The sequence below is a fragment of the Miniopterus schreibersii genome (assembly GCF_964146895.1).
Source record: "Miniopterus schreibersii genome assembly, chromosome: 2".
NCBI lineage: Eukaryota > Metazoa > Chordata > Mammalia > Chiroptera > Miniopteridae > Miniopterus > Miniopterus schreibersii.
Genome location: NC_138102.1, coordinates 83,805,224 through 84,093,581, shown reverse-complemented (window position 1 = coordinate 84,093,581; position 288,358 = coordinate 83,805,224). Strand labels below are relative to the sequence as shown.

The 288,358-nt window shown below is 38.4% G+C and overlaps 1 protein-coding gene across 3 annotated transcripts; it reads left to right on the top strand.

Moving 5' to 3' along the window:
- Positions 1-60,736: 60,736 nt before the first annotated feature.
- Positions 60,737-271,632, top strand: STARD13 (StAR related lipid transfer domain containing 13). 3 transcript variants are annotated; one of them, XM_081128662.1, is made up of 14 exons: positions 60,737-61,095; positions 214,423-214,494; positions 217,952-218,033; positions 237,758-237,821; positions 247,228-248,624; positions 249,747-249,920; positions 251,086-251,245; positions 258,550-258,748; positions 263,004-263,214; positions 263,809-263,923; positions 265,004-265,225; positions 265,785-266,002; positions 269,046-269,222; positions 269,920-271,632. In XM_081128662.1, the coding sequence occupies exons 1-14, from the start codon at positions 60,972-60,974 to the stop codon at positions 270,035-270,037; spliced, it is 3,333 nt and encodes a 1,110-aa protein (XP_080984788.1). In that variant the 5' UTR covers positions 60,737-60,971; the 3' UTR covers positions 270,038-271,632. The 3 variants fall into 3 exon arrangements, with proteins under 3 accessions (XP_080984788.1, XP_080984787.1, XP_080984789.1); XM_081128661.1 differs by lacking the exon at positions 60,737-61,095 and adding an exon at positions 108,584-108,886; XM_081128663.1 differs by lacking the exon at positions 60,737-61,095 and adding an exon at positions 108,597-108,886 and having other exon boundaries at positions 249,747-249,924; positions 251,030-251,245.
- Positions 271,633-288,358: the final 16,726 nt, after the last annotated feature.

The following is a 288,358-nucleotide window of genomic DNA, read 5'->3' as shown; positions in this document are numbered from 1 at the left end:
GAGCTGAAATTTTTATGCTATGCTCTATAACCTAATATTATCAGAACAGGAGACCTACACAGTTTGTTTCTAAAGTAAACTACAAAAGATCACTTGTTTCAAATACTCATTTCTACATTTTTCTGGTGTCAGTGCTGTCCTGGTGGTAGTGATTATAAACATCTTCTGTGCAAAATGTTGTAGAAGGAGATGTAAATTTTAATTATAAGGATACTATCCACCTTCTAGCTATATATAATTTACTATTCTTACAATTCTCTAATATTTACTTAATTTATGAAACCATGAACTACCTTGTACTATTATGTATTACAGATTCTGATTGGTTAAAATGGCCTGTCATTTGATATTGCAGTTTAATTTTTTTATTTATAACTTCAAGAAGTAATTTAATGCTTTTTCATAAGCATATAACTCAGGTTTTGCAATAGCTTCATATTTAGTGGAAGTATCTAACATGTCAACCCATGGAACAGACACTTCCTTCTTCTTCCCTTATTCACCTATGTGGTAGTTTTCATGGGTTTCTGGCCAGATGTCACAAAGGCCAAGAGGCTGTCCAGAACTTCATCCTTGTTCTGCTGGAAGCAGATCTGGAGGATGATCATCTTTCCGTAGTTGTAGTCCTATTTGTTATTTTATCTTTTGTTTCCTTTGCCCAAGGAGATATATCAGAAAATATATTGCTACAAGAAATGTCTGAGATTTTACTGCTTATGTTTTCTTCTAGGATTTTTATGTGTTTTTGTCAAATATTTAAGTCTTTAATCCATTTTGAGTTTATTTTTGTGTATGGTATAAGGTGGTGGTCTAGTTTCATTTTCTTTGCACATATCTGTCCACCTTTCCCAACAACATTTATTGACTAGATTATCTTTACACCATTGTATGTTTTTGCCTCCCTTGTCAAATATTGACTACAAAGGCATAGGTTTATTTCTGGGCTCTCTTTTCTGTTCCATTGATCTATATGTCTGTTTTTATGCCAGTACCATGCTGTTTTAATTATTATAGGCTTGTAGTATAGTTTGATATCAGGTAGCATGATTCCTCCAACTTGTTCTTCTTTTTCAAGATTGCTGTTACTATTTGGGGTCTTTTGTGGTTCCATATAAATTTTTGGAATATTTGTTCTAATTCTGTGAAATACATCATTGGTGTCTTAATAGGAATTGCGTTGAATCTACAGATTTCTTTGAGTAGTATGGACATTTTGATGTTTACTCTTCCTACCCATGAACACAGTGTATGCTTCCACTTATTTGTATCTTCTTCCATTTCTTTCTTCAGTGTCTTAGAATTTTCTGAGTACAGGTCTTTTACATCCTTGGATAAATTTATCCCTAGGTTGTTGTGTTTTTTTAATGGAATTGTAAATGGGAATATTTTCTTAGTTTCCCATTCTGATAGTTCATTATAAGTGTATAAAATTGCAACTGATTTCTGGGTATTTATTTTGTGTCCTGCTACTTTACTGAATTTATTTATCAGTTCTAGTAGTTTTTTGGTGGAATCTTTAGGATTTATTTAATTATCTTTAATAGCAATCAAAGCCACTGATGGCTCTTATGCTCTTATATTATCCCTATTAAATTTCATCTTGTTGGTTTAAAGCGAGTTACTTCATCATCAATATGTTTGTGAATCAACTGCTGACATGGTCAGTCAGTGCAGGGCATCCAGAAGCCAGGAAACAGGCCACTGAGATGTCTGAGGCATGCAAAAGAAAGAACAGAGACTACAGCAGGCCAAAGAGACTCAGGCTGAAATTGAACAGTACCACCTGAGAAGGGAGAATGAGTTCAAGGCCAAGGAAGCTGCAGCTCTGGGATCCCAAGGTAGCTGCAGCATTGAACAACTTACACAACTCAACACCAAAAAACAAACAAGCAACCCAATTAAAAAATGGGCAAAGGACCTGAATAGACACTTCTGCAAAGAGGACATACAGATGGCCAACATACATATGAAAAGATGCTCAATGTCACTAATCATCAAAGAAATGCAAACTAAAACCACAAGAAGATATCACCTCATACCTGTCAGAATGGCTACCATCAACAAACAAAAAGTGTTGGCAAGGATGTGGAGAAAAGGAAACCCTCATGTACTGTTGGTGGGAATGTAGATTGGTAGCCACCATGGAAATCAGTATGGAGTTACCTCAAAAAATTAAAAATGGAACTGCCTTTTGATCCAGTGATCTCACTTCTAGGAATATGTCCTAAAAATCCTGAAACACTAATCAGAAAGAATATATGCACCCCTATGTTCATAGCAGCACAATTTTCAATAGCTAAGCAGCCCAAGTGCCCGTCCGTAGATGAGTGGATAAAAAAGCTATGGTATCTTTACAACATGGAGTACTATGCATCTGTAAAGAAGAAGGATCTCATACCCTTTGGGACAGTATGGATGGATGTGGAGAATATTATGCTAAGTGAAATAAGCCAGTCAGAGAAAGACAAGTATCACATGATCTCACTTATATGTGGAATCTAAAGAACATAATAAACTGATGAACAAATAGATTCAGTGACATAGAAGCACAGAACAGATGGATGAATCTCAGAGGGAAGGCAAGGGTGGGGGGGTGGGAGGGGAGAGATTAACCAAAGAATTTATATGCATATATGTATAACCCATGGACACAAACAATAGTGTGGTGAAGGCCTGGGGGGGGGAGTGGGTGCGGAGTAGAAAGAGTCAATGGGGGGAAATGGGGACATATGTAATACTTTCAACAATAAAGATAAATTTTAAATAAATTAAAAATGGAGCTTCCTTATGACCCAGCAATTCCACTTCTGGGAATATAATCGAAGAAAACCAAAACACTAATTCAAAAGAATATATGCACCCTATGTTCATTGCAGTGTTACTTACAATTACCAAGATTTGGAGACAGTCCAAGAGCCCATCAGTAGAACAGTGGATAAAACAGCTATGGTATATTTACACAATGGAATACTACTTGGCCATAAAAAAGGAAATTGTACCTTTCTCGACAGCATGGATGAAACTGGAGAGCATTATGCTAAGTGAAATAAGCCAGCCAGAGAAAGACAAGTACCATATAATTTCACTTGTATGTGGAATCTAATGAACAAAATAAACTAACAAACAAAAATAACCAGACTCATAGATACGGAGGACAGACTGACAGCTGTCAGAGGGGAGGGGGTTTGGAGACAGAGTGAAAAAGGTGAATAGGTTAAGCAAAAGCAAAAACAAAAAAATCTCATGGGCATAGACAACAGGATGGTGACTACCAGAGGGCAGGGGCGCCATGGGGAAGTAGAGGAGGGGAAAGGGGAATAAATGGTGACAGAAGGAGACTTGACTTTGGGGGGTGAACACAATAGAATATACAGATGAAGTAAAAAAGTCCAGAGTAAATGTAGCCAGTGCCTTTGGTTGCAAGGTATTTAGGAATGTGAGAGAGCAATGGAAAATTGTCACTCGGTGTTTATAGCATCCTGGCAGTTTTTCCTGGTCCCACGAGGTTCCTTCTTGTATATCTTAGTTAGTATTTAGCTTTGGACTCAAGAAGACCCTGTGCAGATTTCTGTAGCTTTTTGTCTGCGTAACTCCTCTCTCTCTAACTCTTTGTTCTGTAAATCCTGCTCATTTCAGCTTCCCTGTCTTCTTGATTGAATACTACTGTTGTATTTTGCTGGAATCCTCCTACCTGCATTTCAATTCAGAAAGTGCTTCCAGACAGAAAGCTGGGCGACTGTAGGGCTCACCTTATCTATTTCTCTTCCTTCAGGAATCATAGGCCTATACTAAAATTTTTGTCCAGTTTTTTATTGTTTACAGTGGGGTTACAAATCCAATTCCAATTAACTCTGCTTGGTAGGAGCAGATGTCTTCTTTTTTTGTTTGTTTATTTTTCAACAGTGTCGGAGAATTCATTAAGAATAATTAGGCTTTGCCCCGCTGGCATGGTTCAGTGGTTGAGCATCGACCTATGATCCAGGAGATCATGGTTCGATTTCTGGTCAAGGCACAAGCCCAGGTCTCGGGCTCCCACTAGGGGACATGCAGGAGGCAGCCGATCAATGACTCATCATTGATGTTTCTCTCTCTCTCTCTCTCCCTCCCTCTCCCTTCCTCTCTCTGAAGTCAATAAAAACATTTTTTAAAAAGAATAATTAAGCTTTAAGTTGCATATAGATAAAACTAAAATTAAGTGCATACCTAAACTGAGACAGAATAACAGAACATGCACTGAAGCATAATATGTTCACTTTCCTGAAGCAGAGATGCAGTCTGAGGGTATCTTTCAGGGAAGCTAACAGGATCAGCTAACAGGATTGGCCTCACTGAGGCCAATCAGGTGAATGCAGAGTCAGGAAGGGAAGCATTAGAGGTGCCCTAGAGGCTACTCCCTCTTCTGTCTCTGAAAAGGCAATTCATCCACACCTTTGGGAAAATATCAGACTGACATCTTTGATGCACTTATGTACTTCATAGTCAATGTTTTAGGACTGAATATAAGTATCTCTTTCTTCCTTATTAAGCCAGGACCTCCAATATGTTATTGATTATAAAAAGTCTCGGCTTACTCTTTCCAGTTATGGGACTGGAACACATCCGAGGCTGGACAGTATGGTTCACAACCCATAAAGCACAGGTGCAGGCTGAGATTTGATCTGGGAGAAGTGTTTCCAGCACAATGACCTCAGAACTGATGTAGCAGAATGGGAAAAGGTGAAGAGTGAGTCTGTCACTCATTTTACCATATCTTTTTCCAAAATGAACCTAACGCCAGCACAATGAGAGTACCCTAGTTTATTTCTAAGCTTTTCTCATCTTTCATATTTCATCCACCTTCCCATTTTATTTCTAGCCTGATAATTACCCATTACTTCAATTCTTTTATTTTATAATTTTATAAAACCAGTCAATAGCATTATACATATTATAAATATTTTGACCAAGAATAGATTTAAGCTGCTTTTCAAATCATTTTCATTTATTTAGTGGATGACTGAATATTTCAGGTTATGCTAATAATCCATTATACCAGTACATATTTAACAGAACACTAAGTTGTCCTTTTAGTATCATGATTGTTTAATGTCAAGAAGTTAGTAAATATCTTTAAAATTATCGTCATTTTGAATTATGAAGTATTATGATTGATAATTAGGGCACAATAACACTACCAAGGAAAAATTCAGGAGTTGTTCCTAGCCTGTAACCTAATATACCCTCCTCACCTCTGCAATAATTACTTTTTTGAAAAATGAAGCTATGACAATAATATCACTGCACAGCTTGAATACTTCTGAAGGCTCCCTACTGCCTACCAGATAATATCAAAACATTTTAGGGAATATAAGGCCCATTACAATCTGAGCCTAGTTTTAACCTTCAACCCCATTTTCTGCTATTGTCGCACCTTGGGACTTTACCACTCCAAAATCACTTTATGCCATAGCAAAGTCAGAAGGCCTTTCAAGATTCTATGCCTTTGCTTGGACCATTTCATCTATCTCAGAAGACTTCTCTAAACAAAGGACCCCTCTGGCCAGAGCTGTTAGCCCTCTATTCTCACCTCTGTGCAAGCGAAATGCACCAGTGAACATGTCATACCAAGTCCTGTGTTTGACCCACAAGAGAGCATGAAAGAGTTAAGAAAACTCTCCAACTTTGATGCCTCAATCTTCTATCCTATTAATCAACAACTAGCCTCACCTCTTTCAAGAGTTTCCACCCTAACTATCCCTAAAAATCCCCTAATATGATTGCATATATAACTTGAACAGACCCTAAGCCCCACTAGACCAAGGCAGAGAGAGAGGATACTTAACTGATTTTATGTTCTTGAGCAGTGGTGCCCAATAAAACTTTATGCAATGATGGAAACTTATTTGCATTGTCTAATATGATAACCACTAGCCACACATAGCAATTGTTTGACATGTGGGTAGTGTGATGGAGGAACTGAGTTTTTAAAATTGTATTTAAATTAAATTAAATATAATGTAAATAGCTGCATGTAGTTAGTGCCTACTGTATTATACAGTGCAATTTTAGAATCCTCATAGGCCTGGATAGCAACTCATAAGACTATTATTCCAGGGATTAGGTTTTTCATAGTAAAAGAAACAAATTTTAGAAAATGAATAACTGGTCATAAAAATTAAGGCATTACTAAGGTCGTATGGTTGTAAGAATTATTTTCTTTCTTCATTCTCCAGGATTCAATTATATACAATTTAGCCTCTATAATTTTGCATTGGCTTTCACATTTCTTTCAAAAATGTTCTATAGCCTTCCCTCTGTATGAAAATTCTGTCATTCTGGAATAATAATCATGATTTTATATTTTGTTAATTATTTCCTTATACCTTTATGACTGTGATGCATACAGAAAACATGTATGAAATGGTTTTCAGCCAGTGGTAGACCTAGTCAATAAAATACTGGACAAGAAATATCACTTTAATGTAAGATGTGAAAACATAGAAATCATCCCTAAATGAATTCAGTTAACATCCACAATGGTTACAATAAGGAAAGCAATTCAGAGTGGAACTTAAAGCACAAATGTGAGTGTCAAATAGACAGTCAAGTTATTCAACCTGTCTGCACTTTCAGTTTCCTATTCCATAAAATGATGAGGTTAACAATTACATGCAACCCAATGAAATAATTCATGTAAAGCCCTTAACTTAATTGCTGGCACAGAGGAAACATTAAATATTAGTTGATATTGTTACTCTGATTACAATATATTATTATAACTATATTCCATATATTATTATTTTATTAGTAATCTCATTTGTGTAGAACTTCAAAATTGACAAAGCACTTTCAGAACATAAAGTCATTTGGCCTAAACAAGAGGTAGGCAGATATTCAAGGCAGGTATATAGTCCCACTTGATAAAAGAAAACTGAGGTTTTAGAGACTGTAAGCAACTTACCCAAGCACCAAAAGGCAGAGTTGTCTTCACTCCAAAGCCCACAGACAGCCCACTTCACCATGCTGCCTTTGCTATTGGTAGACACCTGGCTGCCTTTTTAGAAATGTTAATTAATTTATTTATTCATCTCCAAATGCTTCATCAAGCCTGAGTTTTAGCAAATATTCCTGCTTCCCAGGAATACCCTCTCCTTGGGGTTGCCTCTCTTTTCAGCCACATACTGCTATTGTGTTTTAAATTTGTTTCTTATGTTTTTGGTAAGCAAATGTTTCATAATATGAAGTAGTATCTTGTGTAAGCATTGACAAATCAATTTTTTAAAAACCTCTTAACCATATTCAAGAGCAAACACTTATGGTTTACCTCTGAAAAGCCAGGCCAGCATCTGAAGCTGGAGTTCAACAAATGGGCCTTTGTCCTGACTGATCTCAACATCAGTTGTAAAAGCTCTTAGGCATCTGCCAAGAGCCTTTGCCATATTGTACCTACAAGTCAAAGACAAAGGGCTTTGAAATAATTAAACAAAGCATGATTTCTACATTTTGTTTACTCAGGACTCTACCTTGTATTTTTTATGCCAGCAAAATTTAAATGGAAGTGAGTTGAAAGGTGGCACACATGAGACTTATAGGGTTGGACTCCCAATCCATACTCATAAAACTGTTCTTGCTAGTGCAGATTAGGTGATATTAAGACTTGATTTATCTTGTTAATTAGGCAGAATACAATGATATGGCTAAATAAAAGCAATACTCAAAGACTGCATTCATTCCAACACATCAGACCAAATGTGATGATGTAGCAAAATGAGCATAGCACCCTTCATATTCAAAGGCAGTCTGAGTTTCTTCACTATATAATGACTTCCTGACCTCACTTCTAGCCTGCTTGGCATGAACACTGAACAAAGAATGCACGTAGTCAAACACAACTGGATTACAGGAAGGAAACTGTGGGAATGCAAAGCATATCACAGGGTGCTTGGGAGCCTTCTGTGTATTTTAATCTTCTGATTAATACATGTGAATTTAACTAGTGATCTATAGGGATATCTATATAAGCATGAGCAACTCTACTTTTCTGTCTTTTTCTCTACCTGAAAAACAAAGAAGTTTAGGAAAGAATTCCCACAGCAGTACCAAGTTCATACTGTGCTTGTGGACTTTATGCCAGAGCTGGCCCACCCTGAAAAACTGTCTAGTGGAACAATAAAGCTAAGGCCCCATAAAGCAATAATATTCTAGGATATTATACAATGAAGATTTTTTCAGAAGATAGTCACTGTACAGTTGGCTGTGTTCTTTCCAGAATATCTTATGAGTATTGAAGATTTTTCCTTAGTATCCTGCCTAGAGTTCTCACCCACATCGTGGGTAGATGGTGCTTTGAAAGGCCACTGGCAGTCCCACTGAGGGGTTCCTACAACTTACAGCCTCATTCAGAATAGAAATATTAATGATCCAAATACTGATCCAAAATTGACAACATATGATCTCTGCTACCTGCTGATCTACTGAGCTGTCCTGAGCATCTTTCTCAAAACATTCCCTTCTTCATCATTTGTAAAGTCCAGCTAAGTGTCATTTATAACTGATTCTGTCACATCCATAATAAGCTTCCTAGACATACCGAGATTTTAAAGAAATATTTCTAAATTTTGCGTTAAAGTAATGTAGGGTATGCTTGGCCTGTACATCAATCCTATATGTACCCTGCACATTTATCTTACTAAAGGGACACAGCTCTTGTAACATTGATTTACAGTTATAGTCCAGCTTGCAAAACAAAACAGAACCTTAAATCTGATTCAGTAATAAATCACACACATTTTAATCAAGTGCAAGTGCAGTAAATGTTGAAAGCCAAAACTGGTGACACCTGACCTGCTTATTTTGAAGAATTTATAGTTGTGGTTTTGTTCTGTCAATTATGAATGCTATATGCTCTGATTTTCCCTACTTAGAGCAAGCAATAGCAATATTGAAATTTATCTAAGTTGTTTTCCATTTCTTAAAATATAGTTATTTGTTTTAAAATGAAAAGTAGTGCATTCTTTGTGAATTTTCTTAACAATAATTAACGAAGTTTTCTTGTTATATTTTTACTGTAACCCAGATTCTGATGTTTTCTAGTCACTGAGAAAGGTAAATTTCTATTTTTGACACATATACAAATACACACAAACTTTTTTTTTAAGGGAGAGGAAGGGAGGAAAGGAGAGAGAGAGAGAAACATCAATTTGTTGTTCCACTTCTTTATGCATTCATTAGATGATTCTTATATGTGCCCTGACCAAAGACTGAACCAGCAACCTTGGCATATAGGGAAGATGCTCTAACCAACTGAGCTACCCTGTGGGGCTGCACACAAACTTAAAAAGTAACCTGCTTTGCCCTGGTGGGTTAGGTCAGTTAGTTAGAGCATTGCCCCGATACTCCAAGATTGCCGGTTTGGTCCCTGGCAAGGGCACATACAAGAATCAATGAATGAATGCATAAATAAGTGGAACAACAAATTGATCTTCTTTCCTCTCTCTCTCAAATCAATACATAAATAAATAAAAAATGTAAATAAAAGAGACCTGCTTACTACACTATTGTCTGTGTCCATGGGTTATGTATATATACATATAAGTTCTTTGGTTAATCTCTTCCATCTCCTCCCTTTTCCTCTGCTATACATCAGTCTGTTCCATGCTTAAGTGTCTCTGGGTCTATTGTGTTAGTTTATTTTGTTCATCAGATTCCACATAAAGGGGAGATCATGAGATATTTGTCTTTCTCTGCCTGGCTTATTTCACTTAGCATCATATTCTCCAGATCCCTCCATGCTGTCTCAAAGGGTAAGATACCTTTTTTACAGCTGTGTAGTATTCCATGGTGTAAATGTACCACAGCTTTTTTTATCCAGTCATCTACTGATGGACACTTGGGCTGTTTCCAGATCTTAGCTATTGTAAATTGTGCTACTATGAACATAGGGGTGCATATATTCTTTCTGATTGGTGTTTGAGGATTCTTAGGATATATTACCACATTGTTTGTGGGTAGTTTTTATTGCACGCTCTACTACCAGTCAATGTAAAACGTATAAATACGTTTCCCGCATACAATATGTAACTAGAAGTGGGATCATTGGGTCAAAAGGCAGTTCCATTTTTAATTTTTTGAGGTAACTTTACACTGTTTTCCATAGCGGCTGCACCAGTCTGCATTCCCACCAGCAGTGTACTAGGGTTCCCTTTTCTCCATATCCTCGCCATCACTTATTGTTTGTTGATTTATTAATGGCAGCCATTCTGACAGGTGTAAGGTGGTACATCATTGTTATTTTAATTAGCATCTCTCTGATGATTATTGATGTTGAGTATTTTTTCATAAAGCCTGAGGAGGGGGTGGGAGTAAGGTGGGGGAGTTCAATGGGGAGGAAAATGGGGGACATCTGTAAAACTTTCAACAATAAAGATAAATTTTTAAAGATTTGAAATATTGTAAAAAAGTAAAAATATAAAAATATATTAGAGAGACCTGCTAAACAAAATTACACAGGTTTCGGGTGCACAATCTCATAACACATCATTTGTACACCCTATTGTGTGTTCACCACCCCAAGTCAAGTCTTCCTCCATCATCATTAAGCCCCTCATATCCTCCTCTACCTCCCACCCCCTTTCCTGCAGCAATCACCACACTGTTGTTCATGTCCACCCATTGTCACCTCAATAAGTTCAATAAAATGGAGGGGATGCAAAAATAAATAAATAAGATTAAATTAATTTTTTTAAAAAAGAGAGACCTGCTGAGTGATTAAGAGAATTCAAGTGCCTCTTGACAAAGATCAATGTGACTTGGAAAAGGAATATAGAAGTAGACTAGTCTATGAAACCCCACTTGAAAATACTCTATGTATACACATCTAGAGGTAGAAAAGGGACACAGCTTTTCGGTGAGGTATCTAGAATTCTGCAGTACCTGATCACTGTAGGTCATTCTGGTGGAAATGCTGGGATGCTCTTTGGTTTTGATTTTGAAGATGAATTTAAGCTCAGCAATTCTAGTTTTTTAATAAAATTATCAAATATGGAGATTGTGTCTTCTTTTACTTTTGTATTTGTTAATAAGAATTTGTAACATTTCCATAAAGTAAACACTTAAGGCATATTTTTATTGATTTTTCTGAGTGTTTTCCTTTTTTATCCCCCAACATCTTTCCTTCTATTCTAGATTTCATAGGCTCCATTCATGGTATGAAATATCTGCTGCTGAAAGTAACCTCCATACCTTTATTTTATCCTTGTACAAAGGCAGGGTAGATAACTCTTATTTCTCTTTCTTTAATTGAGCTTTTATTTTATTTTATTTTTATTTTTAAATTTTATTTTTGTTTAAAATATTACAGCTGTTCCTTTTTCTCCCCAATGATCTGTTCCACCCCGTCCCAACCCCCTCCCCAGTTCCTCTCCCCACCATTGTCCGTGTCCTTGGGTTGTGCATATATGTATATAAATTCTTTGGTTACTCTCTCCCCCCCCCCCACCGTCCTCCATCCCTCTGACATTTGTCAGTCTGATCTATGCTTCCATGTCATTGAATCTATTCTGTTCATCAGTTTATTAATTCTTTAGATTCCACATATAAGCAAGATCATGTGATGTTTGTCTTTCTCTGCCTGGCTTATTTCTCTTAGCATAATATTGTCCAGGTCCATCCATACTGTCCCAAAGGGTACGAGATTCTTCTTCTTTCCAGCTGCATAGTATTCCATGGTGTATATGTCCCACAGCTTTTTTATCCACTCATCTACTGATGGGCACTTGGGCTCTTTCCAGATCTTAGCTATTGTAAACTGTGCTGCTATGAACATCGGAGTATATATATTCTTTATGATTAATGTTTCAGGATTCTTAGGATACATTCCTAGGAGTGGAATCACTGGGTCAAAAGGCAGCTCCATTTTTAATTTTTTGAGGGAACTCCATACTGTTTTCCATAGTGGTTGTACCAGTCTGCGTTCCCACCAGCAGTGTACTAGGGTTCCCCTTTCTCCACATCCTCACCAGCACATGTCATTTTAAAATAAAACAAGAAAATATGTTAGATCTTTAATAATGTAACTTAATTCTTTTGGATTATTTCCAGACCTGTGAAGCTATTAAAATCCAAGTTAACACTTCCTAAGCATTAATTTCAGATTATTTTACACTTGAACAATATAGATGAAGATAAGTAAAATACAATTAATATAGGAAATTGATTTTAATTGCAGTTGATATGATTATTAGACAATAATATAAATTTAATGAAAATAAAATTTTTATTTTTATGTAAGTAAATTTGAACATTTGATTTAAATGTCAGAGAATGATTAATTTCTCAAGTAAATGGAGTGTTTGTTTTTTATTGTCCTATATTTTACAATGGGTAAAATATTTGCAAACCCATTTTATTAAAATACAAGAAAATAAAGAGCTACAGATGGTAGGTGATGGAGAGAAGCAAACCATGCCTGTCCTGGCTCAGCCTCCTTCCTGCTTCTTTCACCAGCAAGCTCTTCAGCCTTCCCCCACATAAGTTCTTTTACTGTCGCCCTCTCAGGAGAGGGAAAAAAGGACCCTTTTTCACCAGTGGGGATATTTTTATGTATATACCAGTTATATGTACCTTATATAGCACATATTACCTTAGAGTCTCTCCCCTCTGAAGGACTTATGTGAGGCAAAAATGTGAAGAGTCAGCAAGGTACTGGAAGCTAAGGACACCAAAGTCACCAGCAGCAAGACTGATACAGTGTTAAATGTCTTCCATAAGGCTATCGATCGATCTGAAAATTGATCTCAAAGGCTGTGGCAGATCTCAGCCTGCCAGCATAAGTAACATTGGCACAGCTGCCAGGCTGCAGGGCAGAGAACCAAGTGGATTATTTAGGTCCTTATGCTTCAGCAAGCCAAAGGCTGTGTCTACAGAGGTGAATTGACAAGGCAGGGCAGTTACTAATTTCTAAACTCCTATGAGAGTTTAGAGAAAATATCACAATGAGATTCTAGGAAAATCTGATTTATCTGAGCTTGGAAGATAGGGCAGAATGTAAATAAACTAACCCAGGGGGGAAAGCAGGAATCTCACCAGTAGAATTGGAGCCTCTGCATCTTCTTATGCAGTTCCCCCATTGGGGGTGCTTAGCCTGTGCGCTATCTCTACAGGCTACATGCGTTAACCACAGGTGCTGAAGAGCTCTTCTCAACCTATACATTGTTCTTCCTATAAGACTCAGCCATGTGGATTTACCTGACCTGAAGCTCTGCCAACCCTCTGCTGGTATTATACCTCTGCTGGCAAGTTAGGGCAAGCCACAGGCAATTGCCTCTTAGCCAGTTGCTCTTGATTTCTACACATTTACTTTAAACCCAGGTATTTTTGCTCAATTTTCCTTTAGTTCTTAGATATTTGTTTTTAGTTTCTACTGTTCTGCAACCCAGTAGATTTCCTTTGAGCCTTCTAGGACCCCAGCTTCCAATCTCTGTTGGCTCTGCTCACGTCCTGATTTTGGCATCTTTTTAATTGGAGATGAGAAACTCTATGTCACAGTCCCAGACTTACATAAATGCACCATTTAAACTCTAAACCCCTCAGACTTTTCATATTTGTGGTCTCCCCATTCCCAGCCTGATAGTTCATGGCCCACTCATGTGCTTAGAAAGCAAAGACTACTTGAATACAGAGTGTGAGGAGAGGTCAGTGTTCCCACTGAGAGCTCTTCAAGACCAGTGACCATGCCTTTTCATCTGTATCGCCAGCACTTGGAACACAGCCCAGTACAAAACTAGATGTTTCCCCATGATTAACAGACCATTTTAGTCCATTTCAGCTGAGATTCTCTACTGTTGAGATAAAAACATTTGTGGTTAAGTGCCTTCACTTCTTGCTCTATTTCCAAACCAATATACTAGAGGGCCTATGCAGAGTTGGCAAAGAGGGTAGGAAAAATCCCTTCCTGTTCTCAGCTTATCACCCACCCCCAAATTTACAAAGGGTTGAAATTGAAGAGTAAGGAAGGCAGCCTTGTGATTGGCAGATGGTCAATATACTGTGCATACCTCTCACTTCACTCAAATAGGGGAACCCCAGGACCCCAGTCTATGAGGGGACTAGAGAATTTGACCTATATTCTTTTGACTTTTGAGGGCACAATTCATGCCTAATCCCTTCTGTGGAAACAAAAGGCAAAAGGCTGCCTGCCACATTGGCAGAACAAGAAGAAGGAGACATGGGAGGGAATTTCTCTCCCACTGATGGGACTGGGCACATAGGTGGACTTTACAAAGGAAGCCACCATGATAACTGCCGATATGGCAATTAATTGCAATAGATGTCCAGGGCTGGAAAGAAATCCAGCAATGTAACATCATAGGAAAAGAATCGGCAGTGGGAATCCACCAGTTCCAAAGGGCACCAAAATAGATCTCATCTGACCAGCTAGTTCTGTGCCTAAGACCTTTTCTTCTTCTGACCTCAGGCCCCTTCCGCACCTGGGAAACCAGGGTGATCTAATGAGACCTAGATCAAGAGGGCAAAGGGAAGGCTGAAGAGCAAGGCTGGAAAACAGAAAAGCCTTCATCATAAATAACATTTAAAGCTTTTTATAATTATAGTGGACTGGATTTTTCAATTACTAAAATGAAATTTTTCTTATGACAAAAGATGGCCAGACTACTTTTAATCAACTCTGTGATCTAATGAACCATGGCATTTCAGATTTCATCCAAAGAATGAGGGAGAAATGGTTGACAGAGAGGACTTGAAGGCCAAGTGTTGAAAATAAAGGAAAGCTGTTTTCTGCTTGCACACAGTCGAATTCAGCTGATATAAATATAATACTTGAATACATAATGAATTGACCAGTGAATGAATAAATGCAAGCCAGGAAATAATTGCAAATTCTTCTTACTCAACTTTACTCAAAACACATTTACCATAAATTAGGCTTTTAAAATTATCTCCAGTGCTCCATTCTAGTTTACCCTTATCTCTGCTCTTCACCAGGTCAAACTCCTCACCATTTTTGAACATTCTAGGTGAATCCTCTTTTCCTCATAGTTGCCAGTTCCTGCTCTCCTAATTTTCTGAACAATTTTATTTTTGAGCTTACAGCTTAGGGCAAGTGTACCAAATAAGGACTTTGCCTTTTTTTCCTTCTCCAAAACTTTCATAATCTGCTACTCTATGGATGTATCTGAGACTTGTATTATTTTCCTGCTTTTCATATTCTGTTTTTCCAAAGTAAAACTCCAGGATTTTCAGGCATATTAAACACTTGGACCCTAGAGAAACTAGAACTATTATCAAACCACATATGATTTGGAAAGAGGAATCTCTCTCTCTCTCTCTCTCTCTCTCTCTCTCTCTCTCTCATATATATATATATATATATATATATATATATACACACACACACACACACACACACACACACACACACACGTGTGTGTGTGTGTGTGTGAGCCTTTTTTCTGTGCTATCATTTTGGTTACACCTGTCCTCTGCTATAGTTCACCATCTTTGGTCTTTTCAGTCTTGCCATGGAGCCACAGGCACATTTAACTAACTTCCCTTTCTTCCACACAACAGACTGAGGGTAGAGGTAGCTGCAGTAAGGATTAAGAAGAAGGTAGGATATGAGTGCCACAGGGGACAAAAGGATTAAAGAATTTGAGGACCACATTTCAGTAGACAGTATCATTAACTAACCATCTAGATAGGTTCAATACTTTGCACTTCGAGTTCTTATTCTACAACTCAGATTAGGATATTCTAATATCTAATTTTGTACTAAATCACTGTTGTACTATTATACCTACGGGTTTATTTACTCTTGTGCTATTTACTGGTAGATTTTTAAAGTTCTTTGCAGCTTATTAATATTAAATTATTTGATTCAAAAGTACTTGCCGTCTCAGCATACTTAAGAAGCATTGATGTATTGATTGGTCATTGTTTAACAAGCCATGCTGAGTGATTTTATGCGATTTGATTTAACAGTATGCCTCTCTGATTCGTGCTTTGGCTGACAATACTACAATGCTTTAACCATTGGTTTAGAAAACTAAAGAGAAGTATATCCTTTCAATCATCACTAAGTAGCAAACAACAAGGATTAAAGCTGGAGTAAGGGCCATCTAGTTGTAATTACTAGTTGTCAGATTTGATGTATTTCTATGTGAAGGTAACCTCACTCTTCCTTTCATCTGAAGATGGTCTGTGATTGGAGCACATCACGCAGAACACTGTACTTAAGGCCTTCATCATCTTTGCTTTGGAGTTGGGCTAGTTAGCCAGGATGCCCTCCCAGGGCTAATCTGTCTTGCGGGTGACACATGAAATAAAACCACAGTAAAGTTTATATTCCAGCCTCTGTGTTGTCTTGATCCATCAGGTCAAATTAATCATTTAATCGTGCACCCTTGAATATGTTGCCTGCTGTATACATTTAGCTGTTCAAACTATACCCCCCTTCCACTGGAAGATATCTGGTAGGAAAAAAACTCACAAAAGGCAAAGGTGGGTCAGGGGTTGATTAGAAAGAGGCTGTGCAGTTCTGTTTTATGAAGGAAACACTAACTGTGTGCCATTCCCACTGGCCAATGCTGTATTCCTCTCTGTGTATGGTACATCACTGGAGCTCAGTCTCAAAGAATACATTTGCTACCCATGTGGCATTACTGTGGGACAACCAAAAGGAAATATGGGAGAAATATTAAGTGTCTTGTGAAGGAATCTAAATGTAGTTTGAATGCTTGATTCTCTGATTTTTTTTTCATTCTTATAATGCAATATTCAACTAGATGTCACCCACCAGCCCAGCCCAGACCCATGGGTTCTAAACACGCAAAGCACCCTCTTTGGTCTGATGCCCTACTGTCACAAAGAGACAGATAAATTGGAAGATCTTTGGAGCAATCCACAGGAATAATAAAAGGAATTGGGGAGAGTGATTTATGGAGCAGATTAAAGAAACAAATCATGTGTAGTGTGGTTAAATGATAGCAAATAGAAGAAATTGCCCTAAAATTATTTGAAGTGCATAAATACCAATGTGAAGGATGATATTACATACAGAGAAGTACTACCTAGAAGCTAGACATCATGGAGTAATATTAAAGGTAGGTAACTTTAAGTTGTTCACCAATTCTAATAGTAATACTAATACTAATAGCTAATGTTTGTTTATAATAAGAAAAATAAAGTATCGATAAACTATCAATGGAATAACATTTTTCTCTAATTTCAAATATAAAATGGCCTAAATTCTAGAAATGAAGTCTATGATGTGGCCAACTTATGAAGACTCTCACTGTTTTTGCTTTCTTAAATTCTGAATTTTTAGTGTTCTTTAAACCATGCTGATTTAACATCATTGCACTATGTACTGTAATCAACACCAAACAGAAACAGAACCCCAATTATCATGGAGCTCATGCTCTACTGAAAGGACCAACAGTAAACAGATAACCACATAGATTAACTTCAAATTAGAGCTGGAATCAATACTAAATATGAAAAGATAAATAGTATTCCAAGAATTGACAGTGGTGACCTGCCCAGTCAGGGTATGGTGGCAGAAGTGACATTCACCCTAAGTAGAAGTTACCTGTGGGGTGAAGAGAGAGGCTGTTGTGAGGGGGCAGGAGATGGCTCTGTGAAAACCCTGAGATACCAAGGAGCATGGACACAATTTATATAACTATATTAGTTTAACTTCAGATATAATTTGTTCAGAAAAAACTAAAAAACTAAAATGCAGGGTAGGATATTAAAGATGGTGGCAGACTGAGTGGAAGCTACACTGACACTCTCCCAGGACCAAACTGGAATTACAACTAAAATATAGAAAAAAAATCCTGAATAATCTACTGCAACTGAAGATGAGCTGGAGAGAAGCCTCATAACCAAGGAGGAAAAGTGGAGACTGCATAGAGACTGGTAGGAAGTGCAGAGGTGCAAGAGGGCTGGCTGGGCTCCCACATGCATCAATTGAAGGTCTGGTGGGATATCTCAGCTATGGGGGGTTTCCACTGAGGACTCTGGGGCTTAAACCTCAGGCTGGACTTCCCAGTGAAGAGCACCAGAACTGAGTAAGGTGCCCACATAACATCTGGCTGTGAAATGCGGCTGGGTTTCTGTTTGCTAGGGAGAGATGGCTGGAAATGCAGGCACCCTTTTAAAGAGCCACAGAACAAAGTTTTGTGTGTAGCCACTCACCTTGGGCTCCAGCAGAGGGAGAGCAGAGTGGACTGGAGCTGTGTGAGGAGAATCTAGGATTGTGTAGGCTCTGGAGATATAGCTCAGAGGGCACCCCTCTGGATTCCTGTGCTAAGTCATTCCCCAATACTATGGAGGCAGATATTCACCTTCCAAACAGCTTTTGTGTAAGGGGGAAGCAATTTCCCCGCCCTGATGGAAAACCTCTACATCTGCTCAGAGGAGTTTCTACAGCCAGAGGCTCCTTAAGAGACTGAAAACAACCAGCTGCCCAACACTGTGGAGTTTCTACAACCTGAGGCTCATTAAGAGAATCACATTAATCAGCCTGCAGCCAGAGGCAGACCTCAGAGTGCTTTGAGTCTTTGCCTGATCTGCTTTGGGACCTGGGCCTTGGAAAAGCAGACTTTGCTGTGCATCTTGGTCCTGTCCAACTGAACCCAGCCTCAGCAGAGGAGACCTCAAGCCAAGGGTTGCTGATAGCTCCAAACAGGGTACTCAAGGTTAGTTACAAACTGCATCTGACTTTGGTTTGCACCAGAGACCCTCCAAAAAGAACTGCGAGTCCTAGTAGAACTACCTAATACATAGAAACAAACCCAAACAGGTAGCCAAATTGGGGAGACAAAAAAGCCCCAAAGGAACAAACAAGAGAAATTTCCAGAAAAAGAGCTAAATGAAAAGGAGATAAGCAATCTATCAGATATAGAGTTCAGAATACTGAACAGCATGAAAAAGATACGGAAACTATGAAGGGAATTAAGAAAGACATAGCAGAGCCGCTGAGCACGCTGAGCATGCATGAGAGCAGTGCGTTGCCCCGTAGCTTAGGGAGGAGGGGGGCGGGTAGTTGAGAGGTGGGAGCCCAGGGCCCCAGGTCAGGGGAGGTTAACCCGCATCCAGCTGGGACTGCGACAGTCAACCTCAGTTGCAGTGTGACCTTCCCACTAGTGCTGTGTGACCTTGGACAAGTTACTTAAACGCTCTGAACTGAGTGTCTTGAGTAAAATGGGGTTAGTAAAATCTACCTCGGGGCTTGTGAGGATTAAAGGAGAAGGTGGGAAAAGCCTCACCTCACACTTAGTCCACCCTAAATACTGAAGCGTGGAGCCCACAACCTCCTTATTGGACAAGTGGGGACTCAGTGCAGAGAGATTTAAAAGATTAAATGACTTGTTCACTGCCAGGTGGTGGCCGAGACCCAGGCTTCAAGTTCAATACTCTGCCCTACCTGGCTTTCCCTCAGGGAGCAGGAAACAATTACCAGAAAACCTTAACTAGCTGCCTTTTGCTCTCTCTGGCTCTTTCCTTAGACTCCGCCCCCACGCCCCCTCCCATTCCTGCAAAAGGTTAGCGCTCTGAGGTCAGAGCAGGACCTCCCCAGAGCAGGTTTCCGAGGGCAGTGATTTGCATCTGAACAAGGCATGGAATGGTGCTTCCCTAAGTTCCTTTGGGGTGCCTAAGTTTGTTTACTCTAAAGTTTTGGTTAAAGTTTAAACAGGAACCAGAAAGAAAAAAAAAAGACATAGCAGGAATAAAGAATACATTGGAAGGAATAAACAGCAGATTAGAGCAAGTTGAGGATCAGATCAGTGATTAGAAGACAGGATAAAAAAAAAAAATCACTCAATCACAGATCCAAAAAGAAAAAAATTTAAAAAACAGGACAGTCTAAGGGAGCTGTGTGACAACATGAAATGTAACAATATTCACATTATAAGAGTACCAGAGGTTGAAAGTAAGCAAGGGTTAGAGAACCTGTTTGAAGAGGTAATGGCAGAAAGCTTCCCTAATCTGCTCAAGGAAAAAGTCACACAAGTTCAGGAGGCACAGAGAGTTCCGAGCAAGAAAAATCCAAAGAAACCCATGCCCAGACACATCACAAATAAAATGTCAAAAATTTAAGACAAAGAGAATATTAAAGGCAACAAGAGAAAGCAATCTGCTACCTACAAAGAAACTCCTATAAGGTTGTCAGCTGACTTCTAGCCAGAAACTCTACAGGCCGGAAGGGAATGGCATGAAATATTCAAGGTAATGCAAAACAAGGATCTGAAACCAGGACTACTCTATTTAGCAAGGCTATCATTCAAAATGGATTGAAATGAAGAACTTCCTAGACAAAAAAAAAAGGCTAATGGAGTTTATCACCACCAAACTAGCATTGCAGGAAATGTTAAAGGGACTGCTGTAATAATAAGAAATAGAGAAACATAGATGCAAAGAATTGAAATGGCAATAAATAAGGACCTATCAATAATAACCTTAAGGACTTTAAGGTTGAGATCAACAGCAATACAGTCATAGTTGTTGACTTTAACACCCCACTGACTTCACTGCATAGATCTTCCAGATAAAAAGTCAACACAGAAACAGTGACTAAATGGCACACTAGACCAGATGGATTCAATTGATATTTACAGAACATTTCACTCCAAAGCTGCAGAATATACATTCCTCTTAAGTGCACATGGGTCATTCTCAAAGACAGACCACATGTTAGGACTCAAAACCAGTCTCTACAAGTTCAAGAAGATTGAAATCATACCAAACATCTCAGGTCACAAGGGCATGAAATCAGAAATCAACTAGGGTAAAAACACTCAGAAACATTCAAACACATGGAGGCTAAATAACATGTTATTAAACAATGAATAGGTTACCAATAAGATCAAGAAGGAAGTCAAAAACTTCCTGGAAACAAATGAAAATGAACACACAACAACCCCAAATCTATGGGACACAGCAAAAACAGTCCTAAGAGGGAAGTTCATAGCACTATAGGCCAACCTCAAAAAGCAAGACAAATTTTTAGTTAACTATGTAACCCTACAGCTCACAAAATTAGAAAGCTCCTCTGTGAAGCTGTCCAGACCAGGGCTTTTATTTGCTGGGAGTTGTTTTGTTTGTTTGTTTGTTTGTTTTTTACTGCTTTGATTTTCATCCGTTGTTATTAGCCTATTCAGGTTTTCTGATTCTTCCTGATTCAGTTTTACATAATCTCACTCATATGTAGAATCTAATAAACAAAATAGACTGAGGAACAAAATAGATCCAGAGACATAAAAGCATGGAACAGACTGATGATCTCCGTGGGAAGCTGAGGTTGGGGGAGTGGGTGAGGAGAGATTAATCAAAGAGCTTACATGCATATATACATAACCCATGGACACAGACAATAGTCTGGTGAAGGCCTGGGGGGGAGCAGATGTGGGGTGGAGGGATCAATGGGGGGAAAAAGGGGGATATCTGTAATACTTTCAACAATAAATGTAAATTAAAAATAAAGAAAAATTTAAAAATATTTAAGATTAAAATAATAAAATAATAAAAGAAAATAAAATGCAGGGTAAATGACCTTGTAATTACCCAAGGGAACCCAGTAGTTCAGATTATTACACTAAGAGCATTCTACTCTGCCTGACTTAGTGCCCATAAAGTATAGCATACCACATTTATGTTTCTGCCATACAGCCTGGTCTCTGGCCTGTGCATTTGCACTGGGACTGGGAAGAACTATATGCTTATGGAGGAGTGCAGCCCTCTGTGGCCATAAACATGTCAGTTCTCTCTATAGGAAACTGGAAGGATAAACCCTAGAGGGGGGTAGCTGGGGAAACTATTGAATGGTATTTTGACTTTGAGGCATCATTATGTAAAACCATTTTGAGAAATAAATATTTTATATTCCACAAAATAATACAGACAATATTTGAAATTTAAGAGACCCTTAATGTCATGTAATTGAGGAATTATAATTTCTAAAATTCTATAAGTGTTCTCATGAATGTTTTTTGAAGAAATAATGTATAAACCATACTTATACAACCACTCTTGGGTCACACCCTTGAGTACTAACATCAGTCAACTGTGAGGTATTTAATAGGCATTATACATGAGGGGAAATTTTTTAAAGTTCAAGATTAAGTTTAAAAGAGCTGGAGTTGAACAAAGTTAAATAGGTTTCCTTACTGCCTGACTGGTGAAAGTGTTTAATATTTATATATTAATGCAAATTGTAAGACTCTTGTAATAATAGTATTTGGCCTCTCCCAAACATTTTATCAGAGGACACTTTTTTCCCCTTGTAATACACAGTCCTCAAAACCTAATATTGTTATATACTTACATAAGTGAGTACATAATTTTTTTAAATGAGAAAAAAGCCATTACTATTTTTGGTTCTAGAGTTTGTTGCAACTTCATTGCCTTTGTAACTATGTCTACAGGTCTGAGCTGAGCCTATAAAAGCATTCACTATACGGACCCAGTCAAATTCTTCCTTTCATCTTTTGCACCCTTGTCTGTGTACTTTACACTCTGGCCACACTGAACTTCTCCCTTACCCTGAACATGCCTCCCTTTCCCCAGCCATCCTGAACCTTATATGTTCCACTCTTTTTGGAAAGCTCTTGGCCCCCACTCTCCACCTCCTTCTGTCCCAGGCTCCACTTTTGCTTGTCAAGGGCCTGTTCATTCTTCATGATCTAGTTCAAAGTTTTTCTCTGGAACTTTGCTCTTTCTTCTATTATATTATATTCTCATTTATCCATTTATCTGACCCTTTCCTGCCTCCTGCCTCCCCCTGGCTGAATTGTTTGTTTTGAGGTAGAGAGCAGTGCTCAGATTTGTATAGTCTTCCTAAGCAAACATTTAGCACACAAAGGAAATGTCTATGCTGACTTGGATGAACTTGAATTTGAGTGTATGTGTGATAAGGGTATTCTCCACATTGTAAGTAAAACAAATAAGTCAAACTATAAAACATCTATCTGTTGATGAGAACAACTTGTCTGTTTTGCATATATTTATTATTGCACTCTCATAAAGTGTTAAAGTTATGTGTTTCCATGAGTCAATGACATTGTCCTTGAGCACCCCAGAGACTTTTTATATTCTTTTTCATTCATAGCACTTAGCATAGATCTTGGAACTTAGTAAAAGCCAATAAATGGTGCTTAAGTTAAATGGAATTGAATCTTGCTCAACTCCTTGCTACTACTCCTGCTGATATAAAGATTGTCACAGCAAAGTGACAAAATGTGTGAACTCTGGGATCAAAATGCCTGGTTTCAATGCTAGCTTTTCTTCAACAGCTATGTGATCTTGGGAAAGTTACTGAACCATTTTGCCCTTCACTGTGTCATCTATAAAAACAAGATGCTGATGTTGTCCACTCTCTAGAGCTGTTGTTAAATCTTAATCTATATTTATATCTATTTCTAAGAGTCTTTCTCATGCCTTTCTAGTGAGAGATCAGGTAATCAATTGTTGTAATATACAAATAGAACACTAATAACCTAAATTCCATTAAATCTGAAATCAGAGGTGAGGGTCATGTTAATGAGTTACCTAAGCAAATATGAAAGTGTAATTTGCATTCTTTAATGATTTTGATCTGTTCAGTCACAACTTGATTGTAAATTGATCTGATTTCCCACTTTTTAAACATTGTTATACAGGTTTTATGAAAAAAACTGCAAATGTCAGGAAAAAAATTTGACAGCATATTTTTAATTTTGACTACTTTACAAGGTGGTTTAAAGTATATGTCACCTTGGAAACAAGATGGTGGCATAGGTAACAGCTGTACCAGCCGCCTGCAGCAACCACATCAAAATTACAACTAAAATACAGAACCACTATTACTCAGGACCTCCTGAAATCTAGCTGAACAGAAGCCCTACAACCAGGGAACTGAAAAAGCATCATGACTGGTAGGAGGGGCAGAGACATGGAAACATGGCCACAGGCCCACACCCTGTGCTGCGGTTTAAACCCGGGAGGGACATCTCTGCAGTGGAGGTTTCCCAGAGGAGTTAGAGGTCCTAGCCCCACATCAAGCCCCACTCCTAGGGCTCCAGGGCCAGAAAGAGATGTCCCCACAACTCCGGGCTGTGAAAACTAGCGGGGACTGTCCCTGAGGAACTTGGAGGCTGTGGGAGCCCCAGGCAGCTCCTCTTAAAAGGCTCGTGCATGGACTCACTCAGATGCACTCCCTCTGAGCTCATGCTGGGCAGCAGCTTGAAAGGAACCTGGGACACCTGGGGAGGAAATAACCTGCCTAAAAGTGGGGCAAGAGGTGGAGGGGCAGCTTTCTCCCAGGCAGAAGAGCTGGCAGAGGCCATTGCTCCTTTGGTGAGCCCTCCCCCACAGAGCCAGCAGGCAGGCACCATATTTGAATCTCCATCACCTGACTCACACCGATGGCCTCACCCTGGTGATTCCCAGGGGCCCTGCCCCTCCCTACCTGCAAGCTCATCCAAGCCATTTCCAGTAGCTTTTCTATGCAACTGGCCTCTTGAGCCTTATGCTTAGGATTTTCCTAAAATATCTCAAACAATCAGCAGTGTGCCTCATAGGTCTTGATAAGTGGCCCCACGCCTGGCACAAGTGGCAACCTACATTGGTTCACACCTTGACCTCTCCTGGACACCACCAAGCCCAGGACAAGCAGCAGTCAACTATGGTTTGCTGTGCAGCTCATGCTGGGTGGCCCTGGGCAAGGCACTGGCAGAAGCTGACTATGCACTTCCTGGGAGGCCCCAGAGACAATGCACTTGGTGGTCAGACTCAATCACACTGGATTAAAACCCTACCACATCCATGAGTGACACACTCAAGGGGCGCACTTGGTGAACACCAAAGCTCCACTGAAGTAAATCCTGCTTCATAGAGGTGTCTCCAGCACAGAAGCTCTTTGGCTGTAGTTTCAGCTGGTACTCACAGCTGATTGGCCTGAGGGTCAATCCCTCCCAAGAGCAACCAAGCTTTGACTACACCAAGAAAATGCACACAGTCCACACAGGGGAGCACAGGTGACTAGGGAGGCTGAGCCACTGGACCCTACAGGACACCTACTACACAAAACTCTATCAATTCAAGGAGACATGGCAGCTCTACTGAATACATAGAAACAAACACCTGGAAGAAACTAAAATGTGGAGACAAAAAAAATGTCACAAAGGAAAGAACAGAAGAAATCTCTAGAAAAGGAACTAAATGAAATAGATCCAAGCAAGCTAACAGATACAGAGTTCAGAATTTTGTTTATAAGGATGCTCAACCATATTAGTAAGAGTATTATGAAAACAAAGGAAAAAATGGATGACATAATAAAGTACCTATCAGAAATGAAGGCTACATGAACTGAAATGAAGAATAATTTACAGGGAATCAACAGTAGAGTAGAAGACCCTGAGAATCAAATCAACAATTTGGAACATGAGGAAACAAAAGACACCCAACCAGAAGAGCAAAAAGAAAAAAGAATCCAGAAATATGAAGACAGTATAAAGAGCCACTGTGACAACTTCAAGAGGCACAACATTTGTATTATTGGGTTGCCAGAAGGAGAAGAAAGAGTGCAAGAAATTGAAAACCTATTTGAAAAAATAATTACAGAATACTTACCCTACCTGGGGAAAGAAATAGACTTACAAGTCCAGGAAGCACAGGGGATCCCAAACAAGAGGAACCCAAATGGGCTCACAGCAAGACACATCATAATTAAAATGTCACAAGCTAAAGACAAAGAGAGAATTAAAAAAATATATATATATTTCTTTATTGATTTCAGAGAGAGGAAGGAGAGGGAGAGAGAGAGATAGAAACATCAATGATGAAAGAGTCATTGACTGGCTGCTTCCTGCACGCCTGTGACTGGGGATTGAGCCTGCAACCCAGGCAAGTGCCCTGATCAGAAATCAAAACTTAAACACCTGGATCCTAGGTCAACGTTCAACCGCTGAGCCATGCCCAGTGGGGCCAAAGAGAGAATATTAAAAGCAGCAAGAGAAAAGCAGTTAGTTATCTACAAGGGAGCACCCATACAACTGTCAGCTGATTTCTCAGGAGAAACTTTGCAGGCTAGAAGGGAGTGGCAAGAAATATTCGAAGTGATGAAAAACATGGAACTACAACTAAGATTGCTCTACCCAGCAAAGCTATCATTTAGAAATGAAGGTGTCAGATAAAGAGCTTCACAGACAAGAAAAAGCTAAAGGAGTTCATCACCACCAGACCAGCACTACAGGAAATGTTGAAGGGTCTTACTTAAGAAGAAGCTAATGAACAAAAGAATCTGATGAACAAAATAGATCCAGAGACATTGATGCATGTAACAGATGATCATATTTCAGAGGAAAGAGGGAAATGGGCTGGAGGGTGGGAAGACAATAACCAAAGAAGTTATAGGCATATATGCATAACCCATGGACACAGTTAATAATGGGGTGAAGACCTGGGGAGGGGGTGGGAGTGAGGTGGAGGGGGTCAATGGGCAGGAAAATGGGACACCTGTAATATTTTCAACAATTAAGATAAACTTAGAGTTTGGACAAAATCTACAATAAATGAAGAGGGAAAGGAAGTTAAAAGTAGTTGATGAATCAAAATTTAGTCTGGAGGAAACAAGATGGTGGCGTAGGTAACAGCTGCACCTACTGCCTCCTGCAAACACATCAAAATTATAACTAAAATACAGAACCACCATCACTCAGAGCCTCCTGAAATCTGGCTGAACAGAAGCCCTACAACAAGGGAACTGAGAAAGCACCAAGACCAGTAGGAGGGACAGAGATGCAGGCAGATTGGGGCTAAATTGCAGAGACATGGCTGCGGGCCCACACTGGGTGCTGTGGGTTAAACCTGGGAGGGAATCTTGGCGGTGGAGGTTTCCCGGAGGAGTGAGGGGTCCCAGACCACATCCAGCCCCCAGCCCAGGGATCCAAGGCTGGGAAGAGAAGTCCCCACAACTTTGGGCTGTGAAAACCAGCGGGGACTGTCCCTGAGGAACGCAGAGGCTGCAGGAGCCCCAAGCAGCTCCTCTTAAAGGGCTCGTGCATGGACTCACTCAGATGTGCTTCCTCTGAGCCCAGCACCCGGCAGCAGCTTGAAAAGACCTGGGACACTTGGGGAGGATCTAACCTGCCTGAAATTTGGGCGAGAGCTGGAGTGGCAGCTTTCTCCCAGGCAGAAGAGCTGGCAGAGGCCATTGATCCTTTGGCAAGCCCTCCCTGCACACAGCCGGCAGGCAGGCACCATATTTTAATACCCAGAACCTGCCCCGGTGATTCCCAGAGGCCCCTCCATTCCCTACCTGCAAGCTCATTCAGGCCATTTCCGGTAGCTTTCCTATGCAAGTGGCCTCTCAAGCCTTATGCTTAGGACTTTCCTAAAATCTCCCAAACAAGCAGCAGTGTGCCTCATAAGTGGCCCCTGATAAGTGGCCCCAGGCCTGGCAGTAGTGGCAGCTTACATTGGCTCATAGCTTAGCTTTTCCTGGATAATGCCAAGCCCAGCACAAGTAGCAGCCATCTACAGTTTTCTGTGCAGCTCATGCTGGGTGGCCCTGGGCAAGGAACTGGCAGAGGCTGACTTTGCACCTCCCGGGAGTCCCCAGAGACAGTGCACCTGATGGTCAGACTCAGCCACGCTGGATTACAACCCTACCACGTGCACCAGTGACACACTCAAGGGGCACAGTTGGTGAACACCAAAGTTCCACTGAAGTTAATCCTGCTCCTTAGGGATGTCTCCAGCACAGCAATTGTTTGGCTGTAGCTACAGCTGGTCCTCACAGCCAATTGGCATGGGGATCAATTCCTCCCAGTGATGCCAACAGCAACCAAGACTCAACTACAACAGGACAGTGCACACAGACCACACAGAGGAGCACCTAGAAGCCCAACTTAGGTGACTGGGGAGTCTGAGCCACTGGACCCTACATGACACCTACTACACAAAGCCACTCTACAAATTCCAAGAGACATAGCATCTCTACCTAATGCATAGAAACAAACACCTGGAAGCAGCCAAAATGTGGAGGCAAAGATGCATGTCACAAAGGAAAGAACAGAAGAAATCTCTAGAAAAGGAACTAAATGAAATAGATCCAAGCAAGCTAACAGATACAGAGTTTAGAATTTTCTTTATAAGGATGCTCATATTAGTAAGAGTATTACAAAAATGAATGAAAAAAATCGATGACATAATAAAATACCAATTTGAAATGAAGGCCACATGAACTGAATTATTTACAGGGAATCAACAGTAGAGTAGAGGACACTGAGAATCAAATCATCAATTTGGAACATGAAGAAACAAAAGACACCCAACCAGAAGAGCAAAAAGAAAAAAGAATCCAGAAATATGAAGATAGTATAAGTGGTCTCTGGGACAACTTCAAGCGGCCCAACATTCGTATTACTGGGGTACAGAAGGAGAAGAAAGAGAGCGAGAAATTGGAAACCTACTTAAAAAATTATTGCAGAAAACTTCCCCTACCTGGGGAAAGAAATAGACTTACAAGTCCAGGAAGCACAGAGGGTCCCAAACAAGAGGAACCCAAAGAGGCCCACACCAAGACACATCATAATGAAAATGCCAAAGGTTAAAGACGAAGAGAGAATCTTAAAAGCAGCAAGAGGGAAGCAGTTAGTTACCTACACGGGGGCACCCATACTACTATCAGCTGATTTCTCAACAGAAACTTTGTAGGCCAGAAGGGAGTGGCAGGAAACGTTCAAAGTAATGAAAAACATGAAACTACAACCAAGACTGCTCTACCCAGCAAAGCTATCATTTAGAAATGAAGGTCAGATAATGAGCCTCACAGATAAGAAAAAGCTAAAGGAGTTCATCACCACCAGACCACCACTACAGGAAATGTTGAAGGGTCTTCTTTAAGAAGAAGCTAATGAACAAAAGAATCTGATGAACTAAATAGATCCAGAGACATTGATGCATGCAACAGATAATCACATTTCAGAGGAAAGAGAGAAGGGGGCTGGAGGGTGGGAAGACAATAACCAAAGAAGTTATATGCATATATGCATAACCCATGGACACAGTCAATAATGGGGTGAAGGCCTGGGGAGGGGATGGGAGTGAGGTGGAGGGGGTCAATTGGGGGGAAAAATGAGACATCTGTAATACTTTGAAAAATGATAAATTTTTTAAAAAAGTATGTGTCATCTTATTTGATTCTCATAGGAACTCTGTAAAAAAACATATCTAGTTTTATAGTTGGGTGATGATGCAAATAAATGATGATTGACATAGCATACCCTGTCAAATGCATATTTCTAATAATACACATGAGTTTTCAGAGAATAGAATTATTCCTGAGAACCCCAATGGGGGATAAAGGTATAATAGAGGAGGTGGAGCTTCAGGTGGGTCTTGGAAGGCAAGAAATAGGCAAATGACAAGAAGGGGAAAGAGCCTGAAGAATAGCAAAGGTGTGAAATGCATTAGGGTCAGGAGCTCACCATGTGGCTTCAGTGGAGGTTCAAGCTTGTCCTGGGGCTAAGCCTGATAGTCTGAGCTAGAGTGTAGAGGGGTTGGAGTGCCATGCTAACCCATGCATGCCTGCTTCCCCAATTTTAAGTCTAATATCTGCTTCCCTTTGGACAACGCTGGGTAACACATTCCATGTATTCCAAGTTCAATAGACAAGGGAAGTCTAGAGAACTTCAGAGACCTACAGCCAGACACTATCTTCCCTCCAATAAAATAAAGCTTTGCTCAAGTGCTTCAATGGACAAGCAATAACAGATAGCAGTTCTGTTCCAGAGGCTTAAAAGTAGTCATTCAGTGCCTAAAATGTCACCAAACATCCCTACCAGAATTCTATTGGCTATTGTGAATGGCTTTCATAACAGGACTTTCTTCATTTGGCTTTTAGATATGTTATTACTGACTTACCCATTGAATTAGTTTATATATTCCTTTGCTGCATGAACAAAAACTTCTCACAGACCTACCCCCTATGTTCAGGACACGGGAAAAAGCAAAAACAAACAAACAAAAAACTACATCATAATCACAGCAGGTAATCACATACCTTCCTGCTCTAAGTGTAGGCTATTCAATTCTGATAGGGCTTATCCAGGGATATTGTTTGATCTTCCCTAAAAGTATTACAAATAGGACACATTCTCACTGTCTGCAAGTGGTGTGTTTGTGGCCACATATGTGCATGCGTATGCATGTGTGAGTGTGTGAGTGTGTGTGTATGTGTGTGTGCAGGGAAGAGAAGTGCTGCACATGAAGTTGAGGTGGGAGTGATTTAAATGCTCTGTTAAGATTTCACTTAGTCTTGCCCTGGCCAGGTAGATCAGTTGGTTGGAGTGTCATCTTGTACACCAAAAAAATAAATAAATAAAGGTTGAGGGTTTTATTTCCAGTGAGGTCACATACCTAGACTGTGGGTTTGATCCCTGGTTGGAGCTCATACAGGAGGCAAGCAATTGATGTTTCTCTCTCACATAGGTCTCTCTCTCTCTCTCTCCCTTCCTCTCTCTGAAATCAATAAAAACATATCCTCCTGTGAGGATGTTTAAAAAAAGATAAATGATTTCACTTAGTTCTATGAGGCTGAGAAAACATTCTTCTATCATCATGCAGAACTACTGGAATTAATTGGCATAATAACAGTTTTAGTACTTATGATTCTAGATAGATAAATTAATTTTTACCTTTCAGAGAAAGTTCAGTATTTTTTACTCAGTATCCTTAACTTCACACATATATTTCTTATTTCAATCTTTCTTCCCAAATGTCTCCTCATATCAGAAAAGGACATAAAGTAAAATTAAATGTTTTTACTAGAACATGGTTCTTGTTTGCTACTTAATTTTTTTTTTTTTTACTCAGTAAGTCTCTATTATTACTATTACCTATTATTCTATTATGCTTATCTTTCTTCTGTCATCTAGGAAAATTTTTATTTACTCTCAATTATTTCTTAGTCCAATGCTCCAATTGTTCTAGCTTGCTGCTTGAGTATTCCTATATTTCTCAGGTATCTCTGTAATTTCTTTCTTCTCCCTGTACAGCACATTCTTATTCATCCTTTCATCTTTTCATATTTTTCTTCTGTATCCTCAGAGAGCATTCCCAAGCATGTCCTCTACATTACTGACTCAATTTTCTATGCTGACAAGATTGATTTTACTATCTCCATTGCAGATTTTAATGAACTTTTTACAATTTTAGTCTCCTTGCAATTCTTTAAAAAAGTTTATTTCAATTATAGTTAACATTCAATAATATATCAGTTTTAGGTGTATGGCACAGTGGTTAAACATAACTTATGAAGTGATCCTCCCTGATAAGTTGAGTGCCCACCTGGCACCATTCATAGTTATTGAAATATTATTAACTATATTCCCTAAGCTGTACTTTACATCCCTGTGACTATTTTGTAACTGCTAATTTGTACTTCTTAATTACCTCACTTTTTCACCCAGCCCCACAACACTCCTTCCATTTGGCAGCCATCAGCTTATTATCTGTATGTATGAGTTTTTGTTTTGTTTTTATTCTTTATTTTGTTTTATTTTTTAGATTCCATATATAAGTGAAATCATGTTATTTGTGTTTCTCTGTCTAACTTATTTCACTTAGCATAATACCCATGTTGTTGCAAATGGTAAGAATCATTCATTTTATGTCCAAGTAATATTCCATTGTATCTATATACCATCTCTTCTTTGTCCAATCATCTATTGATGTACACTTAGGTTACTTCAATATCTTGGCTATTGTAAATAATGCTTCAGGAAACATAGAGACCTGTGTATCTTCTTGAAGAAATAAAATATCCAGAAGTGGGATTGCTGAGTTTTATTTTTAATTTTTTGAGAAAACTCCATACTGTTTTCAACCATTGTGTATTCTTGCCTCCTTTGTTGTATATTAACTGACCATATAGGTGTGGGTTTATTTCTGGGCTCTCTGTTCTCTTCCATTGATCCATGTGTTTGTTTTTATGCCAGTACCATGCTGCTTTGATTACTATAGCCTTATAGTATAGTTTGATATCAGGTAGCATTATACCTACAACTTTGTTTTTCCTTTTCATTATCGTTTTGACTATTTAGGGTCAAATTCCATATAAATTTTAGAATTATTTATTCTAGTTCTGTGGAAAAGCCCATTTTTATTTGGACAGGGATTGCACTGCATTGCTTTGGGTAGTATGGATATTTTAGTGATATTAATTCTTCTTATCCATGAGCACAGTATATGCTTCCATTTATTTGTATCTTTTTTGATTTCTTTCTTCAGTGTTTTATAACTTTCTGAGTACAGGTCTTTTACCTCCTTGGTTAAATTTATTCCTAGGTATTTTATTTCTTTTGATGCAATTGTAAATATGTTTGTTTTCTTAGTTTCCCTTTCTGATAGTTCATTATTGGTGTATAAAAATGCAACTGATTTCTGGATATTCATTTTGTATCCTGCTACTTCACTGAATTCATTTATCAGTTCTAGTAGCTTGGTGTGTGTGTGTGTGTGTGTGTGTGTGTATGTGTGTGTGTGTTTGGTGGTATCCATAGGGTTCTCTCTATATAGTATCATGTCATCTGCAAATAATGACAGTTTTTCTTTCCAATTTGGATGTCTTTTATTTATTTTTATTGTCTAATTGCTGTGGCTAAGACTTCCAATACCATGTTGAATAAAAGTGGTGAAAGTAGACATCCTTGCCTTGTTCTTAATCTTAAAGAAAATGCTTTTAGCTTTTCCCCTTTGTTGGGTATGATGTTGGCTGTAAGTTTGTCATATATGGCCTTTATTATGTTGAGGTATGTTCCCTTTATTCCTACTTTGCTGAGAATTGTTATCATGAATGGATGCTGGATTTTATCAAATGTACCTTTTTTTGTATCTATTGATATGATCATATGATTTTCATCCTTCATTTTATGTGGTGTATCATGTTAATTGATTTGCAAAACTGAACCAACCTTGCATCCAAGGAATAAATCCCCCTTAACATTTCTTGTCATGGTATTAGATCTTTTTATGTATTGCTGAATTCAGTTTCCTAGTATTTTGTTGAGGATTTTTGCATTCACGTTCATCAGGGATATTGGCCTATAATATTCTTTTTTGTAGTGTCTTTGTCTGCTTTTGGAATCAGGGTAATGCTGGATTCTTTGCTACTTTATATTTTTAAAGCACATAAGTGCCATTTTAACCCATTTTCAGAGTAATCTTTTGAGAAAAATTATGAGATGCTAGAACTTTTGCTTTATTTTGTTCCAAACCTTCAGGAACAAAAAACTAGAAAAAGATTATTTTTATTAAATAATAAAAATGGCCATTACAAATATATAAATTATGACAGAAAATTATCATCTAAGAATAACTTGGCCTCCTTACTAGTCTTAATACTCTTTCTCATATGCAGACTACCATGTAGCAACTTACTGATCAACCCCCACTCCCAGTCCCCACCAAATAATTTAATTGAATTCTTAAGTGATGCTTAATTAATGATTTATTACTGTGTTTGAATTTATGATAAAAAAAAAAACTAGATGTAAATTAACTTGCTTTAAAATTATTTGGGAAAAATCCAATGAGATTGAGGAACTTCCAATTGTGAACATTTTGAGCTTGAGCTCTATTATGGCATATAAAAGAAGCTTCTGTAAAACATGTACTGAAAACTCTCCCATCATTGTCTCCTCCATCATTACAGTTGAAGAAAATATACCAAATTAAAGCAGAGCAACATTCAGAAAGAATAATTTTGTCTGTATATGAATGCCACACACACAAAAAAAACCCAGGAAATTTTTAAAATTACAGCTAAACACTGAAATAAATCCTGGGACATGATAAAAATGCTACTAGCAGATTTTTGCTGTATATCAATTTGTTTTTGCCCTTCGCAAACTAATTGTAGTGTGAACACATTGCTTCTTACTATCCAAATCCAACTAAGAATCAGAAAGATGAGATGAAATTGAAATTCAGCTGAAGTAATATTAACAGATTTTGGCTGAATAGTTTCTTGCTGTCCCCCTGAAACTAATAGTGCTATGTAATCCACTGTTACCTGTTTCCCAAACCCAGCTAAAAATGAGATGGAAATTCAGCAAAAGGGGCTCATAACTACTAAAATATATTTCTTTTTCTAGGAGGGTAAATATAGTTATATATAATCAATTAATATAATAGAGCTTATAGTGATTGACATTTATGTGTGCCAGGCCTTGTTCTAAATACTTTATAGTAAGTTTGACCTTGTTAAATCTTCATAACAGTCTTTTGAGGTAGAGAACATTATTATCCTCATTTTACAGATAAAGAAGCCGAGACACAGAGAACCTATAACTTGTTCTATCAAGTGGCAGAGCTAGATTGGAAAAGATAGAGGTCATGATCTTGGATAAAGACCATGAACGTTATGCTTATGCACTTTAACCTGCAGCTTATATGCATTTCTAGAAATGTGAGTTATCATGATAATTTATCTTTTGAGTATAAAATCAGAAGTCTCTGGAGAAATTAAAAGATTATGAATCTATCAATATCTCTTAAATTACTTAACAAATATTTACTGAGGGAAGACTGTGCCATGTGCCAAGCCCCAGGATCCTTAATTCCATTAATGATAAACAGCACCCAGAACAAGGGAGATTATTCTTTCACTGCCTTCAAAATAAAGTTTAATATATAATGTGTATGAACATAGATCCACATTCTTTAAGTAAAGAGAAAGTGAGCTTTCAGATACTTCCTTGTTTACAAGCCTAAAAGAAGTGGCAATTGATTAGATGAAAAATATGTTCCCAGTAAAGATGATCTCAAGTTGATTTATTTGCTTGTTTCTAGACCCTTAACTTTGCTCAGGACAGATAAGCATGCATTAGAAAAGTTTCTTGATTTCATGCAAGGCTTTTTGGAGTGGGCATTACATATATATTTTTTTGGTAACATTAAGTGCACTGAAATGGAATAAAGATGGTGACTTTTAAAGTCATTTGAAGGGAGAAGATCTCAATAAAAGAAATATGTATTTTCCCTGCAAAAAAAAATCAAATTTAATTTGGTTTTGAAGATTAAGAAGTAGGTAAGGTTTCATCTGTGCCAGCACAAAAATAAAACAACAGAAGCACCTGCTGTATGTATGTCTCAGTGCTTGAGAGGCTGAGAATCTTAAGTGGGGGAAAGTGTATTTAAGTTGGTATCTTGGAGGCTAAAAGGCATGATCCCACTTCTAGGCTTGCTAGATAAAATACTTCTAATAAAATTTTACTTGTTGTTTGTCCAAAATTCAAATTAAATGGGGTATCCTGCACTTTTATTGCTGAATCTGGAAGCCTTATTTACTTCCCAAGTCTGGAGGGCACCAGTCTCCCAGCACCTGGCGGTTCCCATGATCTTGGGCAGAGATTCCAGGACGGAATATGTGTGGTGATGGGAAGGGACAAATTGTGATGGGATCTCTTACAGGGAATGTTGGGAGGGCCTCCCCGAAAAACCTCTAGTTGGGTGCTGGGAAGTCCTGCCTATGAGCCCTGGAAGACATAGCGTATATTTGTCTGGCTCCTCATAACACCTCTTTGGGTGCTGAGGTTGGCTGGCTGCTTTCATGTTCACAGCCACCACCTTATTTCTGTCCACGATATGAGTTCATTCTCATTCTTAAAGATTTCCTAGTCCACAATCCTATTTAAGATTCTTCAAGGCACAAGGACTTTTGTACTTATTTTACTCTCTCAAGCACAAGCACAGAGCCCAGGACATAGTAAAGGCTAAATCAATGTTTACTAAACTTGAGGTTTTCAAAGGTTTTGTTGTTGTTATTTTCCTGCTAATAATAATGAGAAAATGATTAAAATTGTTCTTTCCAAATATTCATTATTTCTCTATTTTCAAAAGGCCACAGGTAAAGACAGAGTTACACACAATGCTATTATACCATGTGCCCAGTATGGTGTGTGGTACATAGGATGTACTCAGCAAATATTTGTTAAGTAAGTGAAGGAATGCCAATTATGATATTTGAGTACAAAAAAGGCAGGCATAATATTTATCTACATTTTTGTAGAAATATGATTTTATTGAAAGAGCTTTCCTATATTATAAGACCTGTGCCAGGGTGGGGGAGGAGTGTGGTTAGAAGTTCCTCAGCTGGGAACATATTGAGGAGAGGAGTTGTTGGAGAGGTGCCTTGAGGAAGTGGGGACAGGGATTACTCATAGGGTTTACTCCTTATGATAACAGTGTTTGAAGAGGGGGAGAGACTGGGGACATAAGCAGTACCAAATAGCAGGGAAAGAAGGAGGAAGGGAAGGAAACTTCAAACCCTGTTATCAGAAAGGGGAGGAGAGTTCTTATAGCTACTGGGCACTTTGGGCATTTTTTTCCAAATAGTCATATATCTGAAAGTGACAGATTTAAATTGATATGCATTAGTTAGGGACTACCCACAGTGTGAGAGAGAACTAAATCCTTCAATCACAAACAAATTTTCTTAAATGTAGTTCAATTTGAAATATTTATCATTTTCTAATAAAATATTTGATATAGGCTGGATTAAAAATACTGTGAGTTACTTTACTACTGAGATTTCCCCCAAATCGTCTCTATTGTTTTCCATTATGCAAGAAGGTAAAGGCATATTATAAATGTGGTTAGCTGCCTTTTTATCTCGGGACACTTTCTCACCAAGAAGAAAGCAGAAATAGAACAGGTTAAAGTAAATTTAACAATATTACTCAAATTTAAGCAAAATTGCATATAGAATGCTTTTGAATATTGAAAGCAAGTTTTATTGTTGATTTTATTGTTTAAATTTTTTTTTGGTCCTTTTCTTACAAGAGCTACTCACCTTTGGGAAGTGATAGTTGTAATGTTTCCCTCTATTGCAGTGACCAGAGCAGTTATCTCAGACTGAATTTAACTGAAGCCAGCTTGTGTATGGCATTGATTAACTGGGTAAGGCAGAGAATTGTCTTCAGGTTTTAAAATACAGCTTGAAGTTGTTACCCATATATATGTTTTATTAGAAATAAATTAAAAGAAGATCCAGAAACAGCTGGAAATACTCTTTTTTATGTCCAACATACATTTTAGAAAAGAAAAATGGCAAAAAATTAAGTCATTTGGACTATGATATAGTGTATCTCCAACCTGATGAAAACTTTGTATTTCCCTTTCCCTTGATATATTATCTACATAGTGAGAGAAGGGTGATGAGTATTCATGCTGTTAATGCTATCATTAATCATCTAGCTATATTGTCATTTTAATGTATTTTTAAAGCAAACTTGGACTACTAGATACTTACACAGTATTCTTTTACAGGACATGGGTAACTACTGTCATAATCTCTAAAAATCCTTCATAGAAAATAAACTTTTAGCTTGAATACAAAAGGTTAGCTTTCATAATACTTTATCTTTGAACCTGCAGCAATGAGCTCCGTTCACTAAATATTGATATACTGACCTATCAAATGAAATCAATGATTAATCCTTATTGAAAGGCATAGAACTGTGCAACTGTGCTGTTTTATATGGCATTAATCCAGAAACCAATATATGTAAAGTTTATCTTGACAGGTAAATCAACTCATTGCTAAGTAAAATAGCCAGATAATATTATCCTTGTTATTGAATTGCAAGTGATTAAAAGCTAGGTTAACTGAGAAAAAACTCAGCATCAGGTGGCAGGAATGAATGATGGTGAAGGAAGCAAAGCTTGGTTAGTTAGTTAGGCAGGTGCTCAGGAAATTTAAACTAGAAAATATAAATCTAAAATCAAAAGCTGGTGCCTGGTTAGGTTTTTATGACCTTTCTAGAAAAAATGAGAAAGCTAAAGTTAGGGGCACAAACATGAAAATAGTTATTTCTAAGATATCTTGTTTTGGGAGAATGAAATACTACACAGGTTTTGGAGATAATCTGTTCTAAGGAAATTCACTGTGCCCAGATTAATTATAGGGAAATTCCATATATCTAAGAGAAACATACTTGTTGTCAGCCTCAGAAATATTTATTTAATACCTCCAGTGTCTGTGGCAGAGTCCAATCCTCTATCCTGTCTTTCCTAGGCTAACTATAATATAATTTTAGGAATATTATTTGCAAACATTTTTAACAATTGTAGCCAAGTGATATATACATATAAATTATATGTACATTTGGTTACAAAATAAATTTAAGCTATTCTTGTCTATAATACTGTACTTGGAGGGTGGGGAGAAGCCATATAGCCCTATGACAGAGGTTTCCAACTAATAGTATTAAGAAAAGACTTGCTTAAAATGAAACAATTAGGTGAATTTTATTATATTCTAATAATATCTTAAAGAAGATGTTATTTAAAAACATGAAGGTGGAGATTAAAATAAAATAAAATAATAAAATAAAGTAAAAATATTAAAGAGAAATTAGAAATATAACAGAAAGGATTTGTGAGCAAGGGCAATTAATGTCTGAAGTGAAAATTACTATGTTTTATAATTATACCAAGAAAAGTATAGTGAGTAGAGAGAAGATAACCAGAGCAAAATGTTTCCCTGATCAAAAACCTGACCTGTAGTGAATTTATGGTTCATTTATGAGGGGTACAGAGAGCATGACTTACTGATTAAAGTATTGAAGGCCTAGGGATTGCATTTTGACTTTCATTCTCCCATGATTCATTTACAAAACTCCTTTGATATAATACATGACATTTCACTTCCTAGAAAATCTGTGGTTTACCCCTGGTTGCCACCACCTACGGTCAAGTTGGGAGGAGCCTCAAGCCTTGCCACCCTGACTGACTCCCATGGAAGGGATCCCACCTCCAGCTCTGACTGCTATCATCCAGCATGCAGGGCGATTCTAATCCAAGGTTTAAACTAGTAGCAGAGAAATGAAATTTGGGGACACTTGCTATATATTGTTGATGTGCACCTTCTTGCCTGGTGCACTTCCTTCTCCCCGCTTCCCTCTGAGATTCAACAATCTGTTCCATGTTTCTATGCCTCTGGATCTATTTTGGTCATCAATTTACTTTTTCCATTAGATTCCACATGTGAGTGAGATCATGTGATCCTTGTCCTTCTCTGACTGGCTTCTTTCACTTAGCATAATACTCTACAGGTCCCTCACTGCTGACTCAAAGGGTAAGAGATCCTTCTTTTAAACAACTGCATAATATTCTGTGGTATAAATGTACCACAGATTTTTTTATCTACTCATCTACTGATGGGCACTTGGGTTATTTCCAGATCTTAGCTATTGAAAATAGCACTGCTATGAACATAGGGACGCATATATTCTTTTTGATTAGTGTTTTGATTTCTTAGGATATATTCCTAGAAGTGAGACCACTGGGTAAATGCAGTTCCATTTTAAATATTTTGAGGAAACTCCATACTGTTTTCCATAGTGACTGCACCAGTCTGCATTCCCACCAGTAGTATACTAGGGTTCCTTGCCAGCACTTGCTGTTCATTGATTTCTTGATGGTAGCCATTCTGGTAGGTATGAGGTAATAGCTCATGGTCATTTTAATTTGCATCTCTTTGATGATTAGTAACTTTTAACATTTTTTCATATGTCTCTTGGCCATCTGTATGTCCCCTTTGGAGAAGTGTCTATTTAGGTTGTTTGCCCATTTTTTTGATTGGATTGTCTTGCTTTTGTTGAGTTGTATGAGTTCTTTATATATTTTAGAAATTAACCCCTTACCAGATGTATCATTGGCAAATATGTTCTCCCATACAATGGGAACCATTTTCATTTTGTTAATGGTTTCTTTTGCTGTACAGAGTTTTTATTTTGATATTTTTATTTTATTTCATTTTATTTTAGTTGTTTTTATTTTATTTGCTTATTTTTTTCCTTTGTTTCCCTTGCCTTAGGAGATGTATTGGCGAAAATTCTGCCATAGGAGATATCTGAGAGTGTGCTGCCTAAGTTTTCTTCTAGAATTTTTATGGTTTCACAACTTATATATAAGTCTTTTATCCATTTTGAGTTTACTCTTATGTATGGTAGAAGTGGGTGGTCTAGTTTCATTTTTTGTATGTACATGTTCAATTTTCCAAAAACCATTTATTGAAGACTGCCTCTATTCCATTGTGTGCTTTTGCCTCCTTTTCAAATATTAATTGAGCATAATGCTTTGGGTTGATTTCTGGGATCTCTGTGCTGTTCCATTGATCTACATGCCTGTTCTTGTGCCAGTACCAGGCTGTTTTGATTACAATGTCTGTGCAGTATAATTTGATATCCAGTATTGGGATCCCTCCTACTTTGTTGTTCTTTCTCAAGATCACTGTGGCTATTTGAGGTCTTTTTTGGTTCCATATAAATTTTTGGAGTATTTCTTCTAGATCTGTGGAATATGCCTTTGGGATTTTAATAGGGATTGTATTGAATCTATAGATTGCTTTGGGTAGTATGGACATTTTAATTATGTTAATTTTTCCAATCTGTGAACACGGTGTATGCTTCTACTTGTTTATAACTTCCTCTATTCCTTTTTTCACTGTTCTGTAGTTTCCTGAGTAGAGGTCTCTTAACTCCTTGGTTAAGTTTATCTCTAAGTGTCTTAAATTTTTTCTTGCAGTGGTAAATGGGATTTTTTTTTAGTTTTTCTTTTTGACAATTCATTATCAGTGTATAAAAATGCCATTATTTTCTGGATGTTAATATTGTATACTGCTTCTTTGCTGAATTCATTTAGTAAATCTTGTAGTTTTTTGATGGAGTTTTACAGTTTTCTATGTACAATATCATGTCACTTGTGAATAAACAGTTTCACCTCCCCCTTTCCAATTTGGATGCATTTTATTTTTTCTTCTTGTCTGATTGCTGTGGCTAAGATTCCCAGTGTTAAGTTAAATAAGAGTGGTGAAAGTGGACATGCCAGTCTTGTTCCTGTTCTTAATTGAAGCACTTTTAGCTTTTACCCATTGAGTATGATGTTGGCTGTAGATTTGTCATATATGGCCACTTTGATGTTGAGGTATGATCCCTCCACTCCACTTTGCTGAGAATTTTAACCAAAAATGAGTGCTTGCTTTCCCCTCCAAGAGTCACTGGGTGGCATATTACGGAGATGTCTGCGATGGTGGCACCACTGCTCCTCTCTGGTGGCCCAGCTCTCCTACCACCACCTCTCCCTCCCTGCCACAGCTGACAGCTACCCCACCATTCAGTGCCCAGCCATGTTCCGGGTGGGAGGATTGCTCACCTTTGGGAAGGATTTATAAAAGTGAAGAATTTTTTTTAAAAAGTGACAAAGAAAAGGAAAATGCTGAAACCAAGAGAGGGAAAGAGAGGGAGGGAGAGAGAGAGATAAAAACATAAATGATGAAAGAGTCATCAATCAGCTACCTCCTGCACGACCCCTATTGAGAACCTGGCCCTCAATCTGGGCATGTTCCCTCACCAAGAATGGGACCACAATCTCTTGGGTTGATACTCAATCTCTGAGTCATGCCAACCAGGCATAGCAGAAAAATTTGAAAAAACTTTTGTAACAGCATCAAAGACATAAAATACTTAAAAATAGGAAAGGAAGATGGCGGCACTGTGAGAAGCAGCAAAGCACCCCCACTCCCAGCCACAGACTCAATTTATGCCTAAAATACTATGTAACCAGCTTGGAAACCCAGAGAAACATACCTGAGTAGACATATTGCAAGTAGGGAGAACTGAAGAAATAATGGAGTCATAGCTTACATGATGAGGTTGAGGCTGAGACACACAGTTAGCCAACCTGAGAGGAAAGTCCTCCCAAAAACTGGTCAATAAAAATCTAGACCTAACCACAATAGGAGAATCCAAAGAACCCACAAAACAGACACACAGAAGGGACATGCTTAGAGCAAAGAGTTCATAAGTATAAAGAAAACACACCTCTGGGCTCCACTGGTCTCACAACACAAAATTCAACATTATAAGACTGGGAGATAGCAAATATATCTAATATATAGATACAAACACTAAGACCTACCAAAATGGAGAGAAAAAGAAACAAACCCCAAATTAAAGAAAAGACTTTGATGAGATGGAGTTAAGCAAGCTATCAGAAACACAGTTCAGAGTATTGATTATGAAGATGTTCAAGGAACTTAATGAAAAAATAAGGCACTAGAGGAAAAGATTGAGGACTTTAGTGAAAACATGAAAAAAGAGATATATAACATAAACAAAAATCAGGCAGAAATAAAAAATGCTGTATATGATATCAAGAATACACTGGAATAAATTAAAAGCAGGCTCAATGAAGCTGAGGATAGAGTAAGTGACTTAGAAGACAAGATAGAAAAAATGACTCAATCAGAGCAGCAAAAAGAAAAAATACTTAAAAAAGCATGCGGACCATCTAAGGGAGCTTTGGGACAACATAAAGGGAAACAACATTCGCATTATAGGAGTGCCAGAGGGGAGGAAAGAGAGGAAGGGATAGAGAACTTGGTGGATTAAATAATGACAAAAAACTTCCCTATGCTGGAGAGGGAGAAAGCCACAAAAGTTCAGGAAGCACAGAGGGCTCCAAACAAGAGAGACCCAAAGAGACCCACTCCAAGACACATCATAATTAAAATGGCAAATGTTAAGGACAAAGAAAATATTAAGGGCTGCAAAAGAGACACAAGCAGTGACCTATAAGGGAATTCCCATAAGGCTGATAGCTGATTTCACAACAGACACTCTTCAGGCCAGAAGAGAGTGGCATGGAGTTCTCAAAGTAATGAAAAGCAAGAACATGCAATCAAGATTGCTTTATCCAGCAAGGCTATCATTTAAAATAGAAGGTGAAATAAAGAGCTTCTCAGACAAAAAATGCTAAAGGAGTTCGGTACCACCAAACCAGTATTGCAAGAAATGCTAAAAGGACTGCTCTAAGAAAAAAAAAGAAATAGTGAGAGAAAGGTACATCAGCATAAAGGGGGGAAATGGTATTAAATAAGTTTATATCAATAGTAACCTTAAATGTAAGTGGAATAAAAGGTCCAATCAAGAGACACAGTAGCTGACTGGATAAGAAAACAGGACCCAAATATAAGCTGTCTACAAGAGACCCACCTGAGAGCAAAAGATTCACACAGGCAGAAAGTGAAGGGATGAAATAAAATACTCCTTGCAAATGGAAAAGAAAAGAAAGCTAGAGTAGCAACACTTATTTCTGGCAAAATAGACTTCAAAATAAAGACCATAACAATAGACAAAGTCACTAAATAATACTAAAGTGATCAATCCAACAGGAGGAAATAATGCTAAAAACATTTATGCACCCAATATAGGAGCACCTAAATATGTAAAAAAATTCTTGTTGGACTTTAAGGGGGAGATTGACAGCAACACTATCATAGTGAGGGACTTTAACACCCCACTGTCATCACTAACAGATCATCAAGACAAAAAATCAACAGGGAAACACAGACCTGAAATGACTCACTACACCTAATGGGTTTAATTGCCATTTACAAAATATTTCATCCCAAAGCAGCAGAATACACATTCTCCTCAAGTGCCTATGGAACATTCTCAAAAATAGACCACATGTTAGGGCACAAAGCAAGTCTCTACAAATACAAGAAGATAAAAATCATATCAAGCATCTTCTTGGAGCACAATGCCATGAAACTAGAAATCAACCACTATAAAAAAACTCACAAAAATTCAGATATATGAAGGCTAAGTAGCATGCTATTAAACAATGAATGGATTACCAATGACATCAAGGAAGAATTCAAACACTTCGAGGAAAAAAAACAATGAACAGACAATCCCAAATCTCTGGGACACAGCGAAAGCAATCCTGAGAGGAAAATTTATAGCATTACAACCTATCTCAAGAAACAAGAAAAAGATCTAATGAACCATCTAACACAACAACTAAAAGAATTAGAACGAGAACAACAAGAAAAGTCCCGAGGAAGTAGAAAGAAGGAAATAATAAAGATCAGAGCAGAAATTAATGACATAGAGACTAAAAAAACAATACAAAAAAATCAGTGAAACCAAGAGTTGGTTCTTTGAAAAGATAAAAAATATTGATGCACCTTTAGCCAGACTCACTAAGTAACAAAGAGAGAGGACATAGATAAATAAAATCAGAAATGAAAGAGGTGATATAACAACCAACTCAATAGAAATACAAAGTATTGTAAGAAAATACTATGAGCAACTATATGCCAACAAACTGGACAACATGGGGGAAATGGACAAATTCCTAGAAGCATACAACCTTCCAAAGCTGAATCAAGAAGAGGCAGAAAATCTGAATAGGCCAATAACAACTAATGAAATGGAAGCAGTAATCAAAAAATTCCCAGCAAACAAAAGTCCTGGAGCAGATGAATTTATAGGCAAGTTTTACCAAAAATTCAAAGAAGAATTAACCCCTATTCTATTCAAATTATTCCAGAAAATTCAAGAAGAGGGAAAACTCCCAAACTCTTTTTAAGATGCCAGCATCATCTTAATCCCAAAACCAGATAAAGACACTACAAAGAAAGAAAATTACAGGCCAATATCCCTGATGAACATAGATGCTAAAATCCTCACTAAAATACTAGCAAACAGGATCCAGCAATACATTAAAAAGATCATATACCACGACCAAGTGGGATTTATTCGGGATACAAAGCTGGTATAACATCCACAAATCAATAAATGTGATACATCACATAAACAAAATGAAGGACAAAAATCATATAATCATATCAATAGATGCAGAAAAAGCACTTGAAAAAATCCAGCACCCACTTCTGACAAAAAAATCTCAGCAAAGTGGGAATAGAGGAATCATACCTCAACATAATAAAGGCCATATGTGACAAATCTACAGCCAACATCATACTCAATGGGCAAAAACTAAAACCATTCCTCTTCAAAAAGAGGGATGTCCACTTTCACTACTCTTATTCAACATAGTACTGGAAGCCCTTGTCATAGCCATCAGACAGGAAGAAAACATAAAAGGTGTCCAAATTGGAAAGTAGGAAGTAAAACTGTCATTATTTGCAGATTACATGATATTGTACATAGGAAAACCCTAAAGACTCCATTAAAGTACTACTAAATTTGATAAACAAATTTAACAAGGTAGCTGGATACAAAACCAACATCCGGAAATCAAGGGCATTCTTATACACAAACAATAAACTGTCAGAGAGAGAAACTAAAAAACCAATACCATTTACCATTGCAACTAAAAAATAAGATACATAGTAATAAACTTAATCAAGGATATAAAAGATCTGTATATGGAAAACTATGGGACACTGAAAAAAGAAATAGAGGAAGAAATAAGCAAGTGGAAGAATATACCATGCTTATGGATTGGAAGAATTAATATCATTAAAAGTTGCATACTACCCAAAACAATTTATAAATTCAATTCAATTCTTATTAAAATACCAACAGCATATTTCACAGATCTAGAGCAAACATTTTGAAAATTTACATGGACCAAAAAGGAGCCTGAATAGCTGCAGCCATCTTGAGATAAAAGATCAGAGTGGGAGGGATCACATTACTGGATATCAAAGTGTACTGCAAAGCCATTGTAATCAAAATAGTCTGGTATTGGTACAATAACAGACATATAGATCAATAGAACAGAACAGAGACCCCAGAAATAGACCCACGCCATTATGGCCAGTTAATATTTGACAAAGGAGGCAAGAGCATCCAACGGAGAGTAAAGACAGTCTCTTCAATAAGTGGTGCTGGGAAAATTGGACAGGTACATGCAAAAAAATGAAACTAGGCCACCAACTTTCACCATACACAAAAATAAATTCAAAATGGATAAAAGACTTAAATGTAAGTCACAAAACCATAAAAATCCTGGAAGAAAACATGGGCAGTAAAGTAACAGACATCCCATGTAGTGGACTTTTCACTGATACATCTCCTAGGGCAAGAGAAACAAAAGAAAAAATAAACATATGGGACTACATCAAACTAAAAAGCTTCTGCACAGCAAAAGAAAACAGCCTCAAAATACAAAGGAACAAAATACAAAGGTCTGGGGAAACATATTTTCCAAGGATGTATCTGATAAGGGGCTAATTTCCAAAGTGTACAAAGAACTCATAGTACTCAGCAAGAGGGAGACAAACAACCCAGTTAATAAATGGGCAAAGGACCTGAATAGACACTTCTCCAAAGAGGACACACAGATAGCCAAGAGACACATGAGAAAATGCTCAACGTTGCTAATCATCAGAAAGATGCAAATTAAAACCACAATGAGGTATCACTTCACACCTGCCAGAATGGCTGCCATCAACAAATCAACAAATGACATGTGCTGGTGAGGATGTGGAGAAAGGGGGACACTAGTGCACTGCTGGTGAGAATGCAGATTGGTGCAGCCACTATGGAAAACAGTATGGAGTTTCCTCAAAAAATTAAAAATGGAGCTGCCTTTTGACCCAATGATCCCTCTTCTAGGAATATATCTTAAGAATTTGGAAACATTAATTAGAAAGAACTTATGCTCCCCTATATTCATAGCAGTGCAATTTACAATAGCTAAGATCTGGAAACAGCCCAAGTGCCCATCAGTAGGTGAGTGGATAAAAAAGTTGTGGCATATATACCATGGAATACTACGCACCTGTAAAGAGGAAGGGTCTCGTACCATTTTGGACAGTTTGGATGGACCTGGAGGATATTATGCTAAGTGAAGTAAGCCAGGCAGAGAAAGACAAACATCACATGATGCTTATATGTGGAATCTAAAGAAGTTAATAAACTGATGAACAGAAAAGATTTAATTACATGGAAGCATAGATCAGACTGACTGTCAGAGGGTTGGAGGACGGCAGGTGGGTGGAAGGGGAGAGATTAACCAAAGAATTTACATGCATATATGCACAACCCAAGGACATGGGCAATGGTGGAGAGAGAAACTGGGGTATGGGATGAGGTGGAACTGGTCATTGGGGAGAAAAAGGGACATCTGTAATATTTTAAACAAAACCAAAAAAATGAGTACTGGATTTTGTCAAATGCTTTTTCAACATCTATTAATATGATTATATGATTTTTATCTTTCATTTTGTTTATGTGATGTATCACCCTTATTGATTTTTGAGTATTATGCCCACCTAGCATCCCTGGGATAAATCCCACTTGGTTGTGGTGTATGATCTTTTTAATGTATTGCTGGATGCCGTTTGCTGGTATTTTAGTGAAGATTTTAGCATCTACGTTCATCAGAGATATTGGCCTGTAATTCTCTTTCTTTGTAGTGTCTTTATCTGGTTTTGGAATGAGGATAATGCTGGCCTCCTTAAAGAACTTGGAAGTGTTCCTTCCTCTTTGATTTTTTTTGAAATATTTTGAGTAGCATAGGTGTTAGTTCTTTTTTGAATATTTGCTAAAACTCTCCTGTGAAGCTGTCCAGTCCAAGACTTTTGCTTGCTGAGAGTTTTTTTTTTTTTTTATTACTGCTTCAATTTCATTAGTTGTTATTGGGCTATTCAGGTTTTTTCATTCTTCCTCATTCAGTTTTTAAAGATTGTGTGTTTCTAGGAATTTGTCCATTTCACTCAAGTTGTCCCATTGTTGGCATATAGTTGTTTGTAATATTTTCTTACAATCCTTCATATTTCTGTGATGTCAGTTGTTATTTCATCTATTTCATTCCTGTTTATTTGGGTACTCTCTCTTTGTTTCTTGATGAGTCTGGCTAAAAGTTCATCAATCTTATTTATCTTTTCGAAGAACCAGCTATTGGTTTCATTGATTTTTTTTTTTTTTTTTGTAGTCTCTCTGTCATTTATTTCTGCTCTGATCTTTATTATTTTCTTCCTTCTACTTACTCTGGGCTTTTCTTGTTGTTCTCTTCCTAGTTCGTTTAGTTTTAAGGTTAGATAGTTTATTAGAGATTTTTCTTGTTTCTTGACTTAGGCCTGTAATGCTATGAATTTCTCTCTTAGTACTGCTTTTTCTGTGTCCAGTAGATTGGGGTTGTTATGTGTTCATTTTCATTTGTTTCCAGGAAGATTTTTATTTATTCCTTGTTCTCCTTGGTAGCCCATTCACTGCTTAACAACATGCTATTTAGGATTTATGTGTTTGAATGTTTTTGAGTGTTTTTATTGTAGTTGATTTCTATTTTCATGCCATTGTGATCCCACAAGATGCTTGATATGTAGAGACTTAGTTTGTGCCCTAATATGTGGTCTGTCTTTGAGAATGTCCCATGTGCAATTGAGAAGAATGTATATTCTGCATCTTTGGGGTGAAATGTTCTGTAAGTGTTCATTAAATTCGTCTGATCTAGTGTGTTATTTAGGGTTACTCTTTCTTTGTTGATTTTTTTGTCTCAAAGATCTATCCAGTGAAGTCATTGGGATGTTAAAGTCCCCTACTACGAGAGTATTGTTCTCTATTTCTCCTTAAATTCCTTCAAGAGTTTTTTTATATATATTTAGATGCTCCTATATTGGGTGCTTATAAGTTTACCAGGATTATATCTTCTTGTTGGATCAGTGCCTTATTATTACTTAGTTACCTTCTTTGTCACCTGTTATGGCTTTTACTTTGAAGTCTATTTTGTGAGATATAAGTATTGCTACCCCTGCTTTTTTTTTTTTTGGTTTTCATTTGCATGAAACATTATTTTCCATTCCTTCACTTTCATCCTATGTGAGTCTTTTGTTCTGAGGTGAGTCTCTTGTAGACAGCAAAAATATGGATCATGATTTCTTATCCATTCAGCTACCCTATGTCTTTTGATTGGAACATTTAATCCATTTACATTAAAGGTTATTATGTACTTATTTATTGCCAGTTTAATTCTTTATACCAGTATTTCTCTCTATATATATATTTCTATTTCTTATTACAGCTGTCCCTTTAACATTTTTTGCAGTGCTGGTTTCATGGTGATAAACTCCTATAGCCATTTTTTTCTGGGAAGCTCTTTATTTCACCATCTATTTTGAATGATAGTCTTGCTGGATAGAGTAATCTTGGTTTCAGATTCTTGCTTTCCATTACCTTGAATATTTCATACCATTCCTTTCTGGCCTGTAGAGTTTCTGATGAGAAATCACTGACAGCTTTATGGGAGCTCCTTTGTAGGTCATAGATTGCTTTTCTCTTGCTGCTCTTAGGATTCTTTGTCCTTAATTTGTGGAATTTTAATTATGATGTGTCTGGATGTGGGCCTCTTAGGGTTTTTCTTTCTTAGTACTCTCTGTGCCTACTGAACATGGGTGACTTTTTCCTTGAAAAAGGGAAGGGAAGTTTTCTGTCATTATTTCTTTAAACAGGTTCTCTATCCCTTGTTCACTCTCTTTTCTTTCTGGTACTCCTATGATGTAGATAATGTTACATTACATGTTGTCCCACAGTTCTTTTAAACTGTCCTCCTGTTTTTTAATTACTTTTTTCTGTTTGGTTCTTTGATTGACAGTTTTTTTCTACCCAGTTTTCTTCTACCCAGTTTTCTAATTCACTAATCCGATCCTCCACTTCCTCCAATCTGCTGTTTATTCCTTCCAGTGTATTCATTATTTCTGTTATGTCATCCTTCATAGTTTCCTCATCTTTTTTCATGCTGTTGAAAAAATGAATGTCTTCATTCCCAACTGATTGTTTTTCAAAGTTTATATATATCTTGTTCATACTGTTTAACTCTGTATTTGATAAATTGCTTATCTCCATTTCATTTAGCTCTTCTTCTGGAGAATTCCCTTGTTCTTTCATTTAGGTCTTGTTTCTTTGTCTCCCCATTTTGGCTGCCTGCTTGGGTTTGTTTCTATATATTAGAAACAAACTCCCTTTCTTGATAGGGTGGCCTTACGTAGTAGGTGACATGTGTGACCAAGTGGCGCAGTATCACTGATCACCAGACCTGGGTGCTCTAATAATGTCCCTTGTGTGTATGTGTGGGCCCTCCTTTTGTAATGGAGTTTTGATTTCTATTAGCCTTTTTGTTCATGGGCTTGATCCTCAGGCTGGCTTACAGTGAGGCTCAACCCCCAACACAGTGTACAGTCTGCTGTGCAGGTGCTTATCACATGAAGCAGAATTTTCCTCAGCAAAATTTGGAGCCTTCCAATGTCCCCTGTGGATATACTGTTTTTGAAGCCTGCTGTATCTTGCTTTGTTGTTGTCTGAAGCTAGCCACTGGATTTATTGGTTATGGGCCTCTTGAGGGTCTCTGGTTCAAGCTAATGTCAGAAACTGTTTTTGATTGGTCCTGAGTACCTGGTATGGAGCTATCAATGATCCACCACTTGTGGCTCTCTCTGCTAGGGCTGAATCCATGAGCAAAGGTTCAAGCTGTGCACCAAGGTCTGCTTTTACCAGCCCTGGGTCCAGGTGTAGGTCAGGCAAAGACTCGAAGCACCCAGAGATCCACCTCTTCCTGCAGGCTGATAGTTTATCTCAGTCACCTAAAGAACCTGTCAGGCTGTAGTCTTCAGCAGGGCATAAACTCCACAGGGTTTCCAATGGGTAGAGCTATTGCTTCCCCCTTCCCCCCTCCCCCCCATAGACTAAAGCTGAATTGATAGTAAAGCTCTGCTTGAGAAAGATAGTTTCTGCAGCATGGGGGAATGACCCAGCACAGGTATCCTGGTGAGTGTCTTCTCAGCTCTCTCACCAGAGCCACCAACTCCAGACTCTTTTCACACAGCTCTAGTCCTTTCTTCTCTCCCACTGCTGGAGCCCAAGGTGAGTGGTTGCAAATGAAATTTAGTGTGTTGGTCTTTTAAGAGTGTGCCTGTGTTTCTAGAAGTCTCTCCCTGCTGTACAGAACCTCTGATGCTTTTCAGAGCCGGTTATTATGTGGTTCTGTTACTCTGGGATGGGCAGCCCAGCTAGGGGTTAGACCCCAGACTTCTCAGGGGGAACGCCACACAGCTGAGATATCCTTTCAGAATTTTAGCTGCTGCTTGTGGGGGCCCAGCCAGCCCTCTAGTGGCTCCACACTTCCTAGTATTGTAGGTGGCAGGAACGGCACCAGGTGTTTGACCTGTGGGGTCACCAGACTTGGGTCTAGCAACTTTGGTACTTGAGTTCTGGCTGGGAAAATATTCAGAGCCAAGACTCAAACTGTAAGAGAATGTTTATTTGGAAAATCACAGAGGTAGAATAAATAATTTGTAGGGGGAAAAAAAGGCTAAGGAAACAAGTTATAAAGGCAAAGGAAGGGCCCTAGGAGCTTAGGAGTGAGGAATGTAATGGTAATACACCTGGGGAAAAGGAGAGAGGGAGGAAAAAGCATGATTGTGCTCCTGGGAAGGAAAGTGCACTGGGTCCTCTGCCCTAATGGTTTTAAGGGTGGAGATTTTAGGGGAGGTCCCAGGGGAAGAACTCAATAGAATATTTAACAGTTTTCCAGGTGTGTCCTTTCAGGGTTGTGGTCTCCACTGATAGTTTGTTTGGTGCCAGGGCTAGGGTCATTATTTGAAGATGCTGGTCCTGAGATCAGCTGTGGCTATTTTTTTGCTCTTCTGAGCCTAGAGCTGAACTACAACTGAGGCCTAGATTTTATCTCTAGGGAGGAAAGGTCAGGGGGTCCAAACTGCATGACCAGCAATATGTTGGGGAGGAAAGGTCATCCTGGGGGTGAGGTCTTACCCTATAATTGTCTTTTGCTAGGCACCCAGGACTTTCCACCCTAGTGACCTTCTGTACCTTCCTACAAATGTCCTTGCTGTATTCATGTCTGTCTAACTGCCTACCACACTACCAGTCTCGATGTGGGCTCCTTTTTGTGTCTTGGTTATAAGAGTTCTCTCCAGCTGTCTTCAGTTGGTTATTCAGGATGGTTTTTCTATATTTTAGTTGTAATTCCAGTTTGGTCTTGAGAGAAAGTCCGTGTAGCTTCCACTTAATCTGCCACCATCTTGACATCCCCTATCCTCTTTCTTTTTCTTAACCATCATTCTATTCTCCTTTAAAACCACACACATTTTTCACATAAGAAAGTTGTATTTTCCCCAAGTTGGGACATTGTTAATTTTTGTTTTACAATATTGTATTTCAATTCAGAGAGTCATGTGTTTAGCTTGCATGCTAAATTCACAGAACACTCTCACATACTAAAGATTACCTAATTCATTTTTATTGTATATTTAAGATACTAATGACTTCACTTTTATATTTTAACAGAGAAAACTTTAGATTCCAGCCCCGGTTTGGGTGGAGAAATGCAGTTAATTTATGGCAAGTTTAATTTCCTCAAATGTAAAATGCAGATTTTGGAGGGGGAAAAAAACCTAAGAAATGTTATGTTAATCAAATATTTAATATATTTGATTAAATATTCTAAAATAGTTAAAAACATTCACCTATAATTTTTTATTATTATTAAATTTTCTGTCATTCTTTGTTATTTTATCAATAGTGACTTAGTATCTATGTGTTGTGTTCTTATTTACCAATTTTCATCTCTTTAAGGGATTAATGCTATTTCAATATTTGAGTGATAACATATGGGTTTCTCTAGCCCAGTTTATAGCCCAATTTTCAACTCTTATTCTTTCAGTAAATATATATTGAGCTCTCACCATGTCCTGGGAACTGTGTTCCACACGGGATACAGAAGTTAAAAACTCACTTCCTACCTTCATGGGGATCACCATCCAATGAGAGTATGAAACTACTACACTCTCTATAGAGGAAGAGCTATGTGTCCCAGGCAGGAGGAACAAGGAAAGCACTGAGTCAAAGGAGAGTGCAGAACATTCAAGGAGCTGCCAGTTACTCTATTTTCCCTGTGAAGCATCAAGCAAGTATTTGTGTGAGGATGAGAGCAGAAGTATGCATGGTTTCTGTGAGGTGCCTAGAATAAGCAAATTCAGGGGGACAGAAAGTAGAATAGAGGTTACCAGGAACCAGGAGCAGGAGGGAAGGGGAAGTTATTGTTTGTGGCTACAGTGTTTTTGTTAGGGATGAAGAAAATGTATTAGATATAGTCCTGATGTTTATACAACATTGTGAATATATTTAATGCTAATGAATTGTATACTTACAAATAGTTTAAATGATAAATATTATATTTTACCACACAAAAAATTTTTTTGAGTGAGTCGGCCTTGAGAAGAGTGATGAAGTTTGGAGATAGCCACTGTGGGGAACAGGAACCAGACCAGCTATAGACACGGTGAAGATTTTGCTGGCAACTCTCATCCCATCAGCATCGTGTCACCAATCCATGAAGTTCTGGGATTTCACTGACAGTCTGTGGTTCCTGGAACTAAAAGTGTATATAGGGGTTTTGCAAGACAAGCAAGGAATAACTAGGAACTAAAATAGCTGTGTGTGTATAATGAGAATGTGGTTAGGGGCTGGCTTAACCCAAGGCTTGAGGACATGAGGCCAAAGAGAGGACTGATTAAGTAAACGATAAGCAAAAGCAAAAATCGTAAGACAAGATGAGGAATTTTAGAAGGATACAAGATTGTTATAGGTGATTTGATGAAGATTTTGGAAGCACAGCTGTGTGGGTGGTGACTTAGCCCAGAGTATGTCCATGGGAGTGAGTAAGTGAAGTGGAATTGGAGCTAAATATCCTTGCAGTTGTGAGTTGAAAGAACTAGGCTCTCCAGATACAGGCTAACATCATGTAGCATGGATGTGATGGCATGGACTTCCTTGCCAAGTGATATATTATTTCTCATTCATCATATACATTCTTTGAGTACTTACTTTGTACCAGACCCTGCTGTGGCTCCTAAGAATTGGTCTGGAACAAAAGACCCTTCCCTGTTCTCCTGGAATTTACAATCTAGTGAAGGGCCAATGGGGCAATAAATATAAATAAACAAACACAAAATAGCATGTGAGTGTGTGTTCTGGTCCAAGTTAGCAGGGCTTGATGATGAGACAGAAAGGAAAAGAGGCAGGCTTGCATAGGTGGACAGGAAAGACCTCATAAGTGGTGGTAGTTAGGCTGAGACCTAAAAGTTAAGAAAATCAAATTTAACAATTTTTTTTAATGATGACAATGTGCCAAACATAATTCTGGACACAAGGAATGTAAAGATAGATAAAAGCCAGGCCTTGGTCACACAACTAAAATAGAGATATCAATAAAATTAGTTAAATCCAAAATGATCTTCCAGGACTCAAAAGAGAGATTTGGATTTGTAATTTTTTTTAATTAATATCAAGAGTTTTTATTTTAAGTGATACCTGTAAAATATTTTATTAAAAAGGAAATTATACCAAAAGTATATTATTATTAATGAATGGTCAATGGGGCACAGAAGAAAAATACATAGAGAAAGATAAAAGTAATTTCCATTGCCCCAGAAACTCTTAAACATAATAACCCCATTTGTGTTATCCTAAAGCACAAACAGGAAAAAACTTAAAATTTTGATAAAAACAACTGCTTTTGAATTGTTTCTGTTGAGGACAAACATCCTGAGGTTTGCAAGAAGACACTAAATACTGGTGGAAATAGCAATGAATTTGGTAGGAATGAGAATAGAAGTCAGGTCTCAGCTCTAGGAATGATAAACAGCAGGATGGGTAGAAGCTACTTAATTTCCCTAAACATTGGTTTCTTTATCAAATGCAGAAAAGAACATTTGTTACCCTGATCAAAGTTAAACTAAAGTTGTCTTCCTCCTTCACCTGCTTCACCATTTCACTCTACTGTCTCAGGGAGCCAGGAGTTTCCTTTTATTGTTCTTCAGATGATGTGGTCATTGACTTTAATGAATTCAATAACTGCACCAGAAGAATGCTTCACAGTATAGGTTTGAATGTCTCGGAAATGTAACGAGGTCTTAAACTATGCTAAGTATATAGGCAGCCATAGCAAAATAGGTGAATCTTAACTGGTCAATCTGCCTATAACCATGCAATATAAAGCAAGGTTTTATGGTAAATTAAATTTACTCAGCCTTTATGGTACAGACAGGCTGAGGGATGCCACAGGGTATCCACAGCGGATGTAAAGATGATTCCAGTCACTAGAAAATTCTTCAGTCCAGTAGCCTGTGAGTGTGACACACTGACCCAGGGTCTCCTATGTGGTAATAATGGTCCCAAAAGCATACACGAGAAATACACACAAAAGCATACAGTATTTGTAAAGTCAGTGAGATATTATATGACACAAAGCCTGAAGTTTCCAGGCATTTACCAGTCTATGTAAGGAAAATACTAATCATAGTCAAAAAAGCATGGAGCTATTATAATTAACAGAGCAAAACCCAAAAAACAATTCAACCCGTTAGCAATAGAAGATTGGCAAATTCAGAGCAAAGCTAAATGGGGCACTAAGACATACCTGATATGACAGGTACAGATTGGTGCTGTGACCTAAGGACTCAGCAGGACAAGCTAAATTCTCCAGGACTTTCACCAACATTTTTTATGAATAAATAAATAATATGAGATTTTATTTCAGAATCTCCAACAACAAGAACATGAAATGTAGCCTGAGGGAGCACTGAAGGAATAGGTATGTCACATCTGTCTTGGGGAGGGAACATGCCAGTGAGCTCTTTACTCTTCCATCGCGCAATAAAAGGGAATGTCGCAAGGAAGGCAGTTTCCTACAGTAAAGCTGAAATACAACACGAAATAATGACACATAATCCTGGCAAAGGGTTGCTGGCTTGATACAGTTAGAAACTGGATTATTTTCTTAAGCAAAGGCTTCTTCTCCATCCTTGGTGTTGAACACAGGATGGTCAAAAGAAGACAAAAAAAGTTAATAGAATTGCAAAGTCACTAGAGTTCACATGTGTAGGTGGGTGAGTGGTAAGTCTTGCTCATTGATTGTGGTTGCTGTGGATGCAGTGGTGATAGGCCTTAATTATACAGCAGTAAGAGAAGGAGAAAGAAAAAAAAAATATATGTTTTCTACTTGCCAAAGGTTTATCACAGTATTATTTATAATTTCAGAAATTTGGAATGAAATGTCCAAAATTATGAGTTTCAAAATAAGTTATAGTATGTCTATCCAACAGAAGTGTATGTATTTATTAAAATTATATTTTAAAAGATAAATTAACAAATTGGGGAAATGCTCAAAATCTAATGCTAAGTGAAAACCAATTTCAAAATTTGGTATAAAATTTATTCCAATCTTTTTTAAATATGCAAAGATAAAGAATGAAAAAGAAAGTTTTCAAATGTTATCGGCTCCTTCCTGGTAATATTATAGGTGATTTTAATGTTTTATTTATAACTTTATATGTTTAAAAACTATAATCATAAATATGTATTACTTCTATATTTAAACTTAAACCTTAAATAAGAAAAGAGAATGATAATTAATGATACCAAAAGCATAATTTAAGTTTATATTCACACTAAGGAGCATAGTCTAGTAATAACCAGCTATCCAAACTGTAGTGGAATATTCATTTAGTCAGTAAATGATCCTTATGCTCTGTTCAATGAAAAAGCTACCAAGGATTCAGAAATAAAAGTACTAGCCCAAGCTGTAGAAACTCGGGACTCTAGGGGAGGCTGAAAGGAAAACAGACAAATACCCAAGGTGCTCCGTGATAAGTGCTCCTCCAGAGGCAGGCCCAACGTGCTCAGGAACACAGGAGAAGAGGAACAATCCAGCCACTAGGATTTGTGGAAGGCTTTCAGGAGGAGGTGACATCTGATTTGATTCTTAAAGGTTGAGTGAAGAAAAAAATCAGATGTTCAATTAGAGCGAATGAATATGGACACAGAGTTCAGTGAGACAAGAGTTTTTATGTAAATTTCATTATGCTGAAATCAAGAGAGGAAAGTAGAAAACCTGAACTAAACCAGTTTCTATGAGGATGAAGAAACAGAGAAAGATGGAAGCAATGTAAAGAATATTTGAGTTTAGAGTGTCTTCTAGATTTCTCTCTTGCACACTAGATGGATGGCAGCATTATTTGGCTAAAGTGAATAGAAAAGGAAGAGCAGGTTTCGATGGAGCATTTTAGAAATATCCATTAGTAAAGTAAACAAGATATGGCATGGAGCTCATTCATTTGTTCTAGAAGTTTTTATTGAGCAAGACTGTACGGGTCTGTTCTAGGCCCAGAGAACATACTGCTGAATCAGACAGAGAAGGTCCCTGCTCTCACAATGCTCAAGGTTGGCCTGGCCTGCCTGGGAGGCAGATCACAAACAAATAAACAAACAATCAAAGAAAATGTGGAGAAGTGATACATTCTATAAAGAAAATTAAACTGGCCTGGCTGGGCGTGACTCAGTGGTTGAGCATCGACCTAGGATCCAGGAGATTGTGGTTGGATTCCCGGTCAGGGCACATGCCCGGGTTGCTGGCTCCATCCCCAGTCCAGGACATGCAGGAGGCAGCCAATGAATGACTCTCTCTCATCGATGTTTCAACTCTCTCTCTCCCGTTCTCTTCCTCTCTCTGAAATCAATAAAGATATATTTAAAAAAGAAAAAAGAAAATTAAACTGGATTCTATGGGGGGAGTAATGGAATAGATTGGGAGTCAGGAAAGGCCCCTTGTAGGGACTCGGGGAAGATTTAGGTAGGATGGTGATGTGATAATAATGTATTATTGATGGTAGCATTGATTGAATCATTCTTTATGCCAAGTGAACTGTTTCATTTAATCCACAATACAACACTATAAGTAGGTAGCGTTGAGAGGCAGAAATATGGCCAAACTCAACTCTGCCTCCAGCGACACTCTTAAAGAGCACAAGTGTTTCTGTCTGGACAAAACTGGGCCTTGAGAGGTGAGAGTTAAACCCATGGGAATTAATATAGTCACCCAGAGCTGCTGAAGCATGAGGAAAAAGTGGAAGATTGGGCAGGAGGCTGAGAAATGAAGCTCAGGGAATGACATCATTTCAGGGATTAGAAGAAGAGCTATGAAGACAGACATTGAGGCCACATGGAACATGGTATGCTCAGGAGAAGACCCAGGGGAGAGTGTAAGCCGAAAGGAGACCAGGCAGTGTTGGGAGGAAGGGAATGATCAGCAGGGTCCCATCATCCACAAGCTCCAGAAAGGAAAACAGCTGGAATGTCCATCAGATTTAGCAATCGGACAATTATGGGTGATCTCGGCAAGATGCGTTCCCGTGATGCAGTGAAGGAGAGCAGATTGCAGTGTTGATAGTGGAAGACTTCTTTCCCAAGGGATACTGGGTAGAGGCAGCATGCTTTGTTATGGTTGTGTTTGCTTTGGTTTTGGTTCGGTGTAAAGAAGGTGAGACTTGAGGGTTGAGCCTATGAGAGAGAGGGGTTAAGCCTGTGGGAGAGAAAGGAAACAACTGATGTAGCAAAGTCCTTATAGAGATGAAAATGAACAGTAAGCAGAGCACTCACTGGTTAAGGACTGGATCTTGGGTAAGAAGAGAGACGCCTCTTCCACTGCAATGGGAGGGAAGGTAAGAAGGTGGCAGGAGTCGGGAGTTGCCTGGTTTCTTTCCTCCTAAGTCAGCAGTATTGTCATCGGCTCAAGGTGAAGACTCCTGGGGTCCTACCTAAGCTTTGCCTTTGAAACAGGGCTTGTGGAAAATGGGAGGGATGCTGTCTAAAGACCTGTAGAAAGACTCCAAGTGGCCCCCAGGTTCCCACTGAGTGTGAAAGCCTTGCATCTGCGGCGGCTGCCTCTGCACAGCTGTGAGATTTTTTTCCTGCAGGACCAGCAACGAGATCATGGCACAAGCTGCTCAGGCAGCACCTGTTCTAAGCAGATCATTTCAGTCTTTCATCTGGCTTCTCTCAAACAGTCCTGAATTTCTAGACCCTCCCACAGTAGAACTAAACCAACTTGCAATGCTAGAATTTTTCTGCAAATTAGTCATTCAAGGAAATCCCCTAATCTGTGACACCTGAATATAAAATATGTATTGAAGTAGAAAATAATAGGGATCCAGGATCTTTAGAGTTCACCAATCAGTCCTGTGTATATAGTGTTACAACTATTGCCTCAGTTTGATAGAATTAGAGACTTTTTTAAAAGTTAAATACACAGCTTCCATAAGAATGCAATTGTGAAATATTTTGTTGTTAGGCTGTACAGCAGTCACTTCAAGATAACACAAATCTTGCTCCTTGCAAAGTGGTTCGTTAACACGGACATGCATATAGAACAGAGGATATAATCAAAAGGGTGCTTGGCATGAGTCCAGGAAGCAATCTGGATTGGTCTGTAATTGGCTGCCATAGTTTCAAGTCCATTTCTGATCTATGACTTATTGCTTCATAACTGACAATTTCAACGGTTTACCAGGGTGGCACATAAAAGCTCAATTATTACTTTCTAGCTCATTCTGAAATATTTCACTAGTGAACATTTTTGAATATTTAAAGTAACAAAATAAAAATAAAATAAATAATAAAAAATATAACTAGAAGGAATACTTCAGGTAGCTAGCTGTTTTAACTCCTTAAGTCAGTAATAATTTATATAACAGAGGGAGAATTGGATAATTTCCTTTAATATTCAAACTTTACATGGAGCACCTGAAATTTAAAAAGCCAACAAACAACAGCATACAAAAATGACAAAACAGTTAAATAAACTTTGGTTCTTACTTGGCGGTCTGGTACAAAGACATTTAAAAAGAAATGAGATTTAAGCAATTTTACTGTTTTAAATAATTCAGAAATTCTCTTGAAATATTTCAGCTCCTCTTACCAAACTTAAGATGTAAATTAATCACATTGTTGAGATACATCAAATGTGTAATTACTTTCTCTAAGGTTCTTCAAGCATGTTAGAAGTAAAACCTTGAGAACAGCAGGGCACCCTGGAGTCTGAGCTAGTACTGACTTCACATAGAGTGAGGCTTTGGAGCCCAGGAAAATAACTGGCAAGCCAGCTCCTCAGTGATTTCTTCTCTTTTCTTCTTTTCTCTTCTCTCCTCTCCTCCTCTCCTCCTCTCCTCCTCTCCTCTCCTCCCCTCCCCTCCCCTCCCCTCCCCTCCCCTTCTTTCTCTTCTCTTCTCCTCTCTTCTTCTCTTTTCTTCTTTTCTTTTCCTCCTCTCCCCTCTCCCCTCTCCCCTCTTCTCTCTCCCCTCTTCTCTCTCTTTTCTTTTCTTTTTCCTTTCCTTTCCTTTGAGAGAATTGCAGATGTCCCTCATTTCCCCCCTTAGCTCCCTCCACCCATCACCCACCCCACCCCAAGGGCCAACACATTTTCTCCCTCTTCCCTGCAGGAATAAGTTAATTTCTAATGATAATCCCACTTTCTGTTATTGGCTAAAATTGGCTAAGAATTTTAAGGTTAAAATTCTTTTTTTTCCCAGATATAACTTTTTCATAATATCTACTTTCAAACTGCATACAGATTGTAATGCTTTACCAGAGTATAAAATTTACTTTCTGTGGACTCCCCATGGTTTGATCTTAACGTCTCCTTGTTATTCTCCTCCACAGAATGACTGCAATGGTGGTGTTTTGACGCTCTAAGCCATCGAAATTTGATTGTAGATTGCTTCCAGATTATTATTTAATTGATGAAACCAGGAAAAATTAATATGTAAAACAAGAGCACCAATACTAAACTCCAATAAAATCCTCCAAACTGAGTGGCTGATTTCAGAAAAATTATGATGAGTTATTATAGCACCAGCTATGGCATGGTTTAATTTTCTTATATGGTTGTGATGGTGGAAGTTTCTAAGACTGAAAGACAGAAACACGGTACAGCCCTGATCTCCGCATGAAGTTGAAAAGGGGGTGGAAACTCCTGAATGGGGTCATCAGGACCAGGCTGCCAGGCTTAGGCGAGGCGGCCGGGAGGGCGGGACACGGAGCTCGCCGGGGAGGAGCGGGGCGCCCGGCGCTCGCAGGGGGAGGGAAAGGAAGGGGGGCGGCGAGCACGCCGCGAGCGGGGAAAGGGACGCGGGCGGAGGAGTTGACAGGGCGCTGCGGGTGACCGCAGGGCCGGGGTGGCACGGCGCCCGGGCCGCGGGCCGCGGAGACCCCAGTCCGAGTCCTGCGTCCGGCGTCTGGAGTCGCCGGGAGTCCGAGCTGCGGGCCACGAGGAGTGGCGGTGGCGAGCCCGCGGGTAGTTATGAAGACAGATCTAAAATGACCAGCAAACGGAAACCTTTCCAAAGGCAGCTCAGGCGGTCCATCAGTGAGCAGTTGCGGGACTCCACGGCCAGAACCTGGGATCTACTGTGGAAAAACGTCCGGGAGCGACAGCTGGCAGGTCGGTGCCCGAGAATCAGCAGCCCTCGGGTGGGAGGAGGCGCGGACCGGTCGCCCGCCCCAGCCCACCGCCCCTCCTCCGCTTCTGGCCCGGCACAGGGTTCAGAGCCAGGGTTTGGGTCCGGCAGGCTGCGCACAGTCTCCCCAGCCCAGCGGAGCGCGCGCCCGCGGCATGCTCCGCGCGCCCCGTGGCCGTGGGCTTCGCCCGGAGCTTGCACGGATAGCCCGTCTGGGCGCTGGGCGCTGGGCGCTGGGCGCGCGGCTGGGAGCAGGGGCAGAGGTGCCCAGGCGAGTCCTGCTGAAGGGGGCCGCTTCGTTTGGGCTGGCCCCTGCACTGCTCCCATCCACCCCAACCCATTGATTGATTGAATATGCAGCCCAAGTGGCGCTCCACAGGGCTGCCCCTCTTCCAACTTTGCCTTTTCCATGAGGAACACGTAGGCTGCATGTGTGGGAGGGAGAATCCAAAGAAGGCTAGGGAGCATATCCCAAACTCTGGGAGGCCACACATTTATGGGTAGGATTTGGGGGAAGGCAGGTGGACCCTTGTTGGAGTACATAGCTGCCTCTAACTCCTGTCCTGCTGTGGAGCAGGCTCTCCTCACTTTGAGGTTATGAAAGAGGGCCTTCCTTTTGAAATCCATTGCCCATGAATCAGAAGAAGAGAAGAGGTGACTGTTGGGAGCCAAGAGATCCTTAAAAATCCTTAAGTCAGAACGCCAGCCCCCTCCTGGTCGCCTCTCCTGGCCTGCACATTGTGACCTTACTTCTGTTCATGCTTCATGGAACCATCTTCTTATAGTGCCGCAGATGTAGTGAATGGTCTGAGTCTTCTCAGAGCCCTAGCTGGGAGCTTTCAAGCTGGTTAGTCACATCATACCTGCGGCAATAAGGGAAAGTGGGCCCACGTCACAAAAGAGTTACTAGGCATTGTGGATGGGATTTAGGACCACTTTCCCCAAGTGCTAGCTGCTGGAAGATGTTTCAGGAATTGGGGTAAATGTGGTTGGAAGGGCCCCTAAGGTGACCAAGAGTGGAGTCTCTGGACCTTTTTGCCTCTCATCTCTCCAACAGTATCTCCTGAGCTGGTCGGTGACCACAGGGGTAGAAAAGAATGCTAGAGAAAAAGAAGGTATGAACCACGGACAGAGGGAAGAGATGCCAGGGGTGAAAAGGGAGACATTACCTTCTCTGGGTTCCTCCCCTTTTCCCTCATTGTAGAACTGTAGAATTGGTTTGCTAGGTGTTCTGACCTTACACCCATGCAGCCACATCTTCCCACCAGCATGACAGCACCTGGCAGTTGATGCCTAGAGTCTTTGTCTCCTTCAGCATTAGGTCCATTTCAATCTAACTGGTCAAATTAGAAGTAGTGATTACACAAGATTCCAACACTCAATGTAGTCAGTGTAAGATGTTCATTCCATATTTTCTCTCCAACACAGTGGCCTCATTTAGTAAGCACCCAAGAAATAAACAGATTTTTGGTCTGGACCCAGAAATAAGCTGTACTAACCCGATAGTTTTGACTGTTGATTTTTAAAGACCTGTATGTGCATTGCAGACCTCAATTAATGACAATTAATAATTGTCCATGTTATTGTGCTAAATTGTATAATCTACATGATAGATGGTGTTAGAGAAATTTTTGTGATCTAATGAACTTTTGCTGCTTCATAACTTCAGAGTGCTTACTGCAAATGTCTCTTTCATAGCTTCTGTTATTTAGGTTTGCTAAGTTTGTTAAATCAATGGATCTTCAGGAAACAAGAAGCCTTTCCAGGACAGCTGCCAAGGCTTATGCTTAGTTTTTATAGCCGAGGTCAAAGATGACTGCAGCTCTGTCGTTTTCAAAAGGAGATCTGGGAAGGAAGAGACTGTAATGTAACGTCTTAAAACCAATAAGGTTATCCAGGAAAACCATTTATTCACATGAATTTCAGACATAGTTTAGTTAAGGCAGTGAAGAGAAAAAGTTTTGATTCTGGGAAATAAACTATAGGGAGAGATTTTAAGATCATGAATATGTAGAAATTTAAGCTAAAAGTAGCTTCAGAATGATAAATATAAGTGTTCTCCCAGAGTAGTGCAGCTATTTTTTTAAATAGCGGTATGAGGTTTTAAAATGTTTGATCAGAATATTAATATCTGCTTACCCATAATCTGCCTACCACTCTGCTAACAGGAGATGCCAGCAGGTTATTCAACTGGGACCAAATAATCCTCTGTGAAGCAGGCTTCTCTTCTGCTTCTCTAAGCCAGCTGGGATGCTTGCCACAAAACCAAGCCAACTCCATGAAGGAGCTTTTAGATGCAAATTGATTTTCTTGGGTTTTCTTGCTAAGGTAGCTAAAATATGGAACTTTGGCCACGAGACATTGAAATACTTAAGTTATTAATGTTGGCATCAATTCTAGGTGTAAGTATTCTTCATTTGTAAAAGTGTTCTTTATATGGCTCAGTTCACAATATCAGAATAACCAACTATACGAAGGCACCCTCCCACACACACACACTGAGAGCTCTGTCCCGCTAAGAGATGATATGAGGCTATTGACTTTTTAAAAAAATCTTTTTCTATCAGATAAAAGTTTTGTGCTGGGACTTTTTAATTTCTCTAAAATTGTCTTCTTATTATCTTTAGTCAACAGAACCGTGTTGAAAGTGCTTTATAACAAACTTGTGTTTGTTGTCTAGAGAGTTCTGAAGGTTATTTGATTCTCCCTTTTGCTTTTTTACATCCCAAGGAAGGAAATCCTTATTCTAACTCACTCTTACTTCTCTTCATGAAGGCTATCTTGTCAAAGAAACAGAAGGACAAGAAGTAGAACTGTTCAAACATATTGTAGCCTGTGGATTTCAATCCACAGGGGCCATAGGTAGGAAGGGAGGGGATTATACATAATTGCAAAAAGCATTTCTTAACATATGCCACAATGACACAAATAATGAAACCAATGGAAGGGTAAGACTTGAATGACTCTCGAATTTGTTCATTTCATTACAAAAGTTTAAAAGAGAGTTATTGTTTAACAAAGAACTAATCCTGGGAGCTCCTGGGCTTTCCAATTCTGTAGTAGCTGCCAAATTTTCATCAGATTGTGGCATTTTTGCCAATGCGCTCTTCTTAATTTCTCTACTCTAATCCTCATAAGGGTCAGTAAGTTTTTCTCACCTGTCATCTTAATATTTATTGCAATAATGGTGGTTATTGTTGTTTATTCCTTAGATGACAAAGTTAGTTAGTGTCCAGCTCAAGATTCTAATTTAAGTTGTCAGAGTCCAGGGCCATGTATACTCATTTTCTGTTACACACACTGCCTCTTCCATAGGCCTTATGGGGGACACATGGACCTCAAATCCTTTCTCTAAAGTTCTCTGTCATCTGCAGTTAGATTAAAAATGAAGAACAAAGTTAACTGAGTTAACTGCTCTTTCTTTACTCCTGGAGTGAGTGACAGAGTAAACCCTGACACCTACAAGAACATGTTCCCTCATCACCCTGTTGGTCTGGGCAGTGTATGAATTTATAGAGATTTGGAACAAACATACGTCTAGTTTGTCAGGGTGCCTGTGTGGTATGCCCGGCCCACTGTCATTGATATAACAAGCCTGGGGTTGCAAGAATGAGAGGCTGTCATAAAGCCCAGATGCAGGTTTCTTCAAGGCGGGTGAGTGACAGATTATTCTGGCTCCTCTAGGTCCCTAATCAGCCACTGCTGGTGACAATTCTTACCTTTTATAGCATCATTAAATTCTCTAGGCATAAGCATACCCTTTAGCTTTTGGTGTTTGTAAGAAGTCTGAACTATTTTTCAAATGTTAAGGTCTGAGAAAATCAACATGAATTTTCTAAAGCTTTCTGCTCCTTTATTTTAAAACCCTACTGTATTATAATGGAAATGTAATCCAAATGTTTGATGCTTTTATACCTGTATAACAGTATTTAGGTAACTTATGAATTAATGGACATCCAAGTCTTTTTATCTTTTTTATAGTCTCATTTTCTCAGACACAGGAGCTATAGTGCTGCCAAGAATGAACTAACTCAGAGCTGTTCATCCTTTTCATCTCATGGCCCACATAGGCAATCACTAAAATTCCGAGGCACACCAAAATATATATTATAAAAAATATATTATAGTTTTTGTTGATCTGACAAAAAATAGGTATAACTTTGATTCATTCACACCAGATGGCTAGTATAGCGTTGGCTGTTCTTGTTTTTTCATTTGGCAATCTACCTGAATGAAGAGTCAGGTATTGCGTGTTTTAAAAATTCTTGCGGCACACGGGTTGAAAATCTCTGAACTAACTTAAAACACTGAAAAGTTTGAGTTTCGTTAGAAATGCTAATTCCACCAACTTTCAGTGAGTTCTTGTCGTGTTAAAGCAGGTTCATTCAGTCTCAACAGTAGCATCCTGTGATGTGATGTAAATATGAGATTGTGACTTTAATGCAGAGTGGGGTCAAGAATAGAAGATGGGCCATAAACATCTCCTTATTAAACTCTAGTTGTATTCAGTGATATCAAAAAGTAAAGGATTATACTAGCCGATCCTTTTCATGTATTTTATAACAGCATCCTTCCTTTTTATTATCACTTTACTATAAAGAACAGGCCATCCTACTCCGCCAGGATTTTGGGGTTTTTTTGTTTTTTGTTTTCTAACATTTCTTGAAATGGGAATAAATTTAGATGTGATCTATATTAACAATAACAAAAAATTCAACTCAAGTAAATTATAGTTAAAATCAGAGAAAGGGAGGACATCACTTATATTAGGGTTCTCAACCTTAGCTGCACGTAGAATCATCTGAAGCCTTTTAGAAATATGAATGCCTTGGCTATTTCTCAGAGATTTTGATCCAGTTTGGATGGGGCCTGAGGATCAGCATGTTTTAAAGTTCTGGAGATGTTTCAGTGGGAAGTCCAGGTTGAGAACCAATGATTTACATAACGACAATATCATAACCCACAGAAGTGTGTATCTAGTACAAGGTCATATTCTAAACCCTTACAAAAAGTTTTGCTTCAGGTAGGTTGGAATGAGCTTGTTGTTTTAGAGGGACAGAAGAAAAAAAGAAAAAAAAAAAGGCCAGTGTATCTAGAGAATAATGAAAAAAGGTGGTATGAGTCTGTGATAGGAAGTGTCACAAGTATGGGCAGGGTCAGATTATAAAATCAGATAGGGCCTTGTTGCCAAAGCAAAAAGTTTGGATGTGGGTCTACCTGTGATAAGAAGCAAAGAATTTCAAGCAGAGGAGTGACAATACCTGAATAAATTACCACTGTAGTGGTCCAGGTGAGATAGAAACAGTGGCATGGACTAGGGTGACAGTGATGGAAATGAAGAGAATGGGACAGATTTGGAATATGTCTTGGAAGTGGAGAAAATCATGCTGACAGATTGGTTGCTGGAGGGGAGAATGAGAGATCAAGGAATCCTAGGTTTGTAGTGTCATGGGCTGAGATGGGGACAACTGGCAGATTTGCATGTTGTAATTGCAAACAGAACTTTTTTTGGAGTGAGACATTCTCCTTTGGCCAAATTGGGGCACAGATGCCTATTGGACATCCAAGAATAAAAGTCAAAGAGTTGTATTTCCAAGTGTAGGTTTAGGAGAAAAGTTAAAACCAGAGATATAAATCTGGGGGTTATCGGACTTGATGAAGTTACTTAGGAAGAGACTATAAATAAAAGGAGCACCCCAAGGACCAAGTTCTAGGGCATTTTTTATTTACAGCCCAATAGTTGGGCATAAATTATATATACTACTATACACATGGTAAATTTCTGGGGAATTAGAAAAATACCAACACTGTTCCTAAATTCAGAATTATTATGACAAAATAATAGTAATGCTCTATCAAATACAATCCTTTGTGACAGATTTATTATTTATTTGGTCCTAGAACTGTTGGTGAATAAAAAATAATTATAAAAAGTCTCACTAATAAAATATTTTAATTTAGAAATGATGTTACAAAGTAAACATAAAAATTTTTAAATAGCATTTGAAGGAAAGACTTCTCAAGGGTGCCCTACCCCCATACATATAAAAAATTAAAATATAGTTAATTAAATAAAAATGGTCTTGTCCTGGACTGTGTGACTCAGCTGGTTGGAATGTTGTCCCCTACACCAACAGGGAGGCAACAAATCAATGTTTCTCTCTCTCTTTCTGTCTCTCTTCCACTTTCTAAGATCAATAATTAAAAAAAAAAAAAAGGCCTTAGCATGAATACTTCTATGGTTACTACAACTTGTTGGCCTCACATATAATGGGGTAAGAGTTTTATATTGGAAAGGTGACTTCTCCAGTGTCATGATATCTGAGAATAGTCTAGTCAAACAAAGCTTAGCTTGTAAGAAAGGTTCTTTATACTGAATTTTCCAGTATTGCATATATTTATCAGTTATGGTTTATCCATAACTAAGTTGATTGAAGGGAAATTTCTCAGTGAAAACTAGATAACATCTTAATTTTTTGTGTTTGTGCCTGGCCGGCCTGGCCCAGCATTGAGCATAGACCTATAATCCAGGAGATCAAGGTTTGATTCCTGGTCAGGGCACATGCCCAGGTTTCTGACTGGATCCCCAGCAGGGGGCATGCAGGAGGCAGCTGATCAATGACTCTCTCTCATCATTGATGTTTCTCTCTCTCTCTCCCTCTTCCTTCCTCTCTCTAAAATGAATATATATTTTTTTTTAATTGTGTTTGTAAGGAGCATAACTTAAACTTTGCCTAAGCTCTCTGCAATATGCTGGCTAACCCGTGGAAGTAACACAATCTCCTCCTGGAACTGGAGTAAAGAAAGGACCATGTTCATTGATTGCTGGTGGTTGGTTACTCTGAATAAGAAACACAAGCCCCATTAGTTAGCTAGAATTCCTTGAGAAGACCATTTGATACAGTTTTTGCCAGTCACAATCTTTATCATTTAGACATACAGTCCATGTCTGTGAAATTAATGTGTACTCCTCCTTTGTGTTTTTTATGTATTATATTGAACAAAACAACTTATAGAGAAAAATTTGCTTAGAGACCTTGTAGTTTTCTGGGGGTCCATCTAACAGTGTATTTCTGTTCTGTCCTTTTGCAAGTTTAGTGATATTGCAAAATGAAAACAAAAGTGTTTTGAAAGTGTTACACCATTCTTGAGCTTTTTTTCCAGATCTTTGAATGTTTAGTTCTCAAACAGTCAAATGACAAACATTTTTGTCATGTTTGTAGTTAGTCAATAAGTATTTATTAAGCCATGAAATAGCATCCTTGTCAACGCATGTTAGGACTATAGTGCAGGATATTGATTCAGTCCTCTGGTTTTATCCTGGCAAAGCACACAAATTTTATTATGCTGCTGAAATCAATTAACTCGTCTATGTAACTAGAAATAGAGCAAGCTTCCAAAAATTGCAAAAGGACACTATAGAATGTGCTATGACTGCATAATATTGTATTTGTAAATGTGCTGTGTCAAGCCATCTTACATTCTCAGAATATTTCCTTAGTAACATTTTTATCTCAAATAAAAATTTCAGAATCCTGCGGTTCTGTTATTTGGTGTAATAGAGAATATTTCATCCATATGCCATCATGGTATAATGTTTGTTGAATAATTCTTTCTCCTTCCTATATAGGAAATTAAAAGAACAATAGAGATAATGATTCTGTAACCTGAAAATATATTCACTAGCAATGACATTAAATTTGAATGTTTTATCATATGCCACTTATCCTCTCTCCAACTGGATAAAGTGGAAACATTCCCAGGTTACTTGAAGAATCATTGAAAGTGCTTTCTAATGAAATTTAAAGTTTATCATTAAAATGATGTCCTGAAAATGCAAATATTTGATTGAATATCTGGGAAGTGCAACAGTGTAAGTTATACTAATACTGCACAGAAATGCAAAGGTTGTCACAGTGCTGTCACAGAGATGGCAGGGTAATGCTTCCTTCTCTTGCCCAACATTGAGTTGTATTTATCACAGAATTCTCCAAAGCCAGTGATGGATTGCACTTTCCTAGCCAGGAATTACCACTACAGTCTTGTAAATAAATTAAATATTTATTTTAGTTCCCCCTAAGACCTCATAAGCCATAGACATAAAAAAGGAGCAATTGTTAGAGTGAAAATAAGCCAAAAAAAAAAGAAAAGAAAAAAGCTTTTACATATTTCAACCATTGTCTTATTTTTTCTTTCCACAGAGAAAGAAGAGAAATTTTTTGCTAAGTGTTTGATTTCTAGCTCTTAAATCTCAATCAAAGCAATAATGACAAAAGAAAAAAAATGAACTTAATTCTTTTGAGTAGCACTATAATGGTGGAAAAGGGATTGAAGTTATTTGAGACAGCATCATATGTATACAATTACAACTGTGTAATGGTGATTAACATCTGTGAAATTAGCATCAATTCAGTCATCATGTTGATAAATATTTGCCACAGCTATGAATACACTGTTAGGACCATAGATCGCCCTGTATAAGAAATGCAATGTTGCCTTACTTTTAGTTCATACAACTATGTAGAGGAAGGTGGGGTTAGTGGTGTTTGGGCATGATGGAAGATTACAGGCATGGTATCATGATCTAGTGGTCAAGAGCAGCTACTGGAGCCAACACTACATGGGTTTGAATCCTGCCGCCACCACTTAAGCAGTGGGTCCTTGAGCAACATACTTAATCTTAATGTTTCTGTTTCCTCACCTTTAAAAAGGAGGATAATCATAGTACTTAACTTACAGGGTTGTTATGAGGATTAAATGAGTTAATATTTTTAAAGCATTTGGCATTGTGTCTGGCCCCTAATAAACACTGGATAAGAGTTTATTTTAAAAAAAAACAGTGGAGAATAAAGCAGAAAAGACATATTTCCTGGCAATGAGCCTTAAATCACCTACCTCCTTCAAACCTGGATTCATATGCCTTGTTCCCATATCTCATGAACCCATTTTAGAGCCTATGTTCAGGGATTTCTTAGTGCTAAGACAGTAACCTCATTCCCTTTGCTCTAGGATAAAAAAAATCAAATACTACATATGTTGCCAGCATGGTTGACAGCATCTTATGTAAATCCATTAGTGTTGTAGCATGACTCATTCATTATACTAACATTTTGTCTTTCTGAAAGATCATCCACTATGGTCTTGTTCATTAAAATCACCATTATCTTTAGGGCTATTAAAACAAAAATGTATTACCATGTCCTTGGCCTAAATGGGATTTGATGGAGACCTTATTAAAATGAGAGAATTCGGATTAATTTCTAGGTCCCATTTAGCTGAAAGATCAATGAGTCTATAAAACCAGACCATGCATCCAAAGGAAACTAAATGCCCTAAGTCTTTTAGTATCCTTTCTGTGTGTATTTTATAGGATATGCTGATAGAGAGAGGGCAGAACCCTAGAGGTATACCCCAGGATACCTGTCCATGTCATTCCCCATGCAGCTTTGGTTACCTAGCTTCCATCAACAGCAGCAGCTCATAACTGTTATTTTCTGTTATTTGGAACTACATCTGCAGAGTTGGAGAAGAAAGAAAGAAGGGGACATGCTAGGAGTCCAGGACCTGCAAACACCTATAGCATCTCAACAGTCCCTGGCCTGTACCACATTCAGGGAGGGCTCAGAAGGGTCCCACACTTGGTTTAATGCTCAGTTGTTACCATCTTAATATTATTAATAATTATTGAATGGAGGGCTCACATTTTTATTTTGTACTGTGCCTGGAAAATAATGTAGCTGGTCTTGCATCCAATCTCTTATAGAATCATGCCTTGATTTGTAACTTCACCTTCATTGGTGGTTTGGTGTTAATTAAGTAAGATAAAAGTTATGTGTAAGTCACAGGATATTAGATCTGGAAGGGACCTTGAAGCTTTCCCCTGAACATCTACAATCTACAATTCACTTGCTCTGTGCCCCTTACTCTTGGGGAAGGTGATCTCCTAAGAGAGAAATTGTGTTTGTTTTGTTCTATTGTTTATTGATTCTGACGGCATCTTTATGAAATAAGTCAATAACACTACCCCTGATGTTTACAGAGTTATAATGATTATGTTTTTGTTATTACATACATTGAAGCAAATATTTTATTGTGTGTTTTTTTTTTTTTTTTAAAAGCATTACAGTGCTTACATATAATAGGAGATCAGGACAAATTACAACTGTTGGTAGGCTAGATTTCAGATCCAAAGCTTGTTTTGAGAACAATTAAGCTGTTTCTTAATTAAAAATTTATTTGTAATAGCCATAATAGATTGATTTATTAAACCACTGCTATTAAAATCATTAAGGCTATTTCCTGTGTAGGTTTCACCTAGGGGTACTTACTCAGAAAAGGAAATTAGGAGAAGTAATAAAACCTATTATTTATCACCAGGGATTTTCAGCACATATCTGCCAACATTTTATTTTGTCATTATATCCATCTGTCTCGGTGAAGAACACTAAAGCTGACCAGGGTCTAGTCTCAGAAATTACATAGGTTAAATCCCCCCTTTGGTAATGGAAGTTATACATAGATATCCCCATTTAATAATGTGAAAAAAGACATTTTCCTTTGTTCAAAAGTTAAGTTCATTATTTAATGCAAAATATTTCTGGGTAATTAAATAAAAAGAGCAGATGAATTTTTATTTGATTTTAAGCTACTTCAAACAAGAATTTATTTGCATAGTTCTGAATAGTAACACAAGTAAGTACGCAGATTCTATCCCTTATCAGCCAATTCTAGGCCATGTTGTAAAAAAGTAGACCTGCCTGACAGCAATGCCTTGGCACCCAGGTGGGCACTGATGGTGGCCCACAAAAAGAAGCAAGTGACAGTGGCTTGGTAAGCCCATTCTGTGTGTTTATCTCTGAACACACAAGAAGTATGAGATATGTAAACAGTTTTAATCAAAGAGCCCTATCAAGTTTTGCTTTCTAGATAGGAAATCTTTAGGAGTAAATTAAACTTTAATGGCATAATCATCAGAATTCAGAAATTCAAATTCTAAGTATCACTCTGGACATGGTCTCCTGTATCAGTAATCAAATATATTGATTTCCTCATGTGTCTGTATTTGTGCTTAGGTCATAAACTCCTGCAGGGAAAGGATAATGTCTTATTCACTGTGGACAGCCCAGTTGCCCTAGCATAGAAGTTGAAATACAGAAGGTGCACAATGAATGCGTGTTGAGTGAATTAATTAATAATAATTATAATATTACTGGCTACCCTGCATCGGTTCCTATTGTATGCTAAGCATTGTACTAAGGACTTAACCCCTTTTCTCAGTTGATAGACAAGCTTCAGGGCAAGCACTACCAGGGTCACTGTTATCACACACAGAAGCTTGCTTTGATTTAGAAAAAGACTTTCTCTCTAGGCTCATGAACTTTGAAAACAATTAGAAAGTGGTTCTTCCTCCTAAGAAAATGCAGCCCCATGGGCATGTGGTTAGGTGAGTGAACCCTGGGCTGAATTTCAGCCTATATGGCTCCCCTTGGCTGTTTGCTGTGCTGGGCACAGCCTACATAATTGTACATGGTGATTCTGGGTACTAATACCATCCCCACTTAAGCCAAGGTTTAGACAGGTTAAGTAACTTGTTTGAGGCACATAACTACTACTTGTAGCTGTGTAAATTTGTGAGAGTGGCATAATTCGCATGACTTGTAAGATCTGTGCTATCCTGATGACTCCAGGATCCACACCATAATCCCAGTCCAGCACTTTAAAAGGGGTAACTGTTCATGGTATGATAGTGACAAGTGGAACCATTTTCAGATCCCTGGTTTGGTGCTGCCTCAAGGTTACTGCAGGGTATAATAGCTGGAAGTTGACCAGCATTCAGGCATTCCAGGGTCCCCATGATAATAATGATGTTGCTTAATGATGATCTTGAATATTTGTGTAACACTTTACAGTTAAGGGTTTTTCCATTAAGGTAATATAACATTGGCTTAAAATCAATAGGTTCTCACAAAAGTCCTTTGAGGTAAGCAGAGAAGGTGCTATGACCTCTACTACATTGATGAGGCAAAAGAGGATAAGGAAAATGATGTGACTGCCCAAGGTCCCAAGGCCAGTGAGGACTGAGATGGATCTGAATCCAGGCTCCTATTCTAGTGCTCACTCATCTGGTCACTTTCCTGCTGCCCAGTGTGAACTCTGTTTTGGAAGATCAGTCATTTGCAGTTAACTAAAGCCATGGCTCTCAAACCTGAGTGATCATCAGAACAACCAGAAAAGCTTTTAAAAATAGAGACTCCTAGACTCCTCACCAGGTTCATTGAGTTAAAATCATCCCTAGGAGCCAGTGTACATGAATGTGTCTGTGTGTGGGGGGCAGTGGAAGGTCTGTGGTATGCATTTTTAACAAGCATCCCAAGTGACTTTTGTTGTTTGTTTATAGCCTGTCTGGCAGTGTTCTCTCACCAGTGACTGGAAATGGCTCTAAAGTCTCATGGTGATTTCAGGCTCATGCCTTGTGCCATACAGTGTCATCTAGTCCTAATACTTTTATTTCCCACTTCCTACCTAGATCCTACTGGTTCAAATCCTTCATGATAATCATTCCCCCTTTGAGAGGATCTCCCTCTTCCATATGTGAGTGTCCCTTGGGGCGTGGGGAGGGAGGATTTTGAGGGCCTGTTGTGTGTCAGGCCCCTGAATCAGTACTTTTCCACATGTCATGCTGTGAACCATCACGGCAAGACACAGACGTCATGATTACCATCCCAATTTTAAAAATTGAGTAAGTAAAGAAACTTGGAAAGACTAGGACAGCTAGTAAAGTGTATAATCTCATCTGGCTTCAAGTTCCCACCTTTCCATTCATTCTGCTGAGTGTTTCATGTTTCAGTCTGGTTCTTGTCTCACCAGCAAGATTCTTTTTGTACTATAATAGAGAAATTTTGTTTTACATTAAAAAAAAATCCGTCCTGACCAGGTAGCTCACTTGATTAGAGCATCTTCCCTGTATGTCAGAATTGTGGGTTGGACCCCAGTCAGGGCATGTAGAAGAGTCAACCAATGAATGCATCAATAAGTGGAACAACAAATTGATATATCTCTCTCTCTCAAATCAATCAATTAAAAAAATAATAATAATAAATAAAAATAAAAATAAATAAATGGGTCTATGATTATAAAAAAATCATTTTACCTCCTACTGTATAATCCACATGATAAACTAGGTTTTTTATTGATTAACTTTTTAATTTTTATTTTTTTAATCATATTTTATTTTTCAATTACAATTGACATACATTATATTAGTTTCAGGTGTTCACCCCAGTGATTAGACATTATAAAACTTACTAAATGATTATCCCAATAAATCTCGCACCCATCTGACATCATACATAGTTATTAGAATACTATTTATTATTTACCATATTCCCTATGCTGTACTTTATATTCCCATGACTACTCTTGTAACTACCAATTTGTACTTCTTAATTCCTTCACCTTTTTCACCCATTCTCCACTCCCATCTGGCAACCATCAAAATGTTTTCTGTATCTATGAGTCTGTTTCTGTTCTGCTTGTTTGTTTATTTTGATTTTTAGATTCAATTGTTGATAGATTTGTATTTGTTGCCATTTTATTGTTCATATTTTGATTTTCTTCTTCTTCTTCTTCTTAAAGAAGACTTTTTAACATTTCATAAAATACTGGTTCAGTGGTGATGAACTCCTTTAGCTTTTTCTTGCCTGGGAAGCTCTTTATCTGTCCTTCAATTCTAAATGATAGCTTTGCTGTGTATCACTTTGAATATTTCTTGCCACTTGTTTCTGGCCTGCGAAGTTTCTGTTGAGAAATCAGCTGACAATCTTATGGGAGTTGCCATGTAGTTAACTAATTGCTTTTTTCTTGCTGCTTTTAAGATTTTTTCTTAGTCTTTAACCTTTTGCATTTTAATTATGACATGTCTTGGTGTGGGCCTCTTTGGGTTTGTCTTGTTTGGGACTCTCTGCACTTCCTAGACTTGTGTGTCTGTTTCCTTTACAAAGTTAGGGAAGTTTTCTGTCATTATTTTTTCAAATAAGTTTTCAATTCATTGCTCCCTCTCTTCTCCTTCCAGCATTCCCATGATGTAAATGTTGGTAAGCTTGAAGTCCCAAAGGTTCCTTACACTATCTTCATTTCTTTTGGATTTTTTTCTTTTTGCTGTTCTGATTGGGAATTTATTTGCTTCCTTATATTCCAAATTGTGAATTTGATTCTCTACTATTGATTCCCTGTAAATTATTCTTCATTTTAGTTAGTGTATCCTTCATTTCTGACTGGTCCTTTTTTATGTTGTTGAGATTCTCACTAAGTTCATTGAGCATCCTTTTAATCAATGTTTTGAATTCTGCATCTAGTAGATTGCTTGTCTCCATTTTTTGTAGTTCTTTTTTGAGTTTTGTTCTGTTCTTTCATTTGGGACATGTTTCCACATCTCCTCATTTTGGCATCCTCCCTGATTTGTTCTAGGTATTAGGTAGAGTTGCTACATGCCCCAGGTTTGTTAAGTGGCCTAATGTAGTAGGTGTCTTGAGGGTCCAGTGGCACAGCCTCCCTGATCACCCAAACTGGGCACTTGATGTGTGATCCCTGTGTGGGTTCTGTACATTTTCCACTTGTAGTTGAGCCTTGATTGCTGTTGGTACATCAATTGGAAGGATTTACCCCCAAGTTGATCAGCTGTAAGGACTGGCTGCAACCACTGACCACTGACCTTCAACTATTATGGGGGATCAGCTGTGCGGGGGCCCATCCTACAGAGCAGCACTTATTTCAGTGGAGCTCTGGTGCCTGCTGAGTCTGCCACTTGAGTATGTTGCTTATGGAAGTGGTTGGGTGAGGCTTCAACATGGTCTGAAGCTGTCCACCAGATGTGCTGGCTCTGAGGCCTCCCGGGAGGTGCAGGCCAAGGTTAGTCACTGCTCATGTTTTTCCTGGGGCCACTGCCACCCAGCATGTGCTACAGAGTGATCCTCAGATAGCTGCTACTTGTGCTAGGTTTGGAGGTGCCAAAAAGAGGTGAAGCTGTCAACCAAGTCTGGCTGCTGCTTATGCCAGGGCTGGAGCAACTTAGTGAGAGGTATGAGGCATGCTGAGGCCAGATGCTGCTTGTTTGAGAGATTTTAGGAAAATATGAAGCATGAGCCAAGACAGGACATTTGTATAGAAAAGCCAGTGGAAATAGCTTGGGTGGACCTGAAAGTTGGGTGAGTGAGGCCTCAAGAAATCACCAGAGTGGGGTGAACTGTGTGAGTAAGGTTGATGGGGACTCAGATATGGCTCTGTCATGCCAGCTGTGTGGGGGGAAGGCTCATCAAAGGAACAATGGCCTTTGCCAGCACTTCTTTTGGAAAAAAGCTGACCCCACAGCTCTCACCTTAATGCTGGACAATTCAGTTCCTCCTTGTATGTCTCTTGTTCCTCTTAAGTTGCTGTTCCAGTGCTGGAGCTCAGAGGGAATGAGTCTAAGTCCATGCCCTTTAAGTGGAACTGCTTGGTGCTCCAGCAGCCTTCCATCTCCCTCAGCCTTAATTCCCTCTGGTTTTCAAGACAGAAATTATGGGGATTTCTCTTCCTGGCACTGGAACTCTACGATGGGGTACTTGGTGTGAGGTTGGAACCCCTTGCTCCTCATGGGGGACCTCCATAGCCAAGATATCCCTCCCAATTTATATCTGCCACACATGGGTGTAGGACTAGCTCATTCTGCATCTCCTCCCCTTCTACCAGTCTCAATGTGGCTTCTTTTTTAATTCTCTAGTTGGAGGACTTCCATTCAGCCAGATTTTATATGGTTCCGAATGATGGCTGTTCTGTAGTTTAGTTGTAATTTAGATGTGGTTATGGGAGGAGGCAAATACTGCATTTACCTACCCCTCCCCATCTTCAAAATAAACTAGTTTTTGAAGAAATAAGAAAAATTAATGGCTTTTCTTCCTTTGAGAATCATTTACTAGAAAACTTCAAAAAGGTGAACATTGATGGAGATATATTTATTTATTCAAGTTCTTTATTATGAGGAAATTCCAGCAAACATTCTATCCTCTTCTTTCTTTTAACTAAAAATAAACAAATCAACCATAAAATGTTAAAGTACATGGAAGCTTTGTACATTATCTTGTTCAAGCCATTTATTTTACAAGAGCTGATTGAATGTCAGAGAGATTCAATTAACCTATTCGAGATCACATATCTCCTTAGTGATAAATTGGAGATTAGAGTCCAATTCCACATCACACTAAGTGACTTGGGATTACAGGTTAATTCATTCTTGGCCACCCAATCATTAGTAAAATGTCCATATCTGAAATTAGTCTAGGGTACTAACTTCTTGAGGGAAAAGTGGTACCTTACCTTCAAGAGTAAAGCCTTTCCTGTGAGGTATGTTTATAAGCGTTGTTGACAGCCTGAATCACTGTCTCAGGACATTAAAAGAATTTAGTCGCTCCCTCCTAAGTGTTAAGTTCACCTCTGGTGGCCCCAAACCCTGCCTGCCCTACTATAATTCCACCCTCAGGTGTTTGGCACACCTCAGCTTTTTGGATTTGAGCTAGATAAACTTTTTCTGTCCTCCTGCTTCCTTCCAAGGTGCAATTTTATAGCGAAAGGAAACTAACACTGCTGCTGTTATCACAGATTAGGGTGGAGAAAATGGAGCAAGCATAGTTGTAATTTAAATATTAATTTTTTATCTATTTAAGATGAAAATGTTTTCTTCTGACCATTTTTTAAATTACAGAGCTAGAGAAAAAATGCCTTTTAACAGAAATTTGCAAGCTATATTACTTTTTTTTCTTAGGTACTTCAAATTCTCATTGACAAATATTCAGTACCTACTATGCCATATACTGCCCCAGCTACTGGGGATTCAGTGGTATACAAAACAAACAAAACCAATGCCCTCATTGGGTTTCCATTTGAGTGAGGAGACAGATAATAGTAAACAAATACATAATATGTGTTATAAATAACACATTATGAAGAAGAACAAATAGTGAGAAGAAACTAGAGAATGAAAGAGTGCTATTTTGGATCCAATGGTCAGAAAAGGTCTCTCTGAGGAGGTGACATTGGAGCAGAGATCTTCAGAGATCTGGGGTAAAGAGGGGAAGGAATAGGGTGTGGATGAGTCCTGAAGCAGCTGCACATGGGTGTGTTTGAGGGAAGTCAAGAATGCTGGTGGTGCTTGGAGTACAGTGACTGAGCGGAAGAGTGGTAAGAGAAGGGGTTGACAGATAGTCAGGTCCTCTGTGGCCTTATGGCCTGGGAAGGAGCTCCAATATATTCATGGCTATGATTTGCTATGAACAGTTATCTGGTGTATGATGGAAACGTTGGAAAGAAAAGACAATAGAGGCCAAGTGTGGAAGCAGAAAGGCATTATAGAGGCTTTCCTAAAGTACCAAATTTAGTTCATGTCTCAGTTATAAAAAGAAACACTTAGTTGCTAGTCACATAAGGGTCCATTGCTTAATTAAAAGGAGAGAGAAAATAACCTCTGGCTGTAACTTTTTTACCCAAGTGGGAGGAATTAGCTAGATTCATTCATCCATTCAAAACATTTATTTAATCATATTTCAGATACTGTGCTATGCTATGCACTGAGAATAAAAAGATGGAAAAGACCACAAGTCTTACCCTCAAGGACTTATGGAAAGTGCAGTAGAGGAAGAATATACAAGATGTAGAGGAAGTAGATCAGAGGATGGAGTGATGAAGTTGGCCTAACTTCACAGAAGAGATAGCACTGAGTTGGACCTTAAAGGAGAGAAATTACACTCTACAGAGGAGGAGGAGCAAGCACATGTAAAAAACAAAACAAAACAGGGAAGCATGAAGCAGCATGGATTATTATTTGATATTGCTGGAACCTTGGGTCAAGAAGGAGAGCAGGTGAAGAAAGGCTGGCAAGGTGAGCAGAGACCAGATTATGAACTTGTGGACCTCATCCATGACTTCCAGTGCTATCTCAGTCTGCAAATGCTTTTCTAGCTCTAGGACTTTATGATTAAGTGAATCCACTTTCCATTCTCCATTAATTAGTTTGGAATAAGCATCACAAGCCCCTGTTTATTTTTATATTCGTGTATTTCTACAAAAAGTTAAAGAATAACAAGTAGAGCCTTTTTTCCTTCACTGGTGTTGCAAAAAAACCCACAAAAACACTGAGGTCTTCTCTGCCTTTTAAAGATGACTTTTGTTAAATTAGCTGAACCTACAGAAGATCCTGTGAATTCCCAGTTTCCAGCCTTGCTTCATGGGGATTCTTCACTCCAAGTACTGGTGCAGTTGCTTGAATTTACAAATTTAAAGCGTGTGTCGGATGTATATGTAGTATATTACAGAGACTTGGAAGTCTATAATTTCCACAGTAAAACTAATATGACTTCTTGATCAATTTTTCAGAGGGCTTTTGGGCAAAATTACCTATCAGGTACTGGGGACACAAAAATAAATATGATAAAATCCTTTCTTTCAAGCAAGTTACAAGTATTGATGACTTCTTATAATTCTGATAAATGTTATAATTCTCTGACTTTAGTATACAGAATGGTTTTAGGTCAATGATTAAAAAGGTTTTACAAATTTTCATTTAAAAGAGTTGAGTTTTTTGATTATGTATAAGCTCAGACTCTTATGAAAAGCTGGATTTATTTATCTAACATACTGACTAGAAGCAAGGGAGAAAAAGTCAGAAGAAAAGTACTAATTCATGGTGTACAACTTGAGAATCTCCACTGAACAGCTGCATTGTAACACTTACCCTTTTGTTCACATGGAGTTGCTCTTTGGAATCCTCAGATATCTATGATCGCCTGAGGGAGGGCTCTTCAAATGTCACCAGGGCAACAACAAAGTAACACACATGAAGCAGCCCCTCTGTGCCATTCTGTATGAAAAGCATTGAATTAAATTATTGCATAACAAATCATCTACATATGAAAGGCAGTGAACTGTTGCAGAACTCAACCGAAAACAATGCTGAATTTGATTACTACCTCCACTGATAACTGACTGGCACTTTTAGAAATCTTGCTATGATCCAAATCCCCTATGTGGAATGTGGGAAATATTAATACTGTACTTCTTACCTCAAGGGAATTGAGAGCTAAATTAGGGAGATTGTTGAGATGGTTAGAGAAAAACTCCCATCCATCCCTTAACCCTGTTTTTCTTACCCTTTCTTGTTCAACCTTTCAAAAAGATTAAGCAATTTCCTACTCTGGTTGAAACCGTTGCTCCCCAGCATGGAGATCCCAGCAAAACTGATAACAGCTACATTGACTGAGTCCTTACCGTGTGCCAGAGACTGTGCTAAGCACTTTACATACATTATTTTATTTCATCCTAATGACTTGTAAACATCCTTATTTTATAATGAAGACATTTAGATTCTAAAATGTATGATTTTTGGCATGTGTTCACAAAGCTAGGGAGTATTCTGAAACAAAGATTAGAATCAGGTCTCAGGAGCCCTCAAACCTCTCCCTCTATATATATATTGGTATAGAAGGAACTGTATGTCACATCACATTCTCTATCATCATTCTACCTGGCTACTGCTTAATCTAGAAGTCATAGATATCTTTATGGTAGGAAAAAAATTCCTACTGACTAAATTAAGTATACTAGTTCAAGAAAGCTTGTGGAGAGACTGTATATGGAAAATAAACAACATGTAATGTTTTATGCATGATTAAATGAAAATAAGACAGATTTTGAAAAATGTATTGAAATACATTTAAATGATATTGTCATTAGTGTCCCACCCCCTTACCCAAACAATGCTTGACTCTCTTCTTGGGAATTGACAGCTTATGAACCATACAAGAAAATGAGTCTCACTCATTTTTGGTTGGATATCAATTGTGGATCCCCAAAGGAAAACAATAACCTTTTTTTCATCAGATTTAACCATGAAACACTTAACTGTTTTAAAGAGCAAATCCATTCTCAAAGTGCAAAAAAATGGCACCACTGATATGTACTTGAAAGGACAGTTTTCTCTATTTTTTTTAAATTTACTTATAATTATAAAACTAACATGTTGATTATTAAAAGCACCCAAAGATAATCACTATGTACTTTTAAAGTGTAATCAAAAGAGCATTTTGAAAATATTTAAATCAGGTAAGACAGTATTTTTAAAACTAAATGTGGTCTTCCAAGAGAATTTTTTTAAATGGAGACAGCAGATATATGGTTATTATAAGTATTTTTAAATGGTAACATTGCTTTATAATCACATATCTAACGCAGCATTCTGGGATTGAAGCACTATTTGGCTCATAGATGGATCGTTTTTTTTCAAGGAAAATTATAATAGCTCGTGACATTTTGAGTGCTAACCATGTACCAGGCACACAAGTTTTGTCTTTAATACTTAAAACAGGCCTAGGAAGCACAGTATTATATTCATTTTTCATGTGTTACAACTAAAGGTTATAGAACCTTAGGAATTAAGCAAAGTCTCATGTTCAGGGCTGTCTTCCCTTAAGGCTCATGTGCTCAACCATTAAGCATCCTTGATGGGAGAGAAGCACAGCTATTTCTACTTAGATAGAGAACGAAAATATGAATTAAATTATACACATCACCACTTGAGTGTTAATGGACTATTAAATAAGATAACCTATGTGAAAGCATTTAGACAAAGTCATGTAATTAATCCTCAACTTTCAGTACAAAAGAATCACCTCGGTGCTTTTTCAACATACATAATCAAGAACCTACTGGTTAGAAAGGTTGGCCAGGAACTTGCATTTTTAAGGTGCTCTCCAGAGAACTGTGAGGCTATTGATCTGTGGGATCAACTTTGAAAACCCCATTTTATCACAGCAGATGTTCTAAATATGATTTCTTTTCCTTTACCCAAATGTCTTTGGAAGAAAACCAAAGACAATAGTTAGGGTATTGTGCCTGGTTTACATTATTTTATTGAAATACACCAAAATAAAATTTCTTTTCAAGTTGAGCCTCTTACCCTGATGACCTCTTTGTAAAACTTTAGTGTACAAAAGTGGTGTTTGAGAGGGTGAAAAAAGTTTTCACAGAAGCTCTGATTTGATAAAGCTCTCAGGCCTCTTCCAGTATAAGGAGCAGCTAAAGTAATACCAGGTGGATTTCCTATGTATTCATTTTACCTATTTTAGATGATTTTATACATACTGTGATTTTCACAGTCGTTCTGAAAGGAAGCTTTTATATTTAACCTCATTGAAATGTAGCGAGCGCTTGTGATTTTGGAGGAGGGGAAGGTAAGAGGATGAATCTCCTTTGGGTTTGCCCCGAGTTAATGAATTATACTCTTCCAGCTTCATTTTTTTCCCCTGTTAATTAATGAGACACTGTTACACTTCATAGGACTGATGATGCATATCTGAGGTTTATGTTATGTGTCAGACCATTCAGGTGGCGTGTATGCATTTTTTTTGGCGGGGGGGGGGGGACTCTTTTTTCCCCTTCTTTTCCTGTAACATTTGGAAAGTTTAATCCAACCTGTAATGGATAGGCAAGAGAAGGGGATTAAAATTAAATTTTTAAAAGTACTTCACATCAAAAGGTTTTGTGAAGAAAGGGATTCAATATCCTAGGTTTTACCAAGATTTTATATTCATCACCTTTGTTCATTTTCTTTCCTCTCTATGTAAAGAATAATCAGGTATCTGTGGACAGAACTGTTGGTGGAAAGCAGTAAGCAGAGTGTCTGGGAAAGGCCCTCATCCTACTTTCTTTTGGAGCAACTAAGGCCTGATGGATAAGCCTTTTGAGGGTTGGGTGAAGGCCGAGATAAGAGTTCAGTGGCATCTTCACTGTTCAGCATCAGTGGGAAGCAAGTAGTGTAGGTTGAGCTAAAAGCAGTTGTGCCCATGATACTCTCAGAATGACAACTGTCCTATGATACTAAGGACAAATGTTTTTGATGTGTAGGTTCAGAATCCTTTCAGTTTACTTCTTTAAAAAAGAGAAAAGAAAAAATATATATATACATTATATACCCTATATGCTTTTGATATTCAAGGAAGAAAAAAATTAGTGGCAGCAAAACAGACCCATGGTCGGTAGGAATGGCATTTATTGCATAGACTGGAGTAGCGGCATCCACTTTCAGAAGGGAAGGTTTTAGGAATAAATGACATCTATATAGAAGATCAATATATGGTGATTAGTCTGCAAGTATTTATTACTACATTCAGTGTTCTTAAAAGACACATCGAACCTTTCTAAAAGATGAAAGTAGAGGGGTGTGTTTATTTTAATTTCAGTAATCCAAATATCTTAACCCTTGAAAACATACAAAAATCACATATAATATTTATTCATTAACAGGGACTAAAAAATAGAAAGAAATAAGGTCGATGGGGGGCAGGAAGGCGATAAAATACTAAATGCCCTTTTCTTTGAGTAATCTACATGAGTATTTTCAAGATGTTTTTGTGAACAAGTTGTGGAGGATTTTTTTTTTTTATAAACGGAAAACAGCCTTGATGAGGACCTTGATTTTGAAGCTGAAACTCTAATTCTCTATTCAATATCAGCTTCTGTTTATGTGTTTGACATAGCTGGGTCATAAAGATACACATTTACAAAGTCTATTTAGAACTTTTAATACTGAATAAAATTAACCCAGTTTCTAAGTTGGGTATCAGCCCTCACCCTTGGCATAAGGAGCTTTTGTTATGGAGGACCTGAGGAATTCCTGGCTGAGGAAAAGCCAGTTAATAGAGTCAGACAGATGGATTTTGATGCGAGTCTGCACTGTTCACACCCCTTTAGCAAATGTTTTCAAATATTCTCAAGTAACACACTTAACTTGAAAACAAATATGGATTTGCTTACTTTAGAGTCAATAGTAATTATTATCACTAACAGTATGTAAAAATATATGTTCTGTTTATGCATATTAGAGTGCCTAGATTCACACGTTATATCTATAAACCTTTAGCTGCCTTGTACATACAGAGAAAACACACTTTGAATTTAAAATAGACTTTGGCAGAAAATTATTTCAGCTGTTGTAAAATACTGCACTTTTTAAAAAAATATTACTCACTCCAAATAGTCAGAGTGATTGTCAGCTGTGGAAATAGACTTATGAAATTCCCAAAAGGAATGCAAGAAGGTCCTGTTATTTTTTTCGCAGTGGAGATGGTGAAACCAGATCAAAGGGAATAACATTTGAGTAGAAATCAGACTGGCCCAAGGGGGCATTTCTTATGGGAGCCATTTTGTGAAGTCCAGTGGTCTCTTCATGAGCGTGAGGTACATCTCGCCAAACTTTTTGCCAAACCCCATTCTTCCCTGGCATTAATTTAATTGAAGGCCAGAGAATCAAGTTTAAAGTATAGAAAAGTGGGAAAGCAGGACATAGGAGATAGTGCTTTGAAGTTAAATATATGTATTAATATACTGAATGCTCTTTTCGGCAAGGCAGTTTGTTAGGTGTTGTGAGTGTTGCCAAAAAAACCAAAAGTGCTCATAAAACTTGCAGTCTAGGGTGTGGATTGACTTTATAGAACACATCACACATTTAATTATTTAATTACAGTCATGGAAAGTGCTATGTAGGTGAAGAAAGGGTGCAATAGAAGTGTAGCAAGGGGACTGACAGCATCTGGAAAGCTGGAGAATTCTTCCTTGAGGAATAGTATTTGAATTAAGTTCTAGAGTGTAGTAGAAATTCCTTAGAAGAAAATGTTACAAAAAGCATTTAAGGCAGTGGGAGCAGCATGTGCAAAGCTCAGAATTAGGAAAGCACTTGAGTCAGAACAGAGATTGGAAAGCAACTGATGTGGTTGGACCAGAGTATGAGCAGAGGACAAAGCTGGTGGGCATCACTCACACAGCACTGCACATCCTGGGGGACACTCCTCACATTGTACTACATTTTCTGTGGTATGTGCACCAAGGTGGCTCTGGTTGGTACTACTCATCTTTTAGCTGAAAGAAAAAATATCAGGACTTCAAATTTAGTCTCTTACAGTTCTCCCCTGGGTTTTGATCTTCTGTTTTGTTTTGTTTTTTTAAAAATGTGTTTGTTTTTTTGTATCTCATAAGAAAATTACACTATTGCTTGTTCATAATGGCATGGCAATTTTAACTACTTTAATATCTAAATGGCCTTGTATATCTTTCAGAAACTGGAATATAGTTCAAATTAGTAGAAATGTGAAGTATATTACATTATCATTGCACATATTGGCTTAGGTTATAAATATGGCTGTCTCATCTTTTTTAGCTTCTGGAAGGCCTGGTTTAGAAACAGGGAAATAAATCAATTCTTGTGTAGCAAAATAGCAGGCTTTTCAGGTCTTATTTCTGAATAGCTGAGTAATGTTTCTGTAGCTTTTACGTCACATCTGCATGAGCAACAGCTGTTAGATCATTCTTAAACTCTAGCATTTGTTTATATTTTAAGATGTTTAAAATTTTCATGAGTAGATATAAATTTTCAAGTTTTATTTGAAGAAAACATGCCTTTCCAAGATACAAAATATAATTTCTGTTTCATTTGTTAGGTAATGAAAATATGAGATACATTTTCTAATGTACTTCTAGTGGTTTAACTTCTCAGTCAAATTCTGTGAACAACAGCATAAACAACAGAGGTTAGGCTCCTTTGACCTATAAGACACTATTTTACCAGTTGCACTGTTTTGAAGATTCATGTTACAAAGACTTTAGGCTGTTTATTTGTACATTATGAAGAAATATAAGCCACTCCTGTTGTGTGTCATTATCAGACTTAAAAAGTTATGTAAGTGAAGATATTAGATACAGTGGTGAGTAGTAATATAAAATTAGTAAATAAAGTTGATTTCAAAATGAGATATACTATTTGTTAGGCAGTTGCACACATGCTCATCTAAACACTGTGATTAATGAGTGGTGAATTGATAGCATCTGCCAAACACCTACTTTATTTTGAACTTTCTTTTGCTCATAGGTCTTAGCAAATTAAAAATAAAGAGAAGGGAGTCTCTTTTTTATAATTAACCTGATGCATAAAATTCATAGCTTTGATGACACTTTAAAAAATAACAAAATTTACCAAATTTGTAACAAATTACAAATTAATGCTCTACAAACTGAGTTTATAAATACTGAAAGAATAGTGAAAGAAACAAATTCCTATCAACAAGGATCACTTGTATAAGGCCTCTGAGAAGAGATGAATGTGGCTTGGCTGGAGAGAGTGAAATAATGTGCACTGATGCTCATGGTTAGGTCCAGAAAGTAGGAGAACCCTGGTTCTTTGCGGTAAACATCTCCCAGTTGTGTGACTTCTACACAGAGTATATACTACCAGGTACTATGATTATAAAAGACACAACTGCTGCTCTCAAAAACTTGATTACTAGGTATAAAGTAACAATGCAAGCTTGTATTAGGGAAGGACACCACTTCAGGTGTCCTTGGTTAGAATTCAGCTATCTGATAGCTGAAAATTTGCTTGGTGTTCTGTGGAGTATCATGGAAAGGCAACAAATTAGATGAAGGTGGGAGTTTGAAAAGTAGGTTGTGGAATGCTCTCAGAATAGATGACTCTCAAGATGAATTTTTAAGAATAAGTAGAAGCTCACCAAAGGATGGGGAGGAGGGAAGGATGCTCTGGCAAGGATCAGCAGCAGCATATGCAAAGAAATTTAACATGAAGCCATAGCAGATTGTAAGCAAAGGGCCTCAGATTACTGACCTCAAATCAGGATGCCTAAAGGACAGAAAATGGAGCTATTCCATGCAGCTGGTGGCATCCATTTATTGTGTTCATGTGAATTTTTAATAAAGTAAGCATTCATTGATATTACATCATAATGAAATTTTTGCTACTGGGGTAGCAAATTCTTCATTTTAAATGCCCTGCTTTCCTAAAACACACACACACACACAAAACACACAAAAAACCCCCACAAAAAACAGATACCCAGGGCAATGAACTTGTAATTCTTTTAAAAAGTCTTCCCAGCAGTAACATTTTATTTTTTATATCTTTATTGATTTTTAGAGAGGATGGGAGAGGGAGAGAGAAAAAGAAATGTTGACGTGAGAACATCAATTGGCTGCCTCCCGCATGTCCCCTACCAGGTATCGTGCCCACAATCGGGTCATGCGCCCTGACCTGGAATTGAATCAGCAACCTTTTGGTGCACGGGATGATGCCCAACTAACTGAGCCACATGGTCCAGGGCAACATTTTATATTATACTTATTTTTACTGGATACTTGTACAATTTTTACTTATTCATGTTCTCTAATAATCTACAGTATTTTGAAGATATCCAACAGCAAAGTTGGCCATTTTACTAGATTAAAAGGGAATTATGTGTTTAGGCTCACAATTTCAATTCTGCTAACTAGGATCTACACATTTGGGAACTCACTACAACTGGCTAGGAGAAAACTAACAAATGTTATTACATAACAAAAAGCCTCCCTTAGAATTCTACTAAATCTGGCTGAATAAATGGATCATTTCTCATGGAATTTTTAATTATTACAAATTCTGTTGTTACTTTGATCTGAATGAGATGTTCCACAATAAATTTAGCCTCTGACTCCAATAACAGGTATTCACATACCCAGCAGAGCTTTTGTTTGTTCTGATTTGTAGAGGAAAGCTATGTTGCCACATGCCTACTCAAATAAATTAGCGTAGCCATCTAAACTGACTCATTTGGAAGGAACAAGTCCACATAACAGAAGTATAACATATATCGGAAAGTATGCAAGTTAAAAGCATTGAAACTGACAGATTTCTCATATTCTTCTTTTAATAATGCCATCTCTTGACCTTTACCTGCACCCTGAGTCAAGCACAAATGCTGAAGTATAGAATCTTGGGAAATGAGAGGATGGGAGGGGTGGGGGATAGGGCTGAAAAAGAGGGGAGGAACAGTTAAGGCATGGTGTAGTTTCTCTGGACAGGAATTTAGTGGGGGAAATTCTCCTGACAAGGGAATCCCAACTTGACAGACTATCTTCCCCAGCTAGGTGGCATCTAGAACCTATGATTGCCATTTGGAGAAAAGGAAAAACAAACAAACAAAAAGGAACATAAGAATTTCTTTTTAGGACAAATATATTGTTCCTCTTTAATAAATGCATAGACTTAAATATGGAACTTCAGATTTTATAGTCCAAAGTAAGGGAAACCAGAAGATAAACCATAAAAATGTTTGCTTGATTAGATGTTATTGTAGCTTTTATGTATATTTTGTAAAGCAAAACATGGGCAAGTCATGCAATATGTCAAGCACAACTTTCTAAAGAAGAAGAATAACTATTTGTTCTGATAGAAACTGTATATTCAATAGTGGATAAATGCTGTAATTTTTTTTTTTCTTCATAACAATGGCATAGTGTTTTTCAGAGATTGAAAGAATCATACCATTTTTTTTTCCTTTAGAAGGTTAGAACTTTACAAGGTTATCGACATGCAGGGAAAGCATAGTATAAATAATATCTTACCTATTAAGTTATTTTCTGCCTATGTTGAGACCAGGGCTTAGCGCCACCTTTGGCCTCATTTCCCAATTATGGCTGCCTATTCTCTCTGAGCCTGCCACATTGTCTTGAATCTCTGACCTTTTATAATTTAATTTTGTATTCCACAGTCTAAAAGGAGCCATATATATAACTAAATAAAGAAAGAAATGAATAATGTCAGGCTAGAAGTGATGAAACATATAAATAATATTACAATTAAAATGTGCAGTTTGAAACAACTTTCATTATATGATTTAATACTCAAAATGATGGTATGACATAGATATCACCTGCCTTTATTTTACAGTTAAGGAAACAGAAGCTCAGACAGGTAAAGTAGCCCCCCTAAGAGTAGAGCTAATAAAGTCACTTGGTTGATATTTGAACCCAGATCATTCTTAAGTTTCATATGCTTTCTACTACATCCTGCTGCCTCTAGAAGTTTTATACACAATAAGTAGAAGCTGAAGAGATTATATCTAGTAAATTAAATTTTATTCAAGGTGAAATAAGAAAACATTGTGCTTTTGAAAGTTTCGGAATATTAATATCATTTTATGAATGTTCACACTCATTTGGTTTATTATTCTTTACAAATACAAAAGAAGAAGAACCAGCAATGCAAGTTTAATATCACAAGAGACTTGGCAGTACTTTATTAACCTGCCCAGGTAGGTTGCCTGAAATGATGTAATGACTGCTATTTCTTAGTCCTTGCAGATGTACTGAATTACAGCCTGGAGATGCGTAACTTTCCTTTATAGAGAAGAAAGCTGGAGGGTGCAAAACATTCTGTTGTAATCCTAAGAAATCATCCTTAAAAATATTTTTTCTTTTTGCAATTGCATAGTGATTTCCTTTCATGTACGAATTAACTAATTTATACCTGCAAGAACCAACAGCATCCCGGAGGGTGTCAGCAACATGCTCTCCCAAGAACTAATTGAGCGACAGCTGCCTGCTGCCACCTAGACTTGCAATTGAAACGAGCAGAGATGGCAGGTCTCACTGTGCTCCTGTATTCCTAACTGTCCACAGACTAGGAAGTGAAAGGCCTTTACTAAGCTATATTATTTCTCTATATATGTTCTCTTCCTTTCCCTGGGGAGCATAATGTCAGTGGACACTACGTAAAGGTACTAAAAAGAAATCCAAGGTAGGTTATTTATAATACTTGTCATTTACTAGAAATGTGATGCTGTATGGAGGAAAAACACTAAAATTAGGACTAGGCTGGTCAGAGCTTAAGAGAATGTTTTGTTGCCATCCTGATCCCCCTTTTGGAAGGAAATCCTTTACTCAAAAGAACCTCTTCCTGTCCCATCCATTCTCAGTTTAGAATATTAGTATATCCTTATGGCTTTCTTTTCTGCTATTATGTGCATACTCTGAAAAAACTGCAAGATTTAAAGAAACTGTGATAAATATCCTGAGTAAGAATAGGAAATCCTAAACACAGGACAATGGTTTCAGATGATCATAAGCTACCTGTCAGTGTTTTTTAGAATTGTTGTTCAGTTTATTTGAAAGAAAGGAAGGTTGGACATAACTATTCTCTCCTGATCTCCTCTCCCCTTGACCTGCTGTTTGCCTCACTGGCTCAGCCTGCGCTTTGTAAATGTTGGCATTGCATCAGCTTCTCTCGCTGCCTTCTTATATTTGGTCAAGTGTCTCATCGTATAGCTGACCCACAACTCTCATTCTCACTATCGCCTCTGTTGTAAATTCTCTAACTTTCCTTCCTCCAGCCAAGAAGTTTCCTCTAGGCTCCTGATCCATTACCTGAACTCACAACCCTCTAATATCATATCAAACTCATTAAGAGTTCAGAAAAGGAAAATATGAGTATCATCCCAGAAGGTGTCATGGAGAGGTAGAGCTTGAACTCACTGTATTATTAAACTCTCCTATATCAAAACTGCCCAGAGAGAACTTTTATATTAAGAAAACATTAAATTTTTGGAATTCAACACTATGCCTAATACACATCCAGTGGTTCCCATTAAATTTTCTTGTCTAAGGTCAGTATTAAGTCTGTAGAAAGCTGTACTTCTTGGAGAATCAAAAAGTTAAGTACTTGGTGAAAGACCCTGATAAGAGGCAAAGTGACCGTCATCAGATCCTTGGTGGTCTTGCACACCCCAAATCCCAGGAGAGGCTCGAAGCACACTTAGCATGGGCCACCATCAGGCACCATATGGAAGGAAATGCGTAATCCTATGAGACAAATCATGTTTTGGCAAGACATTTGATTGAGAATTAGAAAATAAATAACTAGAAGTATCATCAATAGGGTCCAAGTTGAACTCCTTCAAGAAATGCAGATATGCATGTTGACAGATACTTTTATCAACATTTAAAAAATAACTCTATTCTTGAGTCTATTCCTGGCATTGATATAGTCTCCTCTATTTTCTCCATGCACTGTGTATTGCTTATATATTCAGGAAGATTTTAGTTAGAAAAATCAAAGGAAAAAATAAACAACAGCTAAATGGGAAATGGATTCATTCTAGAGCCATAGGTGCAATCATTGTAGGAGGACATAGCCATGACTTTATTGTTCTTCCTCTGAAGATTATAAATAGGGTAAGTTTTGCCAGGTCTCCTAAAGCAAATGCTACTATGAAACTCCATGTGGTGTAGGACTATTGTCCCTTCAAATATAGTCTCTCTGTGTTGAGGACCAAGAAATCCAATGATGGAATGAAATGTTGGAAGTCTGCCCAGAAACTTGTAAAGAATGATCTCTTTTGTAAAATGACTAATAAAGAAGCATCACAGTGGCTCTTTTACCAGTAATTGTTTAAAATATTTTATTGTAAATGAAAAATATGTGGCAGTTTGTAAGCAAGAACATTCACATTTTTATGTACCCTCTCCAAGGACAGAAAGTTTAACATAAAATCTGAATCCCTAATGCACATCCCAGGCATTAGTAGATACAGGGTCTATCTCTAAGGCTCAACTGGAGAGAATATATACCAATCTTTAAACTGGATCAGCAGCTCTCTCCATATTGCTCATTCCCCACATGGGTGACAAGACCTGCCTATTTTCATAGAAATCTGTGCTTTAGTATTTTATAAAACTTACTAGAGAGTATTATAATTGTTATTGTTACTTGTTTGTCTCCCCCCATGTGGGGAGGGTCTACATCTGTCATTTATTTATGCCTAGTACTTATAGTTTATGGCACATAGTAGGTACTTGCTAATAATAAGTACTGGTTGAATTAGTGAGTATCTTTATTGGTAAAATGTTTATAATCAATATGGCTATAATGGGACATTTACTGCTGATTTGCTATCCACTCTCTAACGTGAATTTCAAGTTCTTGATTGAGAAATTGTGGAGCACACAGAGGTAAGACTCCACCTAACTCTAGTTATATACCCAGGCCTATGCAGAACACTTCTCTTTAACTCCAAGTGATTATCTGTCAATTCTTTGAGGGCTTAGTGGCTGGCATACAGTAGGTATTCATTAAATGTCTGGTGAAGGAATAGATACATGAACTTACATGATACTTGTCAATCTAATAGCAAAAGCTTGGGGTTAATAGCTATCAGTGTATCAGTGAAATCGTTTAAAGCTTTCATGAGCTGTTTTTCTCAACCAATCATGGTCATAATTCTTAATATCTAACTGCAGTATAAGATCCTAGAAGGCAAGTACTAACTATGTTGATCTTGTTCACCATTATATTCTGTCTCAGACGCATGTAGATGATCAGTAAATAGTTGCTGAATAAATGAGGTTTTTAATGTTTCAATTTTAGTCTTTTAGAGGAGATGCTAAAAGTAAATAAGTCTTTTAGAGGAGATGCTAAAAGTAAAAAAACCTCATTCTTCAAAGTTACAGAATCCTTGATTTAGAGATGTGGAGTTTAAAAATTATAAATAATTATCTTTATATCTGCAAGGGAAATTAAATATCTTTAAGCTGAATATTTTTAATAACATGAAATGTTGATAAAATATTTTTAAGACATAAAAGGGAGGGGTTTCAGAATTTTATTATATAAAATTAATGTTAAGCACTAAAACACATTTAAATATTTTGGTACCAGTAATAGCCTTTAGCTGTTTTTTAGAACTAAAGGCCATCTAAATCAATAAGATGTTTAAGAAAAATAATTTTACTTTTAGTGATAAATCATATTTAAATATAATGTAAGTAAGACATAAATAATCAAAGCAGTGCCTAAAACATTCACCTAATCATGTAAGACATCTGTGACTCAGTAGCAAAATCAAAAACCTCAATATTAAAGGCCCTCAGCCTGTGCTGTGTCTGCAGGTAGCAGATTTTACAACCTGGGAAGTCCACAAACATCTTTCTTGTTGATGGAAAGAGGGTGTTATATTAAAACAGCACCTTTCAAAACTTTAATAAACACTAAATCACCTGCAAATCTTGTTAAGATGTAAATTCTGATTGAGTAGGCCTGAGACTACATTTCCAGCAAGCTTCCAGGCTATGTCCATGCCACTGGTTGCTGATCTCTCTTTGAATAACAAAGATTAGAAATCTTTTGAGGTTTCCTGCTGCCCCAGGATCCTAGGCTAGATTTCCAGGTCTCTAGCATGAAAACTTTATCAGGTATAACCTGGAATGATGGTTTAAGTATAAAAAGCTTCTGTAAGTCCTTGTCATTGAATGTGCACAGTGCTAATCATTACTTCATCACGTTGACTTAAAGAAATAATTTTCCCTGGATTTCTGTGGCATACAGTATACTATTTGCCTTTAATTTACCCCTAACAAGTGTCAGAACATAGTGATAGTTAAATATCAGTATAACGTAATGTGCCTTATTAAAATTTATGCTCTTTGAGGAATTTGGCCAGCTGTTATTGTATTATCTGTCAATCAAAAATTCTAATAATTTATTGAGACCTGTTATATGCCAGAGAGTTTCTAATGCAAGGTATATATCATTATCCTATGTTTTGCAGATGAGGACATTGAGGCTAAGAGTGAACTCTAGGTCCACCCAGCAAGAGAAGTCAAGATTTGGACCTAAGCCTTGCTAGCTCCCAAGCTTTGCTCTTTCTTCTACCCTACTCTGCTTCTCTGAGGGAGGCTTAAGATGGGATGAAGAGGAAGGTTCAAAGATGTACATGGCTATTATAAAGAAGTTTTTAATAAGAGCAGTAAGAAATGGCACAAAGCAGCCCAAAATGAAGTGCCCAATGACTAATCCAGATATAGGTCTCCTAGGAATGGAGAAGGGCAGAAGCATGTATGCAAGAAGGCATGGGAAGGCTTCTGAGAGAAGGGGACCACTGAGTCAGGCCTTGAATAATGAGTAGAAATTGAAGTAGAGAAGAGAGATTCTTCAGCAGTGGGGACAGGGGTGAAATCTCTTTCCTTCCAAAGATGAACATTTTTCTGGCAACAAGAAGGGAGTCAACCATGACTGAAGAATTTGGGCTTCACCCTTTTATCAGTGGGGGACCTCTCAGTGTTTACAGAACTATAATTTAGAAGGTTACTCTGGCAACTAGATATGTGAAGAACGAGCTGAAGAGTCAGGAGACAGGAATATAGGAAGCTAGTGTCCTCATCTGTAAAAATGAAGAAAAAAGTAACTACCTCACAGGGTTGTTTTGAGAATTAGATAAGATATGTATGTAAAGCACTTAGAATGATGCCTGACACATAGTGTTAAATGTGAGCTATCATTACTTCAGTGCTCTGGGTGTGAATGTGAATGAGGCCATATCCTGCATTGATTTCCACTTAGCAAGTACTAAAGTCAGTTCATCACTTACAGAGCCTCTTAATACAGTGTCAGGTATATGAGAGGTTCTTACTGTTAAGTAGTGTTGCTGGTGTCATTATTTTCCTCTTCCACTTTTCCTCCAGGTAGGTGTGCATTTGTGTCATCTTTTCTCTAACCTTAACTGTCATCAGGGCAGCACAATGACTTTCCTTGGCTTATTGTTATTTTGTTGCTTATATCAATTTTCCTCCTCCAATTCTACCCTAGTTATTATGTGAGAAGTCTTCCTGAGTATGCTTTCTGCTTGTAGGTATGAATATGAAAAAAGTGTTATAATTCTGAAAACAATTTAAAAATAAATGCACGAGTCCAGGTTTTCTAAGAAAAAGAGGCTTTAGGTAGAAAGCCCCTGCAGAAGAACTTGACTAGGAGTGACATTTCATATGTATTAGCAGCTTTGAATTTTCATAGGTTAGTTCTGCTCTATAAACAGAGATTTACCATACTAAAGTAAGAGGCATATTACACAGCTTTAATTAGAATAGAGTCCAGTCCAGAAGAGAGAGAGGAGAGAAGTTGTATTGTGGGAGAGCAGGTACAAAGTTACAGTAAGAGCATTAGGTTCACACGGTTCATCTTCATTGAGTAGTCAGATGCCCTTATGCAATTCACTTTGTTTTCTCACATGCAGAGTGAAAATACCATTCATCTTACCTACCTTTCATCCAATATCCCATCCTACCCAAATTTATCATCCACTCCCATTGCCAGGCACTGGGCTAAGTGCCATACAACAGTGAACAGAAATACATATGGTCTTTGCCTTCATAGAGTGTACAAACCAGGGGAATAGACAGATATTAATCAAATATCCATCCCCCCAAATATTGTAATTCAGGTATCACAGACTACAAGGAAAATGCACATGGTGCTGCAGGGAGCTAGGGGGAGACAGGGAAGGTGTCCTTGAGAAAATGAGTGTTGAACAGTTGTTGATTATACCACTCTGTGGATAGTTGGTGGTGTAGCCCAGGAAGAGATAACTGCATGTTCAAAAGCCTCAGAAAAAAAGGCCAATGTATCTGGAACACAGAGATCAAGAAGGAGGATGTGATTATTGAGGGTGCTAGAGGAAGTTGAGGCAAAACCAAACAGGGTCTTGTGGGCCCTTTTAAAGGATTGTTTTGAAGAGTTGTTTATCTTTAAAAATTATAGAATGTTCAACAAATGGAAGACAATTTTATTATCATCATGAGTATTGTCTTTTTTAATTGTACTAAGAGAAATGTACCAAATAACATATAGCTTAAAATAAGCATTTATTCTACTCAAGGAATCAAAGAACAAAGTTTGGCTGTACACTGGGTCATAAAACACTATCCAAAGAAAAGTCTAGGCACCCACCTCTTTGGTATATATGATGCTGGTGATTTCATAGAGTCACAAACACTAGTTTGGAGAGGACCTTCCTCATTAACTTTCTATGACATATCTGATATGGTTGACCACACTAAAATTGAAAGCTTCTAGGTGCAAGGACCTCCTAGCTGTTGAAGCCAAGCTGTTCTATATTTGTACTTTGAACTTGCTTCAAACCTCTCACATTTTGGGTCAGAATCTGTAAAGTGAAGATGGGGGACAGAGGTCCTAATCTTACAGTGTTCCAGGTGCTTTGTATCCATAATCTGATTTAACAGTCAGAAGAGCTTCATGAGGCCTAACCTAGTTTTATAGATGACAAAACTGAGGTGCAGAAAATGAGCTAATTTTTGTCCAAGCTTACATAGTTAATACATAGCAGGACTTGACTTTGAATACAAGTTGATTTGACTCCCAACCCACGGGTGTTGTAGAACTGTACTTTAAAGACATTTAAAACTATTTTTATAATCATAGTATCTTTTAAAAATCTGATGAAATCTAAAAAACTATGCTCCAGAAAAGTGAAAATATGCACCAAATTTTACAAACAGTTCCAGAGTTTTGGTGGCTGACAGATAACAAGTTAATTCGCCCATGCTATTGTGTTCACAAGTCAAATCAACTTGTATTCATAAACTTCATTAGGACAGATCAGTGTCTGCTTTATTCATTGATACCTTCCCAGCACTAAGAACATTGCCTGGCATTGAATAAGAGTTTAAAAAATGTAGCCATTGAATAAATGTGATTCCAAACAGCTGGGCCCATTCACTTAATTACCTAGAACAGGATGATAAAAGTATGGTATGGAGGGGTTGCCTCTGTGCAAAATTCAAGAGAACCATAGAATGACTTCCCAACTCTGACCACAGGGAACCCAAAGACCTCTTAAGGGACCTCATACGTCCGGATTTGAGAAATGATGGGCTATTGGTTTTATTTTGCTTTATAACTTTAATGTCACTTTTTCTTCACCCACTTTCAGAAAAGCATTAGGTCTTTAATAGTTTCTTTTTAAATTAGAATTTGAAGCACACTAGTGAAAATAGAACTTCTGAGTAAATTTTCAGGAAGTATTTGGATAAAAAGTAGATGGACCACTTTGTCCACATACTTGGTGTCATTGCTGTATTATTTAAATGGATTTTGCTCGTTGTTGGGAAGCTAGCACTTTAATATGCTTATGTGTATTTCTAAAACTAAAGTAAATATCAGTTCTTAAAAAATGGTTGTAAGGATATCTTATCTATCCTAGGTTTTAACACCAGGAATAGCTGAAAAGTTAGTTTTCTAAATTAGAGATTGGGATTGGATCTCTGCAGTTTACAGCTCATAGTATTTTCATTGTATCTTTCCCCAAAAGGCAACATTCAAGAAGTGATATGAAATCCTTTTCAACTAGCCTTTTTTTTTTTTTTTCTAGTTTAGATTCTGATCCACTTGACACAAATAGTCCACTGTTAATCACATATATTTGGTCTGATAATCACATATATTTGGTCTGTGTGTGTATATATATATTATCATATATATACTATGTAGATAAGCAAAGGGAGTCTTTAATAAACTAAATAATTTAAACAGTATATGGTAGAGTTGGGGTGTTATTTGGTGTTTTACAGCAGGAGGATAATATGATGGAAGTGGTATCCTGAGAAGATAAACGTTCTGTGGTGTCTGGGATAGATGTGTAAGACAAGAGTGGACACAAAGGTACAAGCTGGGCTGTCAAAAACGTCTAGCAGAGGGCTGGTCCCTATGTGGTGGAGGCATTAATGCAAGGAGGAATGGATGTGAGAGGCATTTTGAGAAAGGAATTAATAATCTTCTTTGGTTTTCTCTCTCTTATTTTGAACACTGAGGTTTTGCCTAATTCTGTGTTAGGCACTAAGGAAGTTGAAGCCATATTGGACAGAGTCTATCATTTTTGTGCAGATTTCTCTCTCTCTGTTCTCCATCTGTGAGACATAGAAGTAGTTAGAAATAAGCTCAAGCTCCTTCTTCATACCTTCTGACATGAACCATTGGCTAAGCTTAATCCCCTCATTATTTAAGCAATATAGTCATATGACAGAATATTTGCAAAATGGAAATTTAAAAGACATCACTCATAATTCTACAAGCCTAAAAATGCTTTATCTTTGGGGTATGTTTTCTTGTAATCTTTTTTTACTATTTTTTTTCTTTAATTTTTATAAAATCATAATCTTAGCACATAGCACATACCATTTTGAGCCGGACATTTTTCATTTGCAACAATACATTGATTAATAAAATGTCATGGGACTAGATTCTAAAGTAATCCATACTGAGCAATAACCCAAAGCTAAGGACAGCACTCAAGGACCCCAGAGTCAGGGAATGAAAGAGGGTATTTTAAGTTCACGGAAGACTGAGAGCAGTTTTTGGTATGTTCTATTCCCCTATGTAGCAAACACATTTTTGGTGCTTAGTAAGTATTTTCTTGTGATTGATTAGTATTGAGTCATCTTGGTGGGGCAACAGAAGGAGAAGGGAACCACGCCCAGCTATCTATGTTGTACTTGGTCTGTTGAAACAGGTCTGTGTCATAAGACACAGTGTGATTATGATGGTGCTCTTGGAGATTGGCCAGAGGCCACTACGTACTTTGATAAAAATCAAGCTCTGAAGAAATAATAACATGATAAATCTCAGAAAAGTCTCTATATATGTATATACACACATATATTCTCTAACAGAAAAGAACATCCCCAGAAAGGCTGTACAAAATGGGTCTAACAGCCCAACAATACCCTTTTCTTTCTTTAATTCAAAGGAGTACCAGGATAAGGGACCTTCAAGGAAAGCTAATATGGGTATAGGTTTGGAAACCTGCTTTGTCTTTAAAAGTAGAATTGTACCAATTTTGAAAAGGTGATTGGACAAAGGGTGGTTTGTTTCCCAAAGCCAGAGCACCATTTGACGAGTGGAATGAGAACTTTGTACATACACTGTTGCTGTGATCCCTGCCTGGCAGACTCTCCCTTCTTCCACGGAAGCCTATAACTCCTGAATTCAGTTTTCCCTCTTAGTTCTTCACCATTACCCAGCATAGCTCTTCTTCTAAAGGATTACCTTCAGGAAATAGCAGTAGCTGAGAGATATCACCCCAAATTAGAGCTTTGGTGGAGGAAAGAGAGAATGACACAAGAGGAGCATTGGGGGAAGGATATCCTTTTAAGTTGAGTCTTACAATCCATTGTAGAGAGGTCTCTACAATGTGGTTATTTGAAATATGAAGCTCTCGTATTAGTTACAGAAGGGGGTATAGCACAGGAAAGTGTTTGTGTATTTTTCTTCTTCACGGATTTATTGTCTTCTCCTTCTCATCAGGTATGCATCCCTCCAGGTTCAGCACTAGTTTTCTGCTATGCAGAATGAGTCTGCTCTTGTTCTGCTCTCTTACAGGCACCCTGTGTACACCTCTGTCAAAGTACCTGAAATGCAGTCCTTTGATTATAACTGTCTTCAACTTTTCTCATTATAAATCATACTGCTAAGAAGAGGGAAGAAGAGGGACATCTTTGTACCATGCCTGTGTCTGACATGTGCCTGGCATGAAGTAGTATATACTAGAAATATTTGACTATGAAAGGGTGAAAGAAATAAACTGTAACATGAGTTAGGTAGTTGCTTTGTCTCTATTTATGACAAACAAGATGTCAGCAAAGATCATATTTTCATTACACCAGAATCCTTTGGTTAAATCATTTCCTCCAGGCCAAAAGAGCAACCTCTCCTTGATGCCTAGCCAGAAGCCCTGAAATTTGTCTTCCCAGTCACCTCAAAGTTCTATTGATACTAATATCTAGGGACTAGAGAGCTATTCTGCTACTTTCTCAAATTCTTTTCAAGTTCTTCTCTCTGTATGGGATGTGTACTAATGCCATTGCTCCTCCTTGCACCACTTCCCATTCTTTAAAGTATAGATTGATGGTCTTACGGTAGGAATAAGGAGTGAAAACATTCTATCATATTTTTAGGGCATTGTGTTGAATTTATCTAAGAAGGTGTATGTGATTTTAATATTATAAGAAATGCAATTGGCCCGGCCTGCGTGGCTCAGCTGTTGAGCATCAGCCTATGATCCAGGAGATCGCAGTTCTATTCCCAGTCAGGGCACATGCCTGGGTCGCAGGCTCTATTCTCAGTTGGGGGGGGGGTGCAGGAGGCAGCCAATCAATGACTCTCTCATCATTGATGTTTCTGTCTTTCTCTCTCCTTCTCCTTTCCTCTCTCTGAAATCAATAAAGACATATTTAAAAAAAAAAAAAAAAAAGAAAGAAATGCAATTGCATTAACTCCACACCCTTATTCCTCCACATTTTGTGGGCCATGGTTATTTCTAATCTTTACTCAATGCCCAACTGCTGCATAATACCAGATGGGAAGCAATTGTATATAAAAAGAGACTGGATCCAGGGCTTACACTCTTAATAATGGTGTGCCTTTCATTGGGCAATCTCAAACATGTACACAACAGATAATGTGGAGAATCAATAAGGGACTTTCCAAAGGATTCATCATAGGATTTCTTTAATGAGCAAGCTTTCCCTTTATATTCATGTTATAATTTGAGTCAGTATTAAAAGAATGTATTCACTCTTGTTCAAGGTGGGGAAGAAGGTTATAATTCTAACCTGTTGTAAGTGAGGATACATCTCTAAGTGCAGACAAATTACACTTGTGACTGAAAGATCTCTGCTAGTAATCTAAGCAATCCTTTAAGAAAACAAAGAAAGAAACACCCAAAATGAGCAATTGCCTTTATTTTCAATTAAGGCAGAGATATATAGGTTCTAGAAAATACCAGAGAGTAAATTAATGAAAATTTTCTACAAATTATTAAAAGAATTACTAAAAATATTTATGAGTCCTGGCCAGTGTGGCTCAGTTGGTTGGACATCGTCCCGTGCACCAAAAGGAAGCTGGTTCCATTCCTGGTCAGGGCAGATGCTTAGGTTGCAGGCTTGATCCCCGGTAGGGGGCCTGCAGGAGGCAGCCTATCTATGTTTCGCTCTCATATCGATATTGATGTTTCTATCTCTCTTTCCCTCTCCCTTCCTCTCTCTCTTGAAAGAAAGAAAGAAGAAAGAAGGAAGGAAGGAAGGAAGGAAGGAAGGAAGGAAGGAAGGAAGGAAGGAAGGAAGGAAGGAAGGAAGGAAGGAAGGAAGGAAGGAAAATTATGAACATGAAGAAACAGAAGTGGTTAATAACCCAAATGCAGCATGGGTCCATGAATAGCAAATGACCCACAAAGAATAATTTTTTTATTGAAGGCACAGCAAACATGTTTATAAAATTTGAGGCTGAATCAAAGCTAAGGAAGATAACTAGCTTTTTTTTTTTTTTTTTTTTTTAAGCCTTTCAGCCTCTTTCTGTGGAGGAAGTGTTGCTTATCCCTTCAGACTCCTTAATTTCACAAGGGACCTTAAACTGCCTCTGTTTAATGGTCAAAGCATATACTGTTGCCATTAAACAACAAAGTGAAATATGTGCATTTAAGGCTCTTTCTGGAGAAAAATATCCTTTATTTGTCTGCTGTCTAAACCATATTCAATCCAAGTTGTATTGGCAACAACAATATTTATGATGATTGCCTAAAAAGTGTGCATTCATTCCACTAGACATTCTCAATTTTATCCTTGGAAAAATTTAAATCATCATTTATTCAATTATTTGCTCACTCATTTATTTGGCCAATCACTATTGAATTCATACTGTGTGCTAGGTTTGCGGTAGACACTGATTATAGAATGAGAATGAAATAGACATGGTCTCAACATGACAGTCTACTGGAGGGAAAAGGCAACACATAGATCAATGAGAAAATACATGCGTAATTACACATTTAGAAAGGTGTTCTAGAGACAACAAATGGGGTGCTTCTTCATTTAAGTAAAGTGGTCAGGGATGGCCTGCTTGAGGATGTATTAGTCTAGCTGACAGTAGAAAGCTGAGAAGGAGCCTGTGACGGGAAGAACTCCACAGAGAGCATCCAGGCTAAAGAGCAGCATGTGTAGAAAGAAGATCTGATGTAGCCAAGTGGACGAGGCTGATGACATAGGAATAATAAGCAGGAATAGATCATGCAGGGCCTCATGCGCCAAGTAAGGAGTTTGGATTTTGTTCTAGGTGCCATAGAAAACTTTTGAAATATCTTAAGCAGGGAAGTGATATGGTTCAGTACATAAAGGATCACTAGGAATAGCATACTCTACCATGTGTTTTGGGGGCCCTCACAGAAATTACTTTTCCTAAACAGTGTTTTATTATCATACTATTATTGTCATTGAAGGGTACAGTTAAAAAAACATTAACTAAGGTTTGTTACCATATCCAGTATCACTGAGGATGCTGATTCTTTGTAAGGATCCAGGAAAATTTTCCTTGGGCATCTCACTCAATACCTGTGTTTATCTTGAATCACCATTTTGTTTTTATCTTACGGAGATGTTGAATTGTGTGACTGATCTTATTTCCCTTTTGCTTTGTCACATAGGAATCTGAAGCCACATTTTAAGCCACCTCCCACAGGTGTAGAGGGTTGTTTGTGTGGCTTGTATTTATGTGAACTGATTTCAGAGGGGTATTATTTTCCTACCCTACTTTACCTTCTTCCAAACTCACTTAAATATTTGTTTTATACACTTATAATATAGTTATTTTTGTCAGCTACATCATAGATCAAAGCAGAATTAAATAGTTGGAGGAGAAAATCAGGAATTTAAAATATCAATAATTCCAATAAGTTGAAAGACCTGTTTTTAAGTTTGTAAGGTCATTTGTTAAGTACAGGATGGAGAACAGTCATTTAACAGTAGACTATATGAAGATACATAACCACCACATGGCTTAAGCTCTGCATTGATTATAAAACAGTATGAGGCAATAGAGATAGCCTCCCTCATAACACTTAACATTGGTGTAATGGTGAGTTCCTTTTCTCTCTTCCTTGCCGTTGAGGGTAGGCACATCAGTTCCTTTGTATCTTCCATACTTACTGCAATCCTGTGTAGACATTCAGTCAATGTTGAATTAATGATTGAGTAAATATAGATTTAAAAATGAAACATCTCATAATTTCAAACTGGATCAACAAAAGTGCAGTGCCCTGGATGCAGGCGGTATGCACACATTGTACCATACACTAATGTGCTTGGCCACATCTATAGCTCTAAATTTAGGGTAGGAACCATATTTGAAAGAGATACTGACACATTGGAGCATATCCAAGAGAGAGCAGCTAGCTTGCTGAATAGTTAGTTGTATGGTTTGATGAAAAGGAATGTTTAGACTACAAAAATTCTTATAAGGCACATGTTGGGTTTCTACAAACATCTGAAGGACAAGAATATGGAAGAAGAAATAGATTTGTCCTAACTTCAGCTGGCAGAATTAGAGCCAGTGGATGGAAATTATAAGGAAAAACTTTCTTACACTACTTTTGGTGTTCAGGAAAATAATACACTTCACATATGTGGGTAGAGCATTAATTAACTGATCTGACAGCAACTTGTATATTAGATGATATCTGGATTAGATGATGTTCAATGTCTTTTCCAAATCCAAGACGTAAAAACTTTGTGCCCATTATAGTTGCAAAAAACAATGGATTCCATATTAGCGTGTAACAAACTAATCTGATGAATTTGCCATATAATGACTATTTACAGGTATTGATATGACTATTAATACTAAAGGCTTTTGCATTAGTCATTAACATATTTCTGAAGGCAATAGGTTTTGACAGGGTGGAAGATTAGGAAATCACACAGTTCTAGATCTTTGAAACAACTTAGAAAAGTGAAAGAACTTTGGTTGACTGGAATGAGTGTGTATAAGCAATGACCCCAGGACAAGTCAGACCAGATTGCTCACCATGAGAACTGGAACCGATGATTGGGTCCACAGGGGATGGCACTGCCGCGCTCTTGTGGCCTATAAAGGTGAAATTAACCAAAGACAGTAGTGAGGACTGAAAGACAAAATAAAGAAAATATATTACCATTCAGAAGTCTTTGCAGCAGGACTGGACTCCAAACAGGAGACATGGTCTATGGCTGGGGAAGCTAAATCAGAAGAGAATCCAGTCTGAAACCTTTCACATAGGATCTTGGTCATGGCTACAATGTTAGTATCACTGACTTGCCTGTATTCGTCATTGGGCACGTGGTACAGGCATATTGGAAAAGCTTATTGGCACAGAGGTGGGCACATACATCACAAATCAATTGGTGGAAATCCTCAAAATGAGCTTCAGAGCTCACAGGAAGGTTATGATATTAGCCCACAACCTTTGCATTCAAGTAATTTCAAAAGCAGCCCTCCGGATCATTTCTGCCTTGTTCTGCTTACCACTTGTATCTCAAACATTTTCCTAGTTGGCAGAGCTACCTTGGCTCCCTTTGAACAAGCTGGTGAGGAGGCTGGAATGTGTGTGAAGGAGTAGAAGGAGAAGCCAACAGATGAATGCACAGTGAGCCATTCCTGGCTTCTGTAAAAGCGCTCCTAAGCACTCTGCCATGTGTACACAAAATTCCATTGAGTACTAATCTGGGATCATCTATCAAAAGATTTGAAAATTTTAAATACCAAAAGATTTGCTTAGAGGTCAAATTTCAGAGTTTTTACTGTATTTGGAGTGTTTGCATGGAGAAGAAATGCCATGGAAAAGGCCAGACAATATGCAGAGTTAGCCTTGAGGATGAACAGAAAGCAGAAGACACACAGCCTACCCTGCAAAAGAGAAGTCACTAAATTAAGAGGCAGTCAAGCTGCTTCCTCACTGTAGGATTGGGGGTGAGGGTGGGTGGTCTTCAGTACTCAGCCATAACTTATTCCTAAGAATGCCCGTGGTTCTCCCTGGTTAATTAAAGGCTCTTGGCTTTTTGTCTCTTGCTGTCTAGACACCCAGGTCTCAACCACCACAGGATTTTAGCTATCTCATACCTATATTTCTATTTAGACATTCCAGTAGCACATACAATTAGATAAAATTAAAATGATTTTCAGTACATTCTTACAGTTTTCTCCCAATTTCCCCAGCACCCTTTCTGTGCCACAGTTTTCTCTTTCCTGTCCCTCAAGTGTGGTAGTGGAAAGTTAACATGTCATCGGCTTGGAGGTAAACAGTGTCTTCACCGGAGGGAGCACTGCGTCACCTCTGGGAGACTTAGTTTCCTTTTCCATAAAATAGGACACTACAGAAGGTGGCTGTGGACATTAATTAAATTAAATACATGAAATATAAATAGCATAAGGCCTTGCACATAGTAGGTATATACATTGTTAGCCTCCTCCCTTCTCTTTCTGTTCTTTATTGCTGTTTTTGGTTCCCAGTATTCATTTGTTCATCCCCTCCCTGAAATTGTCCTAGTGAAGTTTGCCCTTGAAAAAATTAGGAAAAAGTAAAAGTAGGTGAAAACTAACCACTAGTGCCATCCATGTTCCTTTTGTTTGAAGGAACTGTAAAGGAAGAACTCCAGCTTCAGTCTTGGAAGGTACACTTGGGACTTTAGCATTCTCTCCCTCTCTAATTTCTCTAGACCTCACTCCCTCACCAGGGAAGAGGAAGAGTTCTCTCAATGAGATGCATGGAGGACATTATCAGCCCAGGGTAGCTTATCAGCAGTTTGTTTACATTTATAGCAAACAGAACAGAACTGTCTATCCAGTGGTAATTCTATTACTGGGACCAAATGATGAAAAAAAAAGTCATTAAGAGGGTTCAGGTTCCATAAAAATGTAATGCTAATAAGAAAATAATGTTATTCATCTGCTTTAAATATGGTATTTTGGTCATGTAAAATGACAAAAGCATGGTGAGCAGTTGCATAGTTTTATAGATACTACTTAAACCATAAAACTAAAATTGTATATGTTATAGGGAAGACAGAGATGTTGATACATAATCCTGCATGGATCCTCCTGTTTAAACTGAGACTTTTAGGAAAACTAGACTTTATTCTAAGTTGTCTTTTAATCAGTGAGTAAAATTCCTTTTTAAAAATTTATGTTCAATGCTCATTCTTCATTGCCAATCTATGAAATACTATGTTTCATGTTGTTACATGTGTTTACATATATTGAAAAATACATATTTATGATCTTTAAGTTTTTCAGAACAAAAACACCTTGGGACTTTGATTGTGTTCCTTTATTCATTATTATGCAAAAGTTAACCATTGGGATTTTTATTTTTATTGTGCACTGCAGTGCTCCTTAGGAAGAATAATTTCATGTATTTTTTTAAAAATATGTTTTTATTGATTTCAGAGAGAGGAAGGGAGAGGGAGAGAGAGATAGAAAGATTTATGATGAGAGAGAATCATTGATTGGCTACCTCCTGCACCCCCCTACTGCGGATTGAGCCCGAAACCCGGGCGTGTGCCCTGACAGGAACCCAACCATGATCTCCTGAATCATAGGTCAATGCTCAACCACTGAGCCATGCTGGGTGGGCAATTTCATGTATTTTTATTTATTTATTATTATTTTTTTAATCCTCACCCAAGGACATTTTTTCCATTGCCTTTTCAGAGAGAGTAGAAGGGAGAGAGATAGAGAAGCCTCAATGTGAGAGAGACACATTGAACGGTTGCCTCCCTCTCGCGTCCCGACCAGGGCCGAGCCTGCAACCAAGGTACGTGTCCTTGGCCAGAATCAAACCTGAGACCCTTTGGTTGGTGGGCTGATGCTCTAACCACTGAGCAAAACTGGCTAGGGCAATTTCATGTATTTTTAAAATGCAACCAAGTCAATAATGAACTACAAGGGTAGCATTGGGAATAGCCAGTTTTTCTTTGTGTAATTCACAGCTATGAAACAACTACATGTCACTCTCAGAACATAGCCAAAGTTCCCAAGTTCCACGCTCTGCTTTTCTTTCTTTCTCCACTTTTCTTCTATTGTCTCAGAATGAGAACATAATTACTGCCAGGTGTCTGGCTTGAACACATGGTTTATGGCACTGTCGGGCTATCAAACCAAAAGCATGTACACAAAGTGGCTGACAGCATCTCTATCAGATGGCAAGCAGTGTTGCATCTGAGCTTGACAAATGGACTTACAGGCATCTGTAATATTCCAGTGTAGTGCTAAACCTGTCTACCATTAATGCCATATTTCTGGCATACCAGAGTGGCTAGATCTTAGGTCCCTTTCAGCTTCCATAGAGGATGTCCTGGAACAGAAAAATTCTGATCAAATCCTAAATAAGAATGGAAAAGGAACAACAGGATCCTGTGAGATGTTTTCTTTTTCTACAATGATGCTAACTCGAAGACCTAAACTTGCCTACTCTTGCATAGTTACTGAAAGAGGCTCACAATTGCCGTAAGAGAGAGTATGTTCTACTGTAGGCCTTAGAGACCTTTGTTAATCTGTCCATTTACCTAATGGGACAATTACCAGAGACAAACTGCTTCCCAGAATCAGGCCAGCAAAAATTCCGTCAGGGAAAGGTGTCAGGGCCGACAATCTTAACAAAACCATAGTAATAAGAATTGAGGTCCTAATTTAAATCGTGTTAAACTGTTTATTGAGAGTTTTTCATTATTAGGACTATAAATCCCAGGCCAGGTTATGTTTCAGTTTGAGTCAGTCAAATATAAGAACAACTTGGCCATATGCGTCTTTTTCAAAGAACTTTATTCATTCAGCCTCAGGCTCAGAGTTCGATAACATGTTTTCTATGAACTTTTTTCTCTTCATATGAAGCAATATTAAAGAGGAAAAATTGGGGGGGAGGAGGATTCTAACTACTCCCATATATATTCTCACTTATGGGCAAATTAAATGGCTTGCACATTCCTTAAACACAAACTCTGATTCCTGATCTCCCACAAGTGGGCATAGACCCTCCTGCAAAGCCGTCCCCAGCCTCTGCCTGTCAGAATCCCACCATTTTTTAAAGCCCACCCAAATGTCTCCTCCTCTGTGTGGTCTGCTATCATCACCCTAGTCAAAAATAATATTGCTCCCCTAACATTGCCTTTGTGTCTTTTTCGAAGCATCCTTTCACATAAAGTTTATGTTGTAAACTTTTGCATAACTTTTCTATTGTACCTGAGCAGCTTGGCCACAGACAGCACCTTTGCACGAATCTGCATCTTTACAATGATTCTTGGCAGTGTCCTAAATGTAATAAGTACTTCATAAGAATTTTTCTTTTTGGTGGTTAGAAATTAGGGAAGTAGAAAAGTTAAAGAATAGATATTTAACAGATAGGCTTGTGCCCTCTGCCTATCCCAGTCTTATCTGTAAGAGCTCTCAGCTTCCCATTGCAGGGGGTCAGAAGTCTATGGTGTATTTACTCGGGTGTTCAAGCATTTGAAGTTTAATTTCACTGGAAAAGCTTTATTTGCTTCAAGGGTGGTAATTTATACTCAACAGCTTATGCTTATTTGAAGTAGTTTTTCACTTCGGACGTTCATTACATCCATCTTTACCTAGCTGCAGCTGCCTGGGAGAAAAGAATGTGCTTTCTCGAACTTGAGCAGCCTAAAAGATTTCCTATGCCTAGGGATTATTTTTTCTCCTACCGCCATTTCGCTGCCGTTTCTCTTTCTCTTTTAACCCTTTTAGCGAGTGCAGCTTCTCGGTGCTTCGTCAGCTCTGAGGCATGGCAAATACTTGCGGTTGCTTTCAGCCTGCGGGGGGGCGGGGGGCGGGGGGCGGGATAGAAGCTGCGGGCGCGGGCTCTCCCCCGGCTAGGGGCTGACTGTAAGGTCCCCGTCTCCTTTCTTCCTCTGATTGGCTCCCCGCGGTCACGTGAGGGCCGGGGGGCGGAATCCTGAGTTGTGGCTTCTGGCACTCCTTTTTCTTTTTAAATATCGCTTGGTCTGTGGCGCTCTGCTGGGCTTGGTGCCTTGCTCTTTGACTGAGACTGGACACAGACGGATACAGCCACAAGGTAGACTGAGGTGGTAAAAGGAAATCTGCCGAGATGTTCGGTCAGGGACCCAGGACCCCAGCTTCAAGCTGCTACTATGTAAATCCCTTGACACCTGAGGGCCAGGAGGTGTACTTGCGGTTTGATCAGACTACGAGACGCTCTCCTTACAGGATGAGCCGGATTCTAGCGCGCCAGCAGCTAGTGACTAAAATTCAACAAGGTGAGTTGCCGGTAGTGGAAGTCTGTTGCTAATTCTGATTTCTGTTGGCTCTATTTCATGCTAACCCAGTTTTGTAAATTATTGTTTTCACTTTACAATATGTGGATTTCTATGCCACGTTGCACGTAACTTTTATAAATAACTTCAGGCTGCAGTTTTAAGCAAACAGTGACAGCACTTAGCTGCCACCTAACATAGGTGCACAAAAAACTTCATGGTAGGAATCATAAATTTCCAAAACTTACGTGTGTCTACAGAATAAATGAGACAAGCTTACTCAGTGTGTATTTTAGGAGCTTTTCTGCAGATTCCTCACACTCTCACATTTGAAACTCGGATACTTGTTTATTTAATCAGTAGGGGAGGGGGAAACTCATTTCCACCCTGCACAGGTTCTTAAGAACACTCTTAGTGACAGCGAAAGTTAGAATTCCAGCCTTAAGGGCATGAAACTGACAACCAGGTTCACACTCTCTGCTCCTTTGTATGTTTGTGTCAGTAGTTGCCACTGATTTGTTGATACTGTTTTTTTGCTGGTAAAGGATAAATGTGTCCTCTAACTTCAAAACAGGTCTTGTGACCTGTGCACAGACGCACCAGCTTCCTGTGGGAAAGATATTGATTACAAGCTGCTGGATGTTCCTTTTCTTTTCAGGGGGAAAAAAATCAACAGCCTGGATATTACATTCTCCCAAAATAGTTTAAAACATTCTCCTAATCTTAGGCTAGGTCTGTAGAAACAAGACAGATGAACATTCCTAGGAAGTCCTAACTGGTGCCCATGTACCCAGTAAGTTTGTGAAGTTTATGTCCACCCCACTCCAGCCTAAAATAAAAGAAAGAAAAAAGTTATTTCTAGAGTCATTATACAAACAAATTCCATTTAAATAAATGAGTTTAAGAGTATATTAAGTTTTAAAGGGGAAGTTGGGGTTTGTAATCGTGAAAATCTTATTGTAATGTTTCCAAAAAGAACAATATGAATTATAGTGAGCAGCATTTGATGAGATTGTTTCCTTGGAAATTAGGATTTGTTTGTAAAGGCTCAGGAACTGGTTATGTGTGAAGGATACTGGTCTTACATACCGGTCTGATTTCAGGAAGGATATTATGTCATTCCATAAACTCTGTGTGCAGGTCTTGATTGAATAGAAACAAAAGTAATTATTTCCCTGTGGCTTGATTTAAAAATACATTAGACTCAGAATAAAAACCAGCCCCATTTTTGTTTTCGAGATTTCTGACAATGGTGTTTTACCAGATGCCATCATGATTACTGACATAGGGGCTTGATAAATGTTTGATAATGATTTATAATCTATGTTTTGTAAATATTTCTCAGCATATATATAATAAAGTGCTTTGCAAATCTCTTTAAATGTATTTACAATAATTAATTTCACTAACAATTATTTATGTTCTTTTTGGAATAAAGGTTATTTTTTCATTGAGGGCTTAAAGTTATTAACATATACATGATTACTGAAAGTGTACTCTGAGTCTATGTTTCCTTTTTTCCAAATTAGAAAACGTGAGCTTTCTCTCCTATTTACATTGGACAGTGGAATGTTTGAAGCCAATGAATGCCTAAAAATTCAAAATGAGAATTGAGTTCATAGGAAAACATGAAAGAATTCTAATAGTCCAATGACTGGGATCTGATTATTTGTTAATATCTTACAGTTGTATAGTAAGACATTGAGAAAGCAGAAGCAAAACAATTTTACTGGGTTTGTTGTATTAGTAGACTGGTTTACTGTAATAATGGAGAATGTTGATTATTTATAATATATCGAGCACTGCTCTGGAAGCTTTACATATATTTCAATTTATTTTATCCTCAAAAAATCCTTGTAGGTAGGTACTATTATTATTCCCATTTTAAAGATGAGAAAACAGGCATATAGAATTCAAGTAATTATTTTGAGTTTACATAGTAAGAGCTGGTATTTGACTATACCTCTAGAGCCTATGCTCTATAATACACTATACTGTTTTTTTAGTTTTTATAATGAGTGTTAAATTATTGAATTTATGGTTGATTTTTTTGGATTATATAATATCCCAAAGACTTTTCAATTTTTTGTACTCAAGATACAGCAATGAGCTATATTACAGAATCAGAATTGGTCACTCACTGTGAAATTTCCATTCAGGTTTCATTTCTCTAGTGTTTGACCTTCCTTGAACTGTTAGTACCCAGTAGGGCATGATGTCAAGTTATTTTACTAATGACTTATAATCATCAAATTAAAACTTATTGAGTGCATGTTAAATTAATAACATTGTGTGTTGGTTGTTGTTTTTTTGGTGTATTTCACATATTGTTATCTTGAAATGACAGCCACATCAGTAAAATTGTTTGCTTTACTCTGTTATAGATCTTTCAAGGAAGATTTAGCATTATATTAATATAATTTGGGGCATTGTTACTTATAATCTTTCATGGCTGTTGGGAACAATGCAAACGAGTAAATTGCTCCCCACTGACCTCATTACAGTGAGATAATCATTGAATGGCATGGACATGATTCAACAACAGATACACTCATAGGAAGGAAAAACAAGGAAGAGAAATAAAGGAATCTTTGATGATGCATAGGATCAGAATTCATTGCCTAAACCCAGGATGAATCTAAACTTGCTCACTTTAGGGTATGCTCCAAAATCTACAGGCACCATTTCTCTAGCCTTCTTTTTAGTTCTGGAGTTTTACCCCCAGTTAAAAGTAGAGATGTTTAAAATAGAGTGTTGTTTGCAGAGTAAAAGTTTATCATAAGTCATACTGCCAATTATCCCTACCCCACAGTCTTGTTGAATCAATGGGGAAATTGTTGTAGGAAGAGAAAATGGAAATAATAATGGTTCTTATTTCCCTCACTGGCGGGCACTTGGGAATGAACTAGAGGAAAGACACTAAGGAGGTGGAGGGTGAGCATGTTAAGCCGTAGGAAGGGAGAATAGGGATCTATGTCATTGATGGCTATGATTTATTGGCTAGAGACATCCACATGCTATTTGATAAATCTAGATATAATCAGATCTTTAAATATGATTATTTGCTTTGTGAAAGAATTCATTATGCTATTAAACTTTTGAGATAATTTAAATGCATAAAACTGCCTGATATGGACCAGATTGCAGTCAAGTCCACTACTGAAGCAGAAAGAAAGGAGATAGGGATGCAGACTCTATTTAGACACTCCCTCATTCTTTTACTGTGGCCAGTTTCAGAACTTCACTGGGCCTTTGTTTCTTGATAAGAATATGAAATGGTTGGATTATGATTATTCAGGTTTATTTTGTTTCTCAAGTCCACTGTAGTTGGACAAGTGTGCGTAGAGCAGGGAAACTTCAACCTAAAGTAATAAAGGAAATAAGAGCAGCTTTCTAATGTGGGATAAATCTTCGGTTTATAGTTTTTCTAACCTGTCAAGGAAATAGTAAAGTAGAAATCAAATTTTAGTTCCATCCGTGCCGCTAATTAATTATGTGATTTGGGGCAGGTCACAACTTCTCTAGACATTCTTTCCTTCTTCCATAAAATAGAAAGTTTGGATTAAGTAAGTGTGAAGTCATCTCTAAAATTCTAGGATTCTGTCATACCTAATATCTAATTTTTTTTTGTTTTAAATAACTTAAATGAGATATAATTTACATTCTACAAAATTAACCCATGTCAGTGGTCTTTACTATATTCACAGAGCTGTGCACTAATACCTAATTTTAATACCTAAAATTCAGGTATTACTTTAAAAGAAAGATAATTCTTATCTATGTTTTGTTTATTATGTCATTTAACATCTACCTGGACATTCTTGGATACCTGTTTAATGCTCGCATTATCTACTTAATAGGAACGTTAGGATGTCCAGTCTTGTGGACTACTTAAATGTTGGTATATCCTATAATTATAAAGAAACTTGTAGAAACTTTTGCTTCTCAGGAGTCCAGGACTCTAGAATGGAGTTATTGTGATGCCTGGCCTATCATGAGGACTTTGGGAATCAGAGAATGTCCATGTATATTTACCTTCATTCTCACAAAAAGACCTCTTTTCTTGATATAAATGCAGAATGTAGAAAATTTCACTACTAAAAGAATTAGTGAAAGTTATACTTGCATTTTCATGGACTTTTTATCTGAGACTATTTCTAGAGATAGTCCCTGAGTTGAATTTAACTAGAGTAGAATAAACTGCAATTTTTATGTTCCCAGGGAATGGAACTGGGTATTGGTGATGCACCCTCTTTCATTACTCCATCAAGTCAAATGGCATCTTGGGAATTTGCCCGACCTAAGTGGTGGCATTGCTCACCCCAGGTGGATGAGATCGCCACCAACTGGGTAGTGTCAGCTGAATTAAACAATCATTTGTTCTTTTGGAAGTGATCTTTATCTTTAGTACTTTCTTACCCCACTACTTTCAGAAATGGAGGGTGAATATGCTGGCAGAAAGGCAGATGGAACACAGAAAACAGGGTGAGAAAGCATTTGTCATGTATTGCTCAAGTTCTTTTAAAAAAGCAGCAGCAACTGTGAGAAATTCACATTTCATGAATCAGAGCCTCTTTCTGTTCAGAGCTGGTAACTGAAGGTTCTGTATATAAATGATACTGTTTAACCAAAGTTACAGGAAAATCTATTAAGTGAACTAAGTTTAAAAGCTTTGGATAAAGGTTTTTTTAAAAAAAAAAAATTATCATATGGTAAAAATGTGAGGAGTCAAGAAATAAGTACTAAAAAGGAATTAGCAAAAAACAATATGCCCATACAAACTTGAGAGTTTTACTTTAACCAAATTATGACTTCCATAGCTGCATGTCACTGCTTTTATTAGCTGATTTTATAAACACACATCCCAGATGCAGGCAGTTGCCAGATTTGGATTTTGGAACATTGGTTTAAGTGAATAGAGATTTATTTTTTTTCTCATACCTTATTTTCCCCCTTATAGTCAGAACTTTAATCCTTAGTAAATTGTGAACACTGATAAGCTCTCATAAAGAAAGTTTCCTCATTTCCTTAGCAACTTAATTATGCGCAGATTTAAAAGTACAAGTTAGTAAAAAAAAAAAAAAAAAATCACAAGTGGTCTGAACAATAAAAATTGATGAACCAAACAAATTTAGAAAGAGAGAAAATGACAGTGGGGTTTGGTAAACCTCTTATATAAAAGGAAATACATAGTTGGGATTTAATAGAGATAGGTCATTAATAGGGATGATCCCTGTCTCGACATTTTATTAGCTATGAGAACACGGTGTGAGATTAGGGATGAAGGTACAAGAAGAAGATAGGAAAACATAACATGAATTGCATACCAGATACTTGAATGAAATAAAGATCATGTAAAAAATCATTTTCTGTCTCCTTAGGGGCAACTGAATATGATTTTGTTGTGAGTAAAGACATATATTAATTTACATTCTACCTCATTACCTAAAGGATTTTAGGTAGTTAATAGAAGAATATATATACAATTCAGTTAAAAAGGTAAATCTGATGAAAAGAAAAATGTAGGTTAATTAATAAGATAAAACTAGGAAGAGATGTAAATATATAAAACAAGGCCCTGAATAATTAATAAAAGTGGGTTGCAAATTTAGCTTGAGCTTCCCTAACCTAAGCAAAGAGGAAAGCATGATCGGGGGAAGAGTTGCCATGCCGTAAGATCAAAACATAACCAACACAGCCTTTCCTGGGATTTGATAATTGGGAAATTTTCTCCCAAAAACATGATCTAGGAGAACAATTTCTAATGTTAATCTTGTAAAGGGACTACCCATAGTGGATGGCGCTCTTAAACATTCCTATGGTGAATTCAACAGCAAGTCTTTTATAGTATCCTGCAGCGAAGGGGAGGCAGAATAACAGATTATAACTCAGTAAAAATATTTGGGGAAGGGGTGGATGGATCAACACAAAAAGGTTTAGTATACAATTCACTCCTTCTCTGGCTGAATCAAGAAATAGCCATGGAGACTATCTAGAGACAATTTTCCTAGGTTTCCTTCACAGAACACGAGTCCTGTTAGATACCCAGGAGGAAAATATTTCTGCAGTTAAGAAATTTTGGGAAATGCTGCACCCTCTTCTGCTTCTTGGAAACTCACACTAGTGAAAGGCTCAGAGGAACACTGCAGAAAGTATTTTAACTTTGTTTCAACTAATATATTTCACCTTGAAATCGTTTTTCACTGAATAGCAGAAATGAGATCTTATAAAACCAGTGTTCCCTGAGGAACACATTTTGGAAAGGCTGATTTAAGAAAGTGCAGAGCCTGTGGATCATTCTGGTACTCTGCATGTATTCCTCGCATGGACTGGGTAGTAAGTAGTTTGAGGTATTTTGGAGAGTAACATTGCAATTATTCTATGGTTTCAGGACCATTTACTTTAAAAATCAACTGGTAAAGGCAGGATGGACACCTTTTTATGCAAATTAACAACCAAAGTAAGATTCTAGCCTGACTATGTGGCTGCGACACATTTGCCAGGCAGAGAAACTGAAGGATTAGGTGTATGGACATAGTTAATAATTATGACAAGACTACAACCCATCTTCAGATAACTCTACAAGCAAGGCACTGCTGGCCAAAAGAAATAAATTATTGCTTTTTAGCTCTGGATCTGTATAACCTATGAAGTCTTAGGTGAGTTCTGAAGGGGTCTGACATTACAGCAGCTAATTCAGGATAGTCCAGTACTGCTAGTAAGTGGAGTGACTGCCCCACAGGAAAGAAACAGGAAAGTCTTCAGGTGTCTCAAATTTCTACTGGCTCTAGTTGATGTGGAATATGTACTCCCTGAAGCTCAGGCATCTATAGGTGGCTCAGAGTGAATTTCTGACTTCATGGTTCAAACATATCCTTGGTACATAAAATTTCTCTCAGTATGACAGATTAAAGTGAACTGATAGATAATGGTCATTTTAATTAGTAAAATCTGTTGTTTTGTTTAGTCGTATAAGCAACTTATCCAGTTTTCCAGGAAGACTGCAAATACAATGTTAAGGTATTTTCCCTCCTTCTGGCAAAGAGAATGCATTAACATTTAGATTATGATGATCCTTTCTGAGAGAAATCTACAAAATATCAAAAAGCTGTAATAGAATGCATGAAGAATTGGCCACACTTTCTAGTACAAATGCTCGTGTTGTAAAGTCACAAAGGACTTAGCAGTCACTATAGAATGGTACAGTCTAGAGCAGGACAGAACACAGATTACCATGGAAATTTATACACTATATTGTTTGAAAAGACATGACTTCTCTTTTTTTTTTAAGAAACTTGGGATCTAAAGGAATTTAAATGGAGTGGTTAGAAAATACCTTAAAATTACAGAACATATTAATGCTGTTAGGAAAAGGAAATCGATAGAAATAAGTCCAAAATGTCTGGCTAGACTGTCAAATGATTTCTCTCACAAGGCATATGAGTCTTGACAGTTTGAAAGGTATGACAGAGGCCGACTGGACTAAAATACCAATGATTTGCATTAAAACACAAGGGTGAGATGGTGTAGAGGAGAGTGGTGATTGTAAAGGAACTCAGCATTCACAAAGTAATTTACCTGTTTGCATTTTGAGCTGAAGAAGGCATTCTCTCTCAGCATTTCAGCTCTCCTTTTCCTGGTTGATTTTGAAAATGATACATATGGATGACAAGAACATACATTTATAGTCACTGAATGACATGTAGGAAAAGAGTATGATAGTCATAAAATCATATTTTCCTCTGAATGTTTTCTAACCCAAAATTATTTACAATATTTAAAATTACTATAAGAAACAAGAAAGATTCACAATTCCAATGATACTGGTATTCCAACCATCCCCCCTTACCCCCATCCCCAATAAGACTAGTGTTCTTAATAAAGACATTTAAATCTCTCCAGATGCTTTGAAGGACACAAGACATTTCTCACTAGATGCATTTCTCAGAATAGAGAATGAAATGCATCTTTAAGCTCTTACAGTTTGGACCTATGTAAAACTATGTGTTATGTATAACAGGTTTTTAGTAATCAAAGCACCTTCACTTCTATATTGATCTCTTTGGATAGAGGGGTTATCTAACACTCCTTACCTGAGCATTTTCATCCTCACCACTGGTATTCTGTGACTTGCTATGCTTTTAAGAGGAAGGTCTAAGGCAGATAAAACTGTTTAGATGTTTTTATTGCTGGCTTCCTAGAAGAAGGAGGAGGAAATACTTGGCAAGAAAGAAGGAAATCAGTCTTGCAGGATATCTTGAAGAAGACTAAAAGAATTTCAGTGGCTGAGTTCATCATCTGTTGTTGGTCCCAACACTAGTGTGATGTAATCCATGTTTGAACTTTCATGTGTTATCAGTGGCCAGGGTGGCCAATCCTTTGAGATTGCTTGGAACAGCTCATGAAATGGTAGCAAAGGCCTAAATAAGTGAGAATTTGTTTCTTGCCTCCTATGACATTCTTCCAAGAGTTATTCTGTTGAAAGGATGCTGAAACCCATGTTCTTAGGGGTAGATAACTAAAACATGTTGATTGAATTCCAAGAAATACTTTTTTTACAAATAGCCTCATGGGATCAAAAATGTCCCAGAAACACTGTCCATTCAACCCGAACTCTAAACTTTCTCCACCTACAATTTGGAAAATTGGAAGCCTTTGGAGCCAACAGCTTGAATTTGAACTCTAGCTCTACAGCTTCCTAGAAGAGAGACCTTGGTCAAGTTACTTAACACTTCCTAGCTTCAGTTCCCCCATAGGCAAATTGGAGCCACTATCTCAAAGTTATTGCAGAGGACTAAATGAGAAAATATAATTAAACACAGAGCACAGTGCATTGCATATACTATATGCTTAGTATAAGAAAAAAAAATATATATATATATTAAACAAGCATCCATGTACACATGGCCCTTCAAGGTACAGTAGTCCCCCTTATACATGGTTTTACTTTCTGTAGTTTCAGTTAACTGCGATCAACCATGGTCTGAAGTATTAACTGGAAAATTCCAGAAATAAACAAATTATAAGTTTTAAATTGCGTGCTGTTCTGAGTAGAATGATGAAATCTTGCCCGATTCTACTCAGTCCCTCTAGGAACGTGAATCCTACCATCATCCAACACTTCCACGCTATATGCTCCCTGCCTGATAGTAGCCTTCTAGGTTATTGAATCTGCTGTCACATTATCACAGTGCTTGTGTTCAGGTAACCTTTACTTTACTTAATAATAGCCTCAAAGTCTAAGAGTAGTGATGCTGACAATTTGGATATGCCAAAGTGCTTCATTTAAGTGAAAAGGCAAGTATAGCACAATAAGATATTTTGAAAAATAAAGACCACATTCATATTACTTTATTACAGTGTATTATTATAATTGTTCTATTTTTATTATTAGTTATTGTTAACATCTTACTGTTCCTGATTTATAAATTAAACTTTATCATAGGTATGCATGTAGAGGAAAAAACAGTAATGTTGGCCCTCTCTGAAGGTTCTATATCCATGGATTCAACCAAATGAAATAAAAAATATTCAGAAAAAAAACGTTACTTTGTTGCTGACATGTACTATGTAGTTAGGCCACACCTTTTTCTTGTCATTATTCCCTAAACAATACAGTATAACAACTATTTACATAACAATTGTATTGTTTTAGGTATTACAAGTAATTTAGAGATGATTTAACGTTTACTGAAGGATGTGTATTGGTTATATGCAAATATTGCGCCATTTTATATAGGGACTTGAGCATCCACAGATTTTGGTACCTGCTTGGTGTCCTGGAACCAATCCCCCGAAGATACCAAGGGACAATTGTACACATAGGGTTCGGTACTATACCAAGTTTCAGAAATTCACTGGGTGTCTTGGAAGGTATCCTCCACATACAAGGGGGGACCACTGTACTGTATCATCAGATGAAGAATAAATTATGTACTCTATACAAAGTTTATTGAGACCAGCACACATGCTGGCACATTTTGAGGGGGTCCTCAAAAAGTAAATAAAATTTGAAGCAAGAGGTTATCTTTTTTGTTTTCTTTTGTTTGTTTTTTAAATCTTAAACTGTAATAAAAACCATTGTTGTTCCCAATTGTGATTTTCTATGTACAGCTGTTACTCTTTTCAGCATCCCTAAACTGACCTGAAATGGTGGGTTTAGGCCAGGTTTTAACTCACATAGATAAACAGAAAGCCTGTTGATCCCCACCCTGCAGCAATAAAAGAGGCAGGAAGTGTCCCTAGCTCTTGGAATCACTTAGTGGTGAACTTTAAGGCTGAAGGAAGGCACTAGTGCTGGAGGAAAGGGAGCTGTGCTCTCATTAGGCCCAGTGAAAGGCCAGGGAGGAATTTGTGTGTGTTAATTTTGTAGAAACTTTCCAGTATTATAGTAGCCTTTGTGTAGAGGAGGTAATACAAAAGAAATTCTGTAAAATGTAAACTTTGTAATGCTCAGTTGGCAATTTAAAAACTAAGCACTCTGTTTCACAAACTAATTATTTCCTTTAAAGATTTTATTCCTTTTAATTGAGAAATATTATTTAAAATCATTAAGTTCCTCAGCTAAGAAAGAATACATATGAATATGATCATTAGCATTTATTGAAATTTGTTCTTAGATTTGAATGGATTAAGTAAACATGGATTGTTTTGCTTTGTTATTTGTGGAATATACATAATCTTGGGTCCCTCTTCATTTAGGATGTCCCCCCCAAGGAATAGAAACATCAGTTAGTACAGTCCTTACACATCAATTTAAATATGAATCTTGAACTTTGTCAAAGGCTTGTTTTATAGGATGAAATATTTGATGTCTGCATATGGCATCCTGGAGACCCTGAAAAGCTATTTTAGTAGTAATTCCTCCACTGGTATAGTAGTGCATGACAATTTGTGGAGCAATTCCACATGTACTGTCTTGAATATATGTGTAAGGTCACCACCTTAGGAAGCTTTGTCTCCTGAAATCTGTCTTTCTGAGACCTGACAAATGTATATGCACATTTTCCTACTGTGAAATGTTTCTTATCTCATTTTCTAGAGTCATTCCTTTGTAAACAATTTCACTTGGTTTTGTTATATGGAAAGGTACACTTACCTGAGTGGGATCTGTAGATAAGTAGAGACTCACCTGATAGAATAAGGAAATTTAGCAGTGAGCAACGCAGTTGTAAAACATTAACTAATCAGTAGAATAGAGATGGTTTCAGAGTCCAATTTTTTCCTTTCTCCTCTCCATTTAGAGTAAAATTCCTTGCTTTGTTTTTCAACATGAGTTCTGACAAAACCATTATATTTCTCTTTGTTTCACCTGAGGTTTCTCCTGTCACTTTTGTCTCCTCCCATCTTTGGTTACTCTAGCAGGACTGGCCCTGGACACTACAGATTCTATTCTATGAAGTTTATTGTTTTGTTCCATAATGCAGGAATGATGTGGAGTTGAGACAAGTTCTTCAGCTCATTAACCATCAGTCATGCTTTCTTCTGGCTGCTTGAGTGTGCAGCTGTGCCCAGAGGTTTGTGTGTAGGTGAGGCATGCCTGCTGGGCTCGGAGAACATTTCCACTGGGTCACCCAAGTGAAAACAAAAGTGAAAGTTGGAATTTGTCATGGAGAGGCAGGTTGTCAACATAGTTTATTAACATTTATATGCATTTAGATAAAATACTTGTGCCACAAATTTTAGGTTTTGAAACATTAAAAAAATTTAAAAATAGTAACAGTATACTTACTGCTATATTTATTGAAGGCTTTCTATTGTGTATCAGGAACTATTTTCAGAGCTATATATATTATTATTTTATTTAACTTTCACAGAGTCCTGAGAGTTAAGTGTACTCATCTGGAAAATAAACATAGGAAGGCCTGACACCAATGATGTCCATTTTGCAGATGAGTAATCAAAGACTTCAGTTTAATAACTTTCTCAAAGTCTCACAGCAAGTAGGAGGCAGGACTGGTTTTTTAAATCAAGGCTGTGTGATTCTGGAGCCGACATTTTTCACCACTGTGCAACTCCATCACCATGATGAGTATAGGTAAACATGCCTACCTGAAACCAAGGCAAGCTGTTTTGTTTCGTCATTTTAAACCTCATTCCTTCTCTCGTCCCCAACCAGCCCCTCAGGTTGTTGGAAGACTTCACTGTGTCTCTAAAACCAGGAGCAACTCCAACCAACCATCTTATATATTAAGGACCCTCCCACTGCTCTCTTTATCAGAGACTCTGTCCAAAGTCAACATCAAGGCAGCGGCATTGTGGCCTTTGGCGTAGAATCTAGCAGAACAGGCATAACAGAGGGAAAAGTTGGGTTCCTCACCCCAACCTCTTTTCTCTGCTTCTCATGCTGCTCTTCTTCCCAGGGGTGGATGCTCGTCCTCTGCCAAATTTTCCCAGGTCTGTTAGGGCCCACTGGCCCTTCAGAGTGGATCTTGCAGACAAGAGGGGGACAAGAAGTGAGGTGGAAATTAGGTCACACCTATGTTGTTCTCTAGACTCTGGATCTCAAGCTCATCTGTTCTTCAGCATATGTTAAACCAGAGTTTCCATTTCCAGAGAGAAGCCCTGGATGGGGATTGTTCCTCTCCAGATTTTGCAATTTTCACCTCAGCCACAGTTGAGGCTTACAGACCAAATTAGTCCCAGTTGTACTTTGCACTTGTAGCTAGAGAACAGTAGCCAGTCAGAAGAAAATATCGATGTTCTGCCAACTTCTGAAGTTTGTGAAATTTTGCCAGAAGCAAAACAGGATAAAAAATAATAAACAGACCTCCTCCCTTGCTGCATGACTGCTATTTACAAAAAGAGATTGATGAACTGACTGTGCTTGTGTGAGTGCTTTTTAAGGGGAAAAGGTTAATATTTTGGTGCTTGGTTGCCTGTGATTTGAAGTTTTTCAGAAATTATTGGGTTTTCAAAGAGACAATCCATGGCATAGATAGTGCTGCTTCTCCAATACAAGTGGCCTAAACCGTGGATAAAATACCTGGCACATAAATTATGTGCAACTGTAAAACTTCTGCAGGGAAAATGAATCTTGGAAAGAAAGAAACAATGTGAGTCTTAAGTAGATTAGTGATGTCTCTGGTAGAAAGAGAAACCTGGCCAGTACTGCAAGCTCAGGGAACTAGAAGGTAGGAGGCCTGGAGTCTAGGTTACTTTTTTCTATCAAATGGGAGTAATATCAGCTTTTGCTTTTCAGTGACATTATAAAGTAAATAACAAATTGACGTGAAATCAGCTAAAATAGAAGGCATGGTGCACAATTCTGGCATGGCTAAGCAATGCTAGTGTACATGTGAGGGATCCCTGGGCTGGCCCAAACAAATAGCCTTAAAAAGGAATACCCAGCACTTCAGCCCTCAGTTGGACACAAAACATCACCACATTTGCTTTGTCTTCCTTGAATAACAGTTTCTATCACTCCTCAAGGATATGGTAATAATGTACCACTCTTGTTTTTAGTTGGTTTACAAATAGACAAAGCCTACTAATTTTTAGCTTTATTTTATATTTTCTTTTTATATATTTGATGAGCTATGAGTGAATCTCTATATTTAATTAGGGTCATTTCAAACTCTTATTTTCCCCTCTTATTTTTCTTTTATTCTGAGGTGTCAAGAATTTTACATTGTATTTTCACTCAGTAAGTATTGTTTCACACTTAATGAATAATTTCCCATAACGATGAACAGAATTAAACCTTTTTTTATTATTAAATGTATTGGGGCGACAATGGTTAATATGAATATCTAAGTTTCAGATGTGGGTTTCTACGTTACAAGATCTGTAATTAAACCTTTTAAAGTGAAAGATACTGCTCGGCCGACGTGGCTCAGTGGTTGAGCTTCGACTTATGAACCGGGAGGTCAAGGTTCAATTCCTGGCCAGGGCACATGCCTGGGTTGAGGGCTTGATCCCCAGTAGGGGGTGTGCAGGAGGCAGCTGATCAATGACTCTCATCATTGATGTTTCTATATCTCTCTCCCACTCCCTTCCTCTCTCTGAAATCAATAAAAACATATTTAAAATGAATAAATAAAGTGAAAGATACTGTGCTATAGACTCAAGGACTTTGACAAGTCAGAGTGTCATAGGTCACAGCTTTCAGAGTTATGAATTTCCATTATAAATTGGGCTTCCTGCCTAAGGCCAACAGGGAGTGTGGGTAGTTACTCCTGCAGGCAGGATAGCTTGGTGTGTCTGTTTAGCTGGAGGCTTACAAGAACTTACTGTGGTCACGGGGATTGTCTGGGTAGGAGGGGACTGAAGGAACCTGATGTCACATTGCCCAGGTTATCTGATGCAGGAAAGAAGTGCCCAGTGCTTTCCTGATTCCTTGCCCGTCACAGTCTGGTCTGGAAAGTCTTAGGAAAGTAGTGAAAGGAACACAAACTTTATAAACATATCCCTTTAAAATGTCTGAATTTTGTTTAATAGTTTTGATGTCAGTTTTATTTTTTGTTTTAAATGTTTGAGTGTGCCAATGGTGATGGATTCCAGGAGAAGGGACAGTTAGTAAGCTGAGACTTGTGGAAAATCTTTGAACACTGTTAAGCACTCTATATGTTTAGTTATTATTTGGAAAGCCTGGGAATCTTGAATAAAGTGGCACTTGAGACGGAAATGTGAGTGAAGAGGAAAGTAGCTTGTTTAATGGAGCACTATTCGAGCACATGGAATGGCTTGCAGAAACCTTTGACTCCAACAAAAATGGGACCTTAAGACTTTATTGACTTCTTTCTTACGCATGAGGGTGAGAGGAACTTCTCTCTGCTCCTACAAAGACACATGATATTGAGTTTCTCTGCAACCTTTGGCTTAGCAGAATACACTTCTTGTTTATAGCTGGCTCTTCTCAGTGATCAGCCATTTAATTAAATTACCATGTTTTGTGATTGATGGTAATAATTTGACATGGGAGTTATGAAGCCTTCATTTCAGATCCTTGATTTATCAGAGAAAGAATCTTTTAGACATTTTTCCTTTGGCTCTGGAGGCTGTGCATTTTCTGAAACTTACAGCTTATAGATGCAGTGTGCATTGCTTAAAAGCATAGGCTTTGGTGTTATCTGGATATGGGTTCAAATCTTAGCTCCAGCACTGACTGACTGTGTTAACTTAGCAAGTTCTATGACCTCTTAAACTTGTTGTTTCATCTAAAGTAGGAATAAAAATAATAATGTTGTGGAATGAAGTGTTGTCACACATGCAAAACACTTAGCACAGAACCAAGCTCTTACTAAGGGCTCAATGTACATAACCTAAAAGAAAGGACACTGAAGATCAGCAGCATGGCCCATTACACTGTGGATTAAGTACTAATGGGAAAGATAAAAATTACCCATGTTCAGGTAATTACGTAAGGCAGAAGCAAAGGAAGAGCCACAGTCACAGTGCATGTCAAATGAGAATATCTTCCTCAGAGGAGGAAAATATGACAAGGGCTGCTTAGGAACTATGCAATTTTAAACAAGGGTTTTCCTAATCAAATGGAATTTACCTCTAAAAGCAGACAGCTGTCACACTCTTGGTGTAATAGGAAATATTTTTAGTTCTTAAATTAATGAGACCATCCCCCATACGTCCGGAGTATGAACTTCAACTCTGGAGTGAATTTGATGGGAACGTATCTAACTCCTAATCTTTCAAGTCTAACTTCCTCAAATGAAGCATCATTAAAACATTTGCCTCAGCAGGGCAGTCAGTTGGGAACTAATAATACATTCTATTAACTACTGTCATAAGATGTGGTAATATAAGCACAGAGGAATCCTAGTACCTCACCTTCACCCAACCCTCAAGTTTGCAGCCTGCTCTGCATCAAAAGAGACAGCACAAGTAGCCAGACAAGATATATTCAATCCCCTTGACTTCTGTTTTTACTAAGTTTTGCTAAAATCAGACCATAGAATCTCAACTTTGTTTTAATCCACTCAGCTGTGGATTAAAGTGCAGTCAATGCTTTCTGTTTTGCATGGAGGAACATAGTAATTCACTCACAAAATTACTGCTAGTTAGAACCTACTCTGTGCTGGGGGCTGTTAGGTCCTTGGGAAATAACAATACATTAGAGCACAATCCATGCCACAGTTTAGTGGGGTGGACTTAGAACAGGTGCCATGGAGTGTTATAGGTGCTGGGATGGGCATCATCCAAAGAGAATGCAGTCTAGTTGTAGTTTTAGCTGTTGGTTTGTTGTTGTTGTTGTTCTGGTGTTCTATTGCTTCAGCTTCCATCCCTTCAGCAGAAAGCATCCATGCCTGCCTTTACTGGCTGGGATTCTTACTAGCTGTCTGGGGAATCCTGAAGTTAAGACTTTTTAATTTTTTTAAATTTATCTTTATTGTTGAAAGTATCAGCTTTTTGCCTCATCAGGTTGCCGTGTGTCTTCCTCAGAATCTGAATAACTAGGCTCCAGTTGTCCAAGAACATGGAAACCTTCTCCATCTAGTGAAAAGTGTGTTGCTGCTCTCCTCTGTCAGAGTAAAGTCAGGGCCTGTAGTCTATGGAGAGCTGCCCTCTGTGCTAACACTGCTGCACTAGCATTGGGATTCCCTGAAGGATTAAGATGGTGAGGAATTTAAGAGAGGCTACATTTTAGAAGTGAATGTCATTTTTTCTGCATCAGTTATATCAGTGGAGAATGTAACCAAGTCAATATCTCAACAAATATTTGTTCAAAATCGATTGTGTGCCATATCTTTGCTGGTATTGTGTATGATACAAAATGTAAGAAATATGATCACTGCCCTCAAAGAGATTAAAATCAAGTGAGAAAAGATGTGTAAACTGTCATTAATATCAGCCATTCAAGGAAATATATGGTTTGCTGACTAACAGGCTATCAAAATATAGGCAATCAGAAGAAGAGTGAATTGTCAGTAGGACAGTAAGTTCAGAGAAAAAGATCACTGGGCCTGAGCTATGAAAAGTGGCTGTATTTTCACTGTGCAAAAATCAGAGGGAGCTATTTTAAGCACAGCAACAGAATGAGTTGAAAAGTATGATTCGAATAATTAAGAATGTAGTTCCAATCTGGTGAAATTCGGGTGTTGTAGGAAGTGTAGATGATAAGGTTGAAAGAGGAGTTGAGGCCAGACTGCCGTGATTTGAAATTTATTTGATAAGTAATGGGGAGCTACTGAGAGTCTTTGTGAAAAGAAAAGTAATAGGATGAAAACAATACTTTAGAAAGATGAATAAATGAACATGGGATTGAAGTGATCAGATCGAATATAGAGAGAAATAGTCATAGAGTATATACTTTGTCTAGGCCCTATCTGAACATGATAAATAATTATCACATTTAACCCTCACAATAGATGGTGCCATTGATGTTCCCATTTTAAAGGTTAAGAAATTGAGGTCTAGAGAGGTTAAAGTAACTTGTTCAAGTTAAATCCAAATAACTAGTAGAGTCAAGAATTGAACCCAGAGCTATCTGACTCTTATGTTCTTCCACAGCTCAAGGCCTTCCCTTGTAGTAGCTGTTACAGTTGTTAGAGTGCTACCCAAAATAAATATCATGAGGGGTAAGGATTTTAACTATGGCAATAAAGAAATGGTAAATATAGGATTTAACTCCGAAACTTTTTAAAATTCTTATATGCTTTATAAAATTTTAATGTTTTCAATTACTAATTTATCTGTTTTTGCTTTTCCCCCACTCACTATGATAAGAATTCATTAATTTGAATATATTACTGTACCCTCTACTACAGATATTTATTCCTTTCAGAAACGCCTATTCAGTGACTTGTGTTATCAGTAATTCTTACTCAGTAAAGTCTGGGTCACCTTACAACAGAAGTTTCACTGGATTGTAATTAAATTACTCGATGTAACTATACACATTTGCCTTCTGCTTTATATATGATCCCTTAAAAATTTATTGGTAATAAATAAATAAAATAAAAGACTAATATTAAATGAGTTTAAAGCATGAGACATTACCAGTTAGCTAGAATGGTTTCATGTTTTTAAAAAAGACTTTTCTAAGAGTATAATATGCCCAAATACAGATATAATTTAGTACCTGATTTTAGAAATGTGAATAAACCAGAACACTAGTTAAACTGGGCCAATTGTCTGCAATAGTTTGAAACCACAATATTAGTCTGTAGAGAAACCCAATAAATAAATGTCCCGGTAGGATACCTGTGCTTTTTGTTTATTACGTATTCCTAATCAGTCATTATTTTATTAGGAAAAAGGATTTCAAATATGAATTCATCCATAAGTAATTTAAAGATGTTTAAATATTTTATGAAGTATGAAATTGCACATATTTTCCTCAGACGGGTGTCCGTCCCACTGGTATTGAATAAATAATATTCATATAAGAGCTATTAATATAAAGTTTTACTTCTCTGCTTGAATTGTAATTCATACTCTGAATCTAACCACAGGTTAAATCCCAATTAAATGAGATGACTGAAGAGTCTCCAGGGGATTGGGTTTGTGTGTTTCTAGGGGGAGGAAGCCGTATTGGAGAATCGACTTGCTCAGATAATGTGCATATGTAGTGAATTATCCACTGTGCTCTTTAGCACCCTTGCACACATTCTTCTGTTTTCTCAATACAATCTTGTTTCTTGACTCCTGTTTAGAAAGTTACTTTTCACCATTTCCCTCAAATCCAGTCCACTTCTATCTTTCTTCATCAAGATGGTTATCTCTACAGATCAAGATGGGCAAATGGTCATGATGAGTCAAAGTCTCTTTTCTTGGCATGGTTACACTCTTTCTTGTTACCTCTCCCAACAAGCAAAAACTAGAGGTCACCATCCAACCTCTGGGTCAATGCCAGGTTATTCTCTAAGACAGGCTGCTCTTGACCTAATAACCGGCTCCTAAAGGTTCATGGCTCACCAAGGGAGCGTTTTCTCAAGGCTCACATTTAATGTTCTTGTCTGATATTTATATAGAAATGCAACTTTCCCTTTCCTCCTAATTAGGCTACTCTGTACATGGGTGGCCTGAGAGAAATCACCTTTGCATTTTCTACATATCAACAAAGACTTTTAGATAGCACTGGTGAAATGTGGGACCTTAAGCTCCTCACCATGCCCAATTTCAGACTGGTTCCCTGTTTGTGTTATAACCTTCAACTTAGCTAAGCCTGCAAGACTCAAGTTCCAAGTGAACACATTCTTTGAGCAGAAACAGTTAAATTTCATGGAGGTGCATTTGTTTACTGTTTCTGTGTAACAAACCACCCCAAACTTAGTGGCGTTAAACAACCATTATTATGCTCCTGGGTCTTGTGGCTCAGGAAGTTGGAAAAGATGGTGGAGATGGTGTATCTCTGCTCCATGGTGACTGTAACTCTAGCTGGAAAAACTTGAAGGCTGGGGATGACTCAGTGACTGAGCCTTGGAGTCATTCAACGCCTCATTTACTCCCAGGACTGACAGTTGATGTTTCCTGATGGGTAGAACATCAGCAGAGGCTGTCATTGGTAACTTCTACATGTCCTCTCCATGTGGCTGCTTAGGCTTCCTCACATCATGGAGACTGCCTTCTAAGAGTGAACAAGGAACAAGTACATGCCTTTTTATGACTAGCCTTAAAGTTGCATAGAGTCCTTTTTCTTTATTCTATTGGTTAACATAGTCATAAAGTCTGTCCAGGCTCAAGGGAAAGGCACATTGACCTACCACTTGATGGGAAGAGGTTCAAAGACTTCACAGATATATTTCATAATAGCACCAAGATATCTTTGACACATTTGATAATTCTGGGTTTCTGCCATTTTTGCTGGCATGTGGCTGACTGTTGACTGATTAATTTGACTGAATCAGTTACAGCAAAACCACACAGTGTGGTTTTGCCCCCAAGTGTGAAGAGAGTGCCTTGGTGACATTCTGAGGTACACTGCATTGCACTAACTCTTCAGTTGTGATTATATCAACAATAATAGGCATTGTTCTATACATACATTACCTTGTTTAAGTCCCCGAACCCTGTTCCAAGGAGCCTGTGCTCTGCCACTACTGCTTTCCCAAGATTAGAACAAAATCCCCTGTCCAAATTTAAAACAAAATCAAACATATCCAAGATTTAGGGCTGGAAAAGAATCTCCAAGTGAGGCCAAATGGCTCTCAATTTTACCCCAAACCCTGTTCTCCAGAAATGAGAACTCTGAGGTCTCTTATTTTACTAACAGCTATTTTTTTTACTGTTACCCTGAAACCTTAGGGGTAGAATTAAAGTTTCCAGGTGCTGTTTTATTAAGAAATGAAAGAAGTTGGGGTTCCTTTAGAGCAGTGGTTCTCAAGCAGTGGCAGTGTTACCTTTCAGGGGACAATTGGCAATATCTAGATATAGTTTTTATTATCACGACTGAGGGTGTGTGCTACCAGCTTCCAGTAGACAGAGGTCAGGGATGCTCTTAAACATTCTATAATGCACAGGATAGCCTACCATCCCCCAAATAATTTCCTGGCCCAAAATGTCCATATTGCCACTGTTGGAAACAATACTGTACAAGTTTTTATAATCTCACTTATAAAAATGAGGAAACTAGGGCCTGACAGGGCTCCACCTGGTTGGAGCATCATCCCATACACCAAAAAGGTTGTAGATTTTATTCCGTTCAGGGTACATACCTAGGTTGCAGGTTCAATCCCCAGTCTGGATGCATTCAGGAAGCAACCAATCTATGTTTCTCTCCCCCCTCCCCTTCCTCTCTCTCTAAAATCAATAATCGTATCCTCGGGTGAGGATTAAAATTAAATACACACACACACACACACACACACACACATATATGAGGAAACTGGGGTTTAAAGGAGCAAAACAACTTGCTCAGGATTTCACAACTAATAAGTGATGAAGCCAGAATCTAGACACCCATCTTGAGATCCTGACTCTCATGTTCTTATTTCCTTTTGGGTCTTCAGCCAGCCCTGCCACCTGCCCAGAGAGAAAGGACTTGGTGAAAAGTGCAGTTTTGTCATTTTTCTCCTGTCCTAGGCAGTGTGAATTGTACCACACCTATCGTAACTAACGTGACACTGTGTTGGACACGATGCTTGCACATTTTCTTTACCCTTCAGGAGACAGGTGCAGTGCTCACACCAGCATAGTTAAGATTATGGGTTGGGTGGGGGTAGGAATTGGGCTCTAACCTCCCATATTGAGACTTATAAATACCTGAAAAACTGGAGCAGAGGGTGTGTGTGTGTGTGTGTGTGTGTGTGTGTGTGTGTGTGTGCTGGTATGCTGTAGGAGGGCATTAAGATCTTATCTTACAATGACAAGCAAACAGCTAATTGCTTGTAATTTTGGAGATAATTGTTTTCTCATCTGGCAGACATGCTGAACAGAAAATTAATCTAAACCCCAGAAAGTTTGGATTGTCTGCAAATTGTCAAGAAAGAAACACTCACTAGCCCCTTAGAGCCCCCATCACATCCAACAGGCAAGCTGAAAAGTGCAGCTGCGGTTAGGTGTTCCCATCATTCTGGGCCTGTGCTCACCGGTAACTGGGGAGAAAACAGAGTGGAGTGTCTGGCAAAGGCGGGCCCTGGGCAGATGGGGCCCTGCTCCCTATCGACACCTGATTAATACCACCCAATGCAGGATGTATAACTTTGAGTCGTCCTTTCTGATGGGCCATTCATCACTTTGCGTTGCATGTCAGTGCAAGAGCTGGCTTCATTCTGCTTTGGACAAATGAGTCTTCAGGTAATAGATGATAGTTAAAATGTCAGGCAAATGTTATCCCCCCGTGAAATACTTGGCCATCTCTGCTCAGTCTCTTTTGCTTCCCAGCTTAAGGCAGTCTCTCTTCATTTCCAAAAGGGATAAATACACTCTAGATTATTCACTTAGATGAAGGGTCTTCTGCTCCTATCTTCTCACTGCTGTGGGCCCAAGTTCACCAGGGAAATCTTTCTAGGGGCGAGCAGCAGAAGAAAGAAAAGGCCTGCCCTGCCTTCCAAACTCAGGCAGCCCACACATACAGTGTTTTAACTGTTCTGGAAAGAATGAAGCATTCATAAGTAATTCCATTTTTCAAGAAAAAAATTTCCTGTGACATTTTAATCCCCTTTTGTGCTGGAGTGTTTTTAGAGTTTTCTCCTGCCAGTCATCTTGAATGTTTTTTATCTCTCCCTTTTAGTTGAATTGCATATTATGAGCCATGACCCACAATAAAAAACCATGTCTCTGTTATTGAATGACAGTCTCGTTCTTTGGGTTATTCTGGGCTATGGGTCAGCATACAAATCTGATTTTTGAAAGTCCAAAGACATTACCTAGTTGAAGCTCATGCCGGGAAAACAAAAATGAGCTATGAGATGACAATGACCACCTGTGATCTCAAATTTGGTTTATGTTTCTGTGAAATATTTTCTTTCAATGATATGACTGTGCCATAGCATTTTTCTAAATATGAGATCTGGCTTATTTCTGAGATCTCTTGTCTACTAATGGAATTTTTGTACATACTCTGTATCTAAATCAGTGTTTCTCAACCTCAGCTCTATTGACATTTTGGGGCCAGATAATTCTTTTTTGTGGGGTTTATCCTGTGCATTGTAAGATGTTAAGTAGCATCTGTGGTTTCTACTCTCTAGACACCAGAAATGCCCTCCCCCAAGTTAATAACCAAAAGTGTCTTCACACATTGCCAGATGTTCCTGGGGGAGCAAAATCACTTTTGGTTGAGAACCACTGATCTAGATGAAAGAATACTTAGATGCAAATGAATTCATTCCTTTTTTGTTGTTGTTCCTTTTACAAATATCTCTTGAGTGCCTACTGTGTGCCAGAATCTTCTTTGGAGACTGTAAGTGGAGAGATAAAGAGATCATAGTTACTGCCCTATGGAACTCGTTGGATAGACTGAACTTAAATAATTACATTAGGTATGTACTCTAATCAGAATATGAAGGATTCAGCTTGGGAGGTCAGAAAAGGAAGTCTTAACTCTGCTTCAGATGATCAGAACTCTTGGAATTCCTTGATTCTCTGTTTATTAGGAAGTACCTATAATTTCTGGGGGGAAAATGTTGTTTACCAAGATACTATAGAGTATCTCAAAACTAAACCTGTGAATTCTTTTATAAATGTATTGATCAAATAAATTTAGATTATCAAATGTAGGTAGAAAAATGCCCTGGTACCAAGACATCAACTCATGACCAGAATGTATGTATGAGAGCATCTGAATGTTCAGCAGGGCACCTGCGGTGTAGGGCTGAGTGTCCACGCTTGGTCTCAGGAAGGTGTCTGTCATGCTTTGAAGAAAGTTTTCAAACTTTTTCAGTTGTAATAGACAAAAGTCGATGTTTACACTGCTCTGGGCCTGAGATTTGGTAATCTTCCAATAAAATGTGGAGGACAGAAAAGTGAAACTGGAATTAAGGTGCCCCAATTGTTGAAGCAGCCAATGCTAGCAATGGTTGCCCACAGGGAGTTGCATGAAGAGCACAGTGCCTAGCACTCCAACTTCCCCAGCTTTGCCCAGTCCCCCCACCCAGCTCCCACCCCACCCCAGGCCTCACTATTGTCTGCGTCCAAGGTCTATGCATATAAATTCTTTGGTTAATCTCTTCCCACCCACCCCACTCCCCTTCCCTTTTTCATTGTAAACTAGTGTAAAATCTGCTATTATAAGGGATAGTTTCGAATGTATACAAATTTATATTTAAAATTAGATGTATGTTTTAACTATGTGGGGAGCGGTGTGATTTAATCATTAAGAACACTGGCTGGGGAGTTAGAGAGAGTTGGAATAAAATTCAGGCTCCACCAAGACTAGTTGTTTGATCTTGGACAAAAGTTATCTTTATAGAAGTTGGGATAATGACCTCTACCTCAAAAGATTGCTATAAGAATTATAGATGTTCAAAAATTGCCTCATGTAAGTGCTTTGGCAAATGGAGTGGCGGCAGTATTGTTAGTAACATTACTTGCCAACCTCTCACATTGGTATACCTATGACCTTATGGTTGAAAACTGTTATTTTAAAGATAGGAACAAAACCAGGAAACTATTATAGGTCTTCAGAGCAGCTGTGTTATTTAAAACCAAAAATCAAAAATAGTTGATTTTGCTTCTAATGCTAAGGAGCCGTTGAAGGTTCTTCAGCAGAGTAAAGCCAGTCTTAATGAAGTGGGTGGCATTTATCCTCGATTGAAGACTGATGCTGATTAGAGAAGGGGAGATCAGGAAGGCCATCATAGCTCAGGAAAGGCCTGAACAAGTAGAGATAATCAATCCTATAAGTTCACTTTCTGTTAGAATATCAGTCATGGTTTTTAAACTCAAACAAAAGTGGTGTCACCTTCTGGTGATTTCTTGTGCCTGACCCAACCATAAACAAGGAGGCCTGTGCCCTTGACTCCTGATACTTAATAAAAAGTATGTCAAGACCACTTTTAGTGCTCTATTTGGCTGGCAACTATATAGATGTGATCAAGAATAGTACTACAAGGACAAAGGTCGAGATGACATTAGACCATGAGGACTGACACCAAAGCAAGTGTGACATTTAAAAGTGAAGATATTGCCAGGCCAGGCATGGCTCAGTGGTTGAGCGTCGACCTGGGATCCAGGTGATCAGGGTTTGATTCCCTGTCAGGGCACATGCCCGGGTTGTGGGCTCGATCAATGACTCATTATTGATGTTTCTGTCTCTCTCTCTCCTTCTCCTTTCCTCTCTCTGAAATCAATAAAGATACATTTAAAAAAAATAAAAAAAATAAAAATAAAAGTGAAGATATTGATGAGAGACTTATTTTGAAGAGGCCCTTTCCTTTTTTGTGAATATTCTTGCCTGAATATCCTACTTATCAATATGTTTCTCTATTAATTTTTAATTTCTACCAAAATCTCAGAAAGAGGATATTGTCAGTTCCTATGAAAATGAGGACAATATAAATTTTACCTAATTTGTTCCTCAGAAGCTAAGTTTTCTTATCCATTCCTCTTTTTTTTTTTTTTTTTTTCATTCAACATCCATTAAGCACCCATCTCTTATAAGCAGGGCAAGACAAGACAAGGGCACTGCCCTCCAGGAGGTTCCACTGTAGTTGCAGTGGAGAGGGAGGGGCATATAGAGGTAATTACAGAACAGGGCAAAAGCACAGTGGTGGGTATAAGAGCAGGATGCAATGGATGCCACAGAGTCCATACTAAATGCTTAGGGAAGGCTTCCAAGATAAGGGATGTTTCAGCTAACTTCTGAAGGAAACACACAAGCAAAGATAGAAAAGAAGGATGTTTGTAGGAGAAATATCTTATATGCTGCAGCCTAGCAGTGTGTGAAAACCTAATCTGTTCTTGGAACAACACATTAAGGAGAAACTTGTTTCTAACAACACAGTACACTAACTATCCAGGTTAGTTCATAATAGCCATGCACATATAATTCCCAATTACTGGAGCCCTTCTCAGAATTAGTCTGACTGTAAAAGTGTGTTTCTATTTGGTTCTTGTGCAGAAAACCTATACATAAACTTGAATTGAAAATCTTTATTTGAAAACTTCAAGTGTGATTCTCAGAAATATTCTGTACTTTGCATTTAGAAACTACCTGAAATGTTTTATAATCCATTCCTATGCCTTGCGGCTAGAGGGTCTAAACAATGCATACTAAGAAGACTATCCTTTACTACCTCCCCCCATGCTCTTTTTTGCCTGTCCCCTTCCTAATCTCTAGAGTGGAAGATTGCATGGTCTGTTGTGATAATGTGTTTCTTCACTATTGATCTTCACAGTCATTAGACTATTTCTAAGTTAATTCAAATCCAATTGAAACTTGCTCTCTTTGGTGTTTCCTCAAATGAACACGCAGAACAATAGTTTTTATATTTTATATTTTAGGAAGATGGCTATGAAAGCATTTACTTCAGTAACATAATGGTGGGGGTTGGGGGGGCAGTTGCTTGCTTTAATTATACTAGATAAAGGATGAACCCAGTTCTCCCTGGCAACTGGAACCATTGATGCTAGAGCCAGAGGAAGAAGCTTTGAGTAAATTTTGCAGCTGGAAGTAGTTTTGCAGATGAGGGACTATCACTCAACAGCTTAACCCAAGAAGCTGATAAAGGGGAGCTGTCCATTTAAATGAATCAGAGCCTTATCATATGCATATGAAACAAAATTACTAAATGAAGCAGCTGGAAGATTATAGAAAGTTTTAATTATCTTTTAATAGCCAAAGGGTTCTTGCCAACACATGCTGATCATCTGTCAGCTGTTATATGCCATACAATCTCCATTTATGAGTCTCAGCTGTTACAAATTGGAAAATATATTTAAAGTGATGACCTTTCTTGTTAAATGCAAATTCCCAGAGATGTTCAAACTGAAATTTGGCCTCACTGCTTTGTTTCTGTTGCCCTCTTGTGTGGAACTGAAAAGGCTGGCAAAATCTGGTAATTACCAACCTCCTTCTTGTTAATAATTGATGACTTTCATTATGTGTATAATGATCTCAATCCATAAAAGATAAGGGTAAAATTATTTCTGAAGCTCATGGATTATATTTCTATAAGTTGCCTACAAATCATTTTTAGTGGCAATTTACAGTTTTTTCAAATCAGCCTTGTCCTCTTCTCCTCTCATTAGGTTTGTCCATCTCCGAAGTACTTTGAGCTCCAAAGCTCTGAGTGGCTGCTATGGTCTCAGTCGCATTCACTCTCTAGCCTCAGTGCTTATTTAGCATTGCACCTGGCATTCAGTCCACGGTAGACTAAATGATTTACTGATCTCTGCCTACTTATTGAAATTCTTCTGGTCCTGACTTTAATGGCACCTTATTTCCCTGCTTCTCTGGACTGGTTTTAGTGATGCCTCTGCTAGCAACTCTTATTCTTCCTCCCACCTCCAGCTCTGTGTTCCCCAAGGTTTAGTTTCCATTCATGACTTTTATTATCAATTTCAAAGGGATGTTTCCCAATTCTACATCTGCAGGTCAGACCTTACACCTGTCTTCCAGCTCCGTATTTCAGAGAGCCTTAATGAACACCTGTAATTGTATAATCATTATCACCGCTAATCAACAAGTTTAATAACTGGATATATTAATTTTCTGACTGGAACCTTTTTGTATTTTGGTTAGAGCTTCATCTATTCTTCCCATCTTTTTCATAAGAAACTTAGTCATTTTTAAAATTTCTCTAACCTTCAGCCCTATAATCAGTCTCTCAGCATTATCATTTTTTTTTCTTCAAAACATCTTTAGGATTGCATAGTGATTGAATTATTTTTTATTTTCACTGCAAACATTGCAAATATTCAAATACAGAAACCACTCTATGTTTTCAAATTAAAAATTTTAGTATATAAACAAATTATACTTTATGAAATCCTCAATGGTCTGCTCACCACAGATAGATGGGGTTAGTTAGCAATGTGTCATCATTTTTGTCTCTGCCATCACATTTGTTAATGTACTTGTCACATTTAAGCTTGATTGGGAAAGGTTTTTGCAATCATTTTGAACTGATTCTAGCCTGATAAATGCAAAAGTAGTAACAGTTCAAAGTTCAAAAGCAGTTCAAGGTTCTAGTAAGAAAAGACCTATGATTTCTATGGAAACAAAAAAGTTTTTAAAAACTTGAAATGGGAGGAAATGTGTTGCATATGGATTTGGAATGGATAGTTTGATAGTTTTTAAACTGTTTAAGTCCTAATGGGTTTGGAAAGAATGTGAGCAAACCACATAAGAGGTGAAGAGTGCAGAGCCCATGTGACTGGCAATTATGTGTAAGTTGACAAAGTGAAAACCCTGTTGAACGTGAGGCTGGAGGAGCAGCCTCTGAGCCCTCGGGCCAGCAGGAGCTTTCCCAAGGAGGTTGAGCAAGCAGAGGCGCAGTTGATGAAATGCACATCATCCACCCAGATGGTTTCTTAGGCCCCGTTTCTCTTCAGCTCAGTGCTGGCAACAGCCCAAGGTGCACTCAGAACTTGGCACTCCGTGAAACCAAGTTTAAAAAGTTTTTTGAAAATCCTATTTTTGTTGTTGAGAGTATGCTCAGCTCCTTTAGTATTTCAGTGACCAACGCAATCTGAAAGTGATCAGATGGAGATAATGAAAATTGTATGTCTATATTTCTATTTTACTTATATAAAAATTGACCGGAAATTCATGTACTCTATTCTTTGGTGATTATGAAGGGGCTTATATTACCTGTAGATCATTATTATGAATGTCAATTTGGTACAGCATAGCAGAAGGGCCACTAATTAGTGCTTTCTCTGCAACTCAGGATGGGTAGAACCAAGAACCTGGTCTCTTCTTTCTGTAGTTCCAAGTGATCTTTCCTTTATACACCATGTACCAGTCCCTCCCTCCCCTGGAAGAAGTGTGGCAGAGGATGATGATGGGAGGTCTTTTTGTATATAACGCTCTCTTCATTGGTAATGAAGAGGCACCCTTGGGCTCATTCTGGCTTAGTTTAATTTTTGTTTGTTGTTTGCTTTGTCTCCAGTGACCTCAGATAAGATGAAAGGCTTTGTCTTAGTGAAATAAGTTTTCAGCAGGACTCACTATACCCATAAAAACCTTTTCTCCCATTCACCTTCTGACATAGACTTGAGGAAGTTGGGCAAAAGGTGTAGTTGATGGCTGAAGGGCCTGCAAGCCTAGGAGGAAGGAATTTTGCCCCAGCTGTGAGTGATTCTCTCTAGAGATTGGGACACTTGATAAATCTTAATTCTTAGCTTGGATAATAATGTGAAAATAGGGATCACTATCCTAAACATGAGTACTTATCTGTCCCTCATCATAAGCCAAGAACAGAGTTACAATACTTGGATCTTTCTGGATATGAATCATACACACATCAGTTTATAGATCTCTGTGTAGTTTTTAAGTTCACTGTGCTCACCGAACAGTTTCAAACACTTGAATGTAGGTGACACCAAAGAAGGGATTGAAAGGCCTAAGATGACTCTAAACAAATAAGCCATAATGACAGTACAGCATAGTGATGTCTTACAGTACCTATGAAGGGACCCACAATGTCACATCCACTTCTCTTTTCAACACTGTCCAAACCCACTGTCCTGAGGCCACCTACAATCCACTCATGTGTCTCGCATATCAAGTCTACAGTTATCCTCTTTGCACCTGGCTTGATTTTGTGCTGTGCCTCTGGCCTCAGTCTGCTTTGTGGCCTGCTACCTTCTCATCCTAGTGCTCCACCTGCCAGAGACCAACAAGCCGCTTTGCCTGGAGCCCAGGGGTTTCCTGGGACATTGGACTTTCAGTGCGAAAACTGGGACAGTCCAGGCAAACCAGGCAAGTCAGTCATCCTACATGCAATATTCATCATCTCACTAGTACATATATTCAGTTATAGCACTAATACATTTTACAAATTGATCACTGATTGACAGCTCACCTGGAGAGGGTATGTAGTTCCCTCAAGTACTGTGGCAGACCTGTTGAAAAATTACCCTTTATGTTTTATTCATTGTTCAGTGAACTTATTCCCATTAGGGGGAGGCCTTTGTTGTTATCTCTTTTAGTCTAGTTGAAATCCAAACATCATCTTTAGATTGTTACTTTTTGAAAGACTAATTCCAGGTTTTGCTTACAAGTCAGAGTTAGACTTGACATAAAGCAGTATAATTTACCTCCTCTGTTGGGTGAGATCATAGCTGGGGCCACAGGAAGCACAGGCTGAATGTCAGCAGAACTGGCTGAGAAGGCCACCCTGACCGCATGGCATTTCCCTTACCCACCAGCACCGCAGTTATATCCAGATATCATGTGCAAGGTCACCAATAAGTTCTGGCCCATGTTGTGGGTGTAGCATTCATTCAGCGCTCAGTCTGTGTCCTGTATGTTCATTGGAATAATTCTGCTTTTCCTGGATGAAACATTTAGGCCTAGTTAGCTAATACAGTTGGAAAGTGATCAGCCATGGCTTAAAATATTTTTTTAAATGGTTTTTGTGTTAAGATTATTCTTAACTGCAGAAAGTTGAAGAGTAGGGTAAGAATAGTGAGTACAAAACCATAAAACCATGATTGATAGCAGAATATAGCACCGATATTTCTACCAGGGTCTCAGAAGTCTTTTAGGAAGTCCAGGTTGTACATAGTCATTTCCTTAAGACCACAAAAGCCATCCTTTCTGCAAGACTGTAATGACATGAACAAGTGCAGTGCCTGGAGGTATAAATGCAGGAATTTTTGTTTTGTTTTTGGACATAGCATATGACATTGTCGTCTAGGTATCGTGAAAAATTGCTTGCTAGTGACCTCTTAATGTGTCCCTAAAGTGATCTAAAAATGTGAAAGGGATGAGCCAGATCATCTGTCGCAAGTGGAGTGGGGCACTGACATTCTTCTCTAACTGGACAGCTCTCTGATGTTCTCATGCAAAGGAAACACATAATGCTCTCCTGTACAACCCTATGCATACCACATATGGGCAGGACTTCTGTGATTTGCAGGGAATCCAATTTAATTGGAAAAGTATTTTCCATGAAAATCTTGCTAAATTATTTGATGTGGGAAATGTTATAAAATTGTCTAAAAAGATGTTCTTCTAGATGAGATCATCAATTGTTTGATTTCAAACAACACACCTATAATTCAAGTGAGACACATACACACCTGCTGGGTCAATATCTTTAGTGACAGAATTGGTTTCTCTCTGGCAGCCTCAATGTTGTTAGAAACCCTGTGTGTATAGATCTTGAACATTGGGATTTATAAAGTGAGAACTATAAACAAAGCTGAAACTGTCTGTTTAGTACATTTTAAACTGAGCAAAAGGGAGATGATACAGCCCGTAGGGTGAAAAATTTCTTAGTCACTCAGTGTGGTTAAAAACAAATGACAGAGGACTGTTGTGCATCTGTTTCAGCATTCTAAATGGAATGTCTAGCACTCAGTTATTGTTGCTTCACAGGCAGCCTCTTAAGGCCCTCAGGCCATCCCAGCCAGCCTCACCCATGTTCTCATCTCCCCCTTGTCAAAAATAGGCAGTGCGTGGGGATGTGGCAATGGAGAAGAGATTAAAGGTGGGGATTCTAAATAAAGGGAAGCTTCTGAAACATAAAAGCTACTCAAAATCTTGGATAAATAATATATTGAACCAGAATAAATTGAGTTAGAAGATGATGATGTTTCCTTTTCTTACTACTAGAGGGCCATCTATGACATGGGAAATATTAAATATAGGAATAATATGAATAACTATTGAATAGGGGATTCTTTTTATATCTGTGGACTTTCCAAATGAATGAAATTCATTGTTCTTCCTTTTAGGCTTTATCAGAAACCTGCAGAGGTAGAGTTTTGGTAGTTTGTCTATTTTGAAAATGAAGGGAATTTACTTTTGAAATTGTGTTTAGGGTGAGATGTTACTTGTTTAATTTAAGTAGTAGTATTCCTTGACAACCTAAATAGGGTGCCAAATCTGAGGCTTGCAGAAAATAGGCTTTCAAAATTCCCATCTAACATTAAAAATGCATTTCATTATAGCTTACCATCAAGGGAAGAAATAACCTAATGTATAGGTATGCCTATACTTTCTACAAATAGCCAGTTACACCCTGTGATAAAAAAAAAAGAAACTTTTGGAAGTATGAACATGTTTCCACTTACTAAGAGTCTGCCAGCCTATTATATGTTGTTGACATAATGATGCCTTCTGCAGTCCCTCTTGGAAAATACAAAAATAAATGACACAGAGACCAAAACCTTTGCAAATTAGTGGTTTTTCAGGCTTTATAACTGTACTGAATGCACAGGGTATTCTCATGACGACCGCAGCTGGGATGGATGAATCACCCTAACCCAATGCACTGATTCAATAGAGCTTCCATTTTAATGATGTGATTCATTGGGGGCGAGGCTGTGCAATAAAGACAAAGCCCAGATACTTCAGGGTCTGAGGAAGCTCCGGGCCACATAATCCTGTTGTTTGATCACACTGGTAGTGAAGCCAAAGAAACCCCATCAGCCTGTCAACTGCAGGCGTCCCACCTCCTGAACACTAGATATTTGCCCATACGTCATCTCCTTTAATTCTCAAGTCCATCCCATAAGGTCAATATGATGATATTTTACAAATAAAAACACGAGGCTCAAAGGCATTAAATCACTTGTAACGTAAGCATCTTAAATTCCAAACTCTGCATCCTGCTGTTTCCTGAACTTATCCTAGTCTTTCTCCTTCCTCTATCTATGATGTCTTCCTTCCCTTCCTTGCCCTTCCCTTTCTTTCCCAGGCCTGTCCTTATTTTCCTCATCATTTTATTCATTTATTCAAAAAATATTGAGCTTCTACACCATGCCAGACCCTGTGCTAGATTCCAAGATTTGGCAGTGAGCAAGACAAGGACCCTGTTCTCATGTAGCCGATAGTCTAGCAAATAAGAGAAGTGTCTTCAAATAGAGATTAAAAGGCATTTGGTGGGCAGGAAGCAATGGCATAGCACATAGAGAAGGGGTACTTGCTTCCTGGAGAGGATAACTAGTGTATTAGTTGGCAGACTAAGAATTGCAGATTTCAGCAGGATGGAATAATAGACCAAAACCATCGGTTGAAATTAAGCAGGAATACCGTAAAACCTTTCAGTTAGATTTCTCATTATGTAAACACAGAATCAGAAAGATATGACTTCATAGGGTGTCGGGTGATGTTTGAAACCTCAGCAATATGAAGAAATGGTTTAGAAAGGATGCAGTCTTAGGCTCTGTCTGAACCACCATAGATTCCAAAAGAAAGTGCTGGTAATTCCATGTCACATTTTTAACTCTTTATGGGGCTTTTCTGTTTTAAGGGTGGTACTGATTACTATGTAGCTCATAGGGTGCTTACAGCTTGAACTAGTGTGGGATAACTGGTATCCCAAAGTAGCAGATTTTCCTTCAGTACCTAAACATGTCTACTGCCCAGGATGTTTAGGATACAATTTAGCAGAATTTTTCCCCCCACTATTTCAGTCTGATTGAGGAGACAAATGGGCATGTGCAAAGTTACTATAAAATAATAACAAAATTACAGGGAATTAGTTTATTATGGTATTGGGAAGAAACAGAAGAGACAGTATGACATTGGAATTAAATATCTGGATGTGAGTACCAGCTCTGCTTATGTTAAATGTGATATAAACAGTTTACTTAACACCTTTGAGCCTTAATTTCCTCATTTATAGATTGGTGCTACAAATATCTGCTTTGCAAGATTGTCACAAAAATTAGAAATAATGTTGGTAAATGTCCTAACAAAGTGCCTGGCACATTGTAGTTAGCTAGGGAAACCCTGGGAAAATAAATCATTGAAAGAAAATAGAGGGAAATCAAGGAAGGATTCTTGGAAGAAATGCTTTTTTAGATTTATCCTCAGGAAACTGTGGGCATTGATTGACTTAGTTTTAAGAAACCCATTATAGGCAGGAAAAAAAAAGACAAAATAAATATAAGATCAGAAATTTGTATAGATCTCTTTAGTCAAGTGTGCTGTCAGTTGATAGTGACTTTTGTTAAGATTGAAATTCACTTACAGATGTATGTGACCAGTAGTAATCTCTGGGTGTGTGTTGATTTTCCTGCTCCTAAACCCTCCCAACATTTGGGGAATGATGTTATATTGTTATCAACTCGTTTTAATCATTTAATTTATAAAACAGGCAGGCATTTTCATGCCACATAGAATGTCAGATAGTTTTCATGAGAATTTGCATGAAGCGCATTTCCTAGTGATAGCCTCCTACAAAATGTAGTGCTCATTTCTTCTTTTTTATCAGCAATATGTAGAAGGGAGCAAGGAGTTTTGTTTTGCGTTCTTTTCTTTATCAGAAACTACCGCCCCATTTATTAGTGAAGAGAAGCTTATTTAGATTTTTTATTTTAAAGAGAACTAGATTACATGTTCAGCTTGCCACCCTAAAGCCTTAGACTAAAGAGCATCAAGCTCATTCAATAAATACAACTAATAATTTAACATGCTGTGTAATTCAGGTGTTTGGGGGCTCATAAGGGAGAGGGTATTGGTGAAAAAGAAATGAAATGATTGGAGAGATGGATGAAGAAGAAAGAACAAAGTGTGGGGCAAGGAAGAGGAGGAAGTAGTAGGAGGGGGCAAGGGGAGGAAAAAGAAACAAAAGAGACAGAAAAATAGGGAAAAGGAATAGAGAAATGGGTGGAGTAGGTGTAACTCTACTCCCTGCCATAGGCCCTCTTCTGCCCTCCCCCATTCAAGTCTTGATCCTAACAGGAGGTAACTCTAGATCTAAAGACCATTATCAGGGGCTTTGTGTGTGAAGTGCACAAATCCCTAACATATTCTCACATGCCCAGAATTGTCTTAGGTGTCCGGTTTTAAGTATCACTTAAAACTTTCTTTGTCATTAAGAATCTGTTGTTACATTCCCGTCTCCCTTTTTTATCTTCTTCCTTACTCATTCAAAACTCAAGGTTACAGTAGAAATCTAAGTTTAAAATGTGATATGTCTATTTATTCAAAATAATTTTTTTTGCCTAGTTGGATCTTGAAGTGCAGTAATATAAGGACCCCTCCGAATATAATGTAAATTGCCCGAATGTGGAGTTTTTTGCATCAGTGGTCCCCATCCCTGTCGGCACATGAGAATCACCTGGGGAGCTATTAAAACCTAGAGTGTCTGGGCCCGGAATGAGCTGGTTTAAGGTGGAGTTGCCTCTCATTACAAGCACCTGGGGTGATGTGATATGCTGCCAGTGTTGAGGATCATTCCTTTGAGGAGACGGCAACAGAGTGTGTGAATCATGCCTCTAGCACTAACTAGTTAAAGGGGATACACACACATACCACACACACACATCTAGGATTATATGGTTTTGCAACTTGCATATATGTAGTAAGACCTTTGGGTTTCTTGAAAAATGTAATAAAAAAACTAGCTCCAAAAATGAGAAGGCACTGTTCATGTGGCACAACAGTTATGGAAACAGTGTTGGAGAGACTTTATGTTGAATTTGTCCCTGCTTATCTACTGCCTAAGCCCAGTGCTCATAATGGCACCCATTGCCTACTAACTTAAGCACTGACTCCTCATGTGGGGCTTCCCTCCATGTAATTCTCTGCCGTCTGGTACCCTGGCTACAGCCAAACTCAGCCACAACGCACTTTTCTCTTTTGGACCTTTTTCCAGTCATTCCTTTAGATTAGATCAATCTATAATCTCCTTAACCACACCCCATCATTCCATTATTGTCTGTTGAAACTATCCGTTGAGTCCCTTCTTCCATGAAGCAATTTTAAGTATTGTCTTTGAAATCCCAGTGTATGTTGTTTGTTCCCTCTCTCTTTTTCTCTCTCTCCCTCTGTCCCTCCCTCCCTCCCTCCCTCTCTCCCTCCTTCCCTCTTTCTCTCTCCTTATCTGTGTTTGTTTTATGGTCATAAATATTTTTATCTGATTTGTCTAATAAGCTGAGTGAAGATCAAGAATATCATATTTCCTCGGATGTTCTATTGTGTCTACTTAGATTGTTATTTTGCACAGAAAGTGGGTAACAAGTATTTATTCAATAGAAATTAATAAAATAAAGGTGTTGATTTAGGTATAAAACTGATTGAGATATGAAACTAAAATTTGGACAGGTGTGTTTGCTAAAATAAATTGACAGTTTAAGAAATACTTTTCTGCTCCTTGACATGCAGACTTAGACAAAGACACAGATGAGAAGCTCCTCATCTCTGACACCTTCCAACCAGCGTTGAGGAGGAATTTGTATGCATGTCTCTGAGTGCATCATTTTTTCCAGCCCTAACTGAATGACTGCCCTGCATCTCTCTTGTGAAACAAGATGTTACTTATTCATCTTAAGTCACCTCCCCTTGGTTCACTTTGACACTTGTGTCTTAAATTGTAACTCTGGGATTTATTGTCTTTTATTTCAGAAGAAAGACAAAGCACTTATGGCTATAAATACAATACAGTTGCCCCTACCCCCCCTCACACAAAAGGAATTGTAATTTTTATGAAATTGCCAAGCTTGAGCCTATTCTTTTTGATGTTCCTCTGGATAACAGCACCTTTCAAATATCCCCACTTGTGCAGGGAGTAAAATTTAATTGTTGTCCATAAGCCATCTCTCTGTCTTCTGCTGCATACAGGAGCCATGAGTGTACATTTACACAATGGGATACTATGCAGCTATAAAAAATAAGGTTCTCTTATCCTTTGAGACAGCATGGAGAGACCTGGAGACTATTACACTAAGCGAAATAAGCCAGTCAGAGAAAAACAAGTATCACATGATCTCACTTATATGTGGAATCTAATGAGCAAAATAAACTGATGAACAAAATAGATCCAGAGACATAGAAGCATGGAACAGACTAATGGTTCTCAGAGGGAAGGCAGGGGTGGAGGAGTGGGTGGGGAGAGATGAACCAAAGAACTTATATGCATATGTGCATAACCCATGGACATAGACCAGGGGGGTGGGGAGTGCAGGGTAAAAAGAGTCAATGGGGAAAAAAAGAGGACATCTGTAATATTTTCAATAAAGATAAATTAAAAATAAAATTCATATGGAAATATTTTTAAAAAGGTAGAAACTGGCCTCTTAAGTTTACCAGTTAATTTAATCAATTCTTTGCCTTTAAAAAGAATGCATATAAGAAACAAAATCTACGTTAGAAACAAAAATGTATCCATGCAGCTTTCTTTTCATATGGACAAAGACTCTTTCTAGCAGGAGAGAGTGACAGTTCCACTTATCTTGACTACTCAGAAATTAGATCAGTGACATTTTCTGTTGAAGAAAAAGCCTTATCTAAGTGGCTAAATTTCAGAATCAATCATCTGAATTTTAGTCCTGCCCCCTCTCCCAGGCAGGGAGCATTATACAATTTGTATGTTTCAATTACGTTGTAATAAAAAATGAAGAGCTCAGGGACATTAGTTTATTACTGGTATCCAGCCATGTTTTCCTTTGCTAAATGACATTCTGAAAGCCTCCATTCTAAACATAATCACCTTTGGGTGCCCTCAGACTGTTGCCCCAAATGATTCAATTATGCCTGAAAGTCATTCTCTTCCAGGAACACAAGACTCTGGAAGCACATCTGCATTCTTTTGCGTTCGCAGGAAATTTTTTTCTTTCATAAACACCCCTGCAAGGATGTATGTGCAGATGAAGATTAATTCTGTTCAGTTTCTCACTGTTCTCTCTTTCTGATCTTCTTTTATAAAGCAAAGTGTCAGGTCTAGGATAAATCATCTTCAGTTTACCAAGTGAGTTTATAAATGAATTTATTTAAATGAGGAACATTTCCGTATAGAATCAATAGTAAATGAGGCTGAGATTCCTGCTAAGCCACAATAACCTATTTAGCTCGCAGTGAAACTCAACTATACAGTATTAATAGTCCCCTATCATTTCTTGGGAAAAGGAGCTGATGTTTCAAATAACTTTAAATGTCTGGAGCTGTATCTCACATGTGGCAATTTCCTCCTCTCTGCTAGTGATAGGAGATTCTTTTTCCTCTCATCAGAGACAGTTTGCTGTAGTGTGTTTGAGTGTAGGGATATATCAGTTATCTATTGCTGTGTAACAAACCACTCCAAACTTAATGACTGAAAACAACAATCATTTATTGGTTCACAATTTTGTATGTTGGCAATTTGGGCAAGGCTCCACTGGTAGGTGTTTCTGCTGGTCACTCCTAGGTTCAGCTATGTGTCAGAAGCTATCTGAGAGTTGGTGGAGTCTGGTGACCAATATTGCCTCTCTCACATGCCTGGTGGTTAGTTTTGGTTGTCAGCTAGATACCTTTTTCCATGTGGTCTCTCATCCTCAAGGAAGCTAACCTGGGCTTTTTGTCTCAGAGTTCCAAGAGGGTAAGCGTGGAAGCTGAAAGACCTCTTTAGCCCCAGGCTCAAAAGTTGCACATCACTTCTGCTTTGTGTGTTGGTCAAAGTAATTCACATAGTCAAGCCCAGATTTAGGGGTTCTTGATGAGAGGAGCAGCAAGGTCGGATTGCAAAGGGGCATACTGAGATGGGAGGAATTATTACAGCCATCTTTGTAAAGCGTCTAAGTGTGTTGGAATGGAGTGGTGAGAAGATGAGTGGTGAAAGAGGGTGAGATGGTGAAGTTCAGAGGACCTTGACTCAAATTCCACTTTACTGCTTCCTAGCAATGTGATCTTGGAGAAATTATAACCTATTCAAGCTTAAGTTTCCTCATCTCTTGAGAGTAATGCCTGCCTATCACAATTTTTGTGAGAATTAGAGTTAATGCTTATAAACCCACCTAGCAAAGTGCCAGTTACATAGTAGTTGTCAGTAAGTGATTATATTAGCATTTCCTGTTTCCCTGGATCACCTCACAGAGGCTAGCAAAAAGGCATGGACTTTATCTGTTTCTACCCAAATGCTCCTCAGGCATCTCAAAGTGAGCTCATTCACAGAGAACTCACTAACTCTCCTCCCTCATTTTCTCCATCCCCTTTCGCATCTCTCATTGTATCCCTTTTCCCAGATAAAGGTAGTACCATCCAAATAATTGCCTAGTTAGGGGCTAAGTACTCCCATTTCTGTCACCCCAGCATCTACCTGTTTGCTCCTGCCTTCCTTCCTTAAACAGATGTCTAGTAGACACCTGAGATGTACCAGCCTTCATTCTAGGTTTAGGATTATCAGGTAAATGAGGCCAATGTGTTTCCTGCCAAGGAACTTGTAATCCAATTTAATTGATAATACGAAAATCTCCAAGAAACAAGATGTTTTAAGAAAAAGGAAGAACATTGGGGAACCACATTTTGCCCTTTTTTGTTGTTGTTGTTGAGTCTGGACTGCCACTGTTCCTGGCCTAGCCACCACTGACCCAGCAACAAGGGTTCTTTCCCCTTTATGGTTCATCCTTTGCACTGTTGCTAGAGATAACTTTTTTTGGGGAAAAGTTCATCTTTAATTCCTGCTTCAAAATCTCTATGGCCCACAGAATTAATATCCAAACTCCTCAAAGTGGCATAAAAAGCTCTTCACTATTAGTTTGAATCTAGGCACTCCCCTCACCCCCACCCCTGCCGCCAGCGACCCTCACCCTTACAAGCTACATTTCTCATTGCTCTTTGAATAGCTCATACTCTTACATAAATCTGTGACTTCACTTCAGAGTAAGCCTTTACTCTGAACTGCATCTCTTAGATACCTCTCTCTCCCCCAACAATACACACAAAGTTTCTAGTAGGTTTTGTACTTCAGAACTTTAGAACATAAGTGCTCAATAAATGTTTGTTGAATGAATACTTGTGAGGATGGTCAGAGGTAGGAGGTGGTGTGATTCAAGTGAGGGATAGCTGAGTAAGTTGAGTGTCCACTGAAGACTACCCTGAAGAAGGAGAGGAAGCACTTGGCACTGGCGGGGTGGAGCTAGGGATGGGATGATAGGGGGCATCACGCCATCTTGTCTCTGTTGGCTAAATAGCACTAGAGACGAAACAGGAATTCCAGAACAAGGTCAGTCAGAAGGGAGAGTTGCAATGGAGAGGTGTTTTGTGAGGCTGAACCTTTGCTTCTGGAAACCAGTGGTTTGGAGGAGACTGGTGTTATTTTTGTTCTTCAGTGAGCAGTGAAATATAGCTTCTAACTTAGAGGGATTAATAGGTCTTGCAAGAACATGGAAACAGGAGGACACACCAGCTAAATCTCTGAGTATATCAGACCTAATATATAATAAGGAAAAGTTGTTTTTAAAATAGGTTTAGCCATAAAACTATTATTAAATCCATACTATTTAATTTTATTTTTTCCATTTTTAAATATATTCAGACTAAAATCACCAAGAAAATATATCTGAGACAGAACTAAACTGTTCTATCATAAGCCAAAGTTTTTGTTTTAGTTTGATATTAATAAAGTTTAGTCTGTAGCTTTATTCCATTACTCTATCATAACTCTGAAGGTCTATTATTTCTTAGCTAGATTTTAAACACTCAGTAGGTTGCTTTTACTCATCCTCTCATTTTTGTCTTTATAAGCCCCTATAAGTGCTAAGAAATAACTTAGCCTATCATGAATGGAAGTCTGTTTTGACTTTTAATTCATTGTAGAATTCCATGTTCCTAAAATAGCTTATAAAACAATTTCACACCTCATGCTCATGGAGTCCTCACAACTGTGTTCATAAAAATGACAGAACACAAATTCATCATTGAATATGATGTTGTTAATAGCACCATACCAAGGCATCCAAGTTGGAAAGGAAGAAGTAAAATTATCTTTGTTCACAGATGACATGATCTTATATGTAGAACACCCTAAAGACCCCATACAAAAAACAACAAACTGTATAATTAATAAATTAATTCATCAAAGTAACAGGATACAAAGTCAATACACAAAAATCAGTTGTGTTTCTATACACTAACGATGAACAAGCCAAATAGGAAATTAAGGAACAATCCCATTTGCAATAGTATAAGAAAGAATTAAATACTTAGGCGAAAGACTTGAATGCTGAAAAGTACAAAACATTGCTGAACAAAATTAAGGAAGATAAAAACAAATGGAAAGACGTCCCATGTTCATGGATTATGTCTTGTAATTGTTGAAATGTTTATACTACCCAAAGCAACCTAAAGATTCAGTGCAATCCTTTACAAAATTTCAATGGCATTTTTTTTTTCAGAAATAGAGCAAAACCATCCTAAAATTCATACAGAATTCAAAGCACTCTGAATAGCCAAAACAATATTGAGAAAGAAGAACAAAGCTAGAGGCCTCACACTTGTGATTTTAAAACAGTACATTACTGTAATTAAAACAGTATGGTACTGGCATAAAGACAGACATATACCAAGGGAATGTAATAGAGAGCCAAGAAAAAACTTTCATGGATAATGGCCAAATTATCTTTAACGAGGGTGCCAAGACTATACAAGTAAAGGATAATGTCTTCTACAAATGGTGTTGAGAAAACTGGATATCCATATGCAAAAGAGTGAAGTTGGACCCTTAACTTACAATATATATGAAAATTAATTCAAAATGAATTCAAGACCTAAATGTAAAACCTGAAACTGTAAAACACCTAGAAGAAAATGTAAGGGAAATGCTTCCTGACATTCGATTTGGCAATGATTTCTTGAATATTACATCAAAAGTGCAGGCAGCAAAAGCAAAAATAAATGAGACTACATTAAACTTTAAAACTTCTGCACAGCAAAAGAAACAATTAGTAGAGTGAAAAGACAACCTCTGGAATGGGAGAAAATATTTACAAAAATATCTGATAAGGGTTTAATATCCAAAATATATAAAGAACTTCTACAACTCAACAAAAGAACAAATAACCCACCCAACTTTTTAAAGTAGCAAAGGACTTGAATAGACATTTGTTCAAAGAAGATATACAAATGGCCAACAAGCATATGAAAAGATGCTCAACATCACTAATTATTAGGGAAATGCAAATCAAAGCCACAGTGAGTTTATTCACATTCATTAGGATGGTCATTCATACGGGAAATAACAAGTTTTGGTGAGAATGTAGAGAAATTGGAATCCTTGCACACTATTGGTATGAATTCAAAATAGTGGAGCTGCTATGGAAGACAGTATGTAGACTCCTCATAAAATTAAAAATAAAATTGCCATATGATTGGCAATCTCACTTCTTGGTATATCTCTAAAAGAATTGAAAATAGGATCTTGAAGAGGTGCTTGCACACCTGTGTTCATTGCATCATTATTCACGATAGCCAAGAGATGGAAGCAACCTAAATGTCCATCAACAGATTAAAAGATAAAGAAAATATGGTATATAAATACAATGAAATACTAGTTGGTTTTCAAAAAAGGAAGTTCTGTGATATGCTACAATATGGGTGAACCTCGAGGACATCATGCTAAGTGGAATAAGTGAATCACAAAAGACAAACACTGCATGATTCCATTATTATGAGGTACTTAGAGTAGTCAAAGTCATAGAAACAGAGAGTAGAATGGTGATTTTTAGGGTCTGGGGATGTAAAGGGAAATGGGGAGTTGTTTAATAAGTAAAGAGTTTCAGTTTTGCAAGATGAAAAAGTTCTAGAGAGCTATTGTGCAATAATTTTCATAGTGGTAACAATAATGTACAGTACACTTAAAAATAGTTAAGATGGTAAATTTTGTGGTATATATTTATTTATTACAATAAAAAAATCATTCTACTTCATGGGGATATTGCAGAATTAAAGGGACATGTAGGTAAAGCACTTAGAACAGCACTTGGCTTGTAATATGCACTTGTATGTTAGCTACTGTTGTTGCCACTGATTAATCAACTTGAGCCTAAGGATGGTAAGGGACTTTCTCTAGGTCTCACAACTGCTGAACAGCAGAGCTGGACCTTCAGTTTTTCTTATCTTAGGTCTCATGGACCTTCTACTATTATTTACTTCCTAAAACTGAAACTTTCCCCCTTAACTGCAAAAATTTTGGTCTTTAGTTCCTTAAACAAAATTTCCAAAATGCTTATCTGTTCCTTACTAAACAGTAAAACAATAAAAATTTAAAAAATAATCAAATTTTAAGGATGTGCTATTCTTCCAATGTAAAACTTTTTATCACTCACTTTATGCCTTGGAGGTAGTACATTCCTTTCTCCCAGATCTTTCCCCTCATATGGCCCCATATCTACACTCATCTCTTGGGAAGCCTACTGCAGCAAATGAATCTTATCTTTAGCCTTTAGCTAACTAAATCTTTAGTCTTATCATCTGGCTTTGCTTCCCTCTGAAACTTAGCCAGGGAGTTGAATTAACAAAGACTTCCAAGGGAGCTGGGATAGTGTCTGTTGTGTTTACTGTTGACTTCCTAGGGCTTTATGTGGTGCAGTTAGAATCACCTGGAGGCCTGGTTAAAACACAGATCATTATGCCCCACCCACAGAGTTTCTGAATCAGTAATTCTGGGTGGGGGCCTAGGAATTTGCATTTATAGCAAGTTCTCATGTCAGAGGTTCCCAAACCTTGTTGGTTCATGGTACTCTCAATGTCTCAGTAACTTCTCACTGTGACCTTGCAAGACTGCCAGACTTACCTGGCAACCCTATTCCTATCTCAAAAGCAGTACCTAACAGTTCTGTTTATTAAGTAACTAGATCCAAACAACTTAAAAAGTACTTATGTCCTAAAAAAGTGGATATTAAAAAAAAATACCCCTAAATTGAAAAATATTTTTATTTCCTTATTAGTAACCAGTATCTTAATAACCGACACTGCTCAACTTCTCAAACCTTGAAATCTGGATGTCACCACCCCCTCACTTTCTGTCTCACATTGATTTTCAACACAGCACTTGCTTTTTATCACAGTGACTGTCGATCCAAGTTCACAAAGATAAGGCATCAGGGAAAGGAATATTGTTGAGAAGAGCTCATGTTGAAACTGTCAGCTACCTTGAACCAGTGGTTTGCTTCATGTCTGACAGATGTCCAGTGTCATAATGAGCCTCTTGAAATTGTAAGTACTCTGTGGTACCCGTGAGTTTGCTGTAAGGCACCTGGGCGCTCCTCAGGCACATTTTGGGAGCTGGGTCTCAAATTTTACTGATGCTGCTGGTTTAAAAACTCCACTCTGAGAACCACTGTACTAATGTCTCAAAGAGTTCACAAGGCACGTGTTTCTGAGCTTCTTCTCATTTTTCTTTGACAATGCTTAATACCTTTAAGATGTTGGAAAGGCAGAAATGCAGAAAAATATATACAAATTCATCATCAATGATTTTTTATTTCTGTAACAGAAGAGCTGGGTAGGGAAGGAATCAGAGTGAATAAAGATACCACAAAAGAACTATCTATAAGGTTCGAAGTTAGAAGCACTAACTACTGTGTGCCGATGTTGTTGTGCAGCACTTAGAAAGCAATTTTTTCTTTCATGCTATTTTTCAGTCATAACTAATCAAACCTGGCAATCCCAGTGGGCTGAGAAATGATTATTGTTCTCACTTTACACAAAAGAACTGATATATCAGTTTAGGTGACTTGTCTTAGGCTGAAGAGAGCTTGGATTTGTTGGAGGTAGAGAGCTAAACGCAGGTTATCAGAAACTGGCCTATCATTTCCCTTCAGAATTCCCTCAAGCTTCATAGTTAATTTTCACAAAAATCTTGTAAGGTGGGGGAATGACAAGTAGTTCCATTTGACTAACAGGAAATCCACAGCAGTTGTGAAAGTGTGCCAGGGAGATGAGTCACTAAAGCATTTGAGAGAGCCCGTGAATGAAAGACTGTAGACAGCATGAGTGAAGAAACTGAGCTATAGAAAGAGGAAACCTGGTGGTTACCTTTGGGAATAACTAGGGCTCGGTACCTGTATCCTCCCAAGATTTCCTCAAAAATACAAAAATCAGCCCAGCTGGGCGTGGCTCAGAGGTTGAACATCAACCTAGAATCCAGGAGATCACGGTTTGATTCCAGATCAGGGCACATGTCCAGGTTGCGGGCTGGATCCCCAGAAGGGGGCGTGCAGGAGGCAGCTCATCAATGACTCTAATCATTTATGTTTTTCTCTCTCTCTCCCTCTCTCTCTCTCTCCCCTCCTTCCTCTCTCTGAAATCAATAAAAAACAAGCAAAAAAATTTTTAGAAAGAAAAGAAAAGCATGCAAGTCAATAGTACTCCTTTTTGAGAGATAGACATTGAGCTTCTGGTTGATGAAATCACTACAGTTGCTCCTCAACTTATGCTGGCCCACTTACGATTTTCCAGCTTTACAGTGGTTTGAAAACGATACACATTCAGTACTTTGAATTTTGAATATCTTTTATTAGGCTATCGCTATGTGGTATTATACTATCTCATGCTGTGGGCAGCAACAGTGGGGTGATTTTGACAAACTGTAGGCTAATATAAATGTTCTGAGCACATTTAAGGTAGGCTAGGCTAAACAGTGATGTTCTGTAGGTTAGGTATATTAAATGCATTTTCACTTGATATTTTTTAACCTACAGTGGGTTTATAGGGACATAACCCCATTTTAAGTTGAGGAGCCTCTGTTTCAGTGGCAGCCCATAACCAAAATGTTAAAAAGAGTCTATTTAGGTACAAACAGTGAAACAGATTTTTCAATGTAGATGTTTAATTTTAAGTCACATGTATAAATAAATAGACCTACATATCTTTGGTGTATCCATAATGCCTCAAACATTGCCCTGTGCATTTAGCAAGTGCTTAATATATATTGCTGAGGTTTCTGGAGTATAATTGCAGGTTTCTGGAGGAAAAGAGAGGAGACAAGTGGTTTATAAATTGAGTGATTGCTTTTTATATCTGTCCTGGAATCTGAAAGTTAATATACTAATCAGTGATGTAGATGATTGAACAGAGTATACTAAGATGACACTGAACTATTAGGTTGTTAAAGCTCAGGCACATCAAAAAGTTAGAGAAATGCTGCTGGTTCTGGAATCAGACCGAGTGGTCTGCAATTTGAAATCCAGCTTTGCTATTTCTGGCCCTGTGACAAAGGCCATTCTTTAAACTTCCAGCTTCCTACCTAATTAGTCTGCATATAACTCAAAAGTGGTAATATGTGAGTGCATGCTGTAAGTTTTTTATTATGCTCCCTTCTACTCCAGATGATGCTCAGGGTCCAAAATACAATTTAATTCCGTGAACCTGCTCCTCCTCCAGTTCCTTAATCATGATGCTGGGCTCTCAAACACATATGCCTACAAGGCCTGACTAAGTGGGCATGTGTGCATTGAGGGAGTCCTCAGGCTGCAGAGCTATAGGCTACATTCTCTTTAGGCCACAGTCTAAAGAGAGCCACTCTGCCACCACCTGTGTGCAGGGTCCTGAGCCTCGTCTCTGTGTGTCTGTGGTGTTTTGCACAAAGTGCTGGTCACAAAAGAGATTCACCCCCTTCCCCAAGGCCTTATGCACAAGTTACAACTCCAGAGCCTGGCCCACCCACTCATTAGCGTTCCCAACCCACTGCTGTTTGGATGGTCTCTCCTCAAGTCTCACCTTTGAGATAACTTGTTCTGTATAGTTCTAGTTCGGGTGGAAGGGTTTCCTGGGACCCAAGACTTCCATTGTTAAAACTGAAATAATAAGTCACCCTGTGCAGGGCCAACTTCAATTTTATCTCCTTTAAAACTAATGTTTCAATCTCTCTATTAGGAATTAAGAATTTTTTTTTTTTCTTATATGCCAGAGCACTCGGGTTACACCTCTATTTTAGCCCTCCTCAGGTGGTAGAATTCTTTCCAGGTATTTCTGTTTCCCTCACCAGATTTCTGAACCTCTTATAGTTGTGGTCTTTGAATCCTCCAGTGCCTGGCTGCGCTTTATACATCAGGGGTACTTATGTAACCTTGCTTGAATTGATGAAGTTAATGATTCAGATGCAAAATCAGTAACAGCTGATGCTGGACATCATAATGGACTAAATAAACGGTGTTTTAGAAGAGATCATGTGATTCTTGGATGAATCAACATGAGGATAACAGGATATAGGCTGAGATTGCAGTAAAAGAGAATTCCGTGTGTCAAAAAGCAGTCTTTGATTAGAAGAATGGGGGTGAGGGATGGGAGTGGGTATAGCTTGCAAAAGGAGATTGTGAAATCTCCACTCTCAAAATCTTCAACATTGTCCCACCATCCATGTATCTCAGTTTAAGATGAAGATTTCCTGACATAAGGGCTGGACAAAATAATGTTGGAGGCAGTGTTCAGACAGGTATCTCCATGATACCCAGTGGGCCAAGATGAGTATTTTCTGTATTTTCCTCAGAGGTGTCACAACTACTATTTTTAACCAGCGTAATATGTGCAGGTACTGGCTTATTCCTGTCCCAATTGTGACTGTTGAGGTTTAGAAGTCGGAGTGTGACAGTAAGATCAATAGCAGCAAATGATACTACATATTGTTGAATCCTTTCCCTGAGAAGGATTTATTTGGGGACACTAAGACTCAGTGAATTACCATTTGCCACGGAAGGACCACCTGCTCCCAATAACTGCAAATGCACTTACAGGATTCATAAAGCTTCCCTAAGTTCTTGCTCATCTTTGGAATGCCTCAGGCAACTGCTCCCATCTCCGCAGCAGCCAGAGCAGCCACAACAGCTGCAGGATTCACCAGGCCTTGTCTCAGCTCCATTTCTGGCAGCAGGCAACAACTGCCCACCCTCTCTCCAAAAAGGCCTGCAAATTGTAAACCCATTAAGGCTTAACTCCTAGGGGACAACAAAGAGAACTGTCTTTGAATGCGAGCTCTGTGTGGGATCATAGAGGCCTCTGGCACCTGGGCTTGTCCTCAGGGCCAGGGTGATCTGTAGGGAAAGTTACAAGCTGCTGAGGGAATGTTTTCACAGGTTTTCCAAACAAAGAGTCCTTTCTTCAAACCCCATACAACTCTTTTCTAATTGCTAATTAACCAAGCCTAGAGAAAAACAGGGCATTTCTGTAAATAGAAGTTTGTGTGTGTGTGTGTGTGTGCTCAAGTGCCGTGTGGTTGATGTGCATTCTAATGTTTTTGTGTGTATGGTTTTTGTGTGGAGGCAGTGGCATGATGCCCTGTTTTCAGTTTGACAAGATGGTAAGGGAGCTACAGCAAGGTGTCTCATCTATCCTAGTAATTTTTTCTGTGTGCACACAGTCTTGCAGCTGTTTCACGTACTGGGTATGTTTCATATTTTGCCTTAAGTCACCCTCTCTCCCCTGAAGCTGAGAGTTATTTCAATACTCACCTTAGGATCTGTTTCAGTCTGTGTCCTGTCATCTGTCTTTCCTGTTTTCTTCCTATTTAGGGAGTCGCTATTTAGGAAGTCCCTTCTCGGCCCATCTGTCTTAAATTACTACTTTGTTTACTTTCCTACCCAGGAACCTTCCGTCTGTTGGTTGCAAGCCTTCTGTGTTTATTGAGTGTGCACTTACATGAAAGCCCCCTCGCCTCAGAAGTCCCTACAAGTTGCTGGCAAATTGTATTAATGGCTGATTCACCACGTGGTACCTGCTTCCACCTAGACAAAGCCTGCCAGAGCCCTGTGGCCTTTTGGAATTGTTGCTGAAGCCTTCAAAACTCTGCCTCTTTTAACCTTGTTTTTTCAGTTACTTACTAGTAGTTTTGTAAGTTTCACAGTTCAATATCCTAGAGTTTAGAAAGAGTATTATATTTTGTTTATTTTTATCCACAGTTATGGTGTTTATTGTGAGGTGATTTATTAATTCAATATTTGCCTTACTGATATTTGATTAATATTTGTGTTAATTCCAGCCTTTTTGGTTATGAGAGGCTGTGTGAGGGGGAGAGGGGAGCTCTTCACAGGCCTCTAGTGGACATGTACTGGAACTGCAGAAATCTTGTATTCAAATGTATAAAACTGTGGTGTGAACCATAGGAATTAGGCAATCTCAAAAATAAGTTTTTCACTAGATTTTTACTATAATAGTATAATAGTATGTTTGAAGCCATTAAGAACCATGTGAAGTCAAATTCTAGGATGACTTTAACCACAGAGTATTATCAAGTTGTTGCTTATTGTCAACTAAACTGAAATATTTTGTCCATTTAGTCCCTATATTATAATAGCAGCTGAATTTTAACTTCAAATAATAACTTTAAGTCAACCGTACTTTATTTTTTACCAATAATTTTTATCACTAATTTGAAATTTCTAATATATAATTTAAACGGTTTATCTCAAAAGAGTTGGAAATAATGTGTTTCTATAAAGAAATGTGTGGGAAGTGATGCCCAGAAGCAGCCCCAGCATTCTCCAAAGACCAAACCAACCAGGGATCTCTACAGCCTTCTGTGATTTTCCATGAGTACTCATGTACTCTTCATGCCCTGGTGCCCTGCTTTTATGTTCCCTTCACCTGAAATGACTCATCCTTCTACTACCTTCCCACCTGGTGAAATTCTTCATATCCTTACAAACCCAATTCAAATTATATTTTTCATTTATAATTCCCCTCCTCACCCCACCTAACAGAGTTAGGAACTCCTCTACATTGTTCAGCTTTATTATCTATCACACATTCAATTGCATGTTCAGTTGTTATTATAGGTTACTTTGTAAAGGATCTGTCTGTTTCTGGGGCTGAGGCTTGAGTTCCTCTTGGATGTGTTCGTGATATTCCCATCATCACTCTGTCATCTGCAGTCCCTAACACAGCACCTGGCCCTTAGAAAAGATTGCTTGTCATGGGTAAAACTGGGAGTTTGGGAAGAATGCCACATTTGCTCCTTACTATCTCCATCTGCATCGAGCATCCTACCTTCTTTATCCCTCTTCATGGTCATTTTCAACTTAAAGTAATTTTAAGGCTCTGAATTACCTTTTTAAGGGTATTTGAAATGAAAAACCTTACCTTGAATTTGAAGTGAAACACTTTGCTCTGGTATTAAATAAGAACACGAATATCAAGCAACTACACTGGTGAGAGTTGTTTGTGGGTGGAAATGTCTCTAAATACATAGTAATGTCTATCATTTCTCCCTAAGAATTAGACTAGCTTCACTCTTTCACATAGTGCCTTGTGGATTAAACTTGCAAAGTATTTTCAAGGTTTTGACATGGAAAGTAGTTCTGGAACAAATTGGCCCCATATTTAAAGCTGTATGGAGCTGAACCACCTGGGATCATATTTTGAGCTGTACAGGAAGACAGTGAGATTACTATGAGTCCATCACTACACGATGGACCTTCAACTAAGAGAGAAAGGACTGGGGATGAAACTTTAAAGAAGACGACTTGCCTGGCTGGGCATGGCGCAGCTGTTGAGCATTGACCTAGGATCCAGGTGATTGGGGTTCGATTCCCTGTCAGGGCACATGCCCGGGTCGTGGGCTCGATCCCCAGTCGGGGGCGTGCAGGAGGCAGCCGATCAATGATGACTGTCACCATTGATGTTTCTCTCTCTCTCTCTCCCTCTCCTTTCCTCTCTCTGGAATCAATAAAGATATATTAAGAAAATTTTTTTTTTTTAAATAGAGAGGATGACTTTATGAATAGCTATTTGCTGTCCAACACCTTGAGACTTTAAATCAGAGGGTTGAGCCCGGCCAGGTGTGGCTCAGCGTTGAGCGTCGACCTAGGATCCAGGCGATAGGGGTTTGACTCCTGGTCAGGGCACATGCCCAGGTTTCGGGCTTGATCAATGACTCATCATTGATGTTTCTATCTCTCTCTCTCCCTCTCTTTTCCTCTCTCTATGAAATCAATAAAGATATATTTAAGAAAAATAAAAAATAAATCAGAGGGTTGAGCCAAGCTTACAGGTTGTGAATGAGAGTGATAAGAGCACCTCATCGCCGAGCCATTGTGTAGTGGCCCTTTAAGACTATTAAAGTGGAATGAAGTTTGCTTTGCTGAGCCTGTTTAGTTTGTTTTTGTTTAATTTTCTTTGGGGCCAGGGTTCTTAATCTGGTGACCTCTTGTCTCTTTAAAGCTTCAGAAGTTATAAGAAAAAGTATGTACACATATGCCATGTGATTAATGGGGAAAGCTTTAGTAAGATTCTTAAAAAACCTAAAAAAAGTTAAGAATTACTATTGTAAGAGATGGTTGAAGTATGTTTTATAGTATAGGTCAGATTAATAGATTTTTTTCTAAACATTGCCTGGAGTAGGCTGAATTTTACATTTACACATATTGCTCAATTGTTATTTTACTGACTTTTCTTAACTGAATAATAGAGTTAAATTTGAAAACTGCTGCCCAAATATCCTAACATTTTTGGCAATAGCCTGGCAGTAAGTAGCCTTATACTAGACTTTCTGTACTTTTTTAAAATTGATTTTTAGAGAGAGGGGAAAGGAGAGGGAGAGGGAGAGACAGAAATATTGATGTGAGAGAGAAACATCAATCAACTGCCTCCTGTACTCATCCTGACTGGGGATTGAGCCTACAACCTGGGCATGTGTCCTGACTGAGAATTGAACTGGTGACCTTTCAGTGCACAGGACAATGCTCAACCAACTGAGCCACACCGGCCAGGGTGACTTGCTGTAATTTTATGGACAAAAATGGAGGAATTGGAGTGATTAGCTGGGTTGAAAGAATGATACCTCGTTTACCCAAATTTCAAATACATGGCAATGTCAGCTGTAGGGAAAAGGCCCGTAAGTAAAGCAGTGTAATGGTTATGCACCAAAGCCTTTGGGTTTGCTTCATAGAACAGCACCTGAGGTCCTTCCATCTTGGCTTATTTACTCTCACCTTACAAATAAGTCTGATGACTTTAGTTTCCAGTCCTTTATAAAGATGATTAAAAGCTAGAAATTAGAAGGAAGAGAGGTACTACCGATATACAGACAGCAGACAGGAGTGATGGCTGACTTGTTGATAGCAATGGAGATGAGAAAAATCATTATAAAAAGCCAGTCTGGCTCAAAGACTCTGCATAGTGCTCTGAGGTAAGGGCTATCCTTACCACTCCTGTGTTGCCAGTATCTGACATATATATTTAATATATGCTTATATATAGCAGTTCATATATATTTGTTTAATATAAATGTTCGTTAAATGAATTAATGTTGTATTTGATACCAAGGATATCACAATATTATATCTAATATTTATAGTGTTGATCTTCCACAATTAAGAAAATATTAAATTATGTGTATATATATATTTTGTTTAAAAAGAAAGAAAAACATATAATCACTTTAAACATACTGACATCCCAGAAAAAGTTATTTTTTTCTAAAGTTCAGAATCTCTACTGTTAAATCCTTAGGTACACACATGAGATCTCAGTTATACTGAAATACCTCATTTCTGAAGTTTTCAGCTTTTACTCTCATTTGTTCTTGAAAAGAGTGGGGTGATTTAACTCACTTTCTAGGTGGGGAATCAAAGTCCAGATAAACAGCATATTGATATAGAGTGGAAGAGGAGATCTACTTATTCACAGAAAACCACAGTTTTGAGAGTCATGAGGAACAGTGATGCTCTACATATGTGTATTATATATTCCTATCAATATGTTGTTGTTGTTGTTGTTTTCTGAAGAAGCAGAGACTCACATAAACTGTCCCAACAAGAGAAGGGAGGATGCAGTCTATTTAAAAATATTCTAATGCAACCTTCCTTCTTGGCATGCTGTGGAGTTGTATTCCCTCTTTGAGGTTAGGCATGGCCACACTACTGTCTTTGGCAGGTGACATGTGAATAGAAGTGACAGGTTCACTTCCAGGTAGAACTTTAGAGCCAGTGTGTGAATTTCATGTTCCCTTTCTGCTTCTGTGGTGATTGTTGAGATAAAGCCTCCAATAGCCTGTGTCCCTAAGGTCTAAGATTACCCAAACCCTACTGCCAACACTTAATGCACACGGGGTGGAGTGAGAGGTACTCTTTTGTAGTGTCAAGCTGCTGAGATTTGGGAGCTATTTGTTACTGAAGCATGACTTAGCCTAGCCTAACTAATACAGAGTTGCTTGTAAAGATACAGAGCTATTCCCCAATTCTAAGGTCAGGAAATAAGATAGAGCCAGGGTTCATGGGAACTAAAATGAAGACCTAGAAAGATCATAGCTGTTATCTCCATGCCATGGCTGCATGCTGTGTTTTCTATCTTTGATTTTCTCCATAAGTTGTGTGTTACTTTCAGTCAACTAGTCAAACAACTACTTTGGCTTCCTCTTCCAACATACTATCAAATATAACTGTTACCTTTTATCTCTCCCATGGACTCAAACTGTGATTTGGGTCACCCAGTTTAGTTTCCCCAGGTTAGGAATATGTTTGATGCAATTAAGCCTATGTTATGACCTCTGGAGTCAGCTGTGACTCTCACTTAGCAAGCCTCTGGTTTGCAAATTTTAGGAAATTCCTAAACCTAGAAAAAGTAATGGTTAATTTTAGTGACCATTTTATATGTACTAGGCCCTATTCTAAGTGCTTGCATGTGTGAACTCACTCCTACAATAGTCATATGATATAAGTAATATTATCATCTTCATTTTACATATGTGTAAACTGAGTCACAGAGATGCTAAGTAGCTTGCTTAGGGCACACTGCCAGGAGTGGTAGAGGTGGGATATAAATATAGACATGTGACTACAGAACCCACAATTTTAACTGTTGCATGGAGCATTAATTTTGTTTCAAGAATATTTGTCCTGTACAGACAGAAATGTATGACCTATGAGCTTTTAAAATGTATCCAGGTTGTTTTCAGTCTTGTTTTATGACAGCAATGTAAAATCACTATCCTTGAAGAACCAAGATTAAAGCTATGTGTTAACCTCACAGTGTATTGTCTGAACTGTTATCCTCACATAACTCTTTTAACATCTTTCTCCAGATTCTCAGAATTGCCAATAAATGCTGGGCAATTTAGGACAAGCTGGATAACTTCTGTCAAAGTTTTTTTAGTTGACTATCAGATTTAATTAAATTAATCTGTGGTCTATTTTCAGAAATGAAATTCTGTAGTAATCCCAAAGTAGAAACTAGATTCCTAACCTCTTTTTCCCTTTGAAAGTCATTGTATTTACCAATCATTTAATTTATCAGTCCTTCACAGACCAGTGATCAACACAAAATTAATTCAGTCTTGGGAAAAGTCAACCTGTGAACAAATAAGAATTATACCAGTTAGATTCAGGCAGTGCTTCTTCATATTACCAATGCATTCACTCTGTGGCATTATTCATTACCTAAGAGGAATTTTGAACATTTTGCTGGTTGCTAAAAATTTCAAATGGCTGAGAATTTTTAGGGCTTTGTCATTTATATGTTATATGGATAGCACATATAGGTAGCTTCTTCCTTCTTTATTCTTAACATAGAGAACTGTGAAGGCAAAAATAAAATATAAACCCAACAGAAATGGACTTGGGGAAAGGCAGCAGGAGGTATTTCTGGAAGTGTTCTGTAATTTATAAATGCATGTACGTTTAAAAAATCAAACATAATTTTCCTGACCAGGTGGCTGAGTTGATTGGAGCATCATCCCATACATCAAAAGATTTGATTCCAGGTCAGGGCACATAACCTAGGTTGCAGGCTCAATCCCAGTCAGGGTGCATATGGGAGGCAGCCGACTGATGTTTCTCTCTCTCTCTCTGTCTCTCTTCCCCCTCCCTAACTTCCTCCCTCCCCCCTCCCTTCCTCTCTCTAAAAATCAATAAACATACCCTCCCTTGAGGATAAAAAAATCAAACATAATTTGTCATTAATTTAATTTATAGCAGAAATTAAATAAAAAAAAACATCAAATACTGTTTAGCATCAAATACATGTGAGATGATGCAAGAAAAAAATGAATAAAACTTTGCACTCCAGGAGTTCACAAGTTAGCGGGAGGAAAGCCCCACATGGAAGTAAATAGTGTTGAGAACTCTAGAAGTGTGATGAAATAAAATACATGAGGACATAGAGGCAGGGCCAGCTCTGCAGTTTTGTGACAGTGCCTCAAGCTTAGAAGGGCCTGGTGCTTGGTTTAATGTTGTGCTTTTGCTGTCTTAAAATTGTTAATAATATTTATATTGTGGTCAAATACACATAACATTTGCCATCTTAAAACTACTTTTAAGTGTACAGTTCATTAATGCCAAGTACATTCACTTTGTTGTTCAACCATTACCATCATCCATCTCCAGAACTCCTTTCTCCTTGAAAACTGAAACTCTGTATACATTAAATAACCCCTCTCCCTTCCTTCCCTTGAGTGCCTGGCAATCACCATTCGGACTCTATGAATTTGACTACTCTAGTACCTTGTATGAGTTGAATCACACAGTATTTGTCCTTTCTGCCACTGGCTTATTTCATTCAGCACAAGGTCTTCAAACATATATTGTAGCATGTGTCAGAATTTCTTTCCTTTTGAAAGCTGAATATATGTATGTATACATAGAGCACATTGAATTTATCCATTCAGCCATCAGTGGGCACTTGGGTTGCTTCCACCTTTTGGCTACTGTGAACAATGCTGCTATGAATCTCTTTGAGACTGAAATTATTAGTAATATTTAAGCAGGGGGTTTGAGTTTTCATTTTACCCTGGAATTACAATTTATGTAGCCAGTCCTCTGAGTGTGGGGAGACTAACTGGATGAAAGTGAGCTGGAACTCCAAGGAGGAGTTGGATTCGCCAAGCAGAGGAGCAAGACAAGGGCTCAATTTAAGAGAGACCAACATGGACTTGATCAAGAGTGCTAGGGAGTTGGTGTGCTGAAGGACAGTGAGGACACACACCAAAGACAAATTGATAAATCTTTGCTCCAAGATCAGTTTCCAGTACTAATTAATCACAAAAGTTGATAATGATATTATTCAGCCTTCATTGGATGAACTTTGGAAACAATATGCTAAGTGAAATAAGTCAGTCACAGAAGGACAAATATTGTTTGATTCCACTTGTATGAAGTGCCTAGGGTAATGAAACTCATAGAGAAGAAAGAATGGTGGTTGTCAGTGCCAGGGGTGAAGGGTAAATGGAGAGTTAGTGTTTAATGGGGACAGAGCCAGTTTGGTAGGGTGAAAAAGTTCTGCAGATGGATGATGGTGGTAGTTGCACAACATTGTGAATATACTGAATGCCACCGAATTGTACACTTAAAAGGGTTAATATTATAAATTTTATGTTTTGTGCATTTTACCATAAATTTTTTAAAGGTTGATGATGAGTACTTTTATTTCAATAGTTTATGTGTTATAAATACTCTTTCAGAGCCTAAATGGATGGGGTGGGGGAAATTAACTACTTTAGTGGATGTGAAGACTTGTGAATCCATCTAACTCCATCAATATTCATGGGAAATTTTTGTCTGTTCTTGCAGTCTCTGTAAGGATTATCTTGTGTTCACATTATTGATGGCAAACATTTTTTGTTAATATAAAAATGCTATTATTTTACCTGTGTTGTTAATAATAGAAAAGATTAATGGCAGTGTATTCTATTGGAACCAGAACCTGGATGGTCATCTGTTTTTGAAAGATATTTATATTAAATCCATTAATTTGTGTAAGGAGTCTTATCCCTTGTAGCCAATGCTCATGGTCTACAATCAGCTAATACTGGTTACCTAGAACCAACTAGCACTTATGGTCTAAAGCCTAAAATAATAATTACAGATTTTATCCCTGAATTTCAGATGGGTATATTTCATGACCCTAAAAAAACTCATTCCTTTTTTATTTTTAAAAGTTTGCTAGCCATTAAGTGTGTTCCATCATTGTAGTCTTCATGTGTGTTCATCAGTTACATGTTGAACATGTATTTGCTTTACATTTTAGTGTATTTTATGTACTAGGCACAGTTCTAGCCACTGAAGATAAATCAGTATACAAAACAGAAAAAAAGACCTCTGCCTCATGGAGCTTTTATTTAGAGGACAGATGGACGTTAAATCAAATAAATGAGCAAACTGTGAAACTTTTGCTCAGAAGGTAAAACTCACTGTGGAGGAAAAATTAAAGCAGGGATAGAGGTCTGATGATAACTTTTTGATAAGGTTCTATAGGGATATGATTTAAAAATGATCTGCCTGCTCATCCGTGTTTCAATCTGGAACCTTGCAGCTGTCTATTTTCACGCTCGACTTTTCCCTTGCTGTGACTACGCTTCAGTCAGCCTGGAACTGTGATGTATCTCATGGTGATCATCTTCCATCCATGGAAAGGGATTTTGAGGTTTCTTTTAGCTATTTTCATATTCAGACACTAGCATCTACATAGTAGTCTGTATACAATAGGCATGGTAAAAATACCTGTTATATTTAAAAAATTAGAGAAGGAATACACTGTATTTTCCAATGCTCTTATTATTAGAGTCACCCAAGTTCCAGGTTTACCTTTAGGTTTTCATTTTAAAGGAATCATCTTACAGGTATTCTGAGCTTTTTCAGTGTTGTATTGTTCAGCAAAACCAAGCATAGACTGATGTGACCTCATCAGTATTTATCATATAATGTCCTCTGTCTTTTTAATATCAAAGTCTCGAAGCCAACTTTTAAGCATATAGAACTTGCTGTGTGCTCCTCACAGACAACTAAATAAAAAAATGAGATATGTTGCAATAATGCCACCTTGAATTTATATAGTACCCCGGCTACATTAAGGTATTTGCAGAATTTCTTATAATATTTTACTTAGCAGAAAGTATTAAACAGGTTGCCATGAGTCAGACAAGTGATGGGAAACAGATATCATGGCGTAGGAACTGGCATAGGCTTGGGAATTAGAGGTGTTGGAGTGAGAGGTAGATTTGCATACAAACCTGGCAACTTCTGTATAGCCTTCAAAGCCATTTAAATATGAGCTTCACTTTCCTCATCATTAAAATGGGGATAAAATGAGGTTTTGTGTGTGTGTGTGTGTGGTATAGTCTGTTCAGTAACTGTTTGTACCTTTTGTCTCTCTCTTTGGAAAGAATCACTTCCCTGATTTACCTGCCTCACAAGGCTGAGAACTTCCTGATGGAACGAGTCATGTCTTATTTGTTGTTGGCCCTGGCATATTTTCTGGGCTGGTAATTTTCCAGGAAAGCTACATTAAAAAAAAAATCAATGTCCAGCTTGATTTTGAAATATTTTTATGGACAGTGTTTCTTATTTTTGTCTCTGTGGCTTCTTCCCAGCACAGTGGCGATACCCCCCTCTCTTGCTCTCCAGGAGGTTTCCCCTTAATCTTCCATCAATAATAGCCAGTTACCCAGCACAGCGATGAGTGGAGAAACCCCAAGGGACAGGTTTCTACTGGACGTGGATGATTTTGTGGCCTACTACCCCTCACAAATGTCATTGTGCCCTCTCAGTAGTCATACTAGATTCTTGTCCAGAAAATTAATGGTCCTTGCTTTCCCCATTGCTCAGTCTGACAAGTGGCATATTTGATAGGAACAAGCTGAAAAGTTTTAAAGAGGCCAAGCAATGGAGGTAGGAGGTAGGAGGCTCAGAAGTGATGAGGGTGGAGATGTCTCCAGTTTGCCCTCCCTTCCCCAAGTGGTATGTCAGTACAACTCAATTTGTGTATGTCACTAAAACAATGAGCTAGGGAGATGGGAGGTGTCTTTTCAATTTCATGTTCTGTGGGCTGTGATGGATGGCATGTGGTCAAATATTACTAATCATATTCTTCATCTCAAGAAGCTATCTTGTCTATCTGTGATTTTTGGATAGCTTACATTCAAATCCTCTAGGGAAATAATACTCTGTCTTCCTTTGAAGGTACCTAGAAAGTGAAATTTCTCTATTTGTTGTAGTCTTCCATTCCCATAGCTCTTTAATCATATCTAACCCATGAAGCAGCCACATCTCTAAGCTATGAAACTGACCTCAAATCTGATGAGCGTTATTTCCTATCGTCATGGTTCCAAACTCTTGACTATGCCATGGTCAACAGAACAGACTGTCATCAGGTTTGGTATAAAGAAGAATCATGGTATTTTACAAAGTGAATGCTTAGAGGTTACCTAGAGGATACTGTGGAGAGTTGGCTGAGGGCTAAAGTAGAAGATGAACCTTTATTGGTTTTATTTGGTTTTGTAGAAGTAAAACTAATATTAACTTTGTGGGACTAAGGTGGGCTAGGAAGAATGAAGGCCATGCTTCAAGAATGAAGCATGACTCCAAAAAAGCAGAAATATGTATGCTGAGGAAGAACTTGGTCTTTTTAAGGAAGAGTCCTTTAAGTGAAAGCAAGATTCTACTAATCAGAGACTAGCAGGCTCAGCTTTAGGTGCCCTCCTCCCCCTTTTTCAGAAACACTAGTTCTATTCCTGAATTTTCTGATGCACTCAATTCTGAGCTGGTGAAGCATTTTCTTCTCTAAATATGTTCTTTCCAGGGAGCAGTGGTTTGTGTGTCTTGGGGAAAAACTACAGTTAGAATCTAATGCTTCCAAAGGATTTAAACAAGGTTTAGTTTCCCCGGAAACTAGTGTCTTTTCTAATTGTTGTACACATTTTTTGTATGAGATCAGTACCACCTGAATCTGTTGACAGTAAAGGCCCCCTTGAAACTCAAAATATGTGTGGTTATTTAAGGCTTATCCTAGTTGTTTAAAAAACATATACAGGAAAAGAAAGATGTGTGAGTGAGTGAGTGTATGTGTGTATGTGTAAAGTAATAGAAAAGAAAATTTGGAACTTACTAAAAGCTAAGATTTTTAATACTTTCTGAAGTCACTGAAGGCTAAGCAGTTATCACTCTGTGTTGATGTTCCTGTGTTTGGATTACTGGGAGCATTCTAGTAGCGTAGCTATAATCTTTTGTGGCCGGTGCCACTTGCCTGTGTTAATAACTGTGATTAACAATTTTAAAAGTCAAATACATTAGCAAATACCTTATAGTGCCAGGAAAGCTCATGGCCACCCATGTTTCACAGCAAAATGAGAAGCAAGTTCAGGAGCCTAGGGTTCCTGAATGTTTTAGGTAAGTCTGCCTCTAAGTTTCGTTTTAAAGTTGATTTCCTTCAAGTCATGCAGAGCTCTTGTTGGAAACAGTCAGATACAAACAGTCATGAGGAACAACGTGCTTTTGGTTTGCAAGGTTGTAAGTAGATGGTTTCATTGTAGTTTCAAAATCTATTGTAGGTCTGTTTTGCTCTGAAATTTTAAAATGAACTTTAAAGGAGATACTAGATTTTTTTAAAAGAAATTTTATTACATAATTCAATTTTTGATGGTAACCCTGAATAAAAGGCAAAACTCTAGGCTACATACAAATTGGATTAGGCAATGACAGGTGGCATGATCTTCAAAACAGTGGAAGAAATCCAGTTTAGAAAGGGATCACCCTGGCCTGCCTTGTGATGGAGGCTTTCTTCCAAACTGCAGCTTCATTGTTGAAGACACTAGCATCATAATTAAAGCAGCACTTTTCAGCCCAAAAATAAAGGTGACACCATTGAAAATTTAAACCAGTGTAGATTTGATATTTACAGATCAATGGTTAGTAGATAGTAGGGGCAAACGGAAAATGCAAGCATAGAATTAGGATAGACAATCCTGAAGAATAGTCAGGTCAATTTCCAAGAAGCAAATCTACTCTTGTAGAGTGGTCGTAAGCACAGTGTATGAAATTGGCATCACCTCAGCATATAGTTTATACTTTATGCCTCATTGTTGACTTTTTCTGGTCTGTAGCTGCTGAATGCCAGACTTCACATACCTTCTCTACTGAGAAAGCCAAAGTAGGTTCCATTCCTTGGCAACAGAAACCACAAGCCAGCTCCCCAAAGCATCATATTTGTAGGAAAGAGGTTGTAAACACAGTTATTTTGTACCACATGATTTTGTTTTCTCCGTTTTCAATATGACTTCCCAATACACAGTTGACTTGCTGGCAAGATTTTTATCCCCCCCATTTCTCTCTCTCTTTTTTAAGGTAATGTAATCCAGAAGTTTTTAAATTTTGGAATTTTACAAATATTGAAATAGAAATCCTATATGTACAGAGGAATATCCATATAGATAAGGCCTTGCTGATATTTTCAAACTACACCTGATGAGGAATTAAGCACTTATCATATGAATTCCATGTAGAGCTATCTTTAATCTTCTGGTTCATTTTCAGAGCCCTCATGCTGCAGATGTGCATCAGACTTTTCTTCTGTAATCTTTTAGAGGAAGTTAAAAAACATCAGGGTCAATAATCCAAGTAGCACCTGGGTGGCATGGCTCAGTGGGTGAGCATTGACCTATGATCCAAAAGATCGAAGTTCGATTCCCAGTCAGGGCACAGGCCCGGGTTGCGGGCTCGATCCTCAGTAGGGGGTGTTCAGGAGGCAGCTGATCAACGACTCCCTCATCATTGATGTTTCTCTCCCTCTCCCTTCCTCTCTCTGAAATCAATAAAGACATATTTAAAAATAATAATCCAAGTAACCAAGCCAATTATCTTGATTTGCTTCATAATATGAATATATCAGAGATGAGGGGTGGGTTGCCTCAATCTAAAAACACAGTGCCTTCACAAACTTTTCAATTTAAAAACACTTACTAAAGCAAAGTGAAAATTTATAATTTTATAATGAAAGGTAACATTTTTTTCCCCCAGCAAAAGAAAGGGTACTAAATATAGTAGAAATTATATGAAAGATTGTTATACCTCTTTAGGAATGTTAAATACTAGAAAAGGAATTTGTGGAGAGTTTGTTTTTAGAGCACAATGAGAACATGGGTTTGTTTGGTTTTCCACATTACCTGGAATGTTCGCTGTTGAAATTGTGTTGGAGGCATACATAGTATCCTGAGAACCTGAAAACCACAAGTTGCAACTTGAAAATGGTTCTGTGACACTGAAGACTAGGAAGTCACAAAGCTCTCATTGTGCGTTCTGCCCCTGCCTGTACCTGTCTGCAGGACACCTGCAGATTAGTACCTGTCTCCGCTTGATTATGCTCTGGATGCATGTGCACCCAAGCAATTCAATACCCAAATCTGAAAGTGCAACATTTTCATTGCTGTAAGTAAGAGTAACTCAACAGTAGAAGGTAGTATTTGTTTTCAGCTTAAAATGGGGTAAAAAAAAAAACCCAAAACAGGCATACTCCAAATACCTGTGTGCATGCTAAAGTGACAGCCTGTCACCTGCAGCAAGTAAATGAATTAAATTCTATCCAATTAATTTTTTCATTTGTGAGTTTGTATAGTCACTTATCCATCTATTCTACTATACTGCCCAGGATATAAAACTACTGGAGGCACAGATCTTTCAGCTTCTTTAGAATTCCAGCTAGACTGTCTCAGATGTGAATGCTTGATTGGATGCTAGCAGCACTTGGGTTATAGCTTAACCTAAGTACCATATACACATAACATTGTATCACATACGTTCAAGTGTTTTATTTTATTTATTATTTATTTATTTATTTATTTATTTATTTATTTATTTTTACATATATCTTTATTTATTTCAGAGAGGAAAGGAAAGGGATAGAAAGGTAGAAACATCAATGATGAGAGAGTCATTGATTGAGCCCACAACCCAGGCATGTGCCCTGACTGGGAATCGAACCCCGATCACCTGGATCCTAGGTCAACACTCAACCGCTGAGCCACGCCCAGCCTGGCAACATATGTTCAAGTGTTTTAAAGTAAATTACAAATGAGTATTTTAATTAGGTATTCATGTAGATAATTGTTCAATGAATTATGATTAATCAGATCAGTCCTTTAAGTGCAGCCTTAATCACCAATATTTTAAAATTCTAACTATGGAACCATAAGTAACATGTATTAAATGTTCCCAGAATTTTACATATATTAACCCACTTAATTTTCACAAAAACCCCAAGAGGGATACTGTTATTATCCATTTACCAATGAGGGATTTCAAATAACTTGTCCAAGCTCATGAAGCTTGTATGGTCCAGAGTCAAGATTAGAATCCAGGCATTTGGGATGCGAAGTACAATTTTTTCACTGCATTAAAGAGAGAACATACTCTTATCCGTGAAACCATATTACCCTCACCAGCTATGTAGTACTGCTCTTAACTTGCTCTTGAACAGATTCTGTGCACAAGGCAAATAGTCTGCATGTTGTTCTCTGAACATCTCTTCCCTTAATGTGCAGTGTTCCTCTGTGAATCCGTGTTTCCTCGATGTGTTTCCTCTACAGAGCTGATGAGAAACAATTAATAGGCAAGCCTTGCTCTCTGCAAACAATAAAACAAAATCACCAAGGAGCAATATTCATTGCCTCTAGGATCCTTCCTATGGTGCCTTTTCAAAGGACACATGGCTATTGCAGACTCCCAGGGTAGGGTTTACTGTTGAAGTTTTGCACCCAGTCTATGAGGCTGAACTGTACTTCTTGTATGTGGTCATCAGAGAGATGTTCTTTAATTAAAAAGAAAGGGACTTCCCGGCTGGCATTGCTCAGCTGTTGAGCATCAATCTATGATCCAGGAGATTGTGGTTCGATTCCCGGTCAGGGCACATGCCTGGATTGTGGACTCCATCCTCAGTTGGGGACGTGCAGAATGCAGCCAATCAATGACTCTCTCCCATCATTGATGTTTCTATCTCTCCCTCTCCTTCCTTCTCTATAATCAATAAAATATATTTAAAAAAAGAAAAGAAAATGACTGATGATTGAAATATCAGTTGGATGCTCAAGGAATGTAAGACTGAGGACCAGCAGATTAGTCCTAATTATCACTGCTGCTCTTGGTTTATGAACTTGCACTGCACTTGTACCTGAGCATGGATATTGTTTGCAATGCTTAACTGACTTCTAATGTCCAGAGTTTGATAAAAATGGGAAGCTTCAGATGCCAAGCCATTTGCTTTGCCATCTGGTATAGTCCTTAAAAGCATTTTTGTCCCAAACATGGATGGTGTTCCTTTCTGATGGGTATTGAGCTTTTGACCATGAAAATGTGCAGATTGAGTTAGGCAGGTTTCTGGCACCTTCAAGTTGGTGATTGTGGGTAAATCTGCCCCCTACATTTGGGTGGGTTGTACATTGAACAACTGTAGGGTGTCCTGGTTCTAGAGAAGGCAGGTACCAATCTAGAGTCAAATCCAAACCCCAAGGTCCCTGCCAACTTCTCCTTCCACTCCTCAGTATTTTCCTTTCTTTGCCATAAATATACTCCCTGCCTACAACTTGTCTTCTCTACATAGTCCTTAACTCCTGGCAATCTGTTGCCTGTCACCAATATTATACAACAGCTTTCTTGTAGCTGGATATATATTGGAAATGGCTGCCTAGTATTTCATTGTTTGACTGTACCATAATTTATTTATAAGTTTTCTATTGATAGCATTTATGTAGTTTGCAATATTTTGCTATTACAAATAATACTGTAATAAAAACTTCTATATGTTTATACATCTGTCAGCAAATATCTCCAGGAAAATTCCACAAGGTAGGATTTTCTTTGGCTCATCTCCCTTGACTCTCTTATCTGTGCAGTTTCCTCTAGCACTCTTCCTTTTTCAATTATCTTCCTCCAAGTTTGAGCCTTCATAACTTCTTGCCTAAATTATTGCTGTAGCCTCCTAAGTGGTTCAGCCTGCCTACTATCTCCTTTATAATTAATCTTAAACGTGGTTTCTAGATCTCACTGCTCAGGTTATGTTACACCTGTGCTCACAATGCTGCAATGGTTTGTGAGTGCTGGCTGAACCTACTGTTAACTCCCCACCCCTCCGAGCATCGAGGCCATAACAGAACATGGTTCCCCCACCCCTGTCTTTGGAGTCTCATCCCCTGTGGTCCCCACATGTTCCCTCTGCTTCAGCAGAACCAAATGGTTTACTGTTTCCCAAGCCTGCCTTGCTCCTCTCTCTGTGTCTTAGAGGTCATTATATTTTGTTTGTTTGTTTGTTAATCCTCACCTGAGGACATTTTTTCCATTGATATTTATTTATTTATTTATTATTTATTTATTTATTTATTTATTATTTTAAAATATATATATCTGTATTGATTTCAGAGAGAGGAAGGGAGAGGGAGAGAGAGATAGAAACATCAATGATGAGAGAGAGTCATTGATGGTCTGCCTCCAGCACGCCCCCGACTGGGGTTTGAGCCCGCAACTCAGGCATGTTCCCTGACAGGGAATTGAACTTCCATCTCCTGGATGGTAGGTTGATGCTCAACAGCTTAGCCACACCCAGCTGGGCTTTCCATTGATTTTTAGACAGAGTGAAAGGGAGGGAGGGAAGGAGGGGAAAAGAGAGAGAAAGAGAGAGAGAGGGAGAGAGAGAGAGAAACATCAATGTGAGAGAGACACATTGATTGGTTGCCTCCCACATGCGTCCCAACCAGGGGTGGGGATTGGACCTGAAACCCTGGGAATGGAACCCTCAACTCTTCAGTGCAGGGTTCTATGTTCTAACCACTGAGCCATACTGGCCAGGGCAGAACTCATTCTTCACTCTAGGAATGTCCTTTTTTGATGTCTCCCCCTTGTCCTGCCTATGCAAATCCTCCCCAAACTTTAATACTACTCCTTAATCTTCTTTCTTTCTTTTCTTTTTTTGTTTGAGAGAGAAAAAACATTGCTGTGAGAGAAACACACTGATTGGTTGCCTCCTGCACACACCCCGAACGGGCCAGGGTAAGCCCGCAACCGAGGTATGTGCCCTTGGCCGGAATCAAACCTGGGACCCTTCAGTCCAAGACCTGACTCTCTAACCACTGAGCCAAACCAGCCAGAGCTAGTCATGTTTTCTTGATTGTCCACTCCCACTCCCCAACTAGATGTGATCTTTTCTTCTGACCCCCCGCTGCACTCTCCTATCCCCTGCTAGTCACATCTTGTGTTTTAGATTGTACTCATTGTGCCACTGAAAACTGGCTGCTGGAGAGCTGAAAGCATGCAGCCTCTGAGGTGTTTAGTAGAATGCCTTGAACATAGTAGGGGTAGAACATATTTCTTAGGTTAGATCTTCACATTAGCTAAATTCTCGCACCCCAATTGGTATACTACTTCACGTTGAGGGTAAGAGATCATACACCTGAAGCCATTATGAAAACAGGTAACTTTCCAGTGCATTTAGTCAAGAACACAGGAGTATACTGGCCATGGGGTGGCATGCAGGGTGGGAGCAGGAAGCCCGGGCCCACAGTTGCCCTTGACACAACATACATGGTGTAGGGTCCCCCTGGAAAACTTACTTCTTGCCACCACAGCAAGCAAGGACTTGCATCCCCATTAGGAAGAATCTACTCTAACAATCTATGCACTTTCTTTCATTAAAGGGTGTTTACAAACATCCTGTGTCTTGACTCACACTCATTGGCAGCAGGATGACATTCTCACGGGAGGAAGTGGGGAAGGGAGCAGCTGGATGTGTGTAGAGGCTGGATCAGATCAGGGTTCCTGAACAAAATCTCTTCTCTTTTCAGTGACTAAGAAACCTCTTTCCCTGCAAATCCCAAACACACATTTGAGGACACAGGGAGGACACACAGGCAGTCTCCACCTTGAAGTATCTGATTTTCCAATGTGAAACTCCAGATTCTCCCAATAATCTATACTCTTTCCTTTAAGTGAGCAGCTCTCATCTAGTTCAAAGTCTCATTCACTCACTTACTCAACAAATGCCAACTGTGTCTGTCACTGCCCTTACTGGGCTCACACTCGAATGGCAAATGACAGTTCCAGGATCCTATCTTGGGAATGTGGAAAGAGAACTAAAGTTTCAGACTTTTACTTCTCCCTGCCACTCTGACCTGTGCTTACTGCATATTCTGTCACTGAAAGTTCACAGACTCAAGATCTGAGTTACTGTTATCCTCAGCACACACTTTACACCCTGCACATGATTCTCAGAATCCTTTCATCTTTAACTCTCCTTATCACAGCCTGTGGTATTTAGTTTGGTGCCATCCTTTGCCAGATTAAATATTTATATTTATTTAATATTCTCTCTCTCGTTGAAAAGAACAAGACAAACGTTGAGTAACAACAACATAGTACTTTATCATCTTAATCTAATCTTGCAGTCAGTCACCTGCGAGGTCTCCAGAGCTTATTCTGTGCCCTTCGGGTTCAAGTACACTAAGAAACAAAACTTGAAGGTAGATCTTCTGGCTCTGGATCCTAGCACAGTCTTTAAGTCTTTTGCCCTATTTTAATAACACATCTGCTGTTTGCTCGAAATGTGCAGTCCTTCTACCTGATAAGTTTTTATTACCATTGACTGTACAGAATATGGAAGTTTAAAAATACATCCTCTGCCCCACTGATGTACAGAGTAGACTGGTCCCACAGGTTCACCGGTTTGACTCTGCATGGTGGAGCAAGCTTCTCTTACAACCTGAAAGGCGTCCGTGCTTTCTCTCAATTTACCAGCAAATCCTCTTGTTTAGGAGGTGCAATGTCTTCTGAATATGTGTATCAGGATAGAAAATTACTAGCATACCTCATTTTGTAATGTGCTATTTTAGCATTTACTCCTTTCCACTTTCTCCTTGAAATCAGTTTTCACAATTTTAACATGTTAAAGACTATTCAGTCGTGTGTGTGTGTGTATGTGTGTGTGTGATGGACATCTTTTGAGTCATGTTAGGCACAGAAGAACTCTAGCTTGGTTTCAAATCCTTCCTCCCATCCTACGAAGTTTCAGACTAACTTAAAATTGGATTTGGTGTTAACATATATGAGTGGCACTGGTGTGGGGGGCCTAGGAAAAGATGGCCCCTCCTGGTTAGTAACAGACTGGCAGCTTTTGCCTCTAGTATGTGCCATAACTGCAGAGCCAGATTTAAAATAGAGGATTTATAGCAAAGTCAGCTGTGAGTTTTCATTTTCTCCCTTAGAGCTGGAGGTGGGGCCAAAACCAACCTCAAAACAGGCACATCTATGATCAGGCTAGAATGAGTGGAACAGTCCCACAGACAACAGCTAAGCACAGAGGAAATATTAGCTGGCAAAGATAACGAAGAGGAAGCACTCAGTGACAGATGCACCATCTGTCAGTTTCGGAGGAGCAATTTTGAAGAAAGCAGGAAATGAAATGAAGAAGAGGATAGTTTTGTTTGAAAGGTACAGCACAGCCTAAGGACATTTTTTAAACAAAGTAAGTTGTATTCCATAGAAAAGGGGATCCTGGTGGTGGGTAAGGCAACAGTTACTTTCTATTTGCAGTATGACTGACTTTATTGATATGTAAAGTTTCTTTGTGATATATTTGATATTTACAAGCACATTCTTTTAACAAGAACTGGATTCAAAATTTAAAGCAGTGACTCTCATTTTGATTATTCATTTCAAAAACATTTGACAGATACAGTAAGATTTATTTTACTTTTATTTAACTTTAGAATTGTTTTTCATCTCAGTTAGACTATAGATATTGGGATAGGACTTTCTTTTTTTCTTTTTTTTGAACAATGGGCAAAATTATTTATATCTTTCTTCAAAGACAATGTAATAGAAAGTGCCCATCTCTCAGATTTGAGACTGGCAATAAATGCTATCTACTGGATATTTATTCCATGGGATCGTTTAGGTACGTAGCTATGACTATGACCTAGACTTTTACATGCCTCCAAATAACATTGTTTTGTTGACATAGTTTTTAAAGAAAGCTGCTTCTGGAACTTTTTTCAGTTTATCTTTCTCAAAACATCAAAACATCAGCTACCATGTAAAATGATCCTACTATTTATGTTTAATACATTTTCAAGCATATTGGTTTTAAAACACAGTTGGACTTGTGCTGTTTGTTGTATGTTACATCTAAGTGGTTCGCATTTGATGTCATATATAGTATGTTTATTAGTCTGGGACTTGCCTGATTCCACGGAGATCTAAAGCAGTGATTTGGGTAGCTAAGCTTATATGAACAAAAGCAAGGAGCCCCTTTATTAGAAAAAGGCAATGCTTTTACAGTTTACACAGGCAGAGGGGGACTTATTTTGCACTGGCATAGCAGACTGTCTATCCAAACCAGAAGGGGAAGCAATGGCTGTAAATTCCCCAAAGCAGAAAGCTCTCAGTGTTGTGGCCCAATCTGGATGTCAGGAATTTGTAGCATGTGTGGGAAAATGGCCATGATCCAAGGTCTGGAATCATTTATCTTCCGTTAGAGTCTGGAAGACAACTGTTTCATGCATTTTACAAAAATCCTTGCTGATTGATTTCATTTACATAGAGCGAGCACAGTGACTGATGGTGGGGACAACTGCAAGTGGGGGAGAAGTAGTGATCGATTTCTGCTTTTCCTGACATTCTGGTCTCATTACTGTTCTTGGCACCTTTGAATAAGGTTGTGCTGTTACTGACAACCATATGGTAGGTAGTTGCAAGGCCCTTTCCACATGTTTCATAATGAATGCCACATTTGTATTTTCTACTAGGGAATCAGAAACTGAAAGTTGTACGTTTTGTCTTTCTGTCTTCTCAGAAGCTTACCCCGTTTTCTATAGTCTAGATCTGAAGGAGAAGGAGACAATAGCAGACAGTGTGCTTCGTGGGCTTTGTGCAACTTACGCAGTCACTTAGGGATGTGCGTGGGATATTCTTTGTGAAATTCTGGAGCACACTCTTCTTGATGTATAGACTCGTGTCTGTATGTGAGGGTAGCAGATATGCCAGCCAGTGAATTCTGTGTGAGCTAAACTCACACATGTTGACATGTGCTGACACGGGACAGGGTAGCCTCCAGACCGGTTTTTCTAATGTGTGAAAGAATATTTGCCAATTTCTGAGGGTACCCACATCAGACCTCATGAAGACATTTTGAATTTATTGTAAAGACCGAGATAACAGAAGCCTTGGATTTCAGCCACTACTCTCATGCTGCTTAACTTGATGACCCTGAGGGAGATAACTAACCTTTTAATAAATCTGTTCCACTGCTTAAAAATACAGTGAATAATTCTAGCCATCTGTTTCTGAGGGACATTTCAAATATCAGTAAGATATTTATAAGAAGTCTTGTGCTGTTAGCTTTTAGTATATATGTTATTTATGAAGTTGCTCCCATTTCCTTGGACAGAACTGTACTACACTGAAGAAGCCAAAAAACTCTAGGTCACTAAAAACAAATCCTACAGTCTTATATCATGGTATTTTTGTTGGCAGTAGCCCACTCTTGAAGGTACCTGCACCAATGGTTTTCCTCTGTGTGAAATTATTCTCTGATTTTCCTCATCACAGTTCTCAGCATTTCCTCAAACAGGTTGAAATTTTAGAAGTTGAGTTAAAATTGGTACAATACTATCTTGATTTAGTATGGTTAAATATATTTAACTCTAGACATTTCTAATATAAGGAAAATGGATGATAGTGCATATTAGCATACCTAATTTTTTACATTTTATATATATACATATATCATATTTAAATAAATATGTGCTTATCTTCATATAAGCTTTATTCACAATATCTTTACAAAATAATTTAATAACAGCAACAGTATATAAAATATTAAAAGTAAAAGATAGGACTGTTAGTGTGTTTTCATTTTAAATCATTTTCATTTTAAGTATAGTGCAAAGGACATCAGAAGTCAGAAGTCACACATGCCAATCTCAGCTGCCAGTACCACCATGCGCCAAACAAAACCGTCCCCGTGAGCACCGTTCACTGAATTGTGAAGCATGGCATCCCTGGGAGCCACCTCACTCAACTGTGTCACCCTGGGCAAGTCACTTACCCCCACTGACTTGTAGTTCCTCTGCTGCAACATGAGAATAAGAATGTAGACCTTACCATGTGAGGTCATTGTGGAGCTCAAATGGCATAGTATATGTTAAAATGCTTTGAAAACTTTAAAGTCACGAATTGATTCCTAGAATATTTTTTTTCCCTTTTTTTTTTTAATCCTCACTCAAGGGCATGCTTATTGATTGGAGAGAGAGGGGAAAGGAGAAAGAGAAAAAAAAAAGACATTGATGTGAGAGAGAACATTGATTGATTGCCTTCTATACATGCCTGGGCTGGGGATCGAACGCACAACCTAGGTATGTGCCCTGACCAGGAATTGAACCTGCAACTTTCCGATATACAAGATGATGCTCCAACCAACTGAGCTTCACCGGATGGGGCTCTTCCCTTTCTTTTAACAAATCCTGCCCATCATTCAAAGGTTTCTCTTATCCCTTTTCTGATAATCTAAAAGCTATGTTTTCTCCTTCTTTTGAACCCCTAGAGCCTTTCATGGAAAGAACTAACCAGTTTGCCAGTCATGCTCCTCCCCCCTCCACCAATTTGACCCTAACCCTCATGTGTTTTCACATCTTCGTGCTCTGCTCCTCTCATTTCCTAGGTTCTATTAACTACTCTCTTTACTACTGTTTAGCCTCCAAACCTACCTTAAACATCACTAGTCTTTGAAGCCTTCCCCACACTCTTCTCCCATAGAGTCAGTAGCTTCTTCCTTCATGGTTCCCTCATGTAAACTTCTAATGAAGTTTTTATCTTGTTCTACTTCTTTACTTACAAATCTTTCTCCCTTCATAGGCTCCAGAAAGACAGAAAAGGTGCCATGTTTCTTTGATTCCAGGGTGCCTACCATAGTTTCTCATAACTGGCTGGTGTTCAAGTAATGTTTGTTGAATGGATGGACAAGTAAACCTTTCTATACCTTTCTGAAAATTTTATCTTGTTTGTGATGTACTATGATCACACACTTTTAGGGGTAGAATCTGGGTACCTATTTCTATGTCTGGAATAATTTGACCATTATCAAGTAATAACATATAGACCATTTCTGGCTGGGAAAACCCTATATGTAATCACAAGTAGATAAACAGTTAACCTACTAGTCTTATCAGAGTCCTACTAATTACACTTAGCTAACTAGAAATTAGAACTATCAATCAACTGTCTCTATTTGGAGATAGTCTTGATATGTCTGTGGCTAGATATGTTTTAAAAAGAAAATCTAACCATCTTTTTGAAGATGGTATTTATCAGGATCTACTGGCCTAGTAATTCCCCTTCTAGAAAATTATCTTAAGGAAGTAGTTAAAAAATATGTAGACAGATCTTCCTGAACAAAGATATTTAACAGATATAGTCATAAATAGTATGAAAAATGACAAATAAGTTAAATGACCAGCATTATTTTAATAATCAGAATAAAGTTCTTAATAATCTAAAGGTTGCATGATCAATTATATACTAATCGTATTGATCTGAGGGCTGCCTTTTTTGTTTGTTTTGCTTTTTTTAGATACTTCATGTAGAACCAGGGATATACCTAGAGAAATCAAGTTTAACAACTTATTACTGGGTTTCTAACTTACTACTATTCCTTTTTAAATTTAGAAAATGTTGAAAATAAGAACTTTGGAGCCAAAATTTGAAAGCTCTTTAAAGGAGCAACAATCTTAGCATTAGGAGGAGCCTAATGGCCCATGTAACCCATTTTCATTAACAAATAGACTGTCACTGAGAGATGGAAATCTAACTGATTTAACCTTTTTCTTGAACTGAGGTTGAAAACAGTTAAGGGAAAACTTGAGTCTACTCGTTAAATGACTATGAAGAAAACTATGTAAATTGTGAAGGCTTTTTGTAATTCCTTATTTAATCTCCTTTAACATGGAATAACTGGCAAAGGTAAAGCCATTTTATCATAATAGTTTCTACAAGTTTTACCAGGATAAACTACAGGAATACTGGAAATAATTTATCAAATCAAGGTTGTGTAGTCACTTGAACACTGAGCTGAGTTAGAAGCTCCACTTTTTTACCACTTCACTGATAAATGGGGCGGGGTCTCACCAGTGGAGATATACTACCCATCACCTACCTCTTTGTTCAAGAGGGGAAGTTATCCTTTATCTATTCTTGGAAAAATACTTGAAATGCATCCCCACTAATAGTGTCAATCCCTGAAGCCCTGAGTACAGAGGCCAGGGCACAGGACTGCTGGGGCAGGGACATCTCCTCAGCAGACCCATCCACCTGTCCTAACGACAGAAAGGCATGTGTTTCCTTTAAAGACGTTTCTAAATGGTCCTTTTCTGCATGTTGCAGAATGAGTGATGATAACGCCCCTGCTTCAAAGAGTTCAGTGTTTATATGGAGAAGGAATATCAACTTCAAAAAATAACACAAACCCAGTAATAAATAGACAAATAAATCCCCAAATGGGCTGCACCCCAGCCAACATGCGATGTGAATATGTCAGGTTGGGGTGGAGGGAGCCAGGGAAAGTGGAGTCCTGAGGAGTTTATGCTACAGAAACCTGTCTTCATACTCAGGAAAGCCCCTTGAAGTAGCTTTGTTGTTAGTGACACAGAGAAAGCCTAAGGAAGCACCTTCACAAGCTGCATAATAGTTTGCTCCTTGCCAGTGGCTTCCACAAACAGAAATGGACAGCACAAGGGAGAAGTTTGTCAGTTTTGTAGCTTGAGTTGAGCCAAGTTGGTTATCTGAGCCATAGGGAATGAGAGAGCAAGCTGTCAGCTGAAGGAGGGCTCAAAACCCTCTCCAGCTCAGGTAGCCCTGGCAGGATACCAAGGAAAGACATGAGTAATGTCAGCAAGCTAGAGGGGAAGCAGTCCAAGGGCAGGGGTGTCGTTACCCTTTGACCTCTGCAGAGGGGCCTTGTGGGATACCTGTTTATTCTGCAGTCTGCAAAGGGCAAGAGGACCTCATGTGAATTTGTTGCTCACAGATCTAGAATTTAAACTCACTATACTATAGCTTCAGGGAAGATTATGCCATAAAAACTTCTTGGAATTATGGGTTCTCTGTTGCCCACAAGAAAACAATGATTTAGAACAATCCCTTGAGAGTGACTGTTCTTTCCCCATGTGCTTATTATCCCGCACACTGAACCATTTGTATTAGGCCTGGCTAATAGCTAGCTCTGTACGTTATGGGAACAGGCCTAGGGAGGAGAAACCAGCAAACAGATAAGATACAATTTATTGAATTAACCATAAATTACTCCATGAAAAGAACAGTTATGTAACACAGACATATCCTGACTGGTGTTCTTTCAGCCTTGCAAGACTTGAATAAAACCACAAGATGGTTAAAGAACAGCAGTGAGCCTCAGTTTAATTAAAAGCAGTTTATTTTTAGCTGAGGGTCAAACTTCAAATCTACTGACCTCTCTGTGCCAGACATTCCAGCAGAGAAATAAGATACCCATATCTTTAGTTTATTTTGAAAGACTCTTCATATTGTTTATACTACAATTTTATTTTTATTTTCAATCTCATTGGCATTCACTTATGTCGTATTTCTACAAGGGATCTAAATGCATATCTTACTACAATCCTATTGTATCAAAATGCACAGCTGGTCACATTGTACTTTTCATTTCAATAGGTATTTATTGATCATCTACTATGTACAAGGAACTCTGAAAAGGATACAGAGTTATAATGAACATAATTCAAGGGAGAATGACTTTTATCTTAATTAGAGGCAGAAGGCAGTGCACTATGGAGCACATGTTTAAACTGGAAGAATGGGAAAGCTTCATGGGTGGTATGACATTTCAGCATGGCCTGGAAACATCAATAGATTTCAGTAGAGGGGAAAGTAGTGAAAAGATATGCAAAAGGAGATATGTCAGAAAACACAAAGACTTTACAGTGTTGAATGTGTTCAAATAAATACATGGTCCTTCAGTGTCAGCAGACCTTAGGATGTATGGAGAGATAGCTGCATTGGGAAATGGGGCTCGAAAGGGAGTTTGGGTCAGACCTCTGAAAGCTTTTAAATGTTATATACATATATGCATAACCCATGGACATAGCTAATAATGCAGTGAAGGCTTGGGGGATGGGTGCAATGGGGGGAGGAAGAGGTACATCTGTAATACTTTCAATGATAAAGATAAATTTTAAAAAATGAAAATAAACAAATGAAAATAAAAATAATAAATGTTATTTCCTAAATTATATATAGCTATTGACAATTTATATGAGGAGAGTAGTGATTTTTTTAACTCATAATTTAAGGTAAATGTTTTGGTAGAAGGGTGGGTTGAAGAGGAAGCAATGATACCACTTATATCGCAATAATCCATCCATCCACGTATTCCCTCCTTTCATTCCTCAAATATTAATTGGGTACCTACTATGTACCTGGCCCAATTTCAGGCTTAGATCAATAGATATATAGGTATAAATACATCAGTATGCAAAACAAAAAGATAAAGTTTTCTACCTTCATAGAACTTATATCTAGTGGGAAAGACAGACAATGAGCAACATAAAAAAATAAATGATGTTTATTGTAGTGATAACTGATAAACAGAATAAATCACACAGGGAAAGGTGGTGTAAATGTGAGTGAGAGAGGTTGAATTTTGTGAAAAGGTGGCCAGGGAAGGCCTCTTGAAGAAGTTGTTTGAATGAAGACTTGAAGGCAGGGGCGTGAAAGAGGGCATTGTAGATGTTTGAAGCAAGAGCATGTCAGAGGAAACAGAAAAGTAAGCGTCTCTGGTGCAGGGTGAGCCTGGGGCTCAAGAGTTGACTGGTTAGTTGAGGCAGGGTTGGGCAGAAGGAGGGGAAGGAGAGAGAAGCTATTTCAATGAAAAGGCCCCTCAATGACTGATGGGTTTGGTTAAGACTGATTAAGTAAAAGACAACCTGGGGGGTTTTACACTGAATGACTTAGGTCGATATATTTGGTGTTGAGACAGTTTAGGTAGGATGGTCTTGATGATCTCATCAAAGGAAGACATGAAGTCAGCTAAGAGTGAGGAAGGAGCATGGGCTTAGGGCTGGAAATTGGAAATCAGTGGGAAAGTTTTAGACTAGCTGCTGGGAGACATAGGAAAAGGACCTTAACTGTTGTGAACATAAGGATTTATGAATGGTGTTTTTAGCTTAACTGTGGCTTGTTTATCTGCTGGACAAAATATATTAGTACTTACTGTGTGAGTAGTACTGTGCTAAATGCTGACCATGCAGAGGTGGAATACTCTATTTCCTCACTGACAGAGGAAAGAGAGTATTTGTAAATATATTAAATGTGTTCTTTTATCAAATTGGAGAAGAATGAGATAGTATAAATATTTGACTTCTCACCACAAACCTGATTGAGATACAAACAAACTTTATTGGACTTATTTTTAAGAGGTCCATTTCTTAGAAAATCTTTCTCTCCCCTTTTCTATAGAGATAACTCGATTAGAACCAAATAGCTGTATTCTTTAATAATTAGCCCTGCCTTTAGGATTGAGTTTTCAACCAATATGCTTTGAGGTGCCTCACATGGGACATGGGTGTGCTCGGAATGATCTATAGGTCTGCTGAAGATCCTAATCCCCTCAGCTCTTGGGCTGAGCAGGAGCTGTGGCTGCCAAAGGCCCCGTCTGATAACCTTGGGCTTCCAGTGGCCTGGCAGTGTATCCCAGTGTGTAGTACAAATGCAGCGTGGGCCATGTTGTGAAAAAGGTGGGGAAGGAAGGATGTTACAGGAGACAGTCCTACAATATGCCTACTCTATACTCATGCACCCTAGGACAGCAGCCACACTTTTTTTTTTTGAGCAGTACTTCCAATATATCTACCTGTATTTTATGTTACACACATGTTCTACTATCATTATCCCAAGTCATAAAAGCCAAAGTTCATCAAATCCCTATTTCAAATAATCTTCCAGACCCTTGAAAGTTATTCCAGTTGACTTCTTGTCTGGTCAAAATATATTTCCATTGTTCTTACCTTGTAGATGTCACTGTTACAGTGCTAGTACTAGAGGTAGGGAAATTTCAGCTCCAGGTGGCTAGAACACAAGAACAGGCTTACTGGTAGTTCAGTGAATATGAGCAATGCTTTAGCAAGTTATTGGGTGTTATGCTGTGAGAACGTAGTCTACAGGGACTTCATGAATTAGGCCAAGGATTGGCACATTGTATTTCTACTGCTGCAAAACTTCCACTTTAGTCAGCTGGGTTACAAAGGGAGTGGTTCCATCTGCAAAGATGAAATAAGAGGCTACTGAAATAACATTCTTTCCTATGGGGAGCATATTGCATTAGAATAAATGAATGTGTTGATCTGGTAAAATTAAGTTGCTGTATCAAAAGTGGAAGCAGGATTAGGCTTTTTAATTGTTGGTCAGTGGTTTAAATCATCTCCTTAGTCAGAACTGATTCTTCTTGAACATGATTATATCCAGATAATCTACTCTTCCAGGTGGAAGGTTTTCAAGAACACAGTTTATTAGAATATCATAAGAATTCTTACCAAAAAAAGTGAAGAAACATGGGAACATATGAGTTCTTTTATGAAAATACGTTTTTCCTTGAAGTTACTGGTACTTTGCAGTTCACATAATTTATTGGTATGTGTGTATGTTTATACAAGAGGGGGCTGCATCACTAGAAAAATGTATCAAAGTTTCTATGGTATCAATGGTCATTTTTTAAAATAACTAACAGCATATGTAATTTCCTTTTTAAAAAACAGCTTATCATGCCTCATTTTTTTATCTTTTTTTAATATTTTTAAAATTTTTTTATTGATTTCAGAGAGAGGGAAAGGAGAGGGAGAGAGAGATAGAAACATCAATAATGAGAGAGTCATTGATTGTCTGCCTCTTACACGCCCCCCACTGGGGATCGAGCCCACAACCTGGGCATGTACCCTGACCAGAAACTGAACCATAACCTCCTGGTTCATAGGTCAACTCAACCACTGAGCCACGCCTGCTCAGCCATTCCTTATTTTTGAAAAATCTGTTTTCACTTTCTCCAAAGAAACTCATATCTGGAAGTTGAGAATCATCTTTCTTTCCATCTTAATTCTTCACTGTTTGAATTCGTCTGATATTCTGCCCCAAACTAACAAAGCATTATAGACTTAAAAAGTTTTCTATTAACAAACATACATATTATATCAGGTGTATATTACAGCAGTTTCATTCTGTGCTAAATACTTCAAAATGCAATATCTAAATATAAATGTACTTTTAAACCTAAAACAAATGCTGGTTAACCTATTTAATGTACTTTTTACCATAAAATAATCTACATTTATAAAATATGTAAATCAGGATCTTTTTGTTTGTTTGTTTGTTTGTTTTAAGATTCAATCAAAACATTTTTTAAAAATATGTTTTTATCAGTTTCAGAGAGAGGAAGGGAAAGAGAGAGAGAGAGAAAGATCAGTGATGAGAGAGAAACATTGATCGGCTTCCTCCTGGTGCATGGTATGAACCTCAGTCAACTCAGCCATGCCGGCAGGGCCAGTCAAAACATGTTTTTAAAGTGAAAAAGTTAGTCTCTTTAGTAAACTGGATTTCATAGCATAATATTTCCAAAATGAAATATTAACTGCTCTCCATATATAAATTAATATTTACTTACAAAACTTCATTTAACACACAATTTTAAGGTAATACCTGTTTTTAAAAGTGAAGTATATTTATGGTTTAAAAGTCATGAAACTTTTGTTTATTTATTTACTCAGTTATTAGGCATGGGCTGTATTCAATGCCCCATTCCTGTGGCTTTTTTGCTGAGTCTGTGTTGAGGCAAGAAGGGCCAGGAAGAGTGTGTTTCTGTGCTTTTGCTCCTACCTCGGAAGAATTCTTTCTTTTTCCTTGTATAAGTGAAAATATGCTGTAACAATCCTTGAGGTCTTTGGGATAATTCTGGACTACTTACTAATAGAAAAAAGCAACATGAAAACCTTGGTTGAAAGGCACTTAGTTGCTTTAGCTCTGAGAAGAAAAAACATAATCCTATTCCACTTCGTTATCTGCGCCATTTGAAATTCTGACTGGCTTGATAATCACCATGGAGCCACAGTGTCCTTAGCTGGTAGACAGCTAAATTTAATTAATAGTGCAGATAGCTGGATAAACCTCCTCATTTATTTTACTGATCACTGTGCTTTTTTCTGCTGCCCCCCCATAGTAGGGTCCTTTTTTCAGTTTTCTTGTTTTCTGGCTGCAAGCTCTGTGCAGCGCAAGCAGAACACTGCAGCAGCCGGCTGTCCTAGAAAGTGGAAGGCTTTGGGCTCAGAGGATCTGGGTTTGAATCCTGATACTTTCACTAGTTGTGTGCACACGGGAGCACGTGAGATCACACGGGAAAGGCTCTGGTGCATGCTTCTCTGGGAGTGTGTCCTGTCACCGCCCTTTTATTATGCTGCCCTTCCAGTTACTGCTTTGCCACTCTGCCAGAGCTCCTAGAGCCTTCACTCTGACCCAAACCCTGGTGCTTCTGCCTGGAAACATCTACAGGGGGTCAAGACCTTTGGAAAAATGTTGCTTGATGATTCAGCTTTTTCTCCTTCCTATCACTACCAACCCTCATTTTCATCGATTTAAGCACTGCCACTTAGGTGACCTCTGTTTCTACTCTTCACATTATCTGATGCATACTGACATATATATTTAATGACTGATTAAGGTGTGAATAGATAAATGGAAAAATTATGTGAGTAAATTTTTTTCTTTCCTTGGTTGCTTTTTTATTTATAATTTATACCTGTTAAACAAAGAGTTTAACTTCCATGGCTGAAAGTCTTTTTATAAAAGAAAGGTTTATTAGGCCAAAAAGGACCAGCAGAGAAGGTAGTATGTCTGCCATCCTACAGTTGATGGGCCTTTTTTATGCATCACGTAGGGTGGAAGAAAGATATAAGTTGTTTTGAAAGGATTTACATTGGCCACAGAAAAGGAGCGCAGCTGAAGGTGAAGCTGGGCCAGTTCTATGATAGGTGCAGTGCCTGTAAGGAAGAAATATTTACTACTTCTGACTGGTTACAGGCAGCAGTCCTAAAAGTTCATGCATATGCAGGATGCCACAGACCATCTAGGGGTCAGGGCAGTAGATGCCTGGAAGTTGATTCAAAGCTCCAAGATACATTCAGGAGCATGCGTACTCTTTTGTCAGCCAGCCCCCAACCATTAATAGGCTGACTGCTCTGCTCTCTAATTCTCCCTCTCACTGTAATTTAATTTAGGACATCTCAGAGTTTTGTTTCTGTCATACCCTACCTTCTTTCAAAAGGATTTGGAAGAGCTTGGCTGTTTTTACATTTAGATGAATGTGAACTATAATTGGAGCTGAAACCCGTGGTTTTACTGAGAGCATCCCCATTGTTTGACTTTGGCATTTTACTTAGCCTCTCTGAGTCTTACTTTCTTCCTGCATAAGGTGGGGACAATAATACTTTCTTAGAGGTTGTTGTGAGGATTAAATGAGCCATTGTACAGAAAAGTATAAGGCATTTAGCATCATGGATGGCACATGATATCACCCATTACAATGCAGATACCTTCTAGCAGAATATTTGAATGGCATAAAAGAGAATTAAAGCAAGAATTGAATGTGCTTTGTGAGCTTTATAAACCCTCCTCATACAATTTATATCAGGGAGAGGACATCCATGAATATGCATTTTAAAAAACACGGTATTCTAGTGATAATATTTATTTCAAAGGAAACAAATTCCACTAACAAGTGTGCATGCTATGATTAACAAATTAAGGAATAATAGAAGCAAAGTTACCAATATGCTGTTTTAGCCTCTACATAACTCATTCCCCTTTTAGTAAATAATCCAATTACAGCAAATGTTTATCTCCAGTCAAACTGCAAGATGCCTAAAGCCTTCACATGCTCTAGAATTTTTGTTTTGCCTTTTCAATAATAACGATTTAGTTATTGTCAACACATTTCACCATGCCACCATGTGCCTGACACAGTATCAGGTGCTGTGGGAACTGCTGCAAAACAGAGAGCCTCCAGTTCACAGATTCCTGGAACTCGATTTCAGAGAAAGCAGTCCAAGGCCATGTGCACCAAGAGCCAGACTGCCTGACTGGTTTGCAGGCTGAGAGCAGTGTGAGGTCATTTACCCAGACATTTTAATAACTGTCTTATAATAATTGACTGCCTAAAAAATGCACTTTATTCATTCCCCAACAGTCCAAATCCTGTTTGTTTTCTTATCTTTATCAAAATTGGATTATAAAACAGAGAGAGATCAGAAATGTTACATTTAAGAATAAAATGGAAAAAAGGAACTAGTTCGGGTTATGTCCTGGACAGACACAGTGGCTAAGGCTGTGGTTTCTCAGTGTGTTTCACTCGCTGTGTCAGATACCACAATATAAAATCAGATAAAGCTTTTGGATTAGAGCTTGTTAACAATGCTGTCCTAGCAAGAAAGTGCTGGATAGACCTGAATTTTCCTACAACACTTATATGAGTTTTCTTGGATTCAGTGAGTATGGGTGTGGCTATTGTCTAGACTTTAGTAGCCTGAACAGAGGTATGGTTTATCTTCTGGAGTCCTGTGACTGTTCTAAAGTGGCATTGGCCTCAGTGACTTCAGATATTGTCAGAATAACACTTCATCTTACAAATCATAGAATTTTGGAGACAGCTCATTTTATTGGTGAGAAGACTGAGACTGGAGAGTTTCAAGTGTTGTGCCCAAGGTCACACAGCTAGCTAGTCACTTTGTCTTATTGTCTCATTTGGCATCCCTTGGCTCTCCTTTGGAGCAGCAATTTGTTCTGTAAAAGTCTTTGCCTTCTATAGGTTCTTGTTTTTTCTAATTTTTTTTTTAAATATATCTTTATTGATTTTAGAGAGAGGAAAGAAGAGGGAGAGAGAGGGATAGAAACACCAATGATGAGAGAGTCATTGATCAAGCCCACAACCTGGGTATGTGCCCTGACCGGGAATCGAACCCCAATCGCCTGGATCCTAGGTCGACGCTCAACTGCTGAGCCACACCCAGCCGGGCTCTCATTTCATATATATAAATATATATATACACATTTTATTTTTAAATTTTTTAAAAATTTTTATAAAACTCTTGGCAACAACAATAGATGGACAATGACCAAGCAGATGGTTTTGTAAAATTCACTTAAAAGTTTTCAGAATTTACTTACTTACCATCTAATGATTCACAGTGGACCAGTCATCAAAGCTTCCCAAACAATGGCTCAGTTAGTTGAGCATTGTCCCATGCACCAAAAGGTTGCTGGTTCAGTTCCCAGTCAGGTTATATAACTGCATTTGATCCCCAGTCAGGGAGCATGTGGAAGACAACCAATCAATGTTTCTCACATCAATGTGTCCCCCCCGTCTCTCCCCGCTTCCTCTCTCTAAGCATGTCCTTGGGTAAGGATAAATAAATAAATAAATAAATAAATAAATAAATAAATAAATAAACAAACCTTGTAAATTCTTACCAAAGTCCAAAGTCTTTTTGGAGACTTGAATATAATAATGAATTGCAGTAACACTGGTTTCTGGTTTGTTTGTTTTGAAACCTTGGGTTGTTTTAAGAGTATGTAATTTATATTGGGAACATTGAGAAGTTGGTGTAATATTCCAACAGTATCCCCTTTATTTTGTGTCTATTGTGGTGGTGGTGGCGGTGGTGGTGCTAAGAGCCACATGCTTAAAAACTTGTAGAGTTTTGCTTTCATGCCTATCTCAGTAAATCCTTAAAATATTTTAGAAATAAACCAGGTTCAGGGCAAAATAAAGCTCAACTAGGCATTTATTGGCCACAATGAACTTTAGTCAAATATTTATTCATAAGTTAATGTGAACTTAGTTGGTAATCACAAGGTACCTAGTAGAGTGAGAACGTTGTTTTATTCCAGAAAGGGTTGAGAAGCTAAATTTTAAAATAACGTAAATCTAAAGTTAGGTTTAGGATCATCATTTTTGCAATAGTACTTAAAGTGGTTTAGAATGGGTTGAAGTAGAAAGTAAGGTGAGCCTTAAGGTGGTACAGTTCAGTCACTGACTTCTGTTAAACTCCTGCTAGAAATGCAGAGTATCTGGGACAGGACAAGGAGAGGAAAGGTGCGGAGAATCATTCTGTAGATGGAGAGTAACTGAGCCAGGACAAAAATTGTACTTAGAAAGATGAACTTTAAGAAGGTGCTAAAGTTCTGATCTGTCCATAATAGAGGCTGCAATATAGAGCAGGAAAGACAAACAACAGTTTTTTCCCTTTGTTAGATGGAGTTTCATATATATCAGCCAGATAATCAAATTGAAGTGTCCTGCAGTGTTAACACTAGATTAACTGTTCAGGGGGCCAGCTAGAGGCCTGTACTTGTTTAAGTAATTTGAAAGGATGACATATTGTTGGAATCCCTTCTTTCTTCCTTCCCTCCCTCCTTCCCATCCTTCATTTCTCCTTCCCTCCGTCCCTCCCTTTCTTCTTCTTTCCTACCTTCTTTCCCTTCTGACTTCTTCCCTTGCTTCTTTCTTATCCTAAAGAATTGGTTATATCTAGTCATTAAATACTTGTATTAAAACGTACAGCCACTTTGGAGATTACAACCAAATTATAAATGTGCCTGCTATCACCTTTTGCAAATATACTAAAGGAATTTATAAAAATCTCGACCTCTAACTCTTCCTTATGATTTTATGAGGCATCAAGCTATTCATGATGCTACTTTTTAAAATAATATAAAGACAAGAAAGAAACATTTTTAAATGACAAAAGAGAAGCATAAATATAAGGTATGGAATCACTGATTTATCCCTGACAGATACAGAACATCTGTCCCAATATCTAGTCACACAGTATAAAAAGGAACTTCCAAATGTCATGTCATAGTTTTAAGCCTAGAAATCAAGTTTAGCCTGAAATAAATGTAAAAAAGATTTGTGGGTTTTGTTGTTAAGGCAAAGCATATTACCATTTTTCATGTTCAAGGACCTGCAGACTAGTCTGATAGGGACAAGAAGTTTATTTATGAAGAGAGCATGGAGCAGCCATACCTACCCCCCCCCCCAATATCTCCTGACAGATCTGCCATTAAAGTCTGGATAACTCCAAACTGTTTTTTAAATGCATTTGAGTCTCTGAAACTGATGAGCAGTAAAATAAACTTTTCAGTTAACTGAGATCAGGTTTATTTTCAGGGTAGGGTGGTGGAGAGGAATTGAATACTTAAAAAAAAAAAAATGGTTTCACAATCTATCTTAGTGTGGTGCATATTAAAAGTTGGACTCTTTCCATGAAAACAATAATGGACATAAAAGTCAAGAGTTTTTGAATAATATTTAGAGGGAAGTTGAGTGTGTTTGTGTGTGTGAGCATCCCCAGAAGTTTTTCTCAGCATTTATTCTCTGTGTGCATTTTAATTTTTCATGTGCATACTGTGTGGCTCATTAAACATTCATTATTCCATAAACATTGGCCATATACCTATTCTTTTCCAGGCATAGGTGGCCACTGGGGATTCAACATCAAATAAGGCAGAGGTCCCTGTCCCCTAAATGTTATAATCTCAACAAACTAAAAGTTTGTTTTGCACTCACATGGGGACAAGACTCTCTCCAGATCCAGGCTGACTAAAATGTCTCTGCCTCGATCTTCAGCTTCTGAGGTCACCTGGGCACTGGGACACCCACTGGTGGATATAAGAGAGGGGACTGGTAGATCACATGGCAGATCACCCATGTGCCTTTACATAGAACTCCTTCACATAGCCTCTCTACAGGAGGGCTGAAAATCATAGTCCACCTACATGTTTGTAAAATACTAAGCTCGTCTCCGCGACAATATTATTTTAAAATTCTTAATTTAAAAAATTTTCCATTATAAAAAATAAAAGCACTTTATTAAAAATTGACCTGGAAAGCTAAGACTAGTGTACTACATCCAATTTATTAATATTAGTGACAAAAAAGAATGCAAATCTCAATGAAATAGAAACCCATCCAACCACTATTTTTAATTAGGTCTCAGATTTGCCCAGACTTTTCATAAATATAAGATTGAAGAATTTACTTTTTATTTATTTTACTCTTCATTCTTTAAAGTTACAAATAAGCAGTGGAAAGGTGAAGAGTAGAATTAGGATCCTGGAGCTAAATCAAGTATTAAATAATGCACAATTCAGATCATTACTGTGATGGCAATAATTATCTCCCACAGAATCAAGAGTTGGCAGTGTTCAGAACCTCACTCTCCAATGCAGATGGAGTGGGACCCTTCTCTCCCTCCTGCTTGCCTTCCAGGCAACACCTTTATACCCAGTCTTTCTCATCACACCCCTTAGTTTAAGGCTCTTACAGAAGGGAAGTTTACCCACAAGTTTAATGGACAGGAAGTGACTCATAGTTCCTCCAGGGGTCAGGTGAGTGGGTAGTGAGGAAAACTGGGCCCAGAAGAGACATGATCAGGGCTGGAATTTCTGAAATGATAGTGACATCAGCATTAGTGTGATAATTCACCACTGTCCCAGATAAACATCTCAAAGCCCTGCCATGAATTATTTCCTATCGATTTTCACAGACTGATTAGAGACAAGGAGTTATCAATAGGAAGCCAAAAGGGAATGGTTGTAAATCCTTGAAGCAGTTTCATAGGAGGTTTCTGGAAAAATGTATTGGTAGTTTAGTGCTCCCTGGGTTTTCCTAATAGATACCATTATGCCAAAGACAATTTTAAAACCTAGAATTTGGTAAACCAAAGATGTATGAAATTTTCATTGTTATTACTCTTTTGGGATTATTAACTTCAAACACTCTAAATTTGCTGATATCATTATTGTGTTATAATATAAGTGAGGTTGTAGGATATATAATTAATAATATACTCTTTAGACTGTAATGAGAAACCACATTTGACATCGAAGAGAGGCATACATTTTAAAAGAGATATGAACATGGCTTCATTAGTACCTGCATGATTCTATGAGGGTACTTTTTGTACAAAAAATGAAGTCGTTTAGAAACATCACTTTGCTACTTGTAGTCAAGTATGGGATCTTTTTAATCTATATTTATGAATTAAAGGGCATACAAGAAAAGATTCGGAAATTTCAAATAAAAGATTTAGCATTGGAATTATAAAGAACTCGAGCTATTTCTGTTATGAGTAGAGGATTCTGTTCACTACTAAGAGTCCCTGTGGGTTATGTGAAGAGAACATACTCCACCTTACATTTTAGTTGTATTTAGGGGTTTAATTCATTAGAAAGTGTGTAGTTCTCTCTGTTTCCAAAGGAATCCTTTCTCCCTGTGACTTATTTTGAGACTGTAGTGCAAATCCTTTTTAATGTGAAAGAAAACAATGAGCAGAGGAAGTGTGGAGGCTTGGAATCTTAGCTGATGCCTCATGGGTCACTGGGGAGCACTGAGGTTCTTCTCCACTGTTAGTGGCCGGAAACGCCAGAGAGGACTCTTTACTCTAAATTTTTTTGAGCCTTTGTGCTGGAAGCTTACTCAGTTTGCCACACAAATGTTAACCAAGCCCCTTCAGGGTGCTGCAGACCGTGCTGGTTCCAGATATGCAAAGCCAATGCCCGTGGAAAGAACCAGAAAAGCAGAGTAACCGAAAACTCCAGTGCCAGGGTAAGTGCAGAGCAGGAGGTACACAGAGGGTGCAAAAGAGAGACGGGCGAACCTTACTTCCCTGTGTAGCAAGAGTGGGTTGGTCAGAAAGGCCTTCACAGAGAAGGTAGAGCTAGAGCTGAGAATTAAAGCGCTAAAGGAGAAAAGAAGAATTGGCTAGTCAGATGAAGAGGGAGAAAGTCATTCTGGACATAGGAAAAGTGCCTGCAGGGAACAGAGGATGGGATGGAGGAGGTGGTGGCCAGCTTAGGGAACTGTGAGTTACTTGATACCACTGACGTCCAGGGCACATGGGCAGTTGAGATGCAGAAGGACATGCTAGGGACCCAGGTGAGCTCAAGAATTGTAAACTGCCCTCAGAAGTTAAGATTTTACTTTGGAGGCATTTGACAGCCAGGAAGGATTTTAAGCAGGAGAGTGAGTGATCAAATTGGGATTCTCTCTCTGAAATTATCTTTGCAGGATGTTGGTTGCATTACTACATAAAATGCTCAGATTGCCTTCAGAACATAAGATTTCCTGCTGTTTTGTGGAAATATATTTGGGAAGGTCTTTGTTTTCAAGCCAGCACTTGATGTTGCTCAGCAGAGATTCTGCTCTGACCCATTATCTTAAGTAGAGCCAACTGTCAATTGTATGTCTCTCAGTTCGTTCAAATTAGACCTCTAGGTCCAATATAAAGTAATTGTGGCTTGAATGGAGTTGGAATTTGTCTGAACCCCACATTTCCTGGTGTGCAAGGAGGCTGTTATTTAATAATTATAATATATCATCTCTCTAAATGTGAAATTTCTCTTATAAATTTACCTTCTGAGCCTCTTCAGCCTGGCAGAACAACCAGGAGTATAAGAAGCTGCAGGACTGCATCTTCTCAGAGCTGCAATATTCTTAAAATTTGAGGGAAAGCTTTTTGTATTAAAATAAATGTGGGCATGTTATATTCTTCCTCTATATAGATGAAAATGTCAAATAAAATCATTAAGGGCATCTTCTATTTTCTACTGCCATCTGAATACGTCAGGAAAAATGTGACAAGTACTCATTTCAGTTAATAATAATGGCTCACATTTTTTAAGTGCCTGCATTTTTTTCAACTTAACATAATTAGTTCTGTTCAACACATAAAGGCACAAAGCCCTGTGCCAGGACCAGGATTGCAGTGGTAAACTAAGTTTCTCTCACATCCTCACAACTGCTCTGCAGAATATAGGCAACGTTATGCACATTTTGCAGATGAGAAAACTGAGACTTTATGATGTAAGGAAGTTTGCTTAGGGAGCCCTACGGTAAGACCATACTCTATGCTGCTCTCTACCGCCACATTCCTTCTCTGAAAGTTTTAGATCTGAACTTTCTGTCTCCTTTGCCTTATCTGTACTTGCATTTACTTTATTAAGGATATTCAGTTCTTCCCCCACAGGTCTATCTACTTTCTTATCTCTAGAAATGATCAAGGACCATCAATCCCCATCATCATCAATTATCATCAGCTATGCCCATATACAAGCTTGTTTTTATGTTAGTTATTAACAGTACCCATAATAGCTTCAACCATTATAAACTTGTATGGAGCCTCTACTGTTTACAAATGTTCTGTGATCAGACTTTAAATCTATAGAGATGGAAGTCATGGTTACATATAATAGCCAAATAACAATTCAAGATTGTCAGAGATCATGGAGCAGTTCAGACCATAAGTGTTAGAAGGGTTCAGGGAAGGCTCCTTGAAGGAGAAAGGGGAGGGTCTTTTAGGCAGACCCAACTAAATCCAGTACCTAAAAACAGTTCACCACAGTACATTACACATTTCCCCTCTGCTTCTAAGAACCAAAATAGTCATAGCCGAGTGTGGTTACATTATAAGAGGAATTACTTTACTCTAGTGTGGTTACATTTCAAGAGAGGCATTACTCTGCTCTAATTAAAAGCATATTCACTTCCCCAGGAGTGCCATCATGGACTGGCTGGATGATTTTCATGGAGGTATGAATGGGGCAGCCTCAGGGAGCTGCATTTTCTCTGGAGCATATCCAGGGATTTTTTGGCTGATGTAGACTGAACTAGGCCTCATACCTGCTCATGAGGGACCTAACCCTTTTTACTCACCACCAGAAGTACCCTCCTTCCACGGATTGGAAATAATTCTGAATCAAATCTAACTTCCCTGAACTATTCCAAATCCACAACTGGAAGGCCTCTAAGCTGCATGAGATTCCATGCCATTGATTTGTTATTGATTAAGACTGGGGCTGGCACTCAGCCCAACCTCAGCCCCAGCAACAGTAGTGGCAGACTTACCAAATGGAACCGAAAGCTATGTAAACTCAGTGTGTGCCCCTCAGCCTCCTTCAGTCAAACCAGGAAAGGAGAAAAAGCAGGAGAGTTTTCAGGGGCAGAGGTACTTTCACCAAAGACCTTTGACCAGCAGCAAGCTGGAGGTCCTTTGCTGGAAATAACTCTAAGGAGCAGCAGTCCATTCTGGTTGGGATTAACTCAGAGCAATGTCAGTGAAGGAAAGGTACCTAGGAGATACCAGGAATAGAAGCAGAACTTCCCAGCTCCTCCACAATTTGGCATGCAAACCAGGCAACCTCTGTCCTTGATGCATTGATGGTCTAAGTGGGGAAACAGACATGTCACCAGAACACTTTAGTCTAATCTCATAAGGACTATAGGAGATGTAAGGAAGTCCAGAGAGGAGCAGGCAACCTGGGATTCAGGAGCTGATGTCTTAGTTTAATCTTGATAGATGATGAATGAGTGTAGGTCAGGAGAAAAAGTAGTAGGAGGAATGTGATAGACAACAAAGAAGAGGAAACAGCTTAGACACAAGTGTGAGCTGTGAAACAGCCCTATGGGACCGGGGAACTCCAGGCAGTTCACACACTGGACCCAAAGTGAGCCATGAGCCCCAGGAGCAGGCAGAGGCTAGCTGAGGGAGGGCACTGCATGATAAGGGACTTTATTTTGCAGGTGACAGGGAGGCATGAAGGAGTCTTAAGGAGAATCATCATACTTGCATCTTAGAAAGGTAAGGAAGGCAAAAATTTAAAGCAGGAAACCTGTTAGGAGTCTGTTGCAAGAATCCTGGGGACATGATAAGGCTCTAAACCAAGGCAGAGGGGACTGAGGAGGGGAAAAGAAGAGTTTGAGAAATACATTTAGGAGAGAAATTTAGCAGGTTTTAGGCTTATGTTATGAAATTATGGGGAATGGGGGAGAGGAGAGGAGAGGAGTCTAGGAAGACCCTCAGCTCTTAGATTCTTAGAACTGTGATAAATTTATTTATTTAATCAGATGCTTCTCATATAACAGAGTGTCATCTAAGACAGTGTTTTTGAAAGTGAGATCATGAAGTCAGTGGGTATACCCAGCAATTTTTAATAAAAGAGAAGAGAACAGAAAATGTTAGGTGGCATTGCATATATAAAAAGTATAATTACTGTTTTGTGAAACTTTGTTTCAGTTTGTGTGTGTGAGCACATCAGGTGTGTGCTTGTTCACAACTATATGAAGCATATTTTTTACTTAAAACTTCAGTCCAAACATTTGAAGTCCTATGCTATTCTTTTCTATGGTTGTGTCTGATTATTCTCAAGGATGAATATTTCCCAACCAGGGAAAGTGATTCCTTTGTAAGAAACAGGAAAATCTTTTCTCACTATTAATCTTTCAAAACTAAATTTTATAGTGATCTTTGCCCTTGGAATTCCCATGGATTCCATGCACAGGAATGAAAAAGGGATCGGAGCCAGCTGTAATGGCTCTCCCAGTCAGGCTAGGACAGCATCAAATGTCCTCCCCTTCAGAAAACACAAGCAGCATCTACAAAGACACTGCTGCCCAGGGTATCTGGGGACATGTCTCTCACAGAGGGAGTCACAGCTGGAAGAATAATGTTACTTTATTTCCATACAGGACTTTACAGTTTACTTTCACAATAATATGTTCCTGTATTTAGAACAGCCCTGGGAATTTGGAGGGACCTGAATATCTGAATAATGGTTTAGATGTTTATTGGCCTATAAATATTTAAAACTATAAATATTTTCCTTTTAATATAGTCGTTCACTCTTTCAGTCAACATTCATTTGCTCCGGGCTAAAAACTGGACATGGAAAGATACAATCTATTTTCTAGTATGGTTGTGAATACCCGCAAAGTCATAATTTAAGAGAATACAAAACCCCATGTATTTATTTAAGGATGCTTGCATTTTTGTGTGTGATATGTTTACAGAATATATGTTCACCTGTATACATTTTTGTGTATGTGAGGGAGAGACAGAGACAGAGAAAGAAATCATTTATCTCTCCAAGTTCCAAAATCAAAAATTGATAGCTCACAGGGAACAGAGCAGGGAAAAGCTGGTCCTCTGAAGCCAACAAGGTGTGTAAAGCTTTCTCCTTCTTGGGCTAAATGTGAGTACCTTACAGGAAAAATAAGTGAATCAGAGAATTTGATGAAAGCTATGTAGTCTCAGAAAATAAAGTGCCTACATAACAATATTTGAATACAAAGAGTTTCCAGGCTTCTGAGTTCTATCTAAAATCAACAGGTTAAGAACTGCTAGTTCATGCCTTAGCCTAAGAAAGACAAACTTCATCTCAATTTTTAACAAATAAGTAATGCATGTTAGTTAATATGTACTTGTTGTTCCTTATTTTGAGGGGAAAAGATTCATTGAGGACTGCTTTCTAAATTTGCTGTTCACCATTAGGTATAATTTGAGCAGTTGTAAACTATTAATTAAAATAATTTTAAGCCTGAAAGCAAAATACTTATTTGCTTTTAAATGTAAATGGTTCGAAGTATTTGAATTACTTTCCCAGTTGCCTCTTCTCAAAGCAGATCCCCGAATACACACCTAGGATGTTTTTGATAGTGGGAATGACCTGACAGGAAGTCTATCTGGGAGACTCATGACCCCTTGAGGTCAATGAACTTGGGCTCTACATTAATCCCCAACTTCTTCCAGTCATTACTACACAGGAAGCCCACATTCCTTGCTCACAATTTATTTGTTCAGTTTTTTTTCCTCATAACATGGAAAAATAATCTTCTAAAGGCAGTTCCCTTAATGCAGCCTTCATGTCCAATACAGATTTCTTTCCCAGGATTCTAATGTGTTCGGTTATATTTAAACACATTTGCCCTTGAGATCTCCACTTATCATGCACATGATTGCTAATAGTTCACTTATTAACTGGCAGCATATTGTAAACTATCATCGCAAGACTGGCTTCCCCAACCTGGTGTTCATATCCTAAAAGTAACAGCCTGTGGCAGCCCTATTGCCATTTTCTGCAGTGGCACATTTTATTTTTTACCTTCATTATATCTTGTTAAATAACATTGCATTGTGTGAACCATGACTTCCTATGATACAACATTATTTAACAGAAAGAGTATAATGAAATCTTCTAGAATGCAAAAAATGAATAGCCTGTGAGATTTATCTCATAAGAAGAATCTGGGTAAAAGGGAGGGTGGCATTTGGCTCCAAGGTGCTCCTGCAGGAGTATAAGCATTCACTTTAGGAAGGAACTAAGTGCTCAAGAATGCTAGCCTCAGAATCAGTGGGTGAGCAGAAGAGGCATTGCTACAGAAAGAACCAGTTAGCTAACCATCTTCTGGCTTAAATCTCATCTCACTTTCTAAGCTTGTTCCCAAATGACCCCTCTTGCTCTGATATCTGCAGATTTGATCCTGCTACAGAAGGCTTTTGCATTCTTGGATTATAGTGATGCCTGGATGTGTCTTTGTCTTCCCTGGTTGACTTAGAGACCTTCAGGGCAGGACCCAGTTACCCACAACCGTGCATCCTCCCACTATGTGTGTTTTTTTTGTGGTTTTTTTTTTTTATAATTTTTATTTTTGTTTAAAGTACCACAGATGTCCCTTTTTCTCCCCAGTGACCCTTTCCCCCCCGTTCCTTCCCCCTCCCCAGTCACTTTCCCTACCATTGTCCGTGTCCTTGGGTTGTGCATATATGCATATAAATTCTTTGGTTACTCTCTCCAGGCTTTTCACATTGTGGGCACTCAACAGATGTCTGTTGAATAAATCAGTAAGACAAATGTCTTCTACTTCTGAAGGTCAAATGAAGGAAAGGTGAGTGGAGAAAATTGGAGACCATCAGAACCACTACTTTCTATTATGGGAAGTAACAATAAGCCCCTCTATAGTCACAGTAACAAACACCAAGCCTCAGGTACTTATCTAATCACTTTACAGTCAATAACTCATCTCAGCCTTACAACAACGCTCTGAGATAGACGCTGTTGCTTATTCCCATTTTCTAGATAAGGAAAGTAAGACATGCTGAAATTAACTTATCTAACTTATGAGGTGATGACAGGTGAAGCCAGGATTGGCACTCAGTCCTTGCTTCTATCAGCTTTATGCAGTGTTACCTATCTTGTCCAGTTAGCCTGCTTATACCCTCAAGTGAAGGAACATCTCCCAAACAAATTGACTCTTTGTAAAAAGTTAATTTATAAAACTAACTATCAAGCCCATAGTTTAATAAATTATAGAGCACGTGATCATTCTTTAAAAGTGTTTAAGTTGCCCCCGGCTGGGAATGCTCAGTTGGTTGGAGCATTGTCCCGTGAACCAAAAGGTTGCTGGTTCCATTCCCAGTCAGGGCACATACGTAGGTTACAGGTCTAATCCCCAGTTGGGGTGCATACAGGAGGCAACTGATTGATATTTCTTTCTCCCATCGATGTTTTTTCTCTCTCTCCCTTCCTCTTTCTCTAAAATCAATAAAAAACTTATCTTCGAATAAGAATTAAAAAAAATAAATTAGAAAAATCTAAATATCAATGTTTAATAAGAGAAGAAACTTGAGCTTTATTTAAGTAATAGGTATGTAATTAGTTAAGACCAAATTAAATTAGAATGTATCTTTATTTTAAACTTCCCCTTAAAGCACTAACATTAACCCTGCACAAAAATAAAACTGTTTTGTTCTAAAGAGATACATTCTTGGTGAATTTGCTAGTTTTAGAAATTTGAGTAACAATTTACATTTATTATTTAAAGGATTTGAGGAGTGACATTGACTCCAAATATTCATCTAGTCATTAAAACAAGATGGGAAGTTTTTCTTTATTTGGTCTAGTTTATTGGTTCTTTTTTGTTTTTTAGGAGTAACCTTGAAACTTGAGCAACACCCTTTAGAAAATACCAGTTTATTACATAAAGTTTTGAAATGCATGTTTGAAATTATCTGAATGCTTGTGCAGGAGGTGAAAGACAAGTAGAACAGCTGCTACATAAAATCTCCACTTTCCAAATACCAAGGAGGAAGAAGTGGGAACATGGTCCAGAATCTAACCTTAACTTTGAACTTCCTGATCTGTATTAGTTTAAGATATCCCTGTAGCATCATTTAAACATAGTTCTGGTGTATGAATAAACTTCCACTTGGAATTTCCTTTTTGAAGTCTGCTGAGAATAGAAATTAAAACCATATGTGTCTTAATCCAGAATGTAAAATAACATGAGAAATGTCTACCCAGAAATAGTCCCTGAAATACATTCAACAGGATGCACGTTCTAGAGAAATTATTTAGAATGAAAGCCTCCAGAGAACTAGATTTATTATTTTTAGCCTATGATTATGGAAGATTGAATTGATAAAAGAGGATGCTTTTTAAAGCAATGGCAATAGGGATGTTATTCAGCCATCTAGAATGTTTGAGAAAAGCATCTAATAGCATGGAAAGAGGTTCAAAATGCACTGTCAAGTGAAAAAGCAGATTACAATTTCATTTAAAGATTATGTAAAATAGTATACTTAGCCTAGATACACATACACACCTTCATAAAAACAGAAATAGAAACTGTATGCCAAGAAAATATTAATTGCTAGGTGGCAGAATTATAGCAAATTTTTCTCTTTTTTTCTTTCTCTTTCCTTTCTTCCTTTCTTCTCCCCCCCCTTTTTATATAGTATCAGAAAATTGAAATTAACCTTATTTGATTTTAAAAAAAATAAATGAGTGTAGTATCTTCACTTGAGTCTTCTCATCTCTTCAGCCACCTTCCTTGAATGCAGCTAAAGCCCAATACTTTCCGTGCTTAGTCTGCCCTGGAGTTGGTTCTTATGATGTGCCAACCTGAGTGGTGCAAAGAGGTTGAAGTTATCGGACAATAATATCACCAAAAACTGTCCATGGTGCCAGTTTGCTGGTGCTTTAGTAATCAAAGGATCCTTGGTAAAACTTTTAAATTTGCTGTTAGTTTGTTTTCTTTCCTTTTAATAGTATACTTTAGCCTTGGTTTGTGTGCATATGTGTGGGTGTTTCAAATCTTAGGTTTAGATTTCATTTAAGAGGAAATTTTATCACTTTTATCTCTGTTCTTAGGGGAAACAATTTTTTACACTTGAATTCAGTGAGAATTTGGACAAGCATATCAGTCAAGACTTTCATAGTCACTATATAAATAAGAATTGGTATATCCCAAAGCTGGTTAGGTAACTGTATTCACATTGTATAAGGTGAAGTGGCTTGAACCTCCATTCAGAAGCGGCCGTGTGTTTCCACGGCACACACTGCTGCCAGTTCCTACTATACTCTCACACTTAACACTTAAAGAGGTCAAGCTAAGATTTTTTGACAATAATTATGATGGTATAAATAATTCTTTAAAATTATAAATTACCACTATATAAATTGAACTAGTCAGAGATTTTAAAACTTTTTTGCTTTAAATTTTTTAAATGTTTTTTATAGTTTATATAACATTTTAAATCTATTTGATTGCATTTGGGATGCATTTATGGGAAGCTTCAATTGACTTTAATATCAGTGTGCCATGTGGTTAGATCATAGCATGGTGTAAATCACTAATGTATCATTGTGTCTGATGAAAAAGGGGGTGCCAATATGCCAGGGAAGTTCCTCACCTCTTCAGTTGGGAGCTTAATCTCTTTCCACCCCAAATCATATAAAGCTATTTCAACTACCTGAACTCAGTTTAAGTTGTTTTTTAAAAGGGATATATAATGTCACTGTCTAGTAATGGATTGCAAAATAAAAATCTCAGTATTTAGAAAGTTAACCTCTAAACTCATCAGTCTTTGACCTTAAAGAGCATGGAGAAAAATGAAACAATTGCTGAAAACCTAATAAAAAAATTAAGTTTCTTGGATCTGGTTCTTATTTTCTGGAATGACTAATGTATATTTAGAAAATCATTCACAGAAGCAGTGCCATTGCAGACAAGTAGAAAACACCCAAAAAACTGGCAAAGACACATTTAAAAATTCCCGGTATTTGCTCCCAGTAAATATTTTAAAAGAAAGCACACACACACATAACACACACTATCAAGTTTTTATATACAGTCAGTTAATAAAATTATACTTGAGTTGTGTTCATCTTTTCTTGGGATTGATTTAGGCAAACACTAGTCCTGACTGATCCAGGAATTACAATTGCTGAGAAGTCAAATTCACAAAGCCTTGAGCTGGGGAATGGAAGTTTTGGTGATGTATATCTTGCCGTGTCAGTCTTACAAGGAGTGAGAGACTGGAAGAGGATCCTCAGAGTTATTTTACACTGACAGATTCTGTGCTCCTTTTGATGCCTGCATGGTACATTTCCCCCCAGTAATCATGAAAGCTTCTAGTGTAATTCGAGTACCCCGAGCTATAAAAGAGGGGCTAATTCAGATATGGCTAGACGTATATATAGAAAAGGTTTGATTCTTTAAAGACATGCGTAATTTTAACATTTAAACACTAAAATCTTAAAGCAATATAAGATAGAAGAGCACCTGTCCGAAGCCAAGAAAGCTGACTTTCTAATGGTGGTGGAACTTGTTTACAGTAGTTGTTCTTCCATGGGAAAGAAGTCGCTGGCCTAACAGAGTAAGCAAGGGCCCTTCTGATACTGGCAGTTGGGCTGACCTGCAGAGTTATAGCTTCTGCTGAGAAGGCAACTTCAAGACAGCTATCATGAAGTCTTATTTTCCACCTTTCCAAGAGAACCAGAAGGCTGAGTTAGAGAGAGACCATTTCCAGAACCTCATATTCTTATCCCAAGAAAGGTTATTCAAGACTTCATTGTCTTGGTGGGTCAACAAGGTGGCACTTTTGTCAATGCCTGCAAATTATGACCCTCTTTCTAATTTCTGAATCAACTCTCTGTTCCCCTACCATACATTTTAGTTGCTTAACTGGCTCCACCCAGAGGATCTCTTGGGATTTAGTGGTCAGCAGTGGCTCCACAACTTCAAAAACGGACTGTTCGTGTGCTTGTGTATCCATGCAGCTTCCCTGAGAAATACCACAAATGCCTAGTGGAAACAATCTGTACCAAATGAAAGAGGAGAATAGAGCTACTTTGCCTCATGTACTACTTGAGTCAAAACAGTCTGGTCAGAAACTATTTGGCTGGTAGAGCATATAGTTTCTGCTTTTTCTTTGAGATTGATTGAGGGTGTACTTTTTAATTTTTTAAAAATATTTTTAGGATTATGGGCATAAAGGATAGTATATATATTACTGAAGAGTGTTCTTGTTCAATTGCAACTGAACATTTGACTTTCTGTGGTGTGTGAGAGAAAGTGTGTGTTTCTGAATGTGTGCAAACACACTCACACATGTGGATGCATATGAGAGATGAATGTGAAAGGTTGTTTACCTTTTTCAAAATCATATAGGCCATGCACTATCGTCAGGAAAACAGAATTCCAGGAGGAAATGATTCCTGGGGATGATTGTGTTCATTGCTATGACATATTAATGGGTATTCAGCAACAGTTTCAAGTTGAAATCAAGGTCCATAGTCCCTTCCATGCGCTTCATCTACAGAATGAATGGATGGAAGCTGTGTTAAATTAGCTTATGCCAAATTATGCCACTGTCACAAATTGTCCTCCAAGTTGTAGTGGCATAAAGCAACAAAAGTTTATTTCTTGCTCGCATCACTTGTCAGCAGCTGGACTGCTGTGAGTTTTTTGCCTGTGCTGTCATTCTGGGACCCAGGCTGAAGGAATAGCCTCTATATGAAACATGCTAGCCTTGTGGTAAAGCAAAAATGGCAGGAGGGCTGTCAGAATGAGGTGATAGCTCCTGTAGAGTTTTGCTTGAAACTCACATTTCATTGGCCAAAGTGGGATATCTGGCCAACCAGAACATCACTGGGATGGGAAGTATATGCTTTGCAATTGGAGGAAAACTGCAAATTACATAGCAACTGGAAAGAGCAGGGAATCATTGGGAACATATAAGGAATAAAATGTGTTTGTGTGTATATATGTTTTTATTATAAATTTAATAAATAATAATAAATTAAAGGTATATGTTTTATATGTGTTATGTATTATAACATATACAAAACACTTTTTACTATGTATAAAATTTTACTATATATAAAATCACTTTTTTAGTGTGGTTGGGAAAATCACTTTTATAATATATTAAACACTCTTTATCATACTTATGTAAGATTTTCCAAACCACACTGAAAAATAGTGATTTAAAATAATTTGCTCGATCCTCTTTTATGATAATAGAAATTATTTTTAAGTGATTGGATTTGCTATGAATCCAAATTGCAGAAGATATTACAAGTCCTGGGAAACAAGACTAGTGTTAAGAATTGGTGATGGAATAGTATGTCTCATCATGTCTGTGATTCATGTTTTCCAGAAAGAAATACACATAAACACAGCCATGAATCTCTGTGTAAACTGAGTACAATTAAATGTCACAGGGATATCTACATCTCCCAGATTTTTTTCTTCTATAGTTATATATCAGCTGACAGCAGATACTTTGCTACAGAACAAGGAAAAAGTTACCTTAAGTTATGGGGAGCTGAAATGGGTGTTCATTAGTTTTCCACTGAATATTCAGTGATTAATAGTCTTAAATTTATTCTAAATAACTGGTATTTGACTCCTATTAGTAACTTATAATGTCATGGAAGGAAAATGTTATGCACATTAGAAAAAATATATATTTGGTATACATTTAAGAATTATTCAGACCTTTTTACATTGCAGTAAACCTATTATGTAATTCAAAGGGTACAAAAAGATATAGCCTGATGCCACGACATGGGACCTAAATCAAAGTTTGTTACTACTACAAAACTTGATGTTCCATCATGCACCTGTGATTAAGGTTATAAAGCCCTCCAGGGAGAAAGATTGTAGTGAGTCTGTATAATATTTGTCATTCATAGCCACATGTAGACAGGATGGATACTCTGGCATTGACTGTAACAAAACTGGCCTGTATATAGCCAAGTAAATACACCTTCAATATATAGGGACTTCACTTGAGAAATTCTATCAGAAGACAAAAGAGTCAATTGTCTTAAGTAGTACTTTAATAATGAAGTTAACTCAGCCATAGAAATCATCCTAAGCCAACTGCTGTGAGCCTGTTGAAACATGAATACTTGTGATATACTTTAATAGTGATAATTGCATCCACTGCAGACAAGTTGTGTGGTTGAGTCACCCATAATCTTTCAGAAACAGGGTCCCCACTATGTTATCCAGTTTGTTTAGTTTTTTTAATTTATCTTTATTGTTGAAAATATTACAGATGTCCTCTTTTTCCCCCATTGATCCCCTCCACCCTGTATCCACCCCACCCCCAGCCTTCCCCATACCAATGTCTGTGTCCATGGGATGTGCATATAAGCATATAAGTTCTTTGATTAATCTCTCCCCACCCCGACCCCCACACTGCCTTCCTCAGGCTGTTCCATGCTTCTGTGTCTCTGAATCTATTTTGTTATCAGTTTATTTTATTATATTCCACATATGAGTGAGATCATGTGGTACTTGTCTTTCCAGTTTAAATGAAAAAACAAAACACTGTTCTCAAGCCTGCTTTTCTAAGTCACATGGGGATCATGATGTCTTTTCTTCCCCACTTTGAGGATTTTTTTTTAACTTATATTTATTGTTGAAAGTATTACATATATCCCCTTTTTTCTCCCATTGATCCCCTCCACCTGGTGTCTATCCCTGCCCCAACCTCGACCTTCTCCTATTAGACACTATTGTCTGTGCCCATGGGTTATGCATTTGTGCATATAAGTCCTTTGAATAGTCTCTCCCCCTCCCTACTCCTCCACCCCCACCTTCCTCTGAGATTCCTTAGTCTGTTCCATGCTTCTGTGTTTCTGGATCTATTTTGTTCATCAGTTTATTTTGTTCATTAGTTTCCACATATGAGTGAGATCATGTGATACTTGTCTTTCTCTGCCTGGCTATTTCACTTAGCATAATACTCTCCAAGTCTCTCTATGCTGTCTCAACAGGTAAGAGATCCTTCTTTCTTACAGCTGCATAGTATTCCATGGTGTAAATGTACCACAGCTTTTTTGTGCACTCATCTACTGATGTGCACTTGAGCTGTTTCCAGATCTTAGTTATTGTAAATTGTGCTGCTATGAACATAGTGGTGCATAAATTCTTTCTGATTGATATTTCAGGTTTCTTAGAATATATTCCTAGAAGTGGGATCACTGGGTCAAATGGCAGTTCAATTTTTAATTTTTCGAGGAACCTCCATACTGTTTTCCATAGTGGCTGCAATAGTCTGCATTCCCACCAACAGTGTACTAGGGTTCCCTTTTCTCCACATCCTTGCCAGCACTTTTCATTTGATGCTTTGTTGATGGTAGCCATTCTGGCAGGTGTGAGGTGATATCTCATTGTTTGCATCTCTCTGATGATTAGTGACTTTGAGCATTTTTTCATGTCTCTTAGCCACCAGTATGTCCACTTTGGAGAAGTGTCTATTTAGGTCCTTTGCTTATTTTTAACTGGGTTGCTTGTCTTCTTTTTATTAAGTTGTATGAATTCCTTTTATATTTTTTAAATTTCCCCCTTATGAGATGTTTCATTGGCGCATATGTTCTCCCATACAGCGGGCTCACTTTTCGTTTTGTTGAAGCTGTGCAGAAGCTTTATATTTTGATGCAGTCCCATTTGCTTATTTTCTCCTTTGTTTCCCTTGCCCTAGGAGATCTATTGGCAAACATATTGCTACGAGAGATGTCTGAGATGTTGCTGCCTGTTTTCTTCGAGAATTTTTATGGTTTCATGACTGACATTTAAGTCTTTTATCCATTTTGAGTTTATTCTTGTGTATGGTGTAAGTTGGTGGTCTACTTTCAGTTTTTTGCATGTACCTGCCCAATTTTCCCAACACTATTTATTGAAGAAACTGTCTTTACTCCATTGTATTCTCTTGCCTCCTTTGTCAAATATTAATGAAGCGTAAGGGTTTGGGTAGATTTCTGTGTTCTCTGTTCTGTTCCATTAATCTATATGCCTGTTCTTGTGCCAGTACCAGGCTGTTTTGATTACAGTGGCTTTGTAGTATAACTGGATATCTGGTATTGTGATCCCTCCAACTTTGTTCTTCTTTCTCAAGATTACCATGGCTATTTGGGGTCTTTTTTGGTTCCATATAAGTTTTTGAAGTGTTTGTTCTAGATCTGTGAAATATTTTAATAGGGATTACACTGAATTTATAGATTGCGTTGGGTAGTATGGACATTTTAATGATGTTAATTCTTCTAATCCATGAACACAGTATGTTCTTCAAGTTGTTTATATCTTCCTCTATCTCTTTTTCAAACGTTCTGTAGTTTTCCGAGTACATGTCTTTTACCTCCTTGGTTAAGTTTATTCTTGAGTACTTTTAATGAGCATTTAAGAAAGAAGACCTATTTATATTGGAGCCAGGTTGTCCATTGAAATGCAGGAGATTTGTAAGAACAACATAAATATATATTCCCCTATGTAATAATTATATAAACTATCTGCAGTAGACCAGGTTCTTTCTGGACAGCTAGTTTTCTGATGATAATAAAATTTAATGTGGCCTGAATTTAAATTTTTCGTCATTTAGAAAGAATAGTATTCCTTTGGGTTATCAATGGAAAGAGTATTCGCTGTCCCAAGATTAATGTAAACCAAAATGTACTTAAAATGCTTACCTAGGAGAACACATTGTTCCTGAGCACTCTAAAAACACCATTTTAAAAATTCAGCCTGGCCAGTGTGGCTCAGCAGTTGAGCATTGACCTATGCACCAGGAAGGAGGTCCCCGTTCAATTCCTGGTCAGGGCACAAGCCAGGGTTGAAGGCTTGATACCCAGCAAGGGGAATGCAGAAAGCAGCTAATTGATGTTGGTGTCGATGTTTCTAGCTCTCTCTCTCTCCCTTCCTCTCTCTCTAAAAAATCAATAAAAACATATTTTAAAAAAATTAAATGAGACTGTAACATGAGAGGAGGCCTGTAACCCTGGGCAGCAAATTTGCTCAGTATAACTTTTTTTTACTTGACTGAGGCCCTCTGAAGCCTTGTCCACCTGACAGTATCCAAACATTACTACATGATTTTTCTTTAAAGAAACAGCGTGTAAATCTCTTTTAGGTCACATTGACTTCCAGCCTTCTCCACAGTCAGTCTTCATTGGTGCAGACCTACTGAACTGTTTTGTCTTGCTTTGATGGTAGAACCTCCCAGCAGTGAAGTACAATTGGCCATATTAAAAAATGAAATATTTAAAAAAATAAACACCAATGTATTACTGTGTGAAAAAATAGTAGATCAAAGATGTTACCATATTACCATTTCGACAAATAGCAGATTGAATTATGTGTTAGTAATGGGACAAGAGTTGACTTTTATCTTTCATTGTGCCTTTCTGTATTTTTTGTGTTTTCACCCCTGAGCATGTATAATTAAGAAACATGATAATACTTTTTAATACCAGTGTTGCAGGCTGTGGTTAATCTCCACAGTGACTTTATTCTCATGCCCATTGATGTGCACTTCGTTGGGCAGCCAGTGAGACAGCCCGCCCTCCCCCCCCCCACTGTGTCTGGACAGAGGTCACATCATGTTCTAAGCATGTACAACTGAGGCAGAACTTTCCCTCAAATAGAATCACAGATATGAGGTAGAAGAATATGCCTAGCACCAAACCATCTTCTGGATTTATTGAGTGAAGAGGTTTTTAAGGTTTTTTACAGATCAGTCAACTAATTGACAAAACTTGATATCCACCTTTTCTACCAGTTGATTTCAGCCCCCAAACATCTGTTGACTTAAGATACCAAAGTTCTTTGGTTCTCTTAGTCTGAGGGGAGTGGGGTGCTCTTAAGGAGCACATCACCCCTGTGTAGGTAGTGGTGATGGCCAAGGAATATGGTTGGGACAAAGAGGGGTGTCAATCCCACTTAAACTATATAGAAGAGTTTCTTAACTTAAAAAGCTCTATTTTCTGAAAAAGTGGGGAAGGATATTGGGCAAGCAAAAATAGATACTTGCTAGAGTAAAACAGAAATGATTTTTATATATAATAATTACAAAAATTTTGTTGAAATTTGATCATAATACTAAGCCAAGTAGATTGAATTTTCTCTAGTAATATACTGCAGTAACCTCCACAGAGGTCTGTCCTAGGACATACCTCTTTTTTTCCTGTGATTCTACCCCATACTTAGGTTTCCATGGAGAACTTGCAGAAGGTTGATGCTTTTCCTTATAGCCCTGGAGCTACAGGGGAAGGTATGGGTAGAAAACGCAGAACAAATAAAACTCTGAAAATGTGATTGCAATGACCCTTAAAGCTATTAAGCCACATAAAATTATACTGCTAGCAGGAGCGCAGTAAAAAAGAGATTTTCATACACTCCTCAAATGTCATTTAACTCTTATTAGGTAGATATTTATGAAATGATGACACTGGCAATAATAATTTCTTTTTGTTGTTGTTGTTAATCCTCACTAGAGTATATTTTTTCCATTGCTTTTCAAAGAGAGTGGAAGGGAAGGGAGAGAGAGAGGAAAACATCTATGTGAGAAAGATACAGTTGCCTCCCACACACGCCTCGACCAGGGGGTCAGGGAGTGAACCCACAACCCAGGTATGTGCCCTTGGACAAGAATCCAACCCAAGACCCTTCGAAGCGTGGGCCAATACTCTAATCACTGAGCTACACTGGCCAGGGCTATAATGATGATTTCTTTCTTATTCTCCAGTCATTTTGGCCACTGCAAGGGTAATATGCCCTGGGGAAAAGATTAGCATTTGGCTGATAGGTTTTAGTAGGGCCTGTGCTGCAAAATCAATAAACTTGGAAGGCTCTTTTTTTTTCTTCACCTCAACTTGATAGGCAAAGTCAAATTTGGCAGTGGTTAATTATGCAAGGTTATTTTGTTTGTTTGCTTTGTTACTAGGTAGTAAACAAGAGTTCATTTTGCCCTTAAATTGAGAGATCAAAGTGATTGGCCTGCAGCTAGAGTGGGGAAGGGGTGGGGGGTTTTTGAGAGACACTTCAGAAATAGAATAGTGAGTTGGGTGTGGGGGATGATGGTGAGGAGCCAAAACCATGGCTGGGGTGTGTCTTCTTTTCATTTATCATTTTCTAATTACAGTTTTTGTTGTCATCTGACTCTGAGATTGAAAAGCAAAATGCCTACCCATTTAAAAATATCAGCATATTTGAGGATTTGATTTAGTTGGGTTCTGGTTGAGATTTGATTATTTATCTTTATGTGTGGGTAAGATTTCAGTTTATTATCTATTTTCCCCTCATTTAAAAAAATTAATAATAAAGTGATTTAGAGGATCTTTAAAAGAAATCTCCCAGAGAAGCCTGAGCCCTATGCTACTACCCAACCCAAGTCTTCAGTTTCAGAAGTTTTCCTATAGACCCCTGTTCCTACCACTCCCCCAGTTCAATGTCTTTCCTCCTCCAGTATCTGAGCCACACCTAACCCCTTTTCTAGACTGGTGAAGTCTACACTTTTTTATAAGTTTACTTCGCCCTCTCCTTTGAACTTTCTAAGTTATAGAGCCCCTTTCTCTCAGGTCTCCTCCATATAGTCTTCATGGTTTGTCTCTCTGGGACTCTCCTACTTAACACTGCGTTTCCATAGTAATAAAAGTAATAATGAAATAGAAAAAGGCATACTATTTATGGAGTTCAAATAGAAAATAGAGAATTCTATGCTCTTCTAAGACCTGCTGCCTCATAGTTAAGTAGAATATATCTAGAAATTAGATATTTCTTTATTACTAACCACTGTACTATATTATATTGAACTAAAAAGCAAATTTGAAGCTTGAAAATTTTGAAGGCAAAAATTTCAGTGGTAATTCACCTCCTTTTCTACATATTACAGTCAGAACATACATTTCCTACTACCCCTGAAATACTGTGATTTTCCAAGTGAAAGCCTTTACAGAAGTATTCTCAAATGAGTACTACATAGAATTTTTGAGCCACACAGTAACTGCCTTTTGTGTCTTCCGAAGGGAAACCCTAATTTAGCCAATTCAGGACAGTTCAGCTGAAGGCCTTAAACTGTATTTGTGGATCTCAGAGACACCCTTCCTGATAGAGATGTTTCCCAAAACTTTTATTTTCAGCTTGGTGTCCTGGGCATTTCTGAAGGATGTGGACATGGCAGGAACAAGTATATATTAGGTCTGTGCTAGTAGCAATTATGTCAGGGAAAACACTCTAGATTTAGAAATTGTCCATCACTGGAATAACAGTGGATTAGGGGATGCCAAAGACGCAGGCACTCTGGGACAGAAGTCACCAAGTTCTGTTTCCCTGAATTTAACGACAAATCTCAGTCCATGTTCAACCAGATCAGTGGGACAGGATTATAGGATTTTGCTCTTCCCTTTGGGGCCTGTACAAGATCTGGCTGTTGGTTTGTTTTCCTAATACATATTAGGTAGCTCTGTCACATTAGACATTATGTGCCACAGACACTGAACTTTCAGCATAGTTATACCAGCTCAGATCCACAGCTGATGTTAGTATAGATTATTTTTGTGCTGTGGTCCCCCAAACTCCCTGTACACTGTGGCTTTCACTGTGAGGGAAAAATGAACAGCAGAGTAAATGCAAATGCAGGGCCTGATCAGGCTCCTTCCCAACAGCAGAGGAAGGGGCCTGTTATAATAGGCTGTTTAATTTCGTTTGGAGAAACTGGACTTTTGACAGATGAACCACTTTCCCTTGCATTAATATTTCTGTAACAGAGTTGTCTTTGGGAAATGATACAGGGTTCATAAGGTCAAATAGTCACCTGGGTCACATACTATAGACTCCTCTCATCTCCCTCCACAGCTTCTCTAGGCAGGTTGGTCCTGTGCGCTGTTGGTACGTCCACACCGAAAATGGTCACCCAGAGGACACATCAGCCTCTTGAGTTTGGCCCTCAGAGGTTCTAAGCAGCCCCTTCAAATTCAAGTCTCATTTCCAGATAAGCAGCACTCTGCAGCCTAAAATCATTCTAATGTGCTTGGTGAATGGACATTGTGTTATAAGGCACTGGGAATTAAAGCCATTAAAATATTTAAAAAATAATAATACACTGGACACTTGTCATACTTTTTTTCATGAGAAAATACACTTTCTTGGACTACGCAGTTGTATTCTCTCTTTCATTATCCCAAGTGTAAAAGAATAAAGGAATGTTTATAATATTCTTAGTCTTATCTTTGAAAGTTAAAAAAAATATTTTTAAAAAAGTATCATAAAAACTATTTCCTCCTCCCTACTCCCCTGGCTTCCTGGTGTATAAATAAAGATGTTTTCCTTGCCTGAAACTCAGCCTTTGTGTTCCATAATCTTTTTTACAAAAGATTTTTTTTATTACCCAAATACTTACAAATCGACATTGAAGATAATCTTAATAAGCGCATAACAAGTGCCTTGGTGATACCTGCTCATTTTACACCCATTTCAGGGAAGGCCCACTTCAACACACCTGAGAACAATTCTGCTTTGTAATACCTTGCACACAGTGCTCGCCAGTTTCTCCTTGATTAAGAAAGTAGAGTGCTAGTGTGTAGATTTTGGACTCACTCTTTCCCCTTCTTGTATTTTTCAGAAATTGAGGCAAAGGAAGCATGTGACTGGCTCCGAGCTGCTGGGTTCCCGCAATACGCTCAGTTATATGAGGGTATGTTGGCCTTCTCTTCACTCTTTAGAAAGAGAATAAATTTAAAATAAACTGCATTTATGCTGTGCTATGTTTTGACTTCTAAGTTTTTTCTTAACTTTTTTTTTCTGTCTCTTTCCCTGGGCTTTGCAATGACCAGAGTTTATACTGATACCAATTTGGAAATAAATATTTGCTTCCCAGGCCTACTTCTTTTCCTGCTCTGCCCTTTCTGCTTCTCATCTCTTTATCACCAATCCCGACTCTATCTTTTCCTCCAGCAGCAGCTCTTCTGCACTTCCTTTTTCGTTGTTTTTCTTTTTTTTCCTTCAACACTTATTTTTCTTGAAAATACAATAAATTAGTTGTTGATAAATTTCCAAGGAATAACAAAACTGTCTTGAGGCTTATCTTTAGTTCTGCTTACTTTATATAAACATTTTTAAGTTATAATTTTGGTCAGATGTGATTTTGGGGGGCTTTAAGTAAAGTGCTTTTATTGCTAGTATAATACTTCCTTTCATTGATGTTTTAATTGAAAGTTAATAAACTTATTCACCTATATCTTACTTATTCCTTAATTATAACCAAGGCTTCTAATTACTTCTTGTGTAGTCCTTAGTCAGGACCCCAACAGTAAGCAGATGGCACACTCAGGATAACCTGAGGAGGGTTTATTTCTAAAAGTATTCCTTGCAACCGTCCATAGCAAGCTGTAGGAAACAATATCAACTTCTCTTCCTGATGACATAAAATTTATGTCAAACAAACTGAGAAATCTCAGAGGAAAGGGGGGGTGGGGTGGGAAAAGATTAATCAAAGAATTTATATGCATTTATGTAAAGCTGAAGGATACAAACAATAGAACTTTGAAGGCCGGGGGCGGGGGGGGGGGGGGGGAGGCTGTGTGGTTTGCAGGGTGAGGGGGTCAATGGGGGGAAAAAAAGGACATCTGTAGTCCTTTCAACAGAAAGATAACATTTTAAAAATTATGTAGGATAGAAAGAATAAACAAAATTTACCTGTACTCACAGTGAATTTCATTCATTCACCCAGAAGCTCTGTTTTATAGTTTAAAAGAACAAAACAAAACAAAAACCAGTTATTCTACATCCCTTGCTTAAATTCTGTGAGGCTAAAGGAGAGCATATCTCTGAATGTGCTTTGAAGTCTAGATCCTCTGGTAAGAGTTTTTATAGAATTATAGCCTTTTAGGCAAGGAAGGGTCTAAGCAATGTTCACTCCCACCCATCACTCCCAGTTCAGTGATTATGAAAGAGAGGCCCCAAAATGTTGTGACTTTTCCAAGGTTAAAAGTGAAAGGTTAAGGTCAGCGGTGTGCAGGCAGACAAAATACCCATCTCAGACGTTGAATAAAGAAAAACTGAATTTATTTAAGGAAAGGGGGTGGGGGATGGAGATATCCAAAGGGAAGGGCTGCACAGCACTGAGTCAAAGGGTTATGGGGTCCATGATGGCAGCAAAAATATACTTGGGATGGTGAGATAAGGAAGGTGCATAGAAGTAACAGGAGAGCCTAGGCTGGGCTGCTTTGGTTCACTGGGAAGTCAGAGAGAGAAGGGGGTCTTGGAGACAAGTTGAGGGGGTAAACCTGGGGCGAGCTGCCGCTGCCTATTGCTCCCCTGGCTGCAAGTCTCATGAGGTCCCCTCAGAAGGAAGAAGGGGGATGGAGATGGTACTGGAGAGAGGGCACTGGATCCTTTGTCCTGAGTGTATTTATCTCTTTCTTGAAGGTGGAAATCTTAGGGGAGGTCTCAGGGGAAGGTCTTAATAGAATATTCATCAGCTTTCCAGATGTCCCCTTTCAGGGTCATGATCTCCAATTGGTCGGTGCCAGGGCAGGGAGTCATTAGTTAATGTAGCTGGTCCTGAGGCAGCCAGGTCACCACTTATATGGTTTTGCTGCTTTTCTGGGCCTGGAGCTGAGGCCTAGATGTTATCTTTAGGGAGGAACCGCTCAGGGGGTCTAAACTGCATGACCAGCGATATGCTAGGGGAGGATAGGTTACCCTAGGCACAAGGTTCTTGTTTTCCCAGTTTTGACCCTTGCTAGGCATCTGGGGCTTTCTGCCCTGGTGATTCTCTGTACCTGAGTTTTCTGTACCTGGCCTCTGCTCATGTCTGTCTAACAAAAAGGTGGAAGAGTCAGAATTAAAATCACAGTCTCTTGAGCTTTAATGAATTTTATTTTCTACAATAACATGCATTCTCTTTGTAAACTCAAATTCTATGTAATTTAAATATGAAGTGTCCATAAATGGCTAACAAGATATCTCATAAGTAAAATGTGTCTGTCAGAATGTGTTAAAGCCATATTCTGTGAATGAATATAATAAGGATAATAGCAAATACTATGTACAATGTGCCAGGTACTGTTCAAAGCACTTTATATTACTATTCATTTAATATTCACAACACCGTGGGGTATTATAATTATCCTCACCCACATTTTACAGATGAAGAAACAGGCCCGGAAGTGATTAAGTGCCTTGACCCCAGTTCTATAGCTAGAGAGTAGCAGAGCCAGGACTGAAAGCCAGGGCACACACTGCACACTCTCCCTCCCTCAAAGAATGAGACCATCTTTATTCTGGCACTACCTAGAATTCACTCACATTCCTTTTTTACCAGAAGAGGAATTGTTTCTGTTTTCAACTCATATTAAGATTTATATACCCTTGGGTGTATTATGATTGGCAAGATGGAAGCAGTGCAAAATATAAAATGAGAAAGAGAAAGAATGGCAGGGTAATGATAATGAACTGACATTGTCTGTGAGATTTGGCCATGGCCTCCAATACAGTGATCTCCTGATTTTTACCTCTGAATGAAGTACCTAAAATAAACACTATCTGGAATATTGACCTCCAACATTGGCATAAACAGACTGTAGAGAAAAGTCATGATGGTGGAATTTCTTTTTCTCTTTTGATAAAATCACTTGTTTGAGTATTTTGCTTATACTCTAAAGTGATTCAAGATTTTGCTACAAAGAAAAATTTGAGGCCAATTGAGCTTCAGGTAATTTTGGAAATTTCTTTTCTGAAGGGAAAAAAGCAACAACAGTCTGCCAAACTAAATATTCATGAACTGGTCAGGATAGAAGTGAGAAGCCTTAGGCAAATGGAGAAAGTATAAAAGCTCTTCTCCATATAGGCAAATATTTTGATACTGATGAGCTATAAAAATGCAGGCATTTATTATATTCAATCCTATCCAAAATCAAGGATTTGGTTATTCTCATATTTCATTCTTCTTTTGTACCCTTAAAAGCGTTTATTGTGATGATAATAAAACTGCTTGCTATCTTAAACAAGTACCAACACACTCCCCATCAATGGGGAGTAACTGCTGTTAAGATCATTTGTGTGTACAAAAATGTGGTGGCCTGAAGATGTGTCTATTCAAATAAAACAAAGCACATAAATCCCTTTGTCTCCCTCTTTATCTCTCTCAGATTCACAATTTCCCATCGACATTTTGGCTGTTAAGAATGATCATGATTTTCTTGAAAAGGACCTTGTAGAACCTCTTTACAGGTAAATCATGTGAAGTATTTTTGTTTCTTTCCATTGTCTCCAATAGGCATCACTATATTGAGGGGTGAGTTCGATAGTTCAGTAAGTATTCATTGAGTGCCTACTGTGTGCCAGGCATGGGTCCATATTCTAAGTATTTACTACAGTGAGCATGATCAGGCCTGGTTTCGTGGAGCTTAAATCTTAGTAAGAGGCTTCAGAAAATAGATTGGAAAAGGAAAGAGAGAGAGAAAAAGAGAGGAAGAAGGAGAGGTTATCTCAGAGTGTTTAATGCTATGAAAAAAGAAAAACAAGATGAGTCTAGAGACAGTGACTGGGGCCATGGATGGGTTAGTGGGAGGAGGCAGCATGTGTGGTCAAGGAAGGCCCTAAAAATCTTCAGGAGTATGTCAAATTTGCCTGTATTTTTTGCAAGTCAAGTGATTATATCAGAAGACCGGCATATGTAAGCTCAAGTAATTATATTGGCAAACTGGAATATTTAAGTCTTTGCTGTAAGACCAAGATGTATACATAAATAATTCCTTTCCCTCAAAGAATTTATAATCTGTTTGGAGAAATCTAGTGGAAGAAATAAAGCATGACTACATGAAGAAGTAAGTACCAATTATAATTTGGGTAATAGTAAAAGATGCCAATGTAATCAATATCTCTGAACAATTAAATGCATGAGAAGTTGTATGCGTATGTAGGAATTTGAAGTTTCCTATCAAAATCCCTGGAGAAGTCAGGGCTGGAGGTAAATATTAGTTACAGGAGACTAGTCACTTTTCCAAGGCCACACAGCTAGTAATGGACTGAACGGACCTTGATATGTAGTCCTTGTTACTTACAATCCAATGTTCTTTCTAGTACATTCTGCATTTGACATAGAAAAAAAGATAGTTTAATAGGAAAGCAATGGTGAACAAATCTTTTATGAAGATAAGGGAGACAAATGTATGTTAGGATGATGTATAAATAATCTTAGGCTTGCTGAATTTTCAGATATGTATAATTTTGTGTTCACAAGCTGGCCACTCTATGGTTCCTATATGAAAATAGAATAAATAGTTTGGTTGTGATTGTTTAAAGGTAATGAATTGGAAAAGCCATGTTTTCTCTTCAGGATGTCTGAGGCACACCCCAAGCAGGAGCAGCTCCCTCCTCAAAAGCACTCATCAACTCGGAACTATATAAACAGTGCGTCATCCTCAGTTTTCCCTCTTAGTTTTAATCAGGTGTATTTTAACTAGTTGACTTTTTTTAAGTAAATAGTTTTTATATTTTAACGTTATTATGTTATTTTTCCCATTGAATTTTTTAAATTTATGTTTTCTTTAAATCAAGGTGATATATATATATATATACACACATATATATATAATAAAATTCACTATTTTCAATGTACAGTTTGTTGAGCTTTGACAAATGCCTGATGTTATCTAATCACCACCACAACCTAGATATAGAACAACTCTATCACCCTCAAAATTCCCTGGTTCCCTTTTATCATCGACCTCTACACCTGCTCCCAACCCCTGCCAACCACTGATCTGGTTTTTGCACCTATACTTTTGCCTTTTCCAGAATGCCATATAAATGAAATGAAGCCTTTTGAGCCTGGCTTCTTCTTTCACTTTGTATAATGTACTTAATATTAACCCATGTTGTTGTGTGTATCAGTCAGTGCAATTGCTGAGTAGTATTCCATTATATGGATATACTCCAGTTTGTCTATCCATTCACCAATTGAAAGACAATTGAGTTGTAGCCAGTTTAAGTGATAATAAAGTCACTATAAACATACATATTTAAATCTTTATGTGAGCATAAGTTCTTGGGGGTAAAATTCTAGGAATGAAATTGTGGGGGTTCATATGATAAGTGTATTTTAAATTTATAAGAAATCACAAACTTTTCCAAAGTGACCATACCATTTTGTATTTTCACCAACACTAAATGAGAGTTTCAGTTGCTCCACATCTTTGTCGGCACTTGGTACTGTCAGGGTTTTTTGTTTGTTTGTTTGTTTGTTTGTTTTGTTTTTGCCATTCTAATTGGTGTCTGGGGTTATTTCATTGTGATTTTAATTTGAATTTCATTAATGAGTGATGATCTTATTTGCCATTTATGTATCTTCATTGGTAAAGTGTCTGTCCAAGTCTTCTGCTCATCTATAAAATTTGGATGTTTGTTTGTTTTCTTATATTGAGTTTTGAAGGTTCTTTATATGTTCTAGATGTAAATTACTTGTCAGATATGTGTTTTGTAAGTATTTTCTGCCAGTCTATAGCTAAATCTTTTAACAGTGTCTTTCACAGAACAGAAGTTTTTAATTTTGCTCAAGTCCAATTTATTTATTTTTTCATATTTTTAATGTAATATCTAAGAAATCTTTGCCGAACATAAGGTCACAATTATTTTCTCCTTTGTTTTCTTCTAGAAATTTCAGTTTTATGTTTTATGTTTAAGTCAATGGTCCATTTTATTTAAGTCAATGTTTGTTTGTTTTTATAAGGCACAAATTATAGGTCAAGATTCATTTTTTGCATATCAATATCCCATTGGTTGAGCACCTTTTTGAAAAGATTATACTTTCTTTATTGAATTGCCTTTACACCTGTATTATAAATCAATTGACCATATATCTATAAGTCTATTTCTAAACTCCTTATTCTGTTCCATTTATCTGTGTTCTATCATTTTATAAATATGACATTTGATTGCTTAGCTTTTTGTATGTCTGAAAATCTAATAGTGTGAGTTTTCCAACTTTATTCTTCCTTGCCAGGATTGTTTTAGCTATTCTAGTTCCTCTGCCTTTCTATATAAAATTTATAAACAGCTGTCAGAATAAATCTTACTGGAGATTGATTTGGATTGTGTTGAATAGATAAGTCAGTTTGGGGAGAATTGGTATCTATTTATTTAGGTTTCCTTTAATTTTTTTAACCCTGTTTTATAGTTTTCAGCATATGGATACTAAATTAGAAAATACTTAAGAGTTTTATGTTTTGTATTTTAATTAGTGCTGCTTTTTATCATTTTAATTCCCAGTTCATTACTAATATATATATTAGAATATTGTCCTTTTATCCTACAGGCCTTCTAAACTCACTCAAGTAACTTAGTCATAGATTTTGAAAATTTTACTTCTAGAGTGTAAATGAAGGATTACATTGTAAACAAAAAATAAAAATTCTCTTCCAAATTTTTAAATTAGGATTGCAGGGGCAGACTGTCTCTAACTGTGTAGATCTATTCATAGGATGATGTATGTGGCTGAGTGGGCCAACTTTTGAATCTCAAATATGTGACTGATAGATAAATCCTTATCAAGTCACTGCTGCATGTGATCTGAAGTGCTGTGACTAGGTTCGGGACCTTTTCATCAAAGTCTACCCTTTAAAAAAAAATGCCTTTCAGACTTGTTATAGAGAAAAGTCAGTACAATTAATGTGAAGTCATTAAGAGATATAAAGTTCTGATTAATAATGCTAGTGTCAGCTGGATAAATTAGGAAGCCGTCTCCCGTAGAGCCTATGACCCATCTGTGGTAAGCCCATTGCAGGATCCTTACAAACGCATTCCAAAAGGCATTACTACATAAACACATGGAAGTGCAGCAATGCCAGGCACTGCAGTGCTCTTGATAAGGACCCAGCTTGTGTAAAAATGGTTCGAGTGGCAGGAGGTTGTTATAATTGAAATAATTCTCATGACAACTATGTCTCCAAAATTATTATGAAGGAAAACATTTGGCTGGAGGTGTGCGAGCTGAGACTCTCAGGACATAGGAGCAATGGGTAAAACAGAGGCCAAAGGAGTAGTCACAGCAGGATGGATCAAAGGAAGGGCAGAGTACAGACACAGAGGTAGAGGCTGCTGAGCCAGAAGGAACCTGTGTGGAGTTTCTTTCCCTTCTTTATCAGTTCTACCAAGGCACAGATTCCCCTCATTGCAAAAAGTGGAAAGCAGGCAGGAAGAAGGAAGACCTCCAGAAGGAGGGGAATAACAGTGCTTTTAAAACTTTGAGATTGATGAGCAATTAATCAGACACTCACCTACTCTCGTGATATGTAATGGTTGACTCCTGGAGCAGTAAGGTGTTGTGATTTTATTCATTTTCTTCCTCATGCCCTGTAGACACAGCTGTAGAGCTGGTCTCATGTTTTACTTTTAAAGCTTTGTGGACTATATGTTTCTCATGCATATTTGAAATGTTGAGCTAGCCCGGCCGGGCGTGGCTCAGCGGTTGAGCATCGACCTAGGATCCAGGCGATCAGGGTTCGATTCCTGGTCAGGGCACATGCCCGGCTTGCGGGCTCGATCAATGACTCTCTCATCATTGATGTTTCTATCTCTGTCTCTCCCTCTCCTTTCCTCTCTCTGAAATCAATAAAGATATATTAAAAAAAAAAAAAAATGTTGAGCTAATGCAGAGTCATAAAAGGAGCCATAGAGGGCCGGGGGCTTCTGCCAGGTAGACAAATGAAGACGAGAGAAATGAAGGTTTGGAGAGCTGAAGGTCTCTGGTAAATGTTACCCACAAGAATTTTACTCACCTTTGGTTTTCTGGAGTTACTCACCTGTGTACGCAAATAATGTCCTAGATCCCAATTTATACTGGAAGAGTTGTTGAATAGTGCTAACTTTTTTATTAGCTTGGAAATATATTGTACTGAGAATGTTGATGGCAAGGAGGACCCATGCCTAACCTGGAATATTTGGATGTGTAGCTCTCATTTTCACATTGAAAACTAGACAGGTTTGCTGTTTTTGCTGAAGGTGATAACCTCTAGGACAGCAACCACAGTTCACCATTGTTCCAGTAACTCAGACAGCACTGGCACATAGTAAGTGCTCTATAAATATTTGTTACTTCAAGTCAAAATAGTACAGTTTCTGTTATTTTAACAACTGCAGTTATAATTCTGTTTTGATGTTTTATGGTTGAATTTTTAATTGAAAAATATTTTGCCCTCTGGATAAAAAAGCTAATTGCAAATCTAAGTTCCTGGATAAGCTAATTGAAACTATAATTATATCTGAATGTAGGAATAACCAAGGTGTCAAAATCGCTTGCAAAATTTGTCACTTTTAAGGCAAATTGCAGAAAATCAAAGGTCCTGAATGAGATTTTAAAAGAGAAGTAACATATTCTATTAGCACTTTGACTTTCAGTATTCACTCAGGTTGCTAACATAGGGCCTGATGTTCAAGACAAACTCTGAATTTCTAATTAGTGTTAGCTAGTAAAGCATCTGTATAACTTATGTTTTTAAATAAACACTAGTTAATTATAGCATGTATAAAATAAGAGTATTCACTTTGTTCAGTACTGCTTTGTGGAGATATGGGATTGATTAGGATTAATGACAATGATTTTCATGTGGGGTGGGGAGAGAGACAGGAGATAGTGCTGACAAAAATTATATTTATAATTTACCTCTATACGCAAAGGCACATATTTGATTTGAATATATTAAATAATATTAAGTTTTATAAATATTGATAATGTCTTTTCAATATTTTCTCTTTTAGAATATTTATCACAGAAAATGTATAATATTATATAATGTGTTATGTCTTATAGTAATATATGTCAATGTCAAGACTGAAGCCTTGGACAAATCACTAGGAGAAGGACATATGGGCTAACACGATAATCATGGTCACTGCTACCTTTAAAATTCTGTCTGTAGCCCGGCTGGTGTGGCTCAGCGGTTGAGCATTGACCTATGATTCAGGAAATCATGGTTCAATTCCCTGTCAGGGGACATGCCCAGTTGTAGGCTCGATCAGGAAGCAGCCGATCAATGACTCAATCAATGACTCATTCAGTGACATCATCATTGATGTCTTTCTCTCTCCCCCTCTCCCTTCCTCTCTCTGAAATCAATACATATTTTTTTAAAAAATTCTGTCTATAAACAGAAACAAATGCCAACAAGCAGTGGTTTCATTTCTTTAAAACACTTATAAGGTGTTCATTATATATCAAGCACTACTCTAAGAGTTTTACAAGTATTTACTCATTTAATTTTTATAACAATCCTTTAAAGTAGGCTATAACATTACCATTTTACAGATGAGGAAACTGAAGCATGGAGGTATAAAATAATTTACCCACTTATAGCAAATAAATAACAGTGCTAGGATTCAAAGCCAGCCAGGCTGCCTCTGGAGTTTTCAAAGAGAGTTTAGGTCTTGTTGTGAAATACAATGTAAAGTGCTTTCCATTTCTTCCTTTGAAGATAATCCTTCCAAGATATCCATGTTGCCTCATCATTTTCTAAATTTGATTTATACATCCTAAGGATAGAGTTAAAAAGCTAAGGACACCTCATCTGACTTTTTTAATACAGGCATATGTGAATTGAAAACTTGCCTGAAATTGTACAATCTAAAGGACCTCAAGACAACCTGGACATTTTTTACTCTTGGATCACTTTATTGATTTGCCAATGGAGCTTACACTCTTCCTTGAAACCTTGACCATTAGAGCACATAACATTTAAAATTATATTCACAGCATGGTGACTGTAGTTGACAGTACTGTATTATACATTTGAAAGCTGCTTAGAGAGGTCCTAAAAATTCTCATTGTAAGAAAAAAATGTAACTATATGGCAATGGAAATTTACTAAACTTATTGTGGTAATCATTTTGCAATATATGCATATATCAAATCATTAAACTTATACAATGTTAGATATCAGTTATATCTCAATTAAAAATTTTATTTTCTTATGCAAATCACACAGTTCTGCACATACATCCTCTTCCCTGCCAACAACATACGCATACTTAATTTTCTTTGCATAGCTAGATCTTTCGATGCTTAATCTCTTTTCTCCTTCATTTCAACTAATATCCAGGGACAGTCGTTTGTGGGTTTATGGGCTGGAAGAGAGATCAGCATTTCTGCTGCAGCCCTTGGTAGGAGAACAACCAGAGGGAAATGCTTAGCAGAGCAGAGGTGAGCACAGTGACAGCCAATTGTGGACTTCTGATTGCATTCTTTTTCCCCCGCAGATACCATAAAGCTCTCCTGTTGGCTGGCCTGTGATTTTTTAAAAACCCCACCCTCTCTAAGTACATTCCAGACTTGTCTGATTGGCATGGCTCTGCAAATCTGTTTTGTAAACTCCAGGGCAGTGGGGAGACCTTTCTCGGGCCCTGAGCTCCACCCGAAGAGGAGGAGCTGCTGCCCCCTGACAACCGGAACAGGTTTCAGTCTTCAGTGACTTTGTTTCTGAACTTCTTTAGGGTCACACTCAGAACACCCCTAAGCAGACAGGGCCCTTGGCACTTGAGGGGGGATGAGAAGTGGAGCCTGCAGCTTTAAACAGAATCACACGTTAGAAATAAACTCAGTACCTCTGCTTGTTATTCCTCTCATGCCTTTGGCAGGAATATTAGAAATATCGCAGGAAACTGGCTATTAAATCAGCACAGGAGACCTCATGAGCAATCTAATGTCTGGCATTTTAAAAGTGAAATGTGAATCTAAACTATGCGGAAAGGAAGGGTTCCATTGCTTTCCTATACATCTGCAGACTGGGCCCTTCTGTGTCTCCCAGCCTCTGTGAAAGGGTAAATGGAAAAATTCTCTCAGTCAGAGCCCAGACTACCCTCCAGTTCATCTAGACATACTCCTGGCACACACTGCCTTCACAAATCCCCAGCCCTCCCAGCTCACAGACTACCTGGCCTTTCCTTGTCCTGTGGGCCCCTGGGTCCTGCCCTCCTGGCTGTCCTCCCCCCGGGTTCTCTCTCTGTGTGCTCCAGGACCACCACCTCACTCAGGGCATGGTTAGCTGAGGATGCCAAGACTTTCCACCGGTTTCTAAGTATTCGGTAGTAGGGACCACATTTTATTCAATGGTATATCCTGAGTGCTGTGTGTCTCATGGCTTGTGACAAGCAGGAATTCAATAAATGTTTGTTCAGTTGAACTGGAACATGGAACAAGATAACCTGTCAGTTCACAAATCATTTCATTGCTCTTGCATATTAGAGAATATTATGTGATTGTAAATTATTTATTTTCTCATGAAAATATTCTAAATCTCTCTCCTTCTTAGCTCAACTTCTTAAAGGAATCCTCTGTGCTCAAATGTGTTTTCACTTTCTTAGAGTCCACTTGCTTCTCAGCCCTCTTCACTCAGACTTCTGTGAAACTGCCCTCACTAATGGCTAAATCAAAAGTCATAATTTAGGTTTTCTATCATTTACTCTTAAGTATTTGATGCAGCTAACCAACTACCCCCTCCTGTTTGTCATGCCCATTCTGTGGCTTCTAGGACACCACCTTCAGTTTCTGTTGACCATTTACACCTCCTGTCTAATATCCTTCAATAGCTCCTCATTGCCCACAGATTGCTCCAAATGTCTTCATTTCCGTCCTTCGTGATCTAGCCCCTGTCTATCTCTTTTTTTAAAATTTATCTTTATTGTTGAAAGTATTACAGGTGTCCCATTTCCCCCCCCAAATGATTCCCTCCATCTCGCTCCCACCCCCTCCCCAGGCCTTCACCCCGTATTGACTGTGTCCATGGGTATGCATATATGCATATAACTTCTTTGGTTAATCTCTTCCCACCCTCCACCCCCCTTCCCTCTTCCCTCTGAAATATGATCGTCTGTTGCCTGCGTCAATGTCTCTGGATCTATTTAGTTCCTCAGATTGTTTTGTTCATTAGCTTCTTGTTAAAGAAGACCCTTCAACATTTCCTGTAGTGCTGGTCTGGTGGTGATGAACTCCTTTAGCTTTTTCTTATCTGTGAAGCTCTTTATCTGACCTTCAGTTCTAAATGATAGCTTTGCTGGGTAGAGCAATCTTGGTTGTCCCTGTCTATCTCTTTAGACATTCCCACTCATATATTTGCAATTCCCAGGTTATAGCATGCTATTTAATGCCTATTTGCTTTGCCTATAACTTTTCTAGCCTATGCAGCAAGTTTCTCTTAGTCTTTCATAGGCTTGCTTAAATATTACCCCCTGTGGGAGGTTTTGTCTTTATGCACTCAGAAAGTGAGTTACTTCTCTTATTCATTATACTTATATAGCACACAGGACTGCGAGATCCTCAGTGGCAGGGCCATATCTTGCTCTTGTCTGCATCCCCAGCACCTGACTTTGTTCCTGGTATATAGAGCACAAGGCTGGATGAAAAAATCTGTTTCTTCTCTTCTTCTTGACTTTCCCATTTCAAGTTTCACTCTCTTTTTAATTATTATTTTTTAAAATCCTCACCCAAGGATATTTTTTCCATTGCTTTTCAGAGATTGTGAGATTGTGGAAGGGAGAGAGAGAAAGAGAGAGAGAAGCATTGATGTGAGAGAGACACATCAATTGGTTGCCTCCCGCACACGCCCCTCCTGGGCTGGTGATCAAGCCTGCAACAAAGGTACGTGCCCTTGGCCAGAATTGAACCTGAGACTCTTCAGTCCATGGACCAGTTCTCTAACTGCTGAGCAAAACTGGCTAAGGTTCAAGTTTCACTCTTAAAGTGAGACTTCTGACTATTTCCCCTTTACTAATATACTAGCCGTTCTCAAGGATTCTGAAGATAACAGTGGAAATCAACAGGTTCTAGTAGCAGTATCTTTGTGAACATTTCTCCTGAAAGGATCAAACTACTTTGCTTATGTTAACACATAAATCCAGTTTGCTCAAAGCATAGAGTGTATGTCTTTATCATGTGTCATGGATTTTCTCTTTCCATGGAAAAAAAGGAGAAGGGAAGGAAACTACCACTTATTGAATAGCCTGTGAGAGATCCATGACATATGCTCTAATTTTCCAGGCCCCTCTAAAATTCTTGGGGATGTGGAAACAGAGAAATTACTCAGGAAGAAGTCTAACTAATGTGTGGCTCCCTTGAGCAAGTGTTCCTCTAGGAACCTTATTCTCCTCATCTAAAGATAAAATAATCAGACCAAATGGTCCCTGGAGTCTGCCAAGCTCTAATGTTTCCTTAGCAAACATTGACTGAATAGATTCTCGCTGAGCCAGTGCCTATGCTGGGCATTAGGGATGCAAATTAGATGCAGCTCTCAGCCTGTCATATTCAGCGGGGAGACTATAAATTCTACTGTGACTACTTAAAGTCAACCACTGACTGTACAAATGTAGACAAATATAGACAAAGTATGTTTGGTTAAAAAAGAAGAACTTACTAAGACTATCATGTATAAAGTTTCCTGCTGGGCTTTATGTGGATTAAAAGAATAAATTATGGTTTCTGCCTCAAAAGAAGCTCTAATACAATGGAATGCATACTGTTCATGCAACAAATAATATAAATTTTATAATCAAAATTGTTACTCGTGTAAGAATAACTTTCTGGGCAACTAGTGTTAGGCCAACTCACATTATCTCAAGGGTTTTATATTACTTATCATTAAGTTGGAGGTAAACAAATACCAATGCTAAATATTTGTCCTAAATGCAGATTGGTTTCATTCATAGCAGTTTTGATAAAATGTTTTGAATACTTGTGTTATGTGACATGTTCCTTTACCTGAGCAGCTGGTCCTTAAAGAGACATTTATATCTCTCCAGGAAATGTGTTTCATCCATTCATATTCTTATAGAGTCTAGCCATTGTTTATATAACCTTGTGCATGATAAATCACAGTCTGAGGCTACACCACACTGGGAATGTCTACCTAGTTTCAGACCACCATAAGGAAAGTTTTCTCTATTTGTCTTTTTTTTTTCCATCTTAACAAATCAGCTATTTTATATTAACTTTCTAGAGTCACTGTTAACAAATAAAACTGTGAAATATTTAAAGTGTACAACATGATGATTTGATATAGGTATACATTGTGAAAGGAAGAGTTAAATGGTTGTGTGTATGATATTTAAAATTGTACCTAGGATTTCTAAAATGTCTTCAATGGGGATAATTTTATAGATAAGATTGAGAATGAATGAGCAAGTAGATTAAAAGCGAAGGAAATGCAGATCACTTTACATCAAGAATATCAAAGTCCAAGAAACAAAAGAATTTTTGAATGAATAAAACAAAGACTACATCTTAAAAAATTATTTTTAGAGCCATTTTAGGTTCACAGCAAATTTGAGCACAAAATACAGGGAGTTCCTATGTACCAATGGACCTACACATACACAACATGTCCCACCATCAATTGAAGAACCTACATTGGACACATCATTATCACCCAAAGTCCATAGTTTACATTAGGGTTCACTCTTGTCTTGTACATTCTATGGGTTTTGACAGATGAATCTATCATTATAGTATCATACAGAGTACTTTCACTGTCCTAAAAATCCTCTGTTCTGACAATTCACCCCTCCTCCTTCCTAATCCCTGGAAACCACTAATTGTTTTAATTGTCTTGATTGTTTTGGCTCTTCCAAAATGTCATATAGTTGGAATCATGCTGTATGTAGCCTTTTCACATTGGCTTCTTCCACTTAGTAATATGCGTTTAAGTTTTCTCTATGTCTTTTTATGGCTTGATGGCTCACTTTTTGGGGGGCTGAATAATATATCATTGTCTGGACCTACCACAGTTTATTCATTCACCTACTGAAGAACATCTTGGTTACTTCCAAGCTATCACAATTATGAATAAAACTGCTATTAACATTTCTGTGCAGGTTTTTATGTGGACATGAGTTTTCATCTCATTTGGGTAAATACCAAGGAGTGCAATTGCTAAATCCTATGGTAAGAGTACGTTTGGCGGTAAGAAACTGCCAAACTGTTTTTCGAAGTGACTGTACCACTTTGCATTCCATCAGCAATGAATGAGAGTTCCTGTTGTTCCACATCCTTGCCAGCATTTGGTGGTGTCAGTGTTTTAGAATTTTGTTATTCTAATAGGTGAATCTTGATATCTCATTGTTTTAATTTGTAATTCTCTAAAGACATATGATGTTGAGCATCTTTTCATATGCTTATTTGCCATCTGTGTATCTTCTTTGGCGAGGGGGTCTGTACAGATTTGTTGCCTATTTTTTAAATGGGTTGTTTTATTATTGTTGAGTTTTAAGAGTTTTTTGTATATTTTAAATAACAGTTCTTTATCAAATACATTTTTTGCAAATATTTTCTCCAAGTCTGTGGGCTGTCTCTTCATACACTTGACAATGTCTTTCACAGAGCAGACGATTTAGTTTTAATAAAGTCCAGTTTATTAATTTTTTATTTTAGAGTGTGCCTTTGATGTCCTATCTAAAAAGTCACCACCACCTAAGGTTATCTAGATTTTCTCCTATGTTATATCTACAAGTTTCATTATTTTGTGTTTACAATTAGGTTTATGATCCATTGTGAGTTAATTTTGGGGAAGGGTATAAGGTCTGTGTGTCTTGATGGATTTTTGTGAGGTTTGTTGGCATGAAGATTTTTAGTTGTTTCGATACCATTTGTTGAAAGACTGTTTGTTCTCCATTGTATTATATTTGTTTCTTTGTCACAGGTCAGTTGACTGTATTTGTGTGAGTCTATTTCTGGGCTATTTTGTTCCATTGATCTACTTGTCTGTTCTTTTGCCAATATTACACTGTCTTGATTATGCAGCTTTATAGTAAATCTTGATGTTGGATAATGTAAATCCTCCAACTTTGTTTTTCTGCTTCAATATTATGTTAACTATCTTGGGTCTTTTTCTCTCCATGTAAACTTTAGAATCAGTTTGTTGTTTTGTAATATTTTCTTTAAAACTGGACATTTTAAACATTATGTGGAAACTCTCAAGTCAGATCCCCCCTCCCCAACACTTCTTATTGTTACTGTTTATTGACTTTTCTCAACTAATTCTCAAATGTCTGAATTATTTGTTGTCTCTGCTTGGTTAGCATAGTGGTCAGTAAATGACTGGACAGAGATTTCCATAAACGCCTTGAAGCAGTATGTCTCTCATCCTTTGCCAAGGGGTTCTGTGCATATTGGGCTATGGTTTCAACACTTCAGCAAGAATTTGGTAGCTCTGCCTTAGCCTTTACTTCTTGCTTATGCAAATGACCAAGGTCAGACAGAAGTGATAAATTAGAGCCTTCTCAAGTCCTTCCTGGGATGCACACAGTTCTTCATATGGGCTTGGCTTTATAGAATCCTAAGAATGTGTTGGAACTTTTCTAAGTCCCCTATGGACATCTCATTCCAGAGCTTTTTCATTTATTCTTTTAGTTCACATCTTGTTTGGACCGTTATCATCATTTTAGGCAGCTGTGATGTTTCTGATTTCTACGGATTGATTTTGACAAACCCCCTGTAAATAAGCTGTTCTCAGTGATGAGCTCAGAATCAGGTTAAATAAAGACAAACCCTGTGAATAAGGGCATTCAGGGAGTTGCCAGACAGCTCAGACAATGATAGTCCTTTAGTACTAGAGCTTTTGGGGAGATCAAACCCATTCTGCCCTCTCCAGTGGCTGCTAAGCTGCAGGTTTGCACAGCTACTCTGATTGTGACTCTGTTGTTTTTCAAAGCTCCCGTAGATCTGAAAAAAAGGAACATGGGAATAAGCCAAGTTCAAATGCCACAAAGCTCACTATTCTTACATATACTCACCATTTTCCAATAGTACTTAGATTGTTGCAAGCCTTTATTAATTTCCAGAGTTCTTAAAAAGCTTATTTTGGTATTTATCTTTCTCTGACTGACTTATTTTACTTAGCATAATACCCTCTAGGTCCATCCATGCTGTCACAAATGGTAAGATTTCATTCATTTTTATGGCCAAGCAATATTCCATTGTGTAAATGTACCACAATTATTTTATACACTTGTCTATTGATGGGCACTTGGATTTCTTGCATATCTTGGCTATTGTAAATAATGCTGCAATAAATGCATGGGTGTGTATATTCTTTTGAATTGGTGTTTGGGTTTCTTTGGATATACCCAGCAGTAAATCACTGGGTTCCATTTTTAATTTTTTGAAAACCCTCCATACTCTTTTCCATAGTGGCTGCACCAATCTGCATTCCCACCAACAGTGTGGAATCTAAAGAACAAAATAAAGAAACAAAAAAAAATTGAAAAAGACTCATAGACATAGAGAGTAGACTGATGGTTACTGAAGGAAATGAGGTTTGGGAGGCTGGATGAAAAAGGTGAAGGGATTGAGAGTACAGATCGGTAGTTTTAAATAGTCATGGGGATGTAAAGTACAGCATAGGGAATACAGTCAATAATATTGTGATGACTATGTATGGTTCCAGGTGAGTACTTGAAATATCAGGGGGAACACTTTGTAAAATATATGATTGTATAACCACTGTACTATTCACCTGAAACTAATACAAAATAATATTGAATACAAACTGTAATTGAAAAATAAAATGTAAAGTTTTTTTAAAGCTTATTTGGACAGTTTCTGACAGTATTCTTACTGTTTTTATAGAGGAGCAGAGTTTTTGAGATCTTTATCATTCCCACTGATGTCACCCACTTGCATTGTTATTTATTTAGTTTTATTGAAGTATAATTTACATTCAAATAAAATCATCAATTTAGAGTATACAGTTTGAAAAGTTTTATCAGATGTACAGTTTGTAACTATTACCACAATCATGATATAGAGCATTTCCACTACCTAAAAAAAATCTTCGTTGCTGGCATTTAGTAACCACTATACTGTTTTCTGTCATTCTAATTCTACCTTTTCTAAAATTTTGTATAAGTGCAATCATAGCAGATATGCATGCTCTTTGTATCTGGCTTCTTTCACTTTGCATAATGCCTTTGAGATTCATCCATGTTGCTGCATGTATCAGTAGTTAGAGCACCTTTGTATTATCAAGTATTCCATTGTATGGATACACCACAGTTTTTATATCCATTTGTGAGTTGATGGGCATTTAGGTTATTTCCCCTTTTGTCTATTTTATAAATAACACTGCTATAAAATTCAAGTACAGGTCTTTGGTTGTGTGATTTATTTTATCTTGGATAAATAACTAAGAGTTGAATTTCTTGGTCAGATGCCAAGAATATGTTTAATGTTATAGGAAATTGCCAAACCATACCCTTTTGAAGTTTCAGTGTTCTGCATCGTTGCTAAAACTTAGTATTGTTGGTGTTTTTAATTTAGGAACTCTAGTATGTATAGTGGTGTCTTGTTACTTTAATTTGCATTTCTTCCATGACTAATAATGTTGATCATTTTTTTACTTGTCATTTTATATCTTCTTTCAGAACTGTCTATTAAAATATTTTGCCCATTTAAAAAATCAGGTTGTTTTACTTATTGTGGATTTGAGTTTTTGATGTATTCTGCAAACAAGCTCTTTATAAAATATATGTTTGCTAATATTTTCTCCAAGTAGAGGAGTAATTCTTAAGGTGCAGGCAAATATCTGACTTCAGGGGAGATAAAAGGACCCAAATCTAGGTAGCCAACTCAAGTTAGTCTCTAGCTTTAAAAAACAATAAACCTCCTATGTATGTCAGAAAGCACGGTGTATTCAAGCTTGTGCTATATACAAGATAAGTTCTTTGATGTCTTTTGTATATGTAGTAGATCAAAACCTTTTGCACAGACTAAAATGGTTTGTTTGTGCTTCCAAACCATAATGGAAGAACAAGTTTGTTAGATAAGTAAATTTTATAAATAATAGGCATTCCTTCCCTAAAAAAACCTGTTGCAGAGCTGCTAAATGAGCAACATTGACTTATTTAATCTCTTATGTGTCAGAGCTTCCTAATGAGAATATATACAAAATTTACTTCACGTACCACATTTGGCTCTTGAGTAGTGATGTTAGCACATCTGGACCTGGCTCAAAAATAGACTGTCAGTTATAGGAGCAAAGGCCAAGAATGTGCTGAAGACAGCCCCAGGCTAAATGGTCTGCTGTAATTCAGAGTTGCTTATTATATTTGACAGTGAAGGTGGAAAAAGAAGGGAATCATCAGATATTTTTAAGTAAATGAGTGACATGATAAAAAGTTGAGGAAAAAAAAAAACAGGTTTTAATATGAAGCACTTGAAGTGGTGGTGAAACCAATTAAGAGGCCTGACACTAGGTAAAAGATAAGGGACTAAAGAAGGACCAAAGAAGAAGCAAGATATCAAAAATATCCTGGAGTATAACTGACAGGACTTGGTCATCGAAATAAATGTAAATCTTAAAGAACAAGAGTCTTAAGATGACTTGGTTATACTTTTAATCAAGACAAGATATTAAATAGGAGAAATGGGTTTTGAAGAAATTAGAGATCAGTTTTGATAGTTGAGTTTAAAGGGCCAGCAAGACCCCCCCAAATAGGTGAGGTTAGTGAGTAGCTAGAAATGTAACTGCGGCTCAGCTGAGGTGTCTGAGTTAGAGAAAGAGAATTGGATATCATCAGAGTCTAATTTATTTAAAGATGAGGTAAGATATTTCAGCATACCCACGAATTCTAAAAATATATAAATTGTCAAGTACTGCTCGGTGACAGGAGAAAGATGGTGTTTAGAGAGATGAGAGATTTTATCATCTTGAATGCCAAAGATGAGAAGAGTTTCAAGGAACAGCAAGTAGTAATTAGTGTCCACTACTACAAATATGTTTTTGCTAAAAAGTAGCTTTGGGACTTGGTAACTAAAAAATTATTGGTCAGAACTGGAAACAGCCCAAATGTCCATCAGCAAGAGGATAGGTATACCAACTGTATATCTTCACACCATGAAATACTACCCAGCAATTAAAAGGAATGATTACTGTTATACTCAACAATATGGATCAATCTAAAAAAATTAAGCTGAGAAATAAAAGCCAGACACAAAAAGAACATACTGTGAAATTCCATTTATGTGATGACCAAGAACTGGCAAAACCCATCTATGGATGATAGAAATCAGAAACAGGATGCCCCTGGGGTGGTGGAAGGGGTTGTGGTGGAGGGGGGAAGAATTTACAGTAAAGGAGCACAAGAGAATTTTCTTAAGTGAAGAAATATTCTTACCTTGTTTGAGGGTAGTCACAACTGCCAAAAATTTCTGACTTGAAAACTTAAGATCTATGCATACCCAGAATAACAAAAAAGTCATTTGTCAAAGACGGGAGATTGAACATCTGAATTTGCTTGCTTTTAAATTCTCACTAACTTAAGGATACATTCCTTCACAAAAACAAATGTTCATACAGAGATCACAACTATAAAATTTTCAAAGCAGAAAAACAGAAATACCAAATAGAGGACTAGCAACCTCAAGAAATAAAATCTACATGGTCAGTGGAGGAAGTCTGTACTACAGAATCCTAAAAAGCTCAAAAATGGAAAATGAGGTTGAAGGTGGACTTAAAAGAAGAGATTTGTTTAAAATTTTATCTAAAGTAGATTTATTTCCCCAATCTATATTTGGGTGACTACTTCCCTACCATCAGCACAAAGCTATATGTTTATTCCCTGGAGAGTCTAAAACAGATTTCCCTATACTAGGAGACATCAGACATAGTTAAAGGTGGGATACTCTTTCAAAAACAAGGGCTTAAGTGACAGTCTACATTCTAAATATTGAAATTACCATGGCTCCTTTGTAACTCAGCTCCAGATTATTGGATGGAAAACTAACAAACAAACAAAAAACCCTGAAAATTCTGACTCGAACAGGTCAGAAAGCTCTGACAGAGATGTCTCCAAGGAAATTAAATTAATAGACTACCTGATATGTTTTAACACACTTAAAGATTAGGTAATGGGGGGAATTTTAGTTTGAATTAGGAATAAGTACATAGAAAATTATGAAAACAAGTAAACAAATGTTTACTACCTCCTGGCATAATGAGAAGTTGAGAGTGAAAAGCACTTAACATGGCCCCAATAAACACTGAATACTGATTTAGCAAAAAATTATGAAATTGTGGTACAACTATAGTCATAAGAGGTAAAGGGTGTGAATGTGTGGGGAGGTGAATGGGGAATAGGTAGTAAAAAAATAAATCCTCATCTTTCATAGCACAAAATGAATAAATAATAACTTAAACTGAAAAATCAAGAAATAACAGTATAAGCATGTTGTTAGAGGTAAACACCAAAAGAAACAGTTAAAAGAGTTGCCCCTAAAGAGTGGTACATGAAAAATGACATGAAGGTTAATGTTTGACTCTTTAAAACATATGCATTCAGTAACTATGATTTTTAAAGAGTAACCAAATATAACAAAATAATAAAGGTATTTGGAAAAAATTTCATGAAATTAGATTGCAGTGGGTTGAAATGAATGAAAATTGAGACTGTTCTCAGCAAACTGAGTATATAAAGAAGGGTAGTAGAGCTGCTTGACTGAAAGAGAGGTGATGTTTACTTAGGTAGCTAACTAGTTGATTGCTCAAAACGGGGATGAGCTTAAAGAGAAGAAAAGCAGTGAGAAGTTTGCTGAGGTGAGAGGCAATAAATGAGGTGCTGTTTCAAAGTCCCAAATGAAGTGGTGGATGTTGAAGTAAAAGTCAAGGTTAAAGGATTAGCTTTGAAAACGAATAGGGCTCTGGCTAGTGTTGCTCAGTGGTTAGAGCCTTCACCTAAGGGTCCTGGGTTCGATTTCTAGTCAAGAGCATGTACCCAGGTTGCAGATTCGATCCTTGGCCCCAGTGTTGGGAGGCAACCAATTGATGTGTCCACACATCAATGTTTCTCTCTCTCTCTCTCCCCTCCCTCCCTCCTTTTCACACTCTCTAAGAATCAATGGAAAAAATATCCTCAGGTGAGGATTAACAACAAAGACAAAAAAATAAGAACATATTTTTTTATGATGAAGGAAAGGATTATTAGAAGAATGTATGTCAAATAGCTTATATTAAGCTGCATTTTCTCATTGGCAGTGGTGGCTAAGTCATCTGTTGAGAAACTGGCATCTTTTTTATGATCTGAGATTGGGAGCCAACCAGAGGAAAAAATACAAGGAATGCTGGGTAGCAATTTTGGGAACCCAGCTGAGAATGGAAATCAATTAGTCAGCATGGGCTACCATCACAAAACACCACAGACTGGGTGTCTTAAACAGTGGACATTTAGCTTCTCACAGATTTGGAAGCTGGAAAATCTAAGACTGAGGTGCCAGCAGGGGTTGGTTCCTGATGAAGACTCTCTTCCTGACTTGTAGACTGCCATCTTCTCATTGTGTCCTCATCCTGTGGACTGAGAGAGAGAGCACTCTCTGGTGTCCCTTCTCATAAGAACAGTTTTACTGGATCAAGGTTCCATCCTGTGACCTCACTTAACCATAATTACTCCTTACTGCAAATAGTCATACTGGGGGTTAGGGCTTCAACATACGAGTTTGAGGGAGACACAAGTCAATCCATAGCATGTATAATATAACTCACTGTAATGTGAGTTATTTTTTTAATTTATACCCAACAGCCCAAGAGCAAGAGAGAAGACAAACAGTTGAGTTGATCCAAATTTGGGAACTAGCATGAGAGAAGATCAAGGTGGCAAACAAATTGAGGGGCTGGTGAAAGTATGGCTAGAATGATTGAGTATGGGTTCCAAGAACAGTGGAAAGACAAGCAGGGAAAGGACCAGGTTTAGATTAGGGAAGGGGCAAAGATTGGTAGTCTTCATGGCAGAGTCCTCTCAGGTTTAGAGGCTGGAGGACAAATGGGAACTGCTCTAGAGGGAAATTTTTGTAAGTTCATTACTTTCTTGGGACATAACTGATTGTTTCTTCACTTTCAGCTTCACTGACAATGAATGAGAATTAACAAACTGGAGAGAAAATTTAGTTCATCAGTGGTAGCAATCACATTTTTCTTTCTTTTTAGACGACTAAATACGTTGAACAAGTGTGCCTCAATGAAACTTGATGTGAACTTTCAAAGGAAAAAGGTAGGTGTCTACACCTTACTAACACCATGGCTATACCAACAGAAGAAGCTTGCATTCATAGATTTAAAACAATATGAACCTAAGCAAAATTATGAAAGGCCTCACCATCTACATTTGTTCTCCAAATACTCCATCTTATCATAACCATTAAAGGTTAAATAAATCTATTATAAACCCAGGCCAGGGTCTGTTTGTTTCACCATCTCATTTTGCTTTAGTTTTTATCAGTGGGTTTGCATAAAGAAGTAAAACGTCTTAATTCTTTATGCTAATCTTTCAGAAGTGTGTCAAGGTGCAAATAATCCACTCTGTACTTGAGTCAAATACTCCACAGATATTAGTAGATGAAGAGAATGCAGAAAAGAGGCTGTGGGTCCATGCCAAATGTCTTCTGCTTCATTCTTTCCCACAGCATTTTATTTCAGGTACATTTCCAGAGGCATTCATTCTTAGGAAGGTTCACTATATGTGATCTCATTTAATTCATTGCAGTAGGGATTCTCTATTTCCTAGATAAAGTAAAACTTGAATAGGTTAAGTCATTTGTCCACATTCTTTTTTTAACTAATGGCAAGAGCAGAATTTCAACCTTAGGCATGTTTAACTCAAAATGGGGGCTCCTAACCACTGTGCTGAAAGACCTCTCTTTCTCACTTAATTGATCCTTTTAGGAAATTCAGAGTTCAGATCATTAACTACTTTTTTTCATTTCACATCACTAACATGTAACAAATTGCTCAGTGTATTTTGAAGAAGCAGAGACAGCATATTTGAGTCATAAGAAAGTGTTCTTTATCCTGGTATTCATAGAGAAATCATTAAACCCAAAGGATTTTAAGTTATTCCTGAGTAACTTACTCTTTAAAAAAAAACACAAAAACTTTAACTTGAAGTTCTGCTCTAAAATAGCACCAAAAAAAAAACAAAACAAAAACAAAACAAATGAATTTTGGTTGACCTCACCTTAAATCAATTTGGGGTTTGATCTAGAAACCAAAGATTTAAGCTAAGGTGATAAAATGGTGAAAAACAATATCCAGAGAAATATTAAAACGAGCAATTTGTCCAGACCAAAGACAAATTTAAAATGTGGGAATCAACATCCCAATAACTGTCTGGCTGAACGGAGCCCTTAAGAAGCATATATACCATTTGAAGCATGAGGGTCAGATCTTGTTTTGATTGTAACACATGGTTCTTATTAAACTGAACACAGCCACGCCTGAGTGTCTAAAGTGTGTCTGGCCTATGCCAATGCCTATGCAGACCTTCAGCTGCAGTGTATTGCAAAGGAAAGTGTCCCAAACTAATGACATGATCTGTTTTCAACCAAGTGGAGTGATTATATCCTTATACTATCACCAGCCTTTCCAAAACCATATTTGAGATATGTGTTAGACTATTTATGTGTTACCTTCAGAAAAGCTCCTCTGTAAACTGATCACTTCAGTATTCTGACATTTGTAATTTATTCCTTATGTTGGATAAACTGGCACACACACTTATAGCCCCTACTTAGCTATTGGCTTCACCAATTCATGCACATGAATAGAACATTGTAAAATGGGCAGTTATAGCCTGAATTTTCAAATAAATAATTTCAACCTGTGGTCTTCACCTACTCGTAAATGTCAGAAATGACCCACATCTGGGGCTGTGGTCTCAGCAACTATGCAGGAGACACATGTTCCCATGATCTGCCCCTTACACAAATCATAGGCTAGTCCTTCCTTTTACTGCTAAATAAAACAAAACAAAAAACCACAACAATAACAACAACACAAAACAAAAATAAATACAGACCAGGAATAGTCCAAATGACCAAAAAATAGAAAGTGAAACTTGAGAACCAGACGCCATGTTTAAGCTTCAACCCACTTTGGAATTAGTTTTATTCGGAAGAAAACTAAGCAGCACTTCCCCTGGTTAAAACGTACCCATTTTAAGCAATCCAAAAAATAAAAATATAATCCTCATCTCTAATCTGCAGAGGCCCAGACATGCGATTTTGCAGAATGTCATCCCCAAATGGCCTATTGTGTGCCAGGCACTGTCCTCATTATTAACCCCATGTCACAGATACAGATGGAAATTAAAGGTAGTAACTCACTCAAAGCCACTCACAATTAACAGAGTCTGGGGTTGAAGCCCTCCTTGCCTTTCACAGATACTCAGAAACATATTGGAGCCTGAGTCAGTGGCCCTTGGACGGAGACCTGGAAGTGTTTCCTCAGCAAAACACACAGTTATGTATTTTTATTGTTGTTTTTAGAAGAGAGATGTTTCTTGCCATATGTACATCTCTGGATCTCTCACAGTGAATGAGTCATAAATCTTACTCTTCTATTTTTCATTGTCTTCTCCTTTGATTTTGTTTGAAGAATGTGGTGAGTTGATCCAAGGAAGAAAAAAAAAAGTCTAGGTTAGGATGGTAAAGCCTCACTCATACTGACTTAGGTGTGCACGTTTCTTGTACATTAAATACCATCTGTAAAGCATGAGGGAAAATGAAATCACACCTGCCCTCCCACAAATAGCACAAGATTTTCTCCTTGCAGAAGTGAAAAGTGGTCTTTTAAAGATTCAAGATTACCTTCCTTCTCTGGAAGAGTTAGGGGGAGAAGTGTGTTCTCAAGTTTGGCCACAAACCTTACTCAAAGACTCGTAAAACCCAACCAAGAAGCATTTCTGGAGCCTAAGGACGCCAACCCCGCCCCCTGCCTCTGGCTTCAGGCTCCTCCCCATGCTGCATTGCTAGTGGGACATGCCTGCTTCGGAACAAGCAGACCCAGCCACACTGGGCTGCAGCTAACTTTAATGGAATATAACTTCTGAATTTCTGTGTAACTATGGATTAGCTGCCTCATGCAGCTGTGGACTCATGTGGGCTCCTTCCCAGTGTAAAGATATGGCCAAATTCCACTTTAAAAAACACCTTCATTTTGCAGTGTCTGATTGACATTTGTCTCTGAGGAATATATAATTTCAGCTAAGAATGTTTTCTTCTTTATGTAAAAAAAGTAAATATTAGAGCTTCATCTAAATGAAAAACAAGGCACATGAAAGCACTGTTTGTTCTCAGAAAAGTGTTTTTTCTTCAGTATTTCCCACAAAATCTCCACTTGCTTTATGCCAACATTGAAATCCCCTAATTATGATTAGTGTTTATGTGATATGACTTATATTCAAAGCTAAAGTCACACTGGAGACTCCAAAAAACTGTGTGTTTTTAGGATTCTTTCTTAAGATTTCCCATGAGAGAAAGAGCGGTTTTCAAAAAAGTTTCTAATTAAAATTATAGTTATCATAAAGCACTCTGACATCATGACCAAGGTGGGCAGCAATACAGAAACCATGACTAATTACCACCTTGCAGCAGCATCTCCCAGCCTGAGTGCCATCAGCGTTTTCAAGCAGCTGCAGTTGTCAAGAGGCCTGGTCTCCAGCCCCACTGCATTTCATGCCCCTGTATCTCCCAACAAATAAGACACCTCCTGGTGGCTCCCCACAGTAAAGTCAAATGAGAGAAAGATTACATTTCATTCCAGCATTCATGTGGCTTCAGAGTATTACTGTCTTGAAATGAAGATAATTACATGTGAATGTCCTAGAACCATATGCTGTTTGAGTTGGAAAGGATCTTTCATCTTTTCCAACCTCTCATTCACTGCAGGATTTACTTCTTAGAACATCCCTCATAAGTCTCTCAATCTTTGCTTGTAAGCATCTAGACATGATGAGTTCATACACTGCAGGGCAATTTGTTTGCTTTTAATTACTAAAAGCCTTCCATATAATAAGCTAAAAGTTGATTTAGTGTAAACTTGCCTATCTAGTTCCAGCTCTTTTCTGTGGAAAAGCACAAAATACAGATTTACCCTTTCATACAGCAACCCTTTAGCTCTGTCCTTTTGACCTAGGGTCAGCCAAATACTTCTCCTGTTTTTCTAAAGAAAGTTGTTACCAGTGGGGAGAAGTCCTAGTCCCCACCTGTTGCTCATAGTAATAGATTTCTTGTGATATCCCAAGAAAAAAAACTTTCTGAGACTCACACATGAGGATGAAATATTGTAGAAAGCTTTATTTCTGTGGAATCAAACCCCTGAGTTTCCAAGGTACCATTTCCCCTTGCTTTGCCATAGAAGAAGTGTAACTGTGGCTTTAATAGGGCTAAAATTATAGGCAGTGTCCAGAGTTTCCTTCCCATGTTGGAGCAATTCAATACAGCATTGGGCTAGCTTAGCTTGTGTTCCCCACTGTAGTCCATTAGTCCATTGCATGTGGGATCCACATGGCCATGGGCTATGGGAAAATGCAAGAGAGGCAAGAGCCACAAGAGAAAGCAAGCTCCGTTGTCTAGGGGATTATGTATTCTTCAATTTTCAAGGTCTTGCACTTTTCCCACCCATTCTGGCCAACAATCTGTGTCCCAGGTTTGACTGACAGGCAAGTACCTTCCCTATGTCACCCCAAGTTTACTGAGCATGCATCTATTTCCCCTTTGTTGGAGCCCTCCCCACAGGGAATGGGCCAGTGGTTCCCTGGGGAGTATGAAATTGTAGCTTCCTGGTGAAGTTGCCCAAATGATATACCTATAATGTCTGGCTTCCCCTTTGCTCCTTTTTTATTATTAATATTTAGCTAATTACAATGATACCAGTTGTGCTAGAACAAAGTCATACCCCCCTTTTTTTTTTTTTGGCTACAACAGCAGAGCTGAGTAGTTGTGACAGAGACTGCATGGCCCATAAACCTATAATATTTACTATCTGACCCTTTACAGAAAGTTTTCTTACCTATGCTCAGTCTAGAACAGTTTCTCAAACTGCCTGTGGTGAGTGACTATTTTTGTTTTGTTTTGTTTTTAATTTCCAGTGTGCTACTGGCCAAGATATTTTTGTAAAATTCAATACAAATAAATTACTAGAAATATGAAATGAAAAAAAAGAATATGGAAAATAGAAGCTTAAATGTCCTATTATTAGACTTAATAAACACAAAATTGCATTTTGATAAATACAATCAAAACAAATAAAATGAGGAATAGAAAAGAATTACAAAATTCACATTTTTATTGAAAGTGTACATATAGGCAATTAATATGAAGAATTCTAATTGCACTTACAACTTTTTTGCTGTTCAGCTGTTGCAATTAAACAAAAAGTTTACTTTGAGATAGCATTTTCCCATGTTAAATGCCTATACTCAGACTTTGATTAAGCACTGCGACTGAGTATTTATGACATTGAGTTTCTTGTTTATTATCTAATTTACTTTGGATTGACAGCATTACCCACAGGAAGGTATATATATCTAAAATGGGTTTTTTTTGTTGTTGTTTTAATACTAATCTCTCCTTAGTTGTGTTCAGTCTTGTGATCACACTCTGTGGTAGAGTACTCAACCAGTTACTAACAAAACTCTCTTCAGCATCCAGCACAATTAGCCATCTCTGGCACAACCATATTAGGAGAGCCTTTGCCAGCTCCCTTGCCAAAATCCAGACAGTCTATGTCTATAGTATTTTCATGGTACTAAACCATTAAGATAGGAAAATAAAGCTAGTTTGGTGTTTCTTTTTCTCACAAATACATCTGACTCCTAGATATTTCCACTTTGCATTTCTAAATGATCAAATTATTTGTTTTTAGCCTGAAAAAAATTATTAACCTGATGAAATCTGATCACCTCTTAACCAATAAGGACACTTCCACAACTATTACTGGAGAGTCTGCTACATATCTGGTAGTCTGTTGGGCCCTGAGTGTATAAAAGTTAAACTCTAGTGCAGTGTGTTTTTCATACTGCTGATCATGGCTCATTAATGGATTGTCACATAAATCTGATGGGTCACAAACATTTTTTTTTCTTCACTCGAAATATTCTTCACCCGGGGATATTTTTTCCATTGATTTTTAGAGAGAGTGGAAAAGAGGGAGGGAGGGGGAGAGAGAGAGGGGGAGAGAGAAAAACATCAATGTGAGAGACACATCGATTGGTTGCCTCCCATACGAGCTTGACTGGGACTGGGGATCAAACCTGCAACGTAAGTATGTGCCCTGGACCTGGAAGCAATCAAACCCACGACCCTTCGGTGTGTTGGCCAATACTCTAACCACCAAGCCATACTGACCAGGGCACAAACAACATTTTTTTAAAAAGAAAACAGACTAAATTAGATTATAAACTATCAGAGTACAGCAGAATGAAATAAGTCAGACAAAGACAGACAAATACCATATGATTTCACTTATATGTGGAATTTAAAAAACAAAATAAAACAAACACAACAGAAACAGGCTCAAAAGTACAGAGAACAAACTGATGGTTGCCAGATGGGAGAGAGACGAAGGGATGGATGAAAAAGGTGATAGGGAATAAGAAATACAAGCTTCCAGCTATAAAATAAATAGGTCATGGGGAAGTAATATATAGCACAGGGAAAGTAGTCAATAATAAATATCATAAGAACTTTGTACTGTAACAGATGGCTACTAAACTTACCATGGTGATCAGATTGTAAAGTGTGTGTATAAATGTTGCATCACTCTGTTGTACACTTGAAACTGATATAATATTGTATGTCAACTATACTTTAATAAACTATATCAGAGTACAAACAGGATAGCTATAGTATGATTTATTTATTTATTTAGTATAATATTTATGTGTGCCTTGAGTTGTAATAGAAAATGTATTTCTTATTGTATGTCACTATCAATGGTTTAAAAGATCCTGCATTAGAGAAAAACAAAGATACAGAATCATGTCAATATCCTTTGGGACATAGTATGGTGAAGGAGAAGGCTCTGAAGGACAATGAGTGTTTTTTCTTTGTTTTGTTTTTATTTATTATTGGTTTGGTTTTCGTTTTTCTACTTTGGTTCAATGTAAATAGTGAAAAAATTTCCTGAACTGTTTGCCTTTTTTCCCCAGCAGGTCACCACTTTTCACATGCATGCCTTCGTTGGGTTGTAAATACCTTCCCTTTACGCAAAGCTAGTATAATAAGCTCTTACAGCCTAGCAGACATGGGCAGGCTTTCCACTCCCTGTCTACAGTGCCCAGCTTGGTGTCTTTTCTTAACCAAAATAAAGGAATCCTTATCCAAGTAGCATGTGATTTTCTAGCATCAGTAACCAAGTTTGGGCTAGTTTGAGAGAGTTCATTGGAGCAAACACTAAAGATTATAGTTTCTATTTTAAAATATCTATAATTTCTTTAAAAGCATATCCTTCTTTTGCCTTCTCAAAAACTGTTTGCTAAAAGGGCTTTTTCAGAATGCTTACTTAATATCAATTTCCCCTCACTAGTTTCCTGAAATGTGATATGAAAATCCAGAACTCAACCTTCAACCTATCATGGAACATGATATATAATGGCCCTCAGATGTCAGGTTTTATTGTATCAATTGTAGGGGAAAAGGAAGTAGAAAATGCTACAAAGAAAGTATAATTTTCAGTCATCATCCCAGAGTCTTGCCTTTTTTCCACTTATACAACTTTTTAAACTCTTTTGCCAAACCTTTATGCACTATTTTTAAAACTAAAAGCTAATTTCCCACTATGACCCCAAACCTATGTAATTCTTTGTTAATGCTTTGGTTTTGTACTTTCTTCCACCTTATACTTGAATGTTCAAATTTGTCATTTAATCCAACCAAAATGAATCTAGATTTTCAAGAAATAAACAAGAATGGGGATGTCTCAACATTTATTGACTGAGCATCTGTTCACTTTTCCTTGAAAATAGGGTAAATGTCAAAGTTAAAGAGAGTTAAGGTGGATATTAGATATATAAAAAGATGACAGGCAATAGATAAGCAGTTGAACAAACATAAGAAAATAACAAGTAAGCACTCCTCAATGAGGGACTACTAAGTGCATTATATTACTTAATCCCCTCAATGAACCCTGGAGGCAGGCCCTATTTTTAGTCCCATTTTATAAGTGATAGAAACTTTGGAGAGAGTAAGCAACTTACATACAGTCACAAAAGCTCTGTTTCTACTAGCTCTTGGAACTAGGTCTTAGAACCAGATGTCAAAGTAAAATAAAATAAACGTAATTCAATTAACAAAAATCTATTGAGCAATTATTATGAGCTTGGCGTTGGGAGGGATAAATATGAATAAAACAGAAACACAGGCTCTGCTTTTGATGCGCTCACCTATAATGATCGAGAATGGGGGTGTGTGACATGAGCTAAAGTTATCATTGGAGTAAATACTACAATAAAGGTCTTATCCAAATGCTACAGGACTGCAGGGGAGAAAGTGGTCATTTTTTGGAGCAGTCAGGAAAGGCTTCAAAGGGAAGGACTTCACAGGTGAGCTGGGTACCCAAGAATCATCAGGGACCAACCAGGGAAGACCTTTCTCAGCAGTGGGCCATGTATATCCTTTTAGGTTCTTAATCCTGTAACAGAGCTGAGTGTTGGGGAATGGTTGTGTGCTAGGGAGCAGAGTGAAGGGAAATTGGGAGGAACAACTGAAATGAGGCAAGGGAAGTAAGTACATGGCAGCCAGGGTGAAAGGGATTTGAATTCCACGTTGAGACTGTTAGGAAGGCCAAGGGAAGCTGAAGGGTTTTTAGATGGGAGCTTATGTGATCATATTTGGATTACACTGTAGAAAGCTGCTTAGATGGGGAAGACACAAGTCAAGGATTCTAGCCAGGTTTTGACTAATGGACCCAGAGAGAGGTGCCAAGGGCCTAAAGAAAGGGAAGGGGAGCCCAGCGGGGTGTGGCTCAGCGGTTGAGCATCGACCTAGGATCCAGGCGATCATGGTTCGATTCCCTGTCAGGGCACATGCCCGGGTTGCGGGCTGCAGCCGATCAATGACTCTCTCATCATTGATGTTTCCAGCTCTCTCTCTCCCTCTCCTTTCCTCTCTCTGAAATCAATGAAGATATATTTAAAAAAAGAAAAAAAAAAGAAAGGGAAGGGGAGTGAAGCTATGGAATCAAGGAATATATTTGAAAATCATCTGAGTTGGGCCCTGGCAATATGCATGGTGAGGTGGAGGAGGGAGCTGATGATTTGATTTATCTTGGAAGGAAATTATTATTATTATTATTATTATTATTATTAATTATTATTAAATATATCCTTATTGATTTCAGAGAGAGGAAAGGAGAGGGAGGGAGAGATAGAAACATCAATGATGAGCGAGTCATTGATCAAGCCCACAACCTGGGCATGTGCCCTGACCGGGAGGAGAGGGTATGCGGGACAATGTGTGATGGTGGAAGCACCTTTACTCGAATGTGCCCCCAAAACCCAGAGGGGCACACGCATGAAATGGAGGGAAGAGAGAGGAGATGGGAGGACCTTGCCCTGGCCCCTAGATGTCCCATTTCATCTGAGCCACCAGCCAATGTGTACTGTCCTTGATGTTTTTCAGGGTGATGACTCGGATGAGGAAGATCTCTGTATCAGTAACAAATGGACTTTCCAAAGAACCAGCCGGCGGTGGTCTCGCGTGGACAACCTCCCCACACTGTTTCCTGGAGGAGACAGAACTGGATCATCGGGAGACATTAGAATGAGAAACACAACCAGCAGTGAGAGTGTCCTCACAGACCTGAGTGAGCCTGAGGTCTGCTCCATCCACAGTGAGAGCAGTGGTGGGAGTGATGGACGCAGCAACCCAGGCAGCCAGGGTGCTGGCCAGGAGGCGTTCGACTGCTCTGGCCAGTACTGCTCCGATAGCCCAGTCATGCTGGATGCCACGGTATTCAGCAGCAGCCTCCCACAGTCCCCCAAAGACGTTTTCAACTACCCTTTCCACCCAAAGAATGAGAAACCCAGCAGGGCCAGAGCCAAATCATTTTTGAAACGCGTGGAAACACTCCGAGCAAAAGGAGCACATGGAAGGCATAAGGGGTCAGGGCGAACAGGTGGCTTGGTGATCAGTGGGCCTGTGCTGCAGCAGGAGCCGGAGTCCTTTAAGGCCATGCAGTGCATCCAGATACCAAATGGAGATCTCCAGAACTCACCCCGGACTGCCTGCAGTAAAGGGCTTCCATGCTCCAACAAATGGAGTAGTGAAAGTAGCTCATTGGAAAACAGCATTAGTGGCCTGAGCACGCCTGGCCTGAAGGAACGGAAGTGCCAGGAGGCCCACAAGCGTGGGGGCATGTACTTAGAAGACCTGGATGTGCTGGCCGGGACAGCACCACGGGATTCAGGTGACCAAAACCACACACATGAATTTCATTCCCAGGAGAACTTGGTAGTGCATGTTCCCAAGGATCACAAACCAGGAACATTCCCGAAGGCACTGTCTATCGAAAGCCTCTCACCGACAGACAACAGCAATGGGGTGAACTGGAGGTCTGGTAACATCTCCCTGAGTAGACAGCAGGGCCCTGGTGCCAGGGAGCCCGGGCTCATGGCATCCTGCCACAGAGCAAGTCGAGTCAGTATCTATGACAATGTCCCGGGCTCCCATTTGTATGCCAGCACAGGAGACCTTTTGGATTTGGAGAAAGACCTCTTCCCTCATTCAGGTGACATTTTGCACCACGACAGTGGGCTCCAAGAGGTAGTGGATGACTGGTCAAAGCACGTCTTGCCTGAACTGCAAGCACAAGACACCTTGGTTAGAAAACCTGGTTTATGCCCCTTTCCATCTCCTAATCAGATCACCCTAGATTTTGAAGGCAACTCTGTCTCCGAAGGTCAGACAACACCCAGTGATATGGAAAGAGATGGACCATCACTTAATGAGTCGGAGGCCACCGGGGTCAGAGAAAGGAGGGATTCTGGTGTAGGGGCCTCTCTGACCAGGCCAAACAGGTTGGTGGCATGATTTTGTGAAGTGATTTTTAATCCACTTCTTAATAATTATGATCTGTTTGTTTATTTAACAAACATTTATAGAGCACTTACGAAATGCCTGACACTGTTCTAAGTGATGTATGTGGTTAGAAATCGTTTGAACAGAAGTATGTCTTCTCTACAGTTAACATGGTGATTGCATCTGTGTTTCCTCACATTTATTTCTCTGAGTGTACCCTCTAATTCTCTGAATGTACCCTCTAATTAAAAAAAATTTGAGCTTATGTGCAAAGGTCTGTGCTAAGCACCTATGCTAGATATCTATGCTAGATAACCACTAATAACGGAGGCCCAGTACCTGTACACAGGTGCTTCCCATGACCTTGCAACAATATTGATTAAAATGTCTCTACTCCAGATGTTAAACTATTTTTAATTTAACTGTATGAGAAAACTCTGAGATCTAAGGTGTGTACTTCAAACGTTTATTTTGGCTTTAAAATGCCAATTATAAAGTGCATAAAAGCTGTTATACTAACACCATTTCAGAAGTACCCTAGAAAAATGGCCCTGGATGGGCCTAACTGGTAGAAAGAGTAATAATGTGTGTGCATCTAGTGGATGCAGTGGTGTCCCTTGGGACTCACTGATGTGTCATCACTTCAGGAGTGCCTCATTTGTGCCTAACACTTTCAGGCTTCATCTCAATACCAAAGGAGACTTAGAGTGCAGAGACAGGATGGCAATATGAAAATATTCTAGGGCTCCCAAACATTGAGCTTTCTCTCTTTCTCTCTCTCTCTCTCTCTCTCTCTCTCTCACACAGACACACACACACACACACTATCAGCTGCTTTCAACATTTGGGAACAAATTTAGGAATGAACAAATAAAATTTATTATATAACTTATTTAAACATCCTAATGAAACAGAGAATGACTTTTTTCCAGATTTATCAGACTTGGAAAAAGCAGTTTCTTTGGTCTGTTCTGTACATTTGTGTCTTCTGTTTCCATTTGCTTGGTGATTTTCTTGGTGCAGAATCTATTTTGATTAGCTACTTAAAAATTAGTCACATCCTGTGTTTCTGATAACAAGTCCACTTTGTGACTGCTCCTCTGACGGTCTCTCTGGTAAAGGCGACTCCGATGGAACAGCTTCCAGCTCTCGCACCAGCCTCAGCCATCCACAGCATCGCCCCACATTAGCAACCAGACTGCCGGCCAGCTGAACCTGCTCCAGCGCTTCTCGCTGCTCCGCCTCACGGCCATCATGGAGAAGCACTCCATGTCCAACAAGCACGGCTGGACATGGTGCGTAGCCCTTTCCCTTGGGAAGGCATCGTTTGTGCTAGAGCTAAGCACGCGATTACAAAAGCTTTAGTATTTGCTTTCTGATTTCTGAAAAGCCCAGTCATTGCTTTTACTGGCTCACCTCCTGAAAATAATGCCCGGAGTTTTGCTTTACTGTCTGCCTTCTGGGCTGCCTCAGCAGAGATGAGATGTAGACTGCAGGAAGCATGGCTTTATTTGTAGCTCTCTGCCAGTGTCCAGGGAAGGCACTCAAGCTCCAAGAAGGACAAAAGTCAAGTAAAGGGTGATTAATTGTGAACAGAGGAATTAAAAATAAACTTATTGTAAAGTAATTCTGGCAGTTTGCAGGGAAACATCTGTTATTTGTACCTGCGGGCCAATGCAGAGCTCAACACTTAGAGCATTGATTCTTTCAAAAGGTGATTCATTCAAAAAGCATTTCATTCTTCAAGTACATGTCTGCATTTATTTCATTGACAAATAAAAAAAAGAATATTCAGTAAAACCTTTGTAATAAGGAATTGACAAAGCATGTGTTAGAACTCAAATATGGACTGACTTTAGATGATTTGAAAAATTATAAAATGTATCACTAATTGTCCTATGGTATACATTATATAGAGAGAAGAATTGGCAAGCTTTTATAAAAATAATTTAGAAAGTTATCAGTTACATGATCAAATTAATATGTACTTGTGCATTAAAATTTCCTTTAAAAAGTACTATTGGTTCTAGAAAATTATAGCCAAGAAATGCTTTTTATCTTCTCTCCCCTTGTTTCTCCTCCAGCCCAACCAAGTTAATTCTTTTTGTTGTAGTTTTTAAATGTGCTTCATTGTGTCTTGTTGGGGACTTTTAAGTGCTTATTACTTGAGAGGTATGTAGTCACAAAGCAATTAGGAAGTCGAACACTTGACTTGAGAACAGAGCCATAAATCCATCTGCTAACATGAATCATGCTATGTAATAGCTAGAGTTCTAACCTAGGCAAGGGACACGCGTAGTCCTTCCATGTACTGCAATTAATTAAGAGAGAAATGTTGAATTCCACTGTGCCTGTTGGATATTCCAACAAAAGCTTGGCTTCCCCCTCTTGCTTGCTTTCACAGCCTCTCCCAGAAGTAGGCCCCAGGAGGCTTGATGACCTGGTTTCTGTGAATTCTAGGTCAGTTCCAAAGTTCATGAAGAGGATGAAAGTTCCTGATTACAAAGACAAAGCTGTTTTTGGCGTTCCTCTTATAGTTCACGTCCAGAGAACGGGACAGCCCCTGCCTCAGAGTATTCAGCAAGCACTCAGATATCTTCGCAGCAACTGCCTCGATCAGGTATGGTTGGAAATCCCAAACACAGCCTTGGATTTGTGAAATGCCAGACAGAGTCAGATCTGTCCACCTTCAGACAGGACATGCTTCAAAAACAAAAGGCATTATCATCTTTATAGGTCAGTATTTGACTTGACCAGGCTATATCCTTGTCAAGCTGTTTGAGGATGTTTCCTCATTGGCACCTCGAATGACTCCCTAAAGTGATGGCAGAAAGTTAATGTTAATAGTTTGCAGCTGTGATGTCTAATTTGCATTCTCTAGAAACTGTGTACTGCATTTTCTTTATAATTATTGTCCCAATGCCACCATTGATTTCACAGCATTCCTTTTAACTCTGCTATTTTTTTTCTAAGAATTGGTTTTTATATTTTCTTTCATTAATTTATTTTTGAAGCAGCACCATGACCAGGAAAACTTAAAGCAAAAACAAATTTATTTACAACTTTTTAAAATATGCAAGTAAAATATGAAAACAATATCAGCTAAATCAAGTATCGCCTCATCTTGTAGAGTTGATTATGAAGCTCAAGCTAAACAAAATATTTGGAGATCATTTTCTGTCTCCAAGACTGTTTGGGGACCACCACATGGCGGACTATGACTGGGCCCAAAGTGCTACCCATCCTATAAATTTCTAGGTCAAGCCTTTGTTCCTCCAAATTAACACCCATTAGTTTCTTAGACATTCTTTCCAAAATAAAAGCTGTGTTGCCACTTGATAAACCACAACCTTGAGCAGTGGGGGTATTTTCAGGCAGCTATTCAGTATGGGCTTTTGTTCATTGTATTCTTTAACGCCATGTGAAGAACCTAAGATTATTTGCAATTTTTATTTATTTTCCCTTGGCCTTGGGCTCAGTGGACAGGAATGAGCTAAGCTATACGAACTTAGAGATTCTAGCTACTGATGCTTCTATCAACCCTAATACTGAGATCACACTTAGAATCAGGATGGTCTCTTGATGAATCAGATACCAGTTTTCAGTGGAACAAAACAGGAGTAACTTCTTCATTTGATGCCAGCTTTGAATTAACTAAATGCATGATCCCCTTTTCCCTTCCCACTGCTAATATAGAGAATATACAGATACACGTTTCCATATTTAGATGGCATAATAGAAGGCGGGAGTGATTGCTGTTTTTGCTGTTGTTGTGAGGGCTGTTTTGTTTTCAGAAGTGGCCTTAATAGCTTGGCTGTTGTTTCTCAGAAAGAAGGGCAACAGGCCACTTGTCTAAAGCTACAGTACTCATCTTTGGCAAGTGCCCCAATATGGACTTGTGAAGAACATCCCAACAGAGCAAACCAATGAATCTGGTTACTATGGCTTTAAATTTTTGTTTTACTTTTTATCTCCAATGCTGCCCTATTTTTTTATTTTTATTTTTAATTTTACAGCCTTTACCAAAAGCACACATTAGTCAAAGGTAGATGATCTATGGGTGTGTTACTGAGGAAACTTTTTGGAGAGGTACGCTCAGGTGAATATTTGGAAATACCCACTCTAATCTTTTTACAGCCCTAAAAGCATTGCATCCCTGCCCTTTGGCTGGGGACTTTATGATCTCAATTTTACTTTTGTTCGTTTGTTAGTAAAGAGCCAAGATTATGTTTTGTGGCAGGTAGCCTTTTATTCAGATGTGTTTTTCCAATCTTCTTAATTTTTATAAGGATATATAAGACTCATCCTTCCTCTTGGCTGATTCTCTTTGAGTCTTTGGTTCTGCATTTTACCAAGCACAGAACATATTTTGTTCTAGACATTCTAATGGATGGCCAGCTAATGCTTATCAGCAAGAGCTCTATTAAAAGAAAACAGTATTTGTTCAGGAATGCCTAAAGGAAATTCAGGCCATCTCTGCCATTAGTTCAATAATAATAACCTTCTTGAGTGCCTAGCATGTTTTGGGGATCATACTAAGTGTTTTGTATTCATTGCCTCATTTAACCCCACGTCCACCCTGGCTGGTGTTATCTCTCAGGTGGCAATGGTGGAGCCACGATTGCTTAAAAATATGCCTGACTCCAGAGTCTAAGTTTTTAACCACTGCACTCTACTACCACCTATTGGAATTGCTTGTTCCTAGTGGACTTTTGGGTGATGCCATGTCCAGCATTGAGGGACACTTCACTGCCAGGGTTTTGTTGATGATACTGATCATTATGTCATATAGTGATCCTGTATGAGAGTGAAATAATTTTTTCTGTGGCCACAGCACCTGAAAGCATCATACTGTTTTTGGATAACTGCACTATTTTTTACATTAAGTACACCAAACTTATTCAACTCTGCATGTTTCTTCTCTATATTATCTGCTATGTTGGAGTCCAGTGTGTGTTCTGCCTTTGGGAGATTTATGAGATTTGGGGGCACCCCTAGTTTCAGCTACCCTTTTCTATCTTTTCCTTTTGCTCTAAATTTCTCATCTACTTTCTTTAACTTAATTGCATCTTATTGTATTTTATAGATCATTATAAGTAGCCTTTAATTCTTTCTTAAGCAAGGTTAGGTGTAAATGAATGAATTGGAGTACTGCTGCTCTTCTCACTGCATAGTCTTTAGTGTATGTAGACTGGAAACCAGTCAGCTATGCCCCCTATAGATTCTGAATAACATGCAGCACTAGTATCACTACTGTTATTGGTCCAGTCTCCTGTTTGCAGCATAAGACATATGAATAGAGAGAAGGATAGTAGACACCAAAACCTCCTCAATCCCTACTCACTGTCTATTCCCAGTCTCCATATCAAGCCTATAACTACTTTTTAAATCTGGAAGAATGCTGGCAAACTTTCGTAGGAAAGACTCATTTCAAGGACATGAATACTGATTCTGAATATAACCAAAATGAGTAAGTCAACCCTCTCTTGTATCAGTCAAAAGTAAGAATCTGTGAAAAGTCAAAGGGACTTTCGCCATCATGGTACACCTGATGAGGCACTCAGCACTGGCAGGGATCGTCGCCACATATGTGCCTCCCCTTTGTCATCACAGTGTGGAAAGCACCCACCCTTCTGGTCCCTGTGAATAATGACATGATGGGAACCAGGGAAAACTAGAGAAACATAATGAAGAAGCAAAGAAACCATGGTCAAGAGGAAGACTGTCCTGAAGACTACAGAGGGAACAAGAGCAAATAAAAGAAAATGAATCAGTAAGGAAAAAGGGAGCAAGAGTCACAAGGAAGAAGCAGACATAACACTAAACAAATGTTCTTTCTTCACCAACAGCACCTCCTTTGAACTGAGAAGATTCAGGTCTGCTCAGGAACTTGAGATCTCAGCCCCAGGGTCATAGAAGACCAGAGCATCTCAGAATATGCTTCCTCTTAAATCACAAGTGGCTGGCCACCATGCTGCCTCCGTTTACATGGTCCCCTCGCACCACCAGCCTGGACTCCTCAAGGCTTTGCCCTTAACCACGGGGAGGGAACCTTTCTGCCGTGAGCTGGGCCCCTTCCCCTGATGCTAAGCATTCATCTCAAACACAAGCATTCATCAAAAACAGTGGAAGACAGAGCCCCGAAACATTGCCAACATTTCACCTCCTACACTCGTAAATGCAGAACAGTTTATATATGACCAAACACAGTGTATTCATTTTGGCCCTTGCAGCTGGCTGCAGATGAAATAAGGGAGTTTAGCCTTCAATTATAAACCATTAGTATTCAGACGTAGCAATGTGTGAGAGGAGCTTTGCTTTGTTGCTGAGCTTTTGTTTCTGCTCTAAATCAACTGTGCACAGATGGATAGGTTCTACCCAGCTCTTGGTAAACATGAGGTCACTACAGGAGAGGCTAAACCTGCAGTGCTCAAAATCAAACCCTCAGTGCTGTCCTTAGGACCTTTTCTTTCTGAATAAAACCAGCCTTTCTTCATTAGCAGAGCACATTTCTAAAGAAGAGGAAATGGAAGTCTTGATAAACATCATTAGCACAAACAGGATACCAAGGAGGAGATCTAATATTATTTAGATGAAATTTGAATTCTAATGCAGTGCTCATGCCCAACCTCTCCTAATGGAGTGGTAAGTTTTAAAAGTCCAATTATGTTGGGAAGACACTTCATACTCAGTACAAGTTTCCTGTACCCTCTGCCTGTTCATCACACTCCCGGTCGCCTACCCCAGATGAGATGAGTGAGGGTCTGGGGCCTGTCCTTTTCAAGTGTACCTTGAGTGCTTGATTTTTCATAACTGAGTTGTTAAGTGGAAGACAAAAGAGAGAAGAATAAAAAAACTAGTCCAAAGAAGCTAGTTTTCACTAGCTTCACTCATCCTTTTACCTGTAAAATGAGAGGTCATGTGCAAGGGAGATGCTTACAAAATGCATTTGCATTGCTGACCACCATTCTTCCCTTTTTAGGGAGGTTTAAAAGTAGTTGGGAACACAACAATGTGAAATTCTTGTTTATAAATTAAGAATTTCAAAACAGTGACAGCAGAGCATTAAACCAATTGTACTGCCCTGGTTGCCTGTCTACCAGTGACAGACATGGAGCAAATAAAAGATATTGTGTGCTCCTTGGGTTTTCCTCTTAAGAAGCTGAGGGATCTAGGGCAGCCTCCTTCAGTGAGGATGGCAGGGTGCCCTTAGAGGCAACAGATTTTAAAATTGTTTCTTCAGTTTTCCATTTATTACTTGGAGGGGAAAATTTAGCCAAAAAGACAAATTTTATCACTGCTCTGAAAACTTTTGGAAGAAGAAATGATTATTGGCACTCACTCATGCCACCACCCAGGGTTGTTCCATGAAGGCGGGCAGGAGAAGCTCTTCTCTCTGGACTAAAGATCTCTCCACCATTAAAAGAAACTTCTACTTACTGTGTGCAGGGAGTTTGCCACTGAAAGTAACAGAAGCCCCATCCCCAAATGGCTGAAACAGTTGGAAATTCATGAGCTAACATAAGTAGTGGGATGGTTCTTGGGGTAGATCTTCCATCAGCTCAAAGACATTTTTGAAGATTGAGGTTCTTTCCATCTTTCCCTTCTGCTATCCTCAGCTACAACATCTGGAATCTCGTCTGATTTCAGACCACCTTTTCTTTATTAGGTTTAGGAAAGAAATTTCATGTGCTTCCAACAAAAACCTACAGAACCCCCAGATACTTCCTACATTCTTGGAAGTTGAGGGTGGGGCGGGAAGGTTATTCTCAGAATTTGGGGAAGAACAAATAAATATCTGACAACTCTCTGGACATCCTGTGTGATCTAAGTCAGACCAAGCAGCTCTGAGTCCACAGCCGGAGTGCTCCAGACATGTCTAAAATAATTAAAATAACAATATTTTATGACACTGGAAAGAAAGTTGGAAACAGAACAATACAAAGAAAGCATCGCTGGGATCTGTGTATACACACACACTGTGTATACCAGAAACCACACCAGGAAGACACAGTGGACAAAAGAGGAACCGCGCTCAGCAATTTTCACACAAACCCTTGTCTGCTTTATTCTTTTTATAAATCATGATTAAATTTTCTCTGCTGTTAAAAATAATAAACAGGAATTCTCATACTGAATTAACACCAACTCGCATGAAGATAATGTGACTCACACTTAAGAATTCACTTTCAGGGCACTTAGATTTTAAGAACTCTTGTGCAACACAGCCTGGTGGCACAGTCCTGGGCTTCCTTCCAGAATTAGAAGAGTTGAGTGTAAACTCAGGCTGGATCTCACTTCAGTGAGCACTCAGTTGACATCTTGAAGTTTTCTTTCGACAGTACATGCTTCCTTCTCATGCACTTTGATGAAATTTGGAGTAGTTGCCAGAGGGTTCTTTAGATTCTTCTGGGAAAGTCACCTAAGTATGGCCAAGTGTTGTATTTTCTAGACATGCCAAACTTTAAGGATAAAAATGAAAGCAGTCAATGTTTTAAGTGACATGCCTGAATAGCCTGATCTGTGGAATTAGGGTGATAAGCCTGGGAATGCAAAGATGTATTACTAAGAAATTCTGTTTTTATTTCCACAAAAAGTAGCAAAGTATAATTTCCCCTGTAATCCGTTTAGCTGACATATACAAAAACCTTAGTATTATCCAATTGCTTCGAATTGCTCCCTTGCTGTGACTACATTTTAAAAGAACTAGGGCTGCTCTCCGTTTATAGCAGCAACCAAGAGAGCTCTCCACAGATACCTAGACTTGGGTAGAGGCCTACCTGGCAGGCAGAGCAGTGGTGAGATGACCTGGTATGTTTCTCTGGGGCTAGAGAGGAGGGGCCAGTGCTTACCTATCTGACCATTTAGGAATGCTTCCATTTTGCTTTCAAAAGTGGCCAACCTGTAAGCCCATGGGGAGTGAGAAAAGTGAAGATTTAGGTTGAAGGACTGAGTTTTGAGCAACTCAATGTCCTACAGGCATTTATAAATGGGAAACATACGAATTCATTGTAAACCAGGGTTCCCAGGGAAGCTCAGTTCTTTTGGAAGCAGAGATCAGTCCGTAGTGTGAAGAGTCTACAGGCCTGGAGCGGAACTTGCAGGAACTCCCCTTCTCATAGTACTCTGCTCTACCTTCCCCATCCCTATCAGGGCCATCATCTCTTTCCTGCTTTATTGCTGCATTTATTTGTCAAGCTGAGTAAGACAATTTCTTGAAATCTAAAGAAAAGCCACCCAGGAATGATTCTCACTAGATCCAAAGTCTATGCACATAATAACTAACCAGGCAGAGTAGTAAGTGCTATGTATGAGAAACATACATAGTGTTACAAGAATTCAGAAAAAGGAAAAGCAAATAAGACTTAAATCAAAATACCTGCTTATAGTTACTATAAACCTTGCCCCAAAAGAGACACAGGATATGGTTGTTTATCTGGGAACCACCAAACCTTCCACTGACTGAACTTTCTCAAAACCCCCACTTAAGTGTCAGCGCTGGAGGGTGGGGAATTTTATCTGGTCTGCTCACTAATGACTCCAGGAACTGTAAGTATGCTTGATATATAATGGATATTTAATCACTATATGTTGAATAAATGAATAAAATAATAACACCTACTGTGTTCTAAGACTTTGCAGGTTACAAAGCACAGTCACATATATATTCTCATTTAGTCTCCACAATAGCCGTGTGAGGTGGGGTATTATTATTCTTATATTCATTTTATAAGAGAGGAATCAGTATTCAGCTGCTACCCAAAGTGGCTAAACTAGTCATTTACAGTTTACTTGTTTGGATGCAATTGCTGCTTATCCAGGCCTGGTCCCACACCTTCTCATCACTGCCAAGGTGATTGCCTTAGGAAGAGAATGTCTGGGGCAAAGTTGACCTCACTAACATGTCCCTGTGACTTGTTTCAGGTGGGCCTTTTTCGAAAATCGGGCGTGAAATCTAGAATCCATGCCTTACGTCAAATGAATGAGAACTTCCCTGAGAACGTCAGCTATGAGGACCAGTCCGCTTATGACGTGGCAGATATGGTGAAACAGTTCTTTCGGGACCTCCCTGAGCCTCTTTTTACCAACAAGCTCAGTGAGACCTTTCTCCACATCTATCAGTGTAAGTTGAAATAATGTAGATTAGAGTTCTCATGTGAGTCCACTGGAAAAAAAAAATTCTATAGATTGTGTTTCAATTATACAAGTAATACATGAATTCATAAAGTATCTGTGCTCCACTCCAGAAGCAAGTTTGTTCACAGTTTGATTTGTAAATCTCCACGCCATATTTTATGCATTTGAAAATACATTTTTGACATCAAAATTTCCCTTTTCAATAGGGTTTGGCCTAACATCTAAAATTAATTTTCAATGTACTTTTAATAAATTCAAAATGAAAAGAGGACACAATAGAATTTATTTTGTATATAGATGTTTTTTAAAACCCATTTACTTTTCAAAAGTTAAGCATTTCCTTGGGATATATGAAATTCAAAATAAAAAGTGTTAAAATGACTGGAAATAAAAGACAAATGTATTGTAATACAGTGTATTTTAAGTGGTGAAAAATAAGCAAACAAAATCAAACTTTACGCTCAATTCAACTAATTTATGTCTTCAGTGGGAATTTTTTAAGTGATGTTAAATTGATAATTCTCAGCCAAGCCTCTATAACTAAAATAATCATGAGGAGTGCTGGTTTGACTTTCTGAAGCTGTATGGAAGGGCAGGGGCCGGGCAAGGGTTTGGGCGGCAGGGGCTGGCGCAGAGGAAGAGGCAACCACCCTTCACTCAGCCCGGCTGCTTGCGCAGGTTCCCCAGAATGGGGAAAATCCAAGGAAACTCGAGAGCAGTCTCCAAGTAGATGGACCTGGGTTTGAGTCTTGCTCCATTTCCTGGCTCTGGGACTTTGTGCAGTCGCATAGAGGCCTTGCTTCCTCATACTTACATTGGAGAGGACACCCATCTCCCAGGGTTGCTGAGGAATCAGTGAGACCATTGCCAAGTGCCATGAAAGTGCTAATAAAATGGTCACTGACTTTTCTTTAAAAACAAATAAATAAATAATAAATAAGTATAAAATAATCATGAAAATAACAATTTTTTATTAAAAAGGCATATCCTGCTAAAGGTAATTGCAAAGGGGGATATTAGTAATGAACATGGACTATTTCTAGATATGGTGTTATTGTTATAAATTATTTTGATGGTCCAGTCTCAGTTCCTTAGAAAAAAATTATTTGGCCCGGGGACTTTGAGTTTTCAGCAAAATATGCCTGAAGTAGACCTTAATATGGAATTGATCCAGTTTGAAGATGATCCCTGCTATAGAGAAATCAGTACTAAATGTGTTTAAGGAGTCTACAGTATTGCAAATTCAAAAAGGATTATAATAAGTACCATTTGTAAAAACAGGATGAAGTGGTGATCCTCTAAACAAATATTATTTTGTCAAAGTGAGTAAGTTAAATTAATGATACATGTCACTAGAGCCAAGCATAGGGCATTCATGATGTTGGCTTAAGAGGTTGAGCTGTATTTTTCAATTAAGCCTCCCTTATGGCTTGGAAATATCATACATGAATCTTTACATTTAATCAGTTTTCAGATTAAGGTTGACTCTAGTCTAAGGTTAACACCAGATTATTTCCAAAAGATCAATGCCTTTGGCCCTTTTTGAGACTCAGCAGCAAGAAACCAGATCAAAGCAGGGTTTATTTTAGCTAAGAAAACATTTACTGAGTGCTGCTTATATACAGGGCACCATGCTGAGCACTGCAGAACATACAGTTGGGGAAGACTTACTTTCAGCTCCTAAGGATCTTGCAACAGAGGGGGAGGAGACGTACACATAAATAATGGCAATACAGCAAGATTAGAGAAATTCTATAATAAGGTTACAAAGAAAACCCAAGGAGGTTGAGATGAGTAATAAGGACTTAGTGGAGAGCTGACAACTGGAGGTTGAGATATGTGAGGAACACATGATGAGTGATGTAAATAACATTAGCATGTGGCTGGAGATGACAGGGTATTTGTCTGGCTGACATGAATGGTAAATGTACAATGCCATACCAAATTACACTGAAGAATTAAACTGCAGACATACTGACCATGGGCATTGAATACTAGGGCAAGGAATTTATACTTGATTCATTAAGCATTGATATGCAGCTCTCAGTTGTAAAGACAGAACCAAAACTCCAACAGTTGTTTAAACAATAAGGACATTATTCGCCCTGGCTGTTGTCACTCAGTTGGTTGGGCGTCATCCCATACACCAAAGGGTTGCCAGTTTGATTCTGTATCATGGCACATGCCCCGGTTGCAACCTTCATTTCTGGTGGGGGGCTTGCAGGAGGCAGATCAATGTTTCACTCTCATATCCATGTTTCTCTCTCCTGCTCTCTTCCTCCCTCTCTAAAATCTCAATAAAAATATTTTTTTTAAAAACAATGAGGACATCATATAATGCACATAACAAGAAATCTGGAATTAAATAATTCCATAGCCAGTTAATTCCATGATAAATGATGCCAGGATAAATGATGCCAGGACTAAAAGTCAGCCTCTTTTGATGATCTCCTTAAGGTTGCAGTATGATTGCCACAACTTAGAATTATTATGTCCTACCAAAATCACATTCAAAGGCAAGAAGAGGACAGAGGGCTCCTCCTTGGGCGTATGTCTCTTTTTATCAGGGAAATAAATTTACAGAAATTCCTAACATTAATCTTGGTCCCATAGGAATTTTTGTAAATTTATTTCCCTGAATTTATAACACGTCAATTACATGCTTGAAGTTATTAGTAGTATCTGCTTCTGCTTCAGCACAACCAAGAAAAAAGCAAAAGGTTTTATTATCATTTGAACAGAATGGCTCTTCTCTACTAAACCCAGGTCTACTTTCTTCCAGTACACTGTGGATGTGGTGAGGGTGGGCATGGGTTACAGAATGCTGAATACATGGTCAGGCTTTTCCAGAAATTTGAATTTAATGGCAGACTGGAGCCAGGAGTGTGCCCATCCCTGGGAAGTAAGATGATGGAGAGGCCAGGACCTGGGCACAAGGTCACACTGCAACCGCTCTACAGCAGCAGACTCCAGATTATTTTTTATCATGCATCCCTACTAGTAGTAAATATCTGAACATGTATACTTACTTATTTTTAATAATATAATTATATTATGATATGCTATGATATACTGTGCACATTATAAAACATATCCAATCAGTATTTTTAAAGCATGAGAGAAAACATAAACACCACTGAAAAGTCTAATGCTTTTCCACACCACACAGATTTTCACAAGCACATCTCCCCCCCCACCCCTTCAAGCACAGACAGCCTACTGCAGAGACCTGTTCAAGAACATGGTATTTTAAGAACGACAATAATATGAACTGAAGTGAATTCTTGACTGTGTATTTCAGAATGAGAGAATAAAGACAATGAGTCAGGCCTAAAAAAACACAGCCAGTGGTCAGCAAAATGCAGCACCTAGCACCCATTTGCTCGCTTTCCCTTTTAGTTCAGTTCATATTGTTGGGCCAATTTCCTTTTAAGCCTGCATGGCCAATGCCTGCATTACCACCACCACCACCACAATGACCACCCTAAAAGGGAATAGGCTTCAGAGAGACCATCCATTCCCCATAGCTTTAGTGAGCCTGGTTGTTTTTCCCTAAGCACAGTACCCAATTCCCATTACCTTCAAGACTGGAATAGATGCCCTTGAGTCACCACTTAAAAGCCACCCACCTCCTCTGAACTACGTCCTGGTGGCTTTTAGGAGAGAAGTAAATGTGACAGGCTGACCCTCTAGGCATTAGTTCAGAGGGCCAGGCGAAGCAATCCCGCCACTCATGGTTAATTGCACCAAGTTGGCATCACACCTGGCTGCTCCACTAGGGGCAGAGAAAGGCAAGGAGGCCATCCACCAACACAGTGGTTTCCAAACGATGCCCTGTGGAGCCCTCAGCATCTGGAGCAGTACTTCACAAGCTGTCTGGTGGGAAGGGGGCTGGCAAGAGGGAAGCCACGCTGATAGTGCTCCCGCTTATGGCCAGTTTCAACCAGAACAGAAAAATGGCTTGAAAAAGGATAGGCAGGTGTATTGCTGAGAGTATGAAGAGCGAGGACTACTTCCTTATTAAGACTGGGTTCTGAAGTTGGACAGCTAGGGTCCCAATCCCAGCTCTGCCTCTTACCAACTGTGAGGCCAAAGCAATTACTTCTTTCTTAGCAGTTGTCATCATCGTTATGATGATGTCTCCAAGTGTGTCTTCACATTGGGAAGACGGAGCTTACTCATTTTTCCCTGGCTCTTTCTGTGGCTGTTCCTCTGATGCGCTGGCACCCACTTTTCCACAGATGTCCCCAAAGAGCAGTGGCTCCAGGCAGTGCAGGCCGCCATCCTGTTGCTGGCTGACGAGAGCAGGGAAGTCCTGCAGACACTTCTGTGCTTCCTCAAGGATGTGGTCAACTTGGTGGAAGAGAATCAGATGACGTCCATGAACCTGGCTGTGTGTCTGGCCCCTTCTCTCTTTCATCTTAATTTATTGAAGAAAGAAAGCTCCCCCAGGTGGGTTTTCCGCAGCAACAGCAGTCATCTTAAACCAGATATAGCCCACACTTCATTAAAAAAACAAAGAACTTCTCTCATTGGATTTCACCTTGAGGATTTGTCAGCTCTTAATTTATAAGCAGAAAATGTTTTAAGGTGACCTAATTCATGTGCTCAGATGCACTGAATTGTCCAAGTAGCCTTGAAGAATATCTGTTGTGACTCAGAGGCCTGTGTGTGTGAGTGGGGAGGAGGGAAGAAATACATGAAGTAGTAGTTTACAGTCTTACATTGAAAAGAAAAGGGCTAGATTCAAGGCCCAGGCACAACAGCTTGCAGAGAACTGTTTTCAAACTTGGGAAAAATAGATTAATTTCTCCCCCAACAGTTATTCTTGTCCTTGTATTTTTCCAAGGTTTTTCACTATGAACTGTCAGAGTTTTAGCCTGACTCAGAATATCTAACATAGGTGGTCATTGCTTTTGTTTGGAAATGAGGACGTATGGGATCAGGAGAGTACCTGGGTAGGAACAAAAAACAAAAGGGATAAGCTTTTAATGTGGAAAGCTCTTTGTTTTGTGATCTGCTTAGGACTGTCTCCTTCATTTACAGGGTCATACAGAAGAAATATGCCACCGGGAAGCCAGATCAAAAAGACCTCAATGAGAATCTGGCTGCCACTCAAGGCCTTGCCCACATGATCATGGAATGTGACAGACTTTTTGAGGTGAGCAAAAGGCTTGAACAGCCTTCCTTACAGCTCTTGGAAGTAGATGAGATACTTGCTAAATTCATGCCTTATGTTTGTTCCTGAGTTTATAATGACAATAGTACCCTCTATAGCGGTGGTCTTTGCCTCCAAGAAGTGTGAGGAGTTATCTATGTAATTGAGGCTTGGCAGTTAAAGACACTTGGAATTACCATGATGATGGTTTTCTTGAGAACAATTGAGTCACCGTCAGTTGCCAGGCGCAAGTCAACTCAGCCAATTATGTTCTCTTTTTTTATAATATGCTTTTATTGATTTCAGAGGGAGCAAGAGAGAGGGAGAAACAGAAACATCTATGAGAGAGAAACATCCACTGGCTGCCTCCTACACGCCCCTTACTGGGGGTCAAGCCTGCAACCAGGGCACATGCCCTGACTGAGACTCGAACCAGTGACCTCTTGGTGCATGGGTCAGTGCTCAAGCACTGAGCCACACCAGCTAGGCTGTTCTTTTTTATTTCACTTCAGGATTTGATTAGGATCAACATCTGTGTGTATTGTTCTGGGGGGGGGGGTGTGATATCGCCCAGTTCCCTGTTAATTAAGAATCAAAAATAGCTTTTGAATATAGCCATGATATATTAAAGAAGAAAATGAACTAGCATACTTTTGGCATACTTTTTTGTGGTAAATATGGCATTGGTAAGTGAGAAAAGTGTGCTAAAAAATTAAAACTATAAGTCATAGTTGGTTTCCCTGAAGTCTGTGTGCTTTAAGTTTCCTGAGCCCACATTTTGCCAAACTGAATAAAAATACATTAAAGGGGAAATTAAAGGAAAATGGAAAGATTAAATGGGAAGTCATTGCAATGTTTTAAGTGATAAATATAGCCTCAGAAACATATTTGTGTTTCCTGACTTTAGGAAGCCTCACCTCCCACCACCAGCCTTACCACTGACCTTAGAAAAACATCTTTTGCCTTGCAGCACTTGGCTCATTCTGTTACACACGGCTTTTGACTAAATGACTTTGCTTTCTCTATTAGTCTCAGCATTTCTTTAACTCAGTGTGTTGCTCTTTCATGCATACATTGGTTCAGGTGCCGCATGAGATGGTAGCCCAATTTCGTAATTCATATGTGGAGACTGAGATCCATGCTCCAACTCTGGAAGACCTGGGGACTCAGCTGGAGGAGAGTGGGGCCACTTTCCACACTTACCTGGACCAGCTCATCCAGGGCCTCCAGAAGGAAGCCAAGGAGAAATTTAAAGGATGGGTTACATGTTCCAGCACAGATAATACAGACCTTGCTTTCAAAAAGGTAATCTCAGGAGTTGTAAAAAATTACCCCAAAAGAACCACCTCTGATAAGCAGGAATTTGTTTTGCTTTAAAAATGGTCGCTGTCCACAGGGCTTGGCACATACATGAACAGGTCAAAGACCCTTTCTAGAGACTGCCAAGCAATCATGCTACACATAATCAGAGTGCAGACTGTGAAGCCAGACTGCTAGATCCCAATCCAGTCTCCATCCCTTAGCTGTGTGATGTTGGGCAAGTCACACACCTCTCTACACCTCAGTTTTCTCAGTTGCATAATGGACGTCATAATAATACCACTGCCAGAGGAGGGCTATTTAAAAATCAACTGGGTTAGAACATCACCTGGCAAACCGGTTGATGTGTGTAGATGGTTATTATTTTATGATCATTATTATTATTTTAATCTTTAGGATTACCATTATAAAATGATAAACCTGACTAACGCAGAATCACCCTTTCAAGGTACATAATCAGTGATTTTTTTTTTTTAACATCCAGTGAAATGTGGTAGGTTTTGTTGGAACCAGCTCTTTAGCCTTTGGTGGTATCTTTCCCAAGGTGGGAGACGGGAATCCGCTGAAGCTCTGGAAGGCTTCCGTGGAGGTGGAAGCACCCCCTTCAGTGGTTTTGAATCGTGTGCTGAGAGAGCGCCACCTGTGGGATGAGGATTTTGTGCAGTGGAAGGTTGTGGAAACTCTGGACAAGCAAACAGAAATCTATCAGTACGTGTTGAACAGCATGGCCCCCCATCCTTCCAGAGACTTTGTGGTTCTCAGGTAAGCCTGACTCTGGAGTTAAATATATTCTGTTCTTAGAGCAGATTAAGAGCTGCAGATTTAAGCATTTCACAGAGTTCTACCACCTAAATTCAGCCTGCACTGGGAGTACTAAGCTGATCCTCATATCCCTCAGCAGAAACTGGCTTTGCTCTATTTATGCCCGACTTCCTGCTTCTTCACCCAATTTACAGCTCTATCGGGCTCTCTGATGGCCCCTTTCATTTTGGAGCATACAGTTTATTAGACCATAAATATTGTTCATTTCCTCAGAACAGAATCCCAAGAATAACTGCTGTTTGTCCAGTTGTACTTTCTGCCAAATCATGGAAATAGAGTCTGACTTTTCTCCTGCTTTTTGCCTTTCTCCCTCTGGGGAATCAAGTCTTCCATTAGTGTGGCTCTCAAGACTGGCATATGCAACTTCAGAATTCATTTGTACAGCTTCAGCAGTTCATAGCTCATTACTATGCACAGAAACGTCAACACAGCTCTGAAGGTCCAACTATGCCGAGTTACTTGGATGTCCAGTAAGGTTCCAGGATTTGACCAAGCTTGCAAGACTTGTGTCTACTGTTAAAATATTGCTTCTGAGAGATTTATAGGCTGGGATCATAATGGGATGCTCAACCAGTGACAGGAAGTTTGCACAGTGGAGCTGTGCATGTGGCCTGGTGAGTCAGTATTGAATCACAAAGAAGAGGGATTCAGGGTACTAAAAAAAAACAAATAAAATATAATTAAATCAATATATCCTTTTTTTATTGATAACTGATGAGAAACACTGCCTCTTCTCTCAGATTAGTGGTATAAAAGGAATCACTGGTGATATTCCCGAATGTATATTTAAAATAGTTTCTTTATGAAACTAGTCTTCATGGCAAACTAAAGGTTACTTTTCACAGAATATTTATGACTTTGGAGTTGGTCCCTGGGACCTTGAATTTTAAGGGCCATTTTTCCCTACATGTATGTGTTTATCTTAGCAACCTTGGGATCATGGTGGAGAATGTGGGTAGTTATATGGGTGACTCATTACCACAGTCATTGGGACATTACTCATCTGGTCAAAGTTAAACTTCACACCTTCACTCTTGCAAACGGCACATTGAGCAATTATTCTCAGATGGCAGCCACGGGGACGGAGCCATGCCATAGCATGCCTCTTCCCTCCCCTCAGAGGAAGCTGAGGGTCAGTCAAGCACGGAACCTCCTTCTTTCCATACATCCATCAGAATGCTATTTCTTCGTGTTATCATTCCATTACCACCTGAGCCAGGCACCCTTGGAGGCTTTGGGGAGACTGCAGGGAACACTGCAGACCACAATCTTACTCTCTCAGGATTTCTATTTTATTAGGCAGAGAGAGTCAATACATAAAAAGTAAGGAGGACAGGGTTACTTATAGTAGGGGGGTAAGTAAGAGAAGAGGAGAGTAAGGGATGGGATTTTAAATATAGAATCTCTGCCCGGCCGGGCGTAGCTCAGCGGTTGAGCGTCAACCTAGGATTCAGGCGACCGGGGTTCAATTCCCGGTCAGGGCACATGCCCGGGTTGTGGGCTCTTATCAATGACTCTCATCATTGATGCTTCTATCTCTCTCTCCCTCTCCCTTCCTCTCTCTGAAATCAATAAAGATATATTTAAAAAAATAAAAAAATAAATATAGAATCTCACTGCACTGATACTTGACCCAAGACTTGAGGGAGAAGGTGAGTGGACCACAAGGCTCAGAGGGAGAACTCCGAACGCAGGAGATAGATGAGCCAGATGTGGTTCCTGCAACAGGATGATAGAAAGTGACAAGTATGGTGAGGAAGGGACATACTGAAATACTTCCTGTCTTCAGAGCATCTCCCTATTTAGGCTCACACATACGTGGCCAGTCTCCTTTCAGAATTAATTCTCACATTGTCTTCTTCTCTAGTTCCTCAGGAGCTTCTGGTGATAGGTACTGTAGATTTTTCCATTTTACTTACACAATGTGTACACCTTTCAGTCTTTATTATTAATCACATTATCATGTGTGAAAAGAGAATGGTCATGCCCATGGAGAAGTTGCTAAGCACTTATGTGTGACTTGCTTACTCCCAAGTTCTTGTTGGGGTTGTATAAGTTTTTCTTTGAGGTGTTGTAAGACAGGACAAAGTCATAGATGAGATGACTAAGTAAGGGAATTGGATTTATGATGTAAACAACTGGGATGATGATAATAAAATCTATATACTATGGTATAAATTGTAGAAATGCTCTCATGGTTCCAGACTTCCATCAACAGTCTTACTCCAAATGGTAGTCCCCTCTATGCTTGAATAGCTCCAGCAATAGGGAACTCAGTACCTCCTCATACCACCCATTCCATTTTTGGAAAGTGCACATTGTGAGACAGCTCTCCTCTAAAGTCAAATCAACTGTATTTATTTTTTCTCCCACTCAAGAGCCACTCATATTTAAAGACAGCAGTCCACATATGTTTAGTTTTCTTCAGGCTAAGCATCACCAGTTCATTTATCCTTTAAGACTTGAACTGAGCAGATCTCCTGCTGAAAGCCTTCTCTGTATGCCTCCCCCTTCCCTTCCACACGACCCCAGAACACTCTGTGCATATCCATGTCACTGCACTGACCACTGTGTTTTAGAGTTCTCTTTGTATTTCTGCTTCCCCTCCTGGACTGTGGACTGTGTATCTTTGTGCCCTTGGTGGGTTCTCAGAGCCTGGCACATCTCTATGCTCAATAGATGTTTACTGAATGAGTTGAATGAAAGAGTCCTAATTCCAAATCTGTAAGAACTCTGCAACCTCAGTTTGGTTCCAAAGGCAGATCTGGGTTCTGCAAGACCATTTCTGGCCTCTGGGTTCTTGGGCTGAGACCCATGCCTTGAACTGCATTGTATAAACTTTACCCACACTTATGGTAACCATTTGCTTAATCTAGGTAGCTAGGATTAGAATTTGAGCAGGAATATATGTGTAAACCTCAGCACGGTGTTCAGGTCTTTCTCTCTTAGCCATAACTCTGATGTGCGGGTTGTTTCACTACAGGACCTGGAAGACTGATTTGCCCAAAGGAATGTGTACCTTGGTCTCCCTCTCTGTGGAGCACGAGGAAGCTCAGCTCATGGGCGGTGTGCGAGCCATAGTGATGGATTCTCAGTACTTAATAGAACCATGTGGCTCTGGCAAGTCAAGACTGACCCACATCTGCAGGATAGACCTGAAGTAAGTGTGAACCCCCCTGGAGAGCAGGCCACTGTTAGAGTCTCAGCTCAAGTGGCACATTTGCCAAGGCCCTATCTGTCATCCTGATTTCTTATTTCACTATACTTTTTTTCCTCATGGCCATTAACATGCTTTTATAGATGATTATGTATGCTTCCTGCTCTCTTTTCCTCTTCTCCACCTTTTCTAAGATTCTGATATTTTCCTGGAGCCCTTTTCTCTGTTTTCACTTCTGTCCCCACTTGTGTGTCCATGCTTCTCACACAGAACAGACACAAACACTGGAGTTCAGCACATAACATGAGTCTCCTCTCTGGCATTTCCTTTACACCTGTCCCCTTCTGCTGCTCCCTCCAGTTTCCCTCCAGTCAGAAGAAACTAACTTAAATCCAACCTCCTCAAGGCATTCATGATGCTGAACCAAGTTCTCGATCTGGGTAGATACAAACTGAGTTTTCTCAGTCAATTCTAGAACTCAGTCTGAATCTTCTCAGAGGAGATGGTACCATTTAAAGCACCCAGTGAGTACTGAAAATGTAGTCTGAACACTGGGTTCTCAGGCCCTCGAGGAGGCAGCCTTGGGTTGTATGCAAGCATACTGATGATTAGGGCACAAAGACAGCCCTGTCTACCATGACAAATTGCCGCGATGTGGAAAAAGATTTCCCCAATTCCTTTCTGATTTTTGTCCCCACAGAGGTCACTCCCCAGAATGGTACAATAAAGGCTTTGGACATCTGTGCGCAGCGGAAGTTGCCAGGATTAGAAACTCTTTTCAGCCCCTCATTGCTGAGGGTCCAGAAACTAAAATCTGAGTTTTCCCCAGTGTGACATTAAACTCAGGGAAGAGGAAGCAAAAGGAAACACTTGTGGGAGAGAGTGTGCTCGTGAGAAAGCAAGAGCGAGAACAACTGATTGACATGGTTCATGCTTAAAATGGAAACACTAAGAAGTCAGAAGATGCAAGTTGAAGATGCAAGAATTTCTGAGAGCTTTCCTAGCCTTCCTGGAGATGGCTATATCCCTACTAATATAATATTTTTAAAAATCAAAACATTTATCTATGCTACTTAAAATTAAATGGATTTTCCTTGTGCGTTGCCTAATTTACTATTTAAAGGCTTCTAAGAAGCATATTCTTAACTATAAATAAGTGTATGTATATCATATGTATGTACATATGTGTGTATATCTCCCCCTTTACTGTATATATGTAAAATATCAATTTTATATATAATTGCATATTTTGAAACTCATCTGACTCGGTGAGTCCCTTCCTTACATGGTTCTTTCCAAGTTGGTCTGGGCCACACTGCCCTGTAAATTGAGCAGAGCTGCTGCTGACAGGAAGGTGTGAACATGTGTAGCTTGTCAGTCTGCCCCGATGTTCAACCAAAGATGATCTAACCAAAGGAAAACATTAAAAGGTCCTTATGTGTTGTCAGGTTGTTTTTGTTATTTAAAACCTGAGAGTGAAGTGGTGGATAAAGCAAGGAAAACAATATGTACTTCTTTTTAAAGCAAAGAAGTGGGTGAGAAGTTGCTGCCAAATTTAAAGCTAGATTCTGAATTGCTCCTGGGTCCTGCCAGGTGCAGATTCAGTGAAATATCAGGCCTCCCGAACACCTGGGGTCAGCGAGAGAGACTGAAACAGAACCCCTATTTCCCTGCTAACTAGAACTATCTAGAACAGCCTTTGCATATACAGAGCCAAAGGGAGATTCTATGTTTTATCAAATTTTCATAGATACATTTCATAATATTCTTAAATGTCATTCTGTTTGACCAGTGGCCTATTTGGTCACAGGTAATTGGCATTTTCTTACCAATTACTCTGAATTTAACTCTGTACACTAGACAAAAGGAGATGATGGTCATCTAAGTAGTCATCGACCATTATAGCTTCAGGGAATTCTTATTTTGTTATGTATGATGCTCCTAAGACATAATTCATTTAAGTTTTGCAATCTGAAAGACAAGGTTTTAAACTAACATAAGACCAAAACTGTGTTCTTCAATTAGTTTTAGAAAATATAAACAGGTTTGTTAAAGCCATGTTTCTTCATTAGCCAGTACCTGTGCCTTTGACCCAGCCCTATTTATTATTATTAGACTAAGAAAATTGACTCTTCTTAACCGATTGCTAATGGATTTAAATTGTTTTTTATTGTAATTCAACAACTGTAGAGAGAAAGATAATTTATTGTGTTTGGTTTCAGGGAGATATCTCTCTAAATAGAGATTGGTATCATAATTTAGCAACTGGTATTGGAGGAAAAAAAGAAAAATTTAAATGTTTTCCCTTCTTTGTATTGTATGCATTTATGTGATGTTTTCTTTTACATAAGCATTTTTATCAGCATTGTGCAATTATTTTATTAAGAGGAATAAAAATGCTATATATGAGTTCCATGTGGAGCAAGGAAAATCATACTCTTTGAATTATGACCTTGGAATTTTTTGTTTCCTTGCCTACCTAGAAGGTGGTAGCAAAGCCATAATTTTCCATTGGGCAATGCCCTGTGAGCAAAATAAATTCACTTCTGCCATACATCTCAAATTTAACTGTACATGCTGGATGACTTTAATGGGCACAGACAAGATCATTAGTGAAGTTCAACCTAGCTTAACATGGGTCCTGCTCCAGAGGTGGGACCCTACATGTTTGTAAACTGCTAGGCACACAAGGATAAATGATATTCTGTCACCAACCTTAGCATGCACACAGATCACCTGGAGATCTTGTTCAAATGCAGACTCTGATCCAGGCAGTCTGGGTGGGCCTGAGATTCTGCATTTCTAATAGGCCTTGGCGATACCCAGGCTGCTGGCCCAAAGACCACACTCTGAGAAGCAAGGACCTAGAAGATACTTAAAACAGAATAAAAACAAATATGATTGTATTTCTGGCTGCCCTTCTCTTCAGATTTTCTGGCTTTTGAAAATGTTTATTTACATACTAATTACACCACTTTGCGTAACAACACAGTGCTTCTAAGAAAAAGAAAAAGGAGGGGAAAGGTGCATCAAGCTTGCTGTTCAAACCACAGTATTTTATTCATTGATATTTTGCCAATGGAAATAAAATACAACATTGCATTTAAATATATTTATACCTCATGTATATTTTTACCTCAATTGTTGGTATCAATCGTCAATTGTAAATAAGTAATTGCCAAAGCAAATAAATTTATATACATTAAATATACCCTATTTTCTGTAAAATACACCTGGATTTTCATATTGATCCTGTAAGTAGAAAACCTGCTTCATGAGGAAGATTTCTCTCTAAGATAGATGTCTTGATATTTCTCCCAGCTGTAAGGATGTTTTTAGCACTAGACATTCACTAATAGTTTGAGTGCCTTAACCTGTATCTAAGGCATTAAAGTGATGGGTAGGGATATGTTTTGCATTCTTAAATATGTTCTTAAATCTGGAAGTTATACAAACATGTAGTATTTTTATGAAAGAGTCAGTGAACTCTAACTACCTCTCACTTTCATTGAGTGGACCAGAAATTGAGACTTGATGAAGTGACTAATGGCTGCACCACTAGACCATGAAGAGTAGCCACATTGGACTCTGAATTGTGTCTTTTTCCTTCCCTTGCACTTGTTCTAGGCCTCACTTCTAAAAAATAACAAAGGTAGCCCCTAGTTAAGTAATAAGAGCTCAAGCATCTTAGCTACAGGCTGCAAAAGGAACATCAGGCACAAAGATCATCTGCCCCCACAAAACTTATCCAAACTCTGCTCTCTGCTCACCTTCCCCACACCTTCTCCCATTACTTGAAAGTTTTGCTTTCACAGGCAGAGGGCTTCAATTGCCACGTTTTCTCTTCTATGTGAAAGAAGAGAAAATGGTATTCTTTCTAGTAGCAACAAGCTACAAATGTTGTTCTAGGGCCCTGCTTTGTATGAATTCAAACCTGATTATGAGCTACTTGATGAAATTCTTAGTATGAAACTGTTCTACTTCTTTTGATATTTGGCCACAGAAAAACTGATCATACATGACTTTTTCTCAGGGATATAATGTAAAGGGATAAATTAGACCACAGACAAGAGTACAACATGCTGATACAAAAGCAAAACCACAGGAGTGAGGAAATAAATACCAGGAGTTATAGTATTTTAATGTTGCAAACCATAAAGTTTGAACAACTGACACTGTGTGATTTTTGACATGCCTTAGGCAGACTGTATCCTTTGCACATTGTTTTAAGACAGTGTCTACTTCCATTCTAACATTCCCACCCAACAGGCCACCTAGGTGCCTCCTACTCATGTCTACAATGTGCAGAGCTGAGACTCAGTATCCCAAGTACTTCTATTTCTCTATGCCCGGATTTCCTGCAAACAATGTTCACTTGGCCAAAAGAGGTGATGATACAAAGACACAATTGGAGCAGAAACAGTAATGTAAGTAGATTCTCACTATTCATGGCAGTCATGTTCTATAAAGTCACCATGAACACTGAATTAGCAAATACTAAACCACTGCTCCTAACAGAAATAGAGGGTGAGGTTTCTGTAAGCCGCTAGTCACAACATTTTTGTCAACCAATCAATATGTAACCTTGTTTTATGTGTATTTCTGTTTGAAGATGCCTTACTTAACATACATTTCTTACAAATAATTATCTGCAGTATTTCTTCATAATTAAACAATAATCAAGAAAGGCTCAATATTTTCCTGACCTTGGATAATGTGACTATATTTCTTTGGCGTTAAGCTTCACTACATTTTTTTATTATACTTTTTAAAATCCTTCGTCATCTCCTGAATGCATAAATTTAGCTGCTTTCTATTTTTTCCATAGCTTCATCATTCACTGTCAATGTTACTTTAATACTTTCCAGAACAGGCTCTCAGATCCGTGAATTTCCTCTCACTCTTTCTGGATGTACCTTACTGTCATTTCATTAACATTAAACTCACAGCCAACAGCACTAAAACTCATGCCTGAACAAAGCTTATCTGACACACACATTTTCTCTGTAAGGCACATCCCAGGCTTCTTGCACTGAGGAACCCTAGACAGCACTTCAGCACTATACCTGAGGGCCATTTTAAACAGTAAAATCACCAATCAAGAGCACAAAAATGGCAAAAACATGGTACTAAATAGGCCGTGAAAAGGACACTTCTTTACACTATGAGAGCTGAAACAGGAAGGCAGAGAGCCATTTTGTTTTATCATGGCTGGGAATGTATATGAAATCAGTGACTCTAATTTTGTGCTACTCTGCACATGTGCAAGAATGACCAGGAAAATGTTGAATTTGAGGTTACAAATAAACTCTAGTGAGTCGGCATGGCCAAGACAGGGAACCAGTGGCTGGCTGTAATGAAGGGCAGAGTGACAATGGAGGATCCACCCAATGAGAAGGCTGTTGTAACAGTCCGGGTGGAAAATATTTGTGAGGAAAGAAGTGGAGAAGTTTTGAAAGATGTTTCTGAGCTAGTAGTATCAAAGTTTGTGTGTTAGCTGATTGTGGAAGGGTGGAGAAATAGAATTAGAAACACTGAGTTTTCTAGCTTGAAAAAAATGTGTGTGTAGTGAGTCCTTTAACTGATACAAGGATCAAGAGGAAGAGCAGCAAACAGAAAGCAAGCAGGAGAAAGCAGGTTTCAAATGGACAGCAGGGAGGGAGCCAGGATGAAAAGGGTGATCACTTTGTCTGGGCCCAGGTGGGTCTGCCTAGGGCCCTCCAGTAGTGTGTGGGTTCTTGTGTTCTTGACTTGCGTAGGAGAGATTTCACACTACGAGTCCAGGTGGCTTTTGAGAGTATGTTTAGTAAAGCTGGGGACAGCGAAACAAAGGGAGGGCTTAAGTTAGGAGAAGCAACAGGAGAGGAAAAAGCATAGAAAAGAGGACCTAGGAGACAGGTTCAGGGGGTTAGCCCCGGTCAAGCTGCCACTGCCCACTGCTCCCCTGATTGCAAGTCTCATGGGGATCCTTAGAGTTTAGGAGAAAAACAGCAAAGCTACAAGGCATGGGTGTGCTGTAGCAAGAGAGCACCATGACTCCTTTGCCTTGACACCTTTTATCTCAATTTAGCCTGCCAGAATCCTAGAGGAGGTCTCAGAGGAGAGTCTCAACAGAATATTCATTAGCTTTTCAGGTGTGTCCTTCAATATGTTGATTCATCAAAATCTGTGTATAGAGAGGTCAGGGCTTATTTTCAGTTAGTTTCACTTTTAAAGAATGTCACTGAAGCCTGGTCTGCGTGGCTCAGTGGTTGAACATCGAACTATGAACCAGGAGATCTCAATTCAATTCCTAGTCAGGGCACGTGCCTGGGCTGCGGGGCTCCATCTCCAGCAGGGGAGTGCAGGAGGCAGACCATCAATGACTCTCTCTCATCATTGATGTTTCTATCGCTCTCTCCCTCTCCCTTCCCCTCTGAAATCAATAAAAACATTAAAATAAATAAATAATAAATAAATAAATAAATAAATAAGAATGTCATTGAAGAGGACAGGAACCAAAGCTATTCTGTCCTGGGATGGTCTGGAATGTATTAATCATTTGCTCCTAAGTGTCCTTGGAAGATAAAACCTTGTGATTCATTAGCTGACTGTAAATTGCTCAAATTGGCCTTAATTATGTTTGTCTCAGTTTCTCTTATTCCACTTGCCAAGGAATTTCCCTAGCTTCTTACTATCCTGCTTCAACTTGAGTTCTGATGATGTAGTGCTTGCAATGACTATGAATCATCTGGGTGGTGATGCCCAGCAGCCAGCTGGACATGCAGTCTGAAACTCATAAGAGTGACCAATGCCCAAAGCTAGAAGTATGTGCATTAGTTCACTTCAGTTGTCATTACCTCTTCTGACTTAACGATCCAGTGATACCGAACCAATGTTTCACATCTCTGTGACTTTGCATTGACCATTTCTCCATCTTGTTGGTCATGTGATAGCCTATTTATTCCTCTTATAACTCTGTTTGGGTATTATTTCCTCTATGGACTTTCCTGACCACCCCTCTTAAATCCACCTATTTATTTACATATTTCTCTTGTTGCATGAATTAGCCTCCATTCAGGGTGTGAGTGGACATCATCACCTGCAGGAAAGGGCCTGTCAACTCCAAGCCCATCTCACTTCAAGGTTCAGGTCCTCAGTCTTCATAATGTAATGAACACTGGCTCTGATGGGTGAGAGGAATTCATCTAAGCAGGAGATCCATCTTCATCTAAGCACTGATGGTGTGGCTTGACCCAATGACCCAGAGATAATCACACAATGGACATGCATTGATTTTTTTCCTAAATTTGGTTTACCTTGTAGGAAACACCTCCACAGTGTTTCCCATGGACATATCTGAAAAGGCAGCTGGCAGCCAGTCCTGTAAGGGAGCTTCCTTGCCCTACTTTTCTATGGCACTGTCCTAGCCTCAAGGATGAGTAGGTCTCTAGATAGTACCACCCTGCTTTAGATTGCCTTTCCCATCTCCCTGGGGATCAGCTATCCCACTAGCTGAAAAGTTGATTGATTATATTTTAATATGAATGAGTAGGCAGAGCTACTCCACTACAGATTTGCATAATTGAGCCTTTTATCTCTTTACTGGGAATCAGAGGCTTTGTCTCAGGTGACCAGGATTTCATGCTTCAGCATGTAGGTGGGAGCTATTTTTGGAATAAGAAAGAGCCTGAAGTTATACTACCACATAGTAAAGCCTAAACCTGAAAGTAGACCTGATCTTATTCTAAAATGACTGAGGTGGCAGAAGGGTTGTTCCCCTTCGTGGTCCCTACTTCCCTGGGACAGTACCTTTCCTGGCCAGTCCTGGGAATGGGAGCTTTGCCTTGAATTCAGAAGGGCTCTCCTTGGCAGCCTGCTCCCTCCTGACCCTTTTGTCAACTTGTCCTTCTTCCTTTCCATCACTTCAAAGTGATCTAAATCTAATATTTTCTTCTCAGATAACCTCCAATGCATTTGGTTTCCAAGCCCATCAAGCATTTTCTGAAGAACTTCCCAAAATAGTTTTGTCAGAAACTTTTGCTTGAGGAAAACTCAAGGGAACACCCCCATCCTGAAGTGATAGCCAAAGGAAAAGGGAGCCTACCTTTCCTGGTGTCGGTGGGGCAACAGGAGGCAGGATTCCTATGTACTCCAAGTGGACATGAGTTGAAGACATCAAATCAAGAGGTGACAAACTGGGGAGCGCTGGGGAAAAAATAGGATTTGAGGGTATTTATTGGTTTTCCTCATGGTCCTTCAGTTTCTCTGTTGCTCCATCACCTACATGGAAAAATATAAAGAAAACATGCATGGCTGTAAATCCCATTTGAACCACAGATGAAGTGTACCTTCTTCCAAGAAGATGGACAGTTCAAATTATTTTGGAGAAATAAAGTTACCTAGTCATCTAAAATGAAATATGCTCTCTAAGAAGCATCCATAGAGGCTTGGAGGTGGGGAGGTTATAACATCTGTCACTGGCATCTGTGCAAATCGCCCTCTGGGACCCCATGCAAAAGGATCACATGCTCTAGAACTGCTTGTCTTCTGGAACTGCATGAAACACAGTGTTCAACTCAGAAAAAACTTTCAAATGGCAAAGGAGAGCAAATTTCTACTGTATCAGTTTGCAGTAGTTCCAATATAAAGGCATTGGTAAATGTACAAAACATGGAATTGGCTGGCTCAATGGAAACACGAAGCCAGTGACGCAGCAGTTCAAACAAATACAACAATTGTTTGTCTGCACTGATTGCTTTTCAGAGGCTGTGTAGCTGTCCTAACCTCCCCCACGAGCCTCAGAACTCATATTTAACATACCCCTACTACCCTAGAGTCCTGATGACGGGATTACGGGTCAGGGCTCTTATTGCAAAGCAGGCATTCAAACAGGATCCTTTGATAGGAAATGAAAGAATTTTAAACAATTGTACACACAACAACAGTTTTATGTCGCTTCATGGGACTGAATGAGAGGGGGACAGTCTTTCTCAGAGAAGACAGAAGAACACTTTGTAATTTTTGTCCAAGGATTTGGGAGCGTCAAATGAACAGCTCCTCATGTTCTCACATTCCAGTGTCAAGATGAGAGATTTGAAATAGATTGCTAATGGTGACATTGTCAGCCATGCAAATCAGGAAGGGAATCTTTCAGTGGATTTCATTCCCAGGACAGGGCTAAAGCCACTAAACTGTGGCAAGGGAACTGAGATCAGAAGAGAGACAGGGCTGAAGAGTCCTTCAACCCTGCTGGACAAAAAGAAAGTCACACTTAGGAGCAAGCAGGCAAAACCATTTGCCAGAACATTCTCCATGTGGAATTTTGTTGCCTCATGAGGAGGAACCATGGTGAATCAGAACTTCAGACCTAGAAGGATAAACACCAGGGGGAGTTTCTGATGTCCTGTATGCCATGTGCCGTTTACCTTCCTGCCTCAGATCATCGCCGACCATACGTGTAATAAACTCCCTGTTAAGGGAAAAGTGAAAAGGGAGCAGCAGCTGCGTGCACTGAGGTTTTATGTCCCAAGGAATTTTCAAAGCCTCTAGCAGGTACCTTTATGTGGATACATATTTTATCTATTGATCCTCATAGCAACCCAACAAAAAGATACTATTGTTTCTATCTTTTTTAAGAGTAAATTGAAGTTAGAGAAAGGGCAAGTGACTTTTGTTAAATTACGCAACCAGGATTGCAATCCAGACAAACTGATCTTTGCTCTACTGCTTCCCTTACTGAGAAAGAAGGTTCCTCTATGTCAAGATGATGAAATCAACGACCACCGTGGACGTCAGGAAGCCATGCTGGCTGTGAAAAGACTCAGGGCAGGAGTTGTCTGAAGCCCAGAATGCACTGAGATTTTTAAAAGTACAGAAGACAGCAAAACCAGTAATAATATAATAAAAACTTTTAAAAGACATATTTAGTGCAAGAAATAGGAGAAGGCAGTGATAGGTCTCTGCTTGACATGGATGATATAATGTCAATAGAAGATAAAAGCAAAATGATTTTTCCTTAGAGCATCCTCATCTTTCCAACCATAAACACCTCCCTCCTGGAAATGTAGAACAAAATCTGGTTTAGAGGGTAGCTTTAAATTACGTCCACAGATTATTTGATGCTCTTCCTCTCAGGAGATAGGACTTAATTCTCCTCTCCCTGAATGTGGGCTGCACTCAGTGACTTGCTTCTTACAAATAGAATGTTGTAGAAATAACAGAGTGATTCTAAGGGTAGGTTTTCATTTCTCTTGGATGCTACGTAGAAGTGGAATGACCGGACCATGGGGCATGTTTTTGTCTAACTTCTGAAGGAGCTGCCAAATTAGTTTCCGAAGTGGCTGCACCATTTTATCCCCGCAGCAGTAATGCATGAGGGTCCTAGTTTCTCCACATTCTGGTCAACGCTGTTACTGTCCACCTGTTGGACTGAAGCCATCTTAGTGGGTGTGAAGTTATCACAGTTTTAATGTTTTAAACTTTAAGCAAAAATAGAAGTTGCAAGGGATTTCATGAAATAATATAATTCAGTTAACTCAGCTTCCGAGTTTTCCTCTTTGCTTACTCTCCTGTCATTATTTCAAACCTACTCTTTAAACAAGCTCAGAGACTGTAAACAGGAACTGAATTGTGCCAAAAACAAGGCAGAACAATGGCAAATTCTTGCTTGCTCTTGCTCTTCAGGAGGGAGGAGCGAAGAACATGTTTCTGTGCTTGCTCCCTAGACCCTTGTCTGAAGTCCCCTTGGGCTGTGCCTTATGCATACTTGTGTTCCCTCTCTTCCTTTTTCAGATCCCACCCTGCGAGTGAGTAAGAGAATGTACTAAACAAATATGCCAATGGGGCCTTCTAATCCTGGGAGAGCAAGAGAAAAGAAAGAAGAAAGTCAAATGCATTGCTTTCCAACTGGATATACTGGCCAGCACCAGGGGTGGAGGGAGGTTACCCAGGGGAAGCCTCAGGCATAGGCATGCAAGTGGGATAGCCTTTGAGAGGCACACCCAGGGGCCAAGCAAGAAAGGATAGTTACCTTAATACAACAAAACCACTCCCAGTTCAAACTGATGGGAAGCTGATGCTACAAAATCAGAAAGAATGTTCTCCCCAGATGTGTAGTTGTCAGTTTTGGAACCACAAGAAAGGAAGCCTCAGAGGAAGATGAACACTGGGAATGCTCAGCCAAGGCCTGCCTGGGAAAGAGAGAATCTGGGCAGTGGGCTTCCGGAGCCTGTTCTCCTGTCAGTGGCCTCTCTCTGAGGAGACAGAGGCCACCAGCATCTCATTCTTCTACCTCGATTAATTTTATTTTGTGCTCACTGAGCAACCTTCTGGTTTTGCTACCACGCCGGAAGGCTCATAGGGAGATAATGTGCCTGCAGGGTTGAAATCTGGTTTTGGTCCTTAGAGCAGAGCAGCGGATCTAGATGGAGGAAGTAGGGGTTGGGCAGAAGGATGGGAAATAAAAAAGCTTCAGATGGGGCTTCTAGGTTACAGAGCATCATCCCACCCCCACTCCTCTTCACTCTGTGCCTCCCTGACCAACTGAGCAAATACCCTGTGAGTAGTCAGGAAATGCCTTTGCAGGTCACAAATCGTTTTAAAGAATTAATCTTTCCAACCATGTTGGACCCTCTCAAAAACAAGAACCCATAAGTTAAGGTAGAGTCCTCAAGAGTGGACATCTCAGAGTTATGAAGGACCAAATAACTTCATAGCCACAGCCTGGATAATCCAGCTGCTTTCAAAGAACTGATGCTCAGAGCATCTTTATGCAAGTTAAAATTGTGGTAGCCACTCTTCTTACTGCTATTTTAACATCTCTGAAATTTAGATTAAGGAGGATGTCATGCAAAGTGGCAAAATTCACCAGGAAGCTGTTTGTCTTTGCTTAATGCTGCCATTGTCCCACATCAAGAAAGTTCTTTCCTATTGTCCATCTCTACAAGAACAGCACAGTTCTTAACAGCATGCCAAGTAGTTTCTGAGAAACCTAAAACTCCCGAAAGGCTGTTTTTTGTTTTGTTGTTTTGTTTTAAGATAAGCTAGAAAGATAAGCTAGAAAGGTGTGCTCTCAAATATTCCATCTTAAACCTCTACCTACATCGGCGTGAGTACCAAAGTAATTCAATGAATTATTTTTTCTGTTTCTAACACAAAAAAACAAAGTTTACTCAGGATACCCAGAGTACTATACCAGACAGGACAGGGGGGAGTGTGATAAGAGTTTGCTATGAGAAGACTGGCAGAAGAAAAAGATGCAGCACTTCCTCCAAAGTGAAAGGAGTAAACCCCAGGTCAGTTTGGGCTGGATCTGCCCCATCCATTTAGTTTTGAGAGCTCTGAATTTCCATTCAGAACACTATATCAAGGATCATAGAAAGATATATTTGCTTAAAAGGTTAATTAATGGATTTAACAATGGATTTAAACTGACCATGTGATCTATCAATGAGAAGAGATGGTAAGTCTTCAAAGAGATCATATGACAAAAGTCAAGGAAATCGGGCAGGTGATGACCCTAGAGAAGATGTAATCACCCAACAGGAAGGAGAAAATCGGAGGAAGGAAAGGTAACTATTCTGCAGGACTGCATTTGAAGTAGATGGGGAAGTCGGGGGCACCACCCACCCCCTTCCCCCCACCCAACTCTTTTATTTCCCAAGTGAGAAGACAAACTTGGAGATTTGGTCCTATGATTGTATTGTCACTCCCTGTGTCAAGGGTTATAATGCAAAGCCTTTTGTAGAAACAGGTAATTCCTGCTTCTCTTCTTAATGTGCTGTGACTCTGGGAATTAAGAGAAATGTAGCAATTCAGAAGTTTCCTTCTATAGATTTCTATGTTTGATCAAAATATTTAAAATATAGGTCAGGTATGACAATTGGCAACTACATTAAACTCTCAAGCATGGCAAAATGGTTGTGCAATGTTCTCTCTTTCTCTGTGGCATGAATACGACCCGACAAGTGGAGCGGTAAAGGAGCTTGGAGTGCCTGTGTTTATTTAATACGCTGGAAAGACAAAAAAAGAACTCTCTCCCCTGTTCACCAAGTGGAACATAATTGCTGACAGAATAGTAGCTACAGGAACAATAGGTAAAAAAGTCAGGTCTTATGAAAAAGTGACTGAAAGTTTGCCTACTAGACCAGCATTCTTCTATTTTTTATTATTCCACAAAGAGAACATAAATGGGTATCATGCTGGCTTTTTAAATACTTCATAGCCCTCTCTTCCTCCCTCCTTCCCTCCCTCCCTCCTTCCTTACTTCTTTCTTCCCTTCCTTCTCTTCTTCCTAAACCACACTAAGTATCCTGTGTTAGCAAGTGTTGTAAGCACACACATTCACAAGCATATACTATATACAAATGTCATACTTTTGCCATTGTTTATTCAAATTATTTGCAGTGTTATACCTTTCTGCTGCTAAATTTTCTTACTCGATAATACTTCATAGAAATCCTAACCAAGTCAACTGGTTTTTCTATTTTTCATTCTTTTTAATGGTACATAATATTTTGTAAAAACTTTAAAATTTTTTAAAAATATTGTTTCAATCGTTCCTTTATTTATGGGGATTGACTTGTTTCAGAATTTTAACTGTATAAATTATGCTGTAGTAAACATCATGGTACATATACATATTCTTATGAAATTATATTATTATGTATTTTTATCTCTTTGGGATAGCTTCCCAGGAATGAAACTGGTGGATCAAAGTGTATGTGAATTTTTATTTTTAGAAAATATTGCCATACTGCAATTTAAAAGTGGTCGTAACAATTTACTTTCATCGGTAAAGTATGATAACACCTTTCTCTCTGCATACTTACCTCTGAATAGAATGATAGTGTTATTCTACTGTGTTTCTGTCAATTACATTGTTATAAAGGGACATTGCATTGTTACTTTAGTTTGCATTTCTTTGATTACTGATAATTTTCAGTATTCATATGTTTATGGCCATTCTACACAGCTTTGTGTAAATTATCCATTCATATCTATTTTCTATTATTTGTTGCCCATTGGTAAGAACTCTTGGTATTTTAAAAATATTAACTTTTTATCCATCATCTGTGATGCAAACATATTTTAACTCTATAATTTATTATTATTATTGTATTTTTAAATCCTCACCCGAGGATTTTTTTTCCATTATTTTTCAGAGACAGTGGAAGGGAGAGAGAGAGAAACATTAGTATGAGAGAGACAAATCGATTGGCTGCCTACCCAACATGCGCCAACCAGGGCCAGGGATTGAGCATGCAACCAAGGTATGTGCCCTTGTCTGGAATTCAGTCCGAGGACCAATGCTCTAACAACTGAGCAAAACAAGCCAGGGCTATAATTTATTATTGATCTTGTTTAAGTCTTCCATAGCTTTTGTGGGTTTATTTTTTTGTCTTGGTTAAGAATAGTCTCCAAAAATCCTAAATTGTGCAGATAAGCTCCTAGATTTTCTTTTTAAATTTAAGCAATTCACTTATTTATCTGAGTTATTTTTTTATTTAATTCTTTATATTGAAGTCTTCAGTTATTTCTAATTTATTTATATAAATCTTGAGGGAGAAGTGTACATATTTATTTTCTTCCAGATGGATAGTAAATTGAGTCAGCACCTTCCTTCTCAAACTGCATTGAAATATCAACTTCATAATAGCTTAAAATAATGTGCATTTGGGAATCTATATCTGGATTTTTTCTTCAATTCCTCTACCATGATTATTAAAAAAACCAATGCCTTATTTATTTGCATACAGTGGCTTTATAATTCAGTATGTTTTAATATCTGCACTCCCTAGTCATTTTTTATACAGTTTATTCTTAGATTGTTTTTCAAATCAGCTTTGAAATCATTTTATGTTATTTTAAAATGTTATAATTCTAATTAGAATTGCATTATATATCATAATTAATGTTATATATAAATATTATGTATACACATATATAGTGAATTTGGGGAGATGTAACATTTTAATTATTTTAACTCTATACATCTAAGAACTTAATATACACTAAGAACTTACTATAATTTTCCATTTGTTTGAGTTTTGTTTTCAGGACTTTATAGTTTACTTCACACAGTATTCTTTTGCATTTTATTGCAACTGAATTTTTTTCCATTTAAGTTATTTTTGCTGTTGGTTATTGTATGTCTTTTTATATATATCCATCTTATCAATTCAAGCACTTTTTTTGTAAGTCTTTGGGATTTCCAGGAATGTAATAATATCAACAAAAAATAGAGTTTTATCCTTTTCTTTTCAATTTTTATACAAATTATTTTACTCTTTTCTTAATGCATTTGCTAGACCCTCTTAAACAATGCTGAGGAATAATGACAAGAGCAAGAAGTCTTACCTAGTTCCTGATCATAATTAAAGTAATTTTAATGTTTTTCTTTAGAATAATGTTTACCAATGTTTTGTAGTCTTTATCATACTTTAAAAGGTCTCCTGTACATATTTTCCTAAAGTTTTTAAGAGTAATTGCTGAATATTTATCAAAATGGCTTTTCAGCAGCTATTGATATGTTTATTCATTTTTCTGCTTTAATATATTATAATTAATTATATTGCTTTCATTTCCTGTTACCTGTGCAATCTTGAGTTCTTGAAATAAACTCTACTTGCCATAGTTTAGTATCTGTTAATACATTATTGGATTGTTGTAACTAATATTACATTGAGAAATTTTTACATCTTGATCTTTTTGCAGTATCTTTATCAGGTTTTAGTAATAAGATTGGCTTAATCAGTACAATGAGAGTTTGTCTCTCTAGTCTTAAATAGCTTAACTTACGTCAGAATTGCTTGCCCTTCAAGGTTAAATAGTGTTCAGCTACAAAATTCTCAAATCCCCTTAATTTTTCCAGTAATGCACTTTGAATCACTTTTGTAATCTCTTCTGTGGTGCTTGGTCTATTCACATTTGCTACTTCTTGATTCAATTTTAATAATTTATATTTTCCTAAGAACTAATCAGTTTCCTAGATTTTCAAGTCACCTTTTTAAGACTGAGATTTTCAAGTACATAACCAACTATTTATGTAAATATTATAGGAACATTAAAAGACAAATAAAAATTTATAGTAGGCACTACCCATAGGTTTAAGACAGATAGATCAACTTTTCACTTTTCTTCCTTTTTCCATCTCCACTTTTTCTATAAAGGTTTTCACCACACCCGTCCCCAGTGACTACTAACTCCTATTTACACTTAAGTACCAGTTTTATGTTATTTTCCCACAAGAAGTCCTCCCTGTTACTCTAGACTAGGTTGGAGAACAGTTTCACAACATTTGTATAATGTCTTTCTCTTCAACTATCTAGTAATCTCCATGAGGATGGGAAATGTCTGCTTTATCTTATCAAAGCAGAGCTGAACATGGTAGAGTGTCTGGCATATAGTAAGCATGCAATAAATATTTCTTGAATGGGTGAATGAGTGAATGAATGGTCTGTTAATCTGATAATTCAGCAACTGTCACTGGCAGTTTCCCACCATGTGGCTAGAAACCCAGGCTGCCACTATGAAGAATGCTGAAGAAGACATACAAGAAAAAAGCAGAGTTGAGAGATGGAGGAAAAAAAAATTTCCTGGCTCACAAAATTTCCTGTTTAAAGTTTAAATCAGAGGCCTGATTGCATCCTACTCTTGGGGTTTGTGAGACCTGTATAACCTTATAATTCCACTTTTTATTGAAGCTGAAAACAAAAGCAGATTTCCTTAGTTTTTACCTACCAGCAGGATGCTGTTCTAGGACCCAATCCAGGATCTCACATGACATCCAGTTGTCACATCCCTTAGGCTTCTCTTGACTGTGATTGCTTCCCAGGTTTTCCTTGTTTTTCATACCTCATTGTATTTTTGTACTTTATTTTATTCTTCCTAATTTGATGTTTACTTTGAGTTCACTTTGGTTTACTTTGTATCTCCTCCTTCTCTTTCTGCTTTTTTTTTTTTTTTTTTTTGCTGGTTTTCCTAAGTTTCTTTTCATTATCAATTTCCTTTTGTTAATACTGTTGTTCCTCTATAACTTTCTGCTCCTTAAATGTTTGCCTTCCCTCTCTAGGGACTCATAACAACACACATATTTCAGTAATCTTTTTTTAAAGATATAATTTATTTCTTTCACCAAGATAGTCTATACTAATCAGGTCAGTCTTTTAGAATATTTTCACTCCTATTCCTCTTAATTCTCTGCCCCTGTCCAGACCAAGGCAGAATCCCGGAGACATGTTGCCACCTTAACATTTCTCCTTCACCTCCAACGCCCAGGCCACTCTGAGAGAGTTCAGTCCACTTCATTCCAGACTTTCATTATAATTGCCCTTACAGAGTTCCTCTCTATTTTACCAGTTACTTGGGGTAGCCAGCCTACGTCCCTGGCCTACTACTGTCCGTATGGATTTAACTGTACTGGCACTGCTGACCGTTGCCTCTTTCCTCTCAGGGACTCCTCTCGTTGGCGATGTGCTGGTGGTGGGTGGAGGTGTGTCTGTTACAGTGCATGGTCTCCTTACCTGGCCCTCCCTGTAGCAGTTTCTTCCGGTGTCTCAGATGCAGGTTTGATATACTTTCTGATCACAGCACCTTCACCCTTCCCTCGGTTCTGAAAGGGGAATGACACCTGGAGTGGCTGGAGTGGTCTTTTCTCCCAGCAGTCAGCTGCCACCTCACCGCCTCCTACTTCGGGTGTTGCATATGGAACGCTGAATGGCAGCCTGGTCCTTAAAGTTATGTCTGGAAGCTTGTCATAGTTTCTCCTCATTCTTGGAGCTTAAAATTTTTCCAGACTAATGCCAGTGACTTTTTTTCTTATCCCTTCTGCTTGGAAGTTGGTGAATAGTTTCAATCTGCACATTTGAGTCTGCCTTCATCTCAGAGACATTTTCTTCTTTTATTCATTTAATTGTTGCCTCTTCTCCATCTGTTCATTTTCTCCTCTCTGGGTCGTCTTTTATTCACACGTTAGTTCTTCCAGATATTTCCTTTAAAAATATTTCTCTCTCTCTCATGTTTGCCTTCTCCTTGTGTTTTTGCTCTGTGTTTGAAGATATTTACTTCCAGTTGAACTTCCAGGCTGCTAATGTAAGTCTCAAATTGCTCCTTTATTTAATGGGACCACTGTGCTCCTTCATTTAATTGACTGGTATTTTTAGTTCAAAAATCATGCCAAAAGTCTTTTAAAAATAATTGACTATTCTTACATGTTTCTATATTTCAATTCAAGTTTTAATCCTTTCCTTTAAGAATCTGTCCTATATGTTCTGGTTTTTTTCTCTCTCTCTCAGGCTCCTGCCACCCCCCCCACCCCAACCCCTACCCCCACCCCAAACACTGGAGTTGAGGTCTGGCTGTTGGAGTTCTTCAAAAGAAGCCGTGGAACAATGTTTCCCAAAGTGTGGTCTGCAGAGCCCTGGAGGTCCCCGAGACTCTTTCAGAAGGTCTGCAAGATCAAAACACTTTCATAATTATCCTACCATGTTATTTGCCTTTTTCACTGTGTTGACATATGTTCTGATGACACAGAGCAATGGTAGGTATAACTACGATTTCCTTAGCACAAATCAAAGTAGTGTCACCAAAATGTATCCAGCTGTCATTATATCCTTCACCACAGCATATAAGAAAATAAAGAATTAAAGACTTGAGTAGTTTGTAAAGGTCTCATTGCAATAAAAAGCAAAGCAGATCTCCAGCCCAGCCTGGCAGACACCAGGCTCTTCTGCAATCTCCCTCTCTCTAAAAAAACAGGTTTAATTCTGGAGAAAATAACTAGGAGATGAAAATAAAAATAGACATAAAACATACAGTACTTTTTACAAGAGTGGTGACTAAGGGAAAAAACATCTGTTCTCCTTAGATTTCTCTTCATCTTTAACATCTTCCAAGACCTTATGGACTGCTTTGGCTACCAAGAGAAGCATGACTGCTCCTAAACAGAGGCTTGCCCTCTGCGGACCCCTGAAGGTAGCCCTGATCGCTCCCACTCATGACTCACTCTAACCTCCACTCTGAGCTGATGATTTCCTCTGCTTCAGGTGTGTATTTTTTTTATCAGATAAAAAGGGAACTTGGACTCTCAGTGCAGAACCTTATCCTCTTGGTTTCTTCTCTATTTCCTTCTTCTGGGAGCAGGGCTGGGGGTTCTTGAA

Bases quoted from the DNA above. Each gene is read 5' to 3' on its own strand.
- STARD13 (XM_081128663.1), top strand. From the start codon at position 108,718: ATGTTCGGTCAGGGACCCAGGACCCCAGCTTCAAGCTGCTACTATGTA. The intron at 214,495-217,951 runs GTATGTTGGCCT...TATCTCTCTCAG, and splicing joins ATACGCTCAGTTATATGAGG to ATTCACAATTTCCCATCGAC. The intron at 218,034-237,757 runs GTAAATCATGTG...CTTTCTTTTTAG, and splicing joins CTTGTAGAACCTCTTTACAG to ACGACTAAATACGTTGAACA.